The sequence below is a fragment of the Thamnophis elegans genome, chromosome 1, assembly GCF_009769535.1.
Source record: "Thamnophis elegans isolate rThaEle1 chromosome 1, rThaEle1.pri, whole genome shotgun sequence".
NCBI classification, from domain to species: Eukaryota; Metazoa; Chordata; class Lepidosauria; order Squamata; family Colubridae; genus Thamnophis; species Thamnophis elegans.
This window is the reverse complement of record NC_045541.1, coordinates 164,252,842-164,541,199: the sequence shown is the minus strand read 5'-3', so window position 1 is coordinate 164,541,199 and position 288,358 is coordinate 164,252,842. Positions and strand designations below refer to the sequence as shown.

Sequence of the window (288,358 nt, the reverse complement as noted above, 5' to 3'; positions counted from 1 at the left end):
AAAGCACGACAAGCCGAACTCGCCCTTCACGGGGGTTGTCTAGTCTGGGGGGATAGGGTAGTGATCCCCACAGCCTTGCGGGCACGAATCCTGCCCGCACTCCACAAAAACCACCCCGGCATAGCGCGAATGAAAGCCCTAGCCCGTAGCTATGTGTGGTGGCCCTTGCTAGATTCGGAAATTGCAGACTACGTAGGCCGATGCAGGATCTGCCAAAACTCTAGGCCGAATCCCCCCACAGCCGCCCCTCGTGAATGGGAAATCCCTAGAGGCCCATGGTCCCGTTTACACATTGACTTTGCCGGCCCCTTCCACGGCCGAAACTTCATGATAGTAGTTGATGCTTACTCCAAGTGGGTGGAGCTGGTAATCATGACCTCCACCACAGCAGAGAGTACAGTGAGGGCCCTTCGTAAGATGTTCGCCACCCATGGGTTACCGGATGTGATAGTCTCAGATAATGGGCCCCAGTTTACCTCCACCACGTTCCAAGAATTCCTGGCCGAACAAGGAATCAGACACGCTGCCACAGCCCCGTATCACCCAGCTAGTAACGGCCGGGCGGAGCGCGCAGTTCGCTCAGCCAAAGAAGCTTTGGGCCGCATGGACCAGGGCGACTGGCAAGAAAGAGTGGCGGCTTACCTCTTGAGCCAGCACTCCATACCCTGCCCAACGACTAATAAAAGTCCCGCGGAGCTCTTGATGGGTAGGAGATTGCGAACCCCCCTAGACAGGCTCCATCCACTTTATGCAGGGGATCTGCCGAGCAACCTGGGAGCCCTCCCGTCACATGCGTTTAAGTTAGGGGATCCTGTATGGGCCCGCTCCTTTTCCGGGGACCCACGGTGGGTTCCCGCAACCATCACAGCTCTGACTGGCCCCTGTTCCTTCAGGGTCGGCCTGGCCGACGGAACACAATGGAGGCGCCACGTGGACCAGTTAAGGCGACGCCTCCCCGCGGAAACAGACGGTCCGAGCCTCTCAGACACCCGCTCTCAGCAGGAGCCACCCTCGATGACCTTCCCCCCATCGGACCGCCTCCACCCGGGGAACGGGGGACAAGCCGATACGAACCTTTCGGACAGATGCGCCTCACCCGGCTACTCCCTTCCCCGAAGTCCTTATCGAGACTCTGAACCTACACCCCAACCAGACTGCACGGGGCCACTGTCGGACACTCCTGTTGCCACGGAGATGCCACCCCGGACAAATGGACATTGGGCACGGAGCCCGGGGCCAGCGCCATCTCACGGGGCCGCGTCGCAGATTCACCGCCCCGCCACGGACACACCTCCGCCGGCGGTTCCCCCCCCGACGACAACCGCCGGGGAGCCACGAAGGTCGGGACGAGAACGTCACCGTCCCGCCTACTTACAAGACTATGTTTGCCCTTCCTAAGGGAACCTTTTGACTAGGGGGGGAGGGGTGTTGAATACTAGCGTGGGAAATACAAGCGCGGGAATAAGGACTTCCTTCTGATTGGTTCCCGGGCGGAGCCGGTTCAATCCTCGCCCCGATTGGTCGAGCTACTCGACGCCCATTGGCTCCTCGTTCAAACCCGGGGGTATAAATGTTTGGCGCGAACCACGCCAGGATGAATCGTAGTCACTCTGCTTTTAATAAAGGTTGCTGTTTTACATACCCGCTTGTCGCGTCCTTTCCCTTCGCTCCAAGATGCAAAAAGAACGATCCATGACTTCATCTTTAGAGTAAAGTATGGTTTTACTAAACTCAAGTGAAGTATAGCAAAGCAAACACAGGTCTGAGGTTTCTGTGCCAATTCCTAGTCAAATTCCCCTGGTTCCCACATCTGCCCTTCTGTTGGTTCCCAAGTGTCCAATCATATTCAAACCAGATGTTTTCAAAGCAGACATCCTTGGAATGCAGCTGCAGTCTTTTTTTTTAATCAGATGTCCTTGAGATGTTGTCTCTGGCCAGTACAAAGTACTTTTGTGTTCCCTCTTTCTTCCCTCCAAAAGGGCTACCCCCACCCCCCTGAGGTGGTATTCAGCCAATTCTGACAGGTTCTTGGAGAAACAGTAGCGGAGATTTTGAGTAGTTCAAGGAACCGGCAAATAGGCTGGCCATGCCCCTTCTGCCTCCCAGCTGATCTTCTTTTGTTGCCCTAAACAGGAGAAAGGAGCAGGAAAACAGGTTAATGAGGTGAGGAGGGAATGGGGATTTTGCAATAACCTTCCCTCAGGAGTGGGGAGAGAATGAGGATTTTGCAGTATCCTTCCTCTAGAGTGGGGTGGGAATGGAGATTTAGCAGTATCCTTCTCCCAGGAGTGGAGAGGGAATGGGGATTTTGCAGTATCCTTCCCCTGCCATGCCCACCAAGCCACACCCACAGGAACAGTAGTAAAAAAATTGAATCCCACCATTCCCCCCCCCCCGCCCCACACCCGGGTTTATGGCAGGCTGGCACTCAGGCAAAGAGAAAGCAAAGCGAAGTGGCAGATCTGACACTCTTTAATCTTGAGAAACCATGTTTAAACTTGAGGAAAAGAGCAAGGATAAACACCCTTACAACATTTGAAAGGGGCTTTAAATGCTGTTTGCCTCTAAACTAGGAGAACGACTGGGAAACTTCAATTTTTCAATTTTCAGATTTATCTGGAAAATTGAGATAAGGAGAACGATACCTAGGATATCAATATAGTTAATCCAAACATTGGCTTATGTACTCAGTCCAGTTCTTCCCAGAGTTTCAATTACTTCCCCCTCCCCCTGCTCTCCAGGGGCTAGAAATAGTTTGATATGGAACCATGGAATTAGTGCACAAACCACCTACTTTTACTCTGAGCCGTGTCTTCGAATCCATCCTTTGATGTTTTTTTTTTAGTGCCTGGGGAATGTAAGGAGCGGGCATGAGAAGGAGGGGAGTGATCAGATGTTTGTCAAGCCTGGAAACAAGTCCATAAAAACTCATTTAAAGCTTCTCTTACTACACCAATGTGATTTTGCATCCTGAGTTGAAAGCCGCTGCAAAAGTATTCGCCTCTGAATGTCGCTTCAATCTTGTTTGCTTAATGTGGTGATAAAAGGAACACTCTTTCCTTGAAGGATGACACACAGGACTCCATGACGCTGAAAATCTTCTTACCCAGGGTGGCAAGAGGAATACTAAAAAAAGAAAAAGAAAAAAAAGTGCTAATCAAACTGGCATTAAGAAAAAACTGTTTGGAAGTGTCCCAGCCCATTATAGGGATGCTTAGAATAGCCATTTAAGATGAGGAAGCTGGGAGGAAACCGTACAGATAAATTTTATTTAGAAAATTTGCATTTAAGACACCGATAGACGTTTGTCCATCACATGTCAGAGAAGATAAAGAAATGATAATTGGCCGGCTGTTGGAGAAGTCTAAAGAGGCTTCTTCCTTTTCACAAATCACATGAGCAAAAGGAACTTTAAAAAAAAAATAGCTTATTTTGGTTCTTCTCAGATAGGGTCCGTAATTTAGGAGTCCTCCTGGATCCACAGCTGACTTTTGACCATCAGTTGTCGGCTGTGACCAGGGGGGCATTTGCCCAGGTTCGCCTGGTCCAACAGTTACGGCCCTACCTGAACCGGGAGGCTCTCGCAACAGTCACTCGAGCCCTTGTGATCTCTAGGCTGGAATACTGCAATGGGCTCTACATGTGGTTGCCCTTGAAGTGCATCCGACGACTGCAGTTAGTCCAGAATGCAGCTGCGCGAGTGATAGTGGGCGCACCGCGGTTCGCCCACATTACACCCATCCTCCGCGAGCTGCACTGGCTACCTGTCGATCTCTGGGTGCGCTTCAGGGTATTGATGACCACCTTTAAAGCACTCCATGGTAGTGGATCTGGGTACTTGAGAGACCGCCTTCTGCCGATTACCTCCCTTCGACCGATTAGATCGCACAGACTGGGCCTCCTCCGGATCCCATCTGCCAGTCAATGCCGACTGGCGACTACACGGAGGAGAGCCTTTTCTGTTGCAGCTCCGACCCTGTGGAACGATCTCCCCGTTGAGATCCGTACCCTCACCACCATCCAGACCTTCCGCACAGCCCTCAAGACCTGGCTCTCCCAGCAGGCCTGGGGATAAGTTCCTAAATTACCCGCCCGAGTGTTGACTGCTGAATGCAAGTTGTGTTTTATTAATTATTTAGTTTACTCACTGTTTGTCTTTTATTATTGCACCCCCTTCCCTGTGATTGTAAGCCGCCCTGAGTCCCCTCAGGGAGAAGGGCGGCCTATAAATCTTAATAAATGTAAAAATGCAATGTAAATGTTATATGGACTAGATAGTGATCCTAAGGGCTATGAAGTATTTCTGTCAACCCTGAAGCTGACCTGACCGAAGCCATCTTTGGAGTGATGTCACCAGGCAACTGTATCTTGATTGGACCATGTGACTGATTGTTTAGGGTGGAGGGAAAACTTTTCATTAGGTGAAAACCGTGGGAACCTTCAGAGTCGGTTTTCACCAGCTTGTGCCAATAGGATATATCCAATGAAACTATTCTTTGAGGAATCTACCTGCCTCAGAGTTTTGTTTGCTGTGGGTATGTTACTTGGAACCCTGATATTTTCAGGTTCAAAGGGGAAGTAATTTTGGAGCATTACATGCCAGAGTGGTATGCACATAACATCTTTTGGAAACACCTTAACACATACACAAACACACACAGACACACCAGTGGTGGGTTACGAACCGGTATGCCCTGGTACGGGCATTCCGGTGCCTGCTGGGAGCACCGAGTACCATTCCGGTACGGTGCTCCGGACACCCGGACTTCATATCGGTATTTGAGTTTTTGGGGCTTCCACACATGGAGCGTACGGCGCCTGCGTGATGCTCCACCTAGCAGCTGGAGCATTGCGGAGGCGTTGCAGGTGGTAAGTACGCATGCATGTGCTGTGTGTGTTCATGTGGCGGACACCCGGCCCCAGTTGCAACGGGATCCGTAACCCACCACTGAGACGCACACATGATAGTGTGAAAATCATACCAATGCAAGCACAGGAAATAATAATAACCATCCTCAAAAATGCAGCATCAGTCCTTTGAAATATGCCAGGCCAAGAAGTATCCATAGTAAAGACTACTATATTGGAAATCTATTTTAATAGGATAAAATAACAGAATCTTAAAAATCTGCCAGCTTCCCTCTGCCTGCTCATATACCAAAAGGAATCAAGGTGGGATTATTCTCAGTGTATTTCTTTCTCAGGCTCACTTGTCTCTTTTATCTGTTAATAGTTCTTGTTTACTATCACCAATTTATTCCTGTTTTATTCTACATATAGAGTAAGATTGATATGATACTCAGTTGCAAGGTGTTAAGACTTTACTTAGAATTTAACCATGAACATCCATTTATACTGAGTGGAAAATGTGGTAGATAACTTTGTATAACATACTAGACTAAGCTAAAATGGATTTGGGCAGTGAGTAGTTCAGTCTTCACTTAGACATTGCCGTAGGACATTGTGTGAATGGGGTCATTGAGCCTAAGTGTGGTTTATTGGTTGAGACATAGCATGCTATGTGCACTTTACAGATGTGTGAGGTATTTAAATCTAGGTTTGGTGTATTTTCTGAAAATAGCCTTTGGCAGCACACTTGTTACAGTGATAAAGAAAAGCTAATATTCTTAGATGTTGGCAGGAAGGGCACTTTGTGCCCAAGGTTTGCAATCTTTTGAGAATTTTGAGAACATATTTACTTATTTTAATTGGATTTCTATACTGGTGCAATCACACAGTGGTTTATAAATAACACCTTTTCCATGGTGCAAATTACAGTATTAATACAACCGTAGAAACAGAGCTCATCCATGATTTAAAACTGGAGCAATATATTCATAAAACTGGAGAATATATTTATAACTGGCTGACCAACTGTACTCAATGTATAGTCCTCAATGGAACTACATCTCAATGGAACTACATAAAGGGAAGCATGCAGTGGGGTACCCCAAAGTTCTCTCTAGCCCAGAACATCTTCACAAACTATTTAGATGAGAGGATAGAAGGGGGACTCATCAAATTTTCAGATAACACCAAACTAAGGGAAATAGCCAATACTTTGTCAGATAAACTCAGGATCCAGAAAGATCTCGACAGACTAGAACACTGCACCCTATCTAACAAAACGCAATTTAGTGGTGAGAAAAATAAGATTTTACACTTAGACAAGGAAAACCAAACGCCCAGGTATAGAATAGATACCTGGCTCAACAGCAGTAACCGTGAGACAAATCTAAGAGTCCCAGCGGACAATCATTTAAATATGAGCCAGCAGTGTGTTGCAGATGCCAAAAAAGCCAACACAGCCCTAGGCTGCAGTAACAGAGGGATAGAATTAAGATCATATGAAGTGTTAATAACATTTTTTTCATACCTCAGTAAAACCAACACTTGGAATATTGCATCCAGTTTTGGTCATCCTGATATAAAAATGATGTGGAGACTCTAGAAAGAGTACAGAGAAGAGCAACAAAGATGATTAGGGGACTGAAGAACGGTTGCAGGAACTGGGTATGTATAGTTTAATAATAAGAAGGACTAGGGGCTGACATGATAGCAGTGTTCCAATATCTAAGGGGCTTCCACAAAGAAGAGGGAGGCAACATATTTTCCAAAGCACCTGAAGGCAGGACAAGAAGCAATGGATGGAAACTAATTAAAGAGAGATGCAACCCAGAACTAAGGAGAAATTTCCTAACAGTTAGGACAATTAATCAGTGGAATGACTTGTCTTCAGAAGTTGTGGGTGTTCCATCACTGAAGTCTTTTAAGAAAAGATTGGACAGCCATTTGTCTGGAATGCTATAGCGTCTCCTTCCTGGGCAGGGAGTTGGGGCTAGAAGATTTTGCAAGTCTTTTGTTCCGTATTTTATACAAAGAATTCTTATCCTATCTAATTTAAGTAGCTGTCCAGAGGAACTCCATGTTAACCTGCTTTCAGAAGATCATCAATGTTGAAGAAAACTTAATCTTGTATTTCACAAATAGGAGCCACAACCAAACAAGAACATGTCCTCTTAATGTCATCCCTCTAAATCAATAATAGCAATAATAATAATATAGCAATAACAGTAGACTTATATACCGCTTCATAGGGCTTTCAGCCCTCTCTAAGCGGTTTACAGAGTCAGCATATTGCCCCCAACAACAATCCGGGTCCTCATTTTACCCACCTCGGAAGGATGGAAGGCTGAGTCAACCCTGAGCCGGTGAGATTTGAACTGCTGAACTGCTGATCTAGCAGTCAGCCTGCAGTGGTGCATTTAACCACCGCGCCACCTTGGCTCATCAGTGGTGGGTTCTAGATCCCGTTGAAACCGGTACGGTGCATTGGGGCCCGGCATCCACCACATGAATGCACACAGCATGCACATGCGTACTTACCATCTGCGATGCTCCAGCTGCTCAGCAAAGCATCACGCAGGCGCCATACGCTCTGTGCACATGCGCAGAAGCCCCAAAGAGCTCAAATACAGGTAAGGACATCAGGTGGGTGGATGGGTGGGTGGGTGGGCCCTCCGGAGCACCATACCGGAACGGTACCCTGTGCTCCTGGCAGGCACAGGTACCAGGGCGTACCGGTTGTAACCCACCACTGCTCTAAATTCACTATAGTAATTACCAAGCATTTTCCACAAGTTGTTCATATCAGATGGGTTGATATATTTATATTTGCTGTTCCAAAATCGGATTTGATGGGGGTATTGCTCCAATTCGATGAGTACCATTGGGAAACAATTAGTTTTTGGAATCTGATGGTATATATGCATACATCTATAAGTATAGAAGAATGATAGTTTCCATGTACTCACACTGTATACTGCTGTCTACATCTGTTTGCTTTGATTTTTCCCTAGGCTGGCAAGCAAAGTTCCAAATGAAGCCCTGGACTGCAGCTGCAAATTGTTTTAATTTTCTAACAAAGTTTAATGGGACCCACTTGAGGCCCTGAATAATTTTTGGAAATAAAAATGATCATATACATTGGTGCTTTGCTTTCCAATGGGCACGTCTCCTCCCCCTCCTTTTTAAGTTAAGACATGTCTTTTGTAATTTTCTAAGTCCCACAAAGGGGGGTGGGAGAGAGCTTGACCGGAATGTTTTTAGATACATTAATGCTTTGAGGACTGATGAGAATTAGTTTGTTTTCTTGGATACGTATGCTGATTTTGCTTTCACTCTGGTAGTTCAAGGCAGATTATATAGAAAAAAACCTCTCATTTTAATCTCTGGAACAAGAGTTCAGTGAAATAAAGTCAGCTGAGAAAGTGTGAACGGCCTAAAATTCACACAATGAGCTTTGTGTGAATTGAACATTTGAATGTGGGTCTTCTTGGCCCAACATTCTGATTAGCGCATTTTTCGGACTATAAGACACTGGAGTATAAGACACAGCAAGATTTTGAAGAGGTAAATTAAAAAAATAAAGATTTTGCCCTCCCCATTTTTTGTGAAAAAGGGGCATGCAGAGAGTTTGACAGGCCTGCAAAGTGCTCCTGGGGGCCGGGGAGGGCAAAAATACAATGCTTGGTGGGGGGGGGGGGGGGTGGAAGATGATAAATGGACAAGTTTTTTTGTAAACAGGGTGTGCATAGGATGTGGGAGGCCTGTAGAGTGCTCCTGGGGGCTGGGGAGGGCAAGAAATGAGCAAAAAACAACCATTTTGTTTGTGCATATGGGCCCATTTTTTGCAAACAAAAGGGGCGTGTGGGAGGCCTGTAGAGTGCTCCTGGGGGCTTGAGAAGACAAAAACAGACTGTTTTTTTGTGAAAAATGGGCCCATTTTTTGCTCATTTTTGCCCCCCGCCCAGTCCCCAAGAGCACTTTGCAGGCCTCCCAAACCCTCTGCACGTCATTTTTTGCGAAAAATGGGATTCGTGGGATGGGGTTTCATGAGGCCAAAAATGCTATATTCAGTGTATAAGGCGCACCTAGATTTTCACCCTCTTTTGGGGGGTGGGGAAGATGAATCTTATACTCCAAAAAATACGGTACATAGCGTTATCTGATCGATACGATTATTATGGTCAGCAGAAGAGTTAGAGCAGCAAAATCTATAGACCGACAAGGAGAGTCTCAATGATGAAAGCCACATGATGGAATCGCAGTGTCATTGTGCTGGTTTGTGGGTGTGATTATTGTTTCTCCCAAGGCTTCCTCACCTGTGTCTACCCAACGTCTGAGCCACACTGCCATGCTGGATGATTCAGTTGAACCGCAGGAAGCCAGTGGCGCCTTCCCTTCTTGCAGACTCCACCATTTGGCATGCTGACAGTTTATTGCTTTGTTGGGAGGCTGAGCAGGAATGAAAGGACACCAGCTGAATATTTCATGCAGGGCTGGAATGCATAATTCACAATAAACCGCTTCAGAGAGGAAGAGATAAGAAGGAGTGGTGAATACTTTACGTGATGCCTCTCCTCCAGGTAGGAGAGAGAGAGATAGTGGAGGAGGAAAATGGTCTTGTTCTCCCCTCCTTTCCCTTTCGTGTTTAATGCAGAGCATGAATATTCAGAGGGAATGTTGACAAATTATTTGTAGGCACACACACTGTTAGATCGGGTAAAGGAGGCACAAAAGGCTTCAGTAAACAACAGCTCTTTATTGCAAGTCAAGTAAACATCCGGCTGAGGAATGGTCAGGCAGCATCCCCTTTTAAAGGGATCTGTCAGACCTCTTAGCCAATGAGATTCAACCTCTGTTCCGGTGGGAACAGAGGACCTTGATGGAAAGAGCCGAGGTGGCGCAGTGGTTAGGGTGCAGTACTGCAGGCCACTTCAGCTGACTGCTAGTTCTGCAGCTCGGCGGTTCAAATCTCACCGGCTCAGGGTTGACTCAGCCTTCCATCCTTCTGAGGTGGGTAAAATGAGGACCCAGATTGTGGGGGCAATATTCTGACTCTGTAAACTACTTAGAGAGGGCTGAAAGCCCTATGAAGCGGTATATAAGTCTAACTGCTATTGCTATTGCTAAATCTCTTGTACTCACCCAGACCGGTGCTGAAGACGTCCTTGAACTCCTTAAAAATGGCTTCAGCGGCGGCTTCAGCGTCGTCCTCCTCCAGAGTTGACGCCGGTCACTTCCATTCCCAGAGCTTGGAACCAATCAAGCCCCAGCAGGCTCTGCAGGTCGTCTCTGACCACCGTCACGGGGAGGTTTTTTTTTGCAGAATTCCTTGTGGCTTACCCGGAAGGTGCCTTGGCCCACAATGGGGACCTGGTTCCCCTGGTAGTCGCGTAGGCAGACCTGGGGCCTCTGAGGTGTCTTTTTGTATCTTGGGGATTGTTTGCTTCAGGACTGACTATGAGATTACGGTCAGTGACGACCCAGTGTCGATCTCCATTTCGCATGGAGAGTCCTCAATGAGAACAGTGACTTTCAGCTTTTTTGGGTGAATGGTGGAATATCTAACACACACCAATGAAGGATGTAATTAGTCTTCACCACCAGTGCTACTCCAAAGCATCTCCCAAGTATTTTGAGTCTTCTCCATCCCACTTTAGCAGACTCTAGCTTCAACCTGTAACAAGAGGATGGCCATCTAATGCCATGCCATGCCATGCCACGCCATGCCATCCATCCATCCATCCAGGCAGCAGGGTGATTTGAGATCAAAACCCTTCTGGATTCGGCTTTCTTATGCTTCCCTTCTCGGTGTCTGCCATTCTTTATGCAATTGCTCTCCTCTAGTTACAAGCAGAGAAATCCTCCTGCATTTTTTAAAACCAGGTTTCCTTTCAAATGAATGAAAGTCAACCTGCTTTTGAAATATCTGTAGAAAGAGGAAGGGACTTTTGTGACACTCTTGTGGGTAGTGTGTGCTTATTTACTTAAGGGAGGGAGTAATGAGTGTGTGAAAAATTTCTTGTCTTTCCTTGTACAGTCACTTCCCCAGAGGCTTGGAAGCCTCACTGGCTTTTCATGCCTCCATTCAATTCCTCTGTGGATTGTTTTGAGTAGCAGTGCTCTTCCCTTTGTTGGAAGAATATGTCCTTCTGAGTTCAGTTCCAAGTGGGGGAAAAGACATTGGATTAATGGAAGTTGCTTGGAAAGGAGGTTTATTGATGATGGACAGGACCACATGGTTAGAGGTCCTGGGAGGAAAAAGGGAAGAGATGCTGAGAGTGCCTGAGTTTTATATCCTTTCTGGGCTTTTGAATTTGAACTTGTATTCTGATTGATTGTCAGACTCCTATAGGGCCATGCTGGAGAAACTTTGTCCTGAGTCCCAGGCTTGGTTGAGCCTTGCTGGATGATGTAATCTTCCCAGGTGCCATGTGGTGAAATGGGCAATTCCTGAAGAAGTAGATCTGGCTCAGGCCTTAATGGTCCATTGACTAAGGTGTGTGTGTGTGTGGGGGGGGTGAGTTTCTGCCTCCCTTTTAGGGGAAATATTCTGCCCTTTTAATATTTCCTAAAATATCTCATTTTTCTAGGAGAGGGGTGGGTGCTAATTTCCTATACCTCAAGGAGAAATTCCTGGTGGAAATCTCCTTCCTTGGAGAAGCAAATGAAGAACTCATTGGTTCAAAGTTCTCCAAGATCGCTTACATCCAATTTTAAGTCTTACTGAAATATATTCATAATATCCCTAAACTGAGAGGCCAGAGAAAAGTGGATGAAAGCAATACTGGCAGCTAAATCACAATGAACATTTTTAGAGGGTTATGCTGCAGTTCTCCAGTCGTGTAGTGTGTAATTGACAACTGATATTCCTCTCCCTCGCCTACCTCTATAGCACCATCCTGATTATGGAATAAAATAAAGCTGCCTCCTACTGTTTTGTCGTTAAGGCTAAGGACTCTGTTGTTGAACAAAAACGTTAGTATAGATCGGTAATGAGATAATACAATGAATGTTTCTAGCGTGAACATGGATACCCTGCTGGCTTGATAATAAAATGTTTTTTAAAGATCAGTACAAAGAACAGACGCTGTGACAAAAATCAGATTCACTTGGCACCTAACTAACCTGCTCCATGATGATTTAGGTGCCAAGGCTGGCTCTGTTTGGTATCGACATCCCCTACGTGAGGCTTAACAGCTAGATCCACACAATATGCTTCACTGGGTCAATAATAAAACCAGTACCATGTTGTAAAGAGACACAGTGGCTCAGTAGCTAAAGTGCTGAGCTTGTCGATCAGAAAGGTCGGCAGTTTGAATCCCTAGTGCCACGTAACGGAGTGAACTCCCGTTATTTGTCCCAGCTTCTGCCAACCTAGCAGTTCGAAAGCATGTAAAAATGCAAGTAGAAAAATAGGGACCACCTTTGGTGGGAAGGGAACAGCGTTCCGTGCGCCTTCGGCGTTTAGTCATGCTGGCCACATGACCACGGAGATGTCTTTGGAAAACATTGGCTCTTCAGCTTTGAAACGGAGATGAACACCGCCCCATAGAGTCAGGAATGACTACCACGTATGTGTGAGGGGAACCTTTATCTTACCATGTTGTATAAACTAAATGAACCAAATTTGGCCAGGATAGGGGCAATTTTAATTCAAAATCGCATCAAAGCAACTGTGACTTCAATGACCTTCCTCTCACCAGCCATGTTTTGTGAACCTCAAACCCTTTGTCAATTGCAGAACAATATCCAAAATCTTTGCAGTTCAAGGAAAAAAGATCGAGTTGGTTGAAACCCAAGGTCCATTTTTCTATATGTCTGCAGAGATTCTCAGTCATCCAGGTCATGGTTGTCCCAAAGGTGCATTTTCCAGGAGGCAACTGGACTTTCTTTTTTCTTTTTTCATCAGCCATAGAATATGCCTCTTCGATATTAACTGTAGTATGAAGCTACGGTCATAATATCCACCCAAGGAAAGTTTTCGCTAGCATACTGCAGTCTTGTCAATAATCTCTTGTCATAAGACCTTATGAGATTTTAATCAGAATTCCTTCCTCTAACTACACTTGAACAAATAAACTCCTTCTCTTCTCTTCTCTTCTCTTCCCATCCCTTCCCCTTCCCCTCCTCCCCTCTTGCCTCCCTCCCTCCCCCTCCTCCTCTTCCTGTCACCTTTGATCCAGGTGGCTGCCAGATCCAATGAGGAATTATGAACAGGTTAGAAATTAATTAGGCAAATGTGTTTATTTGAATGTAATTGTTGGATATGAGAGGCTTTAGATGATGGGTCTGGAAAGTCAATTTTTCAATGAAACATTGCACTGCTTGATTTTTTTAAAGATCGTGGTCTGGATGGAAAAAAGAGGGTAATCCTGGTGGGAAGGAAAGAGGAGCACAGTTGAAAGTGCTTGGGAAAAGCTATGCTGAAAATGCCGATTGGAGTGACAGTACTAGGAAAAAAACAGCCATCGTCACTTCCCCCAAGGTTAGACAGAGCTCATCCCCCAAGCCATGCAATAATTTTATGGGCTGTGCCAGGAAACTCAAGGGAGAAGTGCTCAATTCCTCCTTAGCTCTTGTGAGGGTAGCAGACTATATGGCTTAGACTTACCTCATAGGCATCCACACCAGCATCTCAGTCAGCCAGTTGGCCACACCTTATTTATTTATTTATTTATTTATTTATTTGTTTGTTTGGTTGTTTGTTTAGGCACTGATGTATAAGATAATAGGAATAAGAATAAATATGAATAAGAACACAGGAACTGGGTACAAATAAATGCTGGTATTTGACTGGTATATTGACTGGTATTTGACCAGTGTCCATAGCTTGCTTGTTTAGCTGCACTCGAGCATTTTGAAGAATGTGATATGTCCATAGACAGCTTAATTATACTACCACACTCTACCCATGCTTTCTGTTAGGCCTGCAGCCATATTTCTCTTGGATCTTTGGCCTGTCACACATTCTATTATTCTACTACACCTTTTTCTATTGTGGGAAAATGGGAGGGAGGATTGTACGGAGTTAGAAGTTATGTAGTCAAAGCAAAATTCCTTCTAGAAAGCCAAGGTCATCTTTTGTCTCTGCACCTGACCGCAGCTGGATGGGTGGAATTGCCAGAATGGCAGTGGGAGATTGGACCATGTGATGGACTTGTGGGTGTGGGGGCAAGGTCTTGAACTTTCAGCTAGGTCAGGAAAACCTGGAAGCTTTCAGATTTGGGTTTTCCCAGATGTACCAACGTGGCTCTCTTAATAAATTGGAACTTTGAGCAATACCTTGCCTTGGACTCTGATTTACTTTTGGATGCTGTTTGTAACCCTGACATTTTCAGTTAACCAAGGCGGAGTGTGGATGAGCTGAAGGACAGGAGAAGAAGAGCTGGGAAGGCGATGAGGGAGTGGGAAGCAATTTTTGGGCAAGTCTAATAGCGAAAGCAAGGAACGTGGCTGAATCTAGCTGCCAAGCTCACAAGCCATGATAAGCAGCCAATTGTGCTTGATCCCTGCCTGGAGCTTAGTTTGAAAGCTCAGCTTGAGTGCTTAAGAGCAACATTGCTTACAGCAGAACTTGGAGCTTAGCCTGGAGCTTGGCAGCAACTTTGCTATGCAACCATAGTTAAATAAACAGCAACTGTGCGGGGCAGCACATAATTGTCAACAAGTGCACAACTTTTAGTGAAAGACATGGATTGCATTACACTTTAAGAACTTTCACATCTGTAAGGACAGAGCACCAAAAGCACCAACTGTAAGAACTAAGGGAGTGAAGCTACCTTTGCTCAGCCTATTATTGGGGAATGCGCATGATATAATAAGCTATCAGGTAGTTTAATCTAAGCTATGCTGTGTTCAGTCATTGAAAAAGGAATATCTCACACCTGGAGAGATTAGTTTCTGGGAGGAAAAATAAAATATGGTTCATATGTTTGATGTATTTGAACATAACAGCCTTTTTACCGCTTGTGAATTTTATCTGAAATTGTACAAAAGTATGAACCTTATACATCTCTTAGAGATGCATCCCATCACAAACAGTAAGACGTAAGTGTGTGTGTGTGTGTGTGTGTGTGTGTGTGTGTGTGTAATATTAAAAGCCTAACTGGAAAGGCAGATGCCAGATATTCAAGAAGATTTTTTTTAAAGAAAAAAAAACGAGGAATCTGAGACATTACTATTGTTGAATACTAGATAAGTGATAAAGCCAAAAAAATATTAAGAAGTCAAATTCTTTATTGGCCAAGTGTGATTAGTCACATAAGGAATTTGTCTTTGGTGCATATGCTCTCGGTGTACATAAAAGAAAAGATACATTCATCATCAATCATAAGGTAAAGCACTTAATGATAGTCATAGGGTACAAATAAGCAATCAAATCATACTAGGAAACAATCAATATAAATTATAAGGATACAAGCAACAAAGTTAAAGTCATAAGTGGGAGGAGATGGGTGATAGAAACAATGAGAAGATTAATAGTAATACAGACTTAGTAAATAGTTTGAAGCAAGCCTTTGAATTGTAGAACGTTCTTAGGAAAACTGGACTTCTGGAAAATCTCATTGTCCTATTATTGTCAACCCTGAAGTGAACCTGGCTGAGGCCATCTTTGAATCTTTAGGGTTGCCACAAGGCAGAAGAAGGGACATGGAGGGAGGAAGATAGATGGGGTTTTGTAGCCAAAGCAAAAAAAAATAAATCCTGTGGGAACCAAGGACATTCCATCAGGCAGCTGGAGAGAGGAGGAGTGGAGAAACCAAGCAACTAGCCAGCACCTCGATTGGACAACATGACTAATGACTTGGGGGAAGAGGTAATGTTCACTTTTTAATTAGGTGAAAACCATGGGAACTTTCAGAGTTGGATTTCACCAGTCATGCCAATATGATGTATCCAATATATTGTTCCTTGAGGAATCCATTTGCCTCAGAGTTCTACTTTCAATGGGTGCATTACTTGGAATGCTGACAATTATTTTGCACTCGTTTCAGAAGCACCAAGGTGCTTCCGTGTTGAAAGGCTGAGACGGTGACATCACCGTTGCTCTGGGGAATGCCCAATGGGGGGGGGGCACCTTTTATGTCCCTGGCAGGAGCTGGCCTGAAGACGAGAGCCCAATCCCACCCCTTGGCAGCTCTCGGGTCTCCTGCCCAGCATTTCAACCAATTGAGCCACTGTGCTCCTATTGTCCTCAAATGAAAATCTACACACAGGACAGGAAGCCTCAGTCTGGGTACAACATGGTGAAATGGAGGGCCTCCAGATCAGTAAAGCAAGAGTATAGACTCTCCCATTATTCATTGAACCCATATGATGAATGTACTGAGGGGAAACTGGACGGGAAGAAGATGAATGTGGTTTTAAAATCAGTGGGAGAAATATCGATAACCTATGATAGACTGATGACTCTGACAGTTGAAAGGGCAAATGATCCGAAACTTCTAGTAATGAAACTCAAGGAGCACTGGAAAAAATGACCTTAAACTTAGATATGAAAGAGACTAGATTAATGATAACAGCTGCGGCAACCAGCCCTAGAACTGACAGGGATGATATTGAAGTGCTGCATAGTTTCTAAAGGAGCCAGAAGTCGAGAAATATACAACAGTAGAGGATTTGGTAGGGTAAAAATGAAAAAAAAATATTCACATACTGTGACAACTCTATACCTACAAAGATCAGAATCATACAGAGAATAGAAAACATAAAACATAGAAAACTGGAAGCAGAAAAAGGCACAGTGGTCCATTGATTCTCCTTGCTGAGTTTGTTTTTGTTTTATTTTTAATTTATTTATTATTAAAATTATTACCATAATTTTATTTATTTTATTTTATTCATTTATTAATTTTTTGGGATGGTTTTCCTGTGATGCTCTATGGAAGTGAAAATTAAAAGTCGAAGAAGCAGGTGAAAAAAGTATTGAGGTTTTTGAATTTGTTGTTGGAGAACGTTCATGCAAATGCTGTGTGTAGCCAAACAAACAAACAAACAAAAACAAAGAAACAAAGAAACAAATGACCGGGGTGAAATTATCATATCTTCGACACATTCTGTGAAGACCTAACTCTCCGGAAAAGTCTCTAATGCCAGGAAAGGTGGAAAGAAAATAAAGAGGAAAACCAACAGTGGCTTCAGTTGGATGGACTTAGTTACAGGATGACTAGACAACAGGTGTCCCATTAGGTCATTGTTTCAGAGTTATTTCCTTATCTAAACTAGAAGTAGAAATGTCTAAGGACTAGAAAAAAAGCAGTGGGAGCAGGAGGAATTTCTATCTTCCCACCAGCTTTCCCATTGAGTTATGGGAATCTGGCAGAGAACATTATAACTTCCCTTCCCTTCCCTTCCCATTCCATCCCTTCTTAACCCATCCCATCCTATTCCATCCCACAGATAAGTACTTGCTGCTGAGTGGGAGCAAGGGATTGTGAAACTGGCTGGTTCTGAAACTGTCCCAGAACATTGGTGAAGATCACAGGGACCACAATAGCAGCCCTGTAGCAGTCAAGTGCAACGAAGTAGCAGCAATAGCAACAGAAATAGCACTTATATACCACTGTGGGAAGTTATCATCCAGCCCTCTCCCAGAAAAATGAAATATCCTAGGAAATATTGAAAAGGCAGAATATTTCTCTGGATGTGAAAAGAAAGAAACATGTTTTAAAAGACAGAATAGTTGCCTGTAGCTTCCTGCCCATCCCCACTGTTAATGGGCCATTGAGAAGGCCAGGCTAGTCCCTTTTACATAATAAAGACTTCTCCACTGCAGCTGCAGGGGGAAGGAATGTTGGAACTTTACTCAACTGACCACATGGCATTTGAGAACTCATCCATACCTGGATTCAAAACACAGCCTAAAGAGTTTCCTCTGCATGGCCCCATGGGAGTCTGACAACCAATCAGAATACATTTCTTACACAGGAACAGGAAACAGAGAGGTGGGACTGAACAGGGTATAAAAAGCCTAGCAAGCCCCTCATTCAGCCCTTCTCTTCTTCTCCACCAACATTGAAGCATGTGATCACCTTTTCTGTTCAGGGCTCAAGCCATGTGGCCCTGTCCAACAATAAACCATCTTTCCAAGCAGCCTCCATGTCTCCAGTGTCTTTTCCCCCACTTGGAGCTGAAGCCAGAAGGACATTTCTTTCATCACCACTTCACAGTGCTTTATAGCCCTCTCTAAACAGAGTCTGCATTCCCCCCCCCAACAATTTGGGTCCTCATTTTACCCACCTCGGAAAGAGGAAAAGCTGAGTCAACCTTGAGCCTGGTGAGATTCGAACTGCCAAATTGCAGCCAGCCGGCAGCCAGCAGAAGTAGCCTGCAGCATTGCACTCTAACCACTGAGCCACTGTGGCTCATTAGCAGCCATAATTTTCCCAAATGTCATTCTTTTTAAGAGTCATGATCCAGATTTTGGACATATTTTATAAGTTATCCCATTTGTGATACCTTGATTTAAAAATTGTTGTCTTTGATCCACTGTTTCCTCCCATTAAAGATCATGATAATGACAGTTTTAGCAGAATGTAGATGAGTAAAAGATTCTGAAGGAGCTGCTTGGGGCCAGATCACACTGGAGAAAGTCTGTCTAGGTAATTGCTAAGAGTTGACACTGACTTGATGACATGTAATCAATCAGGCAGTCAAGCAATCAAACAAATACTTTAGAACTGAAAACAAAAATAGAGCAGTACAGCTCTTTTCCAAACGATATGCCAATAGATGTAATTTTTTTTACCTCTCTCAGTTTTTTAAAAAATTTTATTTTATTTTATCAATTTCATATATACATTCACAATTATATGATCTCATAACTGTTATTAATAATATGTATTTATAACAATTTTTCCCTACTGTTAACAATATACTTGAAGATTGCTTTTTTAACATCCCATAGATCCATCTTATCTTACAACGGTCCTACTTCTTCTTCCCTCCCTCCCTCTTTCCTTCCCTTGTTTCTTCTCTCCTACTCCCCTTCCTTCCCTCCCTCCTTCCCCTTCCCTCCTTCTCTCCTTCCTTCCTTCCTTCCCTCCTTCCTTCCTTCCCTCCTTTCTTTTCTCCTTCTCTCCTTCCTTTCCCCCTTCCTTTCCTCCTTCCTTCCCCCTTCCTTCTCTCCTGCATTCCCTCCTTCCTTCCCTCCTTTCTTCTCTCCTTCTCTTCTTCCTTCCCTCCTTCCTTCCCTCCTTTCTTCTCTCCTTCTCACCTCTCTCAGTTTTATTGTATTTATTTTGGGCTGCTTTTATTGTATGGAGTATCCAATTATATCTACCTCAGTCTGAAGAGAACTTCTGGATAATAATGGAATCTATAATGGTTTTTTTAATTATTTAGCTTACTGATAGTTAATAGCAATAACAGGTAGACTTATATACTGCTTCACAGTGTCTTTACAGCCCTCTCTAAACGGTTTACAGAGTCAGCCTATGGCCCCCAACAATCTGGGTCCTCATTTTACCCACCTTGGAAGGATGGAAGTCTGAGTCAACCTTGAGCCTGGTAAGATTTGAACTGCCAAATTGCAAGCAGCCGGCAGTCAGCAGAAGTAAGCTGCAGTACTGCATTCTAACCATTGCACCACCACGGCTCTCTCTAATAAATGCAGACTTTGTAATTTCAATATCAAGCACATTATTTATCTTGTTTCACTATTATTTATCTCCTTATGACATTTCACGTTGTCTTAATAAAATGGCTGCACAGTTAATTTTCTTATACAGTCTATACAGTATGTCCTCCGTGATATTAAATTACTAAAGACAAATTTGGTCTTTTTTCTGGGGGGATGAAACTCTGGATTCCAAATGCTGGATTTCAATTACTGTAAAGTTACGATCTGCTTACAGTTACGGATGGTTGGAAAAAAAAAATGAAATTTAAAAAACCTTATGTGTGCAGATTTCATTAATAATTTTAAAAATATGCTTTTTAAAGGGGAAAAATGTATGGCCAAATGCATATTTTAGAGGAAAGAGGTTACAGAATATGGAAAATAAAAAAAATACATTTGCAAGCAGGAAGAGAGTCTTTACTAAAAGGTAGGCATCGATAGGAACGGTTTCTGTTAAATTTTTAAATCACGGATTTTATCATCCTGAACTTAGTAAGCTGTGATACTTGTGATAAGGAATTGGATGGATTCCTTAGCCAAGGATTCATTGCATGGCATACTTTTTTCTCCCTTGAAGGTTTCCCAGCCCTAAAATCTTTCTCTACATGCTCAACCTTATCCAATGCTGCCCTTAAAAATGTGTTGAGATTTACAATTGCCTTCTGAAAATACTGATGTGGAAATTATTTATTTCATAGGGAACCATGTATCAAAACCAGTCCTGCACAAATGCCATCTTTCTCTTTAGCCTTGCTCATAAATCATGATATAAGTTTTTAAAATGGAGGTGTTTTAGAGGGCCAGGCCCTGACTGTGCTGCCATGGCAACTAGCATCTTCTGCATATTTTGGGCAGGTAGCACACAGGGAAGTTTACAGAAGGACAATTCAAGCAAAGCATAAATGAAAGATACTCCAATTAGGTTGCTATCGATTAAGACAAGTATTCAGGGCGTGTTACTTGCAGTTCAGGTGGTTCTCGACTTACGACTACAATTGAGCTCCACATTTCTGTTGTGAAGCGAGACATTTTGCCCCATTTTACAACCTTTCTCGCCACAGTTGTTAAGTGAATCACTGTGGTTGTTAAGTTAGTAACACGGCTGTTAAGTGAATCCAGCTTCCCCATTGACTTTGCTTGTCAGAAGGTCACAAAAGGTGATCACATGACCCCGGGACATTGCAAGCATCATAAATATGAATCAGTTGCTAAGTGTCTGAATTTTGATCACATGATGATTGGGATGCTGTAACGGTCCTAAGTGTGAAAAACGGCTGTCCGTTCCTTTTTTCAGTGATGTTGCAACTTTGAATGGTCGCTAAATGAACTGCTGTAAGTCATGGATTATCTGTACAGGAGAACCTCTGGTCATGAACGCTTCTGGCCATGACCAAATCGAGTGCCAACCAAAAAATTAACATTTTATTCGCTGCCGATTTCCCCTTCCAAGTCATTTTTTTGTAAGCGCCAAATTTCCAAAATTAGGTTCGGGCCACAACCAAATCGGTTTGTGACCAAAATTACAGAGGTGGATTGCTACCGGTTTGCACTGGTTCAGGAAAACCGGTAGTGGAAATTGCAACAGGGTCGCCGAACTGGTAAGGGATGGCAGGCTGGCCACGCCCCCGAATCGGTTCCCTAGTCACCCAGGCCATTGCTGGCATGTTGTTTAGACTTTTTTAAATGTTCTGTGCATGCTCATGTCACCATAATTAGCTGTTATCAGGTCAATAACTATTTATCTAATTGTTAAGTGTGATGGACTGCCATGAGCAGGCAGACAGATAAAGGCAGAAGGCTTTAGTGAAAATGATGAATGTACTGAAGCTACTGCCCTCTTTGATGGTTTTGTCAGTGACAACACTGCTTTGTCAGTAGCCTCATCATTTATTTTTTGCATTAAATTTTTATCCCACCTTGAGTTACTTTATAAGTAACTCAATTGTTGTTTTCAGTTGTTTTCCCGGTGCGATTCAAGGTAGTAATTTTGACCTTTAAAGTGCTCCATGGCTTAGACCCAGAGTACCTGCAAGACCACTTAATGCCACCAGTAGCCTCCCACTGCCCAGTGCGATCCCACAGAGTTGGCCTCCTCAGGGTGCGTTTGGCCAGACAGTGTCACCTAGCGATCCCCAGGGAGAGAGCCTTCTCTGTGGGAGCTCCTTCCCTCTGGAATGAGCTGCCCCCGGAGCTTTGTATAATCCCCGACCTCCAGTCCTTCCGACGCGCCCTAAAAAGTTGGCTTTTCCAGGAAGCCGGCCTGGCCTGAACAGAATAAAATAAATGATTAATTTAATTGTTAATTTTAATCTAATTTTAAAAATTGTATTGTTAATATTAATTGGGTTTGTTTTTGGATACTTTATTTAATTTCCTTTTTAACTTTTGTAATATGTTTTTTTTTTAATGTTGTACGCCGCCCTGAGTCCTTTGGGAGAAGGGTGGCATATAAATCCAATAAACAAATAAACAAACAATCAATGTGATAAACATACGTAATGCTCCTTCCTCCTCCTATTTTCTCCACTGCAACCTCATGAGGTGAGTTGGGCGGAGAGAGTGAGTGATTGGCACAAAGTGACCCAATCAGCTTTTATGTCTGAGGCAGGAATGGAACTCACTATTCTCCTGGTGATTGGGCCAAAGCTTTCTTGCCTAACATGAGACTAGAACTCATGGTTTGCTTGTTTCTAGCCCGGAGTCTTAACTACTATTAGACCAGGTTCCCAACCTTATTTAGGCCATGCTCCACCTAAGCATCTTTAAAATCCTGATGCCTCCCCCCCTCAAAAAGTGAACTTTACTCATGTGGAGGAAGCCTAAAAGGCCATTAACTTGGCTTAAACAAGGTTCAAATTTTCCCCATTAAAAATCAAATTGCCCCCCTGCAGGGCCTGGACCCCACATTGGGAACCACTGCACTAGACCAAACTATATTCAAATAACATGATTACACTTAGCATATTAAAACTACTAGAAAAAAAGGATTTAAAATATTTGATTTATAAAAATTTGAATGAACAATGAATTTCACCAGGAACAAAAAAAAAAAATGTAAAAAGAAAAATATTAATTTCCAACTGAAGCCAAAATTTGTATTGACTGATGAGCAAGGAAGTTCATATGTAGGGGACTAATACTTTAATACTGGGTATCTATGCACCAAATAAGGACAAAGTATTATTTTATGAATTATTTATAGAGAGATTATGATTTCTCTTATGCAAATTTATGTTTTACGGAAAAATAGAATGTAGTGATCTCTCCCCACTGAACAGAACTTCTGAGAAAAATATTAAAATAATTCAAAGACAAATTACCCCAAATATTCTTTGATTTGATGGACAATTTAGGGCTGGTTGCTATACGCAGACAAAAAAAAAGGCAATTCAAAAGTACATACTTATTTTTCTGAAGTAAATCCTTTTCAAGAATAGACATAATTTGGACTTCAAAGAACTGGGCTTCTAAAGTTTCTAAAGTAGAGATATTACCAAGACATTTCTCAGACCATAATCCTGTGAGTATGGTTTTTAAAAGAAAATCTAATTACTTTAGATGGAAACTAAACAAAATATTGCTACAGAAAGAAGCAATAAAGGACTTCAAAAAGATATTAAAAATAATAATGTAGGTACAGGATTTATTTAAGATGGTTGAGATTGGCAGAAAATAAATTTAATAAATAAATAAAAAGAATGGTTTGGGTTGCAAGAAAAGTTTTTATTGTATGTTATTTTATACAACATAATAGTAAATTTAAAACAAAGAGTCAAGATAAACCAGGGGTGGGTTCCTGCCAGTTCTAACCTCTTCTATAAATCTACCATGCCGTTTAGAACCGATTCCAGCCCCCCCCACCTGTCCGTAAATCTTCAAGTTGAAGAGCAAGAGGAGGAATTCTGGGAGTTGAAGTCCACAAGTCTTAAAGCTGTCAAGTTTGAATACCCCTGGGTTTTTTCCCCTAAAGGGTTAAAGGTACAAGGGTCTTGTAACCTGACAGCTTTAAGACTTGCGTGCTTCAGATGCCAGAGTTTCTGAGCTAACATGACTGGAGGAGGAATTCTGGGAGTTGAAGTCCACAAGTCTTAAAGCTGTCAAGTGTGAACACCCCTGGGGTTTTTTTCTCTAAAGGGTTAGAGATACAAGGGTCTTGTAACTTGACAGCTTTAAGACTTGCGTGCTTCAGATGCCAGAGTTTCTGAGCCAACATTTTGGTTGCTAAGCAAGAGGGTTGTTAAGTGAGTTTTACCACATTTTACAAGTTGGCCATGCCCACTCAGTCACATGACTGCCAAGTCACTCCCAGTTGGTCACATAGCTGGCAAGCCACTCCCACCCGGTCACATGGCCGGCAAGCCACTCCACAAAACAGGCCACACCTACAGAAGAGGTTCTTAAAAATTTTTGAAACCCACCACTGAGATAAACACAAGCTATTTATGATGAATAGAGAGAAAGAAGGAGATATTTCCAGAACAGGTAAGTATTTCTGAGCAAATTAAGTTTTATGACAAGTGTGTATGTTAAGAGTAAGAGAAATGGAAATAAAAATCAATTATGCAAGGCAAAAAACTTTTGAGTTTGCAAATAAACCAGGGAAGCAGCTATCATATAAATTGCACAAAGAAAAGAAAGTTATAATGAATTACAACAATGTGACAATGTACAATATTTACACTCAATGCAGCCATACAAAAAGCATTTTATGAACATTATTCCAATTTGTATAAAGAAAGTGGCATCTCTCTAGAGAAACTAGATGGATATCTAAAGAAACAAAATTTACTGGGGATTACAGAGGAACAGAGACAGATTATGAAAAACCTATAACATTAAGGGGAATTTCTGAAGCCAATTCTGTTAGATTGGGTAATGGATAGGCACACACAGGCTTAACGGTAACAACAGCTTTACTGAATACAACAAGTGAGAACAATCCAGCAAAGGTTGAGTCTGACAGCAGCCCTTTTATAGGGAGCTATCAGACCCTTCGACCAATAGGATTAAACCTCTGTTCCCGCCGGAACACAGGAACTTGGTGGAAACCACTGTAGATTGGGTGAATATCTAACAAATTCATTTAGAATAGAATAGAATAACAGAATTGGAAGGGACCTTGGAGGTCTTCTAGTTCAACCCCCTAGGCAGGAAACCCACTTCAGACAAATGGTTATTCAACATCTTCTTAAAAACTTCCAGTGGTGGAGCATTCATAACTGGAGGCAAGTTGTTCCACTGATTAATTGTTCTGTCAGGACATTTCTCCTTAATTCTAGGTTGCTTCTCTCCTTGATTAGTATCCATTCATTGCTTCTTGTCCTACCCTCAGGTGCTTTGGAGAATAGTTTGACTCCCTCTTCTTTGTGGCAACCCCTGAGATATTGGAACACTGCTATCATGTTTCCCCTTGTTCTTCTCTTCATTAAACTAGACATACCCAGTTCCTGCAATGGTTCTTCATATGATTTAGCCTCCAGTCCCTTAATCATCTTTGTTGCTCTTCTCTGCACTCTTTCTAGAGTCTCAACATCTTCTTTACATTTGGCTTTTATAAAAAGAGTAAACCATAAAAGGTGCTGAGAGTAGATGAATTGTCAGGTTTTTATTACAACTGTTTTGAGGATGAACTTTTGCGATCTTTACAAATGCTGATGAAATCTATCCTACAGGGAAAAAAGAGTCCAGAGAGATGAAAAGACACAATATAACAATACTGTCAAGTGCAAAGGGTGATGACTGTACATTAAATTGCAGCACAGCAAATTTATTCAAACTTGTAGACAAGAATATAGTCAACTAAAGTTCAATACTAAACTGGTGTCAGATAAGAATCAACGGAATTCAAGAATCGTAGGACTTGGATCATTTGTGGCAATATAAGGATTCAAAACTTATAACACATTTAACTCTGCCCACCATCTCTGCCTTCTCTTCTCCTACTTATACCCATAGTGGGACAAGAAACACCTTGTGGCTCTCAGCACAAGAAGCATTTTATAGATGAGAAATGAGCAACTGCAAATAGCTAACATCATGAGACATTGGATTTTTTGTCAAGCAGAAAGTAAAATAAAATCAAGAGAAGAGCTGGTGGCATAGAAATATAATTATCAATGGCTTTCTTATTTGCAATTATTAGAAAGATTTAAAGTGAACAAAATAATTATGGTTTTGAACATTGAGCATATGTTTGAGATAGAACTATATACAAATGAAAATGATGAAAAAGTAAATGCCAAAATTTATGAAGTTTTACTGAAATTTGAAACAGAAGAAGTGAAAGATATGATAAAGCAGGTTAAACCGTTGATTATAATATATAGAATTGAAAAATAAGTGGTTGAAATTTACACTCTGTTATAATCTTAAAGAGAATTTTTATAAAATGATATAACATTAGTATATATGTCACAAGAGAAATTGTCTAGAATTTCTAAAGGATCTTCCAATTTATGTTGGAAATGTGAGTAACATTTTATCATGCTTGGTGGACATGAAAGTAAAAAGTCTTGTATTTCTAACTTTAATGATGTTTCTTAATACAAGTTTTATATTTTTGCTTGTATTTGTTGTTTTTGTTTCATTCTTGTTCACTGCCAAGCATTGCCTCCAGTGAGATGAACAGCTACATTAATTTGATTGATGATAGATAGATAGATAGATAGATGATAGATAGATAGATAGATAGATAGATAGATAGATAGATAGATAGATAGATAGATAGATAAATTTTGAATTGAAAAGCACATACTGACTGAGAGGAGTTTAATATACAATTGAGACCAGAATATATTCTTTTGGGATTGATGGACAAACAGTTGGAAAAAAAGTTATGGAACTTTGTTTTTGTTCATGATAACTGCAGTAAGATTATTATATGCACCAAAATGGAAAGATTTGGCATTACCCACAATGGGGAATGGTTGTTGAGGATGATGGAACTTGTTGAGATGACTAAATTGACTTGTTTGATCAGAGAAAAGACAATATTTACGTTTATTGCTATCTGGAAACTCCTTATAGACTTTTTATGTGGTTTTCAAAAAAATGAACTTACATTTTATGGTTTTCTTGATTTGATAGGATAGATTACAGAAAGAAGAGAGTTATGTTGTAACTCTAGAGGAAGAGGTAAATTTATAATTGTACTTATAAAAACTGTAAAGCAGACCCAAAGTTAATTCTTTGAATCTTTTTTCTTTCTTTTCTATCTTTCTTTCACTTCCCCCTCGTTCTTGCATTTTTATCTTTTCTCCTTTCTTTCTTTCTTTCTTTCTTTCTTTTCTTTTTCTTACATATTTTTTCACACATTTACATTTTTGTGCATATGTAAATGTAAGATAATGAAAAATGTAAATATGTGAAAAAGACTTCAGTGATTTGTCTCTGTCCTCCTCCCTCCCTCTCTGTGTATGTGTGAATTTAACTTCTGGGTCTATAAAACAGTTTAATTTTAAAGGAACATTTTGGAAAGCTCAACAATTAAATCCAGGAATATCTCTACTTTTTAAGCACAGGAGACAGATCTCCTAAGATTCCAGGACTGTTATTTTACCGTTGTAGGATATATCAACAGAATTATGAAAATCTGCTCCCGGCCTTCACTGGCCTGTTTTAAGGATGATTGAATAGAATAGAATAACAGAATTGGAAAGGACCTTGGAGGTCTTCTAATCCAACCCCCTGCTTAGGCAGGAAACCCTACATCACTTCAGACAAATTGTTGTCCAATCTTTTCTTAAAAACTTCCAGTGTTGGAGCATTCACAACTTCTGGAGGCAAGTTGTTCCGCTGATTAATTGTTCTAACTGTCAGGAAATTTCTCCTTAGTTCTAGGTTGCTTCTCTCTGTGATTAGTTTCCACCCCTTGATTCTTGTCCTGCCCTCAGGTGCTTTGGAGAATCGCTTGACTCCCTCTTCTTTGTGGCAGCCCCTGAGATATTGGAACACTGCTATCATGTCATTGTGAAGGCAGGACTGGTCTGAATCTCCTTCACACACTTTCTATATTTCCAGTGAAGAACAAATGTTCCATCTTTCCCTCCTCCTCAAATCTATGACTACATAGCAATGGCAGAGTCAGCCCAATAATCTGGATTTTCATATTATTAACCTGAAAAGGATGGAAGGCTGAGTCAACTCTGAGCAAGTCAGGATCGAACACCTGGCAGTGAGCAGAGTCAGCTTGCAATACTGCATTCTAACAACTACATGAAGCCGCTGGGTGAGATCATGCATCGGCACGGAATTAAATACCACCAATACGCAGACGATACTCATTTGTATCTGTCCGCCCCGTGCCAACTCAGCAAAGCGGTAGAAGTGATGTGCCAGTGCCTGGAGGCTGTCAGGGTCTGGATGGGAGTGAACAAGCTTGCACTCAATCCCGACAAGACTGAGTGGCTATTGATGCTCCCTCCCAAGGATGGTCCAGCTATTCCATCTCTTAGCCTGGGGGGGGGGGTGAAACTATACGCCCCTCAGAGAGGGTTCGCAATTTGGGAGTCCTCCTGGATCCACAGCTGATGTTAGAACATCATTTGTCGGCTGTGACCCGGGGGAGACTTTGCCCAGCTTTGCCTGGTGCACCAGTTGCGACCCTATCTGGACCGGGAGGCCCTTCGGATGGTCACTCACACCCTCGTCACCTCAAGACTGGATTACTGTAATGCGCTCTACATGGGGCTGCCCTTGAAGAGTATTTGAAGACTTCAGTTAGTCCAGAATGCAGCCGCGTGAGCGATTGTGGTGGTACCTAGGTACACCCACGCTACACCTATCCTCCGCGAGCTGCACTGGCTTCCCATTGGTCTCCGGACACGTTTCAAGGTGCTAGTTGTTACTTTTAAAGCCCTACATGGTTTAGGACCTGGCTACCTGAGAGACCGCCTCCTGCCATTTACCTCCCAGAGACCTATAAGATCTCACAGATTAGGCCTCCTCTGGATTCCATCTGCTGGTCAATGTCGGCTGGCGACTCCCCGGGGGAGGGCCTTCTCTGTAGCAGCTCGGGCCCTATGGAACGATCTCCCCATGGAGATCCAGACCCTTACTACTCTTCCGGCCTTCCGCAAAGCGATTAAGACCTGGCTGTTCCAGCAGGCCTGGGGCTGTTGATTTCATCCAGCCCCATCCTAAGCTACATGAATGTTGTGCAATTTTAATGTTTGTTCCTTTTTTAATTTTTATATGTTCCCCCCTTCCTGTTTATCTGTAAGCCACCCTGAGTCTCTCGAGAGTGGGCGGCATACAAATCCTAATAAACAGTAAACAGTAAACTGCGCACCTCAACTCCTAAATTCTTTCTGCTATCCATTAAAGCTGACTTTATCTTAAGAGATCTTCAATTTCATTCACTCATGCTACTTTCTGGGGTCAGAAGATCCTCAAGACTTGACCCTTTCCAATTGACCAGACTTTTCACACTCAGACTCTGTCTCCATGACTTTCCCATTCAATGACTGTCTCTCTTTCACAGAGGTCAACATCCTACGAAAATATATTTTCAAATGTCACCCCTGCTTATAAGCAGCTTACAGTAAATACAGCAAAGAAGTGAAGTGTCCTGACTGCCTGTGGTTGCCACTGTTTTAATACTTTCAGAACTTGGTACTGATCAGAATAAATGTCCCCATGAATTTGACTTCACAGTGGCAAGGTGGAGAGGCTGCCTGGACCCTTCAGATCCATAGTGAGTACACTGAGCTTTTCTTCCATGCGTCTTGTTCTTTGACAAATGAAAAGCATTCTGAGCTTTTAAGGGGCTTAAGCACAGCCAGGGTGTTTTTCAGATGTGGCAACATCAAAATGGATAAAAGGTGAGAAGATGAAAACAATTGCAAACACTGATCAAACTGCAATTTTAAATACATTTTAATCCAAGCAGCAGGAAAAGTGCAGCTCCTGTTGAGTGCCATTAGACCATCAGTTTCAAAACAAGCCTGGAAGTTGGTTAACTTTTGTTTCATCTCTATGCAAAGTTTCTTTGATATGTATGGTAAGTCCTTTGTGTCTGAAGAAAACACTCTGTGCAGTTCATCTGTAGACAAGGATGTAGCTTCACAATCCCAATCTGGAAGCACAGAGTAAAGATTGTTGTTAGTTGCGAAGTTGTGTCCGACCCATCGTGTCCCCATGGACAACATTCCTCCAGACCTTCCTGTCCTCTACCATCCTCTAGAGTCCATTTAAGCTCACGCCTACTGCTTTAGTGACTCCATCCAGCCACCTCATTCTCTGTAGTCCCCTTCTTCTTTCGCCCTCAATTGTTCCCAGCATGAGGCTCTTCTCCAGTGAGTCCTTCCTTCTCATTAGGTGGCCAAAGCATTTGAGTTTCATCTTCAGGATCTGGCCTTCTATAGAGCCGTCAGGATTGATCTCCTCTAGAACTGACCGGTTTGATCGCCTTGCAGAGGTCTTCTCCAGCACCATAGTTCAAAGGTCTCAATTCTTTGGTGCTCTGCCTTTCTTATGGTCCAACCTTCACAGCCATACAATGCAACTGGAAAAACTGGAAAAAGATTAAAGATAGTCCTTGACTTAACAATAGTTCATTTAGTGACCATTCAAAATTACAACAGCACCTGAAAAAAAAGTGACTGTAGACCATTTTTCACACTTACAACTGTTGCAGCATCCATACAGTCATGTGATCAAATTTCAGATACTTGTCAACTGATTCATATTTATCAGTGGTGAGTTCCAGATCCTGTCGCAACTGGTACGCTGCGCACAGGGCTGGGTATCCTAGTCAGGCCAGCGCACTGCACTCACATGCACACGCCACCCCCTGCAACACCCAGCTGCTCGGCAGAGGTTGCGCAGGCGCAACATGTTGTGTGCACATGTGCAATTGGCTGGTTGCTTTTCAAGCAGCTATGGAAAGCAGGTGGTTGGGTGAGCCAAACGAGCCACCATACCAGTATGGTGACCGCTGCTCCCGGCTACTACCGGTACGGCCGTACCCCCAGAACCTACCACTGATATTTATGATGGTTGCAGTATTCTGGGGTCATGTGACCCCCTTTTGTGACCTTCTGACAAGCAAAATCAATGGGGAAATCAGATTCACTTAAAAACTGTGTGACTAACATAACAACTGTAGGGATTCACTTAACAACTGTGGCAAGAAAGATCATAAAATGAGGCAAAACTCACATAACAGGTGTCTCAGTTAATAACAGAAATTTGGGCTCAATTGTGATCATAAATCAAGGGTTACTTGTACTAGCACAAAGTTGTGTTGATCTAGCACTTTGGTACAAAGCCATCCTGGCTGACCTTGCTAATCCTGGAGTCAATTTCTTTGTCCAAAAATCCATAGCCGAAGATGATGAGAATTTGTTCAGCATCAACATTTCAATCAATCATTTGGTGCATGGTGATTTTTAAACTGTTGTCTTTGTCTTTTTAATTCTTATTTTTATTTTTTTGATAATTCACTTCTGTAAACCACCCGGAGTCCTCCGGGATTGGGCGGCCTATAAATCCATTAAATACAGTACAATACAATACAAGTGTAAATTGCTTTCTTTGTGCAACAGAAGCACACAGTCCTCAGGATAGAGGGTTTCTTGAATGACTGTATGAAGGCACTTCATGGCTTTGAGCAGCGAACATCAAAAAGAGAGGTGACCAATAGGTACCTGATGTATACTCTTTTCTTTAGATTCCAGACAGTATGTGACAGCATGTAAATGAAGAATAGATTGGAATTAGCAAACAGCCCTCTTTTACCCTATTGGGAATGCCAAATATAGCTGATATATAAACCTTGTAAAGAATCTGTCATTCCATTGTAGAGTAGTTGAATCAGCTTTGTAAATTTCCTCTGGCATCCATAACATCTCAGGGTGATCCAGAGAACCTCCCTGTTTACAATATCAAATGCCTTTGTCTGGTCAATTCAAGACAGAGTAAAGAGGCTTGTTCTCTGGTATTTAAGAACTGTCCAGATTTATATGTGGGTATATGCATAATTATATATGTATGTATGCATGTATGTATGTCATCTGACTCTTCAAGAGCTGCATGCAATGAAATTCATTTTAATATATGCTGATTAGTGTACATTCAAAGTGGCAATAGAGTTATTCTAAGTCTAAGTCTAGTTAATAATAGGGAGATATTAGAAAAGATTAACCACAGGGAAAGGCAAATGAAAGGGCCATGTGTTGACTTGGTGTAAAGATATCTGGTGCAAACATTTCTTCATTCAACTTTCCTCAAAGGCACTTCAAAAACAAAACAATATAATCCTGACCTACATGAAGAAAAGAGATGGAAGGAGAATTGAGTGATAGCAGGAAAATGAGAGGTTAGAGATTGGTAGGAATGTAGGAATATTAGCGAGAAAGGCATTTGACCATCTGGTCAATCTTTATTTGTGGGAAATGTTCACATGATGTGCTCACCTGAATTTAAAGCCTCAGCATTTTCTACAAATCCAAGAATCTGGTTAGGATCAAATCGAAGTAATTTCAGAATACCTTGGGGCAATTATAGACTATTTATCCTGAATTGAGCTGTGTTGGACAAATCCAGAAGACAGGATTGATTTTGATCATAAAGATAGGAGGCTAGAGGAGCTTTGTACCACTTTTTTCCATTATTTTAAATTTCTCAATGAGCCTACAGTTCTGGTATTTTGAGGAAAGGCTCTCATTCTAACATTAACCAGGCCTGACCCTGCTTAGCTTTTTCAAGATGGCCCAAGGCCAGGTCAGAGGTGGTATTCAGCAGGTTCTGACCAGTTCTAGAGAATCGGTAGCAGAAATTTTGAGTAGTTTGGAGAACTGGTAAATACCACGTCTGACTGGCCCCACCCCCATTTATTCTCTGTCTCCGGAGTCCCAGCTGATTCAGAAGGAATGGAGATTTTACAGTATTCTTCACCTGCCATGCCCACCAAGCCCCACCCACCAAGCCCTGCCCACAGAACTGGTAGTAAAAAAAATTGAATCCCACCACTGGGCCAGGTACATGTTGCCATGTGGTGTAACCTTATTGTACTGAGTTTCTGTTTTCAAGAGTTGTCTGCTGCTGGATCCCTGTATAAATTTTCTTGAGAGCAACAACAGATTTAGTCTGGTGTGCTATGTGAATACAGTCAAGTGGCATTTCTTTTTTCATCGTAGGAATCATTAAAAAATGGAGGATTCAACTTTTTCCTATAGTCCTAATAATATTTACAATTTCTTGACAGTTAGAACAATTGATCAGTGGAATGACTTGGTTCCAGAAGTGGTGGGTGCTTTCTGAGTAGAGATCAGATAACCATTTGTCTGAAATAGTATAGGGTTTCCTGCCTGAGTGGAGGATTGGACTAGAAGACCTCCAAGGTCCCTTCCAACTCTGTTATTCTGTTAATTTATGTAAGCGCCAGAAATAAACATTTCATTCTCATTGTTTTTTCCTCCTAAGCTGAATAGTCAAAGAGGAACAGTGATGTAGTAAGGGAAGAAAGCATTGAACCTGTTCTGGCAGCTTGCTTCAGTTCTAACAAGATCTTTCTACCTGTACCTGTAAATGTTGGTTTTAATGACAAGATGCTAGTGAAGAACCAGATGGAAGCCATGGGTATCATCATATAGGTCAACCTTACCTATCTTGAGTCCCTCAGAAGTAATAGCAACATGATTTTGGAGCTGCTTTTTCTGACTTCTATAGTTTTACAAAAAAAAAAAAAAAACCAAAACACTCTCATGTCTTAAAGTACCTGATTACAAAATGGAAGTCTATACCAATCATCTGAGAATTTTGCAAGGCTCGATGGCTCTTTCTCATATCTTAACAAATTTTGTGGATGGTGTTTTTTTTTTTTATTATCCCAGGATGCGTCAAAGAGATTGCAGTTTGTAGAAGATGCCAAGATTTCTCTAAGAGACTGCAGACGAGTGGACAAATTGTATCTTGTAATTCGTTTGCTCAAAGAGCAGCTGAGTCTTTGGCTATGGTACCTTGCACAGTTGTTAATCCAAGATTCCAGGACTCCAGAGTAATCCCTTACTAGGGGCAACTTTAATTTGGCAAGTCTGCTGGAAAATGTCCCAATTGTCTTGGGCCAAGACCATCATGCTGCATGTGGACATCACAAAGCTCTGCAAATTAAATGCACCAAAAAGACAAGTCCTGTGAAAGAGTAATTGAAGAAGAATATTCAAGGCATATTTAGCCTTCAAAATAGAGGACACTTCAAGTACACCTAAAAGAAGGGTCAGGCGGGAAGATAGTTAAGACCCATTCTTTATCATTCTAAAATGCTGGACACAGAATAACAAAGTTACAGGAAGGCAGATTCCAACTGAATATTAGGAACACCTCTTAACTCTAAGAGCGATTTGGGAGAAATGGTTTGCTATTTTTCACTGGTAGGTGTTTCACATGTTGTATTTATCTGAATAGTGAGATGGGTGGCCTATAAATTTAATAAATAAATAATTGAATATTGTATCATATATATCCTTTCAATTAGAATTTAGGGAGAAGATTCCAGTGGCTCCCTGCTGATGCATCCTCATAATGTTACAATAGCTACTTTCCTGCTGGCTATCACACATGGACTCTCTTTCTGTGGTGTTGTTGTGGTTCAGATGAGTCAGAGGAGATGGAGGGGGGGCTGAGCTACCATTGGGGCCTGCAGAAGGCTCTGAGGATCAGGAGGTCTCAGAGCCAGGTGCAGTATAGGGTCCATCTACATAGGTGGAGAGACAGGGTTCACTGACAAAACCACGAAGCCCTTATCCACGCCGACATAAGCGTGGAGGGCAAATCCATGCTGTCTGAAGCGCTAAGGAAAAAGGCGACCCTAGCACGACGACATAACCACGGAGGGCAAATCCGTGCCTTCCGAAGCACTCAGCACCCTAAACCTAACCCTAAACCTAACCCTAAACCTAACCCTAAACCTAACCCTAAACCTAACCCTAACCTAACCCTAAACCTAACCCTAAACCTAACCCTAAACCTAACCCTAAACCTAACCCTAAACCTAACCCTAACCTAACCCTAAACCTAACCCAAACCTAACCCTAACCTAACCCTAAACCTAACCCTAAACCAAACCCCCAAACCTAATCCTAACCCTTACCTTAATTTAAATCGGCTTTCTGCCGCCGCGCTGTTTTAAAGTGCCCTTCTGTCACCGTGCTGTTGTCGCCGCGGTGATGACGTCACGGTGATGACGTCATGGCTTTAGCGACGCGGTTTTGTCGCCGCTATTTTGATGAGCGCGGTTTTGTCGGGCCACGGAGAGACAGCTGTTTTTGGGCCCTGAACTGAGCGAGGGGGGGAGACACAGCTGGGGCCTGTCCCAGATATGGGTATGCGCAGAGTAGTATGGAGAGGAGAGCAACGCAGGACTGCGGGCCAGCTATCCAGGAAAAGAAGGAGATGTGAACAAGTCCCTCCCTGTCTGGGATATAAGGAGGCGGGGTGTGGGAGGTGCGCTTGTGTTCCCTCTGCCGGATTCCCTTGCCCCTATCCAGGTTGGTAAGAATGTGTTGGAATTGAAGAGATAATTGAGGTTCTCTGCGGGGAACTTAGAGACTGCTATGGCTTGTGAATCATCTAAGGCAGAAGTGGTATTAGGCTGGTTCTCTCCAGTTCAGGCAAACTGGTAGTGGCGGCTACGGGAGGTTCCAGCCACCCGCCCCAGCATAATGTGTGAGTACTGCAGAAAGTGGTGTGCATGCGCAGATGTGGTGCATGCGCTCATATTTGTGAACTGGTAGGAAAGGTAAGTCAGTCCCACTGCTGACCTAAGGATAGGTGTCCTGGAGCTTTGTCAATGAATTCTGTATTCCTGAATGTATGAATGTATTCCAGCCTTTCTAAATAAAAAGGGGGTTCTCCTCACAAGTAGGCTGTTGGGTGGGGCTTGTGAAGGCTGGGTCAGAAAATGTGTGTCCAAAATTTGCTGTTGAATCATTAGCAACCAAAATGATTTGTAGTCCAAAATCTCCTGGTAGGCTAGAAAATTCTCATTTGTGTTGGTATCCCCACTTCACTGAAGCGGAAAAATGAGAGTGATCAATTGCAAAAATGTGCCCATGGCTTTAGTTGCATCCTCCAAGTGGTTCACAGAGATAGAGCACAATTACAAGCATTAAAATATATCATATTCATTCTTCATGCTCATAAAATAAAATCTATACAATCCAATTATCCCAAATTACACCAGAATATATGGACAGGACTAGAAATCGGTGCTATGGTGCATTATTTACTACTTACTTACAGTTTTCTTTCACTGAATTGAACAAAGTTAATCAAGTACTTTTTGACTCAAAAGCTTAAGAAGAAAATGGGGGGTTGAGTGGAAAATGTATATAAAATATATCACAATACTGTGAATTCTAATGATATGTGGGATTTTATTAGTTTTGTGATATTTTAATTTGTTGGTTATCCATCCACATTATGATTTTGTACCTGATTTTCTTATACCTGTTTCTTAGATTCTTCCAAAATGTATAACAGATGAAAAAGAAAGGCAAATTTAGTTTTCCTGTTAAATGATCAGGAAATGGAGATTTCAGGTGATACAGTACTATGTTCTATATATTGCCTATAATATGAAGTAATAGTTTGTTTAGTGTATAGCATAGTATGTATCTGAGATACCATTTCTCCCCAATTAAATCTACCCATCTCATTGGGTTAGGCAGGAAAGGCAAGTTGCAGGTCCTGTCTGCTAAGGAATTTCATCTGACAGGACCTAGGAGATGAGCCTCTTATGCCATGGCACCCACCCTCTGGAACACTGTTCCCTTTCCCCAGGGGTGAAATTCAGCAAGTTCTCACAGGCTCTGGAGAACCAGTAGCGGAAATTTTGATTAGTTTGGAGAACCGGCAAATACTACCACTGGCTGGCAGCTGGCCCCAGAGTGGGAAGGGAATGGAGATTTTGCAATATCCTTCCCCCAGGAGTGGGGAGGGAATGGAGATTTTGCAATATCCTTCCCCCATGAATGGGGAGGGAATGGAGATTTTGCAGTATCCTTCCCCTGCTGCGTCCACCAAACCACGCCCACAGAACTGGTAGTAAAAAAAAATTGAATTTCACCACTGCCTTTCCCCCAAGGTGAGATTAGCCCCAATACTTGTGTTCTTCTGGAATATGAAAATATGAGATTTTCAATATGGCAGGAAATCATAGGGAGCCTGTCCACTGGCTGAGTCACATGTAATACCTTGATTTGTGACCTCTCATGACCTTGTTTATATTTATTGTAGACTATTTGAATAGTTAATTTTATTGCATATTGCCCAAATTCACTTCATGTGAGATGGGTGGCCATATGCACTTGACAAATAATTAAATAAAGTTGGGTATAGATCTGAAAGAAATGTTTGTTTCGGATTGGGTAAGTGTGAGTATTGATTTATTTCATTTTGACATTGTATGTTCTTTGTTATGTATTATTTTCATGCTTGGATTATGGTGTATTTATTTTAATATTTTAAGTTGCTTTGGTCTATGAATGTAATAATAAATGATTATTATTCCTGTACCCTAGAACATCTAAACCAAAAGAAAAATTTCCAAGTGTCAAGTGCAAGGAACTGGACAACTTTATGAATAGGTCAAAACAGTTCTTTATTGTTGATCACCTACGCTATAAGAATCTTGCTAGACTGGCTACATTCTCTTGGGAACCAACAGATAAAGACTTCATTAGTCTGGTCCATGACATTCCCCTAATGTGATTCCATACCTGAATGCCTCTTAACTTCCCCCACTCCCCTTTACCTGTTGATTCCACCACACAAGTCAACAAAAGAGAACAAATTGGCAGTTCCAACTCCTGATTGAATAGGATTGACTGTATAACTTTATGAAAAAAAACGTCCGGGAGTTTTGGAAGAAATGACCTTCTGGGTTCAGCTCCAAGTGAGGAAAAAGACACTGGAGACATGGAGGCTGCTTGGAAAGTTGGTTTAATGGTGGACAGGACCACATGGCTTGAGTCCTGAACAGAAAAGGTGCTTCAACATGCTTCAATGTTGGGAGAGAGAGAGCGTGAAGAAGGGGCTTGCTGGGTTTTTTATAATGTGTTCGGCCCCACCTCTCTGTTTCCTGTTCCTGTGTAAGAAATGTATTCTGATTGGTTGGCAGACTCCCTTGGGGCCAGGTTTTGAGTTTCCAGATGCCATGTGGTGAGTTTCTGTGGAAAGATAATATTATCATGCCTTAATCCCATCACCCTGGAGCTGAAGGGGAGAACTCTTTATTATGTAGAAAAAACTGCCTTGGGCATTTTAATGGGCCTTTAAGGAAAGTGGGAGCTATTAAGAGTGAGTCTGTTTCCTGCCTAAAAACAGGTTTCTCCATTTCTGATCCAGGGAAATATAATATTCTGCCTTTTCAATATTTCCTAGGATATTTCATTTTTCTAGGAGAGGGATGGATGCTAACTTCCTACAGGAGGAAGTCCAATAAGTAAGCTATTTCATAATATTGGGGCCATCACTCAGATGGTCTTCCTCCAGGCTCCCATCCTCTTTAGCTCCAAGAAAAAAATGTTATGATCTAAAGAAGGGAAATTGCAATGGAAGCACCTTTTTTTCTTATGCATCTGGGTGAGACAAAAGCATGTTGCAGCCTGTCTAGCTTCCTTCAGGTGTCATCCCACAGGGGAGCAGAAGGAAAAACTAGTGGAGTCATTGTGAAACTAATTTCGAATGCCTGTTTCTTCCTTGGGGCATTTTAATTTGCTACTGACAATTGCTTGGTATTTTCATGAATGCAAATAGGATTAGCAGTTTAAAACTGGGAAGATAATCCCAAAGACTTTTAAGACATTTGATATACTGGATAAAATCTTGTTTTAATAATGTTAATTATGGGAAAATTATTATCCCTAGTTTACAATTACTTGCATAGAATAATCTCATTATAGGGGCAAAAAAAACAACAACCCCACAATCCAAACAGTACAAAATAAACAAACACCCAGAAGTTAGCAGGGGGGATTGCAACAGTAGTTTTCAGAAATAAAGCATAATGCCCATTTCTGATGCATTAGAAATATATACAAAAATGAATTAACATTATGATGAAAAGGTTATCAAGGTGGACTACGAGTTGAAAGATTCAACTACAGGTAATCCTTGACTTGCAACCGTTCATTTAATCACCATTCGAAGCTACAACAGCACTGAAAAAATGACTGTTTTCACACTTATGACCATTGCAATATCCTCATGGTCATATGATCAAAATTCAGGCACTTGGCAACTGCCCCATATTTATGACAGTTGTAGTGTGCCAGCTGCCTATTAAGTAACAAAATGAAAGCAAAGAAATGTATAAATATATGCCTTGCACTGTGTTCAGCTTCCTTACTTCTTAGTAGGGACCTGGCTTTATTCAGCTGAATAAACACATTTTGGCTTATCATGACAAACCTGGACTCTCTTTTATTTTACTGAGCCATACTGAGGATTTGAATTTTTTTTTTTACTACTGGTTCTGTGGGTGTGGATTGATTGGTATGGCATGGCTTGGTGGGTGTGGCTTGGTGAATATGGAAGGGGAAGGATACTGCAAAATCACCATTCCCTGCACACCCAACCAACCTGCTTTCCAGCTCTGTTCTCCTGTGCAGGGCAACAAAAGAAGACCAGCTGATTAGTTGGGACTCAGGAGGCAAGGAATAGATGGGGGCAGGGCCAGCCACAGGTGGTATTTGCTGGTTCTCTGAACTACTCAAAATTTCTGCTACTGGTTCTCCAGAACCTGTCAGAATTGACTGATTACCATCTCTGACACCTGTCAATCTGCATAACAAAACTACCTCAGGGAAGTTTAACCTCATTCAATGCTAATGATGGAGTTTCAGTGGAATCAGTAGGTCTTTGAGCCCACAGCCCCTTCATCTTGATGAGATTGGGTTTTAATCTTTTCCTCCCCATCAGAATCAGTCTTTGACAACATTGCCAGAAGTTGAGATACACAGTTGACTATTATCAGGATAGTGATGAAACCTGGCCCAAACCAACAGATGACTTTGCTTAGTGCTTTCACACCAATGGTTAGCAGATGGGAAAGCAGTGAACCTTGTAGCATCTCAGAATTGAGGGAAAGTGGACTCAATCTTTTGGTCCTCAACTGACACTTCACTTCAGGATGATGGCAAACTGCTACAAAACAGTATCTCTTGCTTGCTCTAAGTCCCTTTCTCATGCTTCCTCCCTGATATTATTTAGTCCCTTGGGTCTAGAGTTGTTTCAAATTAAAGCAAAACATGGAAGCACCCACAGAAAAACAACACTTTGCAATAGTCCTCTAGACCAGTATTCCTCATCCTCAGCAACTTTTAAGATGTTTGAACTACAACTCCCAGAATTCCCCAGCCAGCATGTTGAGGCCTACATAATTTTAAGTTGCTGAAGCTCAGAAACTCTGAATCATTCCAAATTATTCTGATGAACTCTCTCTGTCTCTGCAAATCCCACACATGTAATGAATTTTAAAACTTGGTGCAATGTTCAAGGACCCGGCCCTAAATTTTTCCCCTGAGTGCTTTGCACAATAATAAAAAGATGATTGTGTTACCTGATTATTTCTGTTGTGCTAGTGGAATACAGATCAAATGCTTTCCTTTCAGCTCATAACTAAACAATGAATTCGACCAAAAGCGATTCACAGCAAGCCGAAAGATGAAGAAGCTTTTCTTACTGTCTCTTTTTCTCTCCTTCCAAACCTCCCCCTCTCCCCCCTTACAACATTAAAAATAATGAAATCTTACAAACACATATATCTAATATTAATAAAAATACAAAAATATTTATATAGATGAGTGTTCTGACCCCCCCTCCGTTCAGTGAGTCAACCTGACACAAGGTTACTGTTAGCCAATTTATTCACAGTAATTACTCACAGACAAGACTTTGGCAGCAACACAGACTCCCACAGATAAGAAATACACACAAGAGCTTCTTCAGCTTTAGTAAAATGGTTGTGTCCTGCAAAAGCTCTCCTCCCAAAGTCTCTTCTTATATACTCTCTTGGGAGGAGCCTAATCACAACCACATGGGCCCGATTATTTTCTATGTCTCCGTAATTGCTGCCGGTGCTTATCTGCCTGTCTTAGCCTGGCGTCTGGGACCAACTCCCTTTGTTACTCCCCACTGCTCCAGGGCCTGACGTCTTCACCACTGCTCTGGGGCCTGACGTCAGGGACAAACTCCCTTTGGCATTCACCGCTGCTCCATACCTCAGGCGCCTCTTGGTGGCCAACCAGCCTTTCTGGTCCCTGCTCAGAGTCTAAACCCTGCCCAGGGTCCTCCACATTGTCCAGAGCCAACTCATAGGGTCCCTCACTATCAGAGTCTGTTGGCAGCTCCAACGGCTCATGCTGGGCCACAACAGATGAGGGAGCAGAATGTGCAGGAGGAGAGGTGGGATGTGCTATTGATCCATCAACCACTTCCAACTTGAAACTACCCAAGCCAACTGGCAGAGCCATGTCTTCAGGCCCTTATGTAAAGTCAAGAGAATGACAATACACCTTATTAGGCAAGATGTTCCAAAGGGCAGGAGCCACAGCGTAGAAGGCTCTTCTCCTGGAATTGTGTATGTTTCATTTTGGGGAAAAGAAGGACAAGGGGAGTCATGAAAGCAGAATCAGAATTTGAGGGGCTACCACAAAGATGAGGGAGTCAATTTATTTTCCAAGGCACCAGATGCAAAACAAGAAACAATGGATGGAGCTAATCAAGGAAAGAAGAACTGAGAAATTTCCTAACAAGTGAGAACAATTAACTAGTGGAACAGCTCGTCTTCAGAAGTTGTGGGTGCTCTATCACTGGAGGCTTTTAAGAAGAAACTGGGCAGCCATTTGTCTGAAACAATATAAGGTCTCCTACTTGAGCAGGGAGCTGGACTAAAAGACCCCCAAGGTCCCTTCCAATTGTATTATTTTATGAAATCTACAGCTGAAATTCCCTGACTGACAATGTCCTCAGCATGCCTCCTCTGCTGGTGTTGGAAGAAATATCCACCTGGGTTCAGTTCCAAGTGGGGAAAAAGACACTGGATTCATGGACGTTACTTTGAAAGAAGATCTTGGGTGAAGAAGAAAAAATTCTTGGGCATTTGAATTTGAGCTTGTATTCTGATTGGTTGCCAGACTCCCATGGGGCTATGCAGGGGCAACTCTGTAGGCTGTCCTGAGTCCCAGGCTTGGTTGAGCCTTGCTGGGTGATGTAATCTTCCCAGGGGCCATGTGGTGAGATAGGTAGAGGGCTAATCCTACCTTGGTTGGATCTTGGGTGAGGGCATTTGCTTATGAATAGACCTAGCTACCTCTTTATCTCTTAAGTGCTGTGGGCTATTGAGGATGGTGTGGGCTATTAACAGTGAATCTGTTTCCTGCCTAAAAATCTGTTTCTCCATTTCTCATCCAGGGAAATATAATATTCAGCCTTTTTAATATTTCCTAGAATATTTCATTTTACTAGGAGAAGAATGGGTGCTATCTTCCTACACTGGCATGCTAATCCCACTGGGATGGGATCGTTCCATAATGTTACATAGAGCCATGCCATGTAGGGCTTTAAAGGTGATAACAGCTTTGATTCTTGATGTGGTTACACCCAAGGGTTCTTGTCAGAGGTGGGTTCCTACCAGTTTGCACCTATTCGGTAGAACCAGTTCGTCAAATCTACCGAACCGGTTAGAAGTGGTTCCACCAGTGGACCCGGAAAGCAGGCCACACCTACAGAAGAGGTTCCAAAATTTTTTGAAACCCACCACTGGTCCTTGGATATGATTATTCTACACTATCAAGCTCATATTTATAAAACTCAATGCCTCTGTGAAAGGTAAGGATGACTACTGCGTTGGTGGTGAAATCAGAACATTGTGTGTGTTGAAGTTGTTTTAATGCAAACCAAAGATGCCTTTTAAAAACAAGTTTACATCATATTCTTATGCATGCCAGTGCTCTGTGTGAGGTAATTTAAGGTGGTTCTGACATGTGTCGTCAGCATCTTCATATCCGGTCACATGGGCGGCAAGCCACTCCCATCTGGTCACATGGGCAGCAAGCCACTCCCACAAAGGAGGCCACACCCACAGAGTAGGTTCGAACAATTTTTGAAACCCACCACTGGTTCTTGTGATTCAAGGTGGCATTTAAATTCCCCAACTGATAAAGCTAAACCTTGGTTTTTTTTTTAAACGAGAAAGTACCTCAGCAGATTTATCTGCCCAAAATTTATTTGAGACACAGAAACACAGTTGGCATGGACACTTTTATGACTGCCTTGAGATTATTTTTTATATAGAAAGGGCTCAATATAAATGTAGTAAAGAAAAAAAAATGAAACATGTGGCTTTGGGGCCAAAGGAGTGGCAGTTTTTAAGCCACTCAGAATGATGGACTACAAAGGGCGATATAAATTCTTCGCTTACTCTTGCAAGATCTGGTTTATCCTTTCAGCTCTGGAAGAGGCCTCCACTTAATCTGAAGACTGGAAAGCTGCAGGACAAAAGTTGAAGGGAACAAATTTAAGAGTATTTAATTTAAATATCACCCCCCCCCCCCAATGCTTGTTTTCCCTGGGAGGAAAATCACATAAAAATCCTAAAGCCTGCATTTCATTATTCTTTTCTACTGTTTGTCTGTGGGGGGGGGGAGGGGGGGAGGTGGTGGTGATGGTGTTATATGCTTTAGTAAAAGGCTGTTGTTTTAAATGGATTTTGGGCAATTGAAATCTCTCTCTCATTATTCCTCAGAGGCGAAATAGATTAGGTTTTTGATCTTTTGGGCTTCAAGTTATTAATAAAAAATATCTAGCTGTTGAAGAAGGGTAAGGAGACAGAGTGCTGAAAAGCCTTAAAGGCTAACATGTCAGTGAAGGTGTCCATCTAGGAAGGGAAGATTTAGATTCTTAGCTGGGGGTGGCGGGGTGGGGGAAGAGAATTTAAGCCAGTCTTTCTCTCACAGGGTGATTGTTGTGAGGCATATAGGACTAGGCATATCACCTGAGTGAAAAGTGGGATATAAATCTACTAAATGAATGAATGAATGTCTGATGCTTATTTCTCACATTTTCACTTTTGGAACTGCTTGTTACTGTATGTACCCACATCTTAATCTTTTGGCTTTTTCTTAAGGCAGTAAAGAGCTGGATTTTCCCTCAGGCATTTGGGCAAGAAGGTTAAACTCTCTCTCTCTCTCTCTCTCTCTCTCTCTCTCTCTCTCTCTCTCTCTCTCTCTCTCACACACACACACACACACACACACACACTCCTTCCCCCTGTCACACACACCCCTCTATCATCCATCTACCCATCTTCTCTAACTCTCTCTTCCTCTCCCTCCCTCTTCTCTCTCTCTCTCTCTCCCCCTCTCTCTCTCTCACACACACACCCCTCTATCATTCATTTACCCATCGTCTCTCTCTCTCTCCCTCTCCCTCCCTCCCATCCATCCATCCATCCATCCATCCATCTATCATCTGATTCATAGGGTCACCTAGCTATCTGATAAAACTAAGGGTGATGAATATAAAATATTAACAATAATGCAAGCAAATAGCAAAACCCTGGGGCAAGGCCCTCTCATTAAAAACACAAAATGTCTACCATATACAGCCTCCCCAGAGTTTCCAAACTGTCTGGCTCCAGTGTTTGGGGGGGGGGGGCAGGGAAGAGCAAGTTGATTTTGCAATTAATCTTGTCATGCAGACCTTTGAAGGTGGCTACCAGGACCTTGAATTCTTCCTGTTAGCCTACTGGAGCCAGTGCAATGATATTATGTAATTGTATAATATGTGCCCACTACTGAATGTATGTACCATTGTATTCTGGACCAGCTGAAGCTTCCAAATGCTTTTCAAGGGCAGATCCATTGTAGTAGTAAAATGGGAGCTGACTGAGTGATCATGAGCAGGGCCTTCTGATCTAGGAATGGGTCCCAATGAAGCATGTTGTATTTGTACAAAGACCTTCTAGGTTATGACTGTCACCTGGTCTTTGAGCAGGAGCTATGAGTCCAGGAAGACCCCTGTTCTCCCATCTAGAGTTAATAAGGAAAGATCACAGGTGGACCTACAACCCATAGCAATTGAGTCTTTTCAGGATTAAGCCAAAGACAGTTCCTCTTCAACCAAAGCCACATAGCCTCCAGGCACTGGGGGAAAATGTTGATAGCATCATTTGAATGGGCTGGGGCAAGTACAGCTGAGTATCATCAGCATTCCAATGAAACTTCACCCCATGTTTATGGATAGGGTTTCATGTACATATATTAAGCAGGACTAGGGCTAGATGTCTCTTCCTCCCCCACCCATAAACACCAACAGGATCTGGCCAGAGTGACAAGAGGGGAACCACTGAAGGACAGTGCCTCCCACTCCAGATCCTTTCAGGTGGTTCAAGTTACCATAGTCAATGGTACTGAAAAATCAAGAAGAGCCTGGATGGATGCATTATCCGAGGGATGTCAAACTAGGAGGCTGGATGCAGGGGTGAAATTCAGCAGGTTCTGGAGAAACAATAGCAGAAATTTTGAGTAGTTCAGAGAACCAGAAAATACCACCTGTGTCTGGCTCCAGAGTGGGATAGGAATGGAGATTTTGCAATATCCTTCCCCTGCCAGGCCCACCAAGCCACACCCATAGAACCAGTAGTAAAAAAAGTTGCATTTCACCACTGGCTGGATATGTCATGCGCCCGCTGTGCCCACCCCCATTTTAGGGTTAGGGCTAGGGGTAAAAGTCACCATATGTAATTTGACAACAATGTGATGCTGTGAGTTTGACACCCCTGCACTATCCTCATCTGAGCCATCCACAAACACAATCAATGCTGTCTCAGTGCTATATCCCAACCTGACCTAAGATTTCATTAGGTTCAGATATTTCGTCCAAAGTCCTTAGAAACCATTTATCTACCTTGTTCTAAAAAAAAACCTAGAAACTTGGAGAGTGGACAAAAATTATCCAGTACAGCTGGGTTCAGCAATGGCACCTTTTTTAAAAAAAATATTTTAATTTTATCAATTTCATATATACATTCACAATTATATGATCTCATAACTGTTATTAATAATATGTAATTATAACAATTTTTCCCTACTGTTGACAATATACTTGAAGATTGCTTTTTTAACATCCCATAGATCCATCTTATCTTACAACGGTCCTACTTCTTCTTCCCTCCCTCCCTCTTTCCTTCCCTCGTTTCTTCTCTCCTACTCCCCTTCCTTCCCTCCCTCCTTCCCCTTCCCTCCTTCTCTCCTACATTCCCTCCTTCCTTCCCTCCTTTCTTCTCTCCTTCTCTCCTTCCTTCCCTCCTTCCTTCCCTCCTTTCTTCTTTCCTTCCTTCCCTCCTTCCTTCCCTCCTTGCTTCCCTCCCTCCTTCCCTCCCTCCTTCCTACCCCCTTTCTTCTCTTTCTTCTCTCCTTCCTTCCTTCCTCCTCTCCTTTCCCTTCTCTCCTTCCCCTTCCTCCCCTTTACCCTTCCCCTTTTCTTCCCATTCCTCCCCTCTTTCCTACTCTTACATTCCCTCCCATTCTTCCTCTGAGCAATGGCACCTTGAGGACAGAGTGGACCACCACATTCTTCAAGAAAGGAACCGATCAATTCTTTCCCACAGAGAGGCATCTATTGCTACTTGAACTCTGCCACAGATAATATCCTGGGAGGCTCTTACCAACATGGAGGGCTTAGATATAACACACAGGTGGGAAGGCTCAGTACCTGTTGGTGAGTTGGTTTGTTTGTTCTCTGTTGGTTGAAACTGGAATGGTTTTAGACCCTAGGCCTATGGATGTTGTTGATTTAGTATTTGGGTAGTTTATTTTGTATATTATGTTACTGGGATTTGGTTTTAGATTTTACTTTATCATGTGCTGTGCACACAAAGTCACTGCTGTTATAGGCAGCTATATAAATTGCTTGAATAAAACAAACAATCTTCATCCATTTTAGGAAATACGATATGATGCATATCATATTTGAGCAGCAAAAAAATATTTTAAGGACCAGATAGCAACAAAGGGGTACAGAAAACTCTGCTGCCACCTGTCTATAGTCTTCCATTCCATTTATGGCATCATTGCTCTTAGGCAATTTAACATTTGGCCCAGCAGGCATTGCACAGCCAGGCTAAATAGACCAATGGGCAGTTTCCTGTGTTTGTAAAATTATGTACTGTGACTTTTCCACACTCAAGAGGGTAATTTGCACAGCCTCATTTCACTTCCCCGGTTTAGCAGCTTTTAATCAATGGGTTAACCAACATTCAAGCACTCAGCTTTCAGATTAGAAGAAACAATAGCATGCAGTGTGCATCACATGGACTCAGAGTTTCTGACAGCCAGCAAGTCACCTAAAGCTCTTCAAAAGAGAGAGATGGAAAAAAAAACCACCAGAGAACAAAATGTTCCCTGAGTTTCTCTCCTTGAAGTACACAGCAACAGTTTGTTCACAGAGCACCTCTCTTTTATCCTTTTTGCCTATATGTGATATGAATTGATCATGCAGCCTTTAGATGTTGGGTGCCAAGTTTACATAGATGGGCATATGAGATTATGTATCTCTCAGTTGCAAAGGCTGCTGTTTTCTTCACTTCTTAACATGACAAGGAGTTCAAGAACAGAACCAATTACACAGAGAAATGTGGATTCCCTTTCATTGGATATCTTTAAGTAGAGGCTGGAAAGAGGACTGGATTCCTGCACTGAGAATAAGGATGTTTGGACCTAGGCTTCCCCAGCAGCACGAAGCCGAGTCCTTGTTTTGATAAACCCCTTTTATTTAATTTACAGCAAATTCCTCTCCAGAAAAGTCTTTCCTCTCCCACTGTCTTTCAAGATAGTTCACAATTACTGACTTTTATCAGGCTTGGGGAATGGCCAGGCTGATATCTTCCAGATGCCGCAATACTTGGCAAGAATGCAGGAATGAAGTAATTGTCTCTTGCAAACTCCACTCCCCTTTCGCTCCTCTTTTATTCCCTATGGGAGGGGCCATTCACTGTCCACATGTGGCCTTACTCCCAGGTCGACCCTTGTTCCTTAGCTGTTCCCTTCATCTGGCAACTTTGCGCATGTGCACACTGGAAAAAGGCTCCAACTGTTCATCTGCCTCACTGACTCTGAAGGCAGCTGATATCTGTCAGATGACCCTGGCCCCCTCTCTGCCTCCAGCACAGAGCCCTCATCAGAGCCTTCCCCAGACTCCAGGACTGGCCCATGTTCCTCCCCAAACTCCTCACTATCTGAATCTGCTGCAAGCTCCACTGGCCTCTCGCAGGCCACAGCAAAGGAGATGTATTCAGTGTTTTCTTCCAATTTGCAATTTGAATAATTTCTTAAAGGAATGCACATTCAACTCCAGGGCTCCAGATTCTGTCCATTAAACAGTGTCATCTGATGGGATCTAGGAAGCACACTTTCTCTGTCACAGTACACCCTGAGACATATCTGCCTAGTTGTAGAAAATAAAATACCTTAATGCAGCATAAAACTGAAGACTAGTACAAATAATCTCTCATTCACTTGTTCTGTCCTGGATGCAGAAGGTTATTGTGGAAGATATTCATAGGGTGATCCTAATGTTGTATTTCCTAATGGGCTTTTAATTGGTCCTGAATTCCATCCAATGTTTGCAAAGGAGCAACTGGAGACCCTTAATTCATGTCCCCATTTATCTACTTGTGGTGTCTTGCAGTTGTCTGGATTTTTTATAGAGGACCCTCATTTAGCCCACAAGTTGAAGTCATTTGGATACAGCGCCACATAATCTCACCGTACATCCTTATTGATGGAGAATTAATGTGACATCCTTGCTAATTGGAGTAATCAAGTATTGGTATCTGTGGAAAATATCTAAGAAGACTATATATCTATAAAGGTTTATATAATCCAAAGCATTGCTCGTGCAGTTCAGAAAATATATTTCTGGCATTCAGATGTATCCTTAAAAAAAAGTCTAATAAAATATAGTCCACACTATTTGTGAGAAAAGCCCGTTATACTATGAAGCAGCCAATATCTTCAATAAGTTTTAGATATGAGATGTTTCCCAGGTAAAATTTCATGTCCTTACAACCTTACGATGATGTATAAAGCCTTACACAACTGATTCAAAATGATTTATTGTCTGTTTCCATAGATCTCCAACAAATACGTTTTGCAGGAGGGACCCTGGATGTGTCCAGAGTCAATAATTCTCTATTTTTAATGGTGGGACTTCTGCTATTACAATTTAATAAAGGGCTGATAGTATATCTCTTGCCCAGGCCAGTGGTTCAAATCTTGACACTGGATTTTTTAAAAAAAAACTTAGCTTAGAAGGCTATTATTTTTAGCCTCACTATCAAAATGCCAACACAATCCATGCTACAGAAATCTCCATGACAAATCTGTAATACTCCCAGCCTCAGAGACAGGAAAAGTACATACCAAATATATTCATTAGAAGAGTATGCACATTTGCATGTAAAGCTTTTTGTTTTTAAAGAATTTATAAGCTGATGCAGAGAACTTTAAATAACTGAATGTTAACAATGAAATTCAAAGTACTAGAAATTTCCTATAGGGCCTTAATACTTTAGGTTCAAGTTATCTATGAACATGCTTACTTATACATTGTTCTCAATGATTATTAAAATCAGCCTAAGTATATCCTGCCTTCAGCTGTCTAGTGACAGTCTTTGGCTGGTGATTCCTGGTAGCTGCCAGTGAGTTCTGAAATCTCTGGAAATATTAGATTGAAACCCATGTTTGATGGCTTTTGACCATTTATTGTATTCTTGGGATGTTGTGTATCTTTCTTCAAAACCTTCCATACTTGGTGGTCTATGAATCTGCAAATTAATAATCACTTGTGATGTGTCCAAAGTGGCATTAGCTTTCCTTTGTAGCTATAGGTAGTAGTCTACTTACAAGTATTTGTTCAGTGACTGCTGAAAGTTACAATGACACTGAAAAAAGTGCCTTACAACTGGTCCTCTCCTGTATGACTGTTTCTCCATCCCCATAGTCACATGATCAAAATTCGGATGCTTGGCAACCAGCATGTGTTTATACCAATAGCACTTAGACTTACTGTATGTTTCGGAGTATAAGATGCACTGTTTTCCCCCTAAAAAGAGGCTGGAAATTTGGGTACATCTTATACTCCGAATGTAGCTTTTTCGAAGCTGTTTTTCAGCCCTAATGAGGCACTAACAAGGGAAGGGATCTTCCGTGTTTTGCCTGCTTTTCTCATTGCTTCTCTCTCTGATGATCAGCTGTGTTTTAGAAGCTGTTTTTTTATCTCCAACCAGGGGCTAAAAAGCACTCGTGTGCGTGCTCAAAGCCAGCAAACCAATGCGCTGAAGCTGACCAGGCTAAGGACGCTACCCAGATGAATACCTGGTTGGCAGAATTCTTTTTCCTATTTTCCTCCCCAAAAACTAAAGTGTGTCATACTCCAAAAAAATGATCTTTACAGTGGTTTATAACCCTCTCTAAGCAGTTTACACAGTCAGTATCAGTGGTGGGATTCAATTTTTTTACTACTGGTTCTGTGGGTGTGGCTTGGTGGTTGTGGCTTTGTGGCACAGCAGGGGAAGGATACTGCAAAAACCCCAGTCTCTCCCCACTCCTGGGGGAAGGTTACTGCTTAATCCCCATTCCCTCCCCACTCCACTAACTTGCTTTCCAGCTCCATTCTCCTGTTCAAGGCAACAAAAGAAGATTAGTTGGAAGGCTGGGAGGCAGCAGCGGCCGGGCCACACTATTTGCTGGTTCCCTGAACTACTCAAAATTTCCACAACCAGGAAGGAGGAGCCAAGGTCATGATGTTACAATGTGTTGTTTCTATACTCCAAGACTGCCATTGATACTTTTGCAGCTGGATGGTCCATTGGGACCTAAACCATCCCGCAGAGATGGTAATCAGGAAGACGAAGTCTTGCTGGTCTCAAGCACATCGCAAAGTCCCTGATTGACCCAAAGGAAGTGCTTCAAGCCAGCGGTAAACAGGCAGCCCCCAGGCTGATGAAGTCGAGACAGCTCCGGAAGGAAGGAAGTGAAAAGAGAAAGTGAGTCCATCTGGTGAGGTATTTTTTCTATTTTGGGAAAGACTGCCCAAAGAAATTTTTCTTTATAGCCAAATTAGATCCTTAAAGCAAAAGAATTAAGCAGTGAAATTAACTTATATTGTATTGCTTTGGAAAGCTTTATTTTTCTTTGTAACTATACTTTGTGGATTAAAGTGCTTGCAACGTTTCTCATTTCTCCTCTTAAAGTGAACAGATTGATTTTTTTTCTTCTGCTTTTTGTTGCTTTATTTTTTGACTTTTGGATTAAAACCTTTCTTTTTATTTTAACAATTTTTCCTATTACTTGTTATTAAATGTCATTAAAAGAAATTTAAAGAACTTTGTTTCCTATAAGGCAGAGATAAATATTAGAAAGTTAAAAGTAGCAACACTGCCACTCGGAGGTCAGAGGCTGGAGTTTTTGAAACAACATATCTCTTCTCTTTCCTTCTTTGATCTCACTGTAGCTGAAGGGTTTGCAACTTATTTACAGAAACTGATAAAAAGCCAAGGGCATGAATTGTTTTCGCAGGTGCCTTTGAGAACTATTTTGGCAGGGGAGAGAAAGGGGGAAAAACAGAACCCTTCTCCTTTGAAGAGCATAAAATAACTTGTGTTTAAGTCAACCTAAAATAGAAAAATAAAAGAGTCCTGGAAGGCTAGAGTGGCAGTGGCTATTAGTTTTCTTTTCTTTCTTTCCTTCTTCTTTTTTGGAAACATGGATCAATATTCAGACGAGGAAAACTTAAAATTCCAAAATATTTTGGCTGGAATTCAAAATCTATTGAAAGGACATGGGAGAATTGAGAAGAAGTTGGAAAGACTAGTCTTCCTCACAGCAAAAGATGAAGGGGTTGGAGCCCCAAAAATTAAAGGGGAGAATGAAGACATAGAAGATAAAGACAAGACAATAGATGAATTTATTAATGGAGCAAATGTGGGTGAAAGTGGAAAGAAGGGAATATGGAAAAGGGAATTTGACAAATTGGAGCCATACCCCAGATTCCAATATACAGAAGAAAAAAAATGGTAATGATGATGGATTTAAGAAAAGAATTTTTTTCAGAAGCACCATTGACAACAAACACAAGCTAATTTTAGTAACAGCTGAAGGGCAACGAGATTACCTGAGAGATCCTTCAAGCAACAAAGTGCAGAGAGAAGTCTATAAAAAGGAGATAGAAAGAAGACTGACACCACAATTGGCAAGAGAGATAAGGCTGTTTTGTTACTGGAAAGATACAGGTTGACAATGAAAGTTGATAATAAAAAATTAGTTGATTTTGGTGATCAATAAGTAGGAATTTAGTAATTCTTAGATTGTTTTAGATTGGTATTAAATGTTTATTCTGTAACAAATAATTAACTATAATAACAATAATGAAATGATAATGGATACAGCTTAATGATATATACATGTACTGGCAAACTAGTAAAAGAAATTTGGATATAAATTGCAAATTGTGATCTGGGAAAAAGACCTATACATTTTATTAACAAATTTTTATTTAGATCTTGTCATAAAGGTATAAGGTTTTTTGGGGGGGAGGGGGGGTCTAACGAGAGGAGATGGGTCAAGAATAGTAAATGATTTTTTGCCAATTATAATAACAAGGAAATGTCAATGGACATTGTTTAATAATATATACATGCTATGGTATTGGCAAAAGTAACTTGGATACAAATTCTGAACAGTGAATTGGGGGAAAAAGGGGGGGAAAGGTTTAGAAACTTCATTAATTGACTTTTACTTAAAAGATGCTATAAAGGTATAATGTTATTGGAGGATTTTTTGAAATAGCTAATGAATGCCATTATGTGGTTGTGTCTTTAAGTATGAATGATTTGAGGTAAAAGCACGTTCAAATAATTGTAGTCAAATGAGAATTGTGGTACATTGATAATAAGATATACAAAGATTTTTGATTTAAAGTGTATAATCTAATATGAACTATAAGTAATGACTGTGGAAGAAATGCATGAAAGTTATCTGTAACAAATTGACACGTTTTCTACAAGATGTAATGAAGGATGATTCTTTTTTGTGTGTTTTTGTTCAATTAAAATAAAAAAAACTTTTTAAAAAATTTCCACAACCAGTTCTCCATAACCTGCTAGAACTGGCTGAATGCCTCCAACAATCTAGGTCCTCATTTTACCTAGCTCATAAAGATGGAAGGCTGAGTCAACCTTGAGTCAGTCAGAACTGAACCACCAAACTACTGGCAACTCTTTATTTATGGTGGTTGCAACATCCAGGGGTGATGTGATTGCCATTTGTGACCTTCCCAGCCAGCTTCCAACAAGCAAAGTCCATGGGGGAAGCCAGGTTCACCCAACAACCATGTGATTCACTTAATAACTGCAACAATTCACTTAACAACAGTTACAAAAAAGGTCTTAAAATTGGACGCAGCTCACTTAACAACCAACTTGCTTAGCCATGGAAATTCTGGTGCCAATTGTAGTCATAAGTTGGGACTACCTATATATGGTTAGAAAGGTTAGGGAATCTTATTGTGCCATGAAAATCCAATAACATTTTGGATTGTATCTTATAGGAATGATAAGAAACTTGTGCAAGCCCCTTCTTCTTCTGATAATATCAGGACACTATATTCTTTAGGGGATAAGAAATATGAGACATTGATTAATTAATGACATTAATAATATATTTTATATGGTGTGTATGAAACTTCTTTGTTACATATATCTTTGTGTGTATGTGTGTGTATGTACACACACACACACATACACACACACACACACACAAACATATATATTGCTAATGTTAAATGGTTGATAACTGTTGTGGCCCACCAGTGGCCAGCAGAGCTGGTGGCAGACTCAGTCAGTGATGAGGTTGGGGAGGAGCATGGGCCAGTCCTGGAGTCTGGAGAAGGCTCTAGATGAAGGCTCTGCATCAGAGACAGAAATGGGGCCAGGGCCGTCTGACAATTATCAGCTGCCTTCGGAGTCAGATATCAGTAGGGCAGAAGAACAGCTGGAGCCTGTTCCCGATGTGCGCATGTGCAGAGCTGCCAGGAGAAGGGAACAGTTAAGGAACAAGGGCTGACTTGGGAGTAAAGGCACAGTTAGATGGTGAATGCCCCCTCCCATAGGGAATAAAGAGGAGTGAAAGGGGAGGGGAGTTTTCAGGAGACAATTAATTCAATTCATTAGGGTGAAGATCTGTTCCTGACTTCTTGCCAAGTAATTGCTGCTACAGCATGGCGTTTGGAAGATATCAGCCTGGCAACTCTCCAAGCTGGAGAAAGGTCTGTAGTTGTGAAATCTCTTGAAAGACTGACTGCCGGGACTTTACTGGAGAGGAATTCCCTTTAAAGTAAATAAAAGAGGTTTTATCGGGACGAAGAGTCTGCTTCATGATCTTGGGAAGCCTAGGTCAGAACAAGAACAGAGCCTTTTCCTTTTGATAATTCTTAGTTCCTTTTCCCCAAGGCTTCCCCACCCCCCACATTTCCTAAATTCATTTTCTTGTGCAGGGAGAACATCTTCCCTCCCCTGCCTTTAAGGGTGATCAACACCTGCATATGGGTGAATAATTGGAAATAGTGCCTAGATTCATATAATTCACCAGGTTTTGGGCAGTGGGAGGATGCAGCTGTTAGATGCAATTTTCCAGCAAAGAGCTGGAAAGGAAAGGTCTCTAGGACTTGCTCTACCTTGCAACACAACCCCCTTTTCTAATCAATATGGGATTCTAAAGTTTCTCTGCTTCAGTGGAAATTGGAAGAGCTTTGAAATAATAAATCTTTTAAAAATATTGTCCCGGTTACAAGGCAAGCAGGGAGAGCTTTCTTTTTTTTTTTTTTGGGAAATATATTTTATTCAATTTTCACATTCCATTTGCAATCATTTATATACAGGGTATTTACTATAAGAAAAGAAAAAAAAAAAAAAGAAAAAGGGAATAAAACGAACAAGTAAAAAAGAAACACAACTCATCATTCACAACCCCACCTAACCCTTGCGTCCTCCATACACCCCATCTACCCCCTCCAACTTTCCTTTCTCCCTCTAACACTCCCCTCCTACTTCCCTTTCCCCTCAAGCCTTCCTTCTCCCCTTACTCCCCAGACACCCTCCTTACATTCCCCTTACTCCTTACATTCCCCTTACTCCTTCCTTACTCCTCCCTCTTCCTTCCCTCTACCTCCCTCCTTGGTGTATGCCTTTATTCGAGTGTTGTTTGATCTAATAAAAGTAAAGTAAACCAAGGAAAATAATAATAATAATAATAATAAGAAAAAAAAAAGAACCACCGTATATAAATACATTCTTGTTCTTATTAAAACTATATTAACACCCCCCACCCCACCCCCCACAATCCCCATCCCTAATCCTCCCGACTTCCCAGGGTCCACACCTGGCACTACCTTCTATCTAAGATATCTTGTATACATATGGATTAAAAAATAAAAGTAATATATCAAAAAAAAAAAAAAAAAAAGAAAAGCAGAGAAAGAAAAAAAAAAGGAAAAAAAGAAACCACTCTTTGTGTTGATCTCAGCCCCCCATCTTTATCTATACTTAAATAGTATAAATCATTCTATCTATATTTTATTCTCATCTCTTACTTCTTTGCTATTTACCCCAACCTTCTGTAGACTCTCCCGTTCCCTTCCTAAACCTCATGATCCCTTCCAGTAAGATTTAAGCAGCGTAGTTTATGCCATATATTCAAATATAACTTTACAGACAAGTAATCAAACTTTCCCATCTAGTAAAATTTAAACAACGTAAATGATCTTTCTTTACCCCTTTTTCAAACAGTAATTCAAAATAATCTAACCCGATTTCCCCTTCTTAGTAAAGTTAAGCAGCGTAGATCAGATATTACTTTACACAGGAATCAATTTCTGTAATTCCAACCGACTTCCCCTTCTAATAGAATTTAAATAACTTAGTTCATTCCACATGTATTTTACCCTCATCCCCCACTTGTCTGATATTTACCACTATCAAATTTATACTACCATTTGTTTAAAATATAACTCAGAGCGATTTGTAGCATGAATCCTTCCACATATTCCAATAATACTTTCAGCAAAATTCAGTTAACCTTCTATTTTAAGGTAGTCGCTTCTAACAAAATTTAAACAACATAAATCATTCCACATTCTTTTTACAGTTATCTTAAGATAATCCCAAGCGGCTTCCTGTTCTAATAAGCTTTAAACAACGTAAATTTTGCCCTCATCCCTTGCTTGTCTAATATTTATCACAAATAACGTAGTACTACCATTTGTTTAAAATATAACTCAGAGCGATTTGTAGCATGAATCATTCCACATATTCCAATAATACTTTCAGCAAGATTCAGTTAACCTTCTATTTTAAGGTAGTCGCTTCTAACAAAGTTTAAACAACATAAATCATTCCACATTCTTTTTACAGTTATCTTAAGATAATCCCAAGCGGCTTCCTGTTCTAATAAGCTTTAAACAACGTAAATTTTGCCCTCATCCCTTGCTTGTCTGATATTTACCACAAATAACGTAGTTCATTCCACATGCATTTTACCCTCATCTCTTGCTTGTCTAATATTTACCACTATCAAATTTATACTAGCGTTTATTTGAAAAATAACTCAGAACTATTACAACCAACTTTCCCTTCAAATAAAAGTTAAATAGCATGGATCATATTCAAATAATGCTTTCAGCAAGAGTCAGTTAACCTTCTATTTTAAAATAGTCCCATCTAACAAAGTTTAAACAACATAAATCATTCCGCATTCTTTTAACCACTATCAGATTTATGCTAACGTTACTTTAGAATCTAGCTCAAAGTAGTTTCACCCAGCTTTCCCTTCTGATAAAAATTAGTCCACTTTTTCTACCGGAGAGAGGTCTCAAACCCCCATTCAGTCCTCAACTTTAGGAAGTCTTTTGAAGTATCTAAATTCTCAATCTGCGTTCTTCTGCTTCTCCGAGGGAGGAGGGGCTACCCCCTCCATCTTGCAGCCGCATGGCCAGCCGTTTGCTTTCTCCTTCCGCTTGTCTCTCCTCTCTTCCAAGCGCGTCAGGAAGTCCCGCCTTCAGAATCCTACAATAGAAATCTTGAGCCTCCGAAACAGAGTTAAGACGAAATCTTTGATTCTCAAATGTAACCGTGATGCCGGCAGGGGCCTCCCATCTGTATCGAATCTGTTGACTCCTAAGCTCTTTAGTTAAAAAGGCGTAATCCCTTCTTGCTCTCAACATTTGGAAAGGTATATCTTTGAAGACAATCACGTCCTGGTCATCAACTCGGAGACTGTTATTATGAAACTTTTGCACAATCGCGTTTCTAGATTCTTTTGTAAAGAAATGTATAATTATGTCCCTCGGGAGCTGTCGCTGTTCCGCTATCAATGAGTTCTGGCGATAGATTTTCCGAATCTGCCAATCAAGGTTAAGTCCCGGGCTTCCCAGCGCATGGCTGAAGGCTTCAGCAAATGTCTGTTTCAAATTCTCTTGCTCCTTTTCACGGAATCCTCTGACTCTTATTGAAAATGCCTTCCTATCAAAATTTAGCGTCATAAGCTGTTCTTCGTTATTTCTAATTTTTTCTTGTAAAATTTGAATATTGGTAGTCAAATCAAAATTAGCCTTCTCCAGACTTTCCAATCTGTTCTCTATTTCAGCAGAGTAATCTGACAGGGCAGACACGGCTGCAAACGTATTCGCCTTCATTTGATTAACTTTAGATTTTAGATCCTCATAAAGTTGCAATACAAATTCCTTAAGTTCTTGCTTAAGGGCATTAAATATTTTAAAGAGATATTCCTGTGTTAAAACTTCTCCAGTAGGGGGCGTAGGAGACAAAGGCTGTGTTTCCAAAAAAGATTGTTTAAATTCTTTAGACACATTTGTAGCAAGACGTTTCTTTGATCTGGGTGCCATAATAGATAAACAAGTAAGCAGTGCTTCGCTCCCCTCTATTTCCAAAGAAAAAGAGTTTATTTTGTTAAGGAGCGGTCTGCAGGAAGATAAGCCCGGCTAAGTACATCCAGTAATCATCCACGGAGAGAAATCGCCATTTTAAAGTCTATTTAAACAAAGAAGTCTTTAAGGCAAATGGTGCTGGTATTTAAGATAGTAATAAAAGCATAAATCTCACAGGGGTGGTACCCTCCCGTATCAACTCTAGCTTGAAAAAAACTTTGTTTTGTCCTGGGGGGGGCTAGCCTGTCTGGGGCTGCCAAAAAAAAAAAGGCAGCTGAGAAGGAACTGGCCGGAGATAAAGGCTCCGCTTCGGCTGGATCTAATCTCTTCCACAGCCAAAAAAAAAAAAAGGCTGTGGCTTACGAATAGACCCTAACCTACGGAGCTACCCTCCCTGCCCCTTTCTTAGCCAAAAAGGGGTGCTATCTATGATCTTATTTAGATATACAGACCAGATCTCTGAGGAGCTCGGTGGAGCCCTCCTCGGCAACAGGCCACGCCCACAGGAAGCTTTCTAATGTAATTACTACTGAGATTCATCTGGGAGAGGAAATCTTCCATTGGAACAAAACAAAGTTTCTAACCTTCAATGCCTCTCTGAATGTCTGACTAGCATTTCTATCACATGGGAGGAATAAATGTGGGAAGGAGAGAAGAAAAACTGCTTGACTTTATGTCCAGATGGGGTTTTGGAGTCGGATTCGGCTGTTAACTCAAGTAAAGCTAACATGGTGTTCCTTGTGCATTCAAATAGTTCTCAGTGGCACACAACCTTCGTGAGAATAATATTCCATCAGTGAAGCATTCAATGCACAGGTAATTGTACTTACTAGTACCATATTTTTTTGGACTATAAGAGGAACCTAAATTTACAGGAGGAAAACAACAAAAAATAGTTTTTGGCCTCCATGAGTTGTGTTTTCACCCTCCCAGGCCCCCAGAAACACTCTGCAGTGCTCTACACATCCTGTTTTTACCAAAACCGGGCCTGTTTTGGGGGCTCCCAAACCCTCAGCATGTCATGTTTTTGCCCTCCCAGGTTTTAGTAAAAACAGGCCGTGCAGAGCACCGCAGACTGCTTCTGGGGGTCTGGGAGGGTGAAAACGCAATGCACAAAGGGCTTGGGAGCCCAAAAACATGCTAATTTTTGGTGAAAACAGGACATGCACTGCACTGCAGAGTGTTTCTGGGGGCCTGGGAGGGTGAAAACGCAATGTGCGTAGGGCTTGGAAGCTCCAAAATGCGCCTGTTCTTGGTGAAAATGGGACGTTTGGAGCACTGCACAATGTTTCTGGGGGTAAGGGAGGGCAACACATGGAGGATTCGGGAGACCAAAAATGCCTGTATTCGGTCTATAAGATGCACCTAAATTTCCACTCACTTTTAGGGGGAGGAAGGCGCATCTTACAGTAGTTAATAATAACTACGCTATATTGAAGAACACCAAAGCAAAAGATTACTTTGGTAGGCTCAATCTTAAGTACACTTCCTATAATCTTATTAATATGTAGACAGCAAAGGTGGATTTATGGAGCTTGGGTCATTGGATGGCACCCAAAATCTCTCAATGGGAGAGAGCAATGTGAAAGGTTCCCATGGTGTCTTCCATGGTCAATTTATATGTAAGAGATGACCACACTGAGCCTAAAGAAGGGGTCAAACATGTCATCAGTCTCCAGTCCCTTTGTATCCACAAGAGATCTAAGTCCAGCCAGGGGTGGGATTTGGAGGTTCTCTGAACCAGCCATAATGTTAGCTATGGGTTCTCCTGAACCTGGGAGAACTGGTAGGAATCCACCCCTGGTTCAAGAGTGCCACACAATCTTAGAGGTGTTCAACCCTCCTTTTTTTAACCCTTCTATTTTTTTAACTTTTTGTTCTGGGCTGTCTGCCTAAGTCATTTTTTGGGGGGTATTTTCTTCTCTTCCCTTCATAGAATTTCCTCCCTTGCAGAGGGGAGAGATTCTTTGAACAAGCTATCTCTTCCTGAACTGCTTTTCTTTGCCCTGATTAGTTAATTAGCATCTCCGCTGCTATCTGAAATTGGCAAGATCCTAATCAATTTCACCCTAAAGGCTTCCTTTTGTATCCTAAGTGGTCAGGAATGCATTAAGCAAATAGCCGTGCCATTCCTTTCAATGTGTATTCCCCATTGGGTGCTTGCTTACTCTCTTGTAATCTCTTCCTTTCCAATGTGTGTAAATGCAAGCATTGATTTTTTCCCTTGCTAATTAGCCCAGAACTGAGGTAAGGATTCCAAAGGGTGGGAGAATGGGGAAAAGAGTCAGTTTGGTATAGTGGTTAAAAAAGAAGAAGCAGTTTTGTCTAGTGGTTAAGCACCAGGCTAGAAAGTAAGGTAAAGGTAAAGGTTCCCCTTGTACATATGTGCTAGTTCCCAACTCTAGGGGGCAGTGCTCATCTCCATTTCAAAGCCAAAGAGCCAGCGCAGTCCGAAGCTGTCTCCGTGGTCAAGTGGCTGGCATGACTAAATGCCGAAGGTGCATGGAACGCTGTTACCTTCTCACCAAAGGTGGTTCCTATTTTTCTACTTGCATTTTTACATGCTTTCCAACTTCTAGGTTGGCATAAGCTGGGACAAGTAACGGGAGCTCACTCCGTTACGTGGCGCTAGGGATTTGAACCACCAAACTGCCGACCTTTTTGATTGACAAGCTCAGCGTCTTAGCCACTGAGCCACCATGTCCCACTAGGCTAGAAAGTAGAAGACCCAAAATTCAAGTCCCACCTTAGCCATGGAAGCCAACTTGGTGACCTTGGGCCAGTCATTCTATTTCAGCCCAACCCAACTCAAAGTGTTGCTGTTGTGGCGAAAATAAGAGGTGGAAACGGTGTTGGATATGTTCATTGCCTTAGTCAAGAGGGTGTGAGTGAATCTCAGCTCAAAATGGCATGATGTTCCAAAGAGTGGGAGCCATGGCAGAAAAGGCTCTTCTATTGCCAGCTGCAATTCATTTGGTGGGATCTGGAGCATGTGCTTTCTGCCAGAATGACTAGGGTGAGCCAATCCCATTGAGATGAGAATTCTGGGCACCACAGAAAGTTCCAGAGAAATTGGAATAGACTCTGGCCTAGGCCAGTTAGGAAGATGTGGGGACTGAAAACAAAGCTTACAAAATTTGAAGGACCTGAGCATGTTTACCAATAAAAAATGAGAACTGAGGGAAAGTATGATGACAAGTCTTTTTAAATCCCTGAAAAGATATGGCATTAAAGACATTTTCTTTCTTCTTCTGGCATGCAAGACCCAGGATAATGTGCGTGGAGCAAAAAAGCACATTCTGACCAAATGTTAGAAGAAATTTTCTAATAGTAACAGCCAGGGGTGGGCTTCAGAAATTTTAGCAAGGGGTTCTCTGCCTGGTTGCTGGGTGGGCGTGGTCAAGGTGGGCGTGGCCTAGTCAGCCTCCTGCACCATGGAGGGATGTGTGTTTTTGCTGCACAATTGCCTTCTCTAAGAAAAAGGTATATCTAGGGTTCTGAAATGGATGTTGTCTCCTCTTTTTTCATGTCACTATAATTTTTAGCATGGAAGGAGTTCTGCCTCTTGTTTATTCAGGATGGAACCAATAATAAATAAACAATTTACAATGAACAATTAAAACCAAGTGAAACAATAACAAGTTGCTTCGCTTTAAAAAAGCTAGCTCAGTAAAATTCCTCCATTAAACAATGGTGCTCTTTTTCCTTCCTTCTTTTAAAAGCTGATGAACTGTCCACTGTCTTCTTCTTTTCTTAATCTCCCCTCTTCTTCTTCCCTTTTTGGAAAAAAAAGAAGCCAGAATTATAAACTACAATTTCATTATACAATGGTGAGACATAGGTGCTTATCTAAAGCTTCTTGTGAAAGATTTTTTTTAAACAGAAAGTAGAGGTGATTTGAGGTCACTTAACAAACCCTTGGGATGATTTATTTATTTATTCAATTTGTATGACTGTCTATCTTGCCCTAATGCCTCTGGGTGGCTAAGACCACATAAAAATGAACAAAAGTATACAATATAAACAGCAGTATAATGCTGGCAACCAAGGACGAAATCCATCCAATAGTAAAATAATAACATTTCATGGACTTCAGTTAACCTCACAATTGTCATTATGAAAAGCCGATAAGGCTGAGGCCAGCCTAACCTCAGGGGGATGGTATTCCAAAGACCAGAAAAGAGACAGAAAATGTCCATTTTCTGGGTTCTGCCAGATGACAACCTTTAATGGAGCACAACCTGTTGTTGGAACATGTATAAACAATCAAGGATAGGCAGTCCCATGAATAACCTGGCTGCATACCAACCAAATTCTATTGCTGATTGATTGAGATCTATTCTTCAATCTTTTAAGAACATCTATAAACCACACTGTACGGATGGAGCTATATTTTAAACAGTGATTTTATTAAAGATTATAATTACAGCGGGAAAAGCTAGTACAATCTGAAAAAAAGACAGAAGAAAGAATAGAAGGTGCAGAAAAGGAAGAAAAAGGGGGAAAGAGAATTGGGAAAGAAAAAGAATAAGAATTGGGAAAAAGAAACATAAAGAAGTGACTTCCCATTTTCATCACAAATATAAGCATTTTTTGTAACTCATTACCTCTTAAAATACAACAAATTATCTCTTCTTTTACCATCCCATCTATCTATAAATAAATCCACAAAGCATTACCATTTCAATCCTGATGTCAGCAAAAGTCCATTGACTTTTATTTAAAAAAAAACTTTAAAAAACCACTTATTCTCTCCCCCATTTTAAAATGTTCTTAAACTTATAGTTAAAATCTTTTTCATTAAAGTTTGACAGAAAATCATCCAATGCTTCAAAACGTATCAAGCCAAAGGTTCTTAATAGTTGAAAAGCAATTAACAAGCAATTTCTGAAAGTGTTTCTGAAAGAGTATTGATGCTTTTGAACTTGGTGTTGGAAAAATGCTTCTGAGAAAATCATGGCCATCCAGGAAAAGAAACAAATGGATCATCAAACAAATCAATCCAGAGTTCTTATTTAAAACACAATGACCAGGCTCAATTATCCTATATTGAATCCAGTACATACTATATTTTTTGGACTATAAGATGCACTCCCCCCCTAAATAGGTGGAAATGTCTGTGTATCTTATAGAGAGAATATGATTCTGAACCCTCTGCAAGTCCCATTTTTGCCCTCCCTGGCATCCTGAAGCACTCTGCAAAACCCTCCCCAAAGTCGGGGAGGTCAAAAACAGGACCCACGGAGGCCTCCAGAGGTCAAAAACAGGACCCACGGAGGCCTCTGGAAGTCAAAAACAGGCCTGTTTTTTGCTTGCAGGGTGCTTCTGGATGCCAGGGAGGTCAAAAATGGGATGCACAGAGGCACAAAACTATTCTTTCTTGCCTAGGTGCATCTTATGGTCCGGTGCATCTTATAGTCTGAAAAATATGGTAAATACCTAGCTAAGGCTTTAAGGCTGGATCTTCTGACTTAGGCTTCCCCAAAAAGCATGAGGCAGAGTCCTGGTCCCAACAAACCCCTTTTATTAAACAAATGTGAATTCCTCTCATTCACATTCAGCAAGGCCTGGCAAACAGTTTTTCAAAGGAATATTTATGACTACAGACCTTATCTATCTTGGAAAGCTGCCATGGAATTATTTTCCAAATGAGGTGCTGTGCAAGGAAAGACTGGGCACAAAGTCCCTGAGATTCACGGACAGATCCTCACACTCCTGAAATGAATCTAACAACTGAACGAAAAAATTGTTTCCTGCAAAAGCCCATTTCCCCTTTCACTCCTCTTTTATTTCCTATGGGAAGGACCAATCACCTTCCACCTGTGACTTTACTCCCAAATCAATCCTGATTTCTGAGTTGTTCTTTTCTTCTGGCAGCTCTGCACATGTGTACACTAGGAACAGGCTCTAGCTGTTCCTCTGCCTCACTGCTGTCTGGCAGTCTGATCACTGCCAGACGGCCTCGGCTCCGTCTCTGCCTTCAACGCAGAGCCAGGATTGGCCCATGCTCCTCCCCAACCTCCTCACCATCCGACTCTGCTGCCAGCTCTGCTGGCTGCTGGTGGGCCACAACAATGGGAGAGGTAGAAGAAGAGAGAAGAACCAAATATTTTTGCAGTGGTGAGGGGTGCACTGTTGAAAATCCTGAAGTACCAGATAAAGGGCAGATTTTTGTGGAGAAAATCCCCCTATGAACTTGCTAAGAGTTGAAGTGACTTGATGGCATGCAGTCAATCAACATTTTAAGAAACACAGGAATGTTATGTTAATAAAATTTCTTCTCTAAAGGTTTCAAGGTGGATCCTGGACAATGGGGATTAATTCAATGTATTAAACAATCTTTTGTTACCAACATTTTACATACAGTGAAAAGAAAATTAATTTGGAAGGCAACCAGCATAGAGCATTGATGTGTCACATCAGTGCTCTAAAGAAATCAGTTTTTCAAAGAGCTTTAACCTTCTTCATTGTGCCTGTCACTGTCCAGGCAGGTTATAACTCAGGAGAAAACAACAACGTCCTGGTTTGAAAAAGGATGTGAAAAACACATTCAGGACTCTGGAAAGATATTAGAAACAGTTTCAGGACCAAGGACAGCACACTTGCAATTAAAGTAAAAAATATCTCCATCCCTATCTGGAGTAATTGACTGAATTTATAGTGTAGTCACCTGAATTCTTTGGTAGATATACATTCTCACACCTTTTATCAGGACTGAGAAAAAGAAAGATAAGGCAAAAGTCAAAGTTATTTGTTATATAATCTCTAGTTCTAACTATATATGTATAGGTAAAAGTCTCCTAGCCAGGGATCTTGATGAATAACCAAAGATTTGCCTTTAGTTGAATATGATATCCACCAAAGTCCACTATAAAGGTACCCACTATAGTTTTTGGATGGGTTATAGAATCCAAGGTAAAGGATCAGGAAATGCAGGTAGTCCTTCATTTACAACAGTTCATTTAGCGACTGTCCCAAGTTACAACAGCACTGAAAAAAGTAACTTACGACCATTTTTCACACTTATGACTGTTGCAGAATTCCCTTGGTCACATGATTAAAATTCATAAACTCACATTTATGACGGTTGCAGTGTCCTGATCACCTTTTGCAACCTTCTGATGAGCAAAGTCAATGGGGAAGCCAGATTCACTTAACAGCCATCTTACTAACTTAACCACTGCAATGATTCACTTAATGACTGTGGTGAGAAAGGTCATAAAATGGGGCAAAATTAACTGTCTCACTTAGCAGCAGAAATTTTGGGCTTGGTGGTGGTCGTAAGTTGAGGATGACCTGTAATTTCATTCCTCTATGAAGCTGGGCGATGATAATACTGTTTTAAAGACTCCAAGCCATGATTCTCTGGAGCAGAATAACAATATCTCTCCAATATGCTCTTTCCTGGCAGTTTATTCCAGAGCTCCAAAGCATGGCGCATGGTAACTCGTATCCAGGCAACCTGCTGTGTGTTTCTAGCTGTCTGCCCTGATTACAGAAAACCCACTTCTTCTTGAGCATTTCTTCCCTCTCTTCTGCAGTCTTAGGTATGACTACAGGGCTGCTTTGGCCTCAAAATAACACTTTTATATGCTAAATTATCCAGAAACAGAAGACCTAGGGATCCCAAAAGCAAAGTATAGCCACTCTGTATGCAAATCTTCCTTGCTTTACGCTTTTCATTTTCTTCCACAGCTCAAAGCACTGATCCACATTACAGGCTGCTTATATTTAACTTCCAAATGGATGGAAGTTTTGAGTTATTCAAGCACAATGCAGATAAATGGAAACCAGAAAAGAGGGAGTCTACCATGTATTTAGCATGATTAGCTTCCAGGCTACCAGAAGGCATTTGCCATCCATTTCTAGGTCTTCCCTTCATGGCACTGCTGCTTTCTCTGCATGCTTCAGATGTTCTGGAATTGGTTTGAAATTGACAGACTGCAAGAGATACCCATAGGACAAACTACTGGAGCTTCAGGAGCTCAGTCTGCATTGTGCTCCAGAAAAGAGCAACCTCCTGGAAGAACTTGATGCTAATGGGGCCAACTGAAGCTGTCCTTCTTATGGATGCTGAAGATACTATTGAGTGATTTCTTGTACTGCTTGTCCATGGCTGAGCACAGTAACCAATCTGAATGAGTAGGGAGGTTCTTGACAAAGTCTTTTCCTCAGTGTGTTCTACTTTTTCAAGTTTCCAAATAGTGGCTAATTTGGTCTCAGTAAAGCACCTGCTCCCACATACATTGGTAGAAAAGCAGGCTTCCAGGAATTCCCTTTCTCTCCTTGACTTGACCTGGAGCCTTGTTTTTCATCACTAAATCAATAAACAGACACATTGATATTGACCTAATCTACCAACCACTTGAGGGATGTGTTGGCTCAGTGGCTAAGATGCTGAGCTTGTTGATCAGAAAGATCAGCAGTTCAGCAGTTCGAATCCCTAGTGCCGCATAATGGAGTGAGCTCCCATTACCTGTCCCAATTTCTGCCAACCTAGCCATTCGAAAGCATGTAAAAATGCAAGTAGAAAAATAGGAACCACCTTTGGTGGAAAGGTAACAGTGTTCTGTGTGCCTTTGGCATTTAGTCATGCTGGCCATGTGACCACGGAGACATCTTCAGACCGCACTGGCTCTTTGGCTTTAAAATGGAGATGAGCACCACCCCCTAGAGTCAGGAATGACTAGCTCATATGCACGAGGGGAACCTTTACCTTTACCAACCACTTAGAATGAAAGAACAACATCAACCACGATCCCGAAGGCAGCATTTAAAGACCAACGAACAAACTCATTGCAAACAAAGTGATAACTTGACAGATCAGAAGAAATCAGACCACATAACACATAACTGATCAAATCAACCTGAAAGCAGACCACAACATCATCAGAAGACATCCGAACAACCACACCAGCACTAATTTTCCTCACACAGATGGTACTTAAAACCAAGGAGTATGACTCAGCCACTACAGCCAGCCAATCACACAACCCAAAATCAGACCAGGACTCAGAAAGATATTTAAAGACTAGTACTCTCCCAGACAAACAAAATCCAAAGCAGCAGTGAAATCCAATAGGTTCTGACAGGTTCTGGAGAACCGGCAGCGGAAATTTTGAGTAGTTCAGAGAACTGGCAAATGCCACCTCTGGCTGGCCCCAGAATGGGGTGGGAATGGAGATTTTGCAGTATCATTCCCCTGTCATGTCTACTAAGCCACATCCACAGAATCGGTAGTAAAACAAATTAAATTTCACCACTGACCCAAAGCACACTGAAGATGTCTCCTCGAATGGGGATCAAATCACCAAGCTTGGAGCTCAAACCAACAATATAACTACCAACCCAATCTTCTAATATTCAAAGACATTTCATACCAATTCTAGTCTAAACATCTGGCGGACTCTGTGAGCAACCATAATTTATTAAACTTATAAGCTGCCTGACACCCTGTGACTTCTACCGCAGTTAAATACATGCACATACCAAATAAAAGTGCTAATTACTAAAAGTCAGGGAGGCAGAATATATGAATAGAAGATTCTACAATGAAAGGCAGGACATTCATGTCCAATTCTTGGCCATGTTCATCACTAAGTAAAGGGCAGACCATTTCACAGAAGTGATATCCTTTGGAAAATTAATTAAAAGCCAACTCATTCCTTTAAATTGAAGGGGAATAATTAGAAAAACGCAGGACAAAATTTCAGTATGACACTGCAGACAGAGCTAGTAAAATTTCATTCTGCTCTTCTGAAGCAACAAGCTGAATATGCACATTATTGCTGCTCCTTAAAATTGTTCCAAGAATAATCCTCTAATAAAGATGGGAAAGCTCTGCATTAAACTCACTAAAGATATCTTGAACAGACTGACATGTTCCCAGAGCAGTTAATCTTAACTTGGTCCCAGAGATTTTTACATAATTGAAAATCTTTAATTAAAATCTACATTTAAAAAAAAAGACTTTTTCTTCACAAAGCTATTAACCCCAGAAGTTAAGCTACTGCTGGAGAAATCTTAGGAAAGCAAATAAGAGATCCATCCGAATCAACTATTTTGATTTTGGATTCCCCTTCCACGATGCTGTTGTCTTATTTGTACATTTCTGACTTTGGAAATACAGAGTGAGGAGGGCTTGCTGAATAGAATGATGCCCGTCAGTCAGGTGACTAAAAAAGGAGATAGAAACAGTTCCACAAAGTACCTCCAAACTCTCCCAAATTGTTTTGCTACTCTGAAGGAACATGTATATTTCACTCACTGTCAGATGTGAAGAATCAGGACCATACATTAAGTTCCAGTTAAGAAAATTTATTGCTCCAAGTCTATACACAAGGATCTGGTCAATTAACTGGCAGTACTAAATTGGTGCTAGAAAAGAGTCAACAGATTTAAAGGGGCATTGGACTTGGAGTGTTTGTGAATATACAATGATTCAAGGCTGACTCCTCTCTTGACTCCAACCCCAGGCTCTGCCTCTTCTTCTTCTACACTCACTTCTCTTCTGGGTAGAGAAAATACCTTTCCATTGAGGTTCCCTTCCATTATCTGGCATCTAAAACTTTCTCTGCTAAGTCAATTAATGCAACTCACATTGTGCTTATGGTAATAAAAGAATTGCTGAAAAGTGGACAAAGATCAAACATGAAAATTGGTTGGATTTTGGCTACACGTGGTTTTTTTCTTCTTCTCATTTTTGTTTGTCAAAATTAAGGGTGGGAATCAGGGGTGGGTTCTGGTAGATACTACTGTCAGTTTGCTTGTGTGCGTGCCACTAACTCTTGATGTGCACTGTGTGTGCATGCACAGTGTAATTAAAATTATTCTGCACATGCACAGAATTGAAAAAGAAGATGGTGGCACCTATGGAGAATTGGTTTGGGGTGTGGCACGCCTGGGCCACTGCCGGTTCCAGTGACCCAGGCCACCAAACTACTACTGGTTTGGTCGAACCAGTCTGAACCAGTAGGAACCACCACTGGTTGGAATGGTAGCAAGAAGTTACTGGGAGGCAAATTCCCTTTAAATCTACTCTTTAATCCTTAAAAAGATAACAATGGGCCTCTGGGGTTGATTGTAGACATCTGCAGATGCTTACAGCTTTTATCAGAATGATGACAGCAGAGTTGCAAGGGCATGTGGTAACCTTCATATTTCTTCTGTTTAAACCCATCCCTACAAATAAGAGCAGAACACTCCCAAAGCTCTCACTTTTTTTAAAAAAAATGTTTTATTAATGTCCTTAAAAGCTACAAATGAAAAGAAGTAGGTAAGTAAATAATTTAATGAATAAGACTCCAGGCCATTTCAAGTTAAGTTTTCAAGTTACAAATGAGAATTAGAAATATACCAAGACTGTACTTACAACTTAAGACTCCGGGCCATTTCAAGTGAAAGTTCAAATTACAAAGGAGAATTAAAAATATACCAACAACTGTACTCACAATTTTCAATATTTGCTGTATTCATAAATTTGGGTATTTTTTTAAAATTCTTATTTGCAGTCCTACTCTTTCAGGTGATATCATTACATGAACAAATGGACTTCCACGGTTCTTGGAAGGTCAGAAGACAAAACTGGACTTTCTGATCCAGGAAATTTTGTCCACTTTATCTTCAAACAGAAGATGTCAAAAAAGGGTTCCAAAGGAAACCTATGTCAGGTTCCAAGTAATGCACCCCTTACAAATCAAACTCTGAGATTTTGTGTTTCCTCAAAGAAATTTGTTTAGATACATAATCTTGGCACTAACTAGTAGAAAGCCAGTACTAAAGTTTCCACGCTTTCCATTCCAATATAAGTAAGAGTCTCTCCTTTTTCTAAAACGAAGTATCACATTGTCCAACTGGGATGAGAACTGGTTGCTTGATGACCTCTCTCCTCCTCCTCTGGCTGGCCAGCAGTTGGAATTGTTGTGTAGTGGGCTTCAGTAGGCAAGAACCAGACCAGCATAACTGCAACAGCTTTTATTAACTCAAAAATGGAACTGATGAACTACAGGCAAATGACTGTTATTTATACTCTAGGCCCACAGGGCCGTAGCCAATCATAAATTAGAAAAAACCCGCCCCCATATAATTGTTCTGAACTTCCTTCCAACAGTTGGAGTCACATTAAGGTTACTTTCACTTTTGCACAATCTAATAGTTAAGGTCATGCAAAGGTTAGTTTCACTTTAGCCCTATTTAACAGTCATGGTCATCTAAAGCAGTGTTTTCCAACCTTGGCCCCTTGAAGAGGTCTGGACTTCAACTCCCAGAATTCCCTCAGCCAGCATTCACTGGCTTGGGAATTCTGGGAGTTGAAGTCCAGACCTCTTCAAGGGGCCAAGATTGGGAAACACTGATCTAAAGGTTAAACCCCTTTAGCATAGCTATATACATTTAATACATAACAGGAATGTATCTGAGTCACCGGCTAGCTATGTTGTTATGGCTGGGTGGTTCATCCACTCCAGCTCTCCCCACACCTTCCGCTCCCAGCTGTGTCAAACTGAATTCCTGTTAGCAAAACCCAGGATACAACCAACCCCACAACCCAATCATATTCAGGCTTGACAACTTAGCAAATCTCTCTGGTCTTTTAGGGCAACCAAAGGGAAATGAGAAGTAATTTTTTTTAAAGGACCATTGTTGGTTTTCAGCATCTGTGCTTACATGGATATCAGTTGGCAGAACCTGGACACATCTGTCTCTGAGACCAGGTTAGATTTGCCAAACAGAAACATCTGGGCAACTCATCAGTAGTCTAACTAAATATATGGGTGCTTCAGATAGTCACAAAGGATGTTCAAGAACCATAATATGAACTATTTTTAATCTTGCATGTGTTCCCAAAGGCACTTTTTTCAAGAGGCAACTGGACTTTCTTGTTCTTCTTTGAAGATGTTTTGCTTCTCATTGAAGAAGCTTCTTTAGGACTGACTGGATGGTGGGGAATGGAAAGATTTATACCAGGGTGGCTTCTTCTACTGGCTGGTACCAGTTTGCTGTGAGCGTGCTGTGTTGACAAAAACATCACAAAGAGAAATATGGCAAGAACCATCACAGTGAATAGAAAATAAGATTGTGAAATCTTGGATTTCAATAGATTTGAATCCAAGATTGCTGTCCTCTGGAATGCTCTCTCTTTACCCTTGATTGGTCCAAACCAAAATGATTTTAGAAAAGCTTTCAAACAATTGATTTCCCCCCTGGGTGGCAGGGTCACCAAAATAGGAATTCCTACCTGGACAGGTGCAATGTATATTGTGGGTTCACAATCCTTATAAACTGCATTTGTTGTGATTTGTATTTTTGTTTTTGTTTTCTTATTGATGTAAGCCACCCAAAATTACATTTGTCTGAGATGTGTAGCTATATAGATCTTATATATAAAGTAAAATAAAATAATTAAATGAAAAAAACAATTTTATCCAGTTGTGACACACTTTGGGTAACTTTTGTTTTCCTATAGTTTAACTCTGAGGACTTTTATGAAGATAATTTTGAGTGGAAAGTCATATACATTGCTTACAACTCCTTGGAAAAAAAATAGAAATAACAAATGGGGAAATAGAAGATTTCTGAACTCCCAGCAAGCACTAATTGATTAATGGTGAAGGATGCTTGAAGTTGCTTTCCGGGAACTCCTTGAGAGCCACAGATGCTTAATTCTCAATATAAATGAACCTAAAACGATACAGGTAGTCCTTGAGTTATGATAGATTGAAGTTACAGTGAACCTATTCTTTGGGCTACTTACCTGGATTTGAAGTTCTGATGGTTGGGGGTCCCTTGGCAATCATATGATTGAACTTCAGCTTCTGGGTAATGTGGCCACATTTAGAATAGGATATGATAGGATAGAATAGAATAGAATAGAATTCTTTATTGGCCAAGTTTGATTGGACACACAAGGAACTTGTTTTTGGTGCATGTGCTCTCAGTGTGCATAAAAAGACAAGATACATTAGTCAAGAGTCATAAGGTACAACACTTAATGATAGTCATAGGGTACAAATAAGCAATCAGGGAACAATCCATATCAATATAAATCGTAAGGATACAAGCAACAAAGTTAGAGTCATGCAGTCATAAGTGGGAGGATTTATGGCCATTTTCTGGTTCCCGCACTCATGTGACCATGTTTTACATTCAGTTTTTGGCAAAATCACACCATACTGAACAATGGTTTTATTTAACAACTGGGGCATAGACTTAATAGCTACGGTATTTACACTTACAACCAACACATTCACTTAAAGGCCACAAAAAAGGTGACCAAATATGACCGTCATGACTTTTGATTGTAATGGACAGGTTCCATTTTGGTTGTATGTTGAGGACTACCTATAATGTAAAACTTGAGAGTTTTACTCTAGTGATTTCATCGCTCCTTAACACTGACCCAGACCCCAAACCAAGCCCAACTTCTTACTCCTGATGGAAAAGGCTAGAACAAAAGATGTCAATTGATGACATACCGGTAGTGTTCGACTTAATATAGTATAGTCTTTATTGTCATTGTACAAAATAAATACAATGAAATTGGTTCTTATTACCACAATTGAGCCCCAAATTTCTGTTGCTAAGCCAGGCAGTTGTTAAGTGAGTTTTGCCCCATTTTATGACTCATCTTGCCACAGTTGCCATCACTGCAGTTGTTAAGTTAGTAACACGGTTGTTAAGTCAGTGTGTTTTCCCCATGGACTCTGCTTGTCAGAAGATTGGAAATGGTGATCACATGACCCCAGGATGCCACACCTGTCAGAAATGTGAACCAGTTTCCAAGCGTCCAAATTTTGAAAAATGTGAGCATGGGGATGCTGCAATGGTCATAAGTGAAAAACGGTCACTTTACTGAACGGTCATTAAACAAATGGTTGTTAGTTTAAAGATAAATCAGCTAAATGTTGAAAATGTCACCAGCCACCTGGTTCGTATTGTCATATTTGGTGGACATGTGTAGAAGCAAAAAAATACTGGACAAAAATACACATGTAGTTGGAAAAGATGATGCAACAACATATTGACTTGAAACCTGAAATATTCCTGCTGGGGATTTTATCAGAAACTTATAGCAAAGAAAATGTATTTTTGGTTATCCATGTAATAACTGCAGCTAGAATTGCATTTGCACAAAATTGGAAAAGTGAAGAGATTCCTACAGAGGAGAATGTGATTAGGAAAATATTTGAATGTGCAGAAATGAACAGATTAACACTGGCAATTAAAGAGAAAGAACAAACGGATTATTATATGATATGGGAATCATTTTATTGATAGTTAGAGAATAAATATAAGACTTAGAAATAAAAGTAGAGAAGTAAAATGTAGAAAATGTATTAATAGAATCAATAGTGCTAATAGAATTAAATAAATAAGGAGCCGAGGTGGTGCAGTGGTTAGGGTGCAGTACTGCAGGCCACTTCAGCTGACTGTTATCTGCAGTTCAGCAGTTCTAATCTCACCGGCTCAAGGTTGACTCAGCCTTTCATCCTTCCAAGGTGGGTGAAATGAGGACCCAGACTGTGGGGGCGATATGCTGACTCTGTAAACCGCTTAGAGAGGGCTGAAAGTCCTATGAAGCGGTATATAAGTCTAACTGCTATTGCTATTGCTATTGCTATAAATTAAGGATTGTTATAGTATTAGATACCTAAGGATTGATTAAATAATGAATATGACTGTAAATTTTAACTGTTATTACACAAAATATTTGTACTCAGATGACACACTGTTTAACGGGAAATTGATTGCTTGTATTAAAATAAAATAAAAAATTATTTTAAAAAACCCAAATGGTTGTAGTCAAGGCCTGTCTGTATTCACATGTTAATAGAAAGTAAAGAAGGGACTATATATATTTTTTAGTTTAAATCCTTGTCCTCTTCCCCTGTTTTGAAGGCTGCCTTGTTTTCCAGTTAGGCTGATTGTTTAGCACAGTACCCTGTGATTTCTGTCAAAAGGTTATTTCAAAAGGACCCACTAATCACAGTGTGTTTCTCCTTCCTGATTTGCAGTCAGCGTGTGCCATCTGTCATGGTGTACTTTGCAGCCAGGGATACCCAGGCAGGATCCTGTCTGCTGTGTAATTGAACCCCCCCCACAGCGAAATGTTTCCTGTGTGTTGATTGTAGTTCAACGTTATTATTATGCTCTTGTGTGCAAGAAGGGCCGAGAGGGCCTATAAAAACAAGCTGGCCACTTTGGCTGCATCTTTGTGGGGAACACAGCCTTTAACTGTTGTGGCTCAGGATCGTAACTGATGTAGAACATGTCTCCATGTTCACATTCCACGCATATCGTAGGTGGAGCCGGATCTCAGAGGACCGTAGCTGGGTTGAGATGGGTGTATCTATTGGGTAACGTGATTTATGACACAGATTGAGGGGAGGAAAGGAACAGGGGCAAAGTTCAGAAGCAGATAAAGAGAGCAAAGAAATGGCTGCAAATAAATATTGCCTAATGAAGAATGCCTAATGAAGCTGTTAATAAATTACTGGTTTTTGTATTAAGACATTGGCTTGCTTATTATGAATCAGGAATGGCATCGTTAGGAAACTTTACTTTGATGTTTGCTCATTGATTTTTTTTTTTTTAAAAATGTCCCATTGTTAATACTCAAGTCCTTCAGAGTGGTTCAGAGAAGGAAAGCCTTTAGGGTTAGGGTCTAAAGAGGCTATTTGAATGGAAACTAAATCTGAAGAAATGTAGGATTTGTAAAAAAAAGTTTTTTACCACAATGCGTAATTAAATTATGGGATTTGCTCAGAGGTGGGTTCTGGATTTTTACTGCTGGTTTGCTCAGGGATGCGCTTTGGATGCATGTGCGTTTCAGGTGCTCACGTGCTTGATGTGCACTAATGTGTGCATGCACAGTAGTGAAAAATGGCTTCTGTGCATGCGCAGAAGCAAAAAACAAGATGGCTGCGCCTACAGCACTGCCAATAGAACCAGTTTGGAGGCATCTGTGACCGAGTTACTACCTACTCAGCTGAACCGGTCCGAACCAGTAGGAACCCACCTCTGGATTTGCTGCCATTTACTAGAGGATCGAACAAATCCACAAAGAATAGGACCATCAGTGGTTACTATCTCCAGAATGAAAGGCCATGCTTGAACTAGCAATAAACAAATAGGGTTTGCTCTTGACATTTTGGCGGACTAATTGCCATTCACTCTCCTCTTAAAAACCTCTAGTGATTGAACACCCACAACTTCTGAAGCCATTCCGCTGACTGATTGTTCTCACAGGAAATTTCTCCTTAATTCTAGGTTGGATCACTCTTGGATAAGTTTTCACCCATTACTTCTTGCCTTGCCCTTAGGTGCTGGAAGATGGGTTGATCCTCTCTTCTTTGTGACAGATCCTCAAAATATTGGAAAGCTGCTATCATGCCACCCCTAGTCCCTTGCTTCATTAGACTTCTTTTCATTTTTCCCCCCCAGAGAGAAAGAACCTGCTTGTTTCAACAAATTTCTGTGGTTGGTTCAGCCAAGCTGGCAAGCAGATCTTCTCAAGATTGCTGAACAAGCTTCTTAAGATTTGGAGGGGAAAGTAGCAAAACCACCCAATCTTTTACCTATGTGCCAAGGTAGCGCAGTGGTTAAATGCAGCACTGCAGGCTACTGCTAGATCAGCAGTTCAGCGGTTCAAATCTCACCGGCTCAGGGTTGACTCAGCCTTCCATCCTTCCGAGGTGGGTAAAATGAGGACCCAGATTGTTGGGGGCAATATGCTGACTCTCTGTAAACCGCTTAGAGAGGGCTGAAAGCCCTATGAAGCGGTATATAAGTCTACTGCTATAAGTCTACTGCTATGTGTGGAATAAAATTATAGAAATGGCACTTAGACTTCTATACTGCTTTACAGTGGTTTTACAGCCCTCTCTAAGCGGTTTACAGAGTCAGCCTATTGCCCCCAACAATCTGGCTCCTCATTTTACCCACCTCGGAAGGATGGAAATCTGTGTCAACCTCGAGCCTGGTGAGTTTTGATCTGCCAAACTGCTGGCAGCTGGTGATCAGCAGAAGTAGCCTGCAGTACTGCACTCTAACCACTGTGCCCCCGCGGCTATACTCAGAAAAATAATAGTTATTATTTACCAATCACGATTGGGAGCTGACTGATTTTTTTTTTTTAAAAGAGACAAGATTAAGTTTTAAAATTTGCAATGTAATTAAAGCACTATAAAATATATGATGGTGGAAGTGGCAGGGAAGAAGAGATGGGGGAATAAAGGTATAATAGCAAAGGATTTAGCCCATAGGAAGCAAATGGACATTTTTTAGAACAGCAAATGCCTTTTTCATCGTCTAAGGAAGCCGAGGATATTCAAGGAACAGCACCAGAGGCACTTCATCCCGTTCCAGAGTTGGTTGCTAATGAAAAAGTGAAATTAATTGCATGTAAAAGGTGGCACTTGACTTAGATGGAGCGGAGAGAGGTGGAACGCCTGCTCTGCTTTGTCCAGGCAGAAGGAGAAGTGGATGGAAAATCAATTAATCCTCAGTAACATTTGCTCTCTCTAGTGTGAAACAGGTCTTTAATTAGCTTAGTGTGAGTGGTTGCTGCTCATTGGAAGGAGCCGTAAAGAGACCTCAAGGCAATGGGAGAACCTTGATGAAAGTTTCTTGCTTGCCATAAATTGCCATGGTTACCCCATTTCCCCACGATTTGTACGTCTGGCTCATAATCGCAGAAGGAAACATTGTAATGGCAAGCCCAGATATCCTGAGCAGAACTGTGCTTTTGGGTCGATACGTCTCTTTCTGATTGATAAAATATGCTAGAGGCTCACCAGGTTTTCTATATAGGATTGTGCAAGAACCTGCCCAGATAAAATGGCATATGGGAATGGCCTTGAGAGACAGGAAGAAAAGATGCAGTCCAGGGAACAGTCAGATAAAAGGCAACTTAGCCTACAGCAGGAATGTGGACAGGGTGAATGGCTCAGAATGGGCTCTCTCCAGTTTCTTGGGCTGTAAAGGGGAGGAGGGAGACATATACTTTTAGATTTGCAAGAGTCTATTAACGTAACCTTAACATAAAGTACAATTGGCTCATTTGGCTGGCTTTCTTGTCTGGCCTATCTCACAAGTCTGAAGTCAGGTGATTTTTGATCAGATGTTTTGAATGTGGAAATATCCCAACCTTCCAAACCAAACTTCCACATCCATTTGGGGTAGGGAAATATTCCAATCCACAAAGATCTTTGCGATCTGACATTCCACTCAAGAAATATCCTAATTTGCCAATTATTGGTTTGGAAGATGGTCAGTAAATCAGAAAAAAAAACTCTCTTTCCCATGATATACTATAATCATAGGCTTAATATATAGAAGGATCTTGACAGACTTGAAAACTGGGTGCTATCTAACAAAATGAAATTCAATGGTGTAAAAAAGTAAGGTTCTACAGTTAGGCAAGAAAAAAAACCAAATGTACAGATATGTATAGGTGGTACCTGGCTCAATAGTAGTAATTTGAGAGGGATCTTGGAGTCCTACTGGACAACCATTTAAATATGAGTCAGCAGTTTTCTGCAGCTGCTAAAAAAGCCAATACAGTTCTAGGCTGCATAAACAGAGGGATAGAATCAAGATCACGTGAAGTGTTAATACCATTTTATAATGCCTTGGTAAGGACACACTTGGAATACTACGTCCAGTTTTGTTTGCCACAATGTAAAAAAAAGATGTGAAGACTCTAGAAAGAATGCAGAGAAGAGCAACAAAGATGATCAGGGGATTGGGGGCTAAAACGTATGAAGAACGGTTGCAGGAACTGGGTATGTCTAGTTTAATGAAAAGAAGGACTAGGGAGACATGATAGCAGTGTTCCAATATCTCAGGGGTTGCCACAAAGAAGAGGGAGTCGAACTATTTTCCAAGGCACCGGAGAGCAGGACAAGAAGCTGTGGGTGGAAACCAATCAAGGGGAGAAGCAACATAGAACTAAGGAGAAATTTCCTGACAGAATAAGAAATATGATCTAAGAAATAAACAAACATTCGTTAGTGAATGCATCTTTATGAATAATTGTAATAGGATGACCATTATAGGAAAGAAAAAAAATACTCAAGATTCTTCCTATAAAAGAAAATACAGCTCCTAGGTCAGTCAGGAAGATAAGATAACCCCTTTTCTGACTGCTTCTAATAATGGCATAGGCAACAAGAGATGAGCCGGTGATTAAATTAAGAATTTTTCTCACTTATCCTCTCCTCACCCATGCAAGGAAGACACTACAGGAACCCTGATGGTTGTCTGATTACAAGGTTATTCCAATTTGAAGGGAAATCTGTCACACTGATTCCCACGCTCCCCATTGAATGAGGGCTTTTCATGCAAAAACACTCCCACACCTTCCTAAAATGATGACTTGTTTCTTTTAGTTTCCTCTTGGTGTGGAATAAAGCTCTTGGAGGCTGGGCTTCACCTAGAATCTGGTTTGTGGACAAAACAAATTATAGACATTAGTCCTTTTTAAAATAGTTAAAGACTACTCTGAATGACATGTATAAGCATAGAGTAGAGTAGAGTAGAATAGAATAGAAAGAATAGAATAGAATAGAATAGAACAAAACAGAAAAGAACAGAATCATAACTTTATTGGTTATGGTTTTTTTTAAAATTATTTTGCCATGGGTTATTCCAGGATGTGCTATAAAGAATAAGTGACTTCTTAGGAAAGTCCTGCATTGATGAGAGTGAATGGGTTGTTTATGCTGTGGGAAGAAAAATGTCAAAAGTCCCATGACTGTGTATATTTTCAAATGTAAATAAAATCCCTTTTGCCCTTAACTGGAAGATTGGATTTATATTTAAATTATTCTAATTAGAATACACACATAAATCTGCCGGACATAAATTCTCCAGCGCAGAAATCTGCTCTGATAAACGGGAGATTGGGTTCCTAGCAAACTATATGCTGATGATAATGGTCAATGGAAAACCAGGGGGACCATTTCTTTGTGAAGAGGCAAAACAGTTTTTGACCCTGCAAATGTCCCATTGGGTGCAAGCAAGTAAACAAAAGCAGTATGAGGAGCTTCTAAAAATCATGCACTGCAAAATTCTTATTTTATCCTTTTCAGCCAGATGACTCTGTGGTGTCTTGATTGCTTTTTACTGGACTGATTCTTCAATCCATCACTGGGAGCCAAAAGTGGCAAGCAGTTAGCATCCCTCATTAAAACAACTTGCTATTCCTAACAGGAGATCCAGCTCTCACAAACCATTTATTACTCAGAGCAAGAATGACACTGAAGTCAGAATAAAATTCAAGCATCTCTGTGGCAAAATTATGCTTAATTAATTATCCATCAAACAATGCTAATTAGCAGTTAGCAGTTAGACTTATATACCACTTCATAGGGCTTTCAGCCCTCTCTAAGCGGTTTACAGAGTCAGCATATTGTCCCCAACAACAATCTGGGTCCTCATTTTACCCACCTCGGAAGGACGGAAGGCTGAGTCAGCCTTGAGCTGGTGAGATTTGAACAGCCGAACTACTGAACTGCAGTCAGCTGAGGTAGCCTGCAGTGCTGTATTTAACCACTACCAGGTTGTATAGTCAGCCAGGTTGGCATGAAAACATGCTGGTGACTCTACACCTTCTATTGATCTATCCAACATAATGTCATTTTTTCCTTCCTTCCTTCCTTCCTTCCTTCCTTCCTTCCTTCCTTCCTTCCTTCTTTCCTTCCTTCCTTCCTTCCTTCCTTCCTTCCTTTTCTCCCCATGGTGATTGTGCACCTTTTATTGATCTATCCAACTTAATGCTATTTTTTCCTTCCTTCCTTCCCTCCTTCCCTCTTCCTTCCTTCCTTCCTTCCTTCCTTCCTTCCTTCCTTCCTTCCTTCCTTCCCTCCCTCCCTCCCTCCTTCCCCATGGTGACTGTACACCTTCTATTGATCTATCCAACTTAATGTTATTTTTACTCCCTCCCTCCCTTCCTCCCTTCCTCCCTCCCTCCCTCCCTCCCTTCCTTCCTTCCTTCCTTCCTTCCTCCCTCCCTCCCTCCCTCCCTTCCTCATCTCACCTAAGTAACTCTTCCCAAAGAATACTCACCATTATTGCCAGTGCCTCATTATCCAAGAAAGATTCAGGCCATTGAAGAAGTTTATAAAAATGAGAATGGTGACAGTGTAAACTGAAAACATCATCAATCAAAACTTGCAGACGTTATGACAACCCGAGGAGTGCTAACAACCCTTTGGCATGCATTATTTCTAGATGATAAAAAGGGGTGTCAAAGTAATAACTTGAATCAATTATAACTCTCAAAATTATAATAATCAAGATAATCAAATACTATGTTAGCAGTGCCAGCATTTCTGGATATAAAAAGCAGCACCAGCATAATCAAAATAGCAGAACTGACAGCCACATACACATATGCAACAAATAATCAAAGATGATGTTAACATCAGTTCAGTGATTTAAAACAAAACAAAACTTTCCAAACCATATTCAGGAAAGTCCCCCCCCCCCGCTTTTAAATTAAGAAAATGAATATTAGGTAAGGGAGGACGCTACTGTTTATTTCTCTCTGTCGCAAAAATCTGTCTCATTTCTTTCTACCAATTGCTCCCAGTTCTTTTGCCAGCTGCTAACCCATAAAAGGGAATTCTCTATTGATTCTGTGTGGTCCAACTTTGCTTGGGGAGCTTTGACAAGGGAGCTTTGTAAAAAGTCTTTACAAGGAGTAAAAGAAAACACGCTTCCATATGCTTCATGAAACTCCCCAAGAACTCTGAATGGTTACCGAGAAAGTATTTACTTTTGCAGAAGTCAAGTTGATTTTGATTCGGCAAGTCGTGTCCTTTTGATATGCTTACTGTGTTTACTTTTAATGGAGCTTTGTTCCAACATTATTGGAACAGATGTTAAGCTAACATCTGTGGCCTGACTTGTGCTTTCCTGGATGTCCGCAGATCCCTGTTTTAAAACTGGCATCACAGCAGCCATTCTCTGGTCCTATGATGAAGGGACAATTGTAGCAGCAGATTGAGGTTTGTAATCTACTTACGAAAGACCAGGACTTGATACCACGAAGGTGGGAGAAACAGGTTTATTGGATGCATCGAGTTCAGCGTGTTCACACACCAAAATCTGAACTGCTTGAGCTCTGCCCAGGATCCTACTTTTATGCCGTGTTCCACACAGTGCATTCTCAAGACGTTTCCATACATGAGACAAGCATGACATTTCGAAAAGCAGAAGTTCATTTGGAATGTTACAGCAAAGGACATAGGAAAAATACAAGAAAGAACAGTTCCTATAATGTCTTAAGCTGTCAGCAGTTTTTTTACCTCTGTTCTATCTCTCCCCCACATCTGGCTTCCTGTGCCCCTCCTTTACAGAGTCTTGCCACACTGTTCAGCCCTATTTTTAATATTTATGAGGAAGTTTGGGGAGAAAGTTCACTCCAGCTAAAAGTCAACTTTGGGACTCCAGGGCACTAGAATGAAAAGCCAAACTAATATGAATTTATAAGGTCCATTCTGTTAAGACCACCTAACCTGGCCAGCCACTGGTGGGTTTACCTGTGCAACCCCTCCTGCATCACAATAACAATAATATCTTCATTACAGTCAAAGACCAGCAATAGACATTACTTCTTACAATATATTAAAAAGTACTGACATTAAAATATGTTTAAAAAGTACTGATATTAAAAGCGGATAATAACATACATGCTTTCAAACTGTTCGGGTCACTCCCTGGTTTACGTAGGTGAAAAGCCAATAAACATGGGAGTAAATACAGTGGTCCAGAAATTGTTAGAGATATGTCCAAATAATTGGTACAAGATGACAGCTATAATTGTGAAACCAATGTTTTTCTTGTGGACATTGCAGCAACACAGAATTTTGCCACTGCATGCACAGTAGACAGGTTTGAGTCCTGGAGGAGAAAGCCTACATAAAAATTGTCTGCCCTCCCTGGCAATCTCTCTAGTAAGGGGAGCATATATGCAGACCTATGGACTGTATAGCTCAGAGTACACTCTATGATGAAGGGAGGAATATTAGAGGCATTATAGATATTTTTTTATAGATATTTTTGTTAGGAGTACTCACAGTGTCATCTTTCACCAACAACTTCTCTAGAGCTTATTGAATGCTATCGAGAACCAGGCATTCATTTACTTTCAGTTTAACCACCAGGCATTATAGTTTGCTGATTATCACCTTATTTGTTTCAATTGTCAATTTCTCAGACTCCTAGGGGGGAAAAATACACAATAAATATTTGCAGCTTCGTGTTAGCAGAATTTAACATCCTTCCTATAAAGCAGAAATCCACACATCTTCAACTTGCTGAGGTTGGGAAACACTGCTATATTGCTATTTTGATTAAAAAGTCCAATTAAAATACTACACGTGGCTTCCCAGAATCATCTTGGAGGGCTTATACTAGCACTCCTTATTTATTTATAGTCCAAGATCAAGTCACAAAACTTAAGTACAATACTCTGTTGTTGTTTTAAAAGGTAAAGGTTTCCTTGTCCAATCGTGTCCAATTCTAGGGCATAGTGCTCATCTCTGTTTCTTAACTGAGGAGCCCAGTGTTGTCCATGGTCATCTGGCCAGCATGGTTATACTTCAAAGGTGCACAGAACATTGTTTCCTTCCCACTGAAGTGGTACCTATTAATCTACTTGCATTGGCATGCTTTTGAACTGCTGGGTGGGCAGGAGCTGGGGCAAGAAACACAAGCTTACCCCGTTGTGAGGCATTTGGGTCTCAAACCTGGGCTGTGAGCTGATAAGCTGAGCGTCTTTAACCATTGAACCAATGAGCCTCTTTAATGCTTACCTATGTAATAATGCATATTACATAATGATAATATGGACATATATAAGAGGGAAAAAAATTGCAATTCCTTGGGGGTACCAAACAGTTTCTATAAGCTAAAAGTATAAATACAAATGTTACTACTGTCTTCAAAACACCCAGGTAGAGGTCATTTAGTAAGGATACCTCAATCTCCTTCTAAATGGAGAGGGTAATTGCCAATGAGAGTACAGCTTTAGAAGGATGTGTGAAACTTACTCAATCTCTATGTTTGAACCCCTAGTTCATGCAGGGAGAAAATTGTTCCCCACCAGCAAGCAAATTTGTTGGTCTCTAGTTTATGTATTGCTTAACTTTTCAGAAACTGCATTGCTGAGTGAGAATTCTGAAAGTTGAATTTCATGCATCTGGAGCCTGATAGAAATTATTCTGTTAAGAATTTGAGGATAAAATCTTGGACACCCCTTCAGCTGAATGATAGTAATGTGTTCTAAATTACAGTCTGTGAAGACCACTCAGACGTTACAGTTGCTTCAGAATGCAATGCCGTGAGTAGGTATGGGTGTGACCAGGGGTGGGCTGCTATGAGTTTGCCCAGATTCGGGAGAATCAGTAACTAACGTTATGGCTGGTTCGGAGAACCTCCAAAACCCACCCATGGCTGGCCCCGTCCCACCCCTGCCACCACACCATGCCCCTCCCAGAAATTTCCAGGCAGCCTGTTTTGGATGTGAGGTAAGTGCAGGGCATGCGTGGAGGCTCAGGGAGGAGAAAATGGGCCTCTTGGAAAGCCTCCGGAGCCCAGGGGAAGGCGAAAACACCCCCCCCCCTTGCGCTATGGTACAGGAGGCTGACTAGGCCACGCCCACCTAGTTTTTGCCCTCCAGAGACTTTGCTCGAAGAAAGCCTCCGGAACCTGGGGAAGGCGAAAACACCCCCCCCCCCATGCGCTATGGTACAGGAGGCTGACTAGGCCACGCCCACCATGGCCACACCCAGCCAACAACTGAGCATAGAATCCATTGCTGAAACTTTTGAAGCCCACCCCTGTGACTCATTTCAACCATAGGGTCCAGTTCTTTTGGAACTACTGAGCTTCTGTATGCAATTCAAGTTGCTGTTCCCTGTCTTTAAATCCTATATGGTTTAGCATATGTGAATTTTAGAGACTGTCCACTTCCAGTAGCATCTGCCCATCTATTAAGATCAGAAAGAGAGGACTTATTCTGGGTCCCAGCCCTCTTGGAGTGCTGCCATCAAGACTATGGAGGCAAACCTTCTTTACAGCTAACTTCTTTCTCTGGAACAGAATTCCCTTGATGCTGATAGAATTTCAGAATGTCATTAAGACTCATGTTTTTAAGAGATGATTTTAGGAATTATCTGTGTCGGTCCTTCCTGGAGAAGAGAGGTTGGAGTGGTGTCGATCATTTGTTTTGCTGCTGCACATTGCCTTATATTGAACATGTTTTCTAGAAATGTATTCTGATGTTGTGATTTATTTTTGGGAAAACATCTGCCTATGCCTCTCTGCCTTCATTTGAAGCTGAAACGGTATGGTACTTGAAGTTGTTGGGAAGTGGAGTGGCATGTAAATCTCAGTAGCAAATAAAATATCAGTGTTCTCAGATTAGTAGTGATGCCTCATCAGATTCTGCTTTGATTCATTTTACAGGAATCTCATTTCAAAATATCCACATCAATTTGTTCCAGTTTGAGATTCAGCCACATACAAAACACAGATAGATGGAGAAGAATTCTATTGGGAGCTTTGAACACAGAAGCTGCATTGCTCTTCAAGAGCTAATCCGCGGCTCATACTGGCTAGCAACCTGGTAGCTACACTGTGTGACTAATCCACTGTGCAAAGACAACTTTAATGTGAGGGGAAAAATAAGATGAAACAAGACCAGGAGGGAGCTGATTCATGCCTTGATTATTATTACCTCTCCTTTATGAGGAGAAGGAAGTGTATGTATACCCTAATAGGTTGCCTATCACCAATTTGGGATTCCTTTAGTGATACTTATTAGGGACAGGAATAAAGGTGTAAGGTTGGTCTCTTGTCAATGCTTCCCACTGCTCCTCATCTCACCTTCAAAGTAACCCTTTTAATGAACTACTAGGCTGTGAAATCAAGAAGAAAATGTACTTAGGGATATTGCAGCCCTTTCACAGAGAAGTTATGAAAAGTAAAAAAAGCAGATCCTAGTTCGGTTAAGTTGTAGTCTTCCCTGAAAATGAAAAATCAGGCATACAGGTTGTCCTCAACTTGCAACCACCCATTTAGCAACCATTCAAAGTTACAATGGCACTGTAAAAAGTGACTTACGACCAGTCCTCACACTTTTGACCCATTCCATGGTCACATGATCAAAATATGAATAGCACTTAGACATATATACCACTTCACAGTACTTTTACAGCCCTCTCTAAGCGGTTTACAGAGTCAGCCTATGGCCCCCAACAATCTGGATCCTCATTTTACTCACCTTGGAAGGATGGAAGGCTGAGTCAACCCTGAGCCTGGTGAGATTTCGAACTGCCAAACTGCTGGTAGCTAGTGACCAGCAGAAGTAGCCTGCAGTACTGCATTCTAATCGCTGTGCCACTGTGGCTCTTGGGCTCCCTCACCAGTATGTGTTCACAATGGTTGCAGCATCCCAGAGTGATGTGTTCACCATTTCTCATCTTCCCAGATGACTTCTGACAAACAAAATCAATGGGGGAAGCCAGATTCACTTAACAACCATGTGATTCACTTAACAATTGCAGTGATTCGCTTAACCATGGCAAAAAAGTTGCAAAATCAGGTGTGATTCACGTTAACAGTCTCTTTGCTTAGCAACAGAAATTCTGATCCCAATTGCAGTCATAAATCAAGGACTACCCAGAGTTGAAATCTTGTGAATAGTTAAAATAAGGTGGCTTCAGTCGTCGTCCTCCTCCTCCTCCTCCTCCTCCTCCTCCTCCTCCTCACATGAATTGTTTGTAAATACGTTAGGGAGGACAAGGTATTTTCTTCTTGATTTGATTTGATTTTATTATATTTATATGCTGCCCTTTTCCCCCGAAGGGGACTCAGGGCAGCTCACAATTCAAATCAGGGAAGGGGGGTACAGACAGAAAATAAAAGACGAAACATAACAATACATAATTTAAAAACACACAACAGTCATACCATTCGAGACGGGGGCAACAGCTCTTTAGCCCCAGGCCTGTCGGAACAGCCAGGTTTTAAGGGCTTTGCGGAAGGCCTGAAGGGTGGTGAGGGTTCGAATCTCCATGGGGAGTTCGTTCCAGAGGGTTGGAGCAGCCACAGAGAAGGCTCTCCTCCGGGTAGTCGCCAGTCGGCACTGGCCAGCGGATGGAATTCGGAGGAGGCCTAATCTGCGGGATCTAATCGGTCTAGTGGAGGTGATTGGCAGCAGGCGGTCTCTCAAGTACCCAGGTCCAATACCATGAAGGGCTTTATAAGTGACGACTAGCGCCTTGAAGCATATCCGGAGACCAATAGGCAGCCAGTGCAGCTCGTGGAGGATAGGTGTTACGTGGGTGAACCGAGGTGCACCCACGATCGCTCGCGTGGCTGCGTTCTGGACAAGCTGAAGTCTCCAAATGCTCTTCAAGGGCTGCCCCATGTAGAGCACATTGCAGTAGTCCAGTCTAGAGGTCACAAGGGCACGAGTGACTGTTGTGAGGGCCTCCCGGTTCAGGTAGGGACGCAACTGGTGTACCAGGCGAACCTGGGCAAATGCCCCCCTGGTCACAGCCAACAAGTGGTGTTCAAAAGTCAGCTGTGGGTCCAGGAGGACTCCCAAATTGCGAACCCTGTCTGAGGGGCGTACTGTTTGACCCCCCAGCCTGAGAGATGGAAAACTTTCTTGGTAGGGAAGCTTAGGTAAAGATTTCCCTTGCACATATGTGCTAGTTGTTCCCGTTCCCAGCAGTGTTCATCTCTGTTTCAAAGCCAAAGAGCCAGTGCTGTCCAAAGATGTCTCCATAGTCAAATGGCTGTCATGACTAAATGGCAAAGGTGCACTGAACGCTGTTATCTTCCCACCAAAGGTGGTTCCTATTTTTTCTACTTGGATTTTTTACAGGTTTTCGAACTGCTAGGCTGGCAGAAGCTTGGACAAGTAACGGGAGCTCACTCTGTTACATGATGCTAGGGATTCAAACCACTGAACTGTCAACCTTTCTGATCGACAAGGTCAGCATCATGGCCAGTGAGCCATCACATCCCTGAGGCTTAGGAGAACACAAAATAAGACACTAGGATTTAGAACTCAGTCAAAGAAGGAGAAATCAGTGTATCTTGCCTGAGTTCAAGCAGCAGCTTCATGCATTTTAATTTTGGGGGGGGGATGATAAACACAAAACAAGACAAGACAAAAAGTGGGATAGAGACAGGAGAGGGGAAAAAAAACAAGGAAGGAAACAAGAACAAGAGAAAAAGGTCACATTTTAAGCTGAATTGGAAGCCCAACTGGCTGACACCAGGTAGAAATAGCTCACAAAGATTTGAAGCATCAATTCCTGCTTTTTCAACATTTACCAGGGTTTACCAGACAGTTTTCTGTGGATGAATAGTTTATTCACCTTGAAGGAGATTGGAATTTAATTAAAGTATTCAGGGCATACAACTGTACCGAATGATCACTGGATAATCCATAAAACATAAGTTGACAGCAAAAGAAACTTCTTAAGAATCTCAGTGGACTGGTGTCTGGGAGGTTCTTTTGTTAACTCCCTACATGCTCCTTTTGGTTTAGGCTTAGAGGCAGGCGTTGCTTTAACTCAAATTGCTATTATTTGCTCCCTTGGATATACAGTAGCCCTTTAGGCGATAATGTGTGCTGGGGAAGGGAAAAGGAACAGAATGGATAAATGCATAATATTTGCCCCTCTACAGACTCCCTTCCCCCCCTTTAAAGTAAAGTTTAAATATGGTGACTTTTATGAACAAAATGACTGGGGGCAACCCCTCTATCTCTGAAACACAGAACATGGGAGCTGATATTTTATGCTATCTTGCAAGCATGAAGGCTGGAGATGTCCCCTCTTATCACTGACTCAGTGGTGGGTTTCAAAAATTGTTCGAACCTACTCTGTGGGTGTGGCCTCCTTTGTGGGAGTGGCTTGCCGCCCATGTGACCAGATGGGAGCAGCTTGCCGCCCATGTGACCGGATAGGAAGATGCTGACGACACTTGTCAGAACCACCTTAAATTATCTCACACACAGCACTGGCATGCATAAGAATATGATGTAAACTTGTTTTTTAAAAGGCATCTTTGGTTTGCGTTAAAACAACTTCAACACACACAATATTCTGATTGCACCATAAACGCAGTAGTCATCCTTACCTTTCACAGAGGCAGTGAGTTTTATAAATATGAGCATGATAGTGTAGAATAATCATATCCAAGGACCAGTGGTGGGTTTCAAAAAAAATTTGGAACCTCTTCTGTAGGTGTGGCCTGATTTCCGGGTCCACTGGTGGAACCTCTTCTAACCGGTTCGGTAGATTTGACGAACCGGTTCTACCGAATAAGTGCGAACTGGTAGGAACCCACCTCTGCACTGACTGTAAGACTAAAAAACATTTACTGCTTTGTTATGTGATTCTAGAACAATGGGGACATCTCCACCCTCCATGCCTGCAAGGTATCATGCTATTTGACTTCTCTCTTCAGAAGTAGCATGCCTTTGAATGCCAGTTGTGAAGACACTATTGTGTTTGTGTTCTACTGATAGCTTCTCAAGGGTTTCACATTGGCTTGGAAGAACTTTCCATTTCTTCAGGCATGGTGGCTTCTTATGTTTTGAGGAGCAGAAGGGAGCCAGTAGCAGTCAGTCCTGAGGATATAGCAGACTCATAAAACAATTATTACCAGAGACTCATCTGACAAATATTCTCCTCTGGCTTTCAACTTCAGTACAGACGGTTGCCTTGAGCCTTATTGATTTCTTGCATAAGCACCAATCATCTCTGGATTCTTCCTGGAAAAGAAAAATGGCAGGAGGTCATTTGACCTGTCTTCAAAAGCTTTGGTTGCTGGCCTCCAAAGTCATTGATTTTACTTTTTTGGGGGGGGGAGGGGGAATACAGCAACTTTTCTTGAGATCCCAAGTTGCTTTTTCAAAAGGCAACTGGGCTATTTTTCCTTGAGGAAGAAGGTTTTGCTTCTCATCTAAAAAGCTTTATTCATTCTGGAGATCTTCATCAATTCTGGAGATCATCAGGTTGGGAGATATGAATCTCCTGCTTGTGATCTTCCAACTACTTTACCTGAAACCCAGGGAGCAAACTTAATGTGTTTCGGTTTCTTAAATAGAAGCTGAAAATATGTCTTTTTGATTCAGATTTTTAACTCAATTGATTTTATGCCATAATCTTTAGGTGTGTAATCCATAAATTAGCCTCATGATTCCTGGTGATTAATTCCTTGAATGAACTGATCTTTCCGATGCAATGAAGGCCATTAAATACAAATGTCATATTGTTAGCTAGATGAGGAGGTTCCTTAACCCCACCTGTAACCAGGGAAGTGCTTTTCCTTCAAAGAGTTGCTGGTACTCATTACATTATTTTCAGCTGGAGCTTTCTGTATAAATCCCTTCAGATATCTCTTTCTATCAGGGACAAGCAACATCTGTTGTTGTTGTTGTTGTTGTTGTTGTTGGCCCAATTTCTTCGTTGGAAATCACGTATCAGTTGGTCAGGACCACTTACTATCTGTGGAACAGGAGCTGGAGCCAGGCATTCTGTTGCTCTGTGGCCCATCTGACCGCATCTGTAGCACTTTATGAGAGAGAGGGAGAGCACGAAAGCAGAGGCAGGGCGCCAAGCTTTGGTTAAGGCAGGCAAGGGAAACCGCGAGCCAAAAGGAAGTCTTGCTGGGAAGGCGCGGCAGCAGGGCTTTAAAGGGCTCCCCAGCTAGCCAGCCCACCCAGCCCATTCCTCCCCTGCCACCACTGTGTCCAACAGGCCAGGCATCTCACGTTTATGGCGGACATAAACACCAAGCCACTGTGACTTTGAATCTGGTAGCAACTACCCTGGCTTTAATTATTTAAAAAAAATATTTAAAATTCTTTCTTTTCCCTTAGGAGACTGGTGAGGCCCCGCCTCCCCTGCCTCTAGTGACTGCATGTCCCTGCTTTCGATAGGTGTTAATCTCGTGGTCTAGTATGATTGCAATGGTATACCAATCTTGGAGACATTCTGGGATCCCCCTTACGGCACAAGCTTCTTTAAGTTTGGGATCTAAGGCTATACTATCTCTCTCTGTTCACCCACTTGTAGTTCAGGTGAGTAGCTGCACATTTTCTAAACATGGGTGGTTCCTCCCTCCCCCCCAAAATAGAATATCAACACAACCTATAAATCTCTGTTAATTTTTGGAATGGTTTTAGCAAAGTACTTGTTTAATCAAAAATATGCTGTGGTGCTTTTCAGTCTCAATTAAACTAACAAGGCAATTAGCCCTTATCAGGTAGGGGACCTAATTGTATTTTATCCAAATAATTTAAAAAAGGAGAAACTAACATAAAAAAGAAAAAAAAAGCATCTCAGTCTGTCTATTTGCTCTATTTCTCTACTCAACTAGTTGACTTGAAAAAGACAGGTTATTGTATCAAAGATTTAAATTGGTCACCAGAAGAGAACCCCTGTCATTAGACAAGGACCTGCTACCTTCAGATTTCCTCTCACTATTTTAAATTTATATTCTATCTGCCTTCTCAAGCTTTAAAAAGGGAGGGGTTTTTTTGGTCTTTAAGTGTAGACTTATAACCTTGACTTACAACCTCACCTGGGATTGCAAAATGTTGCAGTCATTAAGTGAGTTGCACCTGATTTTACAATCTTTGTTTGTTGTGATCACTAAGCAAATCACCGTAGTTGCAAAGCAATTTATGCAGGCATCAAACACTATAGCTTCCCATCTTGACTGGGAGGACCTCTCTCTGTGAAAGTTCCAAATGGCAGTCATGTCACTGCAGGATGCTGTAAACGTGGGCCTGTTCCCAAGGACTCAAAATGGGATCATGTGATTGCACTGCATGTATGCGGCTATTGGAACTTGGAATCCAGTTTGTAAGTAGCCCTGGAGAGGCCTGTCATAACAAACGGATGCTAAGTGACCTGTCATAAGTCAAGGACTACCTGTAGATCATAAAGTTGGGCACTGGCTATATGTGTCAGATTCAAAAGTGGAAAAACGGCAGGGACCTGTGCAGTTAGTTTGAAATAAAGGCAGGTATAGAAGAATATGAAAATAAGTTAATACCTTTGATTGATAATTAAAATAATGTAATGTAATGTAATGTAATAATATAATATAATATAATGTAATATAATGTAATATAATGTAATGTAATAATATAATGTAATGTAATGTAATAATATAATGTAATGTAATATAATATAATATAGCACAGCACAGCAATACAATGCAATACAATGCAATACAATGCAATACAATGCAATACAATGCAATACAATGCAATATAATGCAATACAATGCAATACAATGCAATACAATGCAATACAATGCAATACAATACAATACAATATTATAATAACTTTCTGCAAAGTAATAACCTTTATGAAAACATCAGCTTAGCCTGGAAAGACTGAAGAGATTGAGAGAGAAACTCAGGATTGGTCCTATTTGAATTCTCTTTGGTATAAGAGAGATGGAGAGGTAAACTCTATAGGGCTTTTAAGGTTTTGTTAGTATACCTTAGAATAGTGATGGCTAACCTTTTCCAGACTGAGTGCCCAAAGCACGTGGGCACATGCATGCGAACCCCCCAAATGCAATGTGTGCGTGGCTCTTGTGTATGTGCCCTGCCCCCGTGCATGTGCCCCCTATGCATGTGCAGCAGAGACCCAAAGACAGCTGGCTGATGGGATGGGCACTCATGCGTGGCAGAGCTGAGCTGGGGCAATGGCTCACGTGCCCACAGAGAGGGTGCTGCACGCCACCTCTGGCATGTGTGCCATAGGTTTGCCATCATGGCCTTATAACATTCAAATAGAGTTCCACTAGTGTTTGTGGTCTCTGACCTGGGCTGCCTCCCAGGACTGATAACAAGCATGTGGTTGCATATGGAGGGGGAAAAATCCACAGACCTTCATTCTGACTGATACAGTGAAATGGTGGTTTAGTTATGTTAATTCTGCATTGTTAAAAAGGGCCAAGAGGAATTGCACATACATTGGAAAAACAATGGTATGGGCTATTGTGCCTCCCAGATGGGCGAAGAACATGTGTGATATGTGAGAGAAGACAGAAGCCTCTTCCATCTCTGTCAAGATTAAATAAAGAAAACATGGCAAATTACATTCCTTATGAAGATGGAGTGGGCTATAAACCTGAGTGGAATGACAACTTATCACTTAGCAGCAAATTAGACCACTCTTTGGTGGGTGACAACAGCTTTCTTCCCACGCTGATGGCATTTGGAAAATCTTGCCCTTGACATTGCAGGGACGGCGGTGGTGGCCATGGGACCCCCTAATCTGGTTTGTCTGATGCACTTGGAAAACAAGCCAAGGTTGACAAGGCAATAGGTCTTCTTGAAAGACAATGACAGATAATGCACTTTTGGAGAGGAACTTGCAGAACAGCTGGGAAAAATGATTATTCCAGCTGGTGTGGTACAGGAGGAGGGCATTCACTGCTGTTGCTCCTGCCCTCAGAAATATCTTGCCCCTGATGTGAGGTTGGCCCCAACCCTCCTCTCCTTTTGTAAGGGTCTAAAGAACTGGTTTTGCCAACGGGAGGCAGTTGATCAAGTAATTACAGATCCCACTCCCCCCTCTGCACCCACCTTCCCCATAGGACATTAGGTTTTAATGTTTTAATTACATACTGTATGTATACAACATATTTGTATGATGATAAGCCATCCAGAGTTATCCTGTGGTAAGAAAGGTGGCACATACATACATACATACATTCTCATAATCTTCATAATCCTTTTAAAAACTGTGCTATACTGAACAATCTGATATGATTGCGCAGCCGCGCGAGCGATAATGGGTGTACCGAGATACACCCATGTTATACCTATCCTCCGCGAGCTGCACTGGCTCCCTATCGGTCTCCAAACACGCTTCAAGGTGCTGGTTATCACCTTTAAAGCCCTACATGGCTTAGGACCCAGATACCTACGAGACCGTCTTCTGCCACATACCTCCCAGTGTCCGATAAGATCACACAGGCTGGGCCTTCTCCAGGTGCCGTCGACTAGACAATGTCATCTGGCGGCCCCTCGGGGGAGGGCTTTCTCTGTAGCTGCCCTGGCCCTATGGAACAATCTACCCCCAGAGATCCGGACCCTGCCCACTCTCTCAGCCTTCCGTAAGTCTACTAAGACCTGGCTATTCCGGCAGGCCTGGGCCTGTTAACCTCATGACTGAGGTCCAGCCCCACTAAGACTGAGTGCATGATGTGTTTTTTAACCTGCTTTTCTCTATCTTATTCTTTCTTTTTTGTATTCTTTTTTAGCTGTTTTTATGTAAGCCGCCCGGAGTCCTTCGGGATTGGGCGGCATATAAATTCATTAAATTTACAATTTACAATTTACAAACTTGATGTGAGTCTGATATCAACTAGGCTGGACTAAGAATCAACTCCACAGTAAGGTTAAGATGACTTTTATTAAAAGTGGCTACAATAACATAATCTTGCAAGTCTGATTATGTTGGGCTGCTCTATTTCTTATACCGATGTAAATTAGGGAGATTTCTTTCTCAGCTGTTTATGCATATTTTCTGCTTGTTTTGAACTTCAACCAGTGGTGGGATTCAGCCAGTCTGCACCTATTCAGGAGAACCAATTGTTAACGTTTTAAGCACTTCGGAGAACTGGTTGTTGGAAAAAATCTCCTTTTGCCCTTCATGGTATTGGACCTGGGTACTTGAGAGACCACCTGCTGCCAATTACCTCCAACAGACCTATTAGATCCCACAGACTAGGCCTCCTCCGAATTCCATCTACCGGCCAATGCCGATTGGCTACCACCTGGAGGAGGGCCTTCTCTGTGGCTGCTCCGGCCCTCTGGAACGAGCTCCCTGTGGAGATTCGGACCCTCACCACCCTTCAGGCTTTCCGCAAAGCCCTTAAAACCTGGCTGTTCTGACAGGCCTGGGGCTGACGAATTCCCGTCCCCGTTCGAATTGTGTGGTTGTTGATTGTTTTTAAATTGTTGTAGTTGTTTGTCTGTTTTTTTTTTTATTAGACATTTATAGGCCGCCCTTTTCCCTGAGGGGACTCAGGGTGGCTTACAGTCAAAAGGAAAGGGAGTGTCGGACAATACAAAAAGAAATGTGCACAAAAGTAAATTAAATAGTAAAACTCAACATTCACTCAGCATTCGGGAGGGGCAAAAAGTAAACTTATCCCCAGGCCTGACGGGCTAGCCAGTTCTTGAGGGCTGTGCAGAAGGCCTGGACGGTGGTGAGGGTACGAATCTCCATGGGGAGATTGTTCCATAGTGTCGGAGCCGCAACAGAGAAGGCTCTCCTCCAAGTAGTCGCCAGTCGGCACTGACTGGCGGATGGAATACGGAGGAGGCCAACTCTATGCGATCTGATGGGACGCAGGGAGGTAATTGGCAGAAGGCGGTCTCTCAAATAGCCAGATCCACTACCATGGAGCGCTTTATAGGTGGTGAGTAGAACCTTGAAGTGCACCCGGAGATCGACAGGTAGCCAGTGCAGCTCACGGAGGATCGGTGTTATGTGGGCGAACCGTGGTGCGCCCACAATCACTCGCGCGGCCGCATTCTGGACTAGCTGAAGTCTCCGGATGCTCTTCAAGGGCAGCCCCATGTAGAGCACATTACAGTATTCCAGCCTGGAGATCACAAGGGCTCGAGTGACTGTTGTGAGGGCCTCCCGATTCAGGTAGGGCCGCAACTGGCGCACCAGGCGAACCTGGGCAAATGCCCCCCTGGTCACAGCTGAGAGATAGTGGTCAAAAGTCAGCTGTGGGTCCAGGAGGACTCCCAAGTTGCGGGCCCTTTCTGAGGGGTGTAAGTTTTGTCCCCCCAGCCTGAGTGATGGTATGTTGGTCAAATTTTTGGGAGGGAAACACAACAGCGACTCGGTCTTGTCTGGGTTGAGTATCAGCTTGTTTGCTCTCATCCAGTCTTTAATGGCTTCTAGACCCCGGTTCATCACGTCCACCGCTTCATTGAGTTGGCACGGGGCAGACAGATACAACTGTGTATCGTCCGCATATTGGTGGTATTTTATCCCGTGCCTTCGGATGATCTCGCCCAGCGGTTTCATGTAAATGTTAAATAGTAGGGGGGAAAGGACCGACCCCTGCGGCACCCCATAAGTTAGGGGCCTCAGGGACGATCTCTGCCCCCCCACCAACACCGACTGCGACCTGTCCGAGAGATAGGAGGAGAACCACTGCAAAACAGTGCCGCCCACCCCTATCTCCCGCAGTCGTCGCAGAAGGATACCATGGTCGATGGTATCGAAAGCCGCTGAGAGGTCCAGGAGAACTAGGATGGAAGCATGGCCTCCATCCCTAGCTCTCCAGAGATCATCGGTCAATGCGACCAAAGCGGTTTCTGTGCTGTAACCGGGTCTGAAGCCAGACTGGAAGGGGTCAAGATAGTTAGCTTCCTCCAAGGTACGCTGAAGCTGGAGAGCCACCACCTTCTCAACAACCTTCCCTACAAAGGGGAGGTTGGAGACTGGACGATAGTTATTAAGAACAGCTGGATCCAAGGACGGTTTCTTCAGGAGGGGTCTTACCACCGCTGTCTTGAGCGCGGTGGGAAAGTACCCCTCCCGAAGAGAGGCGGTAACAACCGCCTGGATCCAGCCTCGTGTCACCTCACTGCTGTTGGCAACCAGCCATGAGGGACACGGGTCCAGTATGCAGGTGGAGGCACTCATAGCTCGCATAGCCTTGTCCACATCCCCAGAGGCAACTTCCTGAAACTCAACCCAGAGATGGTTTGCCAAGTCTTCTCCTTGTGTCTCGGTTGTTGTTTTCCTCTTGTTTGTATCCCCCCCATTTTGGTTTGTGAACCGCCCTGAGTCCCTCTGGGAATAGGGCAGCATAGAAATGCAATAAATCAAATCAAATCAAATTTTGTTTCTTTCCACTTTGGAGGGCTAATCCTGTAAGGAAGGCAGGGAGGAAACATTCTGGTTTTATTTCTAGCCTAATCTTTATTGCCCTGCTTACAGAAACTGCCTCTCCCGTTAACCCTTATTACATTGTAACTGCTAAGGCAAAGCGCCCATCGATGTGAGTGACGTTGAGTTGGCCACGCCCACACAGTCACATGACCACTGGGCCAGCCGTTCATTAGGGCAGAAATCCGGTTGTTAAATTATTTGAATCCCACCACTGACTTCAACCGTATTTTTCTTCTTGTTGCTTTGCTACGGATCTGACCTATCTCTCTCAAGGTCAGCTTCCCTTTCCGTTCCTAATGCCATACATTATATGTTCAAGGTATGAACAACTCAAAATGTATTGATCTCAGTCCTGACTGAGGGAGCCCATTTTCAACCGCTGTACAATACGAACCTGGCCCATTCATTCTGACTTTTAAAATTCCTGTCTAAGGGACAAAATAGATGCCTTCGCCTTCAGAGGCTTAAGGCAGCCATTCGGATCCCTACAGGGGACCAGATCATTTAATAAAGAAACGGAATGGGCACCTTGAGTCCTGCAAAGCTTATGGCATGTTTCCCTTTTAACTTCTCTTCCAATAAACAAACAACGCAATATGAAATTTAGACCCAGCCACTTTCAGGGGGGCGTGTGTGTCTTTCTTGGCAGCAAGAAATGGAATAAAAAAGTGTTGAAATTCAATTCTCCATTCAATTACTTGCTTAGATCAGGTTCAGGCTTACAGAGCAGGAAATGGCAACCGGGGCAACTTAGTTACATGTAGCTCTTCATCTATTTTTTCACAGCTCGGGAAATCCTCCATGGTCACTGCACCAAATTTTCGCGGAAAAGTATAAACATTGTTTGAGCTGTTTTGCTCCCTCTTCAATCTCAAAATACATGCCAAAAATTTCCCCCCACCCTTTCAGAGGTTATCATTGCATTGCTATTCTACCCCTTCAGTTTAGGCAGCTTCAGTGATGTTACTGCCTTGCGATTATATCCTTTATAGTTTAGGAAATCTTAGCAATAAGCAAAGATATCGAAAACATGTTCCACCTCTAATGCCCTCAAGTTATCAATTTATATACGATGTTTTCCCGAAAATACGACATGTCCTGATAATAAGGCCATGCTACATTTTTCTGGTGGCCAAAAATATAAGCCCTCCCCCTCAAATAAACCTCCTGAACAAACCCCCACCTCCGGCCAGGCAGAGCGCCGCTCACCAACCTAGCGGTATCCCGAAGGTACCAAGCCACGGGAACCGGGGGGGAGGCAGGGATGATCGCATTGCTTGGTGCCTTCGGCATACCACTAGGTTGGAGAGCAGCACTGTGCCCAGCTGAAGAGGAGGGTTGTCAGGCGGCTGCTCTCTTGCGAGCCAGCTCCCAAAGAGCCAGGCACAGCCTCAAGGGGGAATGGCTGTGTTGCGCTGTCGCAGTAGCACAACACAACAGCCATGAAGCAACCACGGTCATGAGCAGCCACCCAGCAAACCCCCTTTCCAGACAGACACAGCGCCATTCACTGACCTAGGGGTATCATCAAGCCGCGTGAGTGACTGTTTGCCACCGCCTGGCTTCCACGGCTTGACGCTTTCAAAATGCCAGTGAAAGGCACTTTGCACGGCTGGAGAGGGGGGTTGCGCAAGTGGCTGTTCCACTCCCGCTCGCATGCCTCCCAGCCTCACGATGCCCTGGCTCAGATCTCTCTGGAGATCCAGGGTACCTCTGCTGCTGCTGCTGCCGCCGCCATCCCAACACAGCTTTTTCAGTGGCTTCCAAACTGAGTCTTCCAGCAGTGGCCACTCTGGGAGTATGCTCTATGGTTGTGGGCCAGCTGCCGGCAGAGCATACAACCATAGAGTGTATGCCCAGAGTGGCCATTGCCAGAAGACTTGGTTGGAAGCAACTGAAAAAGCCATGCGGCGGCAGCAGAGGTGCTCTTTCTCTGCAGAGAGAGAACTGGGCCAGGGCATCGTGAGGCTGGGAGGCTCACGAGCGGGAGCGGAACAGCCGCTCATGCAACACCCCTCTCCAGCCATGCAGAGTGCCTTTCACTGGCATTTTGAAGGCGCCAAGCCGCAGGAGCCGGGCGGCAGCAAACAGGCACTCACACGGCTTGGCGATACACCTAGGTCAATGAATGATGCTGTGCCCGGCTGGAAAGGGGGTTTGCCGGGTGGCTGCTCGTGAGCGTGGTCGTTCATGGCTGTTGTGTTGCACTGCTGTGACAGCGCAACATAGCAATTTGCTCCTGACGCTGTGCCTGGCTCTTTGGGAGCCCACTCACAAGACAGCAGCTGCCCGGCAACCCCAAAACAATAAACCCTCCCCTCATAATAAGGCCCAAGCCATATTTTGTGGGTAAAAATAAAATTAGACCCTGTCTTATTTTTGGGGAAACACGGTATATATAAAAGTCAAATACCACTCACTCATGACAAAATCTCTAGAACCATAAAGCCTACAAATTTGAAATTGGGCACATATGTTCCCCTTGGCTTCTAGGTGCTTGCTAAGATAGGAGTTTTCAATACGACCATCAGATCATTAGTATTTTTAAACAGTAATTAACACACTCTGATGCTAAGCAGTTGGACATTCTACTCCCCCTTCCCACCTGAAAAGAACTCTGTTCCAACTGCCAGTTCTCTCACATTCTGTTACCTCAGTTCAAACTGGCAGACATTGCACTCCTTCACTCAGGAGCGATCTGGGGCTCCTTACAGTATTAAACATTGGTACCTCATCGAAATGTCTATGCCTTTGACCTATTGAACTGCGTCTGAACTCAAGGAGGTGGGAGCAATATTCCCTTATGTGTTTCAATCACCGACCACCACTAAGCCAATGGATTGAACTGGAGTGAACTAGATTTCTCCTGCATTGCCCGATCACATAGTTTCATCGCGAAGCATGGGTATTGTATAAATTCCCAAAAATGGTCCTAACTACTCCTTGGATCATCCTGGGCAATATCAAGAAGACAGAATAGTATAAATAGAAGAGAATATTTGTAGGAATTAACTGTGGGGTCCTTGATGCTCTCTGAGCTTGGAGATTTTCTTGCAGACATTTTATTACCCAACTAGGTAAAATAATCAATGCTAGCCCCAATGATGTAACCCATTTGGGTAATGAAATATCTGCAAGAAAACCACTGAAGCTTAGAGAGCACCAAGGCCCCAACAAACAGAATAGTAGAGTTGAAATTGTACCATTTGTTTTCTTTAGAGTTGTAGAGTACAACAACTTCTTGATATAACTTCTTTTTGAGGTTTTATTATTTATTTGCAGCATTTTTTTGGTCTAACACTATTTTTAAATAAGGCATTTTGCATAATGAGCCATATTCCTGCCGGTTGTGGGAGTGACCTGGCAACTTCAAATAAGCTTGAAAACCTTTTGCAAAGGGAGACAGGAGAGGCTCAGGTTGGATGTCACCGAAGCAGCCGGCCCTATCTCACATTTCACAGGTGCTAGGCTGGTTGCCTGATGTGACTGTCACTATTTCTATAATGTTAATTGGACACTTGAGCAGAATGTAAAATATGCTTGGCATTGTTACCTGTTGGTGGACTGCAGAATAATTAGTCATGAAAAGAAAAGTTTTTGCAGTGATCTGTGGTGAGAACAACAATGTCCCCGGAGAAGACATCCTGCAGAAGGCTTCGGGGTTTCTCTGTATGACGAGGTATCATCTGGGAGACCTCTTCAATGGGCAAAAAGGTTACTTTGCTAGATCAAGCTAAATCCCAAGTGTGGCCACCACACTGCTCACAAAATGGCCAGTCAGGTAGCCATTGAAGACTACAGGCATTCCTCAACCTATGAGCAAAATTGGACCCAAAATGTCTGTGGGTAAGTAGCAATAGCACTTTGACTTATATAACACTTCATAGTGCTTTTACAGCCCTCTCTAAGCGGTTTACAGAGTCAGCATATTGCCGCCCAACAATCTGGACCCTCAATCTGGAGCCGAGGTGGCGCAGTGGTTAAATGCAGCACTGCAGGCTACTTCAGCTGACTGCAGTTCTGCAGTTCGGCTGTTCAAATCTCACCGGCTCAAGGTTGACTCAGCCTTCCATCCTTCTGAGGTGGGTAAAGTGAGGACCCGGATTGTTGGGGGCGATATGCTGACTCTGTAAACTGCTTAGAGAGGGCTGAAAGCCCTATGGAGCGGTATATAAGTCTAACTGCTATTGCTATTTTACCCACCTCAGAAAGATGGTGTCAGGCCTGGAAGCCACCTTTTGCATTGGGCCTTCAGGCCTGCCACATTTAATTCTGTGGGAAAATGGGAGGGGGGATTATATAGAGTATGAGAGATATATAGTTTAAATAATATTCCTTTCTCAGAGAGTCAAGGACATCTTGCCCTGCACCTGGAGTGGTGTGACTGATAGGCATCTCCAGTTAGGACGATGCCTGATTGGATCATGTGATGGACATGTGGGTCCTGAGCAGGGACTTGGACTTTCATTTGAGTGGGGAAAACCTGGAATCTTTCAGATCTGGGTTAATGTCAGGGTTACAAGTAACACCCCTAATGAAAGAAGACTCCAAGGCTTGAGGTTCCTCAAAGTTCCATTTTATTGGCGCATCTGGGAAAACCTAAATCTGAAAGTTTCCCCACCTAAGTGAAATTCCAAGTCCCTGCCCAGCACTCACATGTCCATCACATGGTCCAATCAGGCACCGTCCCAACTGGAGATGCCTCCCAGTCATGCCACTTCAGGTGTCCTTGATTCTCTGAGAAAGGAATGTTATTTAGACTATATATCTCCCATACTCCACATAATTCCCCCCTCCCATTTTCCCACAGCATTAAATGTGGCATGCCTGAAGGCCCAATGCAAAAGATGGCTTCCAGGCCTGACAGATGGAAGGCTGAGTCAACCTTGACCTGGTCAAGATCAAACTCTTGGCAGTGAGCAGAATCAACACGCAATACTGCATTCTAACCACTGCACCACCACCGCACTTATTGAGGCAGTTGTTAAGTGAGTTTTGCCCCATTTTACTACCTTTCTTCCAATAGTTGTTAAGTGAATTACTGCAGTTAAATTAGTAAATGAATCTGGCTTTCCCATTGACTTTGCTTGTTGGAATGTCGCAAAAGATCATATGACCCTGGGACACTGCAACTGTCACAAATAGAGTCAATTGCCAAGTGTTTGAATTTTGATCATGTGACCATGGGAATGCTGCAATGATTGTAAGTATAAAAAAGTCACTATTTGAGTGCCATTGTAATGCACCACTGCACTAAACGAATTGTGGTAAATTGAGGACTACCTGTACTGGCAGTTCATAGATACAACCTCATTTTTTCCCCACTTATCTATTCTGCATCTGAGGGTCATCTTGGGCCTGATATTTGATTTAATATATAGCTATCACAATGTGATAGCTATTCATATGGTATATAATCTTATCATCCATAAATCGGCATAACCCTTTTTCAAAACTGTTCAGGTTGACGTGACATTTTCTGCTAGAGAATTTCATAGATAAATTTTGTATGGCATGAAGAGGTATTTCTTCTTTTTTTGGCTGGAATTTCCCATATTTCAATTTCACTGGTTCATCCTTGGACTGAGCAAGGCTTAAAACCCACCCCTAGACCATTTCACTTCTCATTGACTTAAAGTTGGAAGGAGTCACCTAGACCATTGATCCCAACCTCTCTCTCAGCGTGGCCAAGTCTTCCACCAGATTTGAGGGTGGAGTGGGTGTTATAAGATGTGGAGTTCTAATTAAGAGCATTAATTATATAAGGAGTTCTAATTAAGAACATTAAAGAAAAACTTTACTAGATAGTCCTCAATTTAAGAGCACGATTGAGCCCAAAATTTCCATTGCTAAGCAGGACTGATGTTAAGTGAATTTTTCCCATTTTCAATCAGAGTAGGGCTGGAAGGGACCTTGGAAATCTTCCAGTCCAACCCCCTACTCAAGCAGGAGACCTCAACATTTAAGACAGGTGGCTGTTCAGTGATGGAGCACCTACAACTTCTGAAGGCAAGCTGGTTAATCCACTGGTTAATTGACCTAATTTTACAATTAATTGTTAATTGTTAATTTTGACAGATTCTCTTGCCACAATTAAGTGAATCAGCACAGCTATAAGTTAGCAACACTATTGTAAAATGAATTTGGCTTCCCCATTGACTTTGCTTGTCAGAAGGTCGCAAAAAATGATCACATAACCCCGGGATGCTGCCACTGTCATTAATACACGCCAGTTGCCAAGCATCCGAATTTTGATCATGTGACCATGGGGATGCTGTGATGGTCATAAATTTGAAAAACAGTCATAAGTCACTGTTTTCAGTGTCATTGTAATGTCGAACGCATGCTAAATGAATCATATAAGTTGAGCACTACCTGTACTTGTTTTAGAAAAATAACTACCATACAGACATAGAGAATACAAGAATAACAAATAAACAACCCTCTGTTGCTGACTTGTATAGAGAATCTTGCTTAGAGATTAGCAATTCTTCCTCCTCCTCTCGTCCATTTACGTAACAGGCTGAGCAGTCGCCTTAAAGGTTCAGTACAAATCAACTCCCCCCACCCCTCCTTATCTTGCAAAATATTCAAAACAACAACAAGGATATATAATAAGAGCTTTTTCACTCTTCTCTATTTCGCAGCTTGATTCCTCCCTCTGGATCAGATCATTTCCACTCTTCCCCATTTGACCCAATCTGTTTCTCCTTCTGGTTCTTTAAACCATAACCATTCCCCAGTTGATTCACCAAATGATGGCTTTGATGGTAAAAACTTATCAGCCTCTCTCTATATTTTTGGCTGAGCGTTGCTAAGTGGTTTCTTTTCATGGCAAAGTGCTCCTCTTCTCTGTTAAATGCAGGGAGTGAAACTGTTTGGGTATAGTGTTGCATCAAGAACCCTCCCCCCACTATTTCTTGCTTGTTCATGAGTGATCCTACATCTTGTGTCCCTTTATCTCCTTTGACTGCTCAATTCTGGCTTATTTCTTCTAGCTATCTTCTACTACTCTACCATTCCACTGTTCTATTAAATTCTGCTGTTGGTATCTTATGATTAGATTATCTTGTTGCTTGTATGTATACTGATTATATTATCTTCTTGTTTATATGTACATTGAGAGTTTATGCACCAGGGACAACTTTCTTGCATGTCCAATCATACTTGGTCAATAAACTGCTCTGTTTTGCTGTGCTCCGCCCCATCCCATCCCATCCCATCCCATCCCATCCTATTCTATTCTATTCTTCTAGATTAAACTTCTGCCTCTCTCAATTCTCTCCAGGGTGTCTTTCTCATGCCCAGTTCCCTAACTCATTTTTCCTAACTCCCAAGTTTTGGTTCTACTTTTTCTTTCCACATAGGGACAAATTTTTCCCTTGTCCCTAATTTTAATTTCCTTCTCTGGCTACAAGCTAACAGCGACCACACTATCCTTTTGTTATCCCCTATTTACTTTAGCCTCTTGAGATCTTGTTTCTTCTGATTATGATTTCTTGTTGATAAACTCAAACCCAGGCTTTAACATCTTTGATTCTCCCAGGAAACTCCTACTGTTTGCATCATTTTAAAAAATTTATCCCTCTTCAACTCTTCTGCAGTCAACTGTGTAGCATTTGCTTGCTGTTTCAGTACTTTTTCAGTTCCTGAATGAGTGGTAGCCAGAACTGTATACTGCATTGCAAATTTGGATGTATTTCACCTTTGTATTCGTATTTTATTTTCCTTTCCTTTCCCAGTGATATAAAATATTGCTTCCTCCATAGAGGAATTTAAGAAAGCGAAGCCATCACTTCTTGATTTCATTGGAAAGTTGTTATATTTTTAAATAAATCCAAAGTAAATAGAAACTATCAGATGAGAGGAATATTTTGACTTCTCCTTTCTATGCATAATTGTTTCCATTTTTATTTGTGGGTTTTTTTCACACTAAGAAGTATGTGTAATTAGCCAGTAGTACTGTTGTAGGGGTCAAAGACTGTACAGTGGCCCCAAAGACAAAAGAAACATTGACTAACCATGGCAATATCAATCAATCTATCAATTAAAGCTTGGTCTTTAGACACATTAGATATCAAACAAATTTGATCTAGAATTCTGTGCCTCAGAGAATTTTGTTTTTAGAAAAAACATAAAGCTGTGAATGTGTTAGAGAACACTTTAAATAAGGGATATGGTTGCTCAGTAGCTAAGATGCTGAGCTTGTTGATCAGAAAGGTTGGCAAGTCAGTGGTTCGAATCCCTAGCACCTCATAATGAAGTGAGCTCCCATTACTTGTCCCAGCTTCTGCTAAACCAGCAGTTCAAATGCATGTAAAAATGCAAGTAGAAAAATAGGAACCACCTTTGGTGGGAAGGTAACAGCATTCTGTGTGCTTTCGGCATTTAGTCATGCCAGCCACATGACCATGGAGATGTCTTCAGACAGTGCTGGCTCTTTGGCTTTGAAATGGAGATGAGCACTTCCCCCTAGAGTCATGAACGACTAGCACATATATGTGAGGGGACCTTTACCTTTAAGAGTTATGGTGATAACTCTTTATCTTTACCTTTAAGAGTTATAGTGATAAAACTGGAGCATAGAATTCACGGTTCTCTCTGGAGCAAATCTGTATTCCCTGTCATGTTTAATAAATGTGAAACTCGGACTAGCAATAACAATACAAACTTAAACTAAAAGCACTTCATAGTGCTTTACACACCTCTCTAAGCAGTTTACAAAGTCAGCATATTGCCCCCAACCATCTGCGTCTTCATTTTACTGACTTTGGAAGGATGGAAGGCTGAACCAACCTTGAGCCAATCAGAATCAAATTCCTGACTATGGGCAGAGTTTAGCCTGCAACACTACATTCTAATCACTGTGCCACCACTCCTCTCGGAAGAAACAGGATAGGTATCATAACGTTGGTGTTCTTCTGGTGCTGGATAAAACTCCTGAGATACTGAGGACAACTAAGAAAACAAACCTATGTTTGTTTTCAAATGTTCGTTTACAAATGCTTGAACAAATGTTCAAGGAAATCAATGCAGAGCTATCCCCAGCATGGCTGGCTGGGGAATTCTGGGAGTTGAAATCCACAGATCTTAGAGTTGCCAAGGTTTGACACACTCACTCACACACACACACACACACACACACACACACACTCTCTAGGTGGTGAAAATCTAAGCTAAGGAGAAGAGAAGGGAAATTTGACTGCTGAGTTGCGCAGAGACAAATACCATGATTTAATTAAGATGCCTGTAATTAATAGCAACATGTCAAATCGGGAAGGTTGCCCTCCCTCCCTCCCTTCTTATGTTTCCTGAAGATGACAAGCTTGCTTTGGATGTTTCTTTGCAAGTGTACAAAGCTGCAGAGCAATCCCCCCCCTCTCTGTTTCATATAGACACACAGCAATAGCAACAGATTCTTACTGATACAGATCTGTGCAAAGCCGCTTCCAATGAGGGAAGTAAACTGAACAGAAAAGTTGTAATATTCAACAAAACCGTGAAATTTATTGTGGAATCTAGTTTGCTACTGCTTCTTTCTGTGGTGTTTCTTTGACTTCCCAATCCAGCCTGCAGGTGTGGTACTTCCTCCTCTGTCCATACTTAGCTTTTTGAGATCAGTCTAAGTAGAATAGTTACTCTGTATCTTCATTCAATTCTGTAATATAATCTCTTTTGAAGATTATCAAAATCTGATTCTGAATATCTGTCAAAGGTAATGCAAGAAGACTTACCTTTTCTTTTTAGGGTTGATTTGATTACTTATGTGACATCAAGTTGTTTTTGACTCAGAGACCACATAGACATATTTTCTCTATGATGTTCTGACCCAAATTTTACCCCTACGTTTTTTCTGGAATTTTAAATATTAGGGTGTGCAGACACTTTGCAGTTTCAGCTATCAGGGTAGTATCATCAACTTGGCATAAGTGATTGATGTTTATTCCTCCAATTTTAAAGCTATGCTCATTTCTCCTTCAGTCCAGCTATATATATATTCAACATGTAGGTTGAATAAATATAGAGTCTTCTCTCATTCCTTTGTCAACTTCCTGACCTGAATATGAGTTTCTCATGAAAACAATGAGATGTTCTTGGATTCTCATTTTTCTTTCTACAGCTTGATGTGATTTGACACAATTGAAAGCCTTTCTATAATTGAGGACACACGGAGGAAGGAATGTGGTGGCTCAGTGGCTAAGACACTGAGCTTGTCGATCAAAAATGTCCGACAACTCAGTGGTTCGAATCCCTAGCGCCACGTAATGGAGTGAGCTCCCATTACTTGTCCCAGCTTCTGCCAAGCTGGCAGTACAAAAGCATGTAAAAATGCAAGTAAAAAAATAGGAACCACCTTTGGTGGGAAGATAACAGCGCTCCATGCGTCTTCGATGTTTAGTCATGCCAGCCACATGACCACGGAGACGTCTTCGGACAGTGCTGGCTCTTCGGCTTTGAAACGGAGATGAGCACCACTCCCTAAAGTTGGGAATGACTAGCACATATGTGCGAGGGGAATCTTTACCTTTACATTTATAGTGACTTTTTAAAGTGGTGTGGTGGCCTAGATGTAGAACTCTCACCTCGCAATCAGGAGGCTGTGAGTTTGATCCTAGGTAGAGGCAGGTATTTCTCTCTCTGGGCACAATGGGAATATATCTGCTGGGGAAAAAAACTTGCATTGGTGACAGAAAGGGCATCTGGACAGTAAACACTCAGCTCCATTCAGTTCCCCAGACTCCACCCTGCAAGAGATTATGGGGTCATGAAATGATGATGATGATAGTGACTTTTTAAGAATATATTATTTGGCTTTCTCAATTATCTAGAACAGTGGTCTCCAACCTTGGCAACTTTAAGACCTGTGGACTTCAACTCCCAGAATTCCTCAGCCAGCTTTGCTCTGGGAGTTGAAGTCCATAAGTCTTAAAGTTGCCAAGGTTGGAGACCACTGATCTAGAATATATCAACAGTAATGTTTCATGTTCTGTGTTTTTTTCTAAAACCAGCTTCAACACTGACATCTCTTTTTCCAAGGAAGTTCTAACCTACATTGGATGATCGTGTAGCAAGTTAAAACCCACCCCTCTACTAGAAGATGAAATATTTTAGGAAATATTAAAAGGGCAGAATATTTTCCCCTAAAAGGAAGGCAGGAACTCATCCCCCCCCCGCCTTTCTCAATGGGCCATTAAGGCCTGAGCCAGTCTATTCTACATTGCAAAGATCAGGAGCACCCATCTAGCAAACAGAATCTCACAACATGGCACTTGGGAAGATTACATCAGCCAGCGGATCAAATAAGCTTGGGTCTCAGTACAACCTACAAAGTTAGCTAAGAAACCCCCCCCCCCGCCCCCTGGAAGTCTGACCACCAATCAGAATACGTTTCTTACACAGGAATGGGAAGCTCTGGGATGGAGCCCAGAGAAGGCATAAAACAAGGGCACTCTCAGCATCTCTTCCATTTTTCTTCTTCACCCAACATCTTGAAGCATGTGATCCCCCTTTTCACCCAGAAGCTCCAAACCATGTCATCCTGTCCACCATTTAAACCATCTTTCCAAGAAAAGAAAAGAAAAGAAAAGAAAAGAAAAGAAAAGAAAAGAAAAGAAAAGAAAAGAGACCAAACCTTGTTTAAACCGGAAATTTTTCTCCTAGGTATAATACCAGAGGGGTATAAGAAACACTTTATTTAATTATTCATGTACTAACTGCGGCGGGCATAACCTATGCACAATATTGGAAAAAAGAAAACACACCACCAGAGCTAGATATAATCAGAAAAGTGTTGGCCTGTGCAGAAGCAGATAGGCTCACTCTTGAACTAAAAAATAAAGGGGAATCAGAATATTTTGAAGTCTGGAATAGATTTTATGACTGGTATAAGACAAGGTGACAAGACTGGAACAAACTCTATATACTGTGATTGGACAGAAGGATTGATAATGTATTAAGTAGGCTAATTGTCAATAGTTGTGACTCGCTGTATATAATGTGAATGTATAGTCACTCCGACTTCGCGGTTCTGCATTGTTTTAAATGTAAAAATAATAAAAATATATTGGGGAGGGAAAAAAAACATCTTTCCAAGCAGCCTCCAGGTTTCCAGTGTCTTTTTTCCTCACTTGGAACTGAACCCAGAAGGACATTTCTTCCAACAATTCTTAGCATTATTTTTCTGTCATGTCAAATTAAGGATATTATGTGATAGTTTAGACATTTTGTTAAGTGTCCTTTTTTTGGTACAGGAATATAGATTGGTTTCTTCCAATCAGCTCCCCAGTTTGTTGGCATAGCTTGGCTGATCCTTCTTCTGTTGCCTGTCATTATTTTAGGAGTTCAATATGTGAATTTGTTGCTACATTTAACAGCCCAAGTTCTTCTCAGCACAACACATTACAGCCTAGGAATTTCCTGCTTGGAATACTCTAATATTAGCTATGCCAATAAAGCAGTGTAATATTATCTTTTTATAACTTAAATTCACTGCTTTATTCATCATTTATTTTGGCAATACACTTTCTGTTTCTACAGGACTGTTCCTTTGGGGATCATAAATTGAATGAATACACAGACGCACACATACATAAAATGCAAGAATGAGATTTTTGTTTCAGAGACTTCAATGACACAGTTCACTGCACTTCAAATAAAAACCTCTTTAAACACACATACACACACATGTTGCTGTCTGGGCATTAAAATATACACCTTCCTGGAAATAGGTTCTGCTGGAATGTTGCTTTAACTGCTAGTTGCCATGGTGTAAAGATGCTCCACCAACCATTTATTGAGGAGATGTGACATGCCTCATAAGGGAGCTTCTACATCAAGCTAAGGTGTAACAGTATGAAACGGTTGTTACCCATCCTCTGTGACTCTGTTTCCCCCCCAAATAAGCCTTCCATGGATAATAAACCCAATTGGGCTTTTGAGTGCATGCCCTAAAATAAGCCCTCACCTGAAAATAAGCCCTCCCTGAAAATATTGCAACACAGCAGCAGCTATGAGGTGACCACCCTCGCTGCCTCCTGAATCTCAAAAAGAATAAGACCTCCCTGAAAATATTGCAACACAGCAGCAGCCATGAGGTGACCACCCTCGCCGCCTCCTGAATCTCAAAAATAATAAGACCTCCCTGAAAATATTGCAACATAGCAGCACCACCCTCGCTGCCTCCTGAATATTAAAAATAATAAGACCTCCCTGAAAATAAGGCCAAGTGCTTATTTCGGGCATCAAAAGAAAATAAGACCCTGTCTTATTTTCGGGAAAACACAGTAGCAGAAGACTCCTCAAGAAGACATTCTAGAAGAGACACCTATAACGTGTAGAAGTTAGCACCTACTGCGCTCCTAGGAAAATGAGATATTTTAGGAAATATTAAAAGGGCAAAATATTTACCCTAAAAGGGAGGCAGAAACTCAGCCCCCCCCTTTGTCAATGGGCCATTGTTCTGACCCCCCTCTTCGCTCGTTCACAAATGACAGTCAGACAGAACTTCAAAGGAAATATCTTTATCAGTCCTGGCTCAAGCTGGCTGCGAGCCCAAAAATAAATGTAGATAAAGTCTCTGGCAAAAAGTTACACAGCAAAAGCAAAAACAAAAAGCTCTTACAGCAAACCAGGTTTACAGAAAGCAAATCACTTATCCAAGTGCCTCTTTGAATCTCAAAATGATGAACCACACATGACGAACGACGAACCACGAAAGTTGACTTCTGCAACTAAGGCATGGTGCCATCAGTCTTTTATCTGCAGAAGACGACTCCAACAAGCAACAGCTGCTCATTATTCCTGCAACCTGACGCAACTCACAGCAAGTTTCTGCTGAGTCACAACAGGCCATTAAGGCCTGAGTCAGTCTATTCTACATAACAAAGATCTGCCTCCTTCAGGTAGAACCATAGTAGGAATCCCAAAGCCCTTTCATTACATCATCACCTAGCAACAGCTCATCTAAGCTTGGGACTCAAAGGACAACCTACAGAGTTGCCCCCATGGGAGTCTGACAACCAATCAGAATACAAGCTCAAATTCAATAGTCCAGGGAGGGCATAAAACCCAGGGACTCTCAGCATGTCTTCCCTTTTTTCTTCAAGATCTTCAAGGCATGTGATCCCCCTTTCCCCCCCAGGACCTCAAACCATGTGGTCCTGTCCATCATCAATACACCTTCTTTCCAAGCAACTTCCAATGAATCCAGTGTCTTTCCCACACTTGGAACTGAACCCAGAAGGATATTTCTTCCAACACTATATTCCTATGACTAGAACACTTTTTAAAATAAAAGTTCCATTTTCAGGAAAACACCTTAACATTGATGTGCTCAGAGTTGTAGAATCTGTTGTTCTCTAGAATCTGCAGAACCTCCTTTTCTTTCTTCCTTTTTGCTTTGACCAGGTTAACAGAACTGTTGGGAGCTGATATTTGGACCAAAGAAGTCCCATCTATATTTTAAAAACCAATTTAAATTTTATTTGTCACAGCAAATATCACCTGGTGTGGTAGTTACTAATATGCATCTAGCAAAGGGGGATTTATTTTCCTCCTCCCCCCTCCCTTACTCTGTTCAGAGCACTCAGTTACAATCCAATCAAATTTCATATCCCATTTCACTTTAACTTAATAGTGAGTGGTGATCTCTTTGTATTTTTGTTCTTCTTTTTATAAAGTTGACTGCCTTTCGTACAGATTGCCAGAAGCCCAAACATCTGGCAAATGCAAGGAAACAAAGATAAGTGCTACATGAGTGGCAGGGAGAGTTACAATTATGGGTCATGTTTCCATGCTGGATGACTCATCCATCTTGGAAAGATTTGCTTATGAGACACGCTCCTTCTCATTTTATTAGGTTAGGTTTATTGGATTTATATGCCACCCTTCTCCCAAGGATTCAGGGCGGCGTACAACATAAAAGAAAACACATATTACAAAAATTAAAAGGGACATTAAATAAAGTATCCAAAAAAAAACCCCAATTGATATTTACAATAAAAATTTAAAAATTAAATTAAAATTAACAACCAAATTAATCCTATATTTTATTCTATTCAGGCCAGGCCAGCTTGCTGGAAAAGCCAACTTTTTAGGGTGTGTCAGAAGGACCGGAGGTCGGGGATTATGCGAAGCTCCGGGGGCAGCTCATTCCAGAGAGAAGGCGCTCCCACAGAGAAGGCTCTCTCCCTGAGGGTCGCTAGTCGACACTGTGTGGCCGACGGCACCCTGAGGAGGCCAACTCTGTGGGATCGCTCTGGACAGTGGGATGCTACTGGTGGCAGTAGGTAGTCTCGCAGGTATCCTGGGCCTGAGCCATGGAGCGCTTTAAAGGTCATAATTAGTACCTTGAATCGCACCTGGAAGACAACCGGCAACCAATGCAGGCCGCCTAAAAGAGGTGTAACATGGGAGCACCATGATCACCCGCAGAGCCGCATATTCATGGATCTTTCTAGTGGGAACTGCTTCATGATTTAGTGCAGAGGCGGGCTTCAAAATTTTTAGCAACGGGTTCTCTGCTTGGTTACTGGATGGGCATGGCTATGGTGGATGTGGCCTAGTCAGCCTCCTGCACTATTGCGGGGATGGGGGCACATTTTTGTTCTCCCCAGACTCCAGAGGCTTTCCTTGAGCCCCCTGGAGAGTGAAAACGGCCTCTCCCATACTCCGGAGGCTCCCTGGAGGCTGGAAACAGGCCCATTTCTGGCATTCCGGAGCCTCTAGGAGGCCCGTTTTTCACCCTCACTGAGCATTCGCATGGGCCCTGCCCTTACCTGGCATCCAAAACGGGCCGCGTGGAGACTCTTGGTGTGTGTGGGAGGGGCAGGGTGAGCAGGGCCAGCCAGGAGTGGGATTTGGGGGTTCACCCAACTGCGCAGAATCTTCACTAGAGGATCTCCTGAACCCAGGTGAACTCGGAGCAGCCCACCCCGGATTTAGTGACAATGATTCATTCTCTATAGTGGATAGTTCTGGAAACTGTGGACGACCAAACAACACAAATACTACACTCCTTGTTTTGAAGACAAGGATCCCTTAAGAAATATGAAAGTAGAAACTTGGTAGAATTTCATGGTGGAACCTGTAAGGAATCTTAAGATGATAATTGTATCAGCCGTGTGCTAGTGCAAGGATTTCTTCTAGGATGACTGGTTGTCTCCAGGTAGCATCCCAAACTAGGATACTGAATCCTCTTTAAGGCTCAAAACCGTCTTCACTTAACAAGATTGCTCAGTTTTTCAGTGTAAGTATATGCAGTTAATTTGGAATGATTTAATGTTAATTAAACCAGAGTAAGCAAAATTGTCATCTCCAGATGCTTTGGACAACAGGTCTCACAACCTTTGCTGGGTGGTGGAGACGTATGTTGATGTCCACAACATCTGGAGGATGTCCTTTAATCCATAGACATGAAGTAGATTGGGCTGACAAATGTACAATCAGATGATGGGGAAAAGATTAAAACATGCCTTGAAGAGCAAGTGAATAAACAGCAATGTGAATAATGCAAACTTCTGTGGCCTAATATCCCTTAGGTATACTGGGATCCACCTTGCAGAATTTCTGCCTTGCAGAATTTTTTATGAAGAAGATGCTGGGTTTAATTTTACTCATTTCCTTATGGGAATCAAGGGCTTCTGTCAGACAGTACTCATACGACTGGGTCAGGCACATCAAAGATGTGCCTTGGTATATGCCAACTTTATCCATCTCTCTTAAGTTAATTTGTGAATGTGATCCTATGAAAACATTAGCAGTGAGCCAGTGGCGGGTTCCAACCAATATGGCCCGGTACAGATGTACTGGTAGTAGTCGGGAGGAGTGGCCACGTACCGGTACTGTGGCTTGTTTGGCCCACCTGCCTGCCCACGTTCCTTACCTGTTTTTAAGGCAACTGGGCCAATTCTGCATCCGTGTATAGAATGCAGCACCTGCGTGACCTCCGACAAGCAGCTGGGTGTTGCAGGGGTGATGGAGTGCGCATGCATGTGCAGCGCATGTCTGGCGCATGCACGAACGGACCACGAACAGCGCAGCAAAGGTAAGAGCAATCCACCACTGCAGTGAGCCCAAAGGTGCTTTTGAACTTTGTTTTTTCTTTGAAGATGTTCCACTTCTCATCCAAGAAGCTTCTTCAGCTCTGACAAGATAGTGAGGAATGGAAACATCAAAAAACCATGACTTGGATGACTGACAATCTCTACAGACTTTTAGCAATACAATTTGGGGTGAACACTCTTTGAATGGTGTGGGAGTAGGAATGGGTTTCTAGGGGGGGGAATGCAGACTGCAGGAACCAGGAGCACTACTCAGGTGACCCAAAGACACAGATAAACGTCCAAGTGCTTCAATGACCCTCTAAAAGGATGCAAATGACCAGCTGTCTGCAAGGAATATAAATCCTTCCATTCCCCACTATCCTGTCAGAACTGAAGAAGCTTCTTGGATGAGAAGCGAAACATCTTCAAAGAAAAAAGAAGACATTTTTTAGACATTTTTTTTTTAGACATTTTATTAGGATTTATAGGCCGCCCTTTTCCCTGAGGGGACTCAGGGCGGCTTACAATCACAGGGAAGGGGGTGCAATGCCAAAAGACAAACAATATGTGAACAGAATAAAATAATAAAACACAACTTGCATTCAACAGTCAACACTCGGGCGGGTGAATTGGGAACCTATCCCCAGGCCTGATGGGAGAGCCAGGTCTTAATGGCTGTGCGGAAGGTCTGGATGGTGGTGAGGGTACGGATCTCGACGGGGAGGTCGTTCCACAGGGTCAGAGCTGCAACAGAAAAGGCTCTCCTCTGTGTAGTCGCCAGTCGACATTGAAGAGGCCAGTGGGAGCGATGAGATCAGAAATGATGCTCATGCTTTGGCTCAATGTCTTTCTGCTAGACAACCACAGATGTGACTACTGGATTTTTGTGTGTGTGGCTTTTATTCAACAATTGATGGCCAAAGGTTAAATAGTTACATTAACTCATTCTTAATTATTCAAAATAGAGACAATTACGTGAGCCATTTACATGAAATTAACTCAAAGGATGTGCCACGACTCCCATTAATTGCTGAACAACTCCATTTCCCCTAATTAATGAGTGTTACTCCTAGAACATTACCATTTAATCTAGGAAGGAAGATCTCTTGTTTTAGAACATAATTTCGCTCCAGTGTTAATATCAGGGGAAGACAGATAGGAGGCATTCCTGAGAGGAGGAGGAGGAGGAGGAGAAGGAGGAGAAACCAGCATGTATCACCTTCCCACCCACACATGCTCTTTCTAGCACTTACAGAGAGGCTTCCCATTACTGAAACACAACATCTGTCTCAGGAATACTAAACACTTCAGCTGCAGATGCCAACAATAAGACTGAACCATTCCTTACAAAATTGATAGTTAACAGAAGCATATGCCAGAGGCATGAGTGAATGAAAGAAACCCATTTGTTCCAAACATAGAACAGAACCGCTCATGTGGAGTGTTCCATCAGAATGTTGCAACATCCAGTTTCAACATGTGGAACAACCCATCGGGGACAAAAATTAAAATGTTCTGCCATAGGGAATAGTAGGAACTGGAGAAAAGTCTCTGTTTAAACGTCTATGGCGATTCTCAGACATCCAGGTCATGGTTGTCCCAAAGGTCCTTTTTTCAAAAGGCAATTAATTAGACTTCCTTTGTTTTTCCTTGAAGACATTTCACTTCTCATCCAAGAAGCTTCTTCAGGGTCTCTCTTTACTTCCTCCTCCTAAAACCACAGGAGCAGGTGCAAATCCAGGCTGACTGCTATTTCCCACCCACATTGATGAATATTGCATTCAGTTTTGGTTGCCACAATGTAAAAAAGATGTGCAGAGAAGCAAAAAAAATGATTAGGGGACTGGAGGCTAAAACATACGATGAACAGTTTCAAGGAACTGGGTAGGTCTAGTTTAATGAAAAGAAGGACTAGGGGAGACATGATAGCAGTCTTCCAATATCTCAGGGGTTGCCACAAAGAAGAGGGAGTCAACCTATTCTCCAGAGCACATGAGGATAGAAGAAACAATGGGTGGAAACTAATCAAGGAGAGAAGCAACTTGGAACTAAGAAGAAATTTCCTGACCGTTAGAACAATTAATCAGTGGAACAGTTTGCCTCTGGAAGTTGTGAATGCTCCAACACTGGAAGTTTTCAAGAAAATGTTGGATAACCATTTGTCTGTAATGGTGTAGGGTTTCTTGTCTAAGCAGGGGGTTGGATTAGAAGACTTCCAAAGTCCCTTCCAACTCTGTTATTTTGTTCTATTCTAAATATTGATCCATGGGATTTTTTAAAAGAAATAAAGCATTTGAAAACTCCTCAAAGCAGAAAATGAAAAGCTCATTTACAACTTACCTCATTTTTTTAAAAAAGTAGCACAGACTATCATCTCTCCTTTTCTGTGAATTTAAGAATACTAAAAAAGGAAGAAAGTGGGGGGGGGGGAGAACATAAAGCTTGTTTTGACTGTCATTGTTCTCATGGCAGAAGAACATTGAAACAATATGCAAGGGTGTCAAACTGGAGGCCTGCAGGCTGGATGGGTCACATGTAGGCCATGCCCATCCCAGCTCCGCAAATGGGAAAAATGTTGTGAAACATCACATGATGGCAACATGACGTCACGTGTTTGACATGAGTGATATAAAACATACTGTCCCAGGCATAGCCCTGATGAGCACTACCGTTTCTAGGCTGATGCAAGATGGCCACTTTCTTACTAATACATTTGATATGGTCATTTGGGTAATCAATAAAAAAATCATCTGAAGCCACCCTACTATGTTAACCAGAAGTTACCAAGCCACCCTATTTCAAGTATCCATGATTGTAATAACATAGTTTTTGCAAACTTCAAAATAATAATCATCATGCGTATTTTGTGAGAGAAATCTGAACCATTTTAAAAAAAAAATATAGTAAAATTCATCCAGAATAGAGAATAGATTTGTGAGATGTGAAAGCAGTGGTAGGCTGCTAAAAGTTTGGGTGATGCGGCATCAGTGGTGCGTTCTGGATCCCGTTGTAACCGGTATAGTGCAATGGGGCTGGGCATTCACCACATGAACATGAGCAGTGTGCGCATGTGTACTTACTGCCTGCGATGCTCCAGCTGCTCGGTGGAGCATCGCACAGGTGCCATACACAGGCAGAAGCCCCGAAAACTTCAAATACTGGTAAGGAGCGCAGGCGGGCAGGCGGGCCCTCCATAGCACCGTACTGGAACGGTACCTGGTGATCCTGGCATATAGCCATTATTCTTTTAAAGCCCTCCCCCCATTAATTGTTGAATAACTCAATTTACACTAATTAATGAGTGTTTCTCCTAGAACATTACCATTTAATCTAGGAAGGAAGAATGCATGACTCTGAGGATGCCGATACAGTTATATGTATGAGGACTGGTCTTTTTTCAGGGCCATCATTACTTCAAAGCCGAGGTGGCGCAGTGGTTAGGGTGCAGTACTGCAGGCAACTTTAGCTGACTGTGATCTGCAGTTCAGCGGTTCAAATCTCACCGGCTCAAGATCGACTCAGCCTTCCATCCTTCTGAGGTGGGTGAAATGAGGACTCGGACTGTGGGGGCAATTTGCTGACTCAATTTGCTAAAAAAATTGTAAACCGCTTAGAGAGGGCCGAAAGCCCTATGAAGCGGTATATAAGTCTAATAAATGAATAAATGAATAAATGAATAAATGAATAAATGAATAAATGAATAAATGAATGAATGAATGAATGAATGAATGAATAAATAAATAAATAAATAAATAAATAAATAGTCTTTTAACAAGTGGTAGTAAGTCAATAACTATCCTATTATATATCGGTCCCGTTCCTTACTCTTTCCTTCTTAATTCATTTCCATTTTAAAACCCAATTCGCAATATTTGAATTTATTCTTAGTGCTATTTGAGTCTCTCTTACAGTACATGAAGGTTGATAGTTAATGGTTATATATAGACAATGCCATCTCCCATATCTCTACCTCTCTTATCTCAATTGTGGCTCTAGATGTATAGCTTTGACTTTCTTTTAAGCTGAGTGTTTTCTGTTTTGGTTTCATATGTCTCCAGACTCTAACCTTCATTATACTTTATTTTCTCTCTGACTCTGAATTCTTTATGTTGAGTAGATATATATAGAGTGTTACACGTACAGACACAAATATAGAGAGTGTCCTATAAAGACTGTGGGGAAGAATTGTTATTAAACATTCATTCAGGTCTTCCATTTGTGTTTTATTCAGTACAACCGCTTAGAATTTTTACAGATGATGTACAACGCCCCCCCCTCACTCATTGCAAAACCATTGCCCACAAAACATAAAGAGAGCTAAACATTATCTTGTGAGTCATTCCTTTAAAGATTCAATCCTGTACCCGTTTATTTGGACACCGCCTCAATACGTAATAGATAATAGCATTTCTTAGTAGACCCGCATATACTGTAGTTGTGCCACTCTGAACCTATGACTCTGAAATTGTATGGGTTTTTTTCACCCCAACTGAAACAAGGCAACAATACTAGAGAAGGGATAAACAGATGCTTTTTTATGATTTTAAAGTAATCTCAATTGGTAAAGACTACTTTCAAATCAAATCAAAACATGTGTGTGAGATTTGGTAGCCTTCTGCTCTCAGCAAAAGGGCTCCTCTCTGTCTGCAATTTCATCCCATTCTAATAAAAAGAGTGTGGCAGCCATTTGTTGATAGCAATAGCAGTTAGCAGTTAGACTTATATACCGCTTCATAGGGCTTTCAGCCCTCTCTAAGTGGTTTACAGAGTCAGCATATTGCCCCCAACAACAATCCGGGTCCTCATTTTACCCACCTTGGAAGGATGGAAGGCTGAGTCAACCCTGAGCCGGTAAGATTTGAACAGCCGAAATGCAGAAGTGCAGTCAGCTGAAGTAGCCTGCAGTGCTGCATTTAACCACTGCGCCACCATTACTGAGTTGTAGTCAGTTGGGAGGGATCAACCCTGGATTTTCCCAACAGGATTCTGAGTTGGACCTATAAAGAAGCCCAAACTGTATTGGCTTGCTTTTCAGATCACTAAAGCAGGCTATGAATCAAACAGGACACACACTTTTTGATTCCCAACCTCTAAACCTACTTGTTTTTAATCAGCTCCTCAGAGATGGCAATTAAGGTTAATATTGTGTTCAGATGCTGTGGCAAACCTACCTCTACAAATATCAGAGTTGTAGAGGCAATGGTTGCCCCCCTGGCACTTTATGGAAGCAAAGATTGGACTTAGATAGAAAGAATTCAGATGTTTCTGAACTAAAATTTATGCCTGGTCATTTGTACTTCCAGTTAGAATTCTGGGTCCGTCGATGTGTTTGTTTTTTTGGCTATCCATGCTATTTTCTGGAGTAAATGAGTATATCATGGATAGACAAGTAAACAAACAAATCGATTTTAAATATCTCAATCCAAAGTTCTCAGTCAGGATACAAATGAGCAGGCTTATGTCCATATTTTGGACATTATCGGGGTGGGATTCAGCCGGTTTGGACCAGTTCGGGCCAACCGGATGTTAATTTTACCAAACCAGTAATTGAAAGAACTGGCTGACCCCACCTAACCACCCTACCCCTTCCAGGAGTCTCCACGTGGCCCGTTTTCAATGCCAGATAAGTGGAGGGCCTGCATGGAGGCTCTGGGAGGGTGAAAAACGGGCCTAGTGGAAATACCAGAAGTCCAGAAACAGGACTGTTTCTGGCCTCTGGAGGGTTTCTGGAGCTTTGGGAATTCGTTTTTGCCCTCCCAGAGGCTCGAGAAAAGCCTCCGGAGCCTGGGGAGGGCGAAAACACACCCCCTGCCATGCTGCAGGAAGCTGACTAGGCCACGCCCACCCAGCAACCAGGCAGATAACCGGTTGCTAAAAAATTTCAACCCCACCCCTGCATATTGTGTAAAGATCTAGTTCTCTTGAGAAGTCCCTAAAGCTGAGAAAACAGAAGGGAACAACTAGCAGAAAGGTGAATGGACTCAGTTAATGCAATCATGGGTTTACTGATGGAAACCTGAAAGATCAGACTGTGGACGGGTCATTTTGGAGAAAGTATATATTTGTGATTCTAAGATAGCCTGTTTAGTGTAATGGTTAAGGCAGTGTTTCTCAACCTTGGCGACTTTAAGTCCTGTGGACTTCAACTCCCAGAATTCCCCAGCCAGCTATGCTGGCTGGGGGATTCTGGGAGTTGAAGTTCACAGGACTTAAAGTCGCCAAGGTTGAGAAACACTGGGTTAAGGCATCAGAGTAGAAACAGACAGACTGTGAGTTCTGGTCCCTCTTTAGGCATGAAGCTTGCTGGTAACTTTGGGCCCGTCACTTTCTCAGTCCTAGGAATGAGGCAATCTTGCCAAGAGAACTGCAGAAAGTTTTCCAAGCAATCACCAAGAGTCAACACTGACTTGATAGCAGGTTTTTTTTAAAAAAAAAGGCTAACACCAAGTTGATGGCATATAATCAATGAAAGGATTCGTCTGGAGGACCTCCTATTCTCTTTTCCTCTTTTTCCCCCAATTCCATCCTACACATCCAACTATAATTTCAGAGTTTCACAGCCTTCTGACTTAAACTGCTTAAGGCTTGGCTGTTCTCCTAGATGTTTGGTTAGGATGATGGTTGAGCCTTTTGGATTAGGGTTTTTTTTTTTCTTTTAAAACAAACATTTCATCATTCATTAATCAGTGTGTCACCTGAGTACAATTTTTTTGTGTCGTAATAGTTATAGCTTACCACCGAATTCTTTATATACATCTATTCTTATTTTAGCATTACAACTTAACATATCTTCTGTTATAACATTTCTCTTCCTAAATTATTTAATTTGATACTTTTTATCCATATTCATTTCCTAACCAATGATAAAATAACCCCCATATAGTATAATAATCAGATTCTTCCTTTCCTTTAATTTCTAGTGTTAATCTACTCATTTCTGCACAATCTAATATTTTCTTAATCGTGTTTTCCCCTTTAGGGATTTTTTCACCGTTCCAATCTTGTGTAAATACAATTCTAGCCACAATTATTGCATGAGTACATTTTCTTTACTATAATTTCCTGGGTTCAGTTTTTGTTGCTTGGTCTCACTGTCTTACAATGAGGCTGAGTTCACATATTATGTGAAACCATGATGTAATGTGATTGATTTTGGTTAGCTATAATATGTGAACCCAGGTATTGTGGCTTAGTCCACAAACCATTCTTAAGGAATTAATAAGTGCCCAAAAGAAGTGCATGAAAAAAATCTCTGATGCACAATGTGCATTGTGTGCCCAGTTTGCTTCTGCATCCAATTAAGGTGATGGGCATAACCTTTAAAGCCCTATAGGACATGGGGCTAGGCTTCCTGTGGAATTGTCTTTTCCCCATTACATCAGTGTGTGCAGTCTGGTTGGGCAGAGAAGGTGTGCTACAGAACAGTGGTGGGGTCCAAATTCTATCACAACTGGTATGTTGCGACGGGGCCGAGCGTCCAACTTGGGCACGCGTGCTGCGTACACATGCACACCTACCACCCTGCAATGTTCCAGCTGCTCCGCGGAGGTTGCGCAGGCTCTGTACACCGTGCGTGCGTACGCAAATGGCCCAGCTGGCTTAAAAGCAGGTAAGGAATGCAGGCGGGTGGGCCCACCAAAACACTGTTCTGGTATGGTGGCTGCTGCTCCCAGCTGCCACCGTTACACCCTTACCAGGGTGTACTGGCTGAAATCCATCACTGCTACAGACTCTGTTAACTAAAGAATTTTGACTGGTGGGGTCCAGGAAGAGAAACTTCTCTGCTGTCATCCCTACCCTTTAGAATATTCTCTTCCCAGCGATGGGGTAGGTCCCCCTCTCCTGGCTTTTTGGAAGAGTGTGAGCAGAATAGGGAAAGAAGTTGCACCAGGACAGGTGAGGGGGTGGGAGAGAAGGAGAGGCAAGAAAAAAGTGGGAGGGGGAAAGGAGAGAGTGTAGGAAGTTAGCAGCCATCCCTCTCCTAGGAAAATGAAATATTTCAGGAAATATTAAAAGGGTAGAATATTCCCCCTAAAAGAGAGTCAGAAACTCACCCCCTCCACCTTTGTCAATGGGCCATTAAGGCCTGAGCCAGTCTATTCTACATAACAAAGATCTACCTCCTTCAGGCAAAGCCATAGTAGGAATTGCCCAAAGCCCTTTCATTACATCATCACCCAGCAAGAGTCAACCAAGCTTGGGATTCAGGACAGCCTACAGAGTTGCCCCTGCTTGGCATCATGGGAGTCTGAGAACCAATCAGAATACAAGCTCAAATTCAAAGCCCAAATTCTCTCTCTCCCTTCCTCCATTCCATGTGCCTTTTTGCCCACGACTTCAAGCCATGAGGTCCAGTTCACCATTACACCTTCTTTCCAAGCAACTTCCATGAATCCAGTATCTTTTTCCCTACTTGGAACTGAACCCAGAAGGACATTTCTTCCAACAAGAATTTGGAGAAAGGTTCGCAGCTTTGATTATTTTTACATCGCAACAGATTGCAATGCTGCACTACAAGCTCAGCCCTTTCCCACAGGCTCACGCAAATATATCAGGGGTGAATTTCACACTTCATCACTTTGTCCAGGACATGAGTGTGTCTGAATCTGCCCCTTCTGATTGTTTAGTTCCAGGAGATTTGGAACAGAAAAGGATCTCACCCACACCAGACGATGCAAAAGTCTCACGGGGAAAAATATGGATGATAGGTCTTGCATGAAAAAGGAAAAGTGGCACCTTCTCAGTGTCCTTTTCTCTAATGCAATAGCTCCCCCAGCTTACATGTTGGAGAACTTAAATTAAAAGCTGCAGTTCTAGCGAGATACATAACAATAGACACAAACTGCTAAGCCCTCTTGCTCTGCTTAGTTTTTACTGTCTTGTTTTGAGGGGGATGGGGGACCATTATAAGCAGAGGCAGGGGCTCCCATTTTCTTCAGAATACATTCAATTATCAGAAAGTAGATTTTGGTATGAGCTGGAACAAACTGCCTCAGAAAAGGCTGGAATGTTCTTTGCTGGAGGTTCTTAAATTGAAAGATGGTTATCTTGTTAGGGAGGCTGTCATGGTGGATCCGTGCACTGGGCAGGGAGCATAGGTGATCCGCAAGATCATTTTCAACTCATAATCTGTAATTCAAACCGAGACAGTATGGTTTGTTAATCATGACATTGAGCTTAATGTAACGTAAACCCAATAAAACAACAACAGAGTTAAACAACATTGTGCTTGCGTGAGTCAGGTTCACTAAGAAAACAGTTTCTTGTCTTATGATTACCATGAGATCTGCAGTATTTTGCCTCATCTTTCTCTATGCAATTTGAAATTTCCGTATAAGCTTGGCTTTAAAACGTTGCACCCTGCACTGTTTAATACAGCTTATTGAACAAGCTATAATAAGCCGTGTTCACGTTTCATGCTAAGCCATAAATGCTTCTTCTAAAAATAATTTCTGAAGAATGACAAAGATGGAACCTTACTTTATTTTAGATAAGCATACATAAGGTGCTATATTCCGGTCTAGTTTACACAACATGCTCAGCCTGAACCATAAAGTTATAATTTGATATTATACAATATGTATAATACAATACGTATAAATTTCACACAATGTGAAGCACAAAGTATCATTTGCTTTCATATGCATATATAAGAGGGTTCTTTCAGTCCTTTTCCTGATCACACTGGAGCCGTGCTGAAATTCAATTTTTTTTACCACTGGTTCTGTGGGTGTGGCTTGGTGGGAGTGGCAGGGGAAGGATACTGCAAAATCTCCATTCCCACCCACTCCAGGGGAAGGATACTGCAAAATCTTCATTTCCTCCCCAATCCAGGGGAAGGATACTGCAAAATCTCCATTCCCACCCACTCCAGGGGAAGGATACTGCAAAATCTCCATTCCCAACCCACTCCAGCAGAAGGCTAGTGCAAAATCTTCATTTCCTCCCCACTCCAAGAGAAGGCTACTGCAAAATCTTCATTTCCTCCCCACTCCAGGGGAAGGATACTGCAAAATCTCCATTCCCACCCCACTCCAGCAGAAGGCTAGTGCAAAATCTTCATTTCCTCCCACTCCAGGAGAAGGCTACTGCAAAATCTTCATTTCCTCCCCACTCCAGGGGAAGGATACTGCAAAATCTCCATTCCCAACCCACTCCAGCAGAAGGCTAGTGCAAAATCTTCATTTCCTCCCACTCCAGGAGAAGGCTACTGCAAAATCTTCATTTCCTCCCCACTCCAGGGGAAGGATACTGCAAAATCTCCATTCCCACCCCACTCCAGCAGAAGGCTAGTGCAAAATCTTCATTTCCTCCCACTCCAGGAGAAGGCTACTGCAAAATCTTCATTTCCTCCCCACTCCAGGGGAAGGATACTGCAAAATCTCCATTCCCAACCCACTCCAGCAGAAGGCTAGTGCAAAATCTTCATTTCCTCCCACTCCAGGAGAAGGCTACTGCAAAATCTCCATTCCCAACCCACTCCAGCAGAAGGCTAGTGCAAAATCTTCATTTCCTCCCACTCCAGGAGAAGGCTACTGCAAAATCTTCATTTCCTCCCCACTCCAGGGGAAGGATACTGCAAAATCTCCATTCCCAACCCACTCCAGCAGAAGGCTACTGCAAAATCTTCATTTCCTCCCCACTCCAGGGGAAGGATACTGCAAAATCTCCATTCCCACCCCACTCCAGCAGAAGGCTAGTGCAAAATCTTCATTTCCTCCCACTCCAGGAGAAGGCTACTGCAAAATCTTCATTTCCTCCCCACTCCAGGGGAAGGATACTGCAAAATCTCCATTCCCACCCCACTCCAGCAGAAGGCTAGTGCAAAATCTTCATTTCCTCCCACTCCAGGAGAAGGCTACTGCAAAATCTCCATTCCCAACCCACTCCAGCAGAAGGCTAGTGCAAAATCTTCATTTCCTCCCACTCCAGGAGAAGGCTACTGCAAAATCTTCATTTCCTCCCCACTCCAGGGGAAGGATACTGCAAAATCTCCATTCCCAACCCACTCCAGCAGAAGGCTAGTGCAAAATCTTCATTTCCTCCCACTCCAGGAAAAGGCTACTGCAAAATCTTCATTTCCTCCCCACTCCAGGGGAAGGATACTGCAAAATCTCCATTCCCACCCCACTCTGGGGACATCCAGAGGTGATGTTTGCCGGTTCTCCAAACTACTCAAAATTTCCGCTACTGATTCTCCAGAACCTGCTGAATTTCACCCCTGCAGTGGGGGTATCACAACCCATCATCCTTTCTCACCAGCTTAAAAGGCTTCCCAAGGTTCTCTATTCCATTTCAAAGCAATGTTAAACTTTCTCTAACGAATGGCACTTTAAAAGTCACTGTTACTACAATTCTGCCCCAAATCATTCTGTGTTCTTAAAGCATTATTGCACCCCATCAAAATGCCAAATGCTGCTTAGGCGCCCGTGAAGACCAGCTGGTGATGGCATGCGTGCCCACAGCGAAGGCTCTGCTTGCCACAGGTTCGCCATTACGGTCATAGAAAATGGGGGGATCAGTAGCTATAATTTTGATGGCCATTACCTTTCTGTAGAATTGTTAAGACGGTACTTTAAATAACAGTTCCTTGGGAGGTACAATCTATATTTTATAAGCTTCCTGAATGTATTTGATTGGCTACTGTGTGAGACAGGACAAGAGGAGCTATTGGCCCATGTGGCTTAGTCTTTTTCGGGACTGATGCAATTGGAAATACTAACTAGATTGATACCGACATGCTCTTTCAGAGCCAGGGGAAAATATAAAGATTATTCTTGACTTACAATCACAGTTGGGACCAGAATTTCTGTTGCTAAGCAAGGCAATTGCCAAGTGAGTGGCAACCTGATTTCACAACCTTTTTGCCATGGTTGTTAAGCCAATCGCTCCAGTTGTTAAGCAAGTCTTCCCCCATCCACTTTGCTTAACAGAAGCCGAGTGAGAAGTTCACAAATGCTGATCATAGGATTCATATTCTAATACAGAAGATTCTTAAAGTGAAAACCAGAAACTTTTCTTTTGGGTTTAAGGGAAAAAGACTTGGGGAAAAAAAAAGTTTGGAACTTTGATGTTATGTAAGTTGACGACAGCAAGATTACTTTATGCAGAAAAATTGAAGGACACTTCAATCCTCACGATGGACAAATGGCAGCAAAGTTGGAGTTAGCAGAGATGGTAAAATCGACAGCTTTGATAAAAAGAACAAAACATAAACATATGTTTATGTAACATATGTTTATGTAAACATAAAACATTTGTTTCTACTTGGAAACCTCTTCGGGACTTTGTGCTTGAGGTGGGGAAAAAAATGAAACTTTGATTTTGGGTTTTACTGATCAGATAGATTTGTTGTTATAGAAATGGCTAATGTATACTACTATGCAAAAGTAAAATGTTAAGGTTGGATATTTCTATCTTATTAACCAAAGAGTGTCAGAAGTCAACGGCTTTTCTTTCTTTTTCCTTTTTTTTTCTGCACTCTTCCCTTCACCTCCCTTATTTTTCCTATTTGTTTTTGTATTTTTTGTATTTTATATTATAAACAAATAAAAAAAGAAGACAAATGGGGAGCATGTGATCCTGGGACTCTGCAACCATTGTAAATATATGCCGGTTACCGAACACAAATAACAATTTTTTATCACACGACGGTGGGGATGCTATAATGATCATAACTGCAAGGACTGGTTCATAAGCCATTTTTTTTTAGTGCCATTGTAATTTAGACCAGTCACTAAATGAATGGTTATAAGTCAAGGTTTACCTACGCTCCCTGTTCCCAAATAGTCTGAGTTAAATCTACTTAGTCAATTTCACTTACAATGATTGTTTGCCGTATTTATTTATTTTATACCTTATGATTCTTGACAAATGTATTTTTATGTACACTGAGAGCATATGCAAATTCCTTGTGTGGCCAATCACACTTGGCCAATGGTGAATTCTATTCTATTCTATTCTATTCTATTCTATTCTATTCTATTCTATTCTATTCTATTCTATTCTATTCTATTCTATTCTATTCTTTAGTTAGTTTGCAAAACATGTATGAGATAACAGGTATAAGTATAAACTGGACATGAGCACATGAAATCTGTACAAATAAATAGTGACAGTAGCACAGGGACGGTAGGCACGCTGGTATCCTTATTCGTGCCCCTTACAGACCTCTTAGGAATAGGGTGAGGTCCACAGTAGACAGTTTAAGGTTGAAGCTATGGGGGTTTGAGGAAGTAACAATGGAGCCAGGAAAATCCCAGTAAAGGGGTTACTGATATTCACCGGAGCTTGTGCTGAAACTGGGCTCTTTAATTAAGAGATTTTCCAAATTAGTAACGGACTTGGGCATTACTTAACTGCTAGGTAGGGAAGAGTATAAAAATTCCCATGGGAGACTCATTCCCCAGCCACTAGCATATTATGAAGCATAGCTCTATCCTCTTTTTCTGACACAGGTAGTCCTTAACTTATGACCACAATTGAGTCCAAAATTTCTTCGCTAAGTGAGACAGTTATTAAATGAATTTTGACCCATTTTACAACTTTTGTTGACACAGTTGTAAAGTGAACTACAGCAGTTGTTAAGTTAGTAACACGGTTGTTAAGTGAATCTGACTTCCCCATTGACTTTGCTTATCAGAAGGTTGCAAAAGGTGATCACCTGACCCTGGGACCCTGCAACTGTCATAAAGGGGTATGCTGCAAGGGTCATAAGTGTGAAAAATGGTCATGTCACTTTTTTTCAGGGCTGTTGTAACTTCGAATGGTCAGTAAATGAACTGTTATAAATCAAGGACTACTTGTACTCACAAATTAACAAGTCTTTGTGGCATAGAATTTAAGAGTACATACACCACCCTATCCTAGCTGATGTCTACACAGAAATCAACATCAGGGTTTGTTGTATTCCTGGGAAAGGCACTAATTGGATGGCGGTCTATTAGACAAAAACATTTAAGTATCAACTATGGAGGCTGAGTTCTCATGTCTGTCATTATTATGTACGGATTTGATTTGTTATAAACAAACTCCTATTTGATATAGGGATTGACATACGAGAGCCTATTGTTGTTTATGAAGACAATCAAGCAGCAATTCAGATGGCATCTAATCTTGCTGTAAAAACTAGGTCAAACACTGATATAAGATATCTTAATGTAAGGCAAAGTGTGAATAGTAAATTAGTTTCACTGGAGTATTATATATCTGAAGATAACATCGCAGATCATTTTACTAAGGCCTAAGGTAATAGAAAGCATAAACGTAGTTGCGAGGAATACGGATTAAGATTGCAAGATTTATATATTGTCCTACCCAAAGGAGAGAATGTTAGGAATATAATTCTAATGGTTGGGTTGGCAATATATAAATCATGTAACAATGTTGTACCTGTTTCTTTAAGTCATACTGTAAAATGTGATTGATTGCTGTTTTCCTCAATCGGCCATAAGAGGGAGCCAGAATGACTGTTAGTTCTCTGTTTGTTAGATGCTGGGCTGATCTGGAAGTGCTGTGAGCTACTGTAAGTTTTGCAACTGTTAGCAAACTTTGTGTACTGAACTGATTATATGATACTGGACTATGTTATCTGGGTTATCCCTTAACTGAAAGACATTGATGACTGACTTGTCTTATCTGTGTATGACTTGGACTGTTCGATGGACTCTGATACCTCTATTTCCACGAAAGTAAAAGCCTATTTAAACTGCAGTGTCTCTGTATGCTGGTTTGTGTTCTCCAACACAACTCTCACAACGCTTCTCTGAACGTACTCGCTCTCCCAATGGGGAGCTTACCTAACACTGGTTATGGGCCCAGGTTATACTAGATGTAGCTAAAGGAGAGTTGGTGTTGATGTGTTGATACGCAATACCGCATACAGACAGCTGTTTCTTTATTGATTGTTACTATCCTGGAGAAGATGGCAAGCGACCCATCAACAAGCCTATTGATGATAACCCAGTTGGATGGAACAAACTATGTTTCCTGGTCTATGAAGTGCAGTCTACTCCTGCGTAGGGAAGGTTTATGGGATGCTGTACCGAATCCACCGGATGTAACTGTTTGGAATCCCAACGGGAAGCTTACTTAACACCTTCCAAATATGTTGGGTCTACATTTGCCCACAATGAAGCTAGTGGAAGTCCAGAGTTGTAACACACAATGGTTTCTACAGATTGATTTGTTTGAGAATACGCTTGTCAAACCTTACTCGACTCCATAGCTGCTTTTGCTCGCAGTTTTGCCAAAGTGACAGGAGGATGGTGGTGAATTTCTAAGGGGGGAGTGGGAGACTATGGAATGCTAGAGAACCTTCTGTTGCCTGACAAATGTTATCTACCAAGGTCAACTTATGAAGAATGTTTGACTAGCACAGACAGTTTTTCCCAAAGCAAAAGAACTGAACTCAGTTGGTGAACTATGAGTTGCGGGTGGCCCAGTGGGGAAAAGGGGAGTTTCCTAATGTGGATTTTCACAGGAAAACCTCAGAACTGGCTTTGCTTCTGCTGTCCCTAGATGGATCTTTCAATAAAGCTACACTCTTGGTCAATCTAAAGAGCTGGGAGTTTCTTTTGTTGAATGTGCCAAATAGGACAGTTGACAACTCTGCTACCAAATCAAAGACAGGAAGATTACTTTCTTATCACTGCATAGGGCATTTTCAGACAACCAGCCTTTTTCTTAATCAAGTTGAAAACACATCTAGGATTGATCTGGACTGGCTTAACTTTTTCAGGTTTATTTGAATGTTATTATAAGCACGTTTAGGTTTATCTGTCTGCCAGTCTACAATGCTTGCAAGGAACTACCAGTCAATCAGTATAAGCCTTTTCTAGTTAACAACTAAGCATAGATAAATGTTAAGCACTCACGTCTTGCTTAACTGGCCTGTAACTGAATGTCTCAACCTGCCGTTTTGGGTCCATTCCTAAGTACATGTTTATTTCCCTTTTCACAAAACTGGAATTGCTAGCATTTGTGCACATTTCTGCTTTTCCAATGATTTGGTTCAAAAATCCCCTAGACTGGCAGTTCTCCATTGTTTTCGACTGCAAGCCATGGATTATGATCTCATGTAAGCAAGGAGATATTTTTGTCTGCTTGAAAAAGAAAGTGCTTCTTTGATTAGTTCATATTAGCTTTCAATGTGCAATTGTAAACCACCTCATCTGGATTTTAAATACCCATCTAAGTGAATGCTATTCACTGTTTTTGCCTCTCCAGAGGCTCACAGCATTTGGGACATTCAGGTAAGAGAGAAATCCTGCCTACTCAATCCCTCCACCCCATTTCATTTCTGTGACATTGCAAACAGCTGCTTTTCATTCACTATTATAAAATCTGTAGAGAATCTCAGTCATCCAGGTCACGGTTGTCCCAAAGATGCTTTTTTCAGGAGGTGACTGGACTTTCTTGTTTTTTTTTCTTTGAAGATGTTTCGCTTCTTTTCCAAGAAGCTTCTTCAGCTCTGACAGGATAGTGGAGAATGGAAGGATTTATATTCCTTGCAGACAGCTGGTCATTTGCATCCTTTTAGAGGGTCATTGAAGGACTTGGGAGTTTATCTGTGTCCTCAGGATCACCTGAGTGGTGCTCCTGGTTCCTATAGTCTGTAATTGTTTCCTCTGAAAACCTATTCCTACTCTCACATTCAAACCTACTCTCTATTCAAAGGGTGTCCATCCCAAATTGTACAGCTAAAAGTCAGTAGAGATTCCTAGTCATCCAGGTCATGGTTGTCCCAAAGGTACTTTTTCAGGAGGCAACTGGACCTTGTTTTTTCTTTGAAAAAACTTTTCTTTCTTTCTTTCTTTCTTTCTTTCTTTCTTTCTTTCTTTCTTTCTTTCTTTCTTTCTTTCTTCCTTCCTTCCTTCCTTCCTTCCTTCCTTCCTTCCCCTTCCTTCCTTCCTTCCTTCCTTCTTGTTTTTTCATTCACTATTATATTTCGTGACCTGACAAAAGCGCGAACGTCATAAGCGCGCCAACAAAACCGCGGCGCTAAAACCACAATGTCAAAAGCGCGCCAACAACAGCGCGCTGACAACAGCGCGCCGACAGAAGCACGATTTAAGTTAAGGTAAGGTTTAGGGTTAGGTTTAGGGTTAGGTTTAGGTTTAGGTTTAGGTTTAGGGTTAGGGTTAGGTTTAGGGTTAGGTTTAGGATTACGTTACAGCGCGCTTCTGTCGGAGTGCTTTTGTCGGCGCGCTTTAGGGCTAATTCGTCGCTCATTTGTCGCACGGTTTTGTCACCGCGGTTTAGTCAGGCGCGCTTTTGTTGTTCGCGCATTTGTGGTGGAACCTTATATTTATCTCTTGTTTTGGCTTGCTGAGGTTTGGATAACACTCTTTTCCATTTTTTCCTGTACAATTACTCTGTGAAGTATGTTGGACTAAAGATAGACTACTTTGAAATCAGTGAACTTGTATGGCTGAGAATGTCCAATCTAGTAATCCACCATCCTAGTCTACCATCTTAACCTGGCTCTGTGTAATGCTGGTTATTTTCTCATGTTCCCTGATGATTGAAGATCAGACTACTTCTGAAAGGTAACCTCAGCCATCAGCAATTATGGCCATAAATAGATGAGCAACACATAAATTTAATAAATGCATTATTAAATTTATATTTAATTAATAATAAGAAATGGAAGGCTAATTTCCCAGACATTTCATAGAGTAGCTAGTCATTTTTCTAAACTACAGGCTTTGTAGAGAACCAGATTCAAAGGAGAAAAATGTGATTCAGAGAGTGCATGCAGCAGCCTCTAGGAACTCCTTAAAGCAGCTGCAACTTTTCCTGAGCTCAAGCAATTGTCCTCTGCATTAATGCACAGTCTCAGCAAAAGCTAGGTTTCATCTCTTTCTAACAATGTTTCTGCCAATGCAAACTCAGGAATGCATTTTGTAATTTGAATCCAGATCTCTGCACAATCCTAATACACTGTTTTCAGCTGTTGAAAAAGCTTCAGCCCTTACAATGATCCTATAAAGTAGAAGACAACTGTGTTCACAGCAAAGCAATACGATTCTCAATGCATCAGAGGAAGTCAAAATGAAACGAATTTAGGTGATGGCTCAGTTCAAACAGGCCATTTGCTGCCCCATGTTTGTCCAACATCTGGCTGTTACACAATTTTGCACGGGTAAAACTTGTGAATAAAAGTCCCTGATACATTGGCATTCTGTTCGACGATCAACTCTTGTGCATGTGGCTTCAGTCTTATCTGCAATTTATGTGGGCCCTGTCTAAGAGTCTTCTGCCAAGTGTGGAGCATTGGGACACCACTGATTTATTGCTGAGCTCAGTTCAGGAAACTCAATACACTACATCAGTGTAGTTCAATTCTTCCCAGGCAGAATTCTGGGAGTTGAAGTCCACACATTTTGAAGTTGTCAAGATTGGTGAACACTACAATATAGGTCATATTTCCCCCTTTCTCATCTTTTCTACATATGTGTGTGTGTGTGTGTGTGTGTGTGTGTATGTGTATGTATATACATACATACACACACATACATACCCTATTCAATTAATATCTCCTTAGAACTCAGAAAACCTATCAAAAGTATTTAGGTAATAATAAAAAGAGATACAAAAATGATACCACTGTGGGAGTTAATTGCACACTATCCAGGCGGGCACAAGATACAGATGAGGTTTTCTTGACTCACATGACCAGAACTTGAAAGAGACGTACAATAGTGATAATGGGGAATTTCAATTACCTTGATATCAGCTAGAAATCTTGAGATAGAGTGCAAATAAATCTTGCCTGTTCTTACTGACAACTTCATTTGTAGGAAGGTGGAAGAGAGGACAAGGGGATCTGCTAGCCTGGACCTAATCATCAAGAGGAATTGACTGAAGAAATGAGGGTGACTGGCACCTTGGGGGAAAGTGATGGTGACTATTTATTTATATTAATTTAGAGGCTTCATTTGGCTGTCCAACTCACAGAGCATGCCTCTGGGTGGTGTTCCAGAAATCATCAAACCCCAAAAGCAAGTACCAATAAAAACCCACCCAACGTTATCCTCATGGGTGTAATATCCAGAGGAGGAGTAGATCCTGAAGAATTCCAACAGAGGGTAGAGTAGACTTGGCTCCATTAGCTTCAAATCCTGAAGCAGAAAAACATTCCTGAAGGATGGAAATTCCTATGAAAGGAGATATTGATGGCACAGTTACAAACAAACCGCAGACAAAAGGAAATTGAGAGAAATTTTAGGAAAGGACAGTGTGAATTTGTAAGATTATATCAGGGGCTGCCCCAAAGAAGAGGGAGTCAAGCTATTCTCTAAAGCACCTGAGGGTAGGGCAAGAAGCAATGGGTCGAAATTAATCAAGGAGAGAAGCAACCTAGAACTAAGGAGAAATTTCCTAACACCGAGGACAATTAATCAGTGGAACAGCTTGGCTCAGAAGTTGTGAATGCTCCAACACTGGAAGTTTTTAAGAAGATGTTGGATAACCATTTGTTTGAAGTGGTGTAGGGTTTCCTGCCTAAGCAGGAGGTTGGACTAGAAGACCTCCAAAATCCCTTCCAACTCTGTTATTCTATTCTATTCACACATACACATACATTATTGGTGTGCACTAACAAAAGCATTAGACTCCAGATTATAGGAATTGCTAATTATTCCACTTTACTCTGCCCTTGTCAGAATCAATTAGGAATATTATGTCCACTTCTGGCAACCAATGTTAAAAATGTACACTGACAAATTACAGCGAATTCAAAGAAGAGCCACTAAGATGGGAGAGAGTCTGGAGACCAAGCCTCGGGAGGACCACCTAAAGAGTCAGGCTATGTTTAACCTATTGAAGGGAGAACCGATGGGAGATATGTCCCAAAGGTGCTTTTTCAAGAGGCAACTGGACTTTCTGGTTTTCTTTGGAAATGTTTCACTTCTCATCCAAGAAGCTTCTTCAGCTCTGACTGGATGTTGTCAGAGCTGAAGAAGCTTCTTGGATGAGAACGAAATGTCTTCAAAGAAAAACCAGAAAGTCTAGTTGTCTCTTGAAAAAGCATCTTTGGGACAACCATGACCTGGATGACTGAGAATCTCCATAGACAGGTAGGAGATACGATGGTGGTTTTTAAGACTTCAACACAGAAGAAGGAATAGATTTAATTCTTTATTGCACCAAAGTGTAGAAACAGTGGATTAAAACTAAAAGCTGGACATGAGGACTGTTTGAGTTGTCCTCCAGTGCAATGACATCATGTGTTCTTCTCCCTAGAAAGCTTCAAACAACAAAGGATGGTCATTTACAGGAGAAGCCATTATGGATTCTGTCCTGAGAAAAAGAATTGGAATAGGTGATCTCGAAGATCTCTTCTACTTCTTTTGACATTTTGATGTCTGATGCCTATGTGTAATCTTTTGGAGAGGCAAGGCAGGGACCATAGTAGATTGGACATGACATTCTTTGTGAAGGATCAGGAATTTTTGTTTCTTTTCTCTTGAATTAGGTTTTTTCCCCCTCTGTATTTTAAAATGACATTAAGCCAAGGTTATATTATTGTGCTCAATGGTTAAGATGCTGAGCTTGTTGATAGGAAAGGTTGGCAGTTCAGTGGTTCGAATCCCTAGTGCCATGTAACGGAGTGAGCTCCCATTACTTGTCCCAGTTCTGCCAACCCAGCAGGTTGAAAGCATGTAAAAATATATGTAGGAAAACAGGAACCAACTTTGGTAGGAAGGCAACAGCATTCTGTGCGCCTTCAGCATTTAGTCATGCCAGCCACATGACCACGTAGACATCTTCGGACAGTGCTGGCTCTTCGGCTTTGAAACAGAGATGAGGACTGCCCCTTAGAGTCGGGAATCACTAGCACATATGTGCGAGGGAAATCTTTACCTTTATTTTAAAACGACATTAAGCCAATGTTAGAGTTTATATTACTGTGATATATATTGCTGTCAATTTTCAAAATTTGTTGTTAATGTGGAACGTCTAATAAAAGGAACCAGGGATTTACTTTGCCTACTCCTGGCATAGGCCTGTGTTTCCAGTTCTCTGATTGTCCTCAGTGACCCGATTGTCTGAATCTGACAGTGTAATATTTATAGGCTTCTTTATGACCGTTGCAGAGCAAGGTAGAATTGTAATTCTACTGAGGCAGCCAAAACTCATGTTTGCTTTTTTGCAGAGACATCAGACTGACTCTTATTCAGTTTGGATCAACTCTACTTCCCAGAGATTACTCACATGACCAGCCGTGCCAACTAGACTATCATCTGCATTAGCAAAGCCAGCACAAAAACCACCCCAAATGTTGAAGAAGAAGCTATTGATTCAATCCCAATGATGGCCTGTCCAGCTGGGGTGCGGGGATTTATAGTTCACGCTGGTGCTCTCTAATCAATCTCCAGCTCCTAAATGTTTCACAGCCATCAGCACAAAAAGACCTGACCTTGTGGAAGAGGGACAGACTATCAGAAGGAAAGCTGCCAGCTTCTCCTGCTAAGAAGAGGATCGTTTTAATTTCTTGCAGAGAAACTGGCAGCCACTTCAAACCAGGTGGCTTAATCCACAAACTGGCCCCAAGAGAAGCCCACAATCCTGCCTTGTTGATTCTTCTCCCCCCACCCCTCTTCATTCTGTTTGCTTCTTCTGTTTTTGTTACAGCTATAATGAGGAATGCAACTGACAAAGTGACCTTGGTGCTTTTGTAGTGATTAAAGAGCCTTCAAAGCATTTCAAGCTGCAAAAGGACCACGAGAATCCCTTCCCACGGGAATCCAATCTTCCATCAGGAGAATTTCACAAGTAATATTGAGCAGAAAGCAGTATTGCTCTTCAAGGTAGGTAATGCTTTGTTATATCCTTATATGCAGCTGGAGGAGAGTAGCTAGGCCACCACTGGAACTGTGCATGAATGGATTTTTCAATTGAGACCCCAGGATCTTCACTTCCTTGCTGGGGTCTCCTGTCCATCAAACTAGAACTCCCATCTCCTTTCAGGCACGCAGAACTGCAAAACCAACAAAGGGACAGTCAAAAGAGTGTTATTGCCTCCTTTCTCTCCCCTCCCTGCCCTTTGCATATAAAGCTGCCACCTTTCTCTACCCCTAGTTGAAGAAACAACAGGTAAATTGCGGGCCGACCCCAAAGGTAGCTGTCGCCGGCGGCTTCACCGTCTTCAACGCACTTTCGTCTGCGGAAACTTCGACGTGCAACTGTGGGCTTCCACCTGCCCGCCCTCCCCTCCCCCGGAAAATGCCGGGCGGCTTTGGGAAAGCTGCTTTCGAGCTCGTGGGGACAGCAAGCTTCTTCCGACCCGCGGCTGAAGAAGGGGAAACGATTCCAGGCCAAAGCAGCGCTGGGGGGCCTGACTCGCCAGCAGCAGCGTCCCAGCAGATTGCTCCCCCCCCGCCCACCCCTCCCGACTAAGCAGGCGCGCTTTCCCATCGCGAGTTCCCTTTCTGGAGCCCCAAACGTCAAGCGGCGGTCTCCTTCGAAGCAGCCTCAAAGCGGAGCCGGGAAGCGCGCAGGAATGCTTCGCCCTGCCTCTTCCCAGGCGGACGTGAGACGCTGCCCGAGGCAAAGTTTCCCTGAAACGGCCTGGCAGAGACGGAAGAGGAAAGTAGGAGCCGGCCGGTTAGTTGCCATCATCACCCTCCTCCTCCTTCTCTCCCACTCCCCCACCGGCGTCATTGATGTCCGGGCGCCGCTTCGGCGCGTCCAGCTAGGGCGCTTGTCGCCAAGTGGCGACGCGTCTCCCCGGCACGGGTGTTTTTATTTGAGGCCAGGCGGAGCGAGGGCCGGCCCAAGCGGGCGGGCGCTCCTCCGCCTGCCCGCCCCTCGATATCCCGCCCTTCCCCGGCGGGCGGCGCTGGACGCTTCCAGTCTCCGCCACTCGAGCGCGCTTCTGACTGCGGAGGAGTCGCCGCCGCCGCGGGAAAGCTTCATGCGGCAGCGAGCCGAGCGGCTTTCGGTCAGGCGGCAGCGGCAACCTCCTTTTCCCGCTCGTGCACCAGCGGCAGCAGCGGCAGCGGCGCCGGGGATGGAGCTGGCTGCGGCGGGCTGCGAACCTCGGCCGAGGGGCGTCGGAGCAGCCCAGACACGGGCGGGGAGCGTCCGGGCGTTGCTGCGTTGCTGCCGCCGCTGCTGCCTCCGCCTTCGTTAAAGCGGCGCCTGGCCGAGGCTCCGACTCCATCGCTCCTCCTGTGCCGCTCGTGACGGCGATGTGAACGGCGGCAGCCGGGAGGGAGGTGGAGGCGCTCGAACTCCGCGGCGGAGCTCCGATCGGCGGCCGGGGGGAGAGAGCGGGCGGCATCGTGCCCGTGTGGGAGCGCGGCGGGATTTGATGCAACGGGGCGAGCGGAGGAACCACCGACGGGTGTGGGGCAAGGTCACGCCCGGCCAGATTCACTCCCCGCCGCCGCCGCCCCCCGAAGCTTTCCATGGGGCGGGCGTCGCGGTTGGAGCGCTCGAACCGAGCCAGGCGCTTCGGGCCCGACCCGAACATTGCTGACCGGCGCCTCTTACCTCTAGGATGCGGCGGCGGCTGCTGCTAAGCGAAGCACTGGAGCAGGGACGTGGAAGGCGGCCGTGGGAGAAGGAGCTCCCCGGGCGGTCGGATTCCCCGGGAGGCAGCAGGTAAGTGCCGGCCGGCGGCTCCGTTTTGCTTTCTGCATTGCAGCCCCCCAGCGCAGCTGCCGGCGGGAGGGCTGGGTTGGGCTGGGTGGGTCGGCGGAGCGGCGAGAGGTGCGGAAGGTTCTCCGGGGAAAGGATCTTCCAAGGTGGTGGCGTCTTTTTGGGGGGAGGGGGGAGGCGCGATGGGAGCGGAGGTGAGAAACGAAGTGAGGCGGTTTCCCACCCCGTCCTCCCAAGAGGCGTCGGGGGGAGCTAGAGGCGCCCCCGGCCCCGCCAGGTGTGGCCGCTGCGTCTTAAGCGGTTTTTCCCTACCGGGCCGCCTGCAGGGAAGACGGGCGAGAAAGTGTGTCGCCATCGCCGACATTCAGCCGCCTGCCCTGTTATTTCTTGGCCCGGTAAAAGAGGCGAAGGGAGCCTTTTTGTGGACAAGCCCCTCCCCGCGCCGTCTACATGGAAGGGGTGGGGGCGTCAAGGTCCCGCACCCCCCCCCCCTTTAAACGGTTCTGGAGTTTTCTTGCTACTTCGGCTTTGGCAGGCTGGGGGAGCTCCAGGGCCGGCTTTGGAGAGGATGGCTGTGCCGGCGCGTTAGACGGGGAGTCCCCACGGAGGGCAAGCGCATAAAACCCGCTTTTTCCCCTTTTCTTTCTTTCTTTTTTTTTTGTACTTGCACTCTCCCTTTCTCTAGCGCGCAAATCCGGGGGGCGAAGGCCTGTGGGTTCACCTGTGTGTGTGGAATCGTTTTGCGAGGGGTCCGAACTGCTGCTTGGGGTTTTGTCGGACGACCCCCCGGGTCACTTCGCCACCCCCTTTTCGTGGGGAACCCGCCTCGCTTCCCCTTTTTGCCTGCGCAGATTTTTCTCCGCAGCCAGGATGGGGGTGTGGGTGTATAGAGCATCGCTTTTGGATGGCTGTCCCCTTGGCCCTTCCACTGTCATGGATTAGGTTAGCCTAGGCTCCCCCCCCCCCACTCCCAATGCCTTCGGAAAGCTTGTGGTGAGGGCGGCAGAAAGTTCTCCAGAGGCTGCGGAGGCGATCAATTTGGATGCATTCGCCAGGATGGATTTGAATGAAAGAAAGACCTGGCAGGGAAGACAAGGTGGGAGAGCAGGAAGAGATGTAGACCCCGATCCAGGCAGGACATCAGGAAGGCCAAGAGCCAAAGTGGAGAGAGAAGGAATGGGGGGTGGCTCTGAAAGGAGATGGGAAGGGTAAAATCTTTTTTATTTATTTTATTTTGGTTTGTCAAGCATGCAAAAGAAAACAAGTATAAGTACGAATATAACATGTAAACATATATGTATAAGCAGGTATACGTACATACATAGGAAATGAGTACAAATAAATGGGAACAATAGGACAGGGGTGGTAGGCATGCTGGTGTGCTTATGCACCACCCCTTACAGATCTCTTAGGAATGGGGGGGGGGGTGAGGTCAACGGTAGACAGTCTTAAGGTTAAAGCTTTGGGGGTTTGAGGATGTGACAACAGAGTCAAGTAGAGCATTCCAGGCATTGACCACTCTGTTGCTGAAGACATTATTTTCTGCAATCGAGTTTGGAGCGGTTTACTTTGATCTCTACATTTTAAATTTAAATTTAAATCTGCTTTTTTGGGCCCAGGGAAAGAAGAGGAAAGTCCAGTGGGAACTTTCAGTCCATTGGGGTGTTTGATCTTTCAGCTTGGCCCACCTTTTGAACAATATTTTTACTGCATGTCCATCTGTGACCTGGGGCTTTATTAACTGCTTTTCTCCAGTTTTTTCTCGTAATATTCTAAGCTATTCTTTAAGGTACTTTAGGATTTCCCTTGTTAGGGAGTATTTTTTTAAAATTATCCACTCACTTGGATTCTGGGCCTTTGGTATGTGCAACTGGGAAATGAAAAGGGCAGACTAAGCTGGGTGGGCAAGAATGATTGTGGGGGTCTCCCCAGAGCTGAAGGCTGAGATGTGATCTGCTTCCTTTGGAGAGGGCTGCTTTATTAGGATTGAGATGTGGAAGGAAGCAGAGGGCAAGTTGGAGCTTCTTCCAAGCTAAGTGAAACATCTCTGGCTTTGATTGGTGCTACTGTTGGTTCTTTGTGGACTTTGGACATTTTGCTCTACTTTGAAAACAGCCTGCTCCATTCTAACTCATCTTGGAGGGGAATGTGCACTGTTTGACCCTGTTTTCTTTCTGATGTTGGTCTCGATTCAGCTTGCCCTGTGTCAGGCACCCCCCCTTTCTAAGACAGTTTATTTCATCCGTCCAGCAGATTCAAGTTTTGGCCCGACTTATCTAATGTAAATATAAAGGGGTAGCTTTGCTCAGACTGGGTAGATCAGGAAAGAGTTTGGTTCAAGTGACGACCTCTGTCATACACTGAATAACATTTATGTGAACCCTGGTTATGTTTCTTTCCTTTTGCAGAATTGTCATAGGCACCTTAGCTTTCCTTATAAGGCTGTGTTGAATACGGCTGATATAGTAGATGTTTTCATTCAAGGAGGTTCCAAGTAGCTGCACAAGGAAAAAAAAAAAATCCAAAATCTTGTATAACCAAGGAAAACATCAAAAGAAGAGTCTAGATGTTTATTTTTATAGATGAGGCACAGGGCCGCAGTGACGTTTATAGATATAATAGCTCTCTTCCCTGGAGATCAATATTTATTCTGTTTGAAGGATTGGTAACAGGGCTGTTTTTTTACAGGAACATTTTTGGGTTGTGATTTATACTTTCTTAGGAAGCCTAGGTCAGAACACATATTTATGATGGTTGCAGGCTCCTGGGGTCATGTGATCACCTGACAAGCAAAGTCAATGGGGAAACCAGATTCACTTAACAACCATGTTACTAATGTAACCGTTGCTGCGATTCACTTAACAGTTGTGGCAAGAAAGGTTGCCAAATGGGGCAAAATTCAAATGTTTCATTTAGCAACAGAAATGTTGGGCCCGATTATGGTCTGACTTGCTTGAATGACAAAGGAAAGAGTGATTGACATGGCAAATCTGTCTTGGGTTTCCTTGCTTGGAAATATTTGAAGGTGAAGACAGCTTATTGCCTTTGATTCCCAGTAAGGTTTGAAATTAACTACTAATTCCTGGTGAAAATACTGCCATTTCCCAAGGAAACAGATAATGACTTTGCTCCTGGATACGAAGGCCTTATTGGAAAAGTGTTCCCTTCCTTTTAGAAAAGCTTGGGAAAGGAGTTGGCTTCCAACAAGTGATTTATCTCAAGGTACTGTGGGTTAGAAGAAGGGCTTTTTTTTTGCAGCCTGTGCTTCCTATGTCTTAGATGCTCTTGGTCCTGAATTAGGTAACATTTTAGATGGAAGCAACAGAACTTAGAAGGTAGGACTCGCCTCTTGCCTGAACAATTGTAATAAGCAGCCTAACTGTAAAAGCTTCATATACAAGAACAAAAGGATTAAGGCAGGATGTGACAAAAAGATGTGTGTGTGTGTGTGCTTGTGTGTGTGTATGTGTGTGCTTGTGTGCATGCATAATTGAAAGCAGGCAATTTTCTAGAGTTCTGATTTTCTCTCCTGCAATTTGAGTCACACATGAGCAATTGTAGTGCCAAATTTGATAGATTGGGAAGATAAATGATACTCCACCAACAGATTTTTTTTTGCCTGCATCCTTCTGATAAATACTAAGGGCAATTTGGTTTAAATTAAACCCCCATTGAAATGCAGCTTGGTTCCTTGGGAGCATGTGATGGTCACATTGGGTTTTTGAAGGCCATACTCTGGAAGTAGTTTGCCTGCCATCCATCCATCCATCCATCCATCCATCCATCCATCCATCCATCCATCCATCCATCTATCTATCTATCTATCTTCACCTTGGGATAGGTTCTGATAGGTTGTTGAACCCTAGCTTTGCTAGGTGTTGTCACCTGCCACTTAACGTCAATCTCTGAAAATCTCTATAGCTTAAAGATGTTTCTTCAACCCTTCCATGCATACCCATCAGAGTTGGTATTCACCAGGTTCTGACTAATTCTGGAGAATCAGTAGTGGAAATTTTGAGTAGTTTGGAGAACCGATAAATACGACTTCTGACTGGCCCTGCCCCATCTATTCTCTGCCTTCCAAGTCCCAGCTGATTGGGAGGAAATGGAGATTTTACATTTTCCTTCCTAGGGGTGGGTTACTACCAACATTACTGCAGATTTAATGGGCAAAATCTTTTGCATGTGCAGTACCAAAAATCAAGATGGCACCGCCAACAGTAGAACTGGTTCAGCTGTGTGGGCAACCGAGTCACTACCTACTTGGCTGAACCAGTCTGAATCAGTAGGAACTCACCTCTGATCCTTCCCCTGGAGTGGGAAGGGAATGGAGATTTTACCATATCCTTCCCCTGCTATGCCCACCAAGCCCTGCCCACCAAGCCACACCCACCAAGCCATGCTGTGCCCACTAAGCCATGCCCCCAGAACCGGTACTAAATTTTTTTGAATCCCATCACTGATATCCATCCTTGCTTTCCTTTGTTAGCAAGACTGTGCTGGATATGCACATGGGGATTGGACAGAGATACTCATGTATTGCGTACTTTTCTCTTCAGAGTCTGCTTTCCCCAGGAAGTACTAGAGAATCTTGCCTGCTTTCCAAGCCCTCTTCTCTGTAGCCTTGGTGGAGAATGGTTAAAATTAAACGCCTGGATTCCTATAACATGCTTAGTTCTAAGCCTGGCTTAAGAAAACATGGCTCCTCTGCTCACATAACATGTTGTGACCAAAGAAATAAGCTGTATTATGAATGAATGTCACGGTCTGGCTTATCCTTGATGTTTGTAGGTTGTCTGGAATCTGTTTTGAGGAGCGGTGTTATCTTTCAGAAGTGGGCCTATGCCTAGATGTGCTTTGTGCAAAATGTATTTCTCTGCCTCAGTGAGATACCTGGTTTCCAAATCAAGAGCTTTTGCATACTGCAGAAGACCTGATTATCCAGGTCAGTCCACAGTTTAGAAATGGAATGCTACTTCAATCCCACCCCCCTTTCCTAGCCCTTATTTCTAATCAGAAAATGTTCCAGTTCATGAATTTATGAGAAAGAATAAAAAAATGAACACTAAATTTAAATACAATATTGGGCAAGTTGGACAGTTCTGAGACTAAATGCTATTTAGATTTTCATCTGTAGTAGAAATGTGGGAGAGTTCTCCCCCCATACCCCCGACCCATAATTTTCTGAAAAGAATGAAGCTCTGAAAACAATTTCTGGGATGGAGTGGGGAGGGAAGCACAATTAGCTGGAAGATTTCCTAAATATTTTTGAGCCAACTCTACTTGGCATTCATGGGAAGAATGTTTCAGGGAAATTCAACTGTGATGTTAGCAGGTGGAAATAGATAATGGTATGGAATGGAAAAATATCCCACAGTTTAAATCTGCACAGATTTTGAAGGATTAAAATCTTGTCAGAATTAGTTATAATCATGAGTAACAGGGTTGCTTGAAAACTGTCCAAAATGGACAGTGATGCAGCTGGCAAGACAGCTGGCACTCAGCCAATATTTTTTTTTATAATGAAAGCAGGGAAATTCTTGAGCTTAATTAAGAAAGAACCTAGTGGGACCAAGCAGGTGTCCCATTTAATGGTGCTCTGTGGGTTGATGGATCTCTGCGATTTGTGATATAGAAGGAGGCATTTATTCCAGGAATAAGCCATCGTTCATTCAAGAGAAAAGAGGTAGCTACTGATGCTATCCTGAATTCATGGCGGTTCTGAAGTCAAGACAGCAGCTGGGAAGGATGCAGGTAATCCTTGATTTACAACCATTCATTTAGTGACGGTTCGAAGTTACAAGGCATTGATAAAAAGGACATACGATTGGTCTTTCCATTTTGCAGCATACCCACAGTCACATGATCAAAAATCAAGCACTGGGCAACTGGCATGGATTTACAATAGTTGCAGCGCCCTCCCTGGTCATGTGATCACCATTTGCAACCTTCCCAGCCAGCTTCCAACAATCAAAGTCAATGGGGGAAATAAGGTTAGCTTAATGACCATATGACCATTTGATTAACAACTGCAATGATTTGTTTAATATCCCTGGCCAGAAAAGTTTGTAAAATCAGGTGTGACTCACTTAACAGCCGCCTTGCTTAACAATGGAAACTCTGCTTCCAATGGGTCATAAGTTGAGGAGTGCCTGTATTTCCACATTTTGTGCTTGTGAATGGATTTTCCTCCAGGTCCATATGTTGCTTATTGATTTTTTAATGTGTGTGTGTGTGTGTGTGTGTGTGTTATGCATGCGCATGTATGTATGTATGTATATATGTATGTTTGGATAGATAGATAGATGATAGATAGATAAGATAAGATAAGATAGATAGATAGATAGATAGAACCTTGGAAGTCTTCTAGTCCAACCCCCTGCTTAGCCAGGAAACCCTAAACCGTTCCAGACAAATGGCTATCCAACATCTTCGTAAAGACTTCCAGTGTTGGAGCATTCACAATTTCTGGAGGCAAGCTGTTCCACTGATTAATTGTTCTAACTGTCAGGAAATTTCTCCTCAGTTCTAAGTTGCTTCTCTCCTTGATTAGTTTCCACCCATTGCTTTTTGTTCTACCCTCATGTGCCTTGGAGAATAGTTTGACTACCTCTTCTTTGTGGCAACCCCTGAGATATTGGAACACTGCTATCATGTCTCCCCTAGTCCTTCTTTCTATTAAACTAGACATACCCAGTTCCTGCACCCGTTCTTCATATGTTTTAGCCTCCAGTCCCCTAATCATTTTTGTTGCTCTTCTATGCATTCTTTCTAGAGTCTCCATATCTTTTCTACATCGTGGCGACCAAAACTGGATGCAGCATTCCAAGTGTGGCCTTACCAAGGCATTATAAAGTGGTATTAACATTTCGTGTGATCTTGATTCTATCTCTCTGTTTATGCAGTCTAGAACTGTGTTGGCTTTTTTGGCAGCTGCTGCACACTGCTGGCTCATATTTAAATGGTTGTCCACTAGGACCCCAAGATCCCTCTCACAGTTACTACTGTTGAGCAAGGTACCACCTATACTGTACCTGTGCATTTCGTTTTTGTTGCCTAAATGTAGAACCTTACTCTCTTCACCACTGAGTTTCATTTTATTAGATATTGCCCAATGTTCAAGTTTGTCTAGATCCTTCTGTATCTTAAGCCTGTCTTCTGGAGTGTTGGCTATTCCTGCCAGCTTGATATCATGTGCAAATCCTCCGTCCCTCCTTCCCTCCCTCCCTTAGTTGAAAATGGGTTTGCTTAACGTCTGTGGCATTTGTTTAATATAATTGCCCTAAAAAGGTTGCAAAGTTGGGAGGGGTCATGTGGTGATGCACTTAACTGCCATGACTTAGCACCATCATTTCAGACTCCATTATGATTGTAACTACTTGTATGGATGAGCTGTGTGTGTACATAAGAGCCGTGGTGGCACAGTGATTAGTATGCAGTATTACAGGGTGACTGCTCACTGTCAGGAGTTCGATTTGATAGGCCCAAGGTTGATTCAGCCTTCCATCCTTCTGAGGTCGGTAAAATGAGGACCCAGTTTGTTGGGGGCAATAGACAGACTGACTGATGACAGTCCAGTCTCTTGCTAAAAGCTGAAGCTCCCACAACTTCAGCTGTTCCATTGATTGATTGTTCTCACTGTCAGAATCCCCCCCCCCTTATTTCTAGGTTGAATCTCTCCTTGATCAGTTTTCATCCATTGTTCCTTATCTGGCCTTCATATTCTTTGGAAAATAGGTTGACCCCTTCCTCTTTCTAACTCTGTAAACCGCTTAGAGTGGGATGTAAAGCACTGTGAAGCAGTATATAAGTCTGTGCTATTGCTACAATTCTATTCTAAGGCTATATTATGGCTCCTGCTACCATTTCAGTGGTACAGTCTCAACATAACAGGTGGAATTATGCCAGCAACCTTCAGTAATTGCTGTCAAACATGGTGGTGATGGGCTTTGAGGAGGATCAGCCAAAATAGATCCAGAGTTTTGGTACCACTAGACCAGAGGTGGGTTCCTACCAGTTCCCACCTATTCGGTAGAACCGGTTCCTCAAATCTACCGAACCAGTTAGAAGAGGTTCCACCAGTGGACCTGGAAAGCAGGTTACACCCAGAGGTTCCAAATTTTTTTGAAACCCACCACTGGTCCTTGGATATGATTATTCTACACTATCATGCTCATATTTATAAAACTCAGTGCCTCTGTGAAAGGTAAGGATGACTACTGCGTTTGTGGTGCAATCAGAACATTTCGTGTGTTGAAGTGGTTTTAACGCAAACCAAAGATGCCTTTTAAAAAACAAGTTTACATCATATTCTTATGCATGCCAGTGCTGCGTGTGAGGTAATTTAAGGTGGTTCTGACAAGTGTCGGCGGCATTTTCATATCCGGTCATATGGGCGGCAAGCCACTCCCATCTGGTCACATGGGCGGCAAGCCACTCCCACAAAAGAGGCCACACCCACAGAGTAGGTTCGAACAATTTTTGAAACCCACCACTGCACTAGACCAGGGTGTCAAACCCGCGGGGCGTAGGCTGGATGTGTCACACGCTGGGCATGCCCACCCCCAGTTTAGCGATGGGGGGGGGGAAGACACAATACATCACATGATGACAACATGACTTGCGAGTTTGACACCCATGCACTAAACTCTCAAAGTGGTGCTTTCTTTTCTATGCAGATTTTCTAATGTGTGCTGGAGCTGCAACAATAGCGAAGGGCAAGTGAACATTTTGTTTATATGTATACTGGAGGTTTTTAAGAGCAGACTGGGCAACCATAATACTGTGTTGTCTTGAGTAGAGGGTTGGTCTAGAAGACCTCCAAGGTCCCTTTCAGCCCTATGATTTTGTGATGCTATTTTCTGTGCTTGAGGACAACAGCACCTGTCACTGTCAGATTGCTTTGGACAAGTTGAAAGAAGAAGTGGAGAAGGAGAAAAAAATGGAGATGGGGCAAATATTGATAAAAACAGTCCTTGACTTAGGACTTAGGAATTGAGCTCAAAATTTCTGTTGCTAAGTGAGACATTCGTTAAGTGAGTTTTGCCCTATTTTACGTCCTTTCTTGCTAAAGAATCTCTTGCAGTTGTTAAATTAGTAACAGGGTTCTTAAGTGTATCTGGCTTCTCTATTGATTTTGCTTGTCTGAAGGTCACAAAAGAGGATCACATGATCTTGGGATACTGCAACCGTCATAAATATGAGTCAGTGGCCGAGCGTCTGAATTTTGATTATGTGGCATACTGCAATGATGGTAAGTGTGGAAAATGTTCATAAGTCACTCTTTTCAGTGCTGCTGTATCTTAACAGTCACTAAATGAACTGTTGTAGGTCGGGGACTACCTGTATAGCAGGTGAGATTCTAAAAATTCTCTCAAAGATATCTCCTCCCTTAGCTGGTGAATGGCTAGAAAGACTTCGTTGCTACTGAGAAATTTCAGAAGAACTCCCACTTCCTAGCTCCCATCGATTTGGGTTTTAGATGAATTGATTTCATCTAAATTTTAGACTCTGAAATACATTACACTTAACATTTATAAATACAGGAAATGTGATGTTATCACTATAATAATTTGTGCCCACATTACACTATGCATAAATACTTTATAACAATAGCTGAACTGTGCAGAAAGGTTGATTGCTAGAATTGGAAGTTTAAAGTGTACAACCAAGCATTGTATCAATGATTGTTAAGATATTGGTATCACAGTTGCCTGCTAGAATAAAATATTGGATGGGGTGAAGATGGAAGGGCACGCATGTGAATGGGTGTTCAAAACAGTGGAATACTGATCATATTATATGAGAAATTTCTGAGCTTTTGGGAGGGGGCATAAATCATTTTGCAACCATACTGGTTCGACTTTTAATGCTTAAATAGAATTATGAGGCAATTTGTGCAGCAAATGCTTGAATCATCTTATGAAATATAAAGGAGTCCCACCGATCAGGCTAATTGATTGCCTACCAGTCTATTTCTGGAGTGATCAACATGAAGTCTATGATGGAAAAATTATGGCTATTGTAGCATTCTCCTGTTGGGGCCCGCTGGCGGCCAGCGGAGCTGAAAGTACAGTCGGACCATGAGGAAGTTGGGGAGGAACATGGGCCAGTCCTGGGGGTTGAGGAAAGCTCAGATGAGGGCTCTGCGTTGGAGGTAGAGAGAGAGCTAGACAGCAGTGAGGCAAAAGAACAGCTGGAGCCTGTTCCCAGTTCCCATTTTGCCTTCAGTGGCAAATAGTTTTGCTAGCAGTTTTTAACTATATAGCCTATTCCAGGGGTGGAATAGGGGTGGTATTGCAAATGTGAGGGCATGCCACCTCTGTGCATGTGCACAGCCTTCCACACATGTGCTTTTGGTGAAAAAATGGATGCTGTAGAGCCGGGGCGAGTGGGCGGGGCCACCCATGATTTCCGCTACCAGTTTGGGCGAACTGATGGAATACCATCTCTGAGTTCCTTCTGCTATCTGTTTGGAAGCTTCCAACATTCTGCTTTATGGATGACACATAAGCCCTTTGTATTATTATAGAAAGGGGAAAAAAATCTATTCTATTCTGTTTTCCTTTTCTAGCTTTCCACTCCCAAGTTGAAATGCCCCCAAAATAACATTTCCTCATAGGAGATTTATTCTAGTCTTTTGATCATTTGGTAATATTTTTTTCTTTTTCTGGCTGTTTGAGATGTGATGATAAAAATTACAAAGGTATTCCAAGTGTGATTGTGTCCTACATTTATTTAAAAGCATAATGACATTAGCAATTTTATCTTTGATTCCTTTTCTAGTTTCATTGTAGAGCTATGATTTTGTAAGTAGCTAAACAGCTATAATCTTTTTCTATTTTAGACCCTTAAATCTCTCTGTTTGTTCATCTACGGGCCATTCATTAAGATCTTACTGTTGTAGATTGACAAACCAGATCCAGTGTTGGTCTTAGTTCTGATCTTTATAAAATTATTTATTCCTATTCCCTGTACTTTAACCCAACTCTCTTATGATCACATGATGGCTAAGTTTGACAAAGTCTTTTGAAAATAGTATCTACTCATCCCTATCCATTTACATGTTGACAATTTCAAAAAAAAATCCAGAAAGTATAGCCATGGCTTGCCTTATCATTCATTCATATATGTATGTATGTATGTATGTATGTATGTATGTATGTATGTATGTATGTGTGTGTGTATATGTATATATATATGTATGTATTTGTGCTGATAAATAAATAAAGGGAGACTAGTATAGATCTATTTCAAGCTCTCATCAGCTAGCCATACCCTTACTGGGATTTTGAACCTGGGCTATATTACATACTAGGCAGAGATCTTAGCCATTAGGCCACAGGCTCTTATCCGTTATCAGCGAAACCAGGGTGAAAGGTATCTATTAGATTTTTTACTATTTTTTATATATATATATATATAAAAATATATATCAGCTGATAAGGAGGAGACCTGTGGCTTAATGGCTAAGATGTTTGACTAAGATGCAATACGCACAGGTTCGAATCCCAGTAAGGGTATGGCTAGCTGATGAGAGCTAAATAGCTTGAAATAGATCTATACTAGTCTCCCTTTATTTATTTATCAGCACAAATAAAACACACACACACACACACACACACACACACACACATATATGTATGTATGTATGTATGTATGTATGTATACACACACACACACATACACACACACACACACACACACACACACACACACGTTCCAGCATAACTCTAGAACGCCTCAAGCAATTTCAACCAAACTTAGTATGCAGATGATGTACCCTCCGGAGAAAAATATTGTGGGGGTAAGACACCCCCAAAATCCCTTGGTGTGAGTGTTCTGTTAAGATACAGCCTGTCGTGCCTTAAAATGGCTTCTACTGTGCAGTGCATGGTAATGGCTTCACAGTACTCCACAAGGGGGCTCCCTCTGGTAAGTGGGAAAAACCAACATTAGAAATTACGTTTGGTCCGGATATTCTCCCCCTATAAATAAATACCTGGGCAACGACGGGTTATCGGCTAGTCCTTCTATACAATTGACAAATTTACCTTTAATAAGGTAAAAACAAAAACCTTTCTCTTGTATTTGGTGAAGAAGATATTTAACAGTTAACAGTTTGCAATGTCCTGGATTCTTCTCAAGTTTGCTTCTCTGTCTCTGTCTCTGTCTCTGTCTGTCTGTCTGTCTGTCTGTCTGTCTGTCTGTCTGTCTGTCTCTCTCTCTTTTAAAAAAGGATTGTACTGGTTATATGTAATTTCCATCCCAGACCAGACCAATAGACTGATTAGGATTCATTCTCAGGTTACAGAGGGCTCTTGCTTTTGTTAAAGATAAACAATTTCACATTTCAGTTCTTCAGGGACTTCCAAATGGATGTTCTCTTGACCTGATGGCTTGTTCATTTTGTACATTCATTTTGTTGTTGAGGTCTCCAACTTTATGTCTTGTCACCACTACTTGCAGCCGTGTCTGAGTCTTCCATCCTGAAAATAATAGTTCAGGCACAGACATCTGTGTTAAATTTTCTGCAATGAGATGGAGACAAAGAATCATTCTCTCTGAGATTGCTTTGAGCATAAGAACGGAGTCAAAGGAGTTGAGCCATTTAATATTTTTTTTCCGCTCTCTTAAGACCATCTCATGTGGGCTGAAAAAAATCCAGAAGATTGGTAATGGCAGCAAAAAGATACAAAAAGCTGTTTACTCATGGCATTTATCTAATAGCCAATTTGGACATGCCTAAGCTATCAGAAGATTTGCTCTGCCTGTCTTTTTATTTTTTTTAAAAAAAACAAACACACACAAACAGAGTCCTCCACACTCCCCATTTCACGGTGCCTTGTTCTTTCAATAGTTAATCAATTGGCATTAACTTTGATGAAGGCAGAGTCCAGAACTGCATATAGACTTGGCCAAACAGAATATTTGCATCTGGCATGACCTTCAGTACCTTTTAGTAATTGACAGCTGAAGAATTTCCAAGAGAAAGATGTAGTCAATTCCCTATTTCAGAGCCTTTTTGGCCAGGATATAAGAACCTTGATCAGGAAATGAAGCCTAGCAGAACTTCAAAATCTGAGATTAACAGTGGTTGAGAATGAACACGTGCACTTTCTATTTGTGCTTTGCTGTGTCTTCATCTCCATCTTTTGCCTTGCTCAAACATTTGCCTTTTAATTTCGTGAAATATAAATAAAATAGAGCCTGGGAAGTAAATAAAATAGAGCTAAACAGACAGGTTTGGTGTGTGGTGGCTGAAGCACCAGGCTAGAAACTAGGAGACTTTGAACCAGTCATCCCTAGGAAGCAGTCTATGGCAAACCATTTGTGAAATCTATCTTTTATTGGTAAGTATAATAATAACTTACGGATGTGATGAAATATAACAAGAATGTAAGAATACTAATAAAATCAGAAAATATTAATAGATATGCAGAATAGTTAAATAAATGAGTTGTCAGGGTTCCAAGTAATACCCTCAACAGAAGAAGATTCCAAGGCTTGTGTTTCCTCAAAATTCCATATTGGAACTTATTGGTACATCTGGAAAAACCTGAATCTGAAAGCTTCCACATTTCCCCCACCCAACGTATCCCAACGTATCCCCACCCAACGTGCCCAATCAGGCACCATCCCAACTGGAGATGCCTCTCAGCCATACCCCTCCAGGTGTAGGGCACGGTGCAGGGTATAGAGCCGAGGTGGCGCAGTGGTTAAATGCAGCACTGCAGGCTACTGCTAGATCAGCAGTTCAGCGGTTCAAATCTCACCGGCTCAGGGTTGACTCAGCCTTCCATCCTTCCGAGGTGGGTAAAATGAGGACCCAGATTGTTGGGGGCAATATGCTGACTCTCTGTAAACGGCTTAGAGAGGGCTGAAAGCCCTATGAAGCGGTATATAAGTCTACTGCTATTGCTATTGCTATTTCCTCACAACATTGAATGTTGGCCCTGAAGGCCCGATGCAAAAAATGGCTCTTCCAGGCCTGGCATGAGTGACATTTGTATAAACTAAAAATATAAGATATCTACAAAATATTAACATAGAACTAGATCAGTCCTTTAATATACTATTAAATCTAGCCATGTAGATAATTTATTGAGCCATCTTATCAGTTTGATACAGTATAATATATTACATTGGGAATTTGAAAAAAAAACCTGGGGGAGGGCAGTGGTCAGACTTTTCCATATTGTTGCCAATAAATTAGTATAAACTTGTCCATGAAGTTATTAGAAGTCAAGTTGCATTTGAAACACACTTTACGTTATCAACTGTAACCCTGTAAATCAATCCATCCATCCATCCATCCATCCATCCATCCATCCATCCATCCATCCATCCGCATTGCCTGCTGAGACTAAATATGCATTATGGGTAGACCTCAACTTATGACCACACTGAACCCAAAATTTCCATTGCTATTCTATGCAAGGCAGTTGTTCAGTGGAGTTTTGTCCATTTTACATCCTTTCTTGCCACAATATTGTTAAGTGACTCACGGCAGTTGTTAAGTTATTTACACTGCTGTTAATTGAATCCAACTTCACACTTGATTTTGCTCATCAGAAAGTCACAAAAGGTGATCACATGACCCCTGGGACATTGTAATTGTCATAAGGACATGCCAGTTGCCAAGCGTCCAAATTTTGACCATGTGACCATGGGGAGGCTACAATGGTTGTAAGTGTGAAAAATGGTCATAAGTCACTTTTTCAGTGCCCTTGTAACTTCAGATGGTCACTAAATGTATGGTTGCAAGCCGAGGACTACCTGTATTTGCGTTTGCAAATATTTTAATTAATAAATAATTGTAGATTCCTAAGCTGGGGCTTTTTTAAAATTGCATTTTCATAATCAGTTATAATCAGCAGTTGTTAGATTTGCAATTTCAGCCTGCTAGACATTATAGCTAACATGAAGCTTCTTTCTAGGGCTGAATGATTAATCAGTTATCAATGCTAGATCTTGCTCAGTCAGTTATTAGTAATGGGAGAGAGTCTTTAAGTGCAAACCTAGCCAGAAGACATAAGATTCTGATAGATGCCACAAAGGAGTACAGTAAGGGTATAAAATTGTACTTAATTTAGCTTGAAATATCAGGCTGGTTTTTTTTTAAACTGAAGGGCCAGCTTGCATGCTTCACAAGGCCTTCAATAACTTGAAATAGATTAATTGGATTCTCATTTCCCGTGTTTTACATTTCTTGCAGTTGAGATTATGGAGAAGCGTTAAACTAAATTGGAAGCATGTCATATTTGAAGGCATAATTTATTGATTCGGGTAATTTTTTTTCAAGCAGTCCTGTCATCCATGATTTTGGTTCTTAAGGGGATGATACAGGCTATCCAAGTCGTGTGTGGCCAAGTGATCTCTCTCAAGAGCAGAGGGCTGTGGTGGTGGCTTCCGTATGTTTTAATTCTCACATCAAGAGTCTTGGGAGGGGGGATGGACATAGTATAGCCCGTGTTCCACATCTCCCAGAAAATTGAGAGCAGCGTAAGAAATAGGGTACTCCATGGAAGACAGATAACTCGACTCACTGGAGAAGAGCCCAATGCTGGGAAAGATTGAGGGCAAAAGAAGAAGGGGACGATGGAGAATGAGGTGGCTGGATGGAGTCACTGAAGCAGTTGGCATGAGCTTAAATGGATTCCAAAGGATGGTGAGGAGAGGAGGAATGTTGTCCATGGGATTGCGATGGGTTGGACATGACTTCACAATTAACAACAACATGGAAGCCAATAGGCTGTAAACTTCTCTTTTTGTGCCTACTAGATTTCATCTTTTGGAACTATTCTTTTAATAACATACACCTTAAATAGGAAGCTATCCTGTTGCAAAGCATTAGCATCTGGGATCACATTTAGAACATAGAACATCATGAGAGTTGGAAGGGACTTCAGAAGTCTTCTAGTAAAAGTCCCTGCTCTAGCAGGAGCTCTACTACCATTTAAGACAAATAGCTGTCCAGTCTCTTCTTAAAAGCTTCCAGTGATGGAGCACCCCACAACTGCTGAAGGCAAGTTGCTCTGTTGGTTAGTTGTTCTCACCTCTAGGAAATTTCTCCTTCGTTCTAGTTTGTTTCTCTCTTTGATTAGTTTCCATCCATTGCTTCTTGTCTTCTGGTACTTTGGAAAATAGATTGACTCCCCTCAAATATTGGAATACAGCTATTGTGTCATCCCTAGTCCTTCTTTCCACTAGACTAGACAAACCCAATTCCTGCAGCTGTTCTTTATAATTTTTAGTCTCCAGCCTCCCAAGTCATCTTTGTTGCTCTTCTCTGCAGAGTCTTTCCAGAGTCTTTAATGCACATCTCTTCTTTCTGGGATTGTAGAAAGAAATTGAAATGGGCTGCAATGATTCAGGCAACATGGATGATAAAGGGAATATGCTTGGGTTATGGAATACTTTGTGTTTTGCTACACACATACTCCTTAAGTGCCCACATTCCTTTGCTGAAAGTCCAAGGTGAGTGGTGGCACTGAACTCTGATATCATCTTAAAATGCTGTTTACTTCTGGCTGTCCTGATGAGGAAGTGAGTCAGAGCCACTTGCGAAAAGCTCTGTGGATCTTTAATTGTAGTTACTGTCCATTCTTAGAAACCATGTGGACAGATTTTCTCCATGACAATCTGTCCTTAATTTCAGGTGTACCCATCGCCACTGTAACTGAATCCATTCTTCCTTACTGCTGGTTGCCTATTTCTGTCTTTGCTTCCATTTTCTCTTCCATTAGTGCCTTCTTTTCAGAACTAGGATTTTGCCTACAGTGCCTAAAGTACCGTGTTTCCCCAAAAATACAACCTGTCCTGAAACTAAAGCCTTGCCACATTTTTCGTGTGGGCAAAAATATAAGCCCACCCCTGAAAATAAACCCCCTGGACAACCCCCCTGCCTCCGGCCAGGTAGAACACCACTCACCGACATAGAGGTATCCTGAAGGCGCCAAGCTGCAGGAGCTGGGGGGGAGGCGCTCACATTGCTTGCTGCCTTCGGGATACCGCTAGGTTGGGGAGTGGTGTTCTGCCTGGCCGGAGGGGGGAGTTGCCCAGCTCTCCCTACAGCAGCAGCCATTGCCACCAGGCTCCAAGCATAACATCTTCTCTGGTTCCAAACTCCCAAACTCGGCTGCTGAGTCTTCCAGCAGCGGCCATTCTAGGAGTGTGCTCTATAATTGTGGGCTGGCTGCTGGAAGATTCTGTAAGAGAGTCTTCTGGACAGAGAGTCTTCCAGCAGCCAGCCCACAACCATAGAGCACACTCCTAGAGTGGCTGCTGCTGGAAGACTGGGCAGCTGAGTTTGGGAGTTTGGAACCAGAGAAGACGTTGTGCTCGGAGTGTGGTGGCTGCTGCTGCAGGGAGAGCTGGGCCGGACATGTTGAGGCTAGGAGGCATGCCTGCTAGGGGCGGAACAGGCGCTCACGCAACCCCCTTCTCCAGCCCGGCAGAGCTCCATGCACTGACCTAGGGGGTATCCCTAATGTGTCAAGCCGCTGGAGCTGGGGAGTGGGCAGAGCACCACATGGATTGGCGCCTTAGGGATACCCCCAAGTCATTGAATGGTGCTCTGGCCAGCTGGAGAGGAGGTTTGCCAGGCGGTTGCTTGTGAGCTTGGTAACCTCATGGCTGCTTCGCCCCTGAGGCTGTGCCTGGCTCTTCGAGAGCCAGTTCGCAAGATAGCAGCCACCCGGCAACTCCAAAACAATAAGCCCTCCCCTATAATAAGCCCAAGGCCATATTTTGTAAGTAAAAAGAAAATAAGACCTTGTCGTATTTTCAGGGAAACACGGTAGAATCTAGTCAAGATTTATTCATTCATTTATTTGTGAATAAATACATGTCTGTAGCTCTAGGACAGAGATAAGTAGCTTTTTGTCTGCCAGTCAGCCTGCCTGCCTGTTTGCCTTCCTTCCTCCCTTCCTTCCTTCCTTCCTTCCTTCCTTCCTTCCTTCCTTCCTTCCTTCCTTCCCTCCCTCCCTCCCTCCCTCCCTCCCTCCCTCCCTCCCTCCCTAGTTTGCCCTATGCTTATCCGTACATGCATACAAACACAGATGCCACATGAGTAGGAAATAGAAACACTCCTGGTTAATGTTATTTTATTACCTAGAAGAAAATGCAGATTCCTCAGGCCACTATTGTTAAATCAGTTGAGAAAAATCTTGTAAGCCATTGTCTGTCTTGCTTTCCCTTCTTAGTTTTTATTCTTCTCAGCCTGTTTAATATTTTTTTCTTTTTAAAGGTTACTCTTTTCACCAACCTTGAAAACAGATCTCTCTATTCTGAGTCTCCTTCACTGTAACTTCATATGTTTGACTGTTGCCAGCTAAGATAAATTGCTGGCAGCCAAACGGGGGAGAGATTACTAAAGTAAAGCACTTTTTAACATGGCTCAGCTCATCTGGAGGATCTCCTTTCAGATACATCACTCCAAATAGCTCATACTGAGATCCTGTTAAATACTCATTGCAAAGTCTTAGATTTGGCCGTGGTTTCTGATCATGGGATCTGTTAATTCAGGAAAGAAAGGGGGATCGTTTTAGCTGTAGTTCTACATTGTGGGTGATTCCACATATAGCATTTCACATATTTAAGCACATTTTTGTTGAGGTGGTTTATGAGAAACTGAGTTATGATTTTTAAAAACCATTTTTGACCAATTTTTTGGGTTATAAGAGGAGCAAATTATTTAGTCAGAAATCCCAGGGAAGGAAGCTCAAATGTTGAATGTAGATGATCTTTAGTGCTTTGCTGACAGATATTAGAGATAATAGTTTGTTATTATTTATTTGCACCCTTCTCCTTTTTGTTCCCCTGAAAAGTCAAATTATGAACATGCATAAAAACACTTGCATACTACTACTACTACTACTACTGCTGCTGCTGCTGCTGCTGCTGCTACTACTACTACTACTGCAATACTACTACTACTACTACAATACTACTACTACTACAATACTACTATTACTACTACTCCCCTCCTCCTCCCCCCCCCAGCCCTCCTCCTCTTCCTCTTCAGAATTTCTTAACAGTTTTGTATATCAATGTGCACCTGGTTCTTTTTTCTCACTGTTTTTATAATTCAAGAAACCCTATATATGTTTCTTAATTTAGAAAAGCTGTATATATTTTAAGACTGAGATTTTAAATATTATACTATTGTGTTACATAAAAAAAGAACTGTGTATGGGTCTTCAGAACATCTCTCAGAGTTTTTAAAATTACTGCTACATTTTGGAAAAAGGCAGAGGTGATGTGAAGTGGAAGGGAAGGAAAATTCAGATGAAACTATAAGTAGAGCTTTGGTAATGTTTTACTTTTTTCTTGTGTAGCAAGATGTTACAAAAACAGGAATAGAGTTGTAGGAAGTTAGCACTCGGCCCTCTCCTAGGAAAATGAAATATTCTAGGAACTACCCTGTTTCCCTGAAAATATGACCTCCCTGGATAATAAGCCCAATTGGACTTTTGAGTGAATCCACTAAAATAAGCCCTCCCCCAAAAAATAAGCCCTCATGGAAAATATTGCAACACAGTAGCAGCCATGAGGTAGCCACACTCGCTGCCTCTTGCACCTCAAAAATAGTACAACCTCCCAAAAAATAAAGCCAAACACTTATTTTTAGAGGGAGGGGGGGTTCAAAAGAAAATAAGACCCTGTCTTATTTTTGGGGAAACCTGGTATTAAAAAGGCAGAAAATTATATTTCCCTGGATGAGAAAAGGAGAAACATGTTTTAAAGACAAAGCAGCTTCCTGCAGCTCCCTGCCCCCCTTTCAGCTCCAAGGTGATGGGATTAAGAGTCGTTCTCAGGACATGATAGGATTAGCCATCTCACCACATGGCACTTGGGAAGATGACCTTATTTTTCAGAGTATAAGACACACCTTTTTCCCTCAAGAAAGAGGCTGAAAATCTGGGTGCGTCTTATACACTGAATACAGCATTTTTTGCCTCCTGAAACCCCACCCCCTTCACCAAAATGGCCGTGCATAGCCTCTAGGAAGCTTTTAGAGAGCTCCCGGGGGCTGGGGAAGGCAGAAATGAGCAAAAAATGGTCCATTGTTTGCTCAATTGTAAACCCCCCCCCCCAGGCCCCAGGATCACTCTATAAGCTTCCTAAAGGCTATCCATGCCCTTTTAAAATGAAAAACGGGCCTGTTTTCACAAAAAATTGGACTTTTTTGCTTGTTTTTGCCCCCCCCCCCCCCGGAGCATTCTGTAAGCTTCCTAAATGTTATTCATGACTTTTGGGGGGGGGGGGGAATGGGCCTGTTTCCGCAAAAAATGTGCCGTTTTTGGGAGGTTTGCAGAATGCAAAACTTTTTTTAAAATTTTCTTCTTCAAAACCTTCTTGCGTATTATACTCCAGTGCATCTTATACTCCGAAAAATACGGTACATCACCCAGAAAGGCTCAACCAAGCCTAGGACACAGACAGCCTACAGAGTTGCCCCTGCATGGCCCCACAAGAGTCTGACAGTCAGAATACAAACTCAAATTCAAAAGTCCAGAGAGGGTATAAAATTCAGGCACTCTCAGCGTCTCTTCTCTTTTTTTCCCCTTCGTCCAACATCTTCAAGGCATGTGATCCTGTCCACCATTAAAACAATCTTCCCAAATAACCTCCATGTTTCCAGTGTTTTTCTTCCCACTTGGAACTGAACGCAGAAGGGCAGAGTGTAAATGAGAAAGTGCCAAAATTTAGCTAGGTAGTTCAACCAGAGATTTATAGTCAATCCCAAGATTGGCCTGGTAGAGAACCGAATGCAGAGCCAGTGTTTCTCAGGAAATAGTAAAATACTGAAAGAGTAGTCTCAGTTACTTTGGATTTAAATTGATTTTGAATTAAAAAAGAACTTTTACATCAGGGGAGAAATTGGCTGGATAATCTTTCCTGGAATTCCAGAAGAGAACCTGAAAAGTTCTAGTGTCTTCTAGTTGCTTTCTTTGTCTTACATCCTCAGCCTGAATGTTATTTTGGAAAAGTTTGGCACCGACAGATGTTCAGCTCCATTAAAAAGTATCGTCTTTGGATAAAAATCAGATTGCTGCACGATAGTATGCCAATGCCTGCTGAGACTGTAGCATGAAATTAATTGTAATGATGACTTCCCTTGAGCATTCTGGGACAGATAGTTGCTTGGAATGATTGGTTAACGCTTATTTGGTGAGATAAAGAAAGCAGTATGGAGTTAATTTCATAGTGTGCCTCTGTGTGCGAATAGCTAAGAAAGCTGGTGCATTTTCTTAGAATCCCAATGAAGCCCGCTTCTTGTTGGGCAGGGCTGAATATCTGTAGTCTCAAGGTATCATCTCTTTTCCTAGCAACTAAGTGGCAGGCAGATTGCATCATTATCCTAAGTAAGTGCTGTGCAAATTTGTTGGGCTAAGACATGTCTTTCAGTGGAATATTGGGGGCCAAGCTGCATAGGGATGAAGATTAAGAAGGGGAGTCTGAACAGAATGAATGCAAGAGGAGCTTGCTGCTTGCAGGGTGGAAGAGGACATGAGGTGATAGAAAGGAGGAGAGAGACGTGGGTCTGCTGAATTTGGTTGCTTGGAAGGTGAGGGGACCTGGCTGCTAATATTGGGAATGGGGAAATGTCATTGAAAGGCAGTAGCATAGAACCCCACTTAAGAGGCATTGGATAAATTTAAAGCTTCCCTGGAGCTTAGTTGTCCATCCTATTGTGAGGGCTGAACCTGAGAATAGCCACCAGGTAGATCCCAAAGGACAGTTACACATAACTGCCTCTCAAGATCATCAAGAATGACCAAGTATTTGCTAATCTAGAAGGCTGAGTGAAAGAAACCTAGTGGTTGAGTTATGATGCAGGCACCTACCATATTTTTTGGAGTATAAGATGCACCGGAGTATAAGACCCACCAAGATCTTGAAGAGGCAAATTAAAAAAAAAGTTTTGGCACTCTGCAGACCTCCCAAAAATGGCCCGTTTTGTCAAAAAAAGAGGGGGGGCATGCATAGCCTTTAGGAGACTTACAGAGTGCTCCTGGAGGCTGGGGGAGGGGCAAAAACAAGCAAAAAATGGCCCCCTTTTTGCTCATTTTTGCCGTCTCCAGCCCCCAGGGGCACTCTATAAGTCAAAGGGGGCGGGGTTTCAGGAGGCCAAAAATGCTGTACTTAGTGTATAAGGCACATCCAGATTTTCACCCTCTACTGAGGGAAAAAGTTGCCTGTTATACTCTGAAAAATACGGTATTTTTTTTTTAAAAAAACGTGTTTTAATACGTTTTTGCCCATAGTTGCAAGATGGGCAGCTCTGTAAATTGGTTAAATAAGTAAATATGTCAGTCAGTCAGTCAATCAATATAAACAAATGGCTTTGCATTGCAGAGGACAAACAAACATCATGTTTAAAGCTTCAGTTGTTTCACCAGCAAAAATTCCAATTTTTGGATTAGTGGGCTGAAGGCTAAAACATACAAAGAACATCTGCAGGAATTGGGTATATCCAGTCTAATGAAAAGAAGGACTAGGGGATGATAGCCATGTTCCATTATTTGAGGGTTTGCCACAAAGAAGAGGAGGTCAACCTATTTTCCAAAACACCAAAAGGTAGAAACAATGGATGGAAGCTACCAAGGAGAGAAGCAGCCTAAGGAGAAATTTCTTAATGGTGAGAACAATCAACCAGTGGGACACTTTGCCTTCAGAAGTTGTGGATGCTCCATCACTTGAGGCTTTCAAAAAGAGACTGGACAATCATTTTTTTGAAATAGTGTAGGGTCTCCTGCTCAAGCAGAGGGTTGGACTAGGATACCTCCAAGGTCCCTGTTTTGGGTTCTATATTCTATGTTCAATCTGCTTGAATCATAACCAGAGTATGTGTTTTGTTTGTTTTCAATTTTCTGTAAGCCATATAGAATCTCTTAAGATGAGATGGATAGCAACATAATTTTTTGGAATAAAATAATTTCAATAAAATGATTTTTGTTCTATTTAGGGCTATTGGTTCCCACAGCATTGTTTTCTATATATTGGACATGAATGCTTCAATGGCTACTTGCGATGAGGGGAAAACTTGGACCACTTAAATATGCTGGCAGATAACAATCATTGTCAATTAAAGAGAGATGATGGTGAGGAAGTCTAATGGTGTATCTGATCCTTAATTCAAGAATCAACATAGTTTCTGTTAGGAATATAATCTAACAGTTGGGTTGGCAATATATAAATCATGTAACAACAACATGTTTCTTTAAATCATGCTGTAAATGTGATTGGTTGCTGTTTCCTCAATCGGCCATAAGATGGAGCCAGAATCACTGTTAGATGATGATCTGATCTGATCCGAGTGAAAGCTGGCTGTTAGAAGTGCTGTATTGTGATCAGCGTGAGCTATTGTAAGTTTTGCAACTGCTAGCAAACTTTGAGTACTGAATTGATTATATGATACTGGACTATATTATTTGGATTATCCCTTAACTGAAAGACATTGATGACTGACTGTCTTAACCGTGTATGACTTGAACTGTTTGATGGACTCTGATACCTCTATTTCCATGAAAGTAAAAGCCTATTTAAACTACAGTGTCTCTGTATGCTGGTTTGTGTGTTCTCCAACACAACTCTCACAACGCTTCTCTGAACGTACTCGCTCTCCCAATGGGGAGCTTATCTAACACTGGTTATGGGCCTTGGTTATACTAGATGTAGCTAAAGGAGAGTTGGTGTTGATGTGTTGATACGCAATACCGCATACAGACAACTGTTTCATTAGTGATTGTTACTATCCTGGAGAAGATGGCGAGCAACCCATCAACAAGCCTATCGATGATAACCTGGTTGGATGGAACAAACTATGTTTTATGGTCTATGAAGTGCAGTCTACTCCTGCGTAGGGAAGGTTTATGGGATGCTGTACAGAATCAACCAGATGTAACTGTTTGGAATCCAGATAACGATGATGATGCCAAGAAGATAGCAGATTTTCAGCAATGCAACGAACGGGCATTGTGTATAATTGGTCTAACACTGAATGACCAGCAATTAGTACAAATATTTGTGGAGAAAATTCTGCTGCAAGATGTTGGAGAATTTGAAGAGAATTTATGTACGTGACACTGTAAGAGCACATATACATCTTACACGCAAACTGTTTAGGGCACTTCTTCTGAAAGGTCAAAACACCTGCAGTATATTCTTAGAAGAGAGACTATCATACACGGTAAAACATTTTGCTTATTTAAGTAAAAGTTGAAAAATTTTGAGTACAGAAAAGTTGAATGTATGCTGATTGTGACATCTTTTTGCAGAAAAAGCTATTGTTCCTTTGTCAGCCATATGCATTTTTTTTTAGTAATGAGCCTTTAAAGTATGGATTTCTTTGATACTTTTGAAGTGTAAGAATCTGCTTTTGAGTCTTCAAGTAAGGCCAAAGAAAGCCTATTTGTTAATTCAAAAGGCAGGACTCTTAACTTTTTTTCTTCCTAGCATTTTTCCTGCAATTGCAGAATGTCCTTTTTCGTATCAACTAGATGTTGATCCATTGGTTGCAATAGGAATTAACAACTGGTTTATCACTTAAGCCTGACATCAAGGACTGAGAGACAGTTACTGACCCAAATCACCCAGCTGGTTCTCAGGTCTAAGCCAGGACTAGAACTCACAGTCCCTTGGTTTTTATCCTGATGCCTTAACCACTGGACCAAACTGGCTCTCAAAAGACAGGACTCTAATCACCATCATCTTCTTTCAACAACCTCATAATCCCTTGCAGGGTGGAGTCTGGGCAACTAAATGGAGCTAGCAGAGTGTTTACTGGCTGGATGCCCTTCCTGTCTCCAATGCGTAGTTTTGTTTAACGGATATATTCTCATTGTGCCCAGAGAGAGAAATACCTGCCTCTACCTAGGATCGAACTCATAACCTCCTGATTGTGAGACGAGAACCCTATCTCTATGCCACCACACCACTCCAAAAGGCAGGACTCCAATGACATAAGCAATTTCATATCAGTAGCCTCCAGAGTTCCAGAGAAGGGATAAGCTCCTTGTGCAATGATGGAGAAGTTGGCTTGAAAGACAAGCCCTACTAGTGGATACTCATGGATTTGTGAAATGAGAGATTTGAGCTCAATTGTGTTTAATTAAGACTATGTTAAGATGTGATTCTGTCAACTCATCTCAGGAGACATTGCTTCAAGTATCTCACATCCCTATCTTCAACATTTCAATACTTGAAACTATGACAAAATAATTGGAAGCTTGCTTCCTTTCTTTAGCAATTTTCACCACTGGAAGAAGCCCATTTTTTCTAGTAATTATGCATTTCCCTGTTTCCCTACTGTGTAAGCTGTCCAACTTGGGATTGTTTTCTCCAGAGAAAGTTGGAAGCCTGTATGTCTTTTGCTGCATATGAATGTAGCCTGCAAAATGCTGTAACTTCCCGGAATCTTTGTAGGTGATTACATGGACATGACAAATTCCATGGATGAGAGACCACATGCAAATATGGGTGGTGTTGCATGCTTGTTTTCTGTTGAGGTCCCTTCTACATCATTAAAATCATAATAAAAAAGTAACTTGAATGCAGTTTAAACCAAGAGAGTTGTAGCTTCTGGCTCTCCTACCTATTGGCATAGCTACAGGTAGCAATTCTAATGAAGCACACAAATAATCCTATGAGTCTTCTGGTCAAGATGTTCTTCCAGTTTGTCAGCAACACCTTTGTTGTTATTTTTGCCAGAATAATAGTCACTGCCTCCTTTCTAAACAAACAAGGACATATGGCTACAAATTAGCCAGGTGGATTGGCAGATAACTTGAAATTGTTAATAGAAACCTATTGCTATTAAGTGGCTTAGCTTTGGAAAGAATTGTGAGTTGTGTGAAGTCTGTGGCCTTTACCTGTAAGAAAGACTATTTAGGTGTATTTTTGAGCTAATTAGATCATGCATATGAGAATCCAACAGATCTTTGCTGAGTATATTATTGATGGGGACACACTGCAGTTACCTGGAGAAGTTAAAGCCAGAGAATGTAAACTTAGAAGATGTGCTATAAAGTGAGAGGATTGTGGTTATATGTGTCCCAACTCTAGTTATGTGACAATAAAATTATTTTTTTCAACCATGGATTTGAGCCTTTGCCTTGGTATTTTTAAAGCAGCTATAATTTGGACAAAAGGGTTTCTTTATTAATTTCTAAACTGCGAGGAGGATGCTAAAAAGTCAAATTGAACCAACCAATCCTTCCATCTTCATTCCTTTCTTTTTCTGAAGATAAAGACAGCTTCCTATAATAGGTACTTAAATAGTATTTTCTATTCCACAATATAAATTTTTAAAGGTCTGGATAAAGATTATGATAAAGATCACGATTTCTTATGAAAATATTCAAATCTCTTTTTTTGATGTCCTTAAATACACTTAAAATTTTTAGAATACATTTTAGAACATAAATAAAGAGGAACTATTACATATCCTGGAACTTGCATATTCTATTTTTCTAAGCAGATAATGAAACATTATACAGATAATCCTCGAGTTATGACGGAAATTGGGACTGTAATTTCCACCGCTGAGTGATGGGATTGTAAAGTGTAATGTCACATGACCTCATTCCCTAGTGCGTGTGCAAAGCCAATAGGGAAAGTTGCCAATGGCAATCACATGACTGTAAAACACTGAAAATGTCATAAATGTGTGCTGGCTACAAAGTGCCCAGATTTCAATAAAGTGACTATGGGAGTCCTGGGATAGCCAGAAGTTGAGTACCAGTCATAGGCATGACTTGTTCAGCACCATCATAAGTTAGAATACTTGCTGAAGAGGTTTGTGTTAATGTAGTTCAGTTGTTTACTCCCACATCAGATCTGTAGAAAGAAGCATTCAGTGTTCCGATATTCTTGCATATTCCCAAATTCAGCTGCCTTAGATGTCTCCATGGTTTAACACAACAGTAACTACATAATTGCTAGCTAGACTGTCCCCTGAATCCTGCTAAAGGAAATTAAGAATAACCAATACCTTTGTATTATATTATTGCTGGAAATCTATGGTAGCTGTTCTGACCCCCTCCTCCATCCAGTAACAAATGCCGAGACAAGCTTAACTGGAATTTCACAGCACTTTAATTAACAGGAATCATAAACTTCGGTGGCTGAAAGCCCAAGCATAAACAAACAGATAAGCACCTTGGTAGCAACTCAGACTTTGACATAGACAGATAACAGCTTCTCCAGCGTTATGAATGAAGTTGAATCCTGCAAATCAGACTCCTCCCCGACTCCCTCCTTAAATACAATCTTGAGAGGAGCCTAATTACAACCAACTGGGTCCAATTATCTTTTGTAACTGCGTAGCTGTTTTCTCTGTCAATCTGCCCGGCGTTGCCTGGCATCCAGGACCCCCTTCCTTGTCTCCTCGTCACTACTCCCAGGCCTGACATCACAAGCACACTCCCTTCGGCTCTCACCACTGCTCCATGCCTCAGACGCCTCCTGGTGGCCAATCAGCCTCTCTGTGCCCTGCTCAGAGTCGGAACCCTGTCCAGGGTCCTCCACCTCTTCCAGAGCTGATTCATAAGGCCCCTCACTGTCGGAGTCTGTTTGCAGCTCCAACAGCTCCTGCTGGGCCACAACAGGTAGCATACTAAAGGAAGTGCCTGGCTGCTTGAAATTACAATTTGTGAATATGTAGAAACCCCCTGGGTCCAAATATGAGTAGGGTATCTGGTTGTGTAAGGCTGGCATGGACACTCACTGGATGGCCAGTATGACAAAGTGGAATTCAAGAAGATGAAAATTGCAAATAAGGTTAGCACCTTGGACAGCACCATTATAGGAGAGCCTGGTTGAAGTATTTTTTCCCCTCTGAGAAATATCCCAGTCAAGAATGTAGATTTTCCAGTTCTTTCTGCAATTCTTAAGGGCCCCTGACTGCAGGACACCTTGAGTAAGGTCTGATAGAATCGAAAGATAGTTTTTCCGGAAAGTGATGGTGATTTAGCTTTTTGGATTAACACAAGAGCTGAGTGAAAATCTAGCTAGTTTACCTTGGGATGGGGAAGAGTAAGAGAAATTGTCGCAACAGTATGATTAGGTAATCCCTGTAAAAATGAATAGTGATCAAACTTGCAGGCATTGCCCTGTTTCACCCAACTCAAATCTCTGCTTTGACCATCAGTTAATAAATTTAATCCACTCACAGAGTTGATTGTTTACTTTCCTTATCTTGTTTAGTTCTACTTTTATCATTTACAGTGTTTCTTAATAAATTATAATGCTTTTGAGTGATGATTGTTTTATACCCTGGTCTGGGATCCTGTGTGTTTCCTTCAAGCACTACAACTACTGAATGGCTAATTTTGTTGCTGTACCCTTTTATGCTATGAAAAAAGGCTATTGCCAAAAGTTCCGTCATCTTCCTTTCACTTCCCCAAACAAAGCAACATGAAGTTGGGTCTTGTCCATTTACTTCTATTAATCAGAACGTCTAGAATCAAATAGCTGCATTTGCATGAAACAATCATACAGATTATGCATTATTATGCATATTCATTTGCTCTGATACCTGTTATAGTTCATTTTAATTACAGCTATGCTTGTTTAATTGTTTGCTTGTTTATTTAGTCTGAAGAGCAAAAGCAACTGGAAATCCTTTTTTCATTTTTTATTAAACAAAAGGTAATCAACATGAAATAGATGAACCAGAGGTATTGGTGGGCACCAGAAGACTTTTTCACAGGCAAATTGGTGCCTATAAGGTCATTGCAATTGTGTCACATTTCACAACTAGTACCAGTATCCACATATAACTAAGAACTCAAGGCTTAAAAGAAAGTCTTGAGTCTTAGAGAAAATTAGCTACTTCTCAATAACTTGAACCCATAATTTATTTCTGGCTGGATGTCTTTTGTGTCTGTGGAGTTGTTGCTTGGTTTGCAGGTATTCCCATTAAGATTTTCCTATTGGTTACATTTATGAAAAATGGGATAGGCGAGAAAGGATATCTGTGGCCTTTTGTACCTAATTCTACTTGGTGCATTATTTAAGAAAAAAAAAACATTTGGAATAAGACTGGCACATTGGGCAATTCCCCACATTTCACATTTCCCCAGCTTGCTCCATGCTTGTGGTTCCCACTTTAGCTCACTCGTGATCAGAAACATCTGTTGTGCTGTAGTATTGCAGGTTGTTCATCATGGGCCTATGAAGCTTCTGCTGGTAATTAGGATGCTGACTCACTCTGAGTAGCTTTCAACAAGGCTTTCCATTGCCTGAGTGAGGCTTTTGATGAAAATCAGATCATGATAGGACAATGGTGTAAACAAATAGTATAGTGGGCAGCTGCCAGACTTAAGGGATGATGCATAAGGTATGGTAGCATATGTTGTGGGCCATCTACTTAATGCCTGCTTTTAGCCCTAGGCTAAAATTAAAATTGTGTAAGTTGCCTAGGTAAATACAGGAATTGAGCCACCCACCAACACACTGCTAAACCATCTATTCAAGAAAATGAGCCAGAAGAGAGAAGTGCATCCTTCTGAGTTGGATTCCTGTTGACCAACCTTGGAGAATATAGACACAGCTTAGATTGGCTGTAGTTTCTACAAGTACCATTGGTGCTAAGGAATGCAAAGTGACTGCAGATTTGCTTTATGGCATAGGTTTTATAGGTTTATAGGTTTATTGGGATTTATATGCCGCCCTTTTCCCTGAGGGGACTCAGGGCGGCTTACAACCACAGGGGGGGGGGTGCAAGGTCAAAAACAAAACAATATGTGAACAAAGAAAAGATAGTAAAACACAACTTTCATTCGACAATCAAACACTCGGGCGGGTGAATTGGAAGCCTATCCCCAGGCCTGCTGGGAGAGCCAGATCTTGAGGGCTGCGCGGAAGGTCTGGATAGTGGTGAGGGTACGGATCTCCATGGGGAGCTCGTTCCACAGGGTCGGAGCAGCAACAGAAAAGGCTCTCCTCCGTGTGGTCGCCAGTCGGCATTGACTGGCAGATGGGATTCGGAGGAGGCCCAGTCTGTGCGATCTAATTGGTCGATTTAGGGAAGTAATCGGCAGAAGGCGGTCTCTCAAGTACTCAGATCCACTACCATGGAGTGCTTTAAAGGTGGTCATCAGTACCCTGAAGCGCACCCGGAGACCAACAGGTAGCCAGTGCAGCTCGCGGAGGACAGGTGTAACGTGGGCGAACCGCGGTGCGCCCACTATCACTCGCGCGGCTGCATTCTGGACTAGCTGCAGTCGCCGGATGCACTTCAAGGGCAACCCCATGTAGAGCCCATTGCAGTATTCCAGTCTAGAGATCACAAGGGCTCGAGTGACTGTTGTGAGAGCCCCCCGGTCTAGGTAGGGCCGCAACTGGCGGACCAGGCGAACCTGGGCAAATGCCCCCCTGGTCACAGCTGACAGCTGGTGATCAAAAGTCAGCTGTGGGTCCAGGAGGACTCCTAAGTTGCGGACCCTATCTGAGGGGTATAAAATTTGACCCCCCAGCCTAAGCGTTGGTATATTAGCCAAATTATTGGGGGGGGAAGCACAACAGCCACTCGGTCTTGTCCGGGTTGAGTACCAGTTTGTTAGCACTCATCCAGTTCTTAACGGCCTCCAGACCCCGGTTCATCACGTCCACCGCTTCATTGAGTTGGCACGGGGCGGACAGATACAATTGCGTATCGTCCGCATATTGGTGGTATTTTATCCCGTGCCTCCGAATGATCTCGCCCAGCGGTTTCATGTATATGTTAAATAGTAGGGGGGATAAGACCGAACCCTGTGGCACCCCACACGTTAGGGGCCTCAGGGACGATCTCTGCCCCCCGACCAACACCGACTGCGACCTGTCCGAGAGGTAGGAGGAGAACCACCGCAAAACAGTGCCTCCCACTCCCACCTCCCGCAGTCGTCGCAGAAGGATACCATGGTCGATGGTATCGAAAGCCGCTGAGAGGTCAAGGAGAACCAGGATGGACGCATAGCCTCCATCTCTGGCCCTCCAGAGATCATCGGTCAATGCGACCAAAGCGGTTTCTGTGCTGTAACCAGGTCTGAAGCCGGACTGGAAGGGGTCAAGATAGCTAGCTTCCTCCAAGGCCCGTTGGAGCTGAAAGGCCACCACCTTCTCAACAACCTTCCCGATAAAGGGAAGGTTGGAGACAGGACGAAAGTTGTTTAAAATGGCTGGATCTAACGATGGTTTCTTCAGGAGGGGTCTCACCACCGCCGTTTTAAGTACGGCGGGGAAGTGCCCCTCCCGAAGGGAGGCGGTGACAACCGCCTGGATCCAGCCATGTGTCACCTCCCTGCTGTTGGCAACCAGCCAGGAGGGACACGGGTCCAGAATACAAGTGGAGGCACTTACAGCTCGAATGGCCCTGTCCACATCCCCAGAGGCAACGTCCTGGAACTCAACCCAGAACTGGTGTGGCAAGTGATCCTCCTGTGTCTCAGCTGGATCTACTGCGGTGGAGTCCAAGTCCGATCGAAACCGAGCTACTTTGTCCGCCAAGAATTGAGCATAATCCTCAGCCCTACCCTGCAAGGGGTCTCCCGCATCCCTCCTATTGAGGAGGGAGCGGGTTATCCTAAACAGGGCGGCTGGGCGTGACTCGGCGGACGCAACCAAGGCTGAAATATATGATCTTTTTGCAGTTCTTAGTGCTTGGACATAGTCCTTGGTGCAGGTAGTTAAGAGTGCTCGGTTCGCCTCGGACCTATCGGACCTCCACTGGTGCTCTAGGCACCTCCTCCGGCGTTTCTTCTCCCGGAGCTCCTCGGTAAACCAGGGAGGTCTCCGGGATCCACTGACCCGGAGGGGCCGTAGTGGCGCAATCCGGTCGAGAGACTCCGACGCCGCCGAGTACCAGGCGGCAGCCAGAGTCTCCGCCGAACTGTGGGCGAGAGTATCAGGAATAACCCCAAGCTCTGTCTGGAACCTCAACGGGTCCATAAGTCGCCTGGGGCGGAACCATCTGGTCGGTTCCTCCTCCCTACGGTGGGGGTTTGGCCTCCGGAAGTCAAGCCTCAGTAGGCAGTGGTCTGACCACGACAGGGGTAGGATCTCATTACCCCTCAGACCAAGATCACACATCCACTGCTCCGAGAGGAATACGAGGTCGAGCATGTGACCCGCTGCGTGGGTTGGGCCCCGAATTACTTGGGTCAAGCCCATGGCTGTCATGGAAGCCATGAACTCCTGCGCCCCATCAGAGCGTTCACCGAGCGATGGCAGATTGAAATCCCCCAGAACTATAAGCCTGGGGAACTCAACTGCCAGCTCGGCTACTGACTCGAGGAGCGAGGGGAGGGATGCTGCAACGCAGTTGGGAGGCAGGTACGTTAGCAGCAAACCCACTTGACCCTTGAGGTCCAACTTTATCAGCAGAGACTCACACCCGACAAGCTCCGGAGCAGGGACCCTACGAGGTAACAGAGACTCCCGGATTACAATAGCCACACCGCCACCCCTTCCCTGGGCTCTCGGCTGATGAAGCACCTGAAATCCCTCTGGGCACATCTCTACAAGGGGGACTCCTCCTTCTGTGCCCAGCCAGGTTTCAGTAATACATGCCAGGTCTGCCCTCTTGTCAACAATTAAGTCCCGGACGAGGGGAGCTTTGTGAACAACAGACCTGGCATTTAGCGACAACAGCCTGAGACCAGGGTCCTGACTACTCGCGCCATCTGGTCTTGGAGTGGGACTCCTAGGGCCGGAAGGAGGGATCTCTGTGATGTAGCGAACCCTCCTTCCCCGGTAATGGCCAGCCCTAAGGTCCCCGCCATATCTGCCTCTCCCTATCACGACCGCTATGCTCCGACCCACTCCCATGTCCATGGTCCCCCCAACCACCCCGGTACCCCCCGCCTTCCCCAGCAGGTCCTCCGAGTCACACATTCTCAGTTATCCACACTAACAGTTCCCACGTAAAATATTAAAACATATAAAATACAAAGGTAACAATTACTAAAAGTGGGCCATTCATTCAATTCCAGCCAACTCCCATACACTCAACATACTATTTAAAATTGCGCAGTTATAATATATAGTAATATGGAAACTGTGGAGGAAGCGGTGGCCTGCTCCTCTCCCTTCTTATGTCCTGGGGAAATGTCCTTAGCCACCAAGTCAAAAGTACGTAATATATAAGGTGGCTGTGTACAAGCAAGATTAAATACAAAGCTCCAAAGTTCATGAACGGCAACCATGTAGTCTTACCCCACTGGTGGAGGTTAGTGGGCTGTATATTCAAAGGTCTCTTTTCCAAAGATAGATAAGGGCCACAATGTAGGAGACCAGAGTTCAAGGCTGACTTGTGCCGCTCTTGCAGATGGAGGGAAAATTGCTGGTGTTTTCGGGGCTCAGTCCTCGTCACTGCAGCGAGGTTCAGTTTCTGCATGAATCACTGCATGATTCAGTTTCTGTTTTAAGCTTTCCAGGAATCACGTGTGATGACCCGGGGCAAGGCACAGAGACAACACGGCTTCATTCTGAAGGTTCAGAATGAAGATAGCTGAGCAAGATAGCATAATGGTATCTCTGTCCTCACTTTCTTGAATGTAGCTAGGTCGGATACATGTTGTCACAGTACTTTTGATATTGCTGCAATACTTTTGCATATGCAACTGACAGAATAGTGGGAGCAGCTGTCTGGTTGTACTATCTGAGATGCATGTGACTGAAGATGAAGAACTGGAGTGATGCCACTACATTGATTGAAGCTTCTCTCTCTGGATAGGAGGAGGCTATCTTAGAAGCTCTCTCCCAAAGTGACTGCAGACTTGCTTTATGGCACGATTCAGTTTCTGTTTTAAGCTTTCCAGGAATCACGTGTGATGACCCGGGGCAAGGCACAGAGGCAACACGGCCAGCTGATAGTTCAGACTCCCTTTATTTCTCCAACTTTCCCACAAACACTCCCACATCTATGGCAAGTCCCAGAGCAAAGCACTTACACACACAAGCACACATACACACACAAACACACACACACACATGCTCAGAGCAGCCTCTGGCTGTGAGTAGTCCAGTAAAACGCTGTTAGCATAACGGCTTCAAAGCAAGATGTCCCGCGAGGCAAAGAAACAATTCACTAAAACAAAGGAACAAGGCAATGAGTCTACAAAGCAAAGAATAAGGCAATGTGTCCATGAAGCAAGGAACAAAGCAAGAAGTCCAGCAAACTCTAGACATCGGCAATGGCACACAAAGCTCCACAAATTCAGTGTTTGTTCCTGATAAATGACCCTCCCCACAACATCTCCTTAAGTCTCAGTCTACAGTATGCCTTGTGAAGAGGGGCGGGGCCCTCTCCTCCTGAATTGTCGGGTCGGCCTGCACTGTTCCCGCCGCCTCTTCACTCTCCATGCTTAGGGATCAGGAAGGGGCGTCCTTGCTTATCATCTGAGCTGTGTCGCTCCTCATCTCTGCTGCCTGTCCTCTCTCGGTTGTCCTGCCCCCATTCTTCCCTACTGGTAAGCCATCCCAAGCCTGAGGGGCCCGGGGCTGCCTCATCCTGCTTCTCCCCACATTTCTCCATAGCCAATGAGGCTGCCCCTCAATCTCCATTGGCCCCAGCTCTGGCTCATCCTCCTTCGTGGATTCAGGCTCCAATGGGGGCATGACAGTGATCCTCCAGATGCTACTGAGACACAGATGTTGGAATGCAATGTTTAAGTGCTTGACATGGACCAAAATGATCCATGTTCAAGTATCCACAACGGAGCTCACCTAGTGGTACGCGGACAGACATCATCTTTCAATTCCATCTGCTTTAAATTGTTGCTTATAGACGTAGCAGCAGGAGGGTTGTCTCTTTCATTTAAGTCACCCTGAGCTCTTAAATAAGAGACTGGATGCAAATTCAATATATCAATAACCTCCAGCAGTGCCATGCGAACAGTGAAGGATGCTGGGAATCACAGTTGAGCACTATCTGGGGTGGGACAGGTTTCTATCCCTTACCCTAAGTAGACAGTAAGTTCATTCCATTAACCATCCTATGTCTGAAAAGGTTAATAAAATACAATACAATAACAGAGTTGGAAGGGACCTTGGAGGTCTTCTAGTCCAACCCCCTAGGCAGGAAACCCTATACCATTCCAGACAAATGACTATCCAACATCTTCTTAAAGACCTCCAGTGTTGGGACATTCACAACTTCTGGAGGCAAGTTGTTCCATTGATTAATTGTTCTAACTTAATTGTTCTAATTTCTCCTCAGTTCTAAGTTGCTTCTCTCCTTGATTAGTTTCCACCCATTGCTTCTTGTTCTACCCTCAGGTGCCTTGGAGAATAGTTTGACTCCCTCTTCTTTGTGGCAACCCCTGAGATATTGGAACACTGCTATCATGTTTCCCCTAGTCCTTCTTGTGCCTCTTTCAGCAATGGGAGATAGGAGGAATGGGCAAGAGGGAGGGGATGATGCCTTGGGTGTTCTGAGTCAGATTCTCAAAAGCTATTATATTCCCTAAATGCCTACTGACAGCTAGATAGAGAAAACCCCACAGTTTATGAGTGTTAGGAATTTTGAATTCTATGCAGTGCTGCAAAGGTTTGGCCCACAAAGTTGGCTTTTGGCTTCTCAGGATTGAAAGATAATATTCCCTCCTAGATTTAGTTTAGCAAATCGTTACATTTACAAAACTGAATAGTCTTTTGCAATCTCCTCTGTGCTACATTTCCCTAGAAGGAATATTTATATATATAGCATGTGCCTCATAACAGAGTGAGCTGCAGTTACTTCTCTCAACCTAGCACTTTGAAAACATGTAAAAATGCAAGCAGAAATATAGGAACCCCCTTTGGTGGGAAGGTAACAGCGTTCCATGCATTTTCAGCATTTAGTCATGCCGGCCACATGACCACAGAGACGTCTTCGGATAGCGCTGGCTCTTCGAAACGGCGATTAGCACTGCCCTCTAGAGTGGGGAATGACTAGCACATATATGCAAGGGGAACAGAAAGATAGATAGATAGATAGATAGATAGATAGATGGATGGATGGATGGATGGATGGATGGATGGATGGATGGATGGATGGATGGATGGATGGATGGATGGCTGGCTGGCTGGCTGGCTGGCTGGCTGGCTGGCTGGCTGGATAGATAGATAGATAGATAGATAGATAGATAGATCGATCAGTGGTGAAATTCAATTTTTTTTACAACCAGTTCTGTGGGCATGCCTTGGATACTGCAAAATCTCCATTCACTCCCTATTCTGGGGCCAGCCAGAGGTGGTATTTGCCGGTTTTCTGAACTACTCAAAATTTCCACTATTAGTTCTCCAGAACCTGTCAGAACCTGCTGAATTTTACCTTGATACACACACACACACACACACACACACACACACACACACACTTTTCACCAAATACCATTTCTTGCCAAAGAGACTCTAGACTCAGGTCTTTGCAATCAGCTTCATCCCTGATCAATTTTTTATAGGGCAGTTCAAGGGGGGGGAGGGTTGTTGGCTTTATTGTGCCAATACTCTAAGTGTCTCTCCCTTATCTAAAAGGTTCAGACACAGAATGCTGAGATAAGAACATTGGAATCAAGAGACCCATAAAGGTTGCTGCTGCAGAGAGAGAGAGAAAAAGGTTGCTGGAACCCCTGAAGACAATTTGGTTCGTAGCTCTAGGCAGAGTCTGATTTGTCTCTTTCATATAATACAGTGAGTCTGAACTGGGGAAGGCAGCTAACCAGTCTCCGTGAAGTAATTAATTTCCCTGAAAGGGGCCTTTGAAAACCAGCCGAAGGGTTTTGTGGTCCAAGACCAGGTCTTCCCATTGTCTTTGTTTCTGCCTAGTTGAATAAAAAAGGATAATTACCAGAAGTCTATTCTTGAATTTGGGGCAAAATGCTTGATCTGTCGTTTCGGAAAAGCATAAGTAGAGATAGTCTTCAGAGTTCTGAAATTAATTAAAGTGAATCAAATCATAATTTCAAAAGATATAATTGAATATGCTCGGCTGAGATGTTATTGGCGCCAATCCATGAAGGTAATGCAGACCGAGCCAGGCTAGGCTCTTTGCCTAGAGAGAGTCCTTGGGTTATGATGGAAATCAGGACTAGGATACCGTTGCTAAGCAATGCAGCCATAAAGTGTTGTTTTGTGATCCTGTCACTTAGCAACAACAATCCCAGCAGTCCTGACTGCCTGTTGCAAACCAAGACATGCAGATTATCAAGCAGGAAATGGTAGGAGTCCCAGATAAGCGATGCAGGGGGGCTTCAGGAGTGCTGTGCGGGATGTAGGGGGAGACTGTAAGGATGCATGGTGTGGCATGGTGTGAGCACGGGAAAGATGGGAGTGAAGAGCATGAGGTATAAACCATTGGTGGGATTCAATTCTTTTTACTAACAGTTCTGTGGGTCCCTCCCCACTCCTGGAGGAAGGATACTGCAAAATCTCCATTCCCTCCCCACCCCACTAACCTGCTTTCCAGATCTGTCCTCCTGTGAAGAGCAACAAAAGAAGACCCAGCCGATCAGCTGGAAGGCAGCGAATAGATGGGGGAGGGCCCTTCCAGAGGTGGTATTTTCCGGTTCTCTGAAGTACTCAAAATTTCCATTACCGGTTTGCTGTCAGAACCGGCTGAATACCACCTCTAAACAGAGAAACTGTGGGAGAATTTGTGATCTTCCCTGCTGGCTTCCCCATTGACTTTGTGGCAAAGCCAACAAGGAAGGCCACCAATGGAGATCACATGACTGTGGGATGCTGTGAAAGCATTCTAAGTGTGAGTCAATTGCTAAGAACCCAAATTACAACCATGTAACCACATGGGTGCTGCAATGACCAAAACGTCGAGGAATGGCCAATAAGCAGCACTTGTTCAGCATTGATGTGATTTAGAACGGTTGCTGAATAAGCGGTTGGTAAATGAGATATCTTGGAAAGGTCTATGGGGAAAACATCTTTTTCCTTAGAAGGGATGGAACCTTTCTTATTTTAAGGCCCCGTTGGGTTGTTTCAATGATACAGATTCTGTTCTTCAGACTAGTTTGGGATGTCACCATTTGGTCTACGTTCTATCCTTTCCGATAATGCAGAACAGTTGCCACTTTTCATACTTTGTCTCTGTGTTCAAACAGTTGTGGTTAGCATGAGAAATTAACAGGGAAAAGAAGAAAGCAGAAATATAAGATAATGTATAAGGACAGCTTCATTCTTCTGCTCTGGTTCCTCCCTTTAATATCATGAATGTGATGTTCCCTGGGCTGGTGCCTTTCAGATAAATTTGGGACATGTTAGCTTAGATTTTGGGGCTCTGTATTCCTAGTACAATACATCTGGGGATGCCAACATGGAAAAGCTTTTCAAACAAATGAAAGTGTTTTGTATACCTTTTGTGTTTAGCATGGGTTTCCCATAAAACCATGGTTTATGCAATTGTGCTATGTTGTATACCCAGGTTGGCTGACTTCATACAAAACCATATACCATCTTGATAAATCACAATGGCTAGATTTGAATAACACTGCTATGCCCTAAACAGGTAAATTAATCGATATCCAAATAAGCAGAAATAAATACCAGGACTAATACCAGATCAATAATCCAACAGTAAATATTAGTGTAATCAATGAACTACCAAGAAGAATATGCCAACCAACACTAACAGGGAAAGCCACATTCAAATGAATCCCACCCCCTTCTAGAACTAATGATATTATTGAATTGAGTTATGAAATGTCTTCAAGAAACAACCAAGCTCAGAAAACCAAGGATCCCACAATTCAACCTTGACATACCATATTTTTTGGAGTATAAGACACACTTCCCCCCCTTAAGAGAGGGTGAAAATTCGGTTCCACCACAAATGCGCGAACGACAAAAGCGCGTCTGACTAAACCGCGGTGACAAAACCGCGCCGAAGAATGAGCGCTGAAGTGCGCCGACAACAGCGCGCCGACAGAAGTGCGCTGTAACCTAACCCTAAAAATAACCCTAAACCTAACCCTAAACCTAACCCTAAACCTAACCCTAAACCTAACCCTAACCCTAACCCTAACCCTAACCCTAAACCTAACCTTAACTTAAATCGCGCTTCTGTCGGCGTGCTGTTGTCGGTGCGCTGTTGTCGGCGCGCTTTTGACGTTCGCGATTTTGTCGGGTCACGGAAAATTCTGGTGCATCTTTTTTTCCCCTTTTTTCTTTTTAATGTGCATAAGCATTGGGTTCCTTTTTTTAATTGAAAATTTTGAAAAATAAAAACTTTTACAAATATTTACTTCCCTCCCCCTACCCTCCCCACCCAAACCCCACCCCCCCAACCTCCACCCTCCCGACTTCCCAGAACCAATATAGGGTATAAATCTTTAACAAAAACATTCTAAAATAAACTTTAAACAAAGTTAATATCATCTTTCATTTGAGCTTTAACTCCTCTTTGCTAGGCTAGCTCTAAACAGATTGTGTCATTCCTTGTTTCTTCAGTCATAAGCTATCTGGAATTTCTTAGTCCCATATTTATTTTGAGTATAGTCAATCCATCTTCTCTACTCCAATTTATATCTCTCATTGGAATGGTCCTTGAGATATGCTGATATTTTAGCCATCTCTGATAAGTTTGTTACTTTTAATGTCCATTCTTGAATAGTAGGCAAAATTCGGGTGCATCTTATACACAGAAAGTAGCCTCCCAGCAATTTGCCTCCTTGCAGCAAATAGCAAACAACCTGGAACGGATGGAAAATGTGGCACACAGAGGCCAAAAAGGGGGCATGCAGAGGCAGCAATAGGCTATGGTAATCCCTGCAGCCTGAAACAGCTGATCGTCGGGAGGCTGATCTAACTGACAATCAGCTGTTTGTGCTAATCAGGCTGTGCTGAAACTGAGACAGGCTGTTTGCTGCAAGGAGGCAAATTGTTGGGAGGCAGAGGCAGAAGGAGATTTTTATTTTCTTGTTTTCCTCTCCAAAAGCTAGGTGCATCTAATATTTCAGAGAGTCTTATCCTCCGAAAAATACAGTACATGTATTCTCTTCTATTGAAACTAAATATGGCTGATTAGCACAATGTGCTGTGTTACCCAAATGAATAAACCATAGTTTACAAATTTAACAACTTCATTCATGCACTACATGAGCCAAAATTAAACTAATCTTATTAGGGCTAACATTTGGGGTGTACAAACTTCGACACTGAGTCAGAATCTTTACCTAAACAGCATGCTCAAATAAACAGCATTTCCTCAAACCCCACTGCTTCCAGAGATCTCCGTGAGATGATACTTGAAATTCTAAATGTAGGGCAGGTTAATGTAGCACCATTCATGTGTTGTGTCCACTTCCCTGCATTTCCGATACCTTCTCTAGAAATGTGTAGGTTTTTGTTTTGAATATGAACCCAACAGTGTGATGCAGTTGCTAAAAGGCAAACGCTATTTTTGAATGCATTAACAGGGGTACAGAATCAGATCACAGGAGATGATAATTGTCCCCTCCATTTTGATTTTTTTTTCAGGCCTCCCTTAGGGTGCTATGTGCAGCTCGGGGTGTTATAATTTGAAAAAGACATTAACAAATTGGAGCAAATTCAGAGGAAGGCTGCTAAGATGGTGTGAGGAACTGAAAGCCAAGTCTTAAGAAGAGCAACTAAAAAGAAGTACTGTATTTTTCAGAGTATAAGACGCACCAAAATTTTGAAGAGGTAAAAGTTTTTGCACTCTGCAGACCTCCCAAACCATCTTCATGCCTCATTTTTGTGAAAAATGGGGCATGCAGAGAGTTTGAGAGGCCTGCAAAGTGTTCCTGGAGGTTGGAGGAGGGGGCAAAAATGAGCAAAAAAGGCCTGTTTTTTATGAAAATGGGCCCATTTTTCACCAAAAAAATGGCATACATAGCCTTTAAGAGGCTTGTAGAGTGCTCCTGGGGGCTGGGTGATCAGGAATGAGCAGAAAACAGCCCCTGTTCCACTCATTTTTGCCATCCCCAGCTCCCAGGAGCACTTTGCAGGCCTCCCAAACCCTCTACACATCCATTTTTGTGAAGGGGGCGGGGTTTTGGGAGGCCAAAATGCTATATTCAGTGTATAAGGTGTACCCAGATTTTCACCCACCTTTTTGGGGGGGAAATAGGGGTGTCTTTTACTCTGAAAATACTGTAGGTTCGAGGTTCGAGGTTCATTTTATTTATATGCCGCCCTATTCCCAAATGGGACTCAGAGCGGCGCACAAACCCAAAGGAGGGGGGGAGGGAAACACAAGAACTACAACAAAAAATACAGGAAATTTAAAAAACCAACAACAGCCACACAATTTGAGAGGGGAAGGGAACTCATCGACCCCAGGCCTGCTGACACAGCCAGGTTTTAACGGCTTTTCGGAAGGCCTGGAGAGAGGTGAGGGTCCGAATCTCTGCGGGGAGCTCGTTCCAAAGGGCCGGAGCTGCCACAGAGTTATGCATATCCTGAAGAAGAGAATAATAAAGGGGGATATATGTCAGCCTTGAGCCACAAGAGGGAGGTAGCATAGAAAATGGCAAATATATAAGCTGTACTGGAGGAAGTGAGCTTTTTTTCTCCATCGGTCTAGACCAGGAACAATGAATTGAAACTAGTGGGAAACAGATTTAATTCAGATGAATTTCCTAATGGTAACAATAAAACAATAAAATACGTTATCCCATGAAGTGGCATGTTCCTCTTACTTGAGGTCCTTGAATAACTTATCTGCCTGAAGTGCTTTAGCATATCCTGTATTAAGCAGCAGATTGGATGATAGATAGTCCTTGACTTACCACCACATATGGAACCAGAATATTCAAAGTATCATATCCGATTTCATGAACTTCTTTTTGCCCCAGTTGTTAATCAAATTGCAGCAGTTATTGCAAACCCTATTGAGTTTGCTTGTCAGAAGCTGCCTGGGAAGAGATCCCATGACACTAGGATGCTGCAACTGTTGTAGATATGTGCTGGTTGCCAAGCACCCAAACATGAGAATGCTGTCACAGTCATAAGTGCAAAGAGTGCCATAGTAACTTTGAACAGTTGCTAAATCAGTGATTGTAAATCAAGGACTATCTGTAAATGATCTCTGGGATACCTGAGATTTTGCTACTCTTTCCTCTTTGGATTGGAATGTTCTTCCTCGCTCAGGATATTTATGACTTTCAGGTCTTCTCATCTTTCTATTTTTTCTTCTTCCTGTATCCTCCAGAGCTTTATAGTTTTAATTCTTTTTCTCCCCTCTGACTCATATTGAAAAAGTTTGGCTATCATTTTGTCAAAAGAATTCAAGGAGAACATTTTCTTGTTTTTATCTGGTCTTGCCTGGGATATCCTGGCTACTATAGTGTCTCCTCCTTTGTATTCCACATCTCTTTAAAATCACTTTAATCTAGTGATTTCTACAAATTAATTATTCATGGGGTAAAGAAGAATGTTGGTTCTTCATTTGTAACTTAGCAGGTTTTCTGGATGGCGGAGCTGAAGTATTGGGTGAGAGGAAGATTTTCTCTTGGTTTTCCCCAACATATATCGATTTGTGACTCGTTTTATGGGAAGGAGGGCCATGGAACCTGCTACTAAGATACCATTGAATTCATCACCATTGGGTCTGTTGGCAAGTGTATTAGGAACACTTGGAGGATGCAAAGCTCAACCAAGCTTACATGCTCCAGAAATGCTATGTTTATTCCTCTCACAATTCTCAGCCATAGATCGCACTAACTGGAATATTTGGGAAGTCAAATTGTACATACTGTAACTAAAGAGCACCAAGTTGAGCACCCTAGTATAAATAAAATACTGAGGACTAGATGGTGAGGGGAAAAAATGGGCATAAGTCGTCAATCTCATGTTCTCCATATGAGCTTGACAGAGACATCTGTTCATCAGAAGCAAGCATTCCATCTGATAAAGCTGGACGTTTCTCATCTGCAGACAAAAGTAACTTCAGGTGTGTTAGTTGCTGAGAACTGCAAATGAGGCATGCCAGAATTTTATGGACACACCAGGTGACAACTATCCTGACAGGATCTGATATAATTCTTCTCTCTATGAATGTCTTCTGGCTGTAATATATGCTTATTAAAGATGCCCTGTGTTTGCTTGATTAATCTTTATGTCACTGGGATGAATTGAACAAAGCCCCCCCCCCCAAATAAATTGAAATGAATCACTTATCAAGTCTTGGCTTCTGCATAGTAATAGCAATCCCAAAATAACTGGAATACCACTTGAACACCATTGGCATTGACAGACTCAACAACAATCAATTGCAAAAGGCAGCTTTATTTGGAAAAGCTTACCTTCTGCTACGAGAGCTCCAACACCATCAGATACCCACATCTACTTGTCTGTGAAGCTTCTCAGTCAACCAGGTCAAGGTTGTCACAAAGATGCTTCTTCAAATAGCAATTGGGTTTTCTTTCGTTTTTCCTTGAAGACATTTCATTTCTCATACAAGAAGCTTATTCAATTCCTTCAACTCCAATTTACTCCTTGGATGGGAAGTGAAACATCTTCTTCAAGGAAAAACAGAGAAAGAAAGCCCAGTTGCCTTTTGATAAAGCACCTGCAGTCAACTCACCGGTTCACTGACAAAACCGCAAAGCCCTTTTCCGCGCCGACATAACCGCGGAAGGCAAATCCGGGCCTTCCGAAGCGCTCAGCAAAATGCTTTTACTAGCATTCAAAAGCTAACCCTAACCCTAACCCTAAACCTAACCCTAACCCTAACCCTAACCCTAACCCTAACCCTAACCCTAACCCTAACCCTAACCCTAACCCTAACCCTTACCTTAACTTAAATCGGCTTTCTATCGCCACGCTGTTGTAAAGCGCCCTTCTGTTGCCGCGCTGTTGTCGCCATGGTGATGATATCGCGGTTTTAGCGATGCGGTTTTGTCGGCGCGCTTTTGTCGTGCGCGCTTTTGTCGGGTCACGAACTCACCATGGCCAACTGATCATGGTTAACTTCCCACAGCCAATTCACCAAAGCCAACTTGCTGCAGGACAACTCCCTGCAGGACAAGATTTACACTGATATCAAAGATGTGGTGGAATAGAATAATTGAGGAAAGGATGCAAAAGGAGGGACAAAATGAAATCTGACAGAATGTCAAAAATTTAAACATTTTTTAATTTATTTTAAATAATTAAATTGAATTGATAAATTGTCCGGCGAGCTTCCCTACAATGAGTTGGCCATGGCAAGTTGTCCAATAGCAAGTTGGCTGTGGTGAGTTGGCCACAGTGAGTTCATTGTGTCCCGTTGTGTCTCTTTGGGTCACCCACATCTGTCTATCCCAGATCCTTAGGAAGAGCACAATAGGTAGATAAAAATGCCAAATCCACATCTGAACATCTGGCTGACTATTTTTATTCTTTAGCTGTGAACATTCCTTACAGTCATATGAATATTTTATATCTGAGGGACCTAAATCACATTCCCCCTCTTCCAAAACAATGGCTGGCATTGCTGCATCCCAGAACATTCTGGAATAGCTCCTTATTTCAGGCTTATGGATGGGAATGTTGCAGATAAATCCCTGTTCATAAGAACTGGAAGAGGTGCATTTATTTTGTGCATAAACTTTTAGCATGAGATAGAAATTAAGCTGCCCAAGGTTGCGGAGAGTTGGAAGGCCATACAGATTTTCTAAATAAGTAAGCCAAATAAAAATAGAAGCAACTCCCCAACCACATCTTAGATACAACCACACACAAAATATTAAAGGCCAGGATAGGAGAGCCTAATTAATTATTTATTCTTTCACTTTTTTTTTGCTGTGTTTCAATACTTGAACATATTTAACAGTAAAATGAAATTCTGTCCAGATATATATATATTTATGTACACGGCTCTTCAGACATGCTAAAATTAGTATGCTAAGAGTTCTCCCTGCTTTCATTCCATCCTACCTCTCCTTCATAAATCTAAATAATGTAAGAGAAGTGGACCCTATTGAGCTATTGTGTCTTAAAATATTTACAAGTACTCCAGTCAAAATAATTTCCAAGAAAAACACTGAAGTACTTTGAACATAACTTTTAAATCAAACTAAATAAAGCTGAGTTCACTCCGTACCTTTTAATCAAATATTTCACTTCTTTCTAGCTTTTAACAGCGTTGTACTTAAAATATGGTACAAAGTGTAGTCTGAATATTTCTCCTTTTGTATTTGCAAGAGGTAAGTTTATTATACAGACAATACTCCCCTAGCATAAAGGTAAAGGTTCTCCTCACACATATGTGCTAGTCCTTCCCAACTCTAGGGGGCGGTGCTCATCTCCATTTCAAAGCCAAAGAGCCAGCGCTGTCCGAAGACGTGTCCGTGGTCATGTGGCTGGCATGACTAAACACCAAAGGCGCATGGAACACTTACCTTCCCACCAAAGGTGGTCCCTATTTTTACATGCTTTGGAACTGCTAGGTTGGCAGAAGCTGGGACAAGTAACGGGAGCTCACTCCATTACGCAACACTAGGGATTCAAACCACCGAACTGCTGAACTTTCTGATTGACAAGCTCAGCGTCTTAGCTACTGAGCCACTGCATCTCCTAGTACGTTAAGCCTAATATACAAAAATATCTGCCTATCAATATCCCAAAGGAGCTTTTTTCAGGAGGCAACTGGACTTTCAGGGTTTTTTTCTTTGAAGATGTTTCGCTTCTCATCCAAGAAGCTTCTTCGCTCTGACTGGATGGTGGGGAATGGAAGGATTTATACTCCTTGCCGACAGTTGGTCATTTGCATTCTTTTAGAGAGTTGTTAAGGCCGCCTGGAGGTTCATCAGAGTCACCTGAGTAGTGCAAATAGATGTGGAGCCTTCTTGAACTGCTGAAAAACTGTGTTGTAGACTGGAGATCGATGATGTCATAGCCTTCATCCTCTGTTGAGAGAGGGAGATTCAATTTCATTGTATACATGATGTACAATGACAATAAAGGCTATTGAATTGAATTGAATTTTGACATAGATGGCAGTGCAGTGTAGGTGTGATTTTCTCTTCTCTTAAAGTTCCAGGAGACACAGTACCAAATGGGAGGAAGATTTACATTAACAGAAGGAAAAACACTTCTTTTCAGACAGTAAATATAGTGCAGGTATTTTTATATTGCACATAGTTAGTGTAACATACCCCCTAGCTTTATTTTAAACCATAATGTTAAGTGAGATGTATATGTTAAAACAGATCTCAATTTTAAACCAATGATAAAGTGGTGACCTGAAATTTTTGCGGGCGCCATGATGGTGCAGTGGTTAGAATGCAGTATTGCAGACTAATTCTGCCCATAGGCAGGAGTTTGATCCTGGTGGGCTCAAGGTTGGCTCAGATTCCATCCTTCTGAGATCTGTAAAATGAGGACATAGATTGTTGAGGGCAATGCTAATATTTATAAACCACTGAGAGAGTGCTCTAAAACACTATGGAGTGGTATAGAAGTGCTATTGCTATTGTTATTCACTCAGGCCAGGTCACTCTACAATCGGTTTTCATTCACAGGTTGGAATTAATAATCTTGAATATATGATGAAGCAGATAGTTTTCTGCTCCTGGATTTTTTAGGTTGGTTTTCTCATATTAGTTTGAATGACCTAGTATGAAAGACTTTAAAAGTTGGCAGCCGATAGTTTATTTAGCATTAGCCAATAGAGTTTAGAGTTTTTTAGAGTTTTATTAGAATTTGTAGGCCGCCCTTTTCCCTGAGGGGACTCAGGGCGGCTCACATAAAACTGGGAAGGGGGGAACACAAACATCAAGATAGAAGACATGTAATAAAATGGTAGGCAACATACATTCATCATTCGGGAGGGGCAACTATCCTTATCCCCAGGCCTGACGGGCGAGCCAGTTCTTCAAGGCTATGCGGAAGGCCTGGACGGTGGAGAGGGTACGAATCTCTACGGGGAGCTCGTTCCAAAGGGTCGGGGCTACTGCTGAGAAGGCCCTCCTCCTTGTGGTTGCCAGCCGACACTGGCTGGCCGATGGGATACGGAGGAGGCCTAGTCTATGGGATCTTATTGGTCGCAGGGATGTAATTGGCAGAAGGCGGTCTCTCAAGTATCCAGATCCACTGCCATGTAGGGCTTTATGGGTGATTAATAGCACCTTGAAGCGCATCCGGAGATCGACAGGCAGCCAGCGCAGCTCGCAGAGGATAGGTGTTATGCGGGTGAATCGAGGTGCACCCGCAATCACTCGCGCGGCTGCGTTCTGCACTAGCTGAAGTCGCCGGATGCTCTTCAAGGGCAGCCCCATGTAGAGCACATTGCAGTATTCCAGCCTAGAGATCACAAGGGCCCGAGTGACTGTTGTGAGAGCCTCCCGATTCAGGTAGGGTCGCAACTGGCGCACCAGGCGAACCTGGGCGAATGCCCCCCTGGTCACAGCCGTTAGGTGGTGGTCAAATGACAGCTGTGGATCCAGGAGGACTCCCAAGTTGCGAACCCTCTCTGAGGGGTGTAAAATTTGACCCCCCAGCCTGAGTGGTGGAATATTAGTCAAATCTTTGGGAGGAAAACACAACAGCCACTCGGTCTTTTCTGGGTTGAGCACAAGCTTGTTAACCCTCATCCAGTCCATAACGGCCTCAAGGCCCCGGCCCATCACATCTACCGCTTCATTGAGTTGGCACGGGGCGGACAGATACAATTGAGTATCGTCCGCATATTGATGGTATCTAATCCCGTGCCTGCGGATGATCTCTCCCAGCGGTTTCATGTAGATGTTGAATAGTAGGGGGGATAAGACCGAACCCTGAGGCACCCCATAATTTAGGGGCCTAGGGGACGATCTCTGCCCCCCCACTAACACCGACTGCGACCTGTCCGAGAGGTAGGAGGAGAACCACCGTAACACGGTGCCTCCCACTCCCACCTCCCGCAGTCGTCGCAGAAGGATACCATGGTCGATGGTATCGAAAGCCGCTGAGAGGTCAAGGAGGACCAGGATGGAGGGATGTCCTTCATCTCTGGCTCTCCAGAGATCATCAATCAATGCGACCAAAGCGGTTTCTGTGCTGTAGCCGGCATTTGCCCGGGTATTTGTTTATAGGGGGAAAATGTTCAGACCAAGCGTAATTTCTAATGTTGGATTTCCCTCCTTACCTTAGGGAGCCCCCTTGTAGAGTACTGTGAAGCCGTTACCATGGCAACTCCACTATGCTCTACAGTAGAAGCCAGTGCGGCAATACAGCACAACAGGCTGTATCTTAACAGAACACACACCCCGAGAGGTGTTAGGGGTGTCTTACTCCCACAGTATTTCTTTCCAGAGAGTAAGTCATCTGTGTACCAAGTTTGGGTGAAATTGCTTGAGGCATTCCAGAGCTATGCTGGAACACACACACACACACATACACACACACACACACTCTTTAATTTTATTTAGCATTATGTCTAAACTGGAAATTCCATTAAGATAAAAACATAGCTCAATTCTGTTGAGTTGTGATTCTGGGTTACAGAGTCTGTGAATTTTAGTCCTGCCTTAGGCATTAAACCAGGTGGGTAAATTTTGGGATAGTCCCTTTGTCTCAGGAAGCCATAGGAAGAAGGAGGTAACAACAATAAATGCTTCCCCCAAAACCCCACAATGCCAATTTCTGCACCTGTGTAACTAATCTGTGAAATTCAGAGAACGAAGCACCCCCCCCCCCCGGCAATCTGCCACAGGGATAGCACAGGTAAACTGATTTCTACTAATTTCTGGGCAAAGCTTGTCAGTCAGTTCATAAGAGCAAGTCATTGTCGTAAGTCATGAAGGCCAACTTGAAAAGAGATGCTCTTTTCATACTTGCCTGCCTCTCTGGGTCCCGGGATGACACAGAAAGAGGCAAGAATCTTTCTGAAAAGCTGCTTCACCTACTGCATGGATATAAAATGCAAGTGACCTTATAATGTCTTAAAGTATGAAAGGTGCCCGCCAAACGAGCAGAGATATATTGACTGAAGATAGGAAGGATGGCATCTTGATTAAGATGAGACCGTCTTTGGAAGAAAAGTAATCTTCTGTTGGAATACGACCTCACGGATAATGAACAGAGAGCACAAAATTTGCTGATTGCTCAATGCTGTTTTCTGCTAAGCGAGGTGCATAGAACAGTTGGCAAGCGGCTTAAATGGCGTTTGTGGGTGTGCAATGAACCTCATTTGCATTCTCTCTTCCTGAGCCAAACAGGTGCCCAGCTGCAGTTACTAATGGTTGCTGCTTTTCCACTTACTCTGCATTGTTCCTATTCAGGAATTCTTTATGCTCAAACGTGAAAATCTGAGTCATTTCTGAAAAGATGATGGTGATATTGATTTTGGAAAGCATTATTTTTGCAAACTTAAGTGGTTTATTTCTTATCTCCCCCCCCCCCCCCATTTTATGAATTGCGTATGGCTTAAAATAGTGCCAGGAGAACTACAAGTTTTAATAATACATTGTAATTTTGAGAACTGTAGCATAGACTGCAGATGTTTACAAGACTATCAAAAGGATTCAGCTTCTTGCTCAATGGAAACATAAATGTGGGGTGAGTTCACACAGTACAGTGTACTAAATCTGGGTTCACAGTTCCAATCTTTCCAGTCAATGTGCTACATCAAATAAATAAATTGCATTATGGCTTAATCTGATGCCTTGGTTCACTAGTATGCTAAATTGGACTATAACAGTTTACAATTACCAAATCCTATTCTAATCTGGCATACATATTCACCTGGACAAGCTCTCAATTATTCTGTCCTTGAAATTTTGCATGTTTTTGTCTGTTCAGTTGCCCTACTATGCTGTGATAATAAGATTTTGTAGCCTTTAGTAGTTATTTGTTATGTAGGATACAGAGGTGGATTGCTGCTGGTTTGGCCCAGATTAGGCAAACTGGTAGTAGTGGGGGTGGGAGGCTCCGCCCACCCGCCCAGATGCTTCTGCACATGCACAGAAGCATCATGCGTGTGCAGGAACGTGCCGGAATCGGTAGTAAAAAATTAGCAACCCACCTCTGATATGATAGCTCGTTAGATTAGATAGATAGATAGATAGATAGATAGATAGATAGATAGGTAGGTAGGTAGGTAGGTAGGTAGGTAGGTAGGTAGGTAGGTAGGTAGGTAGATAGATAGATAGATAGATAGATAGATAGATAGATAGATAGATAGATAGATAGATAGATAGATAGATAGATGATAGACAGACAGACAGACAGACAGACGGAAAAAAAAGAAGTGATGGTGAACCTATGGCACGTGTGCCAGAAGTGACACGCAGAACCATCTCTCTGGGCATGCCAGCCGTCGCCTGTTGCTCTTCTGGGTTCCAGCATGCATCTGTGCGGTGGCCAGCTGTTCTTCGCATGTGCAGGGGCACAGGAAACCAGAAGAGTAGCTCCCTAGCATGCATGCTGGTGTTTGCGTGCACATGTTTACCAGAAACAGGAAGACCAGGTGACCGGCATGAATGCACATATCGGAAACCAGAAGTTCAGCTTCCGGCATGGACATGAACACCAGGGAGCTTCTCTTCTTGTTTCTGTGCTGCCACGCACATGTGCCAGCCAGGGAGCTGCTCTTTCGGTTTCTGGTACTCTCCCCCCCCCCCATGTGCTTGCGTGCTCCCGTTTCGGCACTTAGTGCTGAAAAGGTTCATCAACACTGATATAGACACTGTTTTGTCCAAAAGGAGGTCTCGGATATAGATTAATGTTTAAAACTATAAAGCACAAAACTGCATGGCAAAAATAATCCATAATACTTGACGGAGTGATTTTATAACATATAGTAGGTCTCGCTTAGCGACTACAATGGAGACAGGCAACTCAGTTACAAAGCAAAAAATATATAAATAAATCACATGACCTGAGACTTCTGATTTTACTTCTGCATTCTGCATTCTATACTTATTACATGCTGATTGTGAAACACATGAATAGTAATTATGTGACTCTCCTAGGACATTGCAACAATCCTTTACATTGGTTGCAAAGTTATTATTTTTACACCATAGTGTTCTGACCCCTCTCTGTTCGATGAGTCACGCCGACACAAACTTACTGTTAGCCATGCTTTATTCACAGAAATTACTCACAGACAAAACTTTGGCAGCAACCCAGACTCCCAGAGATAAGAGATACACACAAGAGGTTCTCCAGCTTAGTATAATGGTTGTGTCCTGCAAAAGGTCTCCTCCTAAAGTCTCTTCTAATATACTCTCTTGGGAGGAGCCAAATCACAACCACCTGGACCCGATTATCTCCTATGAGTCTGTCTCCGTAATTGCTGCCGTCGATTCTCCGCCCTTCTTTGCCTGGCGTCAGGGACAAACTCCCTTTGATCTTTGCCACTGCTCCAGTGCCTGACATCAGGGACAAACTCCCTTTGACTTTGACCACTGCTCCATGCCTCAGGCGCCTCCTGGTGGTCAACCAGCCTCTCTGGTCCCTGCTCGGAGTCTGAACCCTGCCCAGGGTCCTCCACATCTTCCAGAGCCGACTCATAGGGTCCCTCGCTATCAGAGTCCATCGGCAGCTCCAACGGCTCCTGCTGGGCCACAACACCATAGTAACTTTGAATGCTTTCTAAAAGAAGCAGTCGGTATACAAGGGACTACCTGCATTTCAAAAGTGCCTTTAGCTTCTTAATTTATAGTAGACTTACATAAGTGGTAGAGGGGAAAGAGCCAGATTAATACCTGAAAAATAATTGTGGACCCCAAAGGAATAGCTGGTGCATAAGACAGGTGCTTTGTGGTTTGCAATGGAGTTGGCAGTTTGATAGGCCTGGAAGCAATAAAGGCTTCTTTGGGGGTTGAAGTGGCTATGAAAATCTAGGTAATAGTAGAGGGAGGGATTGGTGATAACAGTTTGGCTACTTAAAAAAAAAACAGATCCGAACAGTAGACAGTCTAGCGGTAGATCGGGACTCCGCCCGATGGGCCACATGTTGTATACAGCACATGATGGCTAACCTTTTTGGCACGGATGCACGCACAATGCCCCCGTGCATGCACACATGATCCGTACACTCCCCCCACATGTGTACATGATCCCCTGCATGCATCCCCCCCCGGGCATGCATGGCCATCTCCCGCATGCGTGGCGGGGACCCCAAAACCAGCTGGCTGGCCGGAGGTGAGCTGGAGCGATGCCATAGGTTTTCTGTTTAGTCCTCGTGGCTACGACTGACAGCCAGCAACAGCCAGGCCGCGCCTGATTGACTAAGGTGCGGCATGGCTGAGCGTGGGCTGTCAGACGCGTACCTATTAGCCTTCCTGCTGGACAGCTCTGTATAAATAGCTGTCAAGCTGGGCGGAGTCCCGATCTACCGCTAGACTGTCTACTGTTCGGATCTGTTAAATAAAGAGCTGCTAACTTTACCTCAGGAGCCTCCTGCCTCGTTCTTCCTTGGTCCACTTCATTTTCCATCACGGGTATAGAGCTAATCTATAGTATCTTTGTAATAGCACATAAAAAAATAAGGCATTGCATTCTAAAGCAACTAGACACAAGGACATTTTTTTCCGCCTGGCCATCACTCTGCTAAACAACCAATTCCTACAATACTGTCAAAAACTCCCTGTTTTACTGTTATTCTTTTCATGTTTCCTATCACCTATTTCCTTATCTTCTTGCCAGTTTAACTTTGTTGCTTGTATCTTACAATTTATATTAATTGTTTTACTTAGTACCCTAGTATGATCTGTGTTGATTGCTTATTTAGTATCAGTGGACTAACATGATTTACGATGAATGTATTTTTATGATGATTATGATCATGATTTATCACTTGTTATTTGTATGTACAAGGAGAGCTTATGCACCAGAGATAAATTTCTTGTGTGTCCAATGAAGAATTTTATTCCATTCTATATACAAGCCAAACAAGCACATACATTCCCCTCACACCCATTTTACTCTTCAAAGATAAGGTTGGCAGTCAATCCTTTTGAAATTTATCTGGAGTGTCCAAGCAAATTGATGCTTTTTAAAAGAAATCGATTAAGTAATTGGTTGGTGTTGGTTCTTAGCAACCACAGATAGATTTCCTTCATAGAAATCTGAACTTAATCTAAACTGAATATTGATGAATTTAAGAGAATAATATAGTTTTTTAAAAAAACATTTCAGTTATTGATTTGTTAATATGGGCTATTGCCCAAACATTCATTTCAGAGTTTCTGCAAAGAACTAATGTCCATCATAGTGAAACAATGGAATTATAAAATGAAGAGTTGCACATTAAAAGAGCCAAGGTGGCGCAGTGGTTAAATGCAGCACTGCAGGCTACTGCTAGATCAGCAGGTCAGCGGTTCAAATCTTACCGGCTCAGGGTTGACTCAGCCTTCCATCCTTCCGAGGTGGGTAAAATGAGGACCCAGATTGTTGGGGGCAATATGCTGACTCTCTGTAAACCGCTTAGAGAGGCCTGAAAGGCCTATGAAGCGGTATATAAGTCCACTGCTATTGCTATTAATTGCACATATCATTATTTTGTAATTTTAAGTAATTCTAATCCTTCTTACAATAAATGAAACAGAAAAAATGATCTGAAGTATTCAAAAAATAAATATTTTCAAACTGGGATTATTTCAGAATGTAATTTGGTCACTTGAATTAAGGTTGACATTATTTATTTATTTATTGTTCATTTATTCAATAGATTTATTTGCCCTCCATCTTGCTGCAAGGTGAAATTATATTTCTGTGGAGCTCTTAATATTTGCAGCTCAGGATTATATCAGCACATTTAGATTTTAAATCAATTTCAGAGGAAACATTGAGCAAACCTGAACTGAAATAAAAATACCCCCTATCTTCCATAAGCAGAACCATTAGCTTCAGCCCATCTTTCTTTAATATTTGTGCTGTGTTTATAATGCCAATTAGCATTCCTAAAATGTATGTCCGATAGCAGGAGTGGGAATACAGTTAGTCCTCAGGTTGCGACCATAATTGAGCCCAAAATTTATGTTTGCTAAGTGAAACATTTGCTAAGTGAGTTTTGCCCCATTTTACGACTTTTCTTGCCACAGTTGTTAAGTTGTTAATCATTGCATTTGTTAGGTTAGTAACATGGTAGTTAATTGAATCGGGCTTCCCTATTGACTTTGCTTGTCAAAAGGTGGCAAAAAACTGATCACATGACCCTGGGACATTGCAACCATCATAAATATGAACCAGTTGCCAAGTATCTGAATTTTGACCATGTGACCATGGGGATGCTATAATGGGCATAAGTGTGAATAATGATCATAAATCCCTTTTTTCAGTGCTGTTGTAACTTTAAACGGTCACTAAATGAACTGTTATAAGTATAGGACTACCTGTATGTATGTTGGAAACAACTTTCAAAATATGCTCCCTCTCTTCTTTAAAAAAAAATGATATGGGATATTAAATCTGGAATGAATTTTGCTTTTATAATGGACAAGCATTCTATTGTGTCCAGTATCCAGTTTCCAAAACAGAAGATCACAACTAATCAGAAAAGCTGTATCTTCCCTAAATTTTTTCCCCTTGAGAATTTGTAATTAGGATTATAGTGGAAGTTCCACTTAGCTGCCATAAAGGTAAAGGTTCCCCTTGTACATATGTGCTAGTTGTTCCCGACTCTAGGTGGTGGTGCTCATCTCCGTTTGAAAGCTGAAGAACCAGCGCTGTCCAAAGATGTCTCCGTGGTCATGTGGCTGGCATGACTAAATGCCAAAGGGGCATGGAGCGCCGTTACCTTCCCACCAAAGGTGGTCCCTATTTTTCTACTTCCATTTTTAAATGCTTTTGAACTGCTAGGTTGGCAGAAGCTGGGACAAGTAACGGGAGCTCACTCCATTACATGGCACTAGGGATTTGAACCGTTGAACTGCCAGCCTTTCTGATTGACAAGCTCAACATCTTAGCCACTGAGCACCCTAGTTGCCATACCTGTTAATAAATCCTCCATTTCTTCCATCTGAAGCAATCTGACCCAATGCACATTTCTAGCTTAAGTGACAATTGCACTTTATGCACATATCTACCTGGAAGACCTCCTAGAACACACATAAAGGGCTAGGAAGACAGTGAGCCATAGCATAGCAGCTCATTAAACACATTTACCTTCTGACTCCTCCATCTCGGTGGAGTTACAGTGCCACCAGCTAATCAGCCCTCTTCTAGATGTGGTGGACCAATTCCCATTATTCGAGGCCAAAATGATTTGGAATTAAGAAATCTGAAGCTCATTTCATCCGTGAAGCAACAGTGGGAAAGGCTGCACTGCATTTTCTGCAAATTTAATAGAGATCTCTGTGCAGAGTTGTTTTAAGTTCCCTAAAACTGATAAGAAAACAGAATGTGAACTCTGTTACCATGGCGGTATATCGTTTCAGCGTTATTGCTTCAATCTTTGCATTTGGATAAAAGACAAACATATTTTTGCATGACTAATTTACTTCCTACAAATTTGAAAACCATATCTCGGAGTGGTTTTCTCCCCCTTCGTTCAGAGGAGTGGGGGATGTTCTGGATGTAAAACTCAAAGATAAAAACTGCTAAAGAAGACTTGCTAACTGTACCACATGTAAGGGAGTATCATCTAGAGTATTTTCCCCCCTTTTGGGAATCTCTGAATTTTTGCCACTGGATGTTATCCGAGCTTTAGGTGATAGAATAGAAGAGTTGGAAGGGACCTTGGAGGTCTTCTAGTCCAACCCCCTACTTAGGCAGGAAACTTCACTTCAATTGTTCTGTCAGGAAATTTCTCCTTAGTTCTAGGTTGCTTCTCTCATTGATTAGTTTACACCCATTGCTTCTTGTCCTGCCCTCAGGTGCTTTGGAGAAATCTACAGGAGCTTGAACTTCTTAGTGAAGACTTCTGTTTCCAGAGCAATATAACACAAATATTCAGACCATCCCCTCCTTGTTATTGGTGGAAGAAATTTAGATTCAGGAATAATTTTATTTGTGAACTCCCTTTAAACCCTTTCAATTATAAACCTGAGCTGCTAGTAGCAGAGAGAAACTACAGATAGCTCTTGATTTACAACAGTTACTGCATTTTTTGGAGTATAAGACGCACCTTTCCCCCTCCTCCCAAAAAGAGGGATAAAATCTAGATGCATCTTATACACTGAATACAGCATTTTTGGCCTTCTGAAAACCCTCCCCCCTCAGAAAAAATGGATGTGCAGGGGCTTTGGGAGGCCTGCAAAGTGTTCTTGGGGGCTGGAGGGCCAAAAATGAACAAAAAACAGCCCATTTTCGTTCGTTTTGCCCTCCCAAGCAAGCCTCCTAAAGCATATGCATGCCCTATTTTTTGCAAAAAAAACAGGCCCGTTTTTGCAAAAAATGGGCCTTTCTTGCTTGTTTTTGCTCCCCCAGCCCCTAGGAACACTTTGCAGGCCTCTCAAACTCTCTGCATGCCCCGTTTTTCACAATGAGGCATGCAGAGTTTAGGAGGCCTGCAGAGTGCAAAAACATTTTTTTTAAAATTTACCCTCTTCTAAATCTTGGTGCGTCTTATACTCTGGTGTGTCTTATACTCTGAAAAATTATGGTAATTTAGTGAACAATCGCAATTAACAACGGTATTGAAAATAGCGACATGAACATTTTTCACATTATGACTATTGCAGTGTCCCCATGGTCACGTGGTCAAAATTCAGATACTTGGCAGCCGACTGCCATGTGATCACCTTTAATGACCTTGTTGCAAGCAAAGTCAAGATTCACTTAATAACTGTTACTAACTCAACAACTGCAGTGATTCACTTCACAACTGGGGCAAGAAAGTTCCATAAAATGACTTCACCACTGTCTTGATTATAATTTTGAGTTCAGTTGTGGTCGTAACTCAACCTCTGTGTTGCAAACAAAGATAATGCAATGTTGTTTAAACTTTCAGCCCTCAATGGACAACTAGGCTGAAAGTGATTAAACTGCACCCCTCGCAAAGAACGACAAACAGGCAGAAAATCTTCCAGACCGCAAAGTTTTCCTGAACACACAAAAAGGGTTGCTTCAAAGTCAGCGCATAAGTCCTTACGAAAGGAAAAGATGTTGTACTCAGCAAAGTTAGATAAGTTCATTCCCCCAACTGGGGGGCTTAAGGCGGCGGTGGTGAGGCCCCTCCTGAAGAAACCGTCCTTGGATCCAGCAGTTCTTAACAACTATCGTCCAGTCTCCAACCTCCCCTTTGTGGGGAAGGTTGTTGAGAAGGTGGTGGCCTTACAGCTTCAGCGTACCTTGGAGGAAGCTAACTATCTTGACCCCTTCCAGTCTGGCTTCAGGCCCGGTTACAGCACTGAAACCGCTTTGGTCGCATTGACCGATGATCTCTGGAGAGCCAGAGATGGAGGCTACGCGTCCATCCTGGTTCTCCTCGACCTCTCAGCGGCTTTCGATACCATCGACCATGGTATCCTTCTGCGACGACTGCGGGAGGTGGGGGTGGGTGGCACTGTTTTACAGTGGTTCTCCTCCTACCTCTCGGACAGGTTGCAGTCGGTGTTGGTGGGGAGGGAGAGATCGTCCCCGAGGCCCCTAACCTATGGGGTGCCGCAGGGCTCGGTTCTGTCCCCCCTGCTATTTAACATATACATGAAACCGCTGGGCGAGATCATTCGGAGGCACGGGATTAAGTACCATCAATATGCGGACGATACGCAGTTGTATCTGTCCGCCCCGTGCCAACTCAATGAAGCGGTGGACGTGATGAACCGGGGCCTTGAGGCTGTTAAAGACTGGATGAGAGCTAACAAACTGGTACTCAACCCGGAAAAGACCGAGTGGCTGTTGTGTTTTCCTCCCAAAAATTTGGCTAACGTTCCATCAATCAGGCTGGGGGGGCAAAATTTATACCCCTCAGACAGGGTCCGCAACTTGGGAGTCCTCCTGGATCCACAGCTGAGTTTTGACCACCACTTGTCGGCTGTGACCAGGGGGGCATTTGCCCAGGTTCGCCTGGTGCGCCAGTTGCGGCCCTACCTGAACCGGGAGGCTCTCACAACAGTCACTCGAGCCCTTGTGATCTCTAGGCTGGAATACTGCAATGTGCTCTACATGGGGCTGCCCTTGAAGAGCATCCGGCGACTTCAGCTAGTTCAGAACGCGGCCGCGCGAGTGATCATGGGCGCACCACGGTTCGCCCATATAACACCAATCCTCCGTGAGCTGCGCTGGCTACCTGTTGATCGTCGTGTGCACTTCAAGGTCTTACTTACCACCTATAAAGCGCTCTATGGTAGTGGATCTGACTATTTGAGAGACCGCCTCCTGCCAATTACCTCCCTGCGTCCCATCAGATCGCACAGAGTAGGCCTCCTCCGAATTCCATCCGCCAGTCAGTGCCGACTGGCGACTACGCGGAGGAGAGCCTTCTCAGTTGCAGCTCCGACATTATGGAACAACCTCCCCGTGGAGATTCGTACCCTCACCACAGTCCAGGCCTTCCGCACAGCCCTCAAGACCTGGCTATCCCGTCAGGCCTGGGGATAGGATTACTCTCACCCCGCCCGAATGTTGAGTGAATGTTGTGTTTTTATGGATAATTTTCTTTTATTCACGATTCTTTTTCTTTTTAAGTCTTGTCTTGCACTCCCTTCCCCTCATTGTTGTAAGCCGCCCTGAGTCCCCTCAGGGAAAAGGGCGGCATATAAATCCTCAATAAAATCCTAAAAAATCCTAAAATCCTTACGAAAGGAAAAGATGTTGTACTCAGCAAAGTTAGATAAGTTCATTCCCCCAACTGGAGCTGCACATCCACCAAAATAAACAAAGTTCAAAGGGCACATTCACATATATAGGACCACTTTTCCTATAACTATTACCAACCTCAAAATGCCAAATTGTAGCTACCTTTGGCTTCTGTCCTCTCTGCTCTTGTATAAACTACCTCCTCTCAACAGCACCTCCTCAGTCCTGCCTCCTCTCTCGATCTTGTGTTATTCTTAGGCAATCCCAGCTCAGAACTGGACTTCCATGTTCTTCTAAACATTGTGTATTTGAAGAGTAACAAAAACGTGGCTCTTCAGAGAGTACTTGAGGATGCCTGAAGATTTTGCTATCCAAATGGTGACGCATTGGGACTTTCTTGCTATTGTGGTTAAATATTGACTTTCTGTGTTTTAATTTTATGTTGTTAATTGTAAGCCCCTCAGAGCTTTTAGAAAGGGAATGGCAATAATTGAAGTAATAAATAAATGGACCCTTCACTGTTAGAAAATAAGGCAGTTGCTGCTAGTGTGAAGTTGTGATAAAATAGGTTGGAAATTGCATTTTCAAAGGGGAGATGTGTTTGGGTAGCATAGGGAGTTGTGTAATTTCCTGTAGAGATAAACTATAAGACGTTTCCTTGGAGTACCTTATTTTTCAGAGTATAAGACGCACCTCCCCCCAAAAAGAGGGTGAGAATCTGGGTGCGTCTTTTACACTGAATACAGCATTTTTGGCCGCCCGAAACCCTGCCCCCTTTGCAAAAATGGATGTGCAGAGGGTTTGGGAGGCCAGCAAAGTGCTCTTGGGGGCTGGGGAGGACAAAAATGAGTGAAAAACAGGGCATTTTTTTGCCTCCAGCCCCCAGAAGCACTCTACAAGTCTCCCAAATCTGATGCCTACCCCATGTTTTGCAAAAACGGGCCCATTTTCACAAAAAACAGGCTGTTTTTTTGCCTATTTTTGCCCCCCCCCCAGCTCCCAGGAACACTTTGAGGGCCTCTCAAACTCTTTGCATGTCCCATTTTTCACAAAAATGAGGCATGTGGAGGGTTTGGGAGGTCTGCAGAGTGCAAAAACTTTTTTTAAAAAAAAATGACCTCTTCAAAATCTTGGTGCGTCTTATAGTCCGAAAAATACAGTAAGTAGTTGCTTTTATACAACATGTTTGATCATGTCACTTAAAAGGTTTAGCAACTGTGTTTTTACAACATTCTGAATTTGGTAAGTATTAACTTGGTTAATTTTTTTTCATGTGTTACATAAAAGTACAGATTATCGAGGGCAGTCTTGACATCGCAATGACATAACATGCAATCTTGGGGCTCCAGGATTGCTGTTAATATCTCTGTTATTGGACGGTCCTTTTGGACCTAAACTGTTCTGAAGGAACAGTGATAGAGAAGAGCATGTCCTGCTGATCTCAGGGACATCGCAAAGTCCCTCATTGATCCAGGAAAAAGCTCTTTTTGCCAGCTACAAGAGAAGCAGCCAAAATGGCTGCAGAAGGTTGGGGCAAGCCCATGAAACAGAAGCAGTACAGGAGAAACAGTGTGTCAAAATGGTGAGAAAATTTTTTATTATTAGAGAAGAGAAAACCCAAAAACTTGGAATTAAAATAAAACTGAAGATAGAAGAAAGCAGGCGGCGAATTAACCCTGGTTTAAAACTATCGTGTTATCTCTTTCACTTTAATTTTGTTTGTTTCCTATGGATGGACCTTTTGCAAATGCCTCTTACTTTTAAACTGGACTGGTCTCCCCCCCTCTTCCTCTATATTTTTTCCATTTTTTGTATTTGTGGATTAAAAGTTTCTACCTTTGTAAGGCTCGGTCGGATCGTAATCTTTAATCAATTTTTTCCTTCTCTCTTCCGGAGTGCAGAGCTTACAGAGAAGAGGCAAAAACAGAGGAAAAAGATTTTACACTGCCATCTAGTGGCTAGAGGCTTGGCAACATCTGATAGTACAAAACTTCAGGCTTTGTTTAGTGAAAGGGCCAGTGGAAAACATTTTGTTTATATAGGTGCTTCTTTGAAGGAAAGATAAAGCTTTTATCTGAAAAACTTCACTGAAATTGTTTGAAACCTAGCAAAAGACTTGTACGTTCTGGCAGTGTTTATAATCTAAAAATGGCACAGGAAATAACATTACAAAGAATTATATTAGAAATCCAAAAAGTTTTAACAATCACAGAGAGAATTGAAAAGAGACTTGAAATTATAGAGCAAAATACAGAAAGTACGGAGATAGTGATGAAGTTTGAAGACAGAGCTCAAAAAAATCACAGAGTCATATGAAAGTGATAAGAAAATGGTTGATACTGACAGCAAACTGAGAGTGGAGGGAAATGACAAGTGCAAAATATGGAAAGGAGAGATCAATGAACTGGAACTTTATCTTAGATGTCAAAACATAGATGAAGAAAGGGGAGAAAATATGGCAGAAATAATGAGAGTAATCTTGCAGAAGCACTAATGATAACGAAAGTTAAGCTGATGAAAAGAGCAGAAGGAGGGTTTCAAATCCTTACAAGACATGCAATGAACAATAAATTCTCAAGAGAAGTCCACGTAAGACTTATCAAGAAAACACCTAGAATACAGACTTTAAAAATGGCAAGAGATTTTGGACTACACTATTCCTGGAAGGATACAGGATGATGAAATGAAATGTCACAATAAAACTTAGTTTAATGTAGTTAAATTTTGAGTACTATGTATAAGACAAAGTAATAATAGCTATAGTTAAATAAATGATCAATAATGATAATAAAGCATTTATATATATTAGATTGATAATATGAAATTTTATACATACTGTAAGTGAGGATTAGGAAGAAGATGCTGAAAAGCCCTTTTATAAAAGATAATTATATATAGAATAGAATATAAAGATGTAATACCTTTGGATGATTTTAGGATGACGTAATGAAATGCCATAATATAAATTTACTTCAAATTTAATATGCCTTATGTTGAAAGGATGTAATAATAGCTAGGCTTAATGGATGTTTAATAATTATAACAATTTGTATACATACATGTACATTAGATTGATGATACTAATAATGGAAAAAACATGGAATTGAAAATTATTAGAGAATGTTATTAATGCTAAAATAATAGAATGACAGAATAAGTTATAAAAAATCCTTTATTATTGAATATATTGAAGATGATATAATGAATTATTATAATATAAATGGTTACATATCTAGAATACCTTGTTTAAAATGGGGAAACAGTAGTGATAATCAAACAAAGGAAGTATAATAACAATGTATACAAAGATATTGGATTGATAATATGTGACTTTTGATAACGTTCAAGCGATGGCTATGAAAAGGATGCAGAAAGACCCTGTAACCAATTGACACACTGTATGTAATTGAAGAGGTTTATATGTTATATGTTTTGTGTGTTTGTGTTTGTTTGAAAATAAAAAAAATATTGTAAAAAAAAGTACGGATTATCTTTGGTGTTCGATAACATTTGTTCAATAGAATAGAATAGAATAGAATATACTTTATTTGTATGCCGCCCTTTTCCCTGAGGGGACTCAGGGCGGCTCACAATTCAGGGGGAGGGAAGGACAAGACAAGTACACACATGAAGACAATACATCGTTAAAAAGCACAACAGTCATACTATTCGGGTGGGGTTGAAGTCTTTAGCCCCAGGCCTGTCGGGACAGCCAGGTTTTAAGGGCTATGTGGAAGGTCTGGAGGGTGGTGAGGGTACGAATCTCCACGGGGAGTTCGTTCCATAGGGTCGGAGCAGCCACTGAGAAGGCTCTCCTCCGAGTAGTTGCCAGTCGACATTGACCGGCTGATGGAATTCGGAGGAGGCCTAATCTATGGGATCTTATTGGCCTAGTGGAGGTAATTGGCAGTAGGCGGTCTCTCAAGTACCCAGATCCAATACCATGAAGGGCTTTGTAGGTGACAAGTAGCACCTTGAAGCGCACCCGGAGATCAACAGGCAGCCAGTGCAGCTCGCGGAGGATAGGTGTTACGTGCGTGAAATGAGGTGCACCCACGATCGCTCGCGTGGCTGCATTCTGGACCAGCTGAAGCCGCCGAATACTCTTCAAGGGCAGCCCCATGTAGAGCACATTGCAGTACTCCAGCCTAGAGGTCACAAGGGCACGAGTTACTGTTGTGAGAGCCTCCCGGTTCAGGTAGGGACGCAACTGGTGCACCAGGCGAACCTGGGCAAATGCCCCCCTGGTCACAGCTGACAAGTGGTGTTCAAAAGTCAGCTGTGGGTCCAGGAGGACTCCCAAGTTGCGGACCCTATCTGAGGGGCGTAGTATTTGACCCCCCAGCCTGAGAGATGGAACACTTGGCCAATTAGTGGGAGGGAAGCACAACAGTCACTCGGTCTTATCTGGATTGAGTACAAGCTTGTTAACCCCCATCCAGTCTCTAACAGCCTCAAGGCCCTGGCTCATCACGTCCATCGCTTCATTGAGTTGGCACAGGGCGGACAGATACAACTGTGTATCGTCCGCGTACTGGTGGTATTTTATCCCATGCCGCCGAATGATCTCGCCCAGCGGTTTCATGTAGATATTAAAAAGTAGGGGGGACAGGACCGAACCCTGCAGCACCCCATATGTTAGGGGCCTAGGGGTCGATCTCTGCCCTCCGACTAACCTGTCTGAGAGGTAAGAGGAGAACCACCGTAAAACAGGGCCTCCCACCCCCACCTCCCGCAGTCGGCGCAGAAGGATACCATGGTCGATGGTATCGAAAGCCGCAGAGAGGTCAAGGAGTACCAGGATGGAGGCATGGCCTCCATCCCTGGCTCTCCAGAGATCATCGGTCAATGCGACCAAAGCGGTTTCTGTGCTGTAGCCAGGCCTGAAGCCCGACTGGAATGGATCAAGATAACTGGCTTCCTCCAAGGACCGTTGGAGCTGAAAGGCCACCACCTTCTCAACAACCTTCCCCACAAAGGGGGAGGTTGGAGACTGGATGATAGTTGTTTAGAACGGCTGGATCCAGAGATGGTTCAATGAAATTATGGTGATGCTGGAGACTTATGACCAGTCCTTGAAATTGCAGCAATTGCAGTGTCTCTTTGGTCATGTAATTCGGATTTGGGATTTGGCAATCAGTTTGCAATTACAACTGGAATTACAACTGTTGCAGCAGCCTGCAGTCAATGTGGAAGATGGCATATATGGTGGACCTGCCAAAAGGTTAAGGCATTCTGGATAAAAATATGGTGGGTCATGCAACATATCTTTAAAAGAAGGATAAAGTTTATTCCTCAGTTATTTTTACTAGGTATAGGTACTGACTTTACAGTGGTAGAGACTAATTTGATTCTGCACCTAATAACTGCAGCAAGACTGTTGGTGGCGCAATACTGGAAGAAGGAAGACTTGCCTACAATCCAAGAATGGACATTGAAAGTCACAAACTTAGCCGAGATGGCTAAAATATCGGCATATCTTAAAGATCATTCAAATGAGAGATATAAACGAGACTGGAAAAAATGGATTGACTATATACAAAATAAATACGGGACCAAGAAATTCCAGTTAGCCTATGCTTAAGATCAGAAATGATTTAAACTGTTAAAAGTTAGTTCAGTAAGAAGAAGCTAAGGTCAATGTAGAATGTCATTAATTTCTTTATTTCTTTTTTCTCAATAGATTTTAGACTGTGTTAAAAATCCATACTGTGTACGGGTTCTGGGAAGTCGGGGGGGGGGAAGGAGGAGGGGGGTTGGGGAGGTGGAGGGAGGGAGGGGCACACCAAAAAAAATTGTACCTCAATGTCTTAATGATTGACGAATGATGAAATATTTGTGTTTTTTAAAAGAAATAAAATAAATATTTGTGGAAAAAAAATGTGGAAGATGGCAGAAGATTGCAAAAGGCCATCATATTATGTCATAATTAATTATCATATAGGATTCATATAATGACCCCAACCCAAACCACTGGAACTGCCATTGTAAGTCGCTGTGGTCACATGATATGTTTTATGTCCATGATGGAGTTGCCGATCTCTATTGTAACCAAGGACTCCCTGTAGCATGTTTGGTTGCTTAGTGGTCCATGAACTCAGAAAATGGGTTAATTCTGTAATCAGGTTAATCATATTGTGTGGGTACAGACAATAAGGATTTATTTCTGTTTCTCAGCCTTGTCTGTTCTAACTTGCAGCTGTTTTCAGAGCATCTGGGTCAGAATTTGCTAGCAAACCTTCTCGGAAATGCAAGCAGTATAAATATATGCTGCTCAAAATCACTTCTACATGAGATGGGAAGGCATACACATATGATAGACGATGGACGGACAGACAGACAGACATCAATGACTAAGTATGAGGAAGGAAAGCTTCAAGAAAAAACTTTGGAAAAAGAGTGCACTGGATTTGAATTGGGAGAAGTCATAAACTGAGTTAACCTCTTGCTTAAATCAGTGAATGACAGTTATTTGTAATGTCTACCATTAGAATAAAAATTCAGTTTCTAGCTATGTGCTGTTTGGCTTTCTGGGGCCCTTGATGCTCAGGTTGTAATGCCTGACTGATTGAAGCTGGGAGTTTCTGCTCTATTAATATCTATTGTAAACAGAAACTGGCTCTCAGATCTATTCACTCTCTTTTTTTTTAAAGGGAGAGATTCTGAGTCCATGTTTTAGTGTGAAATGAGGCCCAGTTTAATCTTTGATTTATTATTTTTATTCCACTTTTATTATTTTTTATAAATATGTCAAAGGAGCAAAATACTTATTTCTCCTCCTATTTTCCCCACAACAATGATTTTGTGAGGTGGATTGAGCTGAGAAAGAGAGTGACTGGCTCAAGATCACCAAGCTGGCCTAGAATTCACAATGTTTCTAGACTGGTGCCTTAACTGCTAAACCAAATTGACTCTCCAGATGAAGAAAGAGCTTGGTCCCTTAGCTTTAAGAGAGATTTTTGTGCTCAATGTTATTTCAGCAGATCTTGCTGCAGCCTCACAGTTCTGGAAACAGGTGCAGCTGCTTTAATTAGTCCCTGACATGATGCATTTGCACTCCCACAGGTCCAAAGCAACATTTGGCATCAGATCTGAAACACTGTATAGTCCTAATCTTTAACTGTCACATCAAGTTCGATCCTATAATGAACATGGGGGTGAACATATCATACAGATTGTGATTTCTAATGCCATTGTCAGGGTTCCAAATAACATCCAAAATTAAATCAGAGTCCAAGGCAAAGTATTCCTCAAAGTTCCAATTTATTAAGAGAATCATGTTGGCACATCTGGAAAAACCCGAATCTGAAAGCTTCCCGGTTTTCCCCACCCAGTTGAAAGTTCACACCCACACCCACAAGTCCATCACATGGTCCAATCTTCTACTGCCATGCTGGCAGTTCCACCCATCCAGTTCCGGTCAGGTGCAGAGGTGTAGAGACAAAGGATGACGTTAGATTCTAGAAAGGAATTTTATTTTGACATCACATTCTGCTCCTTACTATTCCCCCTCCCAATTCCCCACTAATGAAACAGCATAGTAGAATAGAATATTAGTGTGGCAGGCCAAAGATCCAGAAAGGAATATGACTTCAGACCTGACAGCCATTGCAAGACAAAATATAAAAGTTCTCTCTTTGCCTTGGATTCTGATTCTGAAAAATGAATGTTCTAGGTACAATATGCAATAAAGACATAAATTTTCTTCTTTTCTGTACAAAGTGCAAATAACTGTGCATTTTATGAGAATGTAGGTCTAGCAGCAAAGCAGAAGTCTGACTTTGCTACAGTGAGTCCTCTTAGCAGCCACTATTGAGACTAGCAACTAATTGACAGGGTTGTTAAGTGAAGCATCCCATGACTATGCCAGACTTATGATGTCCCATTGTAATTGTTAACCAAATCACCTGCAGTCATGATATGAGACATGATTTGACCTCTACTTAGATTTTACCGCTGGGCTTTCTCTGGGCTTTCTCTGTATCAGGGTTCCAAGTAATAAATCCATTGCAAGCAAAAACTCCGAGGCAGGTGGATTCCTCGAATAATAGCTTTATTGGAACTATCAAATTGGCACATATCTAGTGAAAACCAACTTTGAGGGGCCTCTTGGCTTTCACCTAATTAAAAGTAAAAGTTTTTCCTCCAACCTCAATCAGTCACATGGCCCAATCAAGGCAGCATCCGCTGGTCTGGTGACATCACTCCTCCTTCCTCCAGCCAGGTGTGTGAATGTCCTTGGTTCCCAAGAGAAAGTATTTTATTTTGACTACACACTCCCAGCTATCTCTATTGCTCTCTCCCTGTCCCTCGCTCCAGTGTGACTTCGACCAGGCCAACTTCAGGGTTGACACTCTGCTTGTTGGAAACCAATTATACAACTTATACAACTTATATTGGAAGGGACCTTGGAGGTCTTCTAGTCCAACCCCCTGCCTAGGCAGGAAACCCTATACCGTTCCAGACAAATGGCTATCCAACATCTTCTTAAAGACTTCCAGTGTTGGAGCATTCACAACTTCTGGAGGCAAGCTGTTCCACTGATTAATTGTTCTAACTGTCAGGGAATTTCTTCTTACCAAGTTGCTTCTCTCCTTGATTAGTTTCCACCCATTGCTTCTTGTTCTACCCTCAGGTGCTTTGGAGAATAACTTGACTCCCTCTTCTTTGTGGCAACCCCTGAGATATTGGAAGACTGCTATCATGTCTCCCTTAGTCCTCATTTTCATTAAACTAGACATACCCAGTTCCTGCAACCGTTCTTCATATGTTTTACTCTCCAGTCCCCTAATACTGCAAATGGTAATCCCATGTGGGGGTGGATAAAAATGGATGATTTGTTTTTAAAATAAAAAATGGATTTTTTTGTTTAAATTGGATTTTTAAAAATTTAAATTGGATTTTTTTTATTTTTATCAAATTTATTTTAATAAAAAGCTTTTGGAGTAAAAATCTTTTTAAAAGCAGTTTTCTGTTTAAGATACATTAATAGTTTAATGTATCTTTAGTTTATTCAGCATGAAATGGGGCTTAGTTATGTAGCATGAAGCTGTATATTCTGCAATATTGGGACTGTCCTCGAGTCAACAGCGGGACAGAGAAGGAACTGCTGCTGCGGGACAGAGATGACAGTTGCCCTTTAAAAATTATGATTTAAATTGAGTTGATTTAAATCAAGCCTTTTTACTAGTGGTTTAAATCGTGACTTAAATCAACTTGATTTAAATAAAATCCACCCTGATCCCATGTGATGGTCCTAAACGGCCATTGGTTGTGAAGCAGAGGTGAGTTCCTACCAGTTCGCACCAGTTCGGTAGAACCGGTTCGTCAAATCTACCGAACCGGTTAGAAGAGGTTCCACCAGTGGACCTGGAAAGCAGGCCACACCTACAGAAGAGGTTCCAAAATTTTTTGAAACCCACCTCTCTCTCTCTCTCTCCCTCTCTCTCTCTCTCTCTCTCTCTCTCTCTTTCTCTCTCTCTCTCTCTCTCTCTCTCACACACACACACACACACACAGACACACACACACACAGACTCACACAGAGAGAGAAAGAGAAAGAAAGGAAGAAATAAATAAAGAAAAAAAGAAAAAAAAGAAAGAAAAAGTGAGAGAGAGAGAGATGAAAGAAAAAAAGGAAAAAGGGACAGAGAGACAAAAGGAAGGAGAGAGAGAGAAAGAAAGGAGAGAGAGAGAGAAAGAAAGAAAGAAAGAAAGAAAGAAAGAAAGAAAGAAAGAAAGAAAGAAAACACATGGCCGGCAAGCCATTCCCACCAGGTCACATGGCCAGCAAGCCACTCCCACAAAGGAGGCCACACCCACAGAGTAGGTTCAAATTTTTTTTTTAAAATCCACCACTGTTGTGAAGTCATGTGACCATAGGGATGCTGAAGCAGTTGTAAGTGTGAGGTCTAGCCATCAAGTTACTTTTTGAGTACCACTTTGAACGATTGCTAAACAGGGCAGTCCTTAAGATTGCTGCTGGTTCAGGGTGAGCGAATATAACATTATTTTCCTGAGTTGCTGGTGATTTCCCCCGGAGACTCTGGCTGATTTTTGTGGAAGACAGATGGCTAAGCAAGATGGAGCCCTGTTTTCATCCAGTTGGAGAAGTCGTGAGCCGTTAATCCAAAATTGTCCTTTAGAAGTGCCAGACTGCAGATGCAAGTTTTCATGTTGTCTTTTTAAAATGCTCTTCTTCGGTGTAATTTTAGTAGTTTTCTTTTTTTTTTTTACATTGCAACAACAGAAAAGGATTATGTGGTACTCTTGGGTTGTCTTGAATAGTGCAGAGAGTCATTAAGGAAATTGAGAGTGGAAATGTTTCCTTTTGTGACTCAGGGTAAATAATACATCTTCAAGAAGCTCTGATCCTAATCCGCTCCGTTTATTTGACATTTAGGAAACAATTGCTGAAAATTAAGCCAGGCACTCCCATACAGTGCCCTTTGTAACAGCAGTTGATTCCGAAGGTTCCCCCCCCCTTCTGTATTATATTTTTCTCTCTGTATTTTGGAGGCAAGGGTTTCAAGAGAAGGAGGAAGAGTTATTGAGAGCTGGCCAGAAATAATGATTCTATCAAGAATTTGTGAAATTACCAGAATAATTCAAGGTACATCAGTTTTGCAAAATTATACATCCACATTTCTACCGGCTTGGTTTTGCAGATCCTTTAGTAGATTTACTTGAGATAAAGTCCCATTGGATCATTCTGGTGACCCAATCATCATGTGACTAGACAGATAACTCTTTCGGATTGCCATTCTTATGTATCTTTTACGATTCCTCTGTATACAAGGAGAAAGATATACAAAAGGACACAAATAAAATGTCCAAGAACTGTATTTACTTCTCATAAATATAAATGTTGAATTATAAAAGGCTGATGGCTATGCATGCAATAAATTCATCTTTTTAAAAAGTGAAACAAGGTCTGTTAGCTTCATGTGGACTCCTTCCTTCCTTCCTTCCTTCCATCCATCCATCCATCCATCCATCCTTCCTTCCATCCATTTCTATAGCCACCTGACTCAACCAACTCAGTGACTCTGAACAGCTTACAATTCCAAACAATCTTTTTGTTGTATCAGTACTGAAAGAAGTAGCACCCAGAAGATGATAAACATAGTTCTTTTTAATGACCTCTTGTTCACTGACCATTTGGCTTTACAATAGTGCTGAACTAAGTGATCATTATGGAAGGTCCTCATAATTGTGGCCGTCCCATGGGTTCAAGTGATTGCAATTTGAAATCTTCTTTGCCAGCTTCTGACAAAGTCAAGAGAAACTGGCAGGAAGTTGCAAGTCGTGTTCAGGCGAGGTCCTCACTTAATGACCTTCATAGCCCTTGTGTAATGATGGTAATTGGGACTTCTGGAACTTCCATCAGTAAGTGGCATGCTCCACATGGTTTTTAAAACTTACAGTATTTCTTTCCAGTGGTTAAGCGAGGATTACCTGTAAAATCTTACAGATTTTTATTTATTTCTTACTTTGAATTAAATTTATACTTGGTGTGTGTGTGTGTTCAGTATATTCTTTAAAGGGTCAGAACAAAAGAGCCTCCAGATTAATATTAGGTATAAGTACAAGACTTGGTAGTTCTCTTGCCCGAAGCTGATATTTTTCCATTTGTGTGGAACATTTTCGCAGCAGGGGTCCTTCCCACTCTCCAATTTATGGCATTCTGCATTGTACACCTGATCGGGCTCTGCACTGTGGCAATTAAAATGGGTGTGGGATGAAAATACATTACAAATTCACAAAATTAATATCAAATCAGTGCCATGTGCTAGTATCCAAAATTAACACAATTATACTAATTGATTATCTGAATTCTAATGAGACAACCCGAAAGCTTAGAGAGATTAATAGCATTTTAAATCAGATGGTCTAAAACCTGCAATTTTAAACACATCCAGAGACTATAATAGTAGCTTCCCTCTGCATTTTACAGAAGGCCTTGCCATGTCTATGAATGAGGGAAGCGAGGGAAAAATGATTTTTGTTGTCTTTTGTTCTTTCCTTTCCTTTTTATTTGTTTATTCCAATAAAAATGCAATAAAAATGCTGTTTTGAAGAATGAGGAGCATCATTCCAGCAGGTTCCCCCCCCTCTTACTCATTTTCTTTGTAAATTTAAACTGCAACTTTCAAGGAAGCTTCCATCTATCATAGAGTTCTTTTGTTTCAGGGATGGGCATTACAATGCAGATGCTAATAAACTCAGACCTTGAGAAGGATAGCTGCTGCTCTGGCAACAGCTGTCACTGGACTCTATGATTAATCATAGAGCCCTCTTAAAGCCTCTTCTAAAACTGCCACTCTGGCCCCATGGGTAAAGGTAAAGGTTCCCCTTGCACATATGTACTAGTCATTCCCAACTCTAGGGGATGGTGCTCATCTCCGTTTCAAAGCGGAAGAGCCAGTGCTGTCCAAAGATATCTCTGTGGTCATGTGGCCGGCATGACTAAATGCCAAAGGCGCCTGGAACGCTGTTACCTTTCCACCAAAGGTGATCCCTGTTTTTCTACTTGCATTTTTTACATGCTTTCAAACTGCTAGGTTGGCAGAAGCTGGGACAAGTAACGGGAAGTTACTCCATTATGCGGCACTAGGGATTCGAACCGCTGACCTGCCAACTTTTCTGATTGACAAGTTCAGCATATTAGCCACTGAACCGCCACATCCCCTTGAAGGTCAGTGAATCTTATAAGAGGGCTCTAGGCTTCATCATGGCACAAGTGATCTGTTAACAGCTATACCTCAGCAAAGTGATTGGCAACCTAAATAGGATGTTATTTGTAGTGGGGCAATCACGGTACTGTACTGATGGCTGGAGGAGGGTGGAAATTAGTTTACTCTCTGGTCTTTATAGCTCTTCTCTCTAGGTGAGTGTTGTATGTGCTGCTCGTCAACCACTATTCAGCATGAAATGTGAGACCAAAAAAAAAGCCATTTCCATCTCTGGTTTGTTTGCTGCAGCTCTGGGAGATTGGATCCTATTGCTCCCACAATACAAATGGAAGAGTAAAAAAAGGACAGGCTCAGCTGGGAGGTAGAGCTCCAAAGTGAATTCTGTTTCTTAATTATAGACACATCCTGTCTTTCCACTCAAAATGGCGCTCAGGCAGTCCATCTGCTGCTGCTACTAATGTAGCTTTTCTCAGCATCCCTGCTTGATGAATGAGAGGAGGCGGAGAAGCGTTGTCATGGACACAGATTTGGGAAGGGGAAGCAGAACTGGGAGGGCTGCCCTTTGATCCTCTCAGTTCCCAGTATTGTGAAGCAGAGACGGTTGCTTGGTTTAATTAAGACATATGTCCTGCCTGCAAAACATTTCTCTTCAGTCCTTGAGTTTCTTAGAGGGAAAAATAAATATCCTTCCTCTGTATACTTCTGGCATACACGCTTGTGCTATACGTTATTCTTGAGCTTGCTTCCCACAAATAACCCTGCGTAGTCTCTTGCATGATTTACATTGTGCTGTTAGTGCAGGGATGGGAAACCTTTTGGGCTTGGCCTGTCAAAAATTCAGAAAACTCCTTGACTCTTGCTGGCATGACACACCTACACACCTACACACACACACACACACACAGACGGGCCCTCTCCAGTCCTTCTCTCTGGACTCTAGAAATTGTGTGAAAGGTCCCTGCTTCCCTTCGGCCTATGGATCCTCAAAAAGACATGCCCGAACAATTGTCAGATTCCTCAGGTTGTAAGTCTGGTGTGTCACCAAAAATGGCCTAGCGTGCCACCAGGTTCAGCATCACTGTGTTAGTGACTTACATTCCCCCAAATGCTGTCAAGATTCCTGTGTTGTCTCTGCCGACTGTGCAGCATTGGTGAGGCTTCCCTGGAATTGACTCATGTCTTAGCAGAGGCACAGATTGGATGAGGCTTCTTTAATGTCATTGGTCTTGCCTGCTGGGCTTGAATATGTGCTCTCTATTTTTATGCAGTTGAAGTTCACAGTTCTGCAGTCAAGGCCAAGCTCTCTTGCACAGTGATATTCTCCCTGTTGGCCATTTCATTGCTCTGGGAAGGACCTACAGATGCATACCCAGCACAGCTGGCTAAGCAGGGGAATTTAGCAGAAGGACCCTAGGGAGCCATTGCTTTAGAAAATCTTAAGAGGTCATATATGGATTCAGGGTGAATATTACAAGTAATTTCTAGCTGGTAAAATTGTTGAAGTGCTGGAACAGTTTGCACAGAACAGTGAGGGAATTCTCCTCAATGGAGATTTTCAAATAAGCAGGATAGCCACCTCTTAGGGATGATTTAATGGATTTATACATACTAAGCTGTGGTTGACTTTTATGTGCTTTTCCCAATTATCACCTTCCTAATCCACCTTCCTTCATATAGAATCAGTGGTGGGTTGCAGGCGGTACGCCCCGGTACGGGTATACCGGAGCCAGCCCGGAGCACCAGATACCGTTCTGGTATGGTGCTCCAAAGGGCCCATCTGCCCGCCCGAGCTCCTTACCTGTGTTTTAAAGCTTCTGTGCTGCTGCACACGGACATGGCGTGTACAGTGCCTGTGTGATGATCCGCGGAGCATCTGAAGCGTCGTGGAGCATCACGGAGGTGCTAAGATGCATGTGCACGCTGCGTGCGTCCTTGAGGACATCACTGGCCTCAAGGACACTGATTTGAAACTCACCACTGTATAGAACGGACACAGTTTTAGCCCAAGAATGAATATTGCAGTCTTGTAAAGCTTTAAACTGATACCTGTTCTGACCTAGGCTTCTCGAAAGCATGAGGCAGATTCCTTATCCCGACAAAAAGCTCTTTTTATTAATTAACTGTGAATTCTGTTCATTCACATCCAGCAAAGTCTTTCAAGGGAGGATTTACAGTCACAGACCTTATCTGGCTTGGAGAGCTGACAGGCCGATATTTGCAAAACTTGGCAAAGAGTCTTGGAGAGTCACGAACCAATTAAGCGAACTAATTGTCTCCTGCAAACTCCACTTCCCTTTTGCTCCTCTTTTATGCTTTCTGGGAGGGGCCATTCATCGTCCACCTGTGGCCTTACTCCCAAGCCGACCACTGTTCTTTAGCTGTTCCCTTCGTCTGGCAATTCTACGCATTTGCACATTGGGAACAGGCTCCAGCTGTTCCTCTGCCTCACTGATGTCTGACTCTGAAGGCAGCTGATAACTGGCATATGGATCTGGCCCCCTCTTTGCCTCCGACACAGAGCCCTCATCAGAGCCTTCCCCAGATTCCAGGACTGGCCCATGTTCCTCCCCAACCTCCTCACTGTCCGAATCTGCTGCCAGCTCCACTGCTTGCTGGCGGATCACAACAATACCTTAATTTGTTTGACACCCCAACTTCTCCATTAAACAAAACAAACACTTTAATTGGAGCCAGGCCTGCACAAATATAAGTATAGCACCTAGCAGTGTTTCCATCTGGTATATGCAAGTAGCCTCTGCAAACGTCAATAGGCAAAGTAAAAGACAAGTAGACAAAGAGCCAGTTTGGTTTATCGGTTAAGGCACCAGGCTAGAAAGTATGCTGAGAATTCTTTCCTGAACAAAATACCTGCTGAAAATATGGTGGTGCATCAGCCAGGAAAAACTCTGCTGCTAAAGGAAGTGATGGGAAGCCAGTTTGCCATAGTGGTGAAGGTGCTGGCCTAGAAACCAAGCGACTGTGAGTTCTAATACCACTTTAGCCATGAAAGTCAGCTGGGTGACCTTGGGCCAGTCCATATAGTCTCAGTCCAACTCACCTCACAGGTTAATTGTCGTGAGGGAAATGGGAAGGTGAAGTAGTATTAGGTAAGTCTCAGTGGTGGGATTCTCTTACCTTCTCTACTGGTTCGCAAATGTGAGTGTGTGTGCATGTTTGCTTTGCGTGCACCACATCTGCACATGCACACCATCTTCTGTGCATGTGCAGTGTTCACACATTTATGTTGGAGTGGATAGGCGGAGCCTCCCGCAACCACAGCTACCAGTTCACCCGAACCAGAGAGAACTGGCTGAATACCACTTCCTTGAGTTGTTTATGTAAAATAATAAAGGTAGGATAAAAAGACTACAATTTTTAGGATTATAGCTTTCTCAGCATTTTTTATTCATGTGTGTTTCCACTTCAAAATGCTGGGAGTGCATTAATTAATTGCCTATCCTTTCTTAGGCAGTGCTCAACTCTGTCCAATGTCTAGTTGTGAAGTGGGTATTGATATAAATACATAAGGGCATCCAACGATGGATCTGTTTAATGGCAGATTTGGAGAGGCGATTCTCCTCCTTTTGTGGAGAATTCAACTGTAGCCAGGCAGTGAATTCTCATTTCAGACCTGCTTAAGGATGCTGGTTTGAGAGAAGACACGACAACAGGGCCAGTTGCTAAGGTCATTTCCCTCGAGTCCCTTGTCCAGATCATGTTTTTTTTTAAAAAAAAAACCCTCTCTTTTCCCCAGCCTGTTCCTAGAAAAGAAGCCAGTAAGCTAGGAAAGGAATAGTTATAAATTACAGCATTCAGTATATAAAGCTGTGAGGGGAGAAAAATATCCATTGGAAAGTTGCAAGTAATAGGCCTAGGAGTGAGCTTGCAGACCTCACTGAGCCAAAGTTTTAAACTAAAATAATTGCAAAATGTACCCGACTAATATTTCCAAATATGCTGACTTGTGCAAAATCTGTACTTAATGTAGATATATTTAGAACAGGAAGTATGAGATGATGGGAAATAAGGAACTGAAAGTGACAGCTGTCTGAAAACTTCAAATGTGCAAGGGGGCGGGGTATGTGGAGACTGTCTGGAACATCAAGTGAATGAGAAAGTGAAAGTACAGGGGAGGGGGCAGGAAATCTCAGATGGGCACATATGGTAAAAGTAGGCTCTGCAAAAAGAGGAAGTTACTCTGGTGATATTCCATAGGAACAGAAAGGTGAAAAAGGTATACAAATGAAGGTTTGTGATCATGTCGATGCCATTGATGGTAGCTGCTCCTCACTGGACATAGCTGCTATCTCTGACCCGTACTGCAACTCGAAACTAAAAGTACAGTCTTACTGAAGTACTAATGCAAATCTCTGGCATTTTTCATGTTTGAACTAACCATGAAAAAATAATAGCAATAGCAATAGCAGTTAGACTTACATACCACTTCATAGGGTTTTCAGCCCTCTCTAAGCAGTTTACAGAGTCAGCATATTGCCCCCAACAACAATCCGGGTCCTCATTTTACCCACCTCGGAAGGATGGAAGGCTGAGTCAACCCTGAGCCGGTGAGATTTGAACCGCCGAACTGCAGAACTGCAGTCAGCTGAAGTAGCCTGCAGTGTTGCATTTAACCACTGCGCCACCTCGGCTTTTTGATTCAAAGCAGAATTGTGGTTGCAGGTTTGCATTTCTATTTTTAGTGTTTTTGAATTTTACTACAAAGCTAAGAAAGATGAAATAAACATGGAAGATAAAATAGCAGGAGTGGTGCAACAAAGCAAGTCGTTGTCCCCCATCCCATAAAGAAAAACAATTTGGGTGCCAGATGAGTTGTTTTCGGGCACAGCAATGTCTGCTGTCAGGATGTCCCAATTAAAAATGGGCCTCCTTTCATTGTTTTACGTTTCTGGTAAGATATGGATGCTTCAGTGGAAGAATAAATGAGGTGCAATTATGAGAACTAGCTTTAGGCATGGTGTGGACATTTAGCATCTGTGCTTTATGTGAGATGCAAATGTGAGATAAAAATATTTTAAATTACAGCACATTTTAAATAACTAAATAATGCTTGTCAATCTGGACAACGCAGATGGAGTAGTAGATGAAAGTGGCTGACCAACGTGAGACTCCATTGGGGAAGTGGAAATAGCAGGAAGATTCTTGGAAGCAACCAGGTATTACTGGAGCTCTTGACTTCAGGGAAAATAGAATTGGAACCGAGGCGCACACTTTATTTACTTCTATTTCAAACATCAGCTTTTAATAAACTTAACGCAAGGCTAGATTCTAGGTTCTTGCAGGAAGAAAAGTTAATGGGAAAATCCTAATTTTAACTACAGTGATATTAAAAGCATCGTTGTAAACAACTCCGACAAGAACACTAATTAAAAAAAAAAAACAAGAAAAAGAAGGCAATATGATTTTACAAACTGAATACTGAGAATCAGGAAGAAAGGAAGGGAAGGGAAATGGACGGGGAAATGGAAAGGGACAGATTTCAAAAGTACAGGGCGGGGCATAACCTTTTCCTAGGGGGTCACAGCAACACTTGTAATAACAACACAAATAATTCATACACCATTCGAAAGCCCATCAAAAACTGAGTTTATTGACACGATTTAATAGTCAGTATGACCACCATTAGCCCTTCGAACAGCATTCAAACGAGGTGGATAAGAACACAACAAATCTTCAAACAGTTCCGTTCGATTTTCCAGATTTTTCAACACAGTTTCCAAATTCATTCTCAAAGTTTCAACCGAATATCGATTTTGACCTTGCTCCTGAATCATCAGAGCTTCCACTTCATCCTTAATTATGGCCCCAATGTTCTCTGCCGGATTGAGATCTGGCGAATTTCCCGGCCAGACGTCATTGCCCCAAAATTCGACATTGTTTTCCTTTAACAATTGCTGAGTTGCATTTGCACGCATGCAAGGAGCTTTGTCATGAAGAAAGACAGCCTCACCAACCACCAAGACATTGTCTGGATCACTGAGAAATGGAATGACATTCTCCAATAAAATTTTCTCACGGAAATAACTGCCATCCCAGGATTCCCCTTTATCCTTCAAAACCCAATGCAGTTTCTTGGCTGTGAAAATGACGAAAATCCCGATGCAAGTCGGATTGCGAACGATTTGTCGATATCATTCATGTTTGGCGATGTCGTCGACGTCTTTAGCCCAAATTCGATCGTTCTGGAAATTCGGTTTTCGAATGGCATAAACGAAGAATTCGTCAGATGGCGCCAAATGAAGAAAATCTTCCTCGGTCCATTCAGACAACCAATCGCACAACCAAAGCCGATCTTGAACGTGTGTTTGAGTTTTCAATGGTTTGCAAATGACGTGGAATGGCTTCAAACCTTCTCGTTCTCGATATCGGCCGATTGTCCTTTGATCAACTTGTTTTCCACGAATTTGAAGGATTTCTTGGGCCACTTTTCGGTTTCCTTTTCGTTGTTTGCGACTGCCAGTTGCAATGATGGCTTTGCTTTCTTGGGACAGTTGCAGAGGACGCCCTTCTCCAAATTTTGTGAAACATTCTTGGGCTGTTTTGTTCCAATTATCAGTAACCCAATCCGGATGACGTTTCAATTTGTTTTCAATCCATTTTCGATTGATAAACGTCGCTCCAGCATCGCGAGCCTCTCGAAAGGCAATGCATTTTATTCTGTCAATGATCCTTTGTTCTTCCGAATCGAATTTTCCAGCCATTCTTAAAGCAAATTTAACATTTAATAGCTCATTCAATTCAGTTTTTTATGGGCTTTAAAATGAGGTGTCGCGGAAGTTGTAAACTGCTGTCGATCTTGCTGTGACCCCCTAGGAAAAGGTTATGCCCCGCCCTGTATAGTCAGGTAGCTCAGACTTGTGAAGCTGTGTCAGGAAAGCTTAGAATGTGCTAAACACAAAAAAGGGGGACTTAGGTATATTTAAAGAGAAAATAATGAATTTTAACAGATACAGGTGCAAAGTTCCTCACTTAAAAATCAAATGCAGAGGTATAGGACATGAGATACTAAGCTTAGTAATACGATTGTGAAAAACATTTTGGGATAGCCACTTTAGGAGCCCTGGTGGTGCAGTGATTAGAATACAGTATTGCCAATGAACTTTGCTCACAGCCTGAAGTTTGATCCTGATGGGGCTCAAGGTTGACTCGAAGGTTGACTTGGCCTTCCATCCTTCCGAAGTCAGTAAAATGAGGAGCCAGATTGTTGGGGGCAATATGCTGACTCTGTAAACCAATATGCACCTGTATCTGTTAAAATTCATTATTTTCTCTTTAAATATACCAAAGTCCCCTTTCTTTTATGCTTAGCACATTCTAAGCTTTGCAGTAAAGCACATGGGCTGGTATATAAATCTATGTGTTACTGCTGTAATAGTAGACAAATGTAATCCAGCAGTGTGATCTGGCTACAAAATGCAAATTTTGGATTGCATCAACAGCAGAATAATTTCCAAACAATGGAAAGTAATGATTCCATTCTCTTCTCTGGTCAGATTCCCCCCTGGTGTTGTGTTTCAGCTTTGGGTACTTTACTTGGGAAAATTCAGAGCATGGCAGTGAAGATAATCTGCTGAACTAAGCCTATGAAAAAGTTTCAAAGAGATGGTATGTTTAGCCTAGAGAAATGAGAAATCTGAGAAGAGATATGGTAGAGCATACCTGAACAGATGTTATGTTGAAATTTCACCATCTCGCATTGCCAAATGGAGGCTGTGGAATAATGCATTTAAGCTTCAGAAATTCAAAATTCGGACGGAATGCTAGAAAAAACAATCTAATAAAGTAGTTCCCTAAGCAACCAATTAATCAGAGGGACGGTGGTCTTCTCTTCACTTGGATGTGTTCAGAGGGAGACCAGACAGCCTACTCTCTGCAATGCTTTAATTTGCATTCCTACACTGAGCTGGAGATTAGACTGAAGGGACTCCATTGCCTCTACTAATTTTTACAATTCATGGAAGTCCTTTTTAGTCCCATATATATATATATATATATAAAGAATATATGAAGAATGGCTTTCCTGTTTTAAGGAACTGCTTCAGAGATTTTAATGCTTTTATGCATCACATTAAGAAGTGTTGTGGCTGGTCTGATTTTTCCTCTTGGTGTCTTGGGGATCACAACAGTTTTTAATCCATGGTTTATTGCTGAATATGTTGTGTGAACTCTTCCTGTTATGAGCTGTTCATTAAAGCAGGGTTAAGCAGGCTGCAGATAAGTACAGTGGAAAAAGTAGGATTCCATTGTTCATTCCAGTTGCATTCCTATTTGTGATTTAGAAAGATGAAGGTATTCAATGCCTTATTATGGGATTAACTGCAGGATTCCAGTCACTTGAGATATTGTGAATTTTAATTAGAACTGTCGGTCATAATGCTTCTTCATGTAGTACAGATTACATAAAGAGCTGGTCAAAGGTTTAAAAAAGTCTTAAGTTATTTTGATGTGACATAAGATTAAAAAATCAAGGATAAAAGGGCTAAATTTGCTATGTAACTGATAGCATGGACAGTTCTCACAGCCTGATTCTTTGTGCACTGTATATATTACCACTAAGACATCTGATTTACAAGTCTATAACTGGGGTGGTTCTCTTACTAATATCTATTGTACTACACTGCTTAAGTTTGCCGAAGTGATTAATTACACAGCAATGCAGTCCTGGTTTAAAACCCTTTGCTATAAATCTCAAGCTATAAATCTCATAATTGGATAGTGGGAGCACAAATACTGCATCTTCTTAAGATTCAGTTGAAGAAATAGAAATAGAATTGAAACTAAGAAATTTTAGGTGGAACTGAAAGATTTGATTCAGGAGACAAAGGCATGCTAGCAACATAGATCCAGAGGTCAGTCCTGCATTCAGTGCAACTAACTTCCCTGTACATCTGCTCTGCATACAGATGGTCCTTGACTTATGACTGTAATTGAGCCTGGAATTATTATGGTTGTGTGTCATGCTGGCCATTAAGTGGGTCATCACGTGACTACACCCAATTTTATAACCTTCTTTGTTAGTGGTTGTTAAGTAATGCAGTTGTGAAGAGAACAATGAGGTTGTTAAGTGAATGCTGCAGTCATTAAGCAAACCCATGTGGACAATGGGTGTTTTTTTTCTGGAAATCTGCAAAATATGTCGTAAATTACAGTCGGGACTCTGCAAACAGCTGTAAATGTGGGCTGGTTACTAAGTGCCCAAAATGTGATCACGTGACAGTGTGAAAACTTCGAAACCAGTCATAAGAGCTGAAGAAGCTTCTTGGATGAGTAGCAAAACGTCTTCAAAGAAAAAACAGAAAGTCCAGTTGCCTCTCAAAAATGCACCTTTGGGACAGTCACAAGTACTTTTCTTTTTGGTATTTGTCATAAGTTGAGGCTCATGGGTAGAACAGAGATGGCCTAAACCAGGATCATTTCATGCAGTTTTTTGATCGGATCTGCATTCTTCATTCTTCTTGCCCCCAGAAGTTCTTTTTGACAACATATTTCAGATGTAATAGACTAGAACACAGATGTTCCTTAATCATCTTTTGTGATAGAGGTTGCTTTCAAAGTAACTCCTAAAAACATACCTGGAGTGTGCTGAAGTAACATCTCCCAAAGGAATTTAAACATAACTCTTGTTTTATATCTCTAGGCCTTAAAAAGGAGCCATGGGCATTAAAAAAAATATAAAACAGCAGAGTGAGTCATCATTTCATGCATTATTTTGTTGAGAAGCGTTGATTAAAAAAATCAGCCAAAAATAGGTAGACATCTGAGTGTTAAATAGATTTTGGGAAGTAACCTAATTGAACTACTGTCTGATAAAAAGTTTATTACAATGTACTATACCCAGAGGTGGTTTGCTCCCAGTTCGGACCAGTTTGGATGAACTGGTAGTTGTAATTGGGCCTGGGTCGCCAAACCGGTATTGATGTTTGGCTGGCCACGCCCCTGGCCCGCTCTGATGCTTGCCCTGCCTCGCCTTCGTCATGTGCAAACAAGGTGCAAAGCAGCATTCAAAGAGAACTAAGGTGCCTCTTCTGTCCTTGGCTGCTGTGAAGAAGTGGCGGCTCTGGGTGCACCACGCCTGCTTTGTTCTCTGGCCCCTCTCCTTCCCTCGCTTGACTGCTACCTCCGGGGTGCCGCCAGGACAAGTGGTATGCGTGTGTGTGTGTATGGAGGGGGGCACAGACCATTCAGCAATGAGCTAGAAGCAATAGCAATAGCAATAGCAGTAGACTTATATACCACTTCATAGGCCTTTCAGGCCTCTCTAAGCGGTTTACAGAGAGTCAGCATATTGCCCCCAACAATCTGGGTCCTCATTTTACCCACCTCGGAAGGATGGAAGGCTGAGTCAACCCTGAGCCGGTGAGATTTGAACCGCTGAACTGCTGATCTAGCAGTAGCCTGCAGTGCTGCATTTAACCACTGCGCCACCTTGCCAGGGGTCCTACTGGCGCGGATCAGCACTTGGGATTCTCTGCATGGTGTGCCAGACCAACCGACCATGTCACCTTCTCACCCTTGGGAACCTTCAGTGCCAACTGGGGCTGGCAGGGGCACCCACCCCGAGAAAGGTGGAGAGCTCTCCCATCACTCGGCGGGCTCCTTGTGACTCAACGGACTGTTGAGCGGTTTATGGTCAGCCCCTCCTTCACTCGTTGGGGAGGGCGCACCAAGACGCAAATCGTAGCAATGCCTTTGCCACCTTATTGGGTGAAGACAGCATGCGGGAGGGCGAGTTTTTCTTTTCTCTCTCTCTCTTCGCCCACCCGCCTCCTGCTGCTTTTCTTCCTGCTCCTCCTTTGCGTTGCCTGGGCTGAAGAAATGACAGTGGTGGGTTAAGTAGATACAAGAGGATCCCCGAAGGGGCACCCCCTTTTGCCCTTGGTGGCGGGGGCTGCTTTATCGCATGCCTCCTTTCCCTGCTTGGCTGCTACTGCCGAGGTACCACCAGGGCATGCAAGGGAAGGAGAGTGGCCGGAGAAAGAAAGGAGGAATACTTAGAATACTAGAGTATTTTAAGCTTTCCTTCAGTCAGAGTGTTTTGACATGTCTGGATTTCTTCAATCTGCATTTGCAAAGAAAAAAATAAAGACAGACAATTGTAAATCTATTTCTGGACCTTTGTTTCTTTAACACAAGATGTGGATCCTTGTAAATATCTTCTCCCAGGCAGTTTATTACTGTGTTTAAAAATGGATTGGAATGCTTGCAAGCAGTTGGTTTATATTTTTGCTTTCCTTGCTGGAAGGTTGGGGATCCATCAATCTTGATCTCTTCCTGCTCTACTTCTAGCTCCATTTGTGGTCTATTTTATGATTGGCCCAAAACACTTTTGCTGTAGAAATTTCCGACGTCAGAAAGAGCCAGTCTAAGGACTTAAGAGGGAGAGATGGCAGTCAATATTACAATTGGGGAGCTAATATAGGGGTATTTTTAGCTGATGCCTTAGGGATAGTACGATTGCTTCCAAAGTCATGATAAATTGGTGGAATATCTTTTCATTACATTATTCATATTTTAACATCGAAGAAAGAAGACATTGAAAACTATTGACGCATTCACATGCCTACACCAACTGTTATGTGTACGTATACAAGGATAGAGCCGAGGTGGCGCAGTGGTTAAATGCAGCACTGCAGGCTACTGCTAGATCAGCAGTTCAGCGGTTCAAATCTCACCGGCTCAGGGTTGACTCAGCCTTCCATCCTTCCGAGGTGGGTAAAATGAGGACCCAGATTGTTGGGGGCAATATGCTGACTCTCTGTAAACCGCTTAGAGAGGGCTGAAAGCCCTATGAAGCGGTATATAAGTCTACTGCTATTGCTATTGCTATGAATGTAGATGCCCGTGTATACTTCTATATTTAAATTAATAGTGATATCTTGCAGATTCTACTTCTCTTCTTAGGGTCATTCAGAGAAAGCTAATTACAGACTTGAAATAGATTTGGCTAATATTCATTACTAATTAGTTTCACTAATTAATTTTATGAGGCTGTTAACTTCGAAAAATAGATTTCCCCCCTTTAAAAATCTCAGTTTATGTTGTTCCATTGCAGGGCACATGCAGTGAGTCCCAGGTGCCACTTCTGGCATTTGTAGGAGAAAGGAGAAGGGGAAGACACCTGTTGAATATCTAGAAAATCTAGATTGCTGAAGGACTATGCTCCTTCAGAGCTCAGTGAATGCATACTCTCATCAGACAGATAATCTGGTAGTGAGAAACATCGTTGTGTTTTGCAGACTAAGAATACCTGGGAGGCCTAATGTCCAGTCCCAATGTAGGCTACTCATGAACTAAATGATCCAGTGTGTAGGATATAACAGTGAATCTGCTTATGTAGAGGGAATAGGGGGGAAAAGGGGGAGTTAGCATGTGGTATAGAAGAACCTACTGTACCTAGAACCTATCTAGACTTAATTCTTAACCACTGGATGGATAAAGTTTCTCCATCTTGACCAATCACTGGCAGCAATGTGTACATCTTCTAAGGACATTTTAGCTCAGGGGTGTCAAACTCAAGGCCCAGGGCTTGTATCCAGCCCACGGGGTGCTTAGAGGTGGCCCACAGGGCTAACCTGAAAACAGTGAAGGACCGGCTCATGGTGCCTCTGCCAGCAAAAACAGTGTTTCGGAGGGCCACATGCAGCCCACCTGGGCTCCATTTTTGGCCATGACAGCCTCCTGCAGCCCTCTGCCAGTGAAAATGGAGCCGGGGCTGCAGTAGGCTGTCATGTCCAAAAACAGAATCTTGATGAGTCATGTCTAGCTGGCCATGCCTCCCACCCCCGGCCATGCCCCCCCAAGGTCAAACACAACCCTGATGTGGTCTTCAATGAAATCAAGTTTGACACCCCTGTTTTAGCTAATCTTGATCCTATCCATTCAGGATCTAATCTGGGTTGGTCACTAGGATCAGAGGTTTAGTCTTCTGAGCTTTCAAAATGGTGCTGGAGCCCATCCTCAGGAATCCTCTCTCTGTCAGAATTCTCTCTCACATATTGCGGTGAGAGAGAAGTTTCCTGAGAATGGGCTTCAGCATGAGACCGAAAGACTAAGCCTCTGGTCCTAGTAACTAACCCAGATTGCATCCTGCAACATTATCCTGGGACATGTTTATTTGCCTTTATTCCTTTATTCCACTTTATCCTTTGTCTTCCAGTCTTGTTTCCCTCAGCTTTTCATGCATAGTCATGTTTTATGGTCCATCATCCACTTGCATGATATAATTAAAGAATGAGAGTTTCTGCTTCAAGATCTTTGCCTCAAGAAAACAGCTTTCACTATTTCCTTCAAGGTTGACTCATTCTTCTTGCATCCATGATAGTCCCAGAATTTCTCCATAATTTATCAGGTTTCTGTCACTATTTCTAGCTTAACATTGAAAACCCCTCCTCCGACTATTTAGAACCTTGTAGAAATGCCCTTGTATTGAATGGTTGTCTAAATTTTTCACTGCCACCCCCTCTAGAATTAATTTTAATCTCTTAGCTCAAGAAACTAAGGCATTTCTCATTTTCTATTTTTACATTCTCCATGGTATCTTCTAAGTCTTTCTTTTCAAATTACAGAGTGGTATCATCTACATATTTCAGACTAATAATGTTTAGCCACCACTCTTTATCTGGCTGTCATACCTTCCAACTGTGCCATTCTTATAATTTATATGCTAAATAAGTCAAACAAATCTGGGGATAATACACATCAGAGGCTTATACCTTTTCTTTTCTTTTTTGAAACTGTTCTTTCAATTGTTCTTGCAGTAGATTATTTTTCATTGTACAAATTTCTAATAATAATAATCAGGTGTTTTGATATATCCATGAGCTTTAATATGTCACACTCTGACCTGATCTCTGCATGTATACAGCAAAGATTCTTAAATTTTCTTGCTGTCTTCATTATGTATCTTATGTTAGTTATCTTATCTCGGGTCTCCCTGAAACCTGCCTATTTATTTGGAATTTGTCTCTCCATGTACAGTATGTCTTTATTCACCGTAAGGACTCAAAACTTTGCTTGTCTGAGAAATTAATACAGTCACTCTGAAATTCGCACATTCTCCTGAATTTTTCTTATTTGGCATAGTTTAATAAGACCATTCTTTTCAGCTCTCCAGGTCATACAATCTTGTTCCAAATTTGTTGGCTGTTATTATTTTAACTGCTTCAGCTCCTGCAGCTTTAAACAGTTCAATGGGTGTTTCATCTGCACCTGGTGTGGTTTTCTATTTGACAGCTGGTTTATTGCTTCTCATACTACAGTTTTTAATGGAGTTGGTTCTCTCTCTTTCATTACAAATATTTCTGTCATTGAATAATATAATCTTTCCATTTTCTTTTAATCTCACTATAGCTCTGGTTCTTGGATATTCTTGAATAGTCCTACTTGGGCTGTACATTTTTTTGGGGGTGATTTTTCTGATCTTACCTTTTTTTAAAGAAATCTCTCATTTCTCTTTTCTAGTTATTTTCCTCTATTTGTTGTCATTATTGCCTGAGCTTGTATTTCTTTTTGTTTCTTGCTTGATGTTAAAAGTCTGTAATCGGTGTTTCTTTTTTTCTTGCCCAACTTTCATCCTGTGTCTTGCCTGACCTTCAAAATAGCTTATTTTGCAAGTTAATTGGATCTTTTCCTCTTTGAAATGTTGGGATTTTTGACGCTTCAGTTTTTGTAGTGTCTTTATTTTTCCCATAGTTGTTTTTTCTCTCTCAAATGCTTTCTCTCCTCCTACATCAAGCAAAGATTACTGAATCTATACCTTATTGATCTTCAATATTAACGGTATGTCTCCAGATCACATCTAGCTGGTACAACCTACCTGTTATGTTTTTTCTTATGTTTAACCCATATATTTGACATCAATAATTTAAGGTCTGTTCACAATCTGCCCTGTAAATGTCCTGCTTGACTGGATTGTTCTTTTCCATCTTTTAATTTTTTTATTTTGATGTTGCCCATCTGGTAATATCCCATTATAGAGTCTGGATTTATGTTGCTTGAAGCAGATATTAGCAATAAAATTTTTCTTTGCAAAACTCTTTTCAACTTACCTCCTGCACGATTGCATTCCAGATGCTCTCAGATTCCAATTTAATACACTTCATTTCACTTGATAATTTGAAGTATTCCTTGGCTCAAACTACCCCTATTCCAGTTCCAATTATATTTCTCTGTGTAAAACAAGGTACTCTCCTTTTTGTATTAGAATCATCAGTGATTAAAATTCATGCAACTTCGGCCTGGTCACACCATCAGTATTCAGCATTTTTCTCCAGTCACTAGAAAGTGCCTTTTGATCTGGGGAAACTCATTATCTCTCACACAAATTAGTCTGTGTATTTCAGTTAGATCCATGGCTTTCTTGGTAACATTAGCGCTATGCCTTCTGAATATGATTTTGGAGTTGCACTTCTTAGAATGTTGGCTTCCCCTTACATGCAAAGTCCCACTGATTCTCATCCTAATTACGGTCGATCCCTTGGTAGCACCCCTCCCCCTTTGATTTTGATACCAAGGTGATTCTTGTAGAACTCACATTCCCAGGAGCATTGTTGCCAGCTCAATTCAACCTACTGAGCTCTCTCACATAACACAATGACTACTTTTAGGAAAGAAATCTGTATGCATGTAAAACATTTGCACTCTCAAAATTTTTTGGCTTCCAGAGAACATTGTTTTATTAACTATTACTGTAGAAGTTTGACGCGGTGGCTCAGTGGCTAAGACACTGAGCTTGTCGATCAGAAAGGTCAGAAGTTCGGCAGTTCAAATTCCTAGTGCTGCATAATGGAGTGAGCTCCTGTTACTTGTCCCAGCTTCTGCCAATCTAGCAGTTTGAAAGCATGTAAAATGCAATTAGAAAAATAGGAACCACCTTTGATGGGAAGTGAACAGAGTTCCATGTGCCTTTGTGTTTAGTCATGCCAGCCACATGACCATGGAGACATCTTTGGACAATGCTGGCTCTTTGGCTTTGAAACGGAGATGAGCACCGCTCCCTAGAGTCAGAAACAACTAACACATATGTGCGAGGGGAACCTTTACCTTTACTGTAGGAGATGACCAGACTGAGTTCAAGCATGTTAGCGGTTTGGACTCCCATCACACACAGACACAGGAGATCTAAGTCAAGCTCTCCTTGAATTCCTTGACTCTTATCTACTATCAATTTGCCTTGACCATTAGTAGTTCAGTTTCTTGTAGAGAAGTAGCATGGAATAAACTTGTACTCATTTAAACAGCCCTGGTTCCTGATTTATTGTGCTTGACTTACAGCTACAGATTATTACATCCAGAGGGACAACGGTTTTGTAATTGTTTTTTAAATCACTTCCTCCCAGAAGCCAACAGTTTTAGAAGGTATGATTGACACTACCCCCCAAAAAGACACAGTTGTTGCAGCCTTTGAAGGGGTCTATTTCAATTTGGAGGGATTAATGCAGCTATTTATTTCAAAGTTTTTGAAGAACTCTTGCAAAGAAAAAAAATGATGACTGGTTTGGCTACCTGGTGTCTGTATTCCAGAAGAAACCAACTCCAAGTGAAAATTCCAAGACAGGCATTTTCTCAAAGTCTCTTTTTATTAGAGTAGTTATACTGTTACACCTGGGAAAACCCAAATCTGAGAGTTCTGGGTTTTCCCCCAGTAAATCAAAAGCCCAAATCCAGCCCCTGCACCCATCTGTCAGCCCTTCTTCATTCACAAATCAGGAAAGAAAACCACCAGACTCCATTTGTTGAAATCAAGTGTACTTTTACTAATTATAAATGAATAGAAGCGTACCAAACCTAAGACTGGTTATTTAGGCACGAAAGCGAATAATATATTGTATAATTCATTCCCCTCCACTTAGCATCCCGTGCACAGTCCAATCATAATTCTCCCAAATGTCAGGTGTGAGATAACTTCGAAAGGCATCACCAGGATGGAATGCTGGCCTTTTGGCCTTGGCGGGAAACACTCCTCCTCCACATGCGCAGTAAGGTGGTCCGGTCAAAATCTAGAATCTTCCTCCAGCACAACAATGAGACCCCTCCCAAATACCATACCAAAGCAGTAGCAAAGCGGAGGCTGACACCATCAGTCCATCACATGGTCCAATCCCAATCCGTCCCAACTCGAGACATCATTTCAACCACTCCTCCTCCTGGTGCAGAAATACCATGACTTTGACCGAAAAGAAGAATGCTATTATGTCTAACTACATTCCCTCTACTAAATCCCCCCCCCCATACTTTCCCAAGCACAAGAATGTGGCAGCATGGAAGCTTCCAGTGTTAATATGGCTTCCAAAGCTGACACCTGGGTTCTGAATGTAAGAACACCTTTTGCCTAAAATGGAGATCACTTGGCCATGCTGAGCCCCAGCTATTGAACAAGTTCATGCTTAAATCTGCATCTAAAGTTGTTTAAGGTTTAATTAGTTGGTTTCCTGTTTCCTTGGCTTCTTTAAAAAAAAACACCTTTGTCAAGATGGTTGCCCCATTTTTATATACTTTTTTTAAAAAGCCTGTCACTGGTCTTCAGAACTGAGAAAAAAATCCTTGCTACATAGAACTCCTAGAATTGGAGAATGGGGGCCAAGGATTTCATTTTTCTCTCGGATATGTCAGAACGAATCTAAGTCCATATATATTTATATTTTTGTGCAATCTACTTATTCCCCATGTCCTCATAGATTCTAGATGGTTCACAGATATGAAAATAGCAATAAAATAATATTGCATTTTAAATGTCAATAGAAAAAAAGTTAATTTTTTAATAAATAATCAGAAAAATACACAGACATGCCCACACACAAACAAAGAGGCACCTATAGCTCTATATCAACACCTTAAGGGCTTCCAGAAAAGCTGAGTTTTTACAAATATTTGGAAGAGTGTGACAATGATGGCCATCCACCCTATTAATTAATGTTTGACTAAACCAGGGGTGTCAAACTGGTAACTTGCGGGCTGGATGCATCACTTGCAGGCCACGCCCAACCAGCTCCACGAAGGGAAAAATGTTGTGATACGTCGTGATGGCAATGTGACACTTGTGAACTAAACTAACCAACAGCAAATAATATAAAGGTATTGTGATGAAAACTAGAAAGCAAAAAATCTCAAGGGATCAATGTTTGACCATTTATATAGAAATATACTGGTTAAGCACAAATCTTGTTAGGGATTATGGATACTTGATTAACAGTAGCTTTCTGGGTTTTGTAATCCATTTCCCCCATCTTTAGTAGTGCTATGAAAATGGCCCTGATCTGATTTGTATTGTCTAATCAGATCATTAATCTAATTTGAGTTAATAATTTGAACCAATTTGGAAAATGGGAGTTGATTTCATTTTCCTAATTGAGTCAGGAAAGGGGCATTTGTGCATGGACATTGTATTGGTTTCTCTAGTAACCTGATCTCTGTATCAATTTAGTTTTAAACAAAGGGTTAATGTAAAAAGATAAGCCCTCGTTTAATTTAAAACCACATGCCCTCAAAATAGAACATTTGAACTGTGGTGCTTTGCTTTCAAAGAAGCCTTCCAAAATATGTTTTTCTGGTGCAGAATCATAAGATTTTGATGTGTCCTCTCCTTTAAATTACTCAGTGCTTTTAAATCTCCAAATTTATGTCTTGAGTGTTTTAATGCTAAGATTTCTAGCTGCTTTACATAGTTAATTATATTGTTTATGGGCATTTACTTTTCTTTTTTAGCTTTTGTTAGCCCATCTGGAAATCCTTTGGAAATTAAACAATACCAAGTCAATAAAAATAACACAATTTTATGGTTGCCAAAAAGCATGGATATTTACTATCTGCCTTTTGTAAAACAAACTCTATGTTGTCTATCAATCATTCCCTGTTTTTCTAAGATTCTGAATATTTAGTCTTCAATGAAATTCAATGAGTTTCAGAAGAACAATGGGTAATCAGAATAGAATAGAATAGAATAGAATAGAATAGAATAGAATAGAATAGAATATGAGAGATGGAAGGGACCTTGGAGGTCTTCTAGTCCAACCCGCTGCTTAGGCAGGAAACCCTACACCACTTCAGACAGATGGTTATCCAAACTCTTCTTAAAAACTTCCAGTGTTGGAGCATTCACAACGTCTGGAGGCAAGTTGTTCCACTGATTAATTGTTCTAACTGTCAGGAAATTTCTCGTCAGTTCTAAGTTGCTTCTCTCGTTGATTAGTTTCTACTCATTGCTTCTTGTCCTGCCCTCAGGTGCTTTAATCCATGCCTTTCATTTTGTGTGAACATTGTAAGATAATTTTTCTTTAGAAGTACAGGTGAGAAGACCAGTGGTAGTTTCCATGCAGTACGGCCCGGTACGGGCTTCCCAGTGGCAGCTGGGAGGAATGGCCACCGTACGGGAACGGTGTTTCAGCGGGCCCACCCCCCATGTTCTTTACCTCTTTTTGAGGGAAACAGGCCAATTGTGCACGTGTGCACAGTGTACGGTGCCTGCACGACCTCGCTGAGCAGCTGGGGTGTTGCAGGGCGGAGGTGATCCAGAACCTACCACTGGAGAAGGCGTGTGCATTTTGTAAACTGAGATAGGGTTGTAATTGTGCTTGAGAACAACCAAGCTTGGGAAATATTGATGAACGAGCTCAGGAACGTTTTCACCCACAGGGAAGCAAATAGGAAATCTGTTAATTTCTCAGTTTCACCTCCCCAGATCTAAATAGACCGCTGAAGTGCAAAAAAGGTGTATCCAGATGATTTAGAGATGAATTACAGGTAGCCCTTGATTTACAACCATGTGTTTAGTAATTGTTCAAAGTTGCAACAGCACTAAAACAACTGTTTTTTCACACTTAATGACTGTTGCAGCATTCCCATGGTCATCTGATCAAAATTCAGATGCTTGGCAACTGACTCATATTTATGACGGTTGCAATGTCCCTGGGTCACGTGATCACCTTTTGTGACCTTCTGACAAACAAAGCCAATGGGAAAGGCAGATTCCCTTTTGCTAATTTAACAACTGCAGTGGTTCACTTAAGAACTGTGGCAAGAAAGGTCATAAAATGAGGCAAAACAGACTTAACAATTGTCTTGCTTAGCAACAGGAATTTTGGTTTCAGTTTCGTTGTACATTGAGGACCACCTGTACCAGCTTAGTCGAAAGGTAAGGGATGAAATATACCTGGCTAAAACTGAGCAGGTTCGTGTTTGGCTGGAAACCTGCCTGTAAAACTCTAGGAATGATATCTTGGATTCCATTCTCGCCAGAGGTTGGAATGAAAATATAATGGGTAGATTTGTAAATGTTAGTTTAATTGCCTAGGCTTTAATGGATTTAGCAGGCAATTAACATTGCCCTACTTTTCCACAACATCAAACATGCTGTAGATTTATAAACTTCAATCTAAATAAAAGCAATCATGATGAACAGTTATTTCAAATCCTCTTTAAACATATCTTCAAAATATGATCTTGGGAAATAATTAACAATGATTAACTATTTTTACCATTAGGAAGTTTTGCCTAACTTGCTAATCTGTCTTCTAAAAACTTAAGACAATTGTTTCACATTTTTGTACTTTGGGATGCTAGAAAATGAATACAGCTTTATTTTGGGGGGGGGGGACAGAGCAATTAAATCTGCCACCAGTTGCTTTTCTCAAGGCTAAACAGACTCGGTTCTCTTAGTGATTTATACCATGTCTGGTGTAGGACACTAATCTGTCAATTAATACAACTCCAAAGACTAACTTATATACTCTTTTATCTGGGACAAAAAAAATAAGTTTCAGGTCATTACCAAAAAAGTTGCTTTCTGTTGTTGTAAAATTTGTATTTAATATTATTGATATACCCTAAAACTGTGTTTGCCTTTTCTGCAACCTAATTGCACTAATGATTTATATTCAGTTTGTGATTACTACAGTTCAAGGTCTTTTTTTTAAATATATTATTACCTAGTCAGGTACTTCTTATCCTTTGCCCACTGATTATTATTTTTTTTGGCTTTCTTTTCTTAATTTATTTCAGTCTGTGAAATGAGGCCAATCAAGTTCACAAGTATAGGATGAGCTGCAAGAAATTAGATTCTCAAATTTTCTTCATTTAAGGCAATCTATTCTAATAGCTCTTCCTGCTGAGACGTTCCTTTCAAGACTGGTCTTTTCATCAAGTTGTTCTGTAAGCCACTTCTGGAAATTGTATCCCATCCTTGCCAAACTGTTGTCACTGTCACTTATTCCAGGCCCCCAAATGATATGACCGTTGCAAACAAAGCAAATGAATTTGGTTGAGAGTTGGCCTCATGAAAAAAATAAACATAACATCTACTATATTACAAATTACATGCCAATTTAAAAATGAATGAATTATGGCAGGTTTCCCCATCTGGAGTGCCCTGTAGATATGATGGATTACATCTTTCATATTCCTAAATATAATCCTAATTTTATCATCTTCTCTGGCCTGGTTAGCAAAAACTGGCTTAGCAATAGCACTTGGACTTATATACCACTTCACAGTGCTTCACAGCCCTTGACTAAATGAATACATGAGAAGCCGATTGTCAGCGTTACTCCATTCCATAATTAGGAAAGAAAACTAAGAGACTCCATGAGTTGGAAATTCAAAGTACTTTTATTAATTATAAATGGTAAGCAAGCAGTTGCGAAGCAAAGTCTACTTAATAAGGCGCGAAAGCGATTGATATATAGAATAGCCCATTCCCCACCCCTTAGGATCATAGCTCCAGGCCAATCATAAGTCCTTCAAGTGTCAGGTGTGAGATAACTTCAAAAAGACAGGCCAAAGATAGAATGTCGAGGCCGTTGATGCAGGCGGGAACACTCACGCATGCACAATCCCAATATCTGGTACATCCTAGAACATTCCTCCAGCACATCAATTATCCCCTCCCAAATACCAGCCCCCCCCCTTCCCGTTTCATGGCAGCTGAAGCAACAGCAAGGCAGAAGCTGACATCCGGCCGTCCCCCGGAAAAAAGGCTGTTAGGCCTGTAAAAAAAAACAAATGAAACAGACAAACGACAAACACAAAAAAAAGTGGGAGGGGGAAAAAGAAAGTCAAGGCTTGTCGGGATAAGCAGCATAAAAGTCACGAAGTAAACGGGGAGCTCGAACATGGGATTTATCAACCCATTCAGTGTGGGAGGGAGGAAAATGTTTCCAAGCCACTAGGTATTGGATGCGATTACGGTGTTTGCGGGAATCAAGAATGGCACGAACTTCAAAATGACGTTCCCCATCCACTAGTAACGGAGTAGGCGGAGGTTCATCTGGGGGGCGCAAGTGGGAAACCCGAACAGGTTTGATGAGGTTGATGTGGAAAACCGGGTGGATGCGGTTGAGGTGTTTTGGCAATTGTAAACGAACAGAAACAGGATTGATGACCTTTACAATAGGGAAAGGGCCAACATATTTGGGCCCCAATTTCTTTGACTTCTGCGTAGTGTGCAGGAATTTTGTGGACAAATATACCAAATCCCCAGGGCGGTATTCATAGGGCTGAGTGCGTTTTTTATCTGCTTGCTTCTTATGGGCTTTATGAGCAGCGTCCAAAGTGGAAAGGGTCAACGGCCAAATGTGACTGAGGCGTTCACTCCAGTCCGCAATTGAAGGGACTTGCGGTTGGTCACTAGGCAATTCGGGAATAGGAACAAAATCTTGACCGTAAACGACCCGAAAAGGGGTGAACCCCGTGCTGGAGTGAACCGAGTTGTTGTAGGCCACTTCAGCATGTGGTAACAAGTCCACCCAATCGTCTTGTTGATAATTGATGAAGCAACGTAAATATTGCTCAAGAACAGAATTTGTACGTTCACAGCCGCCATTAGTCTGAGGATGGTAGGCGGAGCTAAGGCCCTGGGCGGAGCCGATGCGCTTGAGAAATTCCTTCCAAAATTTAGATGTAAATTGGACCCCCCGATCGGAGATAATACGGTCGGGCACTCCATGCAAACGGTAGATGTGGGAAATGAACAGTTTAGCCAATGCCTTGGCGGAAGGAATTTTGTGACAAGGCACGAAATGAACTTGCTTGGAAAACAAATCAGTGACCACCCATATAACGGTATGCCCCTGGCTTTCGGGAAGCTCAACAATAAAGTCCATAGAAATCTCCTTCCAAGGGGCAACTGGGCGAGCGACGGACTGGAGCAGTCCTTGCGGTTTCCCAGGTGGTTTCTTGGCGGCAGCGCAAATGGGGCAACTAGCCACGTAAAGTTCAATGTCCTTTTTTAAAGAGGGCCACCAGAATTGTCGCTTCACGAGATGTAAAGTTTTTACGAATCCAAAATGACCCGCCAATCTGGAGTCATGAGCGCGGCGAAGGACCACGAGGCGGAGGGACGCGGGGATGTATAATTTAGCACCAATCCACGGTAGATCGTCCCTCATGGTGCACTCGTCACGATGGTTCAGGAACCAGTCGTCGTGAGCAAGAGCTTTTTTAAGGTCAGAAAGTAGATCTTGAGGCACCTCTCTCTGTGCCTGGGTCTGTTGACGTGTGAGTACCGGAGCTGCCAGGAGTGGTTGGACGATAGTCAGTTTAGAGCAATTATATTGAGGTAATCTGGACAAAGCATCCGCCATGAAGTTCTTCCCTCCCGGGATATACTTTAGAGTGAAATTGAAACGGTTGAAATATTGGGCCCATCGCATTTGTTTGGGGGAGAGACGACGAGGCGTCCGCAACGCTTCCAGGTTCTTGTGGTCAGTCCACACCTCAAATGGGTGTTTCGCGCCCTCTAGGAAATGGCGCCACATAGCCAGGGCGCAACGGACCGCGAAAGCCTCCTTTTCCCAAACCGCCCAACGTCTCTCCGTGTCAGTGAGCTTTCGGGAGGTGTACGCGCAAGGTTGCAGGTTACCTTGGTCGTTGGTTTGCAGCAGAATGGCCCCTACGGCAACATCACTGGCATCAGCCTGGACGACGAAAGGCCGGTCTAGGTCAGGATGCTTAAGTACTGGTTCAGCGGCAAAAAGGCATTTAAGTTTCTCGAATGCCGCCTGACATTCCATGTTCCAGTCCAAAGGCCTATTAGGTTTAGGTTTTGGATCGCCCTTAGTCTTGAGCAAATTAGTAATAGGAAGAGCAATCTTAGCAAAAGAGGGAATGAATTGACGGTAAAAATTAGCGAAACCCAAAAATTTTTGCAATTGTTTACGAGTTTTGGGTGCGTCCCATTCAGTGACCGCCCTCACTTTCTCAGGGTCCATCTCAATGCCATCTGGTGAGATGCGATAGCCAAGATAGTCAATTTTAGTTTGGTGAAACTCACATTTAGACAATTTGGCATAGAGGTCAGCGGCACGTAGTTTTTTCAAAACAGTGCGCACCAGAGCGACGTGTTGGTCATATGTGCGAGTATAGATAAGGATATCGTCCAAATATACGATAACTCCTTTATACAGGTGATCGTGCAAGATCTCATTAATAAGTTGCATGAAAACAGCAGGAGCCCCCTGTAGGCCAAAAGGCATAACCCGGAACTGGAAACAACCAAGAGGGCAGTTGAAAGCAGTCTTCCATTCGTCTCCTTCTTTTATGCGAACCCTATAGTAAGCTTCCCGGAGGTCCAATTTAGTAAAGATGCGGCCCTTCCCCAGCTGTGCCAATAAGTCTTTCATCAACGGGAGGGGGTAGAGGTTCTGAGTTGATACAGCGTTAAGATTTTTAAAATTACAGCATAGACGAAGAGAGCCATCTTTTTTTTCACGAAAAAGTACAGGGGCAGCCACTTTGGGGCGAGCCGGTTCAATGAAACCACGTTTCAAATTTTTGTCAATGAAAGAACGCATTTCCTCCATTTCCCTGGGAGACATGGAGTAGATCTGGGGTTTAGGGAGCTTAACCCCGGGTAAAATGTCTATGGAGCAGTCAGTAGGCCTGTGGGGGGGTAGATTGTCTGAAGATTTTTCGCTGAAGACTTCCTTAAGATCCCAATACTCCTTCGGGATTTTCTCCTCTCCTGCAATTCTCTCCTGCCCTCTAGCGGCCACTTCAGGAATGTCAGTTACAGGTTGTTCAGGAGAGTCCTCCCCCACTGGAGGCACCCTGGAGCGGACACGTAAGCAGCCTGTGCGCCAATTTATGTGAGGGTTCCACTTCCGGAGCCAGGGGATGCCCAAAATGAGTGGCCTGTCCATGCCAGGCGCGACCACAAAGGAAATTAGTTCAGTATGGGTACCCATTTTCATTTCCAAAGGCTCAGTAAAAAAATGGGCGCCCCCCCCCCTGCAATAGAGCCGTCTATTTGGCAAAACACAATTGGGGTTTTCAAAGTGCGCAATTTGAGGCCCAATTTTTCCACCATGGCCGGATTGATCATGGATCGGGAACAGCCGGAGTCGAGCAAGGCCAGAAGGGTGGCAGGTGGTCCCTGGGGGGGTACTTTTAACTCAATGGGGATTAGCAGGGGCCCTTTGTTTGAACTCACCCAGTGAGGCAATGTGTCATCATCGGAATCTTCAGAAGAAGAGGAGTTGGCGTCCGCGTCTCCCTCTAATGGCTGGGCGAAAGGAGGGGGTTTGTTGTCCACAGCGAAGGCAGTTTCTTTTTTCTTCTTCTCTGAGACTCTGCCAGACTTTTCCTCACGTTTGGGAGGGGGTTGAGCAGAGATGGGCAATTTAGCACGACATTCGGGGGCGGTGTGCCCCAATTTACCGCAACGGAAGCAGGTTAACGGTCTGGAGAGGCCTGAAGGGGGCCCCCTCCCTTCCCCCCGTCGTTTGAAGAGGGATTTCCTGGCAGGAGGGGGAGAAGACTTCGCAGCTTTCTCCTTTCGCTTCTTTCTTTCTTCTTTGGCATAACGGAGCCTGGTGAGGTCGAGCTCAGCGTCTGCAGCATGTTCAAACCAAGTGACCAAACGCCTGGGCAGGTTACGATTGACACATTGCTGGTAAATGTCTTCATCTAACCCCGAAGCAAATTTGTCCAGGAGTGCGTCCTCCCCCCAGCCTCTCATGTATTGCGACAGACATTGAAATTCCTGGATGTATTGGGCAACAGGTCTATCGTCTTGCTCAAAGGTTATAAATTTCAATTTGCTTCGTTTCTCTGTCAAAGGGTCATCAAAGCGTTGGCGGAAAGCCTCCATAAAGCGGTTGAAATCTCCCAAGAGGGGAGAACCAGACATATGCAAAGCCGTGGACCACGTGGCAGCTTCAGCATCTAAAGATAAGAGAACCATCCGGACTCTCATGCCATCAGTTTCAAAATCACGGCCATAAATCTCCATATAATTAAAGACCTGCATAATGAAAGAGGCCAGGGTAGCAGAATCACCGTTGAAACGCACAGGCAGGGGAGGCATTTTTGCCATTCGGTGCCGTCGGGGAGGAGGGGCCCCGAGCAAAGCCTCTAGCCACAGGGGGTGAAGCAGGCCTAGGGGGAGGGGGTGAAGGCGCGCGTGGAGTTTGTTGACGCCAGCTTCTCCAGTCTCTTTCATCTTCCCCCCTTCTTTCCCCAAAATACCTTTGACCCCAATAATCAGGTAATTCACTCCTCTGGGGTTTTCTCACAGCTCCAGTCTCCAGCGCTGGTTGTCGGGGTTGCCTTTGAGTGATCCCTGCATTCCAGCTCGCCTCTTCTTCTCTTTGCCCGACCGAAGTAGACCATCAAGGGGGAGGAAGGTCCGGCTGGCTGGAAATTTGCAGTTGAAATAAATCTTCATGAAGTGATAGGTCGGGGCCCTCTGGCTCGTGAAGCGAAAGTTCGGGAGGTCCGGCTTCGCTGGAATCCACGCCGCTAACGGCCCCTTCCGTATCTCTGATCGGTGAAGACATATCTCCCTTCACGGTAGATGTAAATCTCCTGGAAAGGGTTTAAAGGTAGACTTTGCTTCTTGTCAGCGTTACTCCATTCCATAATTAGGAAAGAAAACTAAGAGACTCCATGAGTTGGAAATTCAAAGTACTTTTACTAATTATAAATGGTAAGCAAGCAGTTGCGAAGCAAAGTCTACTTAATAAGGCGCGAAAGCGATTGATATATAGAATAGCCCATTCCCCACCCCTTAGGATCATAGCTCCAGGCCAATCATAAGTCCTTCAAGTGTCAGGTGTGAGATAACTTCAAAAAGACAGGCCAAAGATAGAATGTCGAGGCCGTTGATGCAGGCGGGAACACTCACGCATGCGCAATCCCAATATCTGGTACATCCTAGAACATTCCTCCAGCACATCAATTATCCCCTCCCAAATACCAGCCCCCCCCCTTCCCGTTTCATGGCAGCTGAAGCAACAGCAAGGCAGAAGCTGACACCGATACCTAGCAATAGCACTATAGCAATAGCACTTAGACTTATATTCTGCTTCACAGTGCTTTACAGCCCTCTCTAAGTGGTTTACAGAGTCAGCATGTTACCCCCAACAATCTGGGTCCTTATTTTACCCATCTCCGAAGGATGGAAGGCTGAGACCTTGAGTCTGGTGAGATTCAAACTGCCAAATTGCAGGCAGCTGGCAGTCATCAGAAGTAGCCTGCAGTCTACTGCACCCTAACCACTGTGCCACCTTATTAGAAACCAACTGTGCCACTCTTACTAGAAACCTGTGCCACTCTTATTAGAAACCTACTCTAAATTGGGTAGCAATTGTGCATCTCTAGTTTAATCAAAGAAGGACTAGGGGTGAAATGATAGCAGTGTTCCAATATCTAAGGGGCTGTCCCAAAAATGAGGAACTCAACCTCTTCTTCAAAGCACCTGAAGGTAAGACAAGAAGCAATAGATGGAAACTACTCAAGAAAGAACAAACCTAGAACTAAGAAGGAACTTGTTTACAGTGAGAACAATCAAAAGCTGTGGGTGCTCCAATACTGGAGGTTTTAAAAAGAGGTTGGACCACATTTGTCTGAAATGGTGTAGGACAAGGGTCAGCAATCCACGGCTCTGGAGCTGCACGTGGCTCTTTCATCCCTCTGCTGCGGCTCCCTGTTGCTGGTCGACTCCACAATTGATAGGGCTTTTGATTAGGACAAGTAGAGGAAAAAAGATGCCGCGCTAGGAGGAGACTCTATGGTGGCGGGAACCAGACTTCCAGTCGGCTCCAGAATTGAATGGGGGGCTTCTGGTTAGGACCTTTGTGGCTCTGAGTGTTTAAGCCTGCCGACCCTAGTATAGGGTCTCCTGCTTGAGTAGGGGTTGGACTAGAAGATCTCCAAGAACCTTTTCAAGCCTGTTATTCTATTCTGTTGTTCTGTTAAATATCATGCATAGAAACTTAGCAAATAGCAAGGAGAAAGCTGTTCTTCTAGATTCTAGACCAGGGTGTCAAACTCCTGGCCCATGGGCTAGATGTGTCATGTGCTGGCCACGCCCATACCCCATTTAACAAAGCGCGATTTAAGTTAAGGTAAGGTTTAGGGTTAGGTTTAGGGTTAGGTTTAGGGTTAGGTTTAGGGTTAGGTTTAGGTTTAGGGTTAGGTTTAGGGTTATGTTACAGCGCGCTTCTGTCGGCGCGCTGTTGTCGGCGCGCTTCAGCCCTCATTCGTTGCCGCGGTTTTGACGGCGCGGTTTTGTCACCGCGGTTTAGTCACACGCGCTTTTGTCATTCGCACATTTGTGGTGGAACCGGAGATTCTCACCTCTCTTTAATCTGAGCGACAATGATCAAACAATAATTTGCATATAGAAAGTAGATTCAGATCTTTGCATCTTCAGACAAACTTGAAGAACTTCATCATTGCAATGAAAAGCCAGTGCTTGGGTAATATCAACAACTCTTTCTTTGTTATACGAACATTTAAAGTGAAATGGGGCAATTTCTTATTCTGCTGGGCTCTGTAGAATTGAATGGTAGAGGAACCAAATAGAAGCAAAAGGAAGACGGTTCTTTCCTTGGGTCCATCTGGTATGCTTGTTCACTGTGAAGAGAGAGAGAAGATTAAACAAAATCAGAGAAAAATGTGTTTTATGAAATGTTTCTGTTGGTGCTTTTTTCCCTGAGTACAAAGAAGGGAAAAGTTATATGCTAATTAGATCTTTGCATGTTTTAAATATGTCTCATGAATTAAGAAAAGAAATGGAAAGAAAAAAATAGGGGCAAAATTGAAGAAAATAGCCATGGTATTATTGCTTTCCTGATTTCCAGGTTGGTTAGGCTTTTAAAAATGCCCTTTAAATAAAAGTCTGTACTAAACCTACCATCAGCTTACAAAACCTGTTCCTTTGCTTTTAATACAGCGATGGGAAATCACATCTCTAGTTATGACATTTGCAATAAACTTAATGTTAGTCTTTCACTGAAGTTCCCGCTGTTTCATGTCAATAGTTAGAGCCACATTATGCACTCAGCAGAATCTCCATGGATTCCGTGAGCTATAAAAAAGCTTAAGGACTATATGCATAGCAGCTGTGGACCATGATGCTGCTACTGCAGAGGTTCTTTCTATGCACTTCAGCTTGATTATAGAGCTGTCCCGCTTGCTTATTGGAATTGTGATGGCTTCTGCATTGCAGTTGAACTTTGGCTTCACAGAACTAAAAATGCCAAAAGAGCTATTTGGGGGGGGGGGATTGGATCCAGTGACATACCGTATTTTTTGGAGCATAAGATGAACCTTTTCCCCTTTAAAAGAGCATGGAAATGTTGCTACATCTTATAAACTGAATACAGCCATTTTTGGCCTCCCAAAGCCCCGCCACTGTATCCCATTTTTGCAAAAAACGGATCGTTTTTTGGAAAAACGGAAGTGTTTTTGCCTTCCCCCAGGCCCCAAAAACACTGCAGGTTTCAGCAGGGCTGGAGGAAGGCAAAAATGTCCCTGTTTTTGCAGAAAACGGCCTGTTTTTTTGCAAAAACGGGGGCGTTTTTGCCTTCCCCCTGCCCTGCTGAAGCCTGCAGAATGCTTCTGGGGACTGGGGAGGACAAAAACTTTTTTTATTACTTACCTCTTTGAACTCTTGGTGCGTCTTATACACCGGTACATCTTATAGTACGAAAAATATGATAATTAGGCTAAACACTTCCCTGTATACTAAGAACCTTATCTTCTCCTGCTTCATTATGCTGTTTTTTAAGACCCATTTCTACTTATCAGTATTCTGTTCCTTAAAACAGTGGTGGGCATATTATTGAATTGCACCAAGTTACACCTTAGCTCCATACCCAAATTACAAGACATTTGACATTTTCCTGTTATGCCATAAAAAAAAATTATTTGCATGAGGCTGAACGAATTTCTGGTCAATCTTCTAGGGTAGAGCAATTCTCCATCAGTTGAATGCCACTAAGCCTTGGGAAGATTGATGCCAGTTGGGAAGAATATTGTTATTAAATAGCTGTGCTCCATAATGGTATATTGGGAACATGTTTTTTTTTAACTTGAGACTATTTACCTTGCAACTTCAGACATCTGGACTAGAATTCCTCCAACATGAAAGGAGATGAAATGTTAGCAGACAGATAAAATTAATCTTCATTTGTCACATTTTGTTTTTAATTTGGAGGAGTATATCTGCTCTGGCATTTGATTTCAGTATAATAATTCAAGCAAGAGAGTCAGTTTGGTCTAGTCAGTTTAAAGTACAAGGCTAAAAAGCAGGAGACTGGGAATTCTAGTCTAGAACAAGAATAAAAGCTGGCTTGGTGACCTTGGACCAATCACTTCTCTCCCAGCTCACCTCACAAGGTTGTTGCTTTAGGGAAAATAGGAGAAGGAAGGAGAATTAAGTATGTTTGCCACCTTGGGTTATTTATAAAAAATAATAAAGATGGGATAAAAAATTTTAAAAAATAAATCTCAATTAGTACGAAGGATGCTATACTTTCTTCCCACATGGTAGAAGTTCCTTGTGATTTGATGCCCTTGGGTTTACTGCCAATTTTCCTTTTTCACATCTTATTTCCCTCAGAATTATAATGGAGAGCTGGTCCTGCAGCTAATCCTACAGTCAAACTCTTGGTCATGCCCATCACAGGCCATGCCCCCCCCCAACCCAACCACCCCCAACGTCAAACACAACCCTGATGTGTCCCTCAATGAAATTGAATTTGACACCCCTGCTACAGATAATAATGGATTGGAAGGGAGAAATCCTTAAAGATCACACAGAAAGTCTGAAGAATTTAATGGCGTTTAAAAGCACCATTCTTCTTTCCTTAGTACTACATTAACTGGGGGTAAGGAGAGTTAGTTTGTTAGACCTCCTTCCTGCAATTTCCCCTCTTTGTTTCTCCTTTTTCTCTGCACTAATCTGCTTTCCCAGATAAGACAGGTGGGAACCTGGTTAGTACATGGATGAGGGAAACCATCAGAAAATATTAGGGCTGTTGACTTGATTAGGAAAGTGAACAAATAATCCTGGAGGAAGTTGCAGAAGAAACATTTGGAGAGTTGAGGGTTGAGCTTGGAGGGAATGTTTGCTTGTAGATGCCCCCTGATGCTACCTCGGTGGCAGAAACAATAGACTTTCATTGTTAAGTTTCATTATGGGTTGACACTTTAGTGAACTGCTTGCCTTGGAAGACAGAGGGAAGATAGAGGGAAGTACAGATAGCCCTCATTTTACAACAGTTCATTTAGTGACCATTCAAAGTTACAGTGTCACTGAAAAAAGTGACTTAGACCATTTTTCACACTTAAGACCATTGCAGCATCCCCATGGTTGATTGATTGATTGATTGATTATATTTCTATGCCACCCTTTTCCACGGAGGGGACTCAGGGCGGCTTACAATCCAAGTCAGGGGTGTGTGTGGGTACAAATAAGGGAAAGAAAAAAGCACAAAACAGAACAATACCACAATTTAAAAGCACACAACAATCATACCATTCGAGAGGGGACAAAAGCTCATTAGCCCCAGGCCTGTCGGAACAGCCAGGTTTTAAGGGCTTTGCGGAAGGCCTGGAGGGTGGTGAGGGTTCGAATCTCCACGGGGAGCTCGTTCCAGAGGCATGATTTACATTCAGATGCTTGACAACTGGTTCATCTTAATGATGCTTGCAATTCCTCAGGGTCATGCGATCATCTTTTGAGACCTTCGGACAGGCAAAGTCAGTGTGGAAGCTAGATTCACTTAACAACCATGTCACTAAGTGAACAACTGCAGCAATTTGCTTAACAAATGGGTCAAGTAAAGCCGTAAAAGGTCACTTAACAAATGTCTCACTTAGCAACATAAATTCTGGGCTCAATTGTGGTTGTAAGTCGAGGACTACCTGTACCAACCTCTCAAGCACAACTCTTTTCTCTCCAATGAGAATGCCTGGAGAGGGAAAGGACAGGTTTGGGTGTCTGCAGAAGGGCTGCAGAGAAGGAAGGGGCTCTACGTGCTGCACATGCAGTGCACACTATTTCCTCCATCAATTATTCAGTGTCTACTACTGTGGCTCCGAGAAGACTCCCTGTCTGCATCCATTAAAAGAGAAGCAAGATGTCAGGAACTCAAACCTATTTGTAGGTAGGAGTGGTGAGGTTTTCCCCCCCCCCTTTTAAATGCTGTCTTGACAGCAGTTTTCTGCTCCAGCCCTCCCTTAAAACACCCAACATGTGCTATAATCCATACTTCTTCATTTGTCTCCCATTATATAAAACAGGAGGAGCCGACAGGGCTGTGCTCTGCTTAAGAGCTGTATTGTGCTCAAGGCCACCTTGTTAAGACTGAGGCTAATTGGGGAAGGAATGGGCTAATTTATTTATTTTATTCAATCAATCAGTCAGTTTGTATAGCCACCCACCTCCAACCTCAGCGACTCTGAGAGGTGAGGCCATTAACGGTTCAGTTTGAAAAATCTGGCTTTCTCTTTTTTTTAGAAAAAAATCTTCAGAAATTTTAAAGATATTACGGCTGTTCCAGTTTAACTTTATTGTGTATCTGGAGGAGCCTGTTGCGGTTAGAGATCTACCAGAGCCTCTGATTGTGTCTTGGTTGTTCCGTCTATCTGGGTCTTCTTCCTACTTTGCTGTTCCTTTTCTTCAATGGATAAAAAAATACCTTCTTCTGAAAGTGTTGGATTGCACTAAAATGGTGTGCAATCAGAAATGGGTTTCTTTCTGTTAGGGCCCTTCTTTTTGCTGGCCTTCTTCGAAATATAGAAATTGAATGTTTGAATGTTTATTTTATTTATATGCTGCCCTTTTCCCCCAAAGGGGACTCAGGGCGGCTCACAATTCAAACCAGGGAAGGGGGATACAAACAAAAAATTAAAACGACACAAAACAGTACATAATTTAAAACACACAACAGTCATACCATTCGAGACGGGGGCAAAAATTCTTTAGCCCCAGGCCTGTCGGAACAGCCAGGTTTTAAGGGTTTTGCGGAAGGCCTGGAGGGTGGTGAGGATTCGAATCTCCACGGGGAGTTCGTTCCAGAGGGTCGGAGCAGCCACAGAGAAGGCTCTCCTCCGGGTAGTCGCCAGTCGACACTGGCCAGCGGATGGAATTCGGAGGAGGCCTAATCTGTGGGATCTAATCGGTCTAGTGGAGGTAATTGGCAGCAGGCGGTCTCTCAAGTACCCAGGTCCAATACCATGAAGGGCTTTATAAGTGACGACTAGCGCCTTGAAGCATATCCGGAGACATTTAACATTTAACATTAACATTAGACATGAGCTAAATAATTTTATATCATATATCAAGCCTACTGAGATTAAGTTTCTTAGGGCCTGGTCTCTCTCCAAAGAGATTCTAAACTACATGGAGCACAACCTTTTGCCTTAATGCCCATAATTGCTAATTGGGCTTCTTCCACATTCCTTTATTTCAGTTTCATTTTTTCTATTCCATTTGCAAAAGAATATGCATATTGTCTAAGCTCTTAAAAGGGAGTCCTAACAAAGTTTTCACTCATCTGCCCTGACCACATTCAGTGGGTGCAGCTGCTCAAGACTAGGTCAAAATCTATGTTACTTGAAGTGAAAAAGAAGTCCCCTTCCTTGTGCAACACCTGTCTGGTTTGGCAGTTAAAAGCCGAGGGGACAATTACTGAACTTGGGTTTAGTCCCACTATGGGTTCTGTCTTTTGATCAAGCTCAACTTCTCACTGATCAAAGGCCAGGGAGATCTCAGTGACATTGCTCAATAGCGGAACACCAGTTTAACTAATCAAGGAGAGAAGCAACCTAGAATTAAGGAGAAACTTCCTAACGGTGAGGACAATTAGCCAGTGGAACAGTTTGCCTCCAGAAGTTATGAGTGCTTTGTCACTGGAGGTTTTTAAGACGAGACTGAACAGTTGTTTGTCTGAGATGGTTCTCCTGCTTGAGCAGGGGCCTGGACTAGAAGACCTCCAAGGTCCCTTCCAGCTCTATTCTATTCTAAATTCTAATGTACTTTAACATATACGAAGATGGCAGGCTAACTTTATTTGATTGACTATATGCCATCAAATAGTTTTTGACTCATAGACATCACATAGATTTGTCTCCATGATGCTCTGTATCTCAGCTAATCCTTTATCTCTTCCAACAGCAGCCCCATCACCACTGTAATTGAATCCACCATGCTGTTCTTTCTCCTCTTCTTCTCTTTCCTTCCACCTTTTGCAGCATTAGAATCTTCTCCAGAGAGCTAGGTATTCACATCTTGGACAGGGTAAGTTAGAAAATGTGCCATTTATTCCTTCTTAGGTTGTGCTGCCTTTAACCACTGCCTTACTTTGCTCAGTGGTTGGGCCAGACCCACCATGGAAAGAACATGTTGTGTATGCTTGTCCTTATTATCAGTCCCTCCTATGGTAGCTATCCCTTCCCTCAAAGCAGTAGGCAGGGCAAGAATCTTTGCCTGTTTAAAATGTTTGCATCCTAGTTGTATTCTATGGATTACCTACCTTGTTGCAAATACATTTTCCCTCTCAAATGCTATTAGAATGCAAGTGCTTTGGTTCTTTGTGGGTTTTAATTTCTTTTTCATTTGCATTTTGATTAATGTCGTTCCATAAAAGCCTTTTGATTCTCCCCACACACTTCCCTCTTGGTTCCAATTTTTCTTTTCAATATCAGAAACAAAAAACTTACATCAGAGCTGATACTTTTTAATCTCTTGGAAGAATGGTTTAATTTCCCCAGAAAAAACCCGTCATGTCAGTAGGGTTGTATAGCACCTTGCAAACACTTAAAAAAAAACCTCAAAAACCTCTGAGATATTTTTAAGACCCAGATTCCTAAGGGATTAATTTCAAAGAGTAGTTTCCATTTCTTGTTTCAGGACCTCAATTTGTTGCTCATTCTAAGGAAAGCAAAGATAAGGTCAGTTTTTCAACCCAATTTTTTCCAAAAAGAAATAGGCCTGGAACCGATTATAATTGAAGAGAAGAGAAGAGTTGGAAGGGACCTTGGAGGCCTTCTAGTCCAACCCCCTGCTTAGACGGGAAACCCTACACCACTTCAGACAAATGATTATCCAACATCTTCTTAAAGACTTCCAGTGTTGGAGCATTCACAACTTCTGGAGGCAAGTTTTTCCACTGAATAATTGTTCTAACCGTCAGGAAATTTCTTCTTAGTTCTAGGTTGCTTTTCTCCTTGATTAGTTTTCACCCATTGCTTCTTGTCCTACCTTCAAGTGCTTTGGGATCAGAATTACAAGAACGTGTTATGGATATATTCATAGAATGGATATTAGGGAGGTTTTGTCCAATTACAAAATTCTTATTTGTAACAGGCGAATTATAGAAGGGCGCAGCACTTAGCCAATCTTGGCTGGTCTTGAAAAAGCTAAACAGATATTAGTTAGTAGTTTGATGAGGACCACACATGCATAACTTAGCCCTGTAAGTGAGAATGAGTGGAGAAAAATATTCTAGAAAACAAAGACAGTTCTGGCATATTCTTGCCAAGGAAATGACATGAACATGCATAAAGTCACCAGAAGTGGAGTGCAATTTGTATAAAAAAGCTTTATATATATAAAAAAACAAAGTAAAATAGAATAGAATAGAATAATAGAATTAGAAGGGACCTTGGAGGTCTTCTAGTCCAACAGCCTGCCTAGGCAGGAAATCTTACACCACTTCAGACAAATGGTTATCTAACATTTTCTTAAAAACCTCTAGTGTTGGATCATTCACAACTTCTGGAAAGGCAAGTTGTTCCACTGATTAATTGTTCTAACTGTCAGGAAATTTCTTCTTAGTACCAAGTTGCTTCTCTCCTTGATTAGTTTCCACCCATTGCTTCTTGTTCTACCCTCAGGTGCTTTGGAGAATACCTTGACTCTCTCTTCTTTGTGACAACCCCTGAGATATTAGAAGACTGCTATCATGTCTCCCCTAGTCCTTCCTTTAAGTGAACTAGACATACCCAATTCCTGCAGCCATCCTACATATGTTTTAGCCTCCAGTCCCCTAATCATCTTTGTTGCTCTTCTCTGCACTCTTTATAGAGTCTCCACATCTTTTCTACATTGTGGTGACCAAAACTGAATGCAATATTCCAAGTGTGGCCTTACCAAAGCATTATAAAGTGGTGTTAACACTTCACGTGATCTTGATTCTATCCCTCTGTTTATGCAGCCTAGAACTATGCTGGCTTTTTTGGCAGCTGCTACACACTGCTGGCTCATATTTAAATGGTTATCCACTAGGACTCATCATTCTTTTTGGCTCATTTCCATTCTAACCTTTGCTCTGGGCTCATGTCTGTTGAAGGCAGACCCATTGAGAGCTATCCATTGGCACAGGTTATTTTCAGGGTGACAGCAATTATAGCAGCAAGTATGACCAGCTACATAACATTTTAATTATTTTTAAAAACGTTAACATTTTAAGAGGAGTAATTTCACTTGGCATGTTTATTATTGATATGATTAGACTCTCTTGGCTCAAGTGATCACCATCTGCTTGAATGTGGATTGTGAGGACCCAGGAATCTGGGTCGAAAGTAAGCTACCATTGTTGTACCCAGCTTCAGTGCCACCTTGGCAAGCTCTGAGAATCAAATGACCTGGAACTAATTCTATTTTTCTAAGATCTTTAGAGTATGCCTCAAGCTTTTTGTCATCTGTGAATACAAGGAATGTACTGCATTATACCATTTGTTTTACAGGAGAAGCAGTTGGATTCACCTATCACACTAATCCATGATTTATAGTTTGCTCCATAAATTACACATCACACTGTCCCAAACCCAGCTAAGGAGCATTACAATGTAACATTAAATCTAGTCAGAAATGGGATTTTGGAATAGCAATAGCACTTAGACTTATATACCACTTTACACTGCTTTACAGCCCTCTAAGCAGTTTACAGAGTCAGCATATTGCCCCCAACAATTTGGGTCCTCATTTTACCCACCTCAGAAGGATGGATGAGTCAACCTTGAGCCGGTGAGATTAGAACTGCCAATTGCAGTCAGCCGGCAGTCAGCAGAAGTAGCCTGGAGTACTGCACTCTTAACAACTGCGCCACCATGCCTCACTTGAATGAAATGATTAGATTCTAAATGTTAGTTGTTTCAGCTCCATTAATTAGAATTTAAAACTTGGAAGTAAGGAAAGTTTTCAGTGAGGAATTATGTTCGGCTGATATCTCTGTAGGAGCTGAAACACACTGCAAGTGAGCATGCTAGCCAATGGGCAGATGCTAGCCAACAGAATCATCCTAGATCAGTGATGACTAACCTTTTTCTAAAGGAGTGCCAAAATTGTGTGTCCCACCCCCCTGTGCATGCGTGCACAACCCCCTTATACATGCATATGTGACACACACACCCTGTGCATCAGGGGTGGGTTTCTCGCCCCGTTCCAACTGGTTCGGTTGGAACGGGGCCGGCAGCATCCTCATGCACGCGCGCGGTGCACGCATGCGTACTAGCGTCTGTGTGATGCTCCAGCTGCTCCTGGAGGATCGCACAGGCGCTGTATGCATCCTGTGCATGCGTGGAAGCGCAGAACTCGTCAAAGCCAGGTAAGGAGCGCAGGCGGGCAAGTGGGCCCTTCGCCGTTCCCGGAAGTTACTTACTTCCGGTTTCGCCGACCAACCGGTTTGCAGGGACCGCTGCGAACCGGTTGAAACCCACCCCTGCCGTGCATGCATGCATGGCCACCGCCGCACAGGGGGAGAGTTTTCTCCCTCCGAAAGGTGGAAATAGATCATTTCCGAACTTCTGTTGGGCCCATTTTTTGCCCTCCCCAGGCTTCAAGAAAGTATCCGGAGCCTGGGGAGGGCGAAATACAAGCCCAACGGGCCAACTGGAAGTTAGCAAATGATTCGTTTCTGCCTTCCGGGGGCCTCCGGGGTGTGTGTGTGGCAGCGTTTTCCAGAAGTTCATTTCAAACTTCTGGTTGGCCCATAGGGCCTGTTTTTCACCCTCCCCAAGTTCTGGAGGCTTTCCTGAAGCCCGAGGTGGGTGAAAACAGCCTCCCACAGCCCTCCGGAATGCCAAAGATCAGCTGGCCAGCTGAAGGCTGCTGTTCCAGCAAATATGGCTCCATGTGCCACCTGTAGCATGTGTGCCATAGATTGCCATCAGGGCCCTAGATGAAAGGGAGATCATGAGATAACTCACTTGTACTCCGGTTGGTTCTCAGTGGATAAACTCCAGAAATGGATTCCCAGTATTCCATCTACACTCACAACTGCAATAAACCTATATGGACAATCAGCCTTGCCAGTCTCATTTTTAAAAATCATTTTGGGAAATAATTAAACTACAGATAGAGAGGGATTTCCTTCGCAGGAAAGATGAGATTCCTTTCAGTGAGTTAAGTCTTTTTGGGGAATACAAAAATAAGAAGATTCCCAATACAAAAATAAAAAGACTAAAGATTCCCAATTTTTTGGGGGTGGGTGAGTTGGAAAATAAATAAAATAATCTATTCCTTTCTAGGATCTCTCTGGTAGTATATCATCAGCTTCATGACACCTCTTTGTTATTATTGAATAGGCTGAGAAGTTAGGTTATAGAAAAAAGATAAAAATGATCAATTCCTTCATTTTTTTCACAAGTATCTTTCCTGTATCATTTAATATTTTATTATGGAAGATTCATTAAAATGAAAAACATCAGAATAGTGCCTTCCTCAATCAACCAGTGGCGGATTAAAGACTCAATACACTTTATATATTAGTCCTTCTTAACCATGATTTATAATTTTTCTTGCCAGTTTCTGGCCTTCTCTGTTGGTTTCTGGCAAAATGCCTGTAGGAATGAATGGGCTCGCTTTCCATCTGTAGCATTCACATTATGACCACAGGATTCACTTAGGATTGTAAGATCGGGTCAGTTGTGAGTGCTTTGACTTACAAATGTCGTGACTTACAGTGAAAAGTCAAGGAGTACCCTCTATGCCAGGAATTGGATCCCCCCAAATGTACGAAGGGTGCTATGCATTGTTCATGTTTTATTGTTTTTATTGTACTTGATTTAATTACAATAAAGCAATTACAATTGCTTTAATTGCAATCACCAAGAGTCACCTGCCAAGATGAATAGTTATATAAACGGAGTAAATAAATAAAGTCGGGCACCATCGGCCAAATTTCATCGGAAAATACAGGTAATCCTCGACTTACAATTGCCACAATTGAGCCCAAAATTTCTTTTACTAAGTGAAACATTGGTTAAGTGAGTTTTCTCCCATCTTGCAACCTTTCTTGCCACATTGGTTAAGTGAATCACTTCAGCTGTTATGTTCGTAACACGGTTGTTAAGAGAACCAGCTTCCTCCTTTGCCATAAGATCGCAAAAGGGGATCACATGAGCCTGGGGACACTGCAACCGTCATAAATATGAGTCAGTTGCCAAACGTCTGGATTTTGATCATGTGACCATGGGGATGCTGCAATGGATGTAAGTGTGAAAAATGATCATAAGTCACTTTTTTCGGTGACGTTGTAACTTCAAACGGTCACTAAATGAACTGTTGTAAGTCGACGGCTACTTGTCATACTATGTTTTCCCCAAAATACAACCTATTCAGAAAGTAAGTCCTAGCTTGATTTTTATACATGCGCCAAATATAAGCCCTACCCCAAAAATAAGCCCTAATTAAGACCCCGCCCACGCCAAGGTGCACTAGTAAAAATTAACCTAGGGTGGAGATGGGGTGTGTGGAGCTGCCCTACTACTTCCTATCTTTGGATAGTTGTAGCCAGTCCTCGCACGTCTTAGCCCATTTCTTCTGCAGCCAGCAAGGCTTTCCTGAAGGCCTTTGCAGCCAATAACAGAGCTCCTACCTGTGTTTCCCCAAAAATAAGACCCTGTCTTATTCTTTTTGGCCATCAAAAAAGGCACCAGGTCTTAGTTTTGTGGAGGATATCATCCACTCACTCACCTCACTTGCAGGCATCACCCCCGCCCTTCTTTTTGCTGTCACAGGACTTCCTGAAAGTCTCTGACAGCAAAAAGAAGGCCGGGGGGGGGGTGATTCCTGCAAGTGAGGTGAGTTAATGGATGACATCTCCCATGAAAATAAGACCTGGTGCCTTTTTGGATGGCCAAAAAGTATAAGACAGGTTCTTATTTTCGGGAAAACACGGGTAGGTGTCAAGCCTTTTTCAGGAAACAAGCACCTCTTGGATTTCAGAAACGATTATTATTGTAACTGAGTTGGAGTTTCTTTGGAGTCTCTTGCTGATGTTTTTCTCCTTCCTTGGACCATATAAGAAGAATAGGCAATAAAATATGCAAAAAAAACCCCAATAATAGAGAGTACAAACAGTAAGAACTGTAATCAAATGTTAAAAATATCACAACATTAAATGGTCTGGGGGGAATATAGACAATAAAGACGGCATGAAGCGTGGCTCAGTTGTAATGGCATTCTTAAGTCAGGGAGCTACTAATGGAAAGGGTTATTCCTGGGTAATCTAGTCTGCACCATAAGCAGTCATATTATACTTTTGGACATACTTCAAACAAATGAAACCTCTCCTCCTATGGCTTTATTTACTGATAGCAAGGGTTACTCTAATTCGGTTTCAGCTTTGGCATAATCTCCTATATCAGTCTAGCTGTGCAAGCCTTTTCCACTGTCTCCTTGGATGTCTTACCGTGTAAAAGATGCAGATTTTAATGTGCCATTCTTTATGTTAACTTGTATGGATGAGCAGAGATAACCTTTAATGACTACCTTGTACTGCTTAGCAGCTTTCCTGGTAGCATCTTATAATTGGAGCTTGGAAAAGCACAGCAAACTCAACTTTGGAGAAACATAGTGGACATATTTTGTGTTGCTTGTTAATTGAGCTTTACTTTAGTTGCAAAGCTCCACTAATAAGTGAAGCTAAACCACTACAGCAATTTAATGGATGACTATCCAAGTGCCACAAAGGATTAGTATCGGATATTGTAGAGGTAGTCCTCAACTTATGAGCACAATTGAGCTCAGAATTTATGTTGTCAAGGAAGAAATTTGTTAAGTGAGTTTTGTCCCATTTTACGACTTTCCTTGCCACAGTTGTTAAGCGAAACACTACAGTTGTTAAATTAGTAACATGGTTGTTAAGTGAATCTGGCTTCCCCATTGACTCTGCTTGTCAGAAGGTTGCCAATGGTGATCATGTGACCCCAGGACATTGCAACCGTCATAAATATGAACCAATTGTCAAGCATTCGAATGTAAATCATTTGACCTTGGGGATGCTGCAACAGTCGTAAGTGCAAAAAACGGTCGTAAATCACTTTTTTCAGTGCCATTGTAACTTTGAATGCTCACTAAAAGAACTATTTTAAGTTGAGGCCTATCTGTGTAGCCCAACTAAAAAGTACAGCCCTATTTTGCTCATGCAAGGGTGGACTTCTGCAAAATGGGTAAAAAAAACCTTACTTTGTTAATTTCCTGCTTGATTTTAATGAAAGTCAAAATATTTCGTTTTTGTTCTTAGTAAGAAGTAGATTTCACTTTATTGCTGATTATACGGTTACCTCTAACTCATGATCTAGTCTGCTTGATTGGATTATTGGGCCAAAGTCAAATGATTCTTCCACATACTAGAATAGCCATGTCATAGTTGACAGCTTTTTATCTTCTGGCTCTGATTCTTTGGAATCAACTCTCACCAAATCTCCTAAATCTAAAATAAAATAAAATAATAAACTGTTTGTTTTTCTTCTGTACCTGACAGTTAACTTTTGTTTCTGTTTTCATTTATTTCATAGATGTCAATATTATTAGAAGTTATAAGCACTTTTGGTCTTGTTTATATTGTGATTTCATGTTGATTCTAGTAAGTTGTATTGCTATTTTATTCTGTTTGTAATGCACTTACTATGATAAATACATTCACTGCAAATAAAATTATAGGGGCTTTTATATAGGAAAATCAGCACTCCTTTGTTTTGCATGTCCTCACAAAGAAGAATTTTTCTAATTTCTGGACATTTATTCCATGTTTCCATTTGTTTTCATTTCACTCTCTGCTGTTATAACCTAATTGACCAGAGGTGGGTTCCTACTGGTTCGGCTGAACCGGTAGTGGTATGCCGGCCTAGGTTGCAGAACCGGCAGCGACCCAGGCTGGCTACGCCCCCAAACCGGTGCCCCGGTCGCCGTCGTCAGCATCTTTTTTTTAGTTCTGCGCATGCACAGAACAATTTTTATTGAATTAAGCATGCGTGCGTGCAAAGCATGCGCATGAGCAAACTGGCAGTAATGCCAGCTACAATCCACCCCTGTAATTGACCAAACATGATTTCCCCTTGCATGTAGAAACTTGAGGGAAAACGTAAAAGTAACCTTGTTGGAAAACTTCCAGCATATTTATTTGGAAGCATATAGAACAATGTTTCTGAACCTTGGCAACTTTAAGATATGTAGACTTCAATTCCTAGAATTCCCCAGCCAGCCTTGCTAAAGTTGAGAAACACTGACCTAAAGACATGTTTAGAATCCCTCAAAGCAAGTAAAGTTTAAGACAGTTATACCCTCTAAAATTTGCATTCTTCAGCTTTCATGGTAGGAAAAAGCAGCTGTAGAAAGGAAATACTGTGTTCTTCATGTAGGAAGCAAGTTCAAGAGGTAAGTCTACCAGTTTCAACTTTCCAGTCTAGGGAAAGAACAACTGCTTCAAATGGAAGTCCCTTGTTTCTTATTCCTACTACCTCTTATATCCGTAGGATACAAGATGCAAGGGAAGGTTGCTTCTGGAGCTACATCTCTAAACACAAAATAATAAACATAAGATCAATCAATAGAACCTGATGCAGAAGGGAGAAGGGGAAAGGGAATTGGTTTCTCAGATCAATCTTGGCTGAAACCTGCTTACAAATAATCGAGCCTTTAACACAAACATCCCATGCAGAAGCAACTGTTTTTGGCTGCACCTGGCTGACCTTGGCTGAAATCCCAGGCTGTAGTTTAGACTGGAAAATCTATTTATCTTATCATCCACCCACCCACCCAGGAAAGAAGGAAAGAAAGAACAAAAGAAAGAAGGAAAGAGAAAGAAAGAAAGAAAGATGTGCATTTTTCTGCATTGTTGTCAAGAAAACTATGCAGGCATGTCCATGTAGTCACCAGATGTCAGCCTTGACTCAAAGAACACTTTATTTAGTTATGGGGATTTAATCATGGTTGATCATATTACTGTTTGGATAACATTGTGATCGCTATACCTGGGAAGTCCATATTGATGTGGGAGGGAGCTGCTTCCTTAGCACCATCTGAACACTTGCTGATTCAATATTTTAGGAGCATGCCAGCAGCTCTTTATCCCCAGGTTTTCCAGGCTCTCCTTTTCTACCACAGAGTGCTTATTTTGGCACTGTATAGCTGGCCTGTGGCTGAAGCAGGTAGGGCAGCCTTAACCTGGAAGGGATTCCATATGTTTCAACAATAGGCCAGCAAAGGTTACTTGCATCCATCTGTCCCTACAAATTGCTAGTTAATTAGCACCGGATATTCCGGGCACTTCTGCTGCTTTTTTGGGGGGTCTGATAACTGATGAGGATGCTTACTTCTTTGTATGGCTGCAATTCAATCTTCAACCTGCACACGTGGAAGAAGCTTCTTGAAAGTCTCAAGTGATGAAGCTCCCACAACTTCCGAGGGCAACTTCTGTTCCATTGGTTGATTGTTCTCGCTGTCAGAAAATTCCTCCTTATTTCTAGGTTGAATCTCTCCTTGGTGAGTTTCCATCCATTATGTGGAAACGATGCTTACCTATCTGGAGAGCTGTGGCCAATCATAGCAGGCCAGAATAGACTGATTATCCACTCATTGTAAGACAGCTTCAAATATTCTTGCCTCCTCTTCACGTTTTAGGTAGAGAGAATTCTGCAGTTTATCTGGGCAGCAAACAGCTCTGCATAATCTAAAACTCCCAAAGGCCTTTTTTATGGTCATCATTTTCAAAGAATTGGTGGGTGGAAATAGTGTTTCTGGAAAACTTTATTATTTTCTCTGGTCCAGGTAGTCCTTGACTTACAACAGTTCATTTAATGACTCTTCAAAGTTACAATGGCACTGAAAAAAGTGACTTATGACCATTTTTTCACATGACCTTTGTAGCATTACCCATGCTCATGTGATCAAAATTCAGATGCTTGGCAATTGGTTCATACTTACGACCTTTGCCATGTCCCAGGGTCATGACAAGCAAAGTCAATGGGAAAGCCAGATTCACTTAACAACTGTGTTACTAACTTATCAACTGGAGTGATTCACTTAACAACTGTGTCAAAAGAGGTCATAAAATGGGGCAAAATACACTTAGCAAATGTCTCACTTAACAACAGAAATTTTGGGTCCAATATCTGTGGTTTATGGATTTTAGAAGCAAAAGCTCAAAGGGAATGCCTTTCAGTTTGGTTTCTAGCACATCAAAAGAAAGTAAGAAGAAGCAGCTCGCAAAGTGTGAGAATATGAAGTACTGTATTTTTTGGAGTATAAGGCGCACCAAGGTTTTGAAGAGGCAAATTAAAAAAAAAAGTTTTTGCGCTCTGCAAGAATCCCCAAAAAGGCCCGTTTTTGTGTGAAAACAGGCCCATTTTTTTCCAAAAAAAGGCATGAATAGTCTTTAGGGGGCTTGCAGAGTGCTCCTGAGGGGTGGAGGCTCCCCAAAGCAAGCAAAAAACAGTCCATTTTTCACAAAAACGGGCCCATTTTTTGTCAAAAGAATTGCATGCATAGCCTTTAGGAGGCTTATAGAGTACTCCTGGGGGCTCGGGAGGGGGCAAAATTGAGCAAAAAATAACCCATTGTTCACTCATTTCTGCCTTTCCCAGCCCCCAGGAGCTCTCTGAAAGACTTCTACAGGCTCTGCACGGCCATTTTGGTGAACGGGGCTTGGTTTTGAGAGGCAAAAAATGCTGTATTCAGTGTATAAGATGCACTCAGATTTTCAGCCTCTTTTTTGAGGGAAAAAGGTGCGTCTTATACTCCGAAAAATACAGTATATGGAAGACAGCAGCCAAATGCCAATCTGCTAAGCAAAAGAAAATCCCTTAACCTTCCAAGTTTGACTTGAGTGGACAAATATGAGGATTGGTCTTCTCTGTACTCTTCCATAGGTGGCATTTTCTATTCTAAACCTTAGAGATTCATGATAATGCACAATCGGCCTTTAAGCTGTCTGTAACTAAATATCAAGGATCAGTCTCTACCAATTCCAACTGTTGAAACTCTGGTTCACACAAATCCAGTTTCCAGGGCTGTCACACATGGGCGGCCTCAGAAGGCACAACACCTAACCCTGAAAAGATGAGCTTAAACAACACCTTTTAAATGTGCTTATTGTTAGAATTAATGCACATGTGTTTTGTTCATTCATTTTCAGCAGAGAGATTTTTTTTTTTTAAAGAAAAAAACGTCAGAATAATCTTTCTCTCTTGAATTGAGGCTGGCACAAAAGGAAGCAAATTTAATTGCTCCATTTATAGTCCTGAGCTGTCTGGTTCTCCATGATGGAGCCCAGTAGCTTTCTTTTTAACTGAATGTATAAATTGGAGCAATATTGGATTCTGCAGAGAAGAGATTACCCTCTCAGCTGCCTGTAAAAAATGAATTTGTTGTTCTGTGACTTTCCCTTAAAACCACTGAACACTGATTCCCTCGGCATTTTTGACGGTGCTGGCAAGAGAGTCATTAGCTGCTTCTCTCAGTCCCTAAACTCTGACAAAAGTGGCTGAAATTTTCGGGGTGTGGGGATGTGAAAACAACACATTTTTCATTGCAAATTACACAACTGTATGTTCACTACAGATGGAGAAATATTTAAAGGGGGAGGGAGAGCTGAAACCAAGTGATAGATATGAAACAGGAAGTTAATAAAAGCCAGCATACACTTACAACTATATTGGCTTTGTCCTCAATAAAATCTGCAAGAAGACTGGGGTTCACAGTGTAAAGCAGTCAGGGGAGAAATAGAAGTAATTAAGCTATGGTAAGAATTGTTCCAGTGGTTAAGGCACCAAGCTAGAAATCAGGAACTGTGATTTCTAGTTCTTCCTTAGGAATGGTAGCCAGCTGGGTGACTTTGGACCAGTCATTTTCTCTTAGCTCAACACATCAAGCTTGGGTGACAAAGCTGATTGGACAATTTGTGTTGCAACCAACGGATCAATAATCAGTTAATCAAAAAAAGCAGATTTTGCATTTGTAGGAAGAATCCTAGAAAATTTAAGAAAAAACCTCTAAAATTAATTGTCTTCACCAAGCAAAAGTAGTTTGCCAAAAATTCTTCCAAGGAAGAATCACGGGAGAGATTGTGCCTTTTTTTTTTTTTTTTTTGAGTAGGTGGCAATTTTGCTGGCAGGTGTTCTAAGCTGACTCTGGATATTGAAATTGTACAACTGTCATAGAATAGCCCTCTGTTAAATTCCCTGAGTTTGGTAGGGGAAAATGCTGATGTTATTATATTGCAGGAGAGAGTGGAGAGAGCAAAAGAATTTTCACTGAAAAAATCAGGTGACTTTAAATGTGCATACAAGTTTGATGCTCAGCTGTGAAGCAACCAGAAGCATCCTAGATGTCTGCCTTCTGCATTCTTGACTTGGTCCAAAGCATTTTCTCCACAAAACGTTTGCATCATCCAGATATCTTGCATCGTACTGATCTGTTGAGCAGATCAAAGCTTTGGCTTGGTGCATTGTTGAATGAGTCGAACCTCTCTCTATAAAAATGAGTGTGTGTATGTGTGTGTGTGTTCCAGCATAACTCTGGAATGCCTCGAGCAATTTCAACCAACCTTGGTACACAGATGACATACTCTCTGGAAACAAATACTGGGGGGTGGGGGTAAGACACCCTTAACAGTGTGTGTTCTGTTAAGATATAGCCTGTTCTGCCTTAAAATGGCTTCTACTGTACTGCCATAAAATGGTGTCTACTGTACAGTGCAGTGGAGTTGCCATGGTAATGACGTCACAGTACTCCGCAAGGGGGCTTCCTCTGGTAAGGGGGAAAATCCAACATTAGAAGTTATGTTTGTTCCTGACATTTTCCCCCTATAAATAAATACTGGGGCAATGCTGGTTTATCGACTAGTTTCTAATAAAGTAATCCTAGGCCGTTCTCTGAGTTTGGAAGCAATCACAAAACTGGACATGAAGTTGTTTCCAAATAAGATACCGTAATTGGGAAAAAATCAACCCCATTCCAAATCCCATTTCGATGGTTACTTCCCATAATTTAGTATGTCTATTTTGCATGCTGGAGTTAACATCTAAATATTGCTTTTGGCAGGAGCAATACCTTCATTATTTTACCCCATTTTTCTGTTCTTGGTGAATACTCAATATTGTGAACCAAATTAAAAAAAACAGCATATAAAAAGTTGATGAGTCAGATTAAAATTAACTATAATTTTTTTATTTGTTTGCTTGTTTATTTTTTTTTCATATTTCTGAACTGCCCATCTCCTTCAAAGAAAAACTTGTTACTAAAAAATAATTTAACAATTAAAAGCCATGTGTCCTTAGAGATTTTCTAAATGCCGAGAGAGTGAGGATGATTCGATACTTCCAATAGAGTATACGGCATTGCAGGGAGCATCTCAGGGAAGCCCCTCTCTTATGTCCCAGAAAAATAATCCTGTTGGAGGCATCTTCAACAGAAATTCTTCTGATTTACTTAATCTAAGGAGGAAAGATGGCTCTTTCCTCTATATACAGTGGTACCTTGATACTCAACTGTTTTGAAACTCATCAAAGTTGGTATTCAGTGGATTTTAATGTGACGATTTTGTCCCGGTACTCACTGTTTGTTTGGTACTCAATGCACAAGCTAAAACTTATCGTTGTCAACTCCCTTGTGCCTCATTGCATTATTCTTCATGGGTATAGTACCCATAGTCATAGTACACAAAATTATCTGCTACAATTTCCTACCTGTCAATGAGTACTTCAGCTTCAACCGCAATAATACACGAGCACACAATAGATGCAAACTCAAGGTAAACCACTCCAAACTCAATTGCAGAAAATACGACTTCAGCACAGAGTGGTCAATGCCTGGAATGCACTACCTGACTCTTGGTTTCTTCCCCAAACCCCCAAAACATTAACCTTAGAATGTCTACTCTTGACTTCACCCCATTCCTAAGAGGTGTGTAAGGGGCGTGCATAAGTGCACCAACATGCCAACTGTCCCTGTCACGGGTGGGTTGCTCCCGGCATTACTCCCGGTCCAGTGTGCCTGTGCGCATTTGCACAAAAATAGATGTGTGCATGCGCAAAACATTAAAAAAAAGAAAAAATAAATTTATGCAATTACAACTGTTCTGCGCATGCACAGAACCGAAAATCAAGATGGTGGCCCCGTAGGAGAACCGGTTCTGGGGCATGGCAGGCCTGGGTCGCTGCCAGTTCCAGCGACCCAGGCTGCCAAACCACTACCAGTTCAGCTGAACCAGTAGGAACCCACCTCTGTTCCCTGTCCTAATGCTCCCTTTTATTTGTACCCATTTCCTGTGTTCTTATTCATGCTTATTCCTGTTATCGTGTAGATGAGTGATAAACTAAACAAATAAAACAAATAAATAAATAAAAAATTGTTTGGTATTCAGAGCCGAGGTGGCGCAGTGGTTAGAGTGCAGTACTGCAGGCCACTTCAGCCGACTGCTATCTGCAGTTCGGCGGTTCAAATCTCACCGGCTCAAGGTTGACTCAGCCTTCCATCCTTCTGAGGTGGGTGAAATGAGGACCCAGATTGTGGGGGGCAATAGGCTGACTCTGTAAACCACTTAGAGAGGGCTGAAAGCCCTATGAAGCGGTATATAAGTCTAACTGCTATTGCTATTGCTTTTTGGTACCACTCATGAAACCAATTAATGATGTGTATTGGATATCACTGTACGTTTAGACTTCATGGATAAATCCACCTTGAAATCTGCCCGGTAAGCAGTTGGTGCACAGTGCAGATTTTCAATAGTAGCATCATTTACTTCAGTGATTATCAGCCTAGCTGCTGCACTTTACATCCGTTACAGTTTCTGGGAACTTTTAAAGAGCTTCTCCTTGAATTGGTAACTGGGAATAATACTTGCCTAAACAACTAGCAAGAGACAGACCAAAACTCATCCTGATACTGTATAGATTGTTTTGTTGGATGATCTAAATTGATTTGATAGCGTTTGACTTCAAAACCGCAGAGCATGGTGGTGCCATAAAGTTTATTGTGGCATACATGAACTAAAATCCACAGAAGCTAGTTTTGGAATAAATTATTTAGTCTATAAAATTTATGAGAGAGACTATACTTTTGAATGGACCGTGTTTGTAATTGGTTCATGCCATTGGCTCTGTTTTTATGTTTGAGAAGTCAAGTAGTTTGCAGGCACAAAAGCATCTTTCATTAGCTTCTGGTGGTGTACCAGCTATCATTACTGGTAGAGAGAATTCAGTTATTGCTATTGGAATTGGTGTGGCAGCTGCTTTTGAATAGAAAGTTTATGAAGAAAAAACACAACCAAAAAGTCCTTTATATGTTGCTTGCCGCTGTTCCTTCCAAATGATTTTTTTTTAATAGAAGTCGCTTATCTAGACCAGTGTTTTTTATAGTATGTGGACTTCAATCCCCAGAATTCCCCAGCCAATTCCTTGCAAAATAGATTTCTTCTGTTGGTCTTCTATTTTCACTAAAGAAGAAAGGAGAATTTCATACTGATTTGCACCTGGCTTTATCTATTGCTGATAAACCAGAGATCAGCGGATCTCCTCTTTGTCCTCCTCTTCTGTAAATAACATTTTAAAAATAAATTCAACTGGCAAACATAATTATTATGCAGCTAAATTATAGTTTTACTGTTAATAAATTTAGCAAACTGAAAATTATGCAAATAAACCATATTTTACATATAGTATTACATCTTCTTAAAATAGCAAAGTGTATTACATCTGTAATAGGTAAGGTTTTTTCCCCTGAACAGAAATAGGTTTTGGTGCCTTCAGAATATCTGGAAAGTTCATATCTTTATCCCTGAAATGATTTCTTGAAACTGCAGCAAAGAAAAAAAAATTGCTACATGGAACAAAATAAGCTGGTATTGAAAAAACTGGTCTGATTTTTAAAATCTGTGTTTGATTTAAGTTACTACTTCTAACTGGGAATCAATAGAACAATTCCATAAATTTTCTAGAACTGTGGCTAGTAAGGATTTTTTCCCCAATTTAATTCCCAGCAGAAATTCGCATCTGGACTCTGAACAGTTAAGAAATTGTGCAAATATCTGTGTCGTTATCTTTTTGCCATACTCACAGTTTCATTTTACATTGGGGAGTAGGAGAAGGAACTGTGTTTTCATCAGTTTGAAGTTTTATAACATTGTACATATACTGCAACTGCTTTATCAATACACAGCTGCATCAGTTTTGAAATATGGAAAACAAGAAAAACAAGCATTTGGAGCAAAGGAAGGAGATATACTTTTATTTCAAAACAGAAATAACTGAATTTCTCTGATGAAATTCTGAAATATTTACCTGCAATTCAACCTATAAATAGTCAACAAACCATTCAATTAAAATGAATGTAACATCTAAATCAGGATCCACTTGAAATGAATTATATTAGCATTTCTAAATCTTTAAAGTCTCCAGAGCTGAGAAACAAAATAACCGAAGGGCAACGTTTGCTCACAGATCACCAGAAATTCTTATTTTAGGGGGGGGGGGGATTAAATGAAGAAAATAGACATATGTAACACTTATGGACAACTAAGATTCATATTGCCTTGATAAATTCAAAAGGTGATAGTTAGCCATGGAATAGGGCAGTGATAGCTAACCTTTTTGACACCGAGTACCGAAAGCACATGCATACCCATAATGCAATGCATGCCCCATGCATGCATGCACAACCCCTGTGTGCGCCCTGCCCCTGTGCATGCGCACACATCTCCTACCTGCACCTTGCCCGCGTGCATGCGTGACAGAGATCCAAAAATCAGCTGGCCGGCGGGAGGCACATGCACATGCGCGCTGGAACTGAGGTGGTGACGATTTGCGTGCCTGCAGAGAGGACTCAGTGTGCCACCTGTGGCATGTGTGCCATAGGTTCACCTTCATGGGAATAGGGCCTGGCTATTTGAGGGATCACCTTTTTTCAGTTGTTTCTGTCTGCTCAATGTGGTCAGGAGAAAGGAACAATACAAGTCTCATCAATTTGATGTTGTGATCGTATGGAGCCAAGAAAGCAGGCATTCTCTGTTGTAGCCTCTTCCTTCTAGAGATACACACACACACAGAGACTCTCACTCTTCTTGGTTTCCAGAAGTCTCTTAAGACCAGCTCTGTTCCGGGGTGAAATCTATCAGGTTCTGACAGGTTTTAGAGAACCGATAGTGGAAATTTTGAGTAGTTCAGACAACCGGCAGGGGAAATTTTGAGCAGTTCGGACAACCGGCAAATGCCACTTCTGGCTGGCCCCAGATTGGGGTGGGAATGGAGATTCTGCAGTATCCTTTTCCTGCCACTCCCACAAAACCGGTAGTAGAAAAAATTGAATTTAACCACTGGCTCTGTTCCCAGAGCTGGGCGGCTGTGGGGCCTCTAATGATGTTTTACATAATAGTGTTATTTTGGCCTGGGCAAAGTGGGTTTTAGTGTATCTTTTAATCTATTAATCTATCTATTCGACTTCCTATAATAATCTTCCTGCTGAAGATTATTGCCAATAATGTAGGGCAATTTGATCTAGTCATTAAGGCACCAGGCTAGAAAGCTGGAGACCGTCAGTTCTAGTCAGTGGTGGGATTCAAATAATTTAACAACCGGTTCTCTGCCCTAATGACTATCTGGGTAGGTGGGGCTTGGCGGTCATGTGACTGGGTGGGCTTGGCCAACTCAAGGTCACTCAGGTTGATGGGTGCTTTGCTTTAGCTGTTACAATGTAATAAGGGTTAACCGGAGAGGCAGTTTCTGTAAGCAGGTCAATAAAGGCTAGAAACAACACCAGAATGTTTCCTTCCTGCCTTCCTTACAGGATTAGCCCTGTAAAGTGGAAAAAAACAAAAGGAGATTTCTTCCAACAATCGGTTTTTTGAACTACTTAGAAAGTTACCAACCGGTTCTCCCGAATAGGTGTGAACTGGCTGAATCCCACCACTGGTTCTAGTCTGCCTTAGCCATGAAAGCCAGCTGAGTGAGCATGCACCAGTCACTCTCTCCTACTGGTGGTGTTGTGGGGAAAATAGGAGAAGGAAGGTGTGTTGGATATGTTCGCCAACTTGAGTTATTTGTAAAAATAATAAAGGCAGGATATAAATAAATGAAATAAATACATAATAAAGCAAACCTCTTTTTTATTTTACCCAATCTTAGCATGTTTTAACTGCAACCTGCTGATATTATTAGGCTGTTGCTGGCTGTTGTGGTTTTCCTATTGAAATGTAAATTTTTGTTTCTGTTTTTCCGTTTTAATCTCTTAAACCCTTCTTTTCATCTTACAATAAATAGCTTTGAAAAGCAGCTTATAAAAGTGTGGATATATACATGATTTTCATTTTGTCAAAGCCGTGAGAGTCATGGCTTGTCTCGGGCTCCCGGAGGTGAAAGTTTGAATTGGGAATTGCTGAACTAGGGGTGCCAGAAAAATGTTAATGGATTCATTTCCGTGCAGAATCATCTAACTGCTAAAACTAAATCTGTTCCACCATAAACAAGCAGGTAATTCACTGAGGCTGTCAACATCTGTCTTGAAATGTAGCTCAGCACAAAAAGTGTGAAGTAAACACATCTATTTGGGAAACCGGGAAAATAATATGCATGCATGCATAAATGTGTTTATTAATGAAAAATGTGTTCTAGGCGCACACAAAATGCAAATCTGTGAAAGTGACCTGAGAAAAATGTAAAGCAGGATTCCTTTGGGTGTATAAAAGAAATTACGATAATACGGATAATCGGTAGAATATCTTAAGAATTGAACGTGCATGTGTTATATATATGGCTCAACTGCAGACTCTGAGCTCACCCTTTACATGCCCTTTATGGAAAAGAAGTGTGAACTGGAGGTAGTGTCAGGGTTCCAAATAACATCCAAAATTAAATCAGAGTCCAAGGCAAAGTATTCCTCAAAGTTCCAATTTATTAAGAGAGCCATGTTGGCACATCTGGGAAAACCCGAATCTGAAAGCTTCCCAGTTTTCCCCACCCAGTTGAAATTTCATGATCTTTCCCCTACACCCACAAGTCCATCATATGGTCCAATCTCCCACTGCCATGCTGACAGTTTCACCCATCCAGTTCCGGTCAGGTGCAGAGGTGTAGAGACAAAGGACGACCTTGAATTCTAGAAAGGAATTTTGTTTTGGCTACATAGCATTTTACTCCATACCATTCCCCCTCTCATTTTCCTCCATTAGAAACAGCATAATAAAATAATAGAAAGTGTGGCAGGCCAAAGATCCAGAAAGGAATATGACTGCAGGCCTGACAGGTAGTTTTTATTGCAAGACGGTTTAGTTGTGAAGAGATTTAGTGATCAAATGGCAGCAGCTTTCCAGGCATTGAATCTGTGACTTGAAATATTAGGTGACCCTAATCTTGGTGATATTTTTTTTGAGTATGTGCAAGATGCCAAAGTGTAGGAGGAGAGAACAGTGAGCCACTGCTGCTTCTTGGCAGACAGTCTTCAGACTCTACAACAAAAGTTGTATCAGTTTTACCAGACATTTGCATATTTTTCAGTTACTGTTGCTGAACAGTGCCATCTAGATAAAGATGTGTGTCATCTTAGACAATGTGTGGAATAAATAAGTTACACATTACCACGTCTTTGTCCTCAGTCAGTCGTGCTTCTCTTGGACCCAAACCAATCTGCCTTCTAATATCTCTATTTTTAAATCTTTCCCTAATTTTTTTCTGCTCTTAATAATAACAGGATTTTGCCTGCACAATTGCTAGTAGCTTGGGCATTTTTAGAAGAGAGATCAATTATGTATTGATGTGAAAGCATAGGCAGCCTATATACTTTAAAGATAAAGGTAAAGTTTCTGCTGCCCAGGTGTGTTTGACTCTGTGGCAGGGGTGTGAAACTCATGGCCTATGGGTCAGATGTGTCACATGCTGGCCATGCCCACTCTGGTTTAGCAAAGGGGGGGAGTCACAATATGTCACGTGACGATAACATGACTTTGCGAGTTTGACACCCCTGCTCTAGGTGGTGGTGCTCATCCCCATATCTTAGCAGAGAGAGTTAGCATTGTCTGAAAATGCTTTCATAGTCATGTGGCTGGCATGACTGTATGCCAAGGTGCATAGAACACTGTTACCTTCCCATCAAACTGGTACCTATTTATCTACTTCCATTTGTAAGGGGCAGGAACAGGAGCTCAACCGACACATTGTGATATTTGGATCTTACACTGCCAATCTTCCGATTGACAAGCCCAGTGTCTGAACTGCTAGGTCACTATATCCCCATAAGGCCACTGTGCCCCCCATCTATATACTTTAGGGGTGCTTAATTACAAATGTGAATAACTGTGGTGTACTGTACATGTTTTGAGAACCTATTCAAAACTTAAGGTTTCAGATGAGCCAAGTTGCTCTTATTGAATAAAGATGTAATCCCCATTCGGACAGTCCCTCAGGCCCAAATGTTTTGCTACCTGTGGGTGATGTAAGAACCTTATGTTGCATCAGAAATTAATGAGGGAACATGATTTGATTGAGTCAATATTTCCTTGAGCCACGGTGGCGCAGTGGTTAGAGTGCAGTACTGCAGGCTATGTCTGCTGATCACCGGCTGCCTGGAATTTGGCAGTTCAGATCTCACCAGGCTCAAGGTTGACTTAGCCTTCCATCTTTCCGAGGTGGGTAAAATGAGGATCTCAATTGTTGGGGGCAATAAGTTGACTCTGTAAACCGCTTAGAGAGGGCTGTAAAGCAGTGTATAAGTCTAAATGCTATTGCTATTGCTAAAGCAATAAAACCTGAGATTGGGAGTGGTAAATTATCTAATGGAGGTCTTTTGAAAAAGGGCAAGTACTTCTGTTGTCACTGTAGGTTTTTAAGAAGAGATTGGACAACCATTTGTCTGAAACATGATATAAGGTCTCCTACTTGAGCAGGGGGTTGGATTAGAAGACCCCCCAAAGTCCCTTCTAACTCTGTTATAATATTGCTGGATGATTTGGATTGTGAGTTGCAGGGATGGTAGTCACTTACTATCCCTACTGGTTCGCAAATGTGAGCATGCGTGCTCACTCTTTACTCGTACGAGCCCCATACACACAAGCGCTCAGCCTTCTGTGCATGCACTTTGGCTGAAAAAGGTGCCTAAATGGGATGGCATAGAGCCACTATTTCTGCTAGCAGTTTGGGTGAACCTGTCCGAACCAGCAGAATATCATCTGTAGTTAGTTGGTAATCTCCACTCCAACTTGTTTCTGAAATTCAACTTTGTGTCCACTTGTGATTTTATGACACGCTCCAGTATTTTTCTATAAAATACCTGGAGGTGAATTTCCCAGGAAGCAGGTAGTAAAACAAATGTCTGCATCCTCCAGACCATCAGTTTTGGTTGATTGTGTGCAGGAGGGAGCCCATTTTTGGCAAGAATTCAGGATCATAAGCTTACAGGCAAAGCTGAATGAAATGTCCCAGATTCCCATGAGCAAGTAACCTTTAACAGCCTGATCTAGCAAGCTTATTTGAATAAAAATGCAAAATAAGGCTATACCAGTCCTTTGTTGGATTTTATTCTAATGGTGGATGCAATGTTAATCTTTAGTTACTAAGAGGATTAAGTTACCATGGTTCATTTATTATTGAAGGGAAACAAGTTATTTCCCTTTCACACATGAATTGGAATTCCCAGGATTCCCAGACACCAAATATACCTGCTGGGCTATCAAAAGACATATATTTTGCAGCCATGAATTTGTTGCTAGAAATGATGCACTGAAATCTTAGATAGTTCCGTCCATTTAATTCTCTTGTGAGCTGGAATATAGTAAAGTAGAATCTGCACTCCCCTGGCGAAGAACCATATATGCTTCTGAGATCTTGTTTTCCCTGTAAAATGTCCCTGTAGAATTGCTTTGTGGGAGATGACCAGGCTGAAGCCAAGGGAGGGATCAAACGGGTCATCAGTCTCGAATCCTTTCATGTCCACAAGGGATTTTTAAGTTCAGCCTATCTTGATTTCTATTGATTCGTATCTACCATCAATTTGCTTTGACTGCTAGTGGTTCAGATTCTTGTAGAGCACATGTGTGCAATAAACCTTTATATTCTTTTGAACTGCCTGGACTTCTTGATTTCCATGCCCTTGACATGGTCTCCTCTAATGCTGTGTATTCTCTTTTCTTTTTTCCCCAGGATCCTGACCCTGTTCTACAATGGAAAAACTGCTTCTATATCTGTTCTTCATTGGCTTAGTGCTGAAGGCCGAGACTTGTCCCAAGCGCTGCGTATGCCAGATCTGGTCTCCCAATCTTGCTACACTTTGTGCAAAGAAAGGGCTATTGTTTGTCCCTCCTGACATTGATAGGAAGACAGTAGAATTGCGGCTGGCAGACAACTTTGTTACAAGCATCAAGCGGAAAGATTTTGCCAATATGACCAGCCTGGTGGACCTGACGCTGTCTAGGAATACAATTAGTTTCATCACCCCTCATGCATTTGCTGACCTGCGCAACCTGAGGGCTTTGCACTTGAACAGTAACCGATTGACTAAAATCACCCATGATATGTTAAGTGGGCTTTCCAATCTGCATCATTTGATATTGAACAATAACCAGCTGACCATGATCTCCTCCACCGCTTTTGACGATGTCTTGGCTCTTGAGGAGCTGGATTTGTCCTACAACAACCTGGAGACCATTCCCTGGGATGCTGTCGAGAAGATGGTCAGCTTGCACACCCTCAGTTTGGACCACAACATGATCATCAACATTCCCAAGGGGACCTTCTCCCACCTCCACAAGATGACCCGGCTGGACGTCACGTCCAACAAACTGCATAAGCTGCCGCCTGACCCTCTCTTCCAGCGAGCTCAGGTTTTAGCCACCTCAGGAATCATCAGCCCATCCACATTTGCACTGAGCTTTGGAGGGAATCCTCTTCATTGCAATTGTGAACTTTTGTGGCTGAGACGCCTTTCCAGGGAGGACGACCTGGAGACTTGTGCTTCACCTTCTGTTCTGTCTGGTCGCTATTTCTGGTCGGTCCCCGAGGAGGAGTTCCTGTGCGAACCCCCCCTCATTACTAGGCACACACATGAGCTCAGAGTGCTTGAGGGCCAAAGAGCCATCCTGAGATGTAAAGCCCGTGGTGACCCAGAGCCTGCTATACATTGGATTTCCCCAGAAGGCAAGCTGATTTCTAATGCAACCCGGTCTCTGGTGTACGACAACGGAACTCTTGACATTCATATTACAACCATGAAGGATACAGGCTCTTTCACCTGTATTGCTTCCAACCCAGCGGGGGAAGACACCCAGTCTGTAGATCTTCACATAATCAAACTGCCTCACATAGTAAACAGCACAAACCACATCCATGAGCCAGATCCTGGCTCCTCGGATATATCAACTTCGACCAAATCTGGCTCAAATGCAAGCAGTAGCAACGGGGAAACGAAAGTTAGCCAGGACAAGAAGGTGGTGATAGCAGAAGCCACATCATCCACTGCCCTGCTTAAATTTAATTTCCAAAGGAATATACCCGGGATACGTATGTTCCAAATTCAGTATAATGGAACATATGATGATTCGCTTGTTTACAGGTAGGGGATTCCGGCCCAGCTCAACTCCAGAAAAATCAGGAATGAAACTGTATTCCTATTACATATTGGACAGATGGTTAGATATATAGGTTGGGAAGGAAAGAGTGATAATGTAACAACCTCCTGCAAGGAGAAACCACACAAAGTGGTTACCTAGCTCACATGGTAGTAGATGGGCTCTGAAGCTTAATCCAAGAACTCCGGGTTTGTTTTTTTAAAAGTTGCAGAATGATCTTGGATGGTTTGTGGGTCTACTTCTCTAGTTTGCAGCTCCACAATCACACTACTGTATTTGTTGATCCATTAGCGTAATCATCTTTTGAAGGATTTGGGGGTATTGTCAGTACTGTGTTTGGAAAGCATTGGATGTCGGCTTCCTGAGTTGTTTCTCCATAGTTTATGTAACTGATCTCTTAACTGCTGAATTGCTCACTGGATATATTTAAGGAAAGGAATGATGGGTGGTACATTTGCTTTGGATATGAACTCTTATCCCAGTCAAAGTTCAGGTTTTTCTGTTTATGGCCATGCTTGGGTTTGTGTCACAGGAGAGAGAATGATGGTTCAGGGCCTAGGGCTTTGGAGTACTTTGGAGGTAATTCAGAAAAGGGTAATCCGTATGTGAGAGCATGAAAGTAGTAGCTCCCTGTAACCTTTTAAAGCAGCCATGCCCATTCTGTGACCCTAGACAGCTAGTAATGCAGCTCCACAAGGTCATAAACTTTTAACATTATATAATTTATGCACATTAACTATATTATACATTTGATGTGGATTGCAAGCAGTAGTGGGTTTCGGCTCCCATTGCAACCGGTACGCTGCAGTGGGAGCCGGGCGTGCACCACGTGCACTGCGCACGCATGCGTACACACCACCTGCGATGCTCCAGCTGCTTGGTGGAGCATTGTGCAGGCATCATATGCTGCGCGTGTGTGTGCAGATGGCCCGTTCCCTTCAAATACAGGTAAGGAACGAGGGCGGCCGGGCTGGCCCTCCAAAGCATCATTACGGTGCTTCTGGCAGGCACCAGTACATGCATACCGGGGCGTACTGCCTGCAACCCACCACTGATCTCAAGGCATTTCCTCTTCACTCAATGTGGCCCAGGCAAACCAAAAGGTTGGACAACCATGCTTTAAAGCAGAATTGGAGAACTATGGCCCCTTTATGGCTTGTGGACTTCAACCCCCAGAATTCTTGGTCCAGCATGGCTGGGCTCAGGAATTCTGGGAGTTGAAGTCCACGAGTCATAAAAGGGCCATAGTTCCCCACCTCTGCTTTAAAGCAACTTCCGTCTTTTCCTAGGCACGGGAAATGCTATGGTTTAAAGAAATGCAGGCAAGAGTAGCATTCAAGTCCCTGTGTCCTCCAAAGTAACCTTTTAAATTATTTCCAAAGTGCTGTATTAATGCTACTGGGTGGTTTGGGTGAAAGGTTGTATTAAAAGCTGCGGTATAGATAGCGATAGTGATCAAATAATATTTCTGCAGGCAAATAAACTGACTCCAGCAACCATTAATGGGCCAGGGCCTGTGAGAGCTAATTGCCTAACCAGGCTCAAAAAACACCCCTAACAACATGATGAACAGCAGTAGTGACAGCTGTGTTAAATGCATTGATTTCTTGTTCACAGGTCTTTTGGGGAAGAGTGTAAAAATGTGTATGTATTGTCTGCATATTCCAGGAACTAACTTTTAAAATAGGGTTCTTGATTGCTTAGGAATATGACCCAGATGATAATATGCCTCCATATGTTCCTGCCCAAATATTAAGAACAACCGACGATGGTCTATTAAAACAGAGAATTTTATTTCCCCGGACTGTTAGATTCATTACTGTTTTTATGTTCTGGTTATTTGTGAATGTTCTAAGCAACTCTGAGAATTCTAGCAAACTGAAAAAACAGGATCTGGTTGTTGTTTTTTTTTAAAATAAACCAATTAATAAATTAATGAGAGCTATTAGATCTTGGCTTCCATCCAGAGGGAGGCCTGAGTGATTGTCCTCCTTTATGGGCAAAGGGCAGTGTCGTTTTCAGCCTTGAAGTCTGATTTATTTAAATTTGTTTTATTTTTGTACAAATCCTTGTTGAACTTTAATCCTTCAAGGTAATCTGGTTAATGTAGCTAAGAAGGCATTAATACCCTCTATTTGGGATGACAGTTCTAGAAAAGATGCCCATATTTGCCTCTCAGGAAAATTCCAATTATTCAATCTCATTTGGGGCAGAGAGGGAAACAGCCAATGACTTTGGTTTGCTAAATAGGGATTTGCTTTGGAAACTATTAAAGGACCAGTTACAGTTCAAGAACAGTTTATCCTTTAGTATCTTTTTTTAATGTCATATCCTTGGATGGGAGCTGGTCCTGCAGATTAAAAGAATCAGGACCAACACCTCCCCCCCCCCCGCTTAAAAAACACCAAATCAAGATGATTTTTTATTTTTGCAATAAGCATATCATTTTCTGATCATTTAAGCAAAAAACAGGCAAGGATGATTGGGATTAAAATATACATACTGTTAGTATTTTTAAAAGTATATTGATAAAAAGAAAAACATAGATGAGAGAGGTATATGGGAAAGATATTTCACTACTCAACTAGCTAATATCACCAGAGCAGTGATGATGTTACCTAATTGGGTAATGAAAGGTCTGCAAGAAAACAACTAGGCTCAGAAACAATAAGGGCCCAATGGTTCAACCTTCAGCTGCGAACATTCCCTTCTATTGATATGGAAAAGATTCAGAAATCTTAGCTGAGGAAAGCTGCTACATAAAATAAAGTTCTAGTTGAACCTCAGATGTCTGGCTTCTTGATGACTCTAAGAAAGTCCTTTGTGACTTGGTCAATAAAAGCTGTGGTGGTTCAGTGGTTAGAATGCAGTATTGCAAGCTAATTCTGCCGACTGCCAGCAGTTCGATTCTCACCAGCTCAAGGTTGACTCAGCCTTCCATCCTTCCGAGGTGGGTAAAATGAGGACCCAGATTGTTGGGGGCAATATGCTGACTATGTAAGCCACTTAGAGAGGGCTGCAAAGCACTGTAAAGCGATTTATAGGTTTAAGTGCTATTGCTATTGCTAAATTGAGGCCACTTTGGTCTCTGGTTCAGTCACCTGTTGTGTACATGAACTCACTCTCAGATAGAAGAAGGATATTTGACTCTATAAGCTGGGATAATAGAAAATGTAATAGTTCAGGTACTATAATTCCAGCACAGAACAAAGCCTTAGAATTAATTTTGCTGCTTATCCCCCCAGCTCTAGGAGATCTATCTGTCCACCTATGAACAGAAGATGCTTCCAACTCATCTCTTAGAAAATGATTGTGGAGATAAAGTTTATTTTCCCTCCAGTGTAGAAAGAACATACATTTTATAGATCAATGTATATGAATTAGGATGGAGACCGAGATTCTTGAGGGAGGATGAGTTTCCATGCTGAGGAGGGCAGCTAAATAAATCAAATGAATGAAAGTATGAATGAATAAATAATGAAATATCTAATCACACTTGCTTCTGAGCTCATGAGAAGCAAAAAGGAGAAATGTGGGTGGTAGCCAGGCAGCTCCCAGCCCATTTAGGTTGCCCCTGGGCCTTGTTTCCAAGCTTTAAAAAAAAGGGGGGGGATATTGTTTCTTTTTGGAGAATAAATAGCATGAGTCTCTATGCAGACTTACAGTTCAACACAACTGACTGAAGAATGCTTTTGAGAATTCTGGGAGCTGCATACTTAAATGTAATAAATGGAACAACTTCTATGTTCTAAAGGAAACATGAAAGCAAGAAGTGTAATTATTTTGGCCTTTTTCTGGCTTTCATACTCACCTGAGCTTTGCACAATATCTTTCCTTTCATCTGGTTTTGCTTTATTCCTATATTATATGGATGTTTTCATGTATCATTTGGAATTGCTTTAGCATTTTTAACCAGCGATGGATTGTTTTGAATAGTTGAGAAAACGTCCAATGTATAGACTATATTGAAATGCTATTTTCTACTGTGTCGTGTGCCGGGTGCATAGTTAAAACACTAAATGCCCTAGATCTAGGCTTAATAACCTGGGGCAAGAGGTATGATGTCTGGCAACAGAGTATGTTTTTGAGGAGAAAGTACATGGGGAATCTTCCAGTGCTCTGGCAATAGTTTTCCCTTTCCTTATTTAACCTAGCACCAAATTCTGCTTTATTTAGATTAAACCAATGGAAAAGGAAAGATAAAAGTTCCTTTCCGGCCTATGTTCTCCAGTTGTATTGGGACCATGTCTCCCACCACAACTAGGAGGCACTGGGAAAGCAGGCTTGGGCAGAGCACCTGGAGACCCACTTCATGGTCTATCCCCTCCATCCAATCCAATGTATTAATCTATATCTTATCCTATCATCTCGTAGAATGATACCTCCCATGAGCAAGACCTTCCTGGTCAACAACTTGGCTGCGGGGACGATGTACGACTTGTGTGTCTTAGCAATCTATGATGATGGCATCACCTCCTTGACAGCCACTCGCGTGGTGGGATGCACCCAGTTCACGACGGAGCAGGACTACGTGCGCTGCCATTTCATGCAGTCCCAGTTCCTGGGCGGGACCATGATCATCATCATCGGAGGGATTATCGTGGCCTCCGTCCTGGTCTTCATCATCATCCTCATGATTCGCTATAAGGTGTGTAACAACGGCGGGCACCCCAAGGTGACCAAGGTCAGCAACGTTTACTCCCAGACCAACGGGGCTCAGGCCCAGGGGTGCAGTGGAGCCGTCATGTCCCAGTCTGGGTCCAAGCAGGCCGTGGGGCGTGAGGAGAGCCTGCAGTGCTGCAAAGTCAGCAACGACAATGTGGCGCAGTCGTCGGAAGCCTGCTGCAGCCAGGACTCCTCCACTGCTACCTCCTCTTTGCCTCCCATGTGGACTCCTGGCCCTCCCACTTCCCAAAAGCTGAAGCGTAAGCCCATGCCAAAGCCCAGCAGTGATCCTCCACCGCCGAGCGAAGGCGCCGCTACCAGCCTAGAATCCCAGAACACTAACCGCAACAACTCAACTGCTCTGCAGTTGTCTAGCCAAACCCCAGACTATGCCAAAGGGGGATCCCAGTACAAAAGAGCACAAGCCAAGTCAAGTAAGTTCCTCACTTTGCCAGCTGACCCATCCAGGGCAAAACGCAGGTACTCCCTGAACGGAGAATTAATGGAATACCATTGTTATATTAACTCCTCCAATGCAGGTGGATTTTGGTCTAAGCGGAGCTTGTCTATGAATGGGATGCTCACGCAGACAGACTGTTCCAATGTGGATAGTGGCAAAGCAACTTTCTCAAGCTCTGAGTGGATATTGGAAAGCACTGTGTGATCCGCTGTGATGTGTGGTTTTTTTTTTTCTAAATTAAAAAAAAGAAAGTATGGAGTAAACACCCCACCCCACCCACCCCGGTCCTCCAAACATTGTTGGAAAACGTGTATCCATTTGAGCAGTTTGCATTTTTTCCCCCACCCTTATTGTTTTTGGGCAGAGTTGGGCTCAATCCTACCAGGCAACGTCCACTTGTTCCCATTTGGGGTTTCTTTGTTTTTAGTATAACAACCGAAGGCAAATGTCACGTTCAAAGAGCTCATTTAAATAAATAAATAAATAAAGTGATCAAGGAAAAAGCACGAAATGACATTAGTGCCTTCCTTTTTCCTTGGACTGACGTCTTGGTTCTCCAATGGCAGATCAAGAACAAAAGCGCATGGGCGGGAAAAGGCCCTGTTGCGGAGGCCATTGGTCTTTTCCTCTACACCAACCATTTAATGGATCAATCATGATACAAAAGAGAATATTTTTTAAAGCAATCTTGAGTGTCTTTTTCTTCCCTCTCTCCTCTCCCCCCTCCCCTCCTCCACGTGGTAATGGTGTTGCCTTCATTTTCAGGCAAATGCTGTAAAATCTCAACAACTCTATGTTGTTATATTGTGTAAAATAAAATATTCCATAACTACACTCAGTCAGTGTTACAAGAGGTTCCCCTCCCCCACATCTTGCCTTGAATCATGGCTCAGGTGTTCCGGTGAGTGGTGTGCCTGCCCCATCTGTGTAGCAGATGGGGAGAAGGGGGAATAGCTTGATCTCCTGGGCTCAGGTCTGCTGGATTTGACTCCTGTTGGTTTCTGTACATTGCCAGCTGAGACACGGTTCCGAACGAAACTCCTGGGTGCAGGCATATCAAAGTTTTACAGCATCAGAAAGGGACGCGGTGGCTCAGTGGCTAAGATGCTGAGCTTGTCGATCAGAAGGTTGGCAGTTCAACGGTTCGAATCCCTAGCTCCGCGTAACAGAGTAAGCTCCCGTTACTTGTCCCAGCTTCTGCCAACCTAGCAGTTTGAAAGCATGTAAAAAACGCAAGTAGAAAAATAGGAACCACCTTTGGTGGGAAAGTAACAGCGTTCCGTGCGCCTTTGGCGTTTAGTCATGCCAATCACATGACTACGGAGATGTCTTTGGACAGCGCTGGCTCTTTGGCTTTGAAACAGAGATGAGCACTGCCTCCTAGAGTCAGGAATGACTAGCACATATGTGCGAGGGGAACCTTTACAGCATGAGAAGTTGGTTGTGCAAATCAAGGAAGTTCCCTGCCTGAATGGGAAGCTGGGAGAGTTTTTGATCTCTAGCAGCAGTAAAGCCAGCAAAAGCTTCTTCCTATGTTTAGCTTCCAAGTGAAATGGTGGCGAATAGTGTCCACATTTCCTTTTGTTCATTTCCAATTGATGGCTGAGAGATGTATTACCAGGATTGAGTCAGTGACATTTAGATTTGTTGAAGTCAATGTTGCTTTGAAAGGCATAGAATCTACCTTTGCAGGGAGGATGCTACTTAGCATAACAAAAGGGACAGGAGGAGAGATTAGTCAGAAGAAGTTTCCCCAGATTAAGTGTTCTCAAGATTTATTGAGGCTTCAACCTGAGAACCATAAGCCAACATGGTTGGGAAATTTAGCTTCTGAATTACTTCATCTTGATTTTGGAGGGTCATCTCAAACCTTTGTTCTTTTGGCTGAAGTGAAAATATGCCTATTAAACTGCACGTGGCAGTTTATTGCATTTTTCAGAGTTCCCATTCAAGTTGTTGAGCTATTACCAGGATTTTTTTTAAAAGTTGTCTTTTGATTCTTTTTTTGTTTTGGTGCTATGATATAATCATGGGATTGAAACTTTTATGACCTCTTTTCTGTGTTTTAATTAATAAGACATGTTTTGATTATACTTATCGGGAAAGAAAAATATCGAAATCAAACTCAAAAGGGTTGCAAATTTTGCATATCGTCAGGCTCAAAATTAATACGATAATTTTTTTTCAAGACACTGGAAGACAATTGAAATGGAGAGTGGGAGTGCTCTGGTGAGCAACCAAGCTTGCCTTCTCCCCCAAACCACAAAAGTGTTTCACAGAAGAATATTAGTATTATCTATCTCACATCCCACATGAACTCTCAGCCCTAAATCTCCCCATACATGACATTTTTGTTGTTTAATTCCATTTTTAAGTTTGCAGGATATCAGTTCTATATATCACCAACTGAATGTCTTGGTGCAAGAATTTGCATTAGTCTTCAAAGTTTGCTCTCAAATGGTACAGCCTCTCTTGTGTTTTTTGACAGACTTCAAGGAGATCGGTCAAGCTAAAGCAGGGAAAGCACTGGCCGATATTCCGCGGGGTCCATTACTCAAGCAGTAAAAATATAACCTGGCATTATCATATAAGACCATTGATTTAAAGAGGTTTATCATGATTCAGCAATAAGCCATTCTGGGGAGTTCTCTCAAATTAAGTATGGACGATGTAAGTATGGTTTCTGGAACTCCTTGTACTAGTAGATGCAGTGCATGAACTGCTGTGGAAAATTGCTTTCTAGATTAGACAGTGTAGTAAGGCTTGGCCTTGTTCTTCATTGATGGTCCTCCTGCTTACATTAATCAGTGGATGGGTGAAGAATGTTGGTATATTCTACAAATTATGGAACATAGTGAATTGACCCACACATTTTTTTCCAGGATTGATTTGGAGCTAATGTAACTTTCACTGGTCAGTAATATGGCCTGAGCATTAATAGTACTTTCTATTGTCCAGGATTGAGATGAATCTTTGAGAGGACCTCTTTTCTTTGGTCTTCTCTAAGTACAATCTCCCTGGGATGGGATGGTTTTTCTTTATACTTCTGTGGTCACACTGGGATGGAAAATGGGCTGTAAATATGATGTGCCTATCCTGGTCGTATTAATTGTGATATATATTTAAATATATATCTATTTAAAACTGACCCTTTGGGTGGTTGTGCACAAGATTGTGCATTGCTAGCACATGTCAGTAGGTCGGAGATTACTGGGTCAGTTGTGTTGTTCAAACATGGCTGCTGTGAAGCAGTTGCTTAGAGGAGCAGATTTCATTGGAGTGGACAAGTTGTTATTTTTAAAATCTGTATCAGTGTACCATTATTTAAATATTTGGGGGGATTTTACTGACAAAAATCTATGAAAAGAAAAATCTGCTTTCCAGTACTTGTTTTGGGTTTTGTTTTTTGATTAAGTTGCCAAGCAAGTCACCATTTTTCATTTCTGTCTTTTTTTCCATTTTCCTTCTCACATTGAAGGTCAGTTTTAGATGGTGGTAGGGCAATCTCTGACAAGCAACGTGGCAGCATATAGTTGACCTTGACTGATGTTGAAAAAGCTAAGACAAAATGAAACTAGTATTTAGAAAGAAGGTCACGAAGAAAGCTAAGATGAACAAACAAATTAGGAGAGGAAGCCAAATAACCAACTAGCTAACTTGGAAGAAGTTGGTGGCAAGAAGACTGCATGACCACAAAGTCATCAGGAACAGTCAAATTTGTGAATAGATTGCCTCTTGATTCTTTTCTCCCAAAATATTTGTGTATCAGCCTTAATTCTGTACTTGAAAAAAATTTTCAGCAGACTTCATTGGGTTGGCAGATGTGCTAATTCAATCCTTAACCTCCTACCAAGAATTTCTGGTCACAATGCCAGTTCACTGCTGAGACATTAGCCAGCTCTGTACATTGTATGACCTATTTGCATTTCAGTTGATGCAGCATTGAGCAAGAGAAGCTGAGCTGGTTTCTCCTATTGTTGGTAGTCTTCTCAAAGGACCTTCGTGGGAGATGGTTAGCTTTTGAGTTGGGTTATCCATAGAATGACTACATTTATATTTCTTGAATAGATGGAGTAAAAATAATGTCGAACAGCTGGGAGGAAGAGAGAAGCTTAGCAAGAGAACAGAGATGATTGCAAAGGCTCCAGACTTTTTTTTTTTTTGCCAAACTTTTAACTGATCCCATGCTGGTTCTTTCTGCATTGGCTACAGGGTGGATTTGATTTAAATCGAGTGGATTTGAATCATGATTTAAATCACTAGTAAAAAGATTCGATTTAAATCAACTCGATTTAAATCATAATTTTTAAAGAGCAACCGTCATCTCTGTCCTGCAGTGGCTCCTCCTCTGATCTGCTCACTGACAGTCCCAATATTGCAGAATATACAGCCTCATGCTATATAACTAAGCTCCATTTCCTGCTGAATAAATGAAATTCTTAGTGTATCTTAATAGGAAACTATCTTTAGATAAATTTTTACTCCAAAAGCATTTTATTGAAATAAATTTGATAAAATAAAAAAAATCCAATTTAAATAAAAATATTTTTTGGGATTTTTTTAAAAAGCATTGATTTTTATCCACCCTGATTGGCTACCTTCCTTGGTGCCCTGGTGGTGCAGTGGTTAGAATGCAATATCGTAGGCAAACACTGCCCACAGTCTGGCATTTGATCCTGACAAGGCTCAAGGTTGAATCAGGCTTCCATTCTTTCAAGGTTGGTAAAATGAGAACCCAAATTGTAGGAGGCAATATGCTGACATTGTAAACTGCTCAGAGAGTGCTGTAAAACACTATGAAGCAGTATGTAGCTTTAAGTGCTGTTGCTATGAGAAATTACAGGAAGTGCTGACAACCACAAAGAAGGGAAATCTGCAGCCTTCCAGATCTTGAAAACACCCTCCTAGCATTCTTCAACATTGATCTTGTTATCTGGAGTTGTAGTTTAGCAGCATAGATGGATCACATATCCCTCTCTGACTTTAGGTTTGATTTCATTGAAGCAGAGAACCAAAAATGGAAGCCTATTAAGCAATGACTTAATAGGAGCAATGAGTGGAATTAACTGCCCCCCCTTTTTAATTGACTTTTTGTTATTTGTGTATGTGAACTTTTTTATCAAATGCTTGAGATTGTTCCTACAAACTTACTCTTATTGTGGCTGGAATGAGGGCCTGGATAGAAAGAGAGGGCCTGTATTACATTTGTCCTATGGATCTTTGTGGTTTGATGTTATGAAGATGGAGTTCCTTTTCATTCCCCCACCCCTTTCCACAAAGTCTTCTGATCTGGTAAATTTTGCATAGTTGCCACCTTTCTGTTGCTACACAAATTGATGAACTTCCAATTGTTGTCAAATACTGTTGTGCAAACAACATGACTGGATCATTGCATATCCTATTATACATAATATATTTGAGCAATGGTTTAAAGGTTCCAGACTGTAAAACGAAGGAACCTCAGATAGTCTATGGTGAAGGACTATATTGTTTCATGAAGTTCCTTCAATTTGGGACCCGAATTACAAGAACGGATATATTCATAGAATGGATATTATGGAGGCTTTGTCCAATTACAAAATTCCTATTTGTTAGCAGGCAAGTTATAGAAGGTGGCAGCACTTAGCCAATCTTGGCTGGTCTTGAAAAAGCTAAACAGATATTAAACTAGTTACTAGTTTGATGAGGACCACACATGAATAGCCTAGCCCTGTAAATGAGAATGAGTGGAGAAAAATATTCTAGAAAATAAAGACAGTTCTGGCATACTCTTGCCAAGGAAATGACATGAACATGCATAAAGTCACCAGATGTGGAGTGCAACTTCCACGAAAACTGCTAGGACTAGTTATGGCAAGATTTCTGAAGAGGTTTGCCATTGCCTACTTCTTAGGACTGAGAGTTAATGACTGGTCCAAGTTCACTTGATTAACTTTGACTCTAAGGTGGGACTAGGGCTCACAGTCTTCTGGTTTCTCGCCTGGTGTCTTATCCATTACACCAAACTGGTCCAAATGGCCTACTATCTGAATGATAATAGCCAAAATAATCATGACTGTGGCAAAAGAAAACAACTGATAGTAATATGCACCATGGATGCAATTTGAAACGCCATTTGGAATTGACAAACACATCAGTCAATTGCAAAAAGCAGCTTCACCTGGAACAGCTTCCCGCCTAAGATGATAACTTTAATACTATTAAACAACAACAACTGCCTTGGGAAGGACTTGATATGTGCCCAGAAATTTCAAATTCAGTCTAAACATCTAGCCAACTGACCAATAACAATGATAATGCCATCAGAGCCTAGATCCCCCAGTTTGAGCTGGGGATGATGGGAGCTATACACATTTAGAGGAAGCCAGCTCAAACCAGTTAATCTAGGTAGTGAAGACATTTGGATGTCCCTGTAGATGTTACCCTGCCACAAAATTGTTGGACTAAAATTACACATGTCCTGTGTCATCTGATAGGCATGATTGCAACTGCAGATTTCAAACTAAATACATTCCTTGAGGCCAAATCTCCCCCTCCCTCCCTCCCTCCCTCCCTCCCCCCCTCTCTCTGAGAGAGAGAAACAGAGAGAGAGAGAGAGAGAGAGAGTTGCAAATTGTATGCTAAGCAATAGTATCAGCAAATATCCACAACTGGCTTATTGCACTGAAAAATCGCACATTTGTTGATCTGTAAAGTATTATAAAAAGAAAAACAGGTTCCAAAATTTAATGCAGAATCCCCCAAGAAGAGGGAGAGAAATAAATCACTCCTGCAAGGTGATAGAGAATAACGTAATCCTACATTTATCTAGTTGAAAATAATCTCACGTTGTGACAAGACAGCAGTATGATTGCAGCTTAAAGACACTTGATACAGTTGAATATTCCCCACATTGTGAGGAAGCATCCCTATTTATTCTCTTTGGCTATTTACCTTCTCATATAGGGTGGTGGTGTGGAGAACAGTGCAGAAAAGTAGGAACACCCTAGATCAGGGGTGTCAAACTCGTGTTGTCACGGCGTCATCACATGACGTATCGGGACTTTTCCCCTCTTCACTAAACCGGGTGGGTGCGGGGCCAGCACATGATGTATCTGGTCCACCGGCTCCAAGTTTGACACCCCTGTCCTAGATGTTGGGCCACTCTTGTCAATCCAGAATCCTGCTTGTATAGTCAACAAGCATTTACTAGTGGGAAGATCAAAAGCAGAGCACAAAAAACTAGAGTCTACTCATGTCTCCAGGGCCTTGTTTTGAAAGACATACTGCCTCTTACATCGAAGACCATTGAGAGCTATAGAAATGGCCTTGAAGGAAATATTCAGAAGTGAAAACATTGCAAAATAAAAAGGTTCTTGGAAAGGAGGTAATAGTAGGAGGAGCCTCCAGCTGTCTCCTTTCTGTCTCATTGGAATATAAAAGGCAAGGAAAGAAAACACAGTTGGATTTGCAAGATTCTGCTAATATGGTCTATATCAGGGGTCTCCAAACTTGGCAACTTTCATTGAGAACAAGACATCAGAGCGTCAAATACTGGTGTCCATGTACAGCATCATGACACAAGGTAAAGAAAGGAAATCTGGAACCCTAAAATAGTACCATAACCATTACTGGCTGATGGTACTGAATGCAGGAAGCAGTTGATGTAATATGGTATCTATTTTTTTAATCCACATTAATTATCTTTCTACAGTATTTTGGACTTCCATTTTCTTCCTCTAGAGAGACCCACATAATGTGTATTAATGCAGTTTGGAGATTTGTAGTGCATCTATGGCTATAACATAGCATGCCTGGCTATTCAGACTGAATTGCAGTTTGCACTGTAGCTTAAAATGGATGGAAGGCAACCTGGAGAATTATGCAGAATTAGAGACTAGGTCTTTTAGGGGAAATCCAATTGTCTTCAGAACAAGCAGAAGATGACCTTAGTAGGTGGACAAATCATCCCCTCCCTGCCCTTAGCTGAATCTCCATCTTGCCTAGATTGATTGCTAGTTTAATGATTTGGCTTAGTCTGCTATCATGCTCCTTCTCTTACTTAGATTACATGGAAAGAGGAAAAGGAGTGTGTGTGTATATTGATGGAAAAAGTGCAGAATAGGGCAATCAAAATGATCTGAACAGACTCAAGTTAACCACCTTCTATAGTTACATATGGTATAAAATTGAACCAATGAAATGTCTAATTAGGGAAAGTACAATTATCTGCCAATGCTTTCTTGAATCAACGATTTGTGGAGGAATCAGGAAGCCTTCTATGTAGCATTGATTTTTAGTCTGCAATATTCCTTCCAATTGGCCGTGTTGATTTGAGCTCTTGAGAATTACAGTTCAACATCTGAAAGGAGCACAGATGTCCCATTGAAGCATAAAAACATAGCCATTAAAATATGAGGCTTCTAGGCCCTCAACCTAGAAAATAATTTCAGATTCTTCATTTGATACTATGATTAGTATAAAAAGCTACTAATTCCAAGATCTTGGGATGCAGTGGCTCAGTGGCTAAAATGCTGAGCCTGTCGATCAGAAATGTCGGCAATTTGGCAGGTCGAATCCCTAGTGCCGTGTAATGGAGTGAGCTCCCATTACTTGTCCCAGCTTCACTCAACGTAGCAGTTTGAAAACATGTAAAAATGCAAGTAGAAAAATAGGAACCACCTTTGGTGGGAAGATAACAGCATTCTATGCGTCTTTGCCATTTAGTCATGACCACGGAGATGTCTTCGGAGAGCACTGGCTCTTCAGCTTTGAAATGAAGGTGAGCACTGCCCCCTAGAGTCAGGAATGGCTAGCACATATGTGCGAGAGGAACCTTTATGTAATTCCAAGAGCATGTGCCTCCTATCCTCTCTTAATAAAGGCTATCCTATAGTGTGTGAGTATGGCATTTTTCTCCTTCAAAACCAGAGGTAAAACTTGATAGAACTGGATCTAAATGGAGTTCTTGTATAAGAATACTTTACATTGTGTTGGGATAATTTCTTAAGCAACCACAAGAGTTCCAGTTGCTTCAGGTATAGATGAATCATCTCCTCTCAAAGGATACCTTATACCTTTTTGAGTCTGGTTACCCCCATCTCTGTTGTATCATAAGCCAAGGAGATTTAAAATGTTAGTTTCTGAGGTGGTCAGCATTTTATCAATTATTAATCATTCAAAATATTACATTGAACTGAAACCTCCATTATAGCAATTCCATTAAATGTGGACTCTATAAGGCCTGTGATTTTGAAAATAGTCATAAACTTGCCTTAAGCATGATGCCTATTAATTGTCTTAGAGAACTGACTACGGTGAACCCCTAAACATCCAAAGCAGCTGTGATGCCAACACTTTGAAGAAACCATAATGGGTAGGACACCCTCTTTTCCATTGTTAATGTCTTGTGATGTTCTAAATAAGGACATTGAATCTGTGTTAGACTAGCCTGTATTTTTTTTATCTGCGTTATTATTTCTGGCTGTTTCTTCGTTACCTTTTGCTAAAGAATATACCAAGGCGTTGCATAACTCTGTATACAGGCATAGGGTACTTGGATGCAGTTTTGGTAAATGTGCCTGTTATCTCACATGACAGTCTGGACTTCAAATCATAAGAGCTGAACATTTCCCCAGAGTCTATGAGAAACCTTTGAAATCCATTAGCCTTTCTCAGCCTTTATAGAAGAAGAAAGAGAAGCAACTCTAAATCGGAAAGTGATCTGACTATGATAAAATCTTCTGTCCATCTGTCATCTCTGTCAAATCTGTCATCTCTATCATCTCTATATCTCTTATCTGTATCTATATCCTCTACCTACTACCCATCATCCATCTACTTATCATCTATCTCCATCCATCCATCCATCTATCTATCCATCCATCCATCCATCCACCCATCCATCCATCTATCTTATCCATCCATCCATCCATCCATCCATCCATCCATCCATCACATGTAATAGCCACCCATCTCACAATATAGTGTCTCTGAGTGGCTTACAATAAAAACAATAAAACCCTAATGTTATTTTTTTTTAAAGATCTCAATGCTCTCCTATTAATAACATGATAGTGGAGAGAATTGGTTTTAAAAACAATGCAGCCATCTCATCATTTCTCTTTTCTTTGAGATCCTCAGGCCTCCTGGAACAGCCATGACTTCTAGAAGAGTTTGAAGGATGGGGCTAAACTCATCCGGGCGAAACGATGTTCTACAGGGCAGGTGCCACAACAGAAAAGGCCTGTTTCCTGAGTCCCACCAGATAAAACTCTTTTGTGGATGGTTTCTCTTCAGTCAGACGTGTTGGGAAAGGCAGTTGTAATTGGGTGGAGGTGGTCCCTCAAATAACCTGTCCCTATGCCACGAAGGGTTTTAAAAGTTGAAACCAGTCCCTTGAGTTGGACTCAAGCAAACTGGCAGTCAATGCAGCTCACAGAGCAGGGGAGTGATGTGCCATTGTAGGGACATAAGAACTGCCTGCGATGCTGCATTTTGTAGCAGCTGAAACTTCCAGATCCTATTTATGTAGAGCACATTACCATAGTCCATTTGAAATCTGAATAGAGCATGAGTGATGGTGAGTAGAGCCTCTCAGTCAAGGAATAGGTAAAATTGGAGCATAACCCAAAGCTGTGCAAAAGCCCTCCTAGCCACAACTTTGAGCAGGAATGATAATGTCCTAATGGTGTTCTGTCAACTTGGGATGATTCAAGGGCATGCTGGAATAAACGGGTTTAGCGTATGTATTGAGGTTCTCCAAAGGAGTCATCCTGAGAAACTAGTCATGGAAAAGGTTGTTTGCTTCAGCTCCAGCTCCCGCAGAGAGACTGATTGGAAATACAGCAGCAGAGTCTCTAGTTTTTCCTGACTGCCAAACACACCATGCATATTTTCTCTCCCTTCTGTTCCATCATAACCTATTCTTGGAAACTTCTTTACCAGTCTCTGATGTTTTCCTGGCAAAGGTTTTCAGAAACAATTTGGCATTTCCTCCTTCCTAGGGCTGAAGGACTGACCCAACATCACCCAACTGGCTTTGTGCCTAAGGCAGGACTAGAACTCATGGTCTCCCTGTTTCTAGCCTGATGCCTTAACCACTACACCGAACTGGCTCTCCTAAGATATACATGCATTTCCCTAAATTAATACTCAAACGAGCAGGTATCCGTTGACAACAAAAGGAATTTCTTTACATTAATGCAACCTCCCTTTTGCTCTGTACATAAATGTTTCCCAGCATGATTGAGTTTAGCAAGCCATGAATTCAGATTAATTGCTCATTGGAGTGTCTTTTGCCAAGCTGACTTATTATTCTTGAGTTACACGTTTGTGTTTAAAAACACAAACCCAGAATGTTATGGAATCACTTTTTGCATTTTCTTCTAATCCTCACATTCAGCACAGCCTTCTCTTTACCCTTGTTGTTTCACAGCAAGGCATCCAAATCTATTAGTCAAGGTGTGCACTAACTATAGAGTTGGATTCCCATCACGATTTGGTGCTTCAGGAAATAGCCCGTTTCCCTGTGTGACAAAACGGAAGCTGCCACTTCAACCTGATGTGTAATCTGCAGTGAAATTCCTGTCTCATTGGCTCAAATGAGGAAAGGAAAAAATGTTTTTCAGTAGACGTGAGGAAATCTGCAGGAGTGTTATTCAATTGTGGGGGAAAGCGACTATTGCTGTTTTGCCTGTACTGTTTTCAAATACAATTAGTTGACATTTGCCTCCACAATACTGACCAAATTTTAAACAATTAGGATGATCATAGGGTGGTAGAATTTTGTGATGGAAATTATTGCAACTTTGTGGGGAAGATTCGGTTGGTATAATTCTGCCTTTGGCAGATGAGGCAAGCCAAAATTGAGGTACTTAGCAGATGCTATAAGGAGAGCAGGATATTACTGTGTTTTCCCAAAAATAAACCAGGGTCTTATTTTCTTTTGACCCCTGAAATAAGCGCTTGGCCTTATTTTGGGGGAGGTCTTATTATTTTTGAGGCCCAGGAGGCAGTGAGCATAGTCACCTCATGGCTGCTGCTGTGTTGCAATATTTTCAGGGACGTCTTATTTTAGCGCATGTGCTCAAAAGCCCAGTTGGGCTTATTATTTGGGAAGGTCTTATTTTCAGGGTAACAGGGTAGCAGGTACCATGAGTAGTAGTGCCATGTCCCCATGTTATCATTCCTGGTTGATATTGTTGGATGGATTGTTCTCTGTAATTAAAGAGTGGGCTAGTCAGTCCTCTTCCTATTCTCCCTCTCTTTAGCTTGATAGTCTGTGGTCCAATGGGGATATACAGTTGTGTCGTCAAGGCAACATTGGACCATTTTGCTCACCTTCAGTTGCTTCACACTAATTTTCAGTTGGGTTGATTCTGTTTAGACTTATTTGGTGTTCAGTCAAATCTATAGTATACACACGTTTCTCAGTTGCTATAAATATGTTTCTCTTCCGCTGCCACAATTGGTTTAATTCATTTTCAACGTCATCTATGTGGTCCCTACTTATGGTAGTATATATAATTCAGCAATCAATAGTGTGTAAAGAAGTCCTAAATCACTCTGGTTTCCATCTCATTCACAAGAAGAGAAGGGGATGTGCTGATTTTAAAAAAAAGGCAACGTGTCTTCCTTCCTTCCTTGTTCCATATACTCCAAAATTCCTGTTTTGATCTGTTCTGGTTGAATGACAGCCACTCTAGGAGGACCAAAGTCTTTATACATTTGCAAGTTTGATGGCTGAGCTGCGTCAGACATTTTATTTCCTTATAGTTCTCTCTGTTTCTGTTTCTACCACACAGAAGCTGGCAGTAGCCTGAAGAGTGCTTGCCTGCCTCCTCAGCCTCCCGAAAACGTGGCCACTAATGTTTGCACGCGTCAAAAATCCATTCGATTTCAACTCACCGAAGATTGATAGGGCCAAATTTTGCTCCACCAGCAGGAACTTCACACCTGGTGCCTCAGGCCTACTTCGAGAATCCAGAGACCAGAGATGCTGGAGACATGGTCTTCCCCATTTTTCTTTGTGGAATCCCTTTGCCCCCTTTTCCTCTTTTCTTTTCTCCACCCAAATCCTGCCAGCAAGTGTCTTTTTCTGGCCTTCAGGACTTTGGGGGGGTCGGGGAGGGAGTTGGGTAAAGCAAATAACAGAGAGAGAGAGAGAGAGAACTGAGCGGAACCCTTGACCTCTGTTCTTCATATTTGTGGTTTCTGGTGGTGGTGGTTGAGTTCACAGACTGTAAAATGATCCATTATGTCACACCACCCCCTCAAAATAAATGTTTTAATATGAGCATTTGCATAGTGATTTGTTCGTAAAAAGAACTGGAATCCAGAAAAAGCGGTGGCTTAGTGGCTAAGATGCTGAGCTTGTCAATCAGAAAGGTGGTTCGAATTCCTAGTGGTGCATCACAAAGTGAGCTCCTGTTACTTGTCCCAGCTGTTGCCAACCTAGCAGTTCAAAAGCACCTAAAAATGCAAGTAGAAAAATAGGAACCACCCACCTTTGGTGGGAAGGCATAACAGCGTTCCGTGCGCCTTCGATGTGTAGTCATGCCAGCCACATGACCACTGAGATGTCTTCGGACAGTGCTGGCTCTTTGAAATGGAGATGAGCACCGCCCCCTAGTGTCAGGAAGTAGCACATATGTGCGAGGGGAACCTTTACCTTTAATAGTGCCAGGGATTCCACTCTTTCCTGCATAAGTTCGGTCACTTGGATATAGCTTGAGGCTTTAAAGGATCCACTTTCTCCATGAAGCTGATAGGATGTTCCAGGTCAAACTGAGCAAAAATTACCTGTCTTTTAAATTCATCCATTTTCCAACAATTTATGAAACACTGTTCTACCACGACTATTTTATCCTTTGAAGATTTTGATATGTGACCTTTATTTAAACAAATACTTTGATCTCTGGGGCTTGAATGTCCCTTTCTAGTAGGGCTATGAAATTTAAAACCACAGTGTTCAAAAACATAGATGAAGACTCCTTTCTCTATTTTACAATAGCCTATTGTGGCCCGCCAGCAGCCAGTGGAGCTGGCACCAGAATCAGACAGTGAGGAGGTTAGGGAGGAGCATTGGCCAGTCCTGGAGGCTGTGGAAGGCTCGGATGAGGGCTCTGCATGGGAGGCAGAGATGGGGCCAAGGCCAGCTGGCAGTTCTTAGCTGCCTTCAGAGCTAGACAGCAGTGAGGCAGAGGAACAGCTGGAGCCTGTGTGCGCAGAGTGTCCCCAGTGTGCACTGAGCTGCCAGAAGAAAAGAACAGCTGAGTAAGCAGGGTTGACTTGGGAGTAAAGCCACAGGTGGATGGTGAATGGCCCCTCCCATAGGAAATAAAAGAGGAGCAAAAGGGGAGTGAGCTTTTGTAGGAAACAATTCGTTCATTCATTCGTTCTAGTAGTGGGTTTCAAAATATTTTGGAACCTCTTCTGTAGGTGTGGCCTGCTTTCTGGGTCCACTGGTGGAACCTCTTCTAACCAGTTTGGTAGATTTGACGAACCAGTTCTATTGAACTGGTGTGAACCAGTAGGAACCCACCTCTGATTCGTTCGTTTCAGGAGTGTGAAGATCTGTTAGTTAATCTCAGAGATTCTGTGCCAAGTCGTTCCTTGCACAGCACTGCGTCTGGAAAATATTTACATGGCAGCTTCCCAAGCTACATAAGGTCTGTGGTCATAAATTCACCTTTGAAAGACTGTTTACCAGGCCTTTGCTGAATGTGAATGAGAAGAATTCACATTTGTTTAATAAAAGGGGTTTTGTTGAGACCAGGAATCTGCTTCGTTCTTTTTGGGGAAGCCTAGGTCAGAACATAGCTATCCACATACCTCCGGAAATCCATGAGCGAGGCAAGTACGCAACTTGCTCCACAGGATCATGCTAAAATTCATGTTTCTTTGTACAGGAACGAAGCCAATTCCAAATCAAAATCGGAAATGATGGTGGGGGTAAGGTACTGAATTTTGCTGAAAGTTTGGGGTCTGCAGAGATCATAGTCGGTTTAGCATGCAGCAAGTCTTGTTAAGTGGAAGTCCCGGTTTGAAGATCACTCTTCTCTGCCATGAATGGTAATAATTAAGGATTGAAACATATATTTCAGTACTAGAAGTATCTTTTTCTTTGGGGATCCTTCCTTTGAAGATCTTAAGGATTACTCAGCCTATTAGATGCTCCTTTTATCCTGCTTCGTAACCCCTTGAATGCAGTGGGCACAAACCACTGAATGTCTTCAAGATGAAAATGATCACAAACCGTCTGAACAACATCAAGTAGAGTAAAGTAACTCCAGTTTGAAATTTTCTTGCATGGAGAAATTAGCATTTTGCTTGACAGTTGCCCTTTCATGCCCTTTTATTTACTTAATAAATCCAGGATAAAATAACAATTTGAGAGTGAAACACTTAGGGGCTATATAAAAAGTAACAAGAGGCCATTGCCTAGCGTAAACAAACCCAACCACTTTCTTCTCTTAGTCTTTAAATGCCTAATATAGGACAGATTTTGAGGCTGCACCAGTGGACACAATTGCTTTGGGATACTGCAACTACAGGATATTTCTTAATATTGGGAACTAGGCTCTGTATGAAATAAAAGGACTCCCACTGAGCTGGAATGGAAGTATTTATAGAATGAGTGTCAGGATTATTGTAATCAACAAATGAATGGATTATTCGAAAGAATAGAATAGAACAGAATAGAATAGAACAGAACAGAACAGAATAGAATAGAATAGAATAAAATAGAATTCTTTATTGGCCAAGTGTGATTGGACACCCAAGGAATTTGTCTTTGGTGCACATGTTCTCAGTGTACATAAAACGACAAGATACTTTCATCAAGAATCATAAGGTTGCAAAACTTAATGATAGTCATAGGATACAAATGAGCAATCAGGAAACAATATCAATATAAATCATAAGGATACAAGCAACAAAGTTACAATCCTGTAGTCATAAATACGAGAAGATGGGTAGCAGAAATGATAAGAAGACTAATAGTAACAGTAATGTTAGTGAATAGTTTGACAGTGTTGAGGGAATTATTTGTTTAGCAGAGTAATGGGGTTCAGGGGGGGAAAAGTTGAGTTCGTCCATATCTCCCCCAAAATGCCAAGTTCATCTTGTGGGTGGAGCAGTGATGAAATTCAAATAATTTAACAACCATTTCTCTGCCCTAATGATTTCTTCCAACAACTAGTTCACCAAACTGTTCAGAAGGCTAACAACCGGTTCTCCTGAAGTGGTGCAAACTGGCTGAATCCCACCATTGGGGTGGAGGCAAACAATATTAAAGTCCAGTTTAAGTTTACCCAGAGTCTCTTATGTTATTCCAACTATAATGCTGAGAAAAATCTGGACTCTGTCCTGTGGTCCTTATAGCAGTAACCAATTGTTTTGAAGCTTGGTTCAACATTTTTTTCATGTAATAATTAATGACTTGTTACTGATTTAAGATTTTGACAACTTCTTTCGTTCCACAAACTTGCCTTTTTTTTGTTGTTGTTAGGAATGAGCAGGAAGCTAAACTCAATTATTACTATTGGTGTTTTTTTTGTTTTTTTTTACAGCCAGGGCGAAATGTGTAGGGCAAAGAGAAATCACTTTCATGTTTTAGATCTGGAACTGTTTATAATCTGTCAGAAACATGTGATGTGAAGATGGAAAGAAAGTTCAGCTCACAACAAAGGAACCTCACTAGCTAATTTTGAGAAGGAAAAGGCAGGTGACAGGTTAGATTGTGACATTGAAATCCCTATTGTGGCACTCATCAGCACCAATCAACCCCTGAAGATATCTATCAGACTTTCTGCCCTGTCCTACCATTTTTACTTTTTAAAAAGCAAATATATTTTAATGTTAAATTACAAATATAAAACTATATTTTTAGAAGACCCTTGGATTCCACATGAGTCTCCATAAGCATTACTGGAAAATTTAAACAATGGCAAGAGAGAAGTTTGTGGAAAAGATCCTGGAAAGCTAGAGAGGAAGGCAAGGAGTAGAATTAGTGGTCAACCTACGAGTATATAGTTTTGTGACTGGTCATGTCTATTGCACCATCCATTGTCCACCAAAGACAAATTCCTTGTGTGTCCAATTACACTTGGCCAATAAAGAATTCTATTTTATTTTGGGATTGGAACAGCCACGTTTTCTGGAAAAGGATATTGTATAGAAAGAATAACACACATTCCTCCACTGTGTAATTAGTTTGTGGAACTGGCTATCACCAAATGCAATCAATGTCATAGATTTAGAAGACCTTTTTTCTTTTCAGCCTTTGACCCAACATCAACTAGTCAAGCTTTGTCCCTCTTCTGATTGTCCAAGCAACAGCTACAACAAACCTTTGTAGAATTAAGCAGGCATACGGGTAATTCTCAACTTACAACTACAGTGGGCCTGCCCATTACAGTCATAGGTTGTAACAATCGTAAAATGAGTCACCAATGTGATCAACCAGATTTTATGACTTTTGTGGCAGTTATTAAGTGAGCCAACTCTTTGCTTTGGGCCAGTTTTTGCTGAAAACCAGAAGTATCTCATGCCAATTTTTGGCAAAAATGTAAAACATAGTCATGGGATAAAGGAACACTGTAAATGGCTGCCAAGGCAGGATGGTTGCCAAGTGTCCAAAATGTCATGTGACTGGTGTGTGTGTGTGTCTGTGTGTGAGCAGCAGTCAGAACCTGGTATTAAGCAATCCTTTGTAACTTTGAACTAAGCTAGGTCGTGATTCAAGCACTATCTGTTTCTTTGAGGTGACGATCA

The 288,358-nt window shown here is 42.2% G+C and overlaps 1 protein-coding gene across 2 annotated transcripts; it reads left to right on the top strand.

The window, feature by feature from the left end:
* Positions 1-135,400: 135,400 nt before the first annotated feature.
* LRFN5 (leucine rich repeat and fibronectin type III domain containing 5) lies at positions 135,401-283,792 on the top strand. 2 transcript variants are annotated; one of them, XM_032224503.1, is made up of 4 exons: positions 135,401-136,109; positions 264,053-265,460; positions 269,851-270,124; positions 283,387-283,792. In XM_032224503.1, exons 2-4 carry the CDS (start codon positions 264,073-264,075, stop codon positions 283,402-283,404), a joined length of 1,680 nt encoding a protein of 559 aa, XP_032080394.1. In that variant the 5' UTR covers positions 135,401-136,109; positions 264,053-264,072; the 3' UTR covers positions 283,405-283,792. The 2 variants fall into 2 exon arrangements, with proteins under 2 accessions (XP_032080394.1, XP_032080315.1); XM_032224424.1 differs by lacking the exon at positions 283,387-283,792 and having other exon boundaries at positions 269,851-271,375.
* Positions 283,793-288,358: the final 4,566 nt, after the last annotated feature.

Excerpts from the sequence above, each read along its gene's own strand:
- LRFN5 (XM_032224424.1), top strand. The coding sequence starts at position 264,073 with ATGGAAAAACTGCTTCTATATCTGTTCTTCATTGGCTTAGTGCTGAAG. Across the intron at positions 265,461-269,850 it reads GATGATTCGCTTGTTTACAG|AATGATACCTCCCATGAGCA; the intron begins GTAGGGGATTCC and ends ATCATCTCGTAG.